General features: G+C 38.4%; 8 protein-coding genes across 12 annotated transcripts; 3 read left to right on the top strand and 5 right to left on the bottom strand.

Annotated features, from left to right (window-relative positions):
* Nucleotides 1–4,101: 4,101 nt before the first annotated feature.
* On the bottom strand, nucleotides 4,102–14,479 carry LOC121504660 (kelch repeat-containing protein). The gene is made up of 13 exons (XM_041779659.1): nucleotides 14,262–14,479; nucleotides 13,754–13,915; nucleotides 13,514–13,595; nucleotides 12,704–12,763; nucleotides 9,561–9,792; nucleotides 9,242–9,328; nucleotides 8,935–9,066; nucleotides 8,666–8,853; nucleotides 8,395–8,591; nucleotides 8,211–8,305; nucleotides 8,078–8,132; nucleotides 6,341–6,438; nucleotides 4,102–4,865 (listed from the first exon to the last, which is right to left on the bottom strand). The coding sequence occupies exons 1-13, from the start codon at nucleotides 14,321–14,323 to the stop codon at nucleotides 4,627–4,629; spliced, it is 1,689 nt and encodes a 562-aa protein (XP_041635593.1). The 5' UTR covers nucleotides 14,324–14,479; the 3' UTR covers nucleotides 4,102–4,626.
* A 5,199-nt stretch (nucleotides 14,480–19,678) lies between these two features.
* On the top strand, nucleotides 19,679–26,729 carry cct7 (chaperonin containing TCP1, subunit 7 (eta)). The gene is made up of 12 exons (XM_041778956.1): nucleotides 19,679–19,752; nucleotides 21,534–21,617; nucleotides 21,715–21,784; nucleotides 21,872–21,978; nucleotides 22,109–22,287; nucleotides 22,568–22,739; nucleotides 22,882–23,046; nucleotides 23,169–23,357; nucleotides 23,620–23,717; nucleotides 23,793–23,925; nucleotides 25,518–25,724; nucleotides 25,861–26,729. The coding sequence occupies exons 1-12, from the start codon at nucleotides 19,747–19,749 to the stop codon at nucleotides 26,089–26,091; spliced, it is 1,641 nt and encodes a 546-aa protein (XP_041634890.1). The 5' UTR covers nucleotides 19,679–19,746; the 3' UTR covers nucleotides 26,092–26,729.
* Nucleotides 26,730–27,318: 589 nt separating this feature from the next.
* Nucleotides 27,319–55,529, bottom strand: hspa12b (heat shock protein 12B). The gene is made up of 15 exons (XM_041778955.1): nucleotides 55,489–55,529; nucleotides 55,056–55,382; nucleotides 50,533–50,596; nucleotides 50,107–50,189; nucleotides 49,432–49,556; nucleotides 49,166–49,352; nucleotides 45,784–45,888; nucleotides 45,508–45,624; nucleotides 42,833–43,010; nucleotides 36,671–36,757; nucleotides 33,305–33,409; nucleotides 32,966–33,224; nucleotides 32,731–32,834; nucleotides 30,643–30,833; nucleotides 27,319–30,571 (listed from the first exon to the last, which is right to left on the bottom strand). The coding sequence occupies exons 3-15, from the start codon at nucleotides 50,576–50,578 to the stop codon at nucleotides 30,095–30,097; spliced, it is 2,064 nt and encodes a 687-aa protein (XP_041634889.1). The 5' UTR covers nucleotides 50,579–50,596; nucleotides 55,056–55,382; nucleotides 55,489–55,529; the 3' UTR covers nucleotides 27,319–30,094.
* Nucleotides 55,530–65,683: 10,154 nt separating this feature from the next.
* paip2b (poly(A) binding protein interacting protein 2B) lies at nucleotides 65,684–81,402 on the top strand. Of its 2 annotated transcripts, none has more exons than XM_041779723.1 (4): nucleotides 65,684–65,935; nucleotides 76,598–76,764; nucleotides 79,059–79,241; nucleotides 79,331–81,402. In XM_041779723.1, the coding sequence occupies exons 2-4, from the start codon at nucleotides 76,609–76,611 to the stop codon at nucleotides 79,385–79,387; spliced, it is 396 nt and encodes a 131-aa protein (XP_041635657.1). In that variant the 5' UTR covers nucleotides 65,684–65,935; nucleotides 76,598–76,608; the 3' UTR covers nucleotides 79,388–81,402. The 2 variants fall into 2 exon arrangements, with proteins under 2 accessions (XP_041635657.1, XP_041635656.1); XM_041779722.1 differs by lacking the exon at nucleotides 65,684–65,935 and adding an exon at nucleotides 67,712–67,871.
* A 948-nt stretch (nucleotides 81,403–82,350) lies between these two features.
* On the bottom strand, nucleotides 82,351–85,740 carry LOC121505062. 2 transcript variants are annotated; one of them, XM_041780190.1, is made up of 9 exons: nucleotides 85,687–85,740; nucleotides 85,158–85,277; nucleotides 83,884–84,027; nucleotides 83,687–83,758; nucleotides 83,338–83,569; nucleotides 82,985–83,113; nucleotides 82,779–82,878; nucleotides 82,531–82,678; nucleotides 82,351–82,439 (listed from the first exon to the last, which is right to left on the bottom strand). In XM_041780190.1, exons 2-9 carry the CDS (start codon nucleotides 85,161–85,163, stop codon nucleotides 82,359–82,361), a joined length of 912 nt encoding a protein of 303 aa, XP_041636124.1. In that variant the 5' UTR covers nucleotides 85,164–85,277; nucleotides 85,687–85,740; the 3' UTR covers nucleotides 82,351–82,358. The 2 variants fall into 2 exon arrangements, with proteins under 2 accessions (XP_041636124.1, XP_041636122.1); XM_041780188.1 differs by lacking the exon at nucleotides 85,687–85,740 and adding an exon at nucleotides 85,544–85,573.
* A 1,137-nt stretch (nucleotides 85,741–86,877) lies between these two features.
* nagk (N-acetylglucosamine kinase) lies at nucleotides 86,878–91,397 on the bottom strand. Its single transcript, XM_041779720.1, has 10 exons — nucleotides 91,314–91,397; nucleotides 90,840–90,924; nucleotides 90,560–90,658; nucleotides 90,310–90,451; nucleotides 88,281–88,391; nucleotides 88,085–88,197; nucleotides 87,866–87,953; nucleotides 87,682–87,779; nucleotides 87,521–87,599; nucleotides 86,878–87,383 (listed from the first exon to the last, which is right to left on the bottom strand). The coding sequence occupies exons 1-10, from the start codon at nucleotides 91,340–91,342 to the stop codon at nucleotides 87,181–87,183; spliced, it is 1,047 nt and encodes a 348-aa protein (XP_041635654.1). The 5' UTR covers nucleotides 91,343–91,397; the 3' UTR covers nucleotides 86,878–87,180.
* A 3,779-nt stretch (nucleotides 91,398–95,176) lies between these two features.
* dok1b (docking protein 1b) lies at nucleotides 95,177–126,847 on the top strand. 2 transcript variants are annotated; one of them, XM_041779374.1, is made up of 7 exons: nucleotides 95,177–95,510; nucleotides 109,507–109,830; nucleotides 110,471–110,570; nucleotides 110,772–110,944; nucleotides 111,677–112,886; nucleotides 124,765–124,795; nucleotides 126,226–126,847. In XM_041779374.1, exons 1-7 carry the CDS (start codon nucleotides 95,454–95,456, stop codon nucleotides 126,329–126,331), a joined length of 2,001 nt encoding a protein of 666 aa, XP_041635308.1. In that variant the 5' UTR covers nucleotides 95,177–95,453; the 3' UTR covers nucleotides 126,332–126,847. The 2 variants fall into 2 exon arrangements, with proteins under 2 accessions (XP_041635308.1, XP_041635307.1); XM_041779373.1 differs by lacking the exons at nucleotides 124,765–124,795; nucleotides 126,226–126,847 and having other exon boundaries at nucleotides 111,677–113,933.
* LOC121504525 (meiosis 1 associated protein) lies at nucleotides 122,306–165,794 on the bottom strand. 2 transcript variants are annotated; one of them, XM_041779376.1, is made up of 12 exons: nucleotides 165,765–165,794; nucleotides 160,185–160,448; nucleotides 159,867–160,064; nucleotides 155,573–155,744; nucleotides 132,169–132,324; nucleotides 131,858–132,011; nucleotides 130,141–130,282; nucleotides 128,225–128,288; nucleotides 127,709–127,851; nucleotides 127,112–127,227; nucleotides 126,880–126,961; nucleotides 122,306–124,250 (listed from the first exon to the last, which is right to left on the bottom strand). In XM_041779376.1, exons 2-12 carry the CDS (start codon nucleotides 160,446–160,448, stop codon nucleotides 124,011–124,013), a joined length of 1,731 nt encoding a protein of 576 aa, XP_041635310.1. In that variant the 5' UTR covers nucleotides 165,765–165,794; the 3' UTR covers nucleotides 122,306–124,010. The 2 variants fall into 2 exon arrangements, with proteins under 2 accessions (XP_041635310.1, XP_041635309.1); XM_041779375.1 differs by lacking the exon at nucleotides 165,765–165,794 and adding an exon at nucleotides 165,668–165,760.
* Nucleotides 165,795–233,771: the final 67,977 nt, after the last annotated feature.

The following is a 233,771-nucleotide window of genomic DNA, read 5'->3' on the forward strand; positions in this document are numbered from 1 at the left end:
CATATCAAAGGCTCAAATCATCTCAAACTGGTTTCTTGAACATAATAAGTTCACTGTACTCCAATAGCCTCCATAGTCACCAGATCTCAATCCAATAGAGCACCTTTAGGATTCGGTGGTACGAGAGATTGAAGACAAAGAGAAAAGGCCTGCACACTACAAATCAGACATGTATTTGCAACCAAGTAACGTTAAACATCTTCATAGTTCTTTTTGAATCCAGCCCCCTGTTTACTGATGTGCAACTGTGTGGTTCTATCATCTCAATATGGAGCAAAGTCTCTGGGCAATGTTTCTAACGCCACAAAGAATTAAGGCAACTCTGAATGCAAAAGGGGTCGTAGCATGGTGTACCTATTACAGTGGCTGTATTATAACCCATCCATCAATATAGAAAGAAACCAATCAGCAGAATATCCCCTTTATTTCATTTTAATTTCAAGGCTGCTGGAGCATGCCAAATTTGACGGTGAATTAGGAGCTAGGGTGTTGCATGAACTGTTGGTGTTTTCTGACCTGAAATTGGCAGAAAATGTCAGAAAATATCACAGCCAGTCATGTTTATAGCAACATGAACTCACTGACTCTACTTTTTTTTATGAAGGATTTTGCCCAAGAGAACTATCAATGAGGACTGTTGCTTGGGGAAATGTGCTAAAGTGTCGCCATCTGCAGGATAACTGAATTTATTACAGAGTATTCCATTACCCATATTTGTATCTATCTATCTATCTATCTATCTATCTATCTATCTATCTATCTATCTATCTATCTATCTATCTATCTATCTATCTTTCTATCTATCTATCTATCTATCTATCTGGAGTTTGATCTGCAAAAGTGTAATTACAGCTGATTTGAGGGTATTTTAAGTCTCACTGGAGGAACATTAAAACACATACCCGCCTTTTTATCTCCAGTCTCCCATTTCAGAGTGCCAAATGTATCAGCCAGAGTGAGGCTGTAATAACAGTTATTTTTCATGTTTAGCCAGTCACTTTCTCTTAAAAGCTTGCCAACACATGCACATCAACACACAGTTGATACTTTCTTGTCCGGCTGTCTTTCAAAGATTTTTTTTTTTGTTTGTTTGCTTTTCAGGTTATCTTGACAAAAATCTAGACCAGATCTGCTTGCAATCTGTGAAAATGCCGGTTATGAAGACAAAATAAAAAAGGTGCAATGTGTAATATTTAGCCAAGTAGAGTTTAGCGCAGGGGTGTCCAAACTTTTTCCACTGAGGTCCACGTACAGAAGTGCTGTTGCTGATGTTTGCTGGTGTGGCTGTTCTGGGACTCTCCTGCCCTCCTATGAGCATATGTGGAGGGCATCAAGCATTCTGCTCTTTTTATGCCAATAAGGAAAGCCTGAGGCAAGAAGAGAAGCAGCAGAAACCCTAGAGCAGAGCAGGCATCAATGACAACGGAATGACACTGATTAGGCCAGAAGAAGAATAAAGGAGGAGCTGGGGTGGAGGAGGGTTGCTAAAGCAGCTTGCAGAGAGAGCGGCCAGGGAAGGGCAGTTTAAATAAGGCAGCACGAGAGTGATTAGCCAATAGTGTGCTCAGTGTAAATCAGCTGGCAAGAAGATAATCATTTCCAGGCTTCTAGGGATGCCAATCAGATTTCAGTGGGCCATGTTTGGTCCTATACCACTGGCTCTGCCCCTGGAACATTATCACTGCTACTGGGAAGATATTGTTATTATTTTGGTTGCCAATATGTTTACCAGTGTTGTTTCAATTTAATCACAAACAAACACATCAATAAATTCTTCTTGTCAAGTGTTTGTTTACAGAATTAGAATAGTAGCACTAAAACTATGAAGTACAATACAGTTAAGCAGAAGCGTCATGTTCAAATGTGAGCCGTGTTTCATATTTCTATGAAACTACTACCACCAGCTAAGTGAGCATCACAGTTTAAGGGTCAATTAGCACGATGACGTTGAATTTTTCATATGTTTACTTTAAATGTGAATGTGGGGTTTAGTTCATGACAACAACACCTGACTAAAAGGATAATTCTAACCAAATCCATCTTCATATTTTTAATAATGTTAAATGACTCCATTTAAATGGAGCCAACAATGTAGTTACATTACTCATCCACAATGCAAATCATCCATTAGAACTCTTCCTTTATTTGCTGGATATGGACAGGAAGATTTTTTTTTTCCTTTAGCTGATCATACAAGGATATTGATAACAGAGGTCTGGAATAATTCTGCCTACTTATTATAGGTGCTGAGTCACACTTGTGCTGTAACCCGGCCAGCCAACATGTGCAGGACATAATTAGAAAAAGAGGCGAGCAAGAGAAACTGATGGAGAACACGGGAACAAAAGTGAGCTATGGTGTGCAGGATCATCTTTTTTCTTAATCATGGCCTAACAGACTGAAAGGGTGACAATCCTTACTTAGCCTGATTATTTAGTAGGAGGTGACTCACAGCGTGGGCAAAATTAGTGAAGTAGCAGCAAAGCCAGAAATAGGCTGTATCTGTACAGACTGTGCTATCCTGCACTTTCAGGACTGGAACCGGAAAGTGACATATTTTATGATTTGTAGTGACAGAATAATGTGGAAAAAATCATATAGCAGAATCAAAATTGTTTTCTTTATTTTTTGAGGTATAATGAGTGTCTCTTCAAATCTTACTTGGCAGGTATTCTGTCATACTGCTGGATAGACATCTAAACAAGGGGCATTAAAAAGTGGGCTTTAAAGGAATTGAGTGTTGTTAGAGGTTGGTACTATGGTCCAATAAAATCCAAAACTTAAATCCCCCCACAGGGATGACACAAGTATTAGCTATTTAGCAGAGAGGAAGAAATCCCTGTCAGGCTCGACTAACCTTACAGTAAAAAAGTCTTCAGCCTATTTGAGGATATCAGTGTTACTCTATTCTCACTGTTGGCCATGTTACTGCTGAGTTACCAGGATAACAGAGATGTTATTAATAGGTCTTTCCATCTTAGGTCTCATGAAATCACTCATTTGAACAAGGAACACTTAAGTTTTATATCTGATGAAAAAGGGTTGGTTAATTATCAAGAAAACAAGAAGAAAATTGTTAAAACTGATTGTAAATGGGTTGAAATGTCTGTATAAAACTGAATACTTTACCAGTGTGGTAGAAATACAAAACACTACTTTCAGGAGGTCATTTTGGACGCCCATTTCTGCCATTTAAAAAAAAAGAAAAATGTGTCGGATAGGCAATTCTACAAAAAAAAAAAAAAAAAGAAAGAAAGAAAAAAGAAAGAAAAAGAATCCCTAAATCATAATTATGAGATAAAAAGTCAAAATTATGGTTTTAAAAAATCATCTCATAATTGACTTTTTAACATAATTTTGACTTTCATCTCATAATTTGAGCTTTTTGTCTCATAATTTCGACTTTTTAATCTCATAACTATGACTTTTACCTCATAATTTTGACTTTTTATCTCATAATTAGGCCATTTTATCTCAGTATTCTGACTTTTTTTGTCATCATTATGACTTAGGACTCTTTTTTAAAAATTATTTTTAGAAAATCGACTAACAATTATATTCTTTACAAGTGGTGGAAATGGGCTTCAATAGGTAAGACCTTGAAGACAGTGAGAATTATTTTTTATTTATCTACAGCACATGGCGATGAGTACCAAAGCAAACAAAAACCCCCCTCCATGATTCTGAGTACAACCAAACTTTGTTGATACACCTGCATGAAAAAAATGGGTGGTGCATGTATGAAGGTTGAAGACACTTTTAATATCATAATTTGTATTTTTTGCCTCGTAATTATGTCTTTTTATATCATAATTAGATAATTATGTGGACATTTTTTTAATGATGACTATCTGATGATTATGACTTTTTATCTCATAATTATGACTAGATCTCATAATTAGGGCTTTTTATCCCAGTATTCTGACTTCTTATCTCATCATTATGGCTTAAGATTCTTTTTCTTTAATAATTATTTTTAGAATTGCCTAACAATCAAATCTTTTATTAAGTGTGGAAATGGGTTTCCACTGATTATACCTTGAAGACAGCAAAGAGAAATGCATTATTAAAAAAAAAAATAGAAAAGCAGTGGAGAATTAATTGAAATTTTATTTACAGCACATGGAGATGAGGACCAAAACAAACAAACAAAAAATCCATGATTCTGAGCACAACCAAACTCAGATGATACACTTGCATGGAGGATAAGTTGTTGCATGTATGAAGGTTAAAGAAACTCCAAAGTAAGAAAAGAATATTCATTTAACCTGTGGAAACTTTTCAAAGGCTTCAAACTATGTACACAAAAACAAAGACTAAAATATCCTATGTTTCAAACAATTATATTTAATCTTAATGATATGCACTGTTTGAAAGCATTTCTTTAGTTTTTACAGAAAAAACACACAAAACTCTTAAATGCAGTGCATTAAAATGGTAGCTGCACTTGTGATGTTTATGTTCAAAAATTCCCAAATAGTACAAGCTACATGCCCCTATTGCCAAAGCAAAAACACAATGCAAAAAGTCTAAGAAACTCACAGAATATAAATAAAAGAGTCTGTGGGGGTGTTAAAATAGCTTCACATGCTGACAGAGTGAGGATTCACCTCTGACTCACTGTCTTTAAATAGCATGGAGCAGTTCCTCCACAGCTACTGTCGTCAGGTCGGAGTAGAAGTTGCCCTCGTTGTCTCCACCTCCAAACACCAGCAAAGTTCTGCCAGCAGATACTGCACTCTGCACTCTGTCTTCATCCTCCTCTGAGAAACGGTGGTGACTGGATGTCACCATGGTGATGATGGAGTGCCCCGCCCTGGGGACAGCGAGCTGAGGGAGCGTCATTTCTGTCCAGCTGTTGGTGTCTTAGGAAGAAAAACGACATTAATGATTATTTAAGAAAAGTTCAACCTTGTCTCCTAGTCCAGAAATGTACTCAGAAAAAGGCCACAATTTTGAAGTTGCTGGTAATAATCTATTTTTTTCTGTTCTGCTTTTTTTTATATATTAATATGTATGCTGGTCTAGTCTGTTTCCCAGAACAAGACATCTAAAATGCCAATTTAACCTCCAGAAAAGGTGAAGTTTGTTTTCAATTTCATATTAGAACAACATGATGTGAGAGTGGAGAAAATCTTAAAATACACTTCAGGAAAAAAAACCTCACTTTTCTGAATCTATCATGGACCACAGGTCAATAAAAGTAATGTAACAGAATTATTTGATTTAATGTTTATCACATCCTGATGATCCGCTTATTCTGCTCTGACTTAATGACCAAAGTTGGACCAACAAGGTCACTTAGAAAAGAACATCGCCACATTTTAATGCCAAAGCGAGAGTCATTTTTTTTACAGTTGGCTTCATTGTGATTGGTCTACCTGCTTAAGGCGTGTTTAAACTGTTGTCTGCTTGTCTTAAGTCCAAGGTAGTTAAATAGGGCTTGAATTTTAATTTGAAATTTAATCTCAAAGCCACTCAATACAAGTTATAAGAGCACTTGATCAATCGGCAACAGAGTCAATAGAGTATTCGATTCCATAAAGAATCGATTACTGCAGCCCTAGCTGAGTGAAGGACAAACTGGTTCACACTGTTAGATGTGAGCATCATGCACAGCACACTTCACTACACATATGCATCCTTGTAGGTGTGTGGGGGTGGGTTTTCAATGAAGAGCAGAGGTGACTGATAATTCCTACACACACCAACTCATCAGCTCACTGGGAGTATTTTCTCACCATTTAAGCATTTTTGTTTTTATTCATTCATGATTGATAAACTAGCAGACAGTCATTTTGTCTTAACTCGTTGCACTGAAGTAGCATCTGACGCATGCATTGAGTCCTGCACTGTTTTAGATTGTTTTAATTAGTAACCTTTATCAAGGCTTATCCTCAAGCAGATCAGGGCAAGAGAAACACAGTGAGCAGATTATATTGTTTGGGGACAAGAATAAGTTTCACGATAAAGCACATTTACCAAAATACAAAATGATTCCCATTATTAAGAGCCTGTCAGTATTTTCTGTAATAGTTGGACATTTCCCTTTATGAAATAGTATTTGGCTTTAATAATATATGCCTTGATCATGATGCTGCACATCATTGTGCAAAACAAACATGAGAGGACTTTGTGAAAACAAAAAAAAAAGCAGATGTCAGTGAATCTCTCTGCCATTCAAAGAAACATAAAGGAGAAACAACTTGGATGCATTTGGATAAATCTGCCTTAGTGAAAACCGCTACAACCAAACAAAATGTCAAATACGGCTTATTCCAGGTCGTGCATTTTATGCACAGTAAGTTTGAATAGTCTAGAAATGAAAGAAGCCTCTCACCTATATCAAAGATGAAAGCATCACTGAGAGCGTTGTTTCCATTATAACCTCCATGGATCAGGAACTTTGTGTCTGAGAGCACAGCACTCCCATGCCAACTGAAACACACACAGACACAACAAATGAAATCACACCAAAGGCGCTAAAGACTTAGCTATATATTTAAGGTTCCAGCAATGATATAAAATATAAGTCTAGTACAAAGTGAAGAATTTTTAAAACTTGTTTCAGGCCTTTTCACATAGATTTTCCTGCAAATTTCTGTCCATTTAAATTCTGAGAGTTGCTCTTTCATGCATGTCCAACATAGTGGAAAGTCTTCCCGAACAAATAGAAGAGGGGGATCTCAGGAGGCAAGACATGACATAGAAGCATATCAAAGATGGCAGATGAAGCAGCAGTCCAATGCTGTAATGATGATGGTTTATGCCTTTGTGTCAATGCTATGTGTTTTCCAATGCATTTAAATTATCAACCAAAAAGAGAAAAAGGTCCTAAACCTTGTCTGTTCTGAGGGGAGGTATTTGTTAGAAGATTTAAATAACATAAAAGAAAATAAGTCATTATTTCTTTGTAAGGCCATGGGAAAAACTTCTAATTAACTGGTATGATAATATCTGATAAATGTTGATGAGAACCAGCAGCTGCAGGCTGTGTACAGCTCCATTTCACCTCTTTGACCTTGTTGTGCAGTAGAGGTATTATTCTGTTTATTCAAGCAGCTGGCAAGCTAAAAACTAAGCTTTCTAACAGATGACTGTCAATGTTACCTTACAGGTTTATAGCCTGATCACAGATGACTCAGTCTCCATCGTCTTCATGCCTTTTCATTGATAAATCCATTCAGAAAGAGCACTGAGCGGACTAGTTTTTTTCCTTTCTGTTCAACTTCGTATCTATGGCCCATCCAATTTACTGGTGTACTGAACGTTTACATTCCCTAAGAATGATATGGTGTTGGAATGACTATTCCAGTTATTAGTCAAGCCCTCAGGCATTGCAAGGGGAAAGGAATTGTTGCTTCAGTAAAACTTTCTATTTTCATCACAAAATGTATGAAATGATTAATCAGTGGTTTTATAAATTCTTGTCTTTGGCAAGTGACCGTGGTATAAGCGGATTAATGCCCTTTAATGTGTCAAATTATCAGGGATTAACCCTCATATATATTTCGTTTACATATATATTTTTTCTTTTGTTTCTACATGCTGAATAGTTTAATGTGATAAGTACAAATGCCTATACAGCTGGAAAAGAAGGAAATATCTATGTTGTACTATTGTTGATGGAAAATAAATCTAAAAATAAGCTAAAAAAGAGAAATAGAGGATACTGGTGAGAAGAAATAAGCATAAAGCAGCTTTGTTATATGCACAAAGATGGCATCTGCGGCAGAGCAGCCATGCCACGAACCCTTCTTGCTTGGTCAGGGTGAATCATCCTGAGTATTACCTGCTGCATTTACACATTGGCTTACCGTGCAAATTTTGCAAAGGAGCTGGCAAGCAAAGGTCCAGATAAGTCATTTCTATTCGAACCAAATGTGTTGAGTGGAAGTTTTAGAAAGCTTTCACAAGTTCTGTGCCTAGGGCTGATGTAATAACACAGGATATGCTATCTAATCTAAAAATTTTTTCAGTCAATAGCAAAGATTATGAATCTGGTCAATGGCAGCTTGGCTGTTGACAGTTCTTTTGGCAGCTGTAGTTTCATCTACACGTTTGTTAGGTTGTGTACCTTCGAGGAGAAGGGGGCTTCCCGGTCGTTTCAACAGCAGAAAATTCCATCAGACCTGAGAAATAAAAAGAACTCTTTTCAGTCATGTAGTTATAGTGCCGCTTCTAAAACTATAACACGGTGTGCTGCTCACCGAGGTCTAACATGTACATGTCATTGTAGCAGACAGGAGTGTCCCATCCACCAAACACGTAGATCTTCCTTCCCTGCATCACGCACGCAGAGTGACTGAAAGGAGGAATAAAGAGACAAGATTAATGTGTCTAGATCTTAGCATGCGTGTAGAAAATAATGATATTAAGGTGAAGCCTTCATACCCGGAGCGAGGGGAGGGTGCCTCTCCAGTTACAATAGGCTGGTACCAGATGGACAGGTTGGGGTCAAAGATGTACAGAGAGTCACTACAGCCATCAGGCTCTGGGTTTGGGCGGGGAAACACCCCTCCAAGGACAAACAGCTCACCTCGAAACATACTGCAACTGTGGTACGCCAGAGGAGGAACTTTACCTTGAGCCTGAGGCAGAAAAAAGAGAGCATGATGAAAAAACTAAAAGCAGCATTATGGAGAAAACAAGGGGGTCCACACACCTCCACCATGGTCCACTTCCAGCTCTCTGTGTCCAGAATGTGTACGTCATTGAACCATTTCTTGTTCTTGGAGCCTCCAAACACAAAGATACGCCTCGAGTCTGGGTCGTAGATGGCTGTGTGTCCAATTCTTGCCTCTGGTGTTGGACCCTCTGCCAAAGTCTCAGCTGCAACCCAGGACATGTCCTCTGCAGGATAGAGAAAACATTTGCTCTGATATGGATCTTAACTTATAAGTTTAGTTTAAAAAAGACAGATTTCTAACTGACCTGTGCAGAGCTTCCACATGGGATCTTTGCAGAACTGCATCCTGGCTCCCTGTCCTCCAATCAGAATAGCCGTTTGAGCATCAATCGGACAAAGAGTCTGACCCCAGCGACCTGATGGGCTGACCAATGGGGCTGCGGGAGGATAAGACTTGAGAAATTCGACATAACAGAAGATGATGTTCCATATCATCAACCCAGGTGGGCAGTATACACTAAGGTACCAGCTATGAGACTGGAAACTGAATCAATATTAAAAAAACAAAGATAAACATCTGAAATGGCATGTCATGTGTATGCATAAACGCACCAGGCTGTGTGGGAGTCTTTGCCTGCCTACTCTTTGTCCTAGCTGAACTCTGAGGAGGCGTTCTTCCTACAGTCCCCTGCACCCCTCCTGCTCCATTAATGGTAGAAAACAGAGAAGGAAGGAGACTTTAGAGGAGACAGTACACAAGACACTCACAAAGGGAAAAAAAAACAACTGACTTTAACACATTAAACACTTCTACCAAACAGTCACACAGGCCTTTCTGGTTAAATTTCATTCTTAAATTCACTTCATTCATTTAACTTTTACTGTTCTGGGAAATTAATCAGTCATTGTTAAGCTGATGCCGTCCCCTCACCTGTTTCCTTGATCTTTTTTGCATCTCCTCCATTACTGAACAGCTTCTGCCCCCCTTTGATTTGACTTTTTCCTTTTCGCACAGGTGTGGTCTTCTCTGCCATGCTGCCATTTAGGCACACATTTTCCTCGTCCCCTTTCTTGATCTTATTCTCGTCACCCTCTTCCTCTGAAAGACGCTCTCTCTTCCTCTTACCATTGAGCTCACGTACACCGAGAGGAGCTACAGTGTCCTAGGAGGGATATAATCATCTTTATCAATCATTTTAGCCAAAACTTTTGGGTTAAATGTGATAAACAGTTTAGAAAATTACAATCAATCATTCATCATTCATCTGTCTATCACTCACAACTTTTGCATCAACTTCCAACACCCAAATCAGGAAAACATAAACATAACATGACAGCAGGCAAACACTGCAAACTGAAATGCAACACTGCATCACAAACATGTTGGGCCCCGAGGGGAAATCATACTCTATTTCAGATGTATTCTAACCACAACAGACAGTAGGCATTCCCCTCTGTTTTGCATAAATACTACTCATAAAAATTAATCTAATCTAATATCCCTGAATGTCATAAAACAGTGGAGATGCCAGTTGACACCTTAGCTTTCATTAACTTTGCTCATATCTATGAAAATGAAGAATAAAAATAACACCTTTCCTTTAATCTCCACTGCTTACCAGCAAATTAAACAAATATAATCATCACAGTTAGGTGTTTATGTGCTGCTATTACAAGATCAAAACATAGCAGTGATAAATGACATAAACCTTCAGTTTATCTATAAAACAGCTGATAAAAAATGAGTCTGTTCTTAAAAGATGTGACCTACATGTAGGGGATGAGTATTGAAAACCAGTACCAACAAGGCACTGGTACCAACACATCCAGTACCCACCGAACCGAATTACAACACCGATATCGATACTTAATTTCGATACTCTGCCACCCCAACTGAAAGGCAAGAAATGCACTTTGGAATTTGTGTGATTTATGTGTGAAGTTATACTGGTTTCCTTTTCTTACTCCCATGTTTGACTGGCATCTCATAAACATGCATCTGCAAATCACTGATGTTACCCAGACAGCTTTTATTCTCCCGATAACTTTCAACAAAAAAAATTTTCTCCCAAAGGTTTCAAATCAGCCTCCGTTTTAAGCACCAGTATCAGAAAAACCCAAACAATACCCAACCCTAGATAAAGGATCTGACTCCTCATTGCCAGCTTTGATCAGTTAAAATCAATCAGCAATATTTGTGTATTATGCAAAATCTTTGCCAAGTTTTTTGTGAATATACTGAAAGGTAATGACCAAAAACCTGGTTAGTTTTTTTTTTTGCTGACTCAGATTTTCTTCCTCAAACTAAAACCTCAGAGGCTAACCTTTAAAACCATAAAACAGTTCATTTAAACATGTAGGGCTGAACTATTTTGAAAAATAATCTAATTGTGATCATATTTTCCAATATTGCAATGGCAATTTTATGTGCGATTATTTTTAAAATTCCAAATCTTATGTATTTTCAACGAACACGAGCAGTAAATACTTCTATATTTTAACCACCGCAACACTAAATAGATTAAAGAAGGGCTGAATGATTATGAAAAAATATTTAATTGCAATTATTTTGACCAATATTGGAAATTCAATATGAATTGATGTATTAAAAGGATTAACCATTTTCATGTCATTCTCATTCTGATTTAAAAAAATAAGGAAAGTAGGATTTTTGCAAACTATTCAAAAAAACTGACACTTGGATTTTTGCATGATGAGTTGAACATATCTCTGCTGCAGAAAAAATTTATTAAACTGGTATTTTAACACATTTTTCATTTCAAAGAAATGTTGCACCTTTTGCGATTTAAAAAAAAATTGCAGTAAGAAATATAGCGATTTAATCTAAATTTTGATTAATTGCCCAGCCCGAGTAACATGAAGATAATTCACAATTACAACAGCATAAATCAAACTGGGCTGCAAATATGCCAAGAGAGAAAAGTGTCAATTATTTCATGCTTCTGTTTAGTTCTTACATGACAACTAGACGCCATGGAGCTCATAAGTGTTATTTTATTTTGATTTAAAACTCTCCCACAATGTAGAATGCACTGAGATTAAATGCAAGATTGTTGTAATGCTCAAAAAAGCAAAATTACGTTTGTTTGAATTTAAATATTTGTAAATTCAAGTGAATAATCACATTTATAATCAATGTTCAAGAAAAAAAGAACAACAGCGGCATTCAGTAGAAAACAAAAATGCCCTCAAGCATAAAACATAACGAAAGATGTCCGCAGCTGTTGTATCTAAAGTTTGAGAAATACATGATGATGCAGATGATGTAAACTCAACGAGTAATCATGTTTAATCCTCATGATTTTAATATCAAATAAAATTAACTGTGACTACGACTGTTGCCATAAGCAAGCAATAAGCAAGTAATTTAACCTAAAACATTGATTCTCAACAGGTGGGTCATGGCCCATATGTGAGTCACGGGCAGTTTTCAGTGGGTCGCGAAAGTGTGTCTGGAAAAAAATGGCAGCAAAAGAACATGCAACCATAGCGTTTATTTTATTCCGTTTTATTGCCATAATGGGAAATAAAATGTTTTTACCAATATTTTAACTTGTTTATTTCATTTTCTTGCAATAAAAAAATGATTTAACCATGTTAATGAAGTAATTTCTCAAACTTTGCAAAATTTACAAGTTATCATGGGGAATGGGGATGTAAAACACATCAGTTTTGTCCTGTCTCTTGTTCCTGTCATAAACTCTTTTCCATTCAAGATCTTAAGTTCAACATTTTAATTTACAAAACATGCATTGTTAGAATTTCTGGAAATTTGGGTCGTGATTTGTCATCACAGATATTGGTAGGTCCTTAGGCAGGACCAGTTGAGAACCACTGACCTAAAACTAATGTAAAACTTCAAAAATAACCTACGTCAGTGCAGAATAGGCATGCAGCATTACTTGCAATGTCAATCTAGCTAGGTTGAAAACTAGAAATGTAGTCATAATCTTGAATTAATTTAAAAAGTGCTTTATAATTTCTCCAACTTTTTGTTAAATAACTTGTGTTCAACTCAACAGTAAGCATCAATATTTCATCTGTACAGATTACCTTTGGTGTGTATTCTGTCACAGCCAAGATGAGCTCTGGTTCACAAAAACTGGATTTTGCCTGAGGAAAAATATATTTACAATATTTAATATTTAACCCTTCTCAGGATTCGATATATTGATATTGTATATGTGCCTTTTTAATCAAAAGTTACTGTAAATGCATCCCAAAACACTGCCAGAGCAGTAATTAGTTGGACAGTCACACAGTTCTATAATTTTGCTTATATAATACCACAGTGGATTTGAAATGAAACAATCTAGATATGACTGAGGAGTAGACTTTCAGCTATTATCTAAGGGGTTACGCAGCTATTGTATTCAGAGTACCTGCATTATCAGGAACAATTAACCAGCAGTTTCATGGCCACATGTGGCTGGATCCCTTCTTACTTCAAGACAAATCAAGTATCTAAAAGGAAACTGTTTGGCTGAGGAAACTCAGAAGTTTGTGTCCATGGGTTCGAGACTTCAGGCAGTCATTGTCTGCAAAAGATTTCATCCAAGTATTAAAAGCTGTGGTTACATTTTTGATTGTTAATTGATTTGAAATTTGATTGTTAATGTCCAAATACTTTTGGGCTCCTGATGACGGAGGTACTCTGAATAGAAAGGCTGTAACTCCTAAATGACTATTATCATATTTTTGCAAAATACCTCCAATTAAAGAAGATAGTTAGCACAAATCTTCATCGTTTTATTCCAAATCCATCATGGTGGTAACCAGAAACAAAAAATTTTTACCACTGTCCAAAAACTATGGACTTAACTTAATCTGTTTCACCATTACCAAACAATTAAATATATTCACCAGGTTTCCTCCTTCCAGGGTGACATTTAGTATAACACTGCCCGTCCACGTCTCCTCTTCCCACTGCTCCCATGACAGACACCTGCAGGATACAAGACATTTTCATTTATAGTTCTCTCATAAATACAGGGATTTCAGTTGGAGACAGTGGACGACACAGATAAGAAATAGGACAACAAAGCAGACTTTTACAATTCAATAAGCAGTAAGGTCTTGTCACATAAATATTCAAAAGCCTACTTGTTGTAAGGAGTGAGCTTTCCAATAGTTATGGGCATCCTGTCAGCGTCGTTGAGCTCTGCGTTGACGCAGACCCTGTCCCCCCACAGTCCACTACTAAACAGCACCACCTGGCGGACACTTGCGGGAACTGCAACAGCGACTCGAGACGAACCATCAGCACTTCAATGTAGGAAAAAAAAGCCAAATAAATGAAGAAACGACGTTTGCGCTTTCAAGGTGTGAAAAACTAGCATCAGATGAAGAAGTTCTAATATTCAAGTATGTCACAATGGCATTAGCGGTCTGCAGACAAGAAGAGGAGAAAGAGGCTTACTTCAAAAGGCGCCATTGAGGAGTCCCTAAACTAGCACCGTTTTTAATAGCTAATGCGTTTAATACTGCCTGTGCTATATCCTATAACACGTGCGATGTTGTTTGACATGAATTAAGACTGTAAGGCAGGAAATTCAAGATAAGAAATTGGTGATGTGATTTCAAAATTAGTCGTAATTTTATCATAGCTTACCTCAGCAGCCGTTGAGGCGGACCGTTGACACCAAATACTGCAAAAACTCCGAATTCATCCATCGTCACCTGTTATCCAAGCGAAGCCGTTAGCCGTCGCTGCTACCTTTTCCACTAGTCCTTTATTCTGACACTGTTCTCAACATGAAAACAACGATATTCACCCTCCCTGTTGTAGTCCACCATCTCCCGCCACAGTTATGTGTACAAATTCTAAAGTCCGCGCGAGTTCAGGGAAGAAGATTGTGGGCGCGTGTTTTAATGTAGCGAGCGTCTCCGCGGGCGGAGTCTGCGCTGTCGATAGCTACTCTCGGGTATAGCTCCGCCCGTTCAGATGATGCAGGTTCTCTATCGAGCGCACTACAGGCTTCAGGGGACGCAAGCCTATCAGAAGCCTGTATCCGGCGTATCGCTCAAGCTGCGTTCAATAACAGTTGTTACAAGATTACATTGTGAAATATAAGGGTAGAATCCGAAACAACGGAGGATCTGAGTAAAAAAGTAAACAGAAAATATTGACACTCTCTCTTTTGAATCCAGCTATAGCTGTATTACCTGAATAATCGCACTCCTATGAGGATTCAGGCCTAAATGGCATAATATCAATACCTAAATATGCAACAATGGACATAACATATAGAAATACATACATAATTTTACAAAGATCGCTTAATGTATCATTATGATTTTCTTAGCTTATTTTACCTTAGATAGGTATGAGTGAGATTATTAAATATATCCGTTTTCCCTCCTGCTTTTTGTAGGCAAAATCTACACTGTACATTAATGGAAAAAGAGCCACGTGTGTCAAATAACCACCGCACACTTCATTTTTATGCAAATATATATATACATCTCCCATGCTGGGTGTTTATGAAAGCAAATGAACCCCTCACACCGGACAAAAGTTTACAACAAGCCCAGCTTGCCTTCACCATTCTCTCTACACACTGACTGGTTTGTTACATCTTCTTTGTTCTACGTGTGTTATTTATTATGATCAAATTTCTAACAAACATTATGCATTTTCAGGTTTGACAACTACTTTGAAATTGTGTTGTCTTTGCAGTATGGCACAAACTTCTGTCAACTCCTCATCTTCAGCTTCAGATTATTTCTGGGCTGAGTGTTTAACTTACGATGATGGACCTTCAGCAGGCCTCATCTTCCTCTTGACCACTTACTGCTTTGAATTCCTTGTTGGTGTCCCTTTAAATGTCTGGCTCATCTGGCACATCTACAATAAAAGGTAGTCATGCAGTCTTTTCATGTTTACAGTTTGGTGTTACAATGAAAATGTATTCAGAATATAAAGCCTATCTTGTAAAGTGCATTTTGAGGATTACATCTTCCTTCTTTTCACATTTTATTATTATTATTTTGTATCTTCATGCAGTTTTGTAATCACTGACTTTATTCTCAGGTCAGAGGGGGCAGGTGTCCTCCCTGCAGACTTCTACCCCCTTCACATGGCACTCACTCAGATCGGGTTCTACGTAGCCTTGCCTGTGGTCTTTGCCAATAACTTTTTCTGGCAGAGCAGCTCTGTAATGGTCTTGATGACACTCCTGAACGCAATGGTGATGGTTATGAGGCCCCTGCTCCTGTGTCTGGTGTGTGTGGAGAGGTACATGGCTGTGGTGCGACCCCTCCACTATCTACGGTAAAAGCACACACAAGGTTAAAGCACTAGGACAGTCAAGATATAAAACAAAATAGGGATGTTGAGTTTTTTGAGTAATGAATAGTAAATAAAAATGATTGTAGCTATTAGTAAGTTAAAAAGATTGTTTATGATATGTTAAATGTGATTCTCTCATTTCTTTTTAGGTTTAAAAGTCATCGGTACAGATGGGGATTCTTGGTTGCCTCATGGTGCATTTACATCATCATTGCTGTATTCATTGTTTTTAAACGCTCCTCCATCAGCGCATGTGTGGTTTTCCTCCCTGCTCTCGTGATAGATAGCTTCTGCAGCCTGTCTGTTCTCAAAGCACTAAAGAAATCTCCACCAGGGGACAGAGAGATGAAGGAAAACAGGAGGAAAAACAATAAGGAGAAAGTAAAGACTCGCCAAAACATGAGTGTAGAAGTCAGTATGGAGGAGGGAAACGACGAGAACAGATGGAAAGAAGGAAAGAACGAGGAAAAGGTGAAGAAAAGTGGGAGTAGTGAGCCAAAGGTAAAAGGTGAGATGAATTCCATGAAGAAGAAAGCATTCAACACAATTGTCATCATTCAAGCTGTCGTCACACTCAACTACCTTCCTTTCTTCATCACCTTACTGATGGAAGGACGACTTCCTGCTCAAGAGCACAAGTGTGAGTATGTGGCCTTAGCATTAGCTGCTGCAACCAGCTGTGGCTACCTGCAGCCCCTGCTCTATCTGCACAGACTGGGCAGGCTGCCATGTGTGAGGTCCTGCAACACCTAGTTCAGTTTCTGCTGTATTAATGTGCTGTTTACACAATGATTTTCAGTGATAACTATTTTCAGGAACATTTTGTAAAAAAAGGTCTTTTAAAGGTTACGTTAAAAAGCATTTGGAATCATTTATCTAAAAGGTTGGATAAAATGACATAACATAAATACACAGGATGAAGGAGGGTTTATGGGTAATGTTTAGACTATATATTGTAATGTAATGTTTATGTATTGTATGTGTTGTATGTATTGTCTGTGTAGTATGTACCTCCTTTAGGATTCCTTTTTTTTTTTTGGTTTGTTGTATATATTATTTTCTTATTTATACCATTTTAATGTTTGTATAGGTTCAGGAAAGCACTAATTCCCAGGAACTAATTTCAGGCCCATTAAGTTGTAAGCCTGCAGTTTTTACAACATATTTTCATACACTTCAAACATTCGTGCCATCCAAATAAATCTTAATTTCAATGACTACAATTAAAAATGTCTAAAAGGTGCACACATGGAACCTAACCTTGCAAAGCAGATGGATACGTCCGTTTTCGTGTTTCTCACTGGCGAATCCATCTTGCAAAGCTCCTTTTTGAACTGTCTGGGCCCGGTTAAAACGTGACAGGACCAATCAGTGACAAGGGGCAGCACGCAGAGTCATGACGTAAGCAAGCGGCAACAAGAGGCTGGTGCAATTATGGCAGAAGACATTAACGTGGATGCTGCTAAAGCGCCATTTTTACCAGAACTTGACAACATTTCTTTGTTAAAAGAAGAACAAAGAACAGCATTAAATTGTTTCCTTTAAAAAAACGTCAAAAGTCGTGCACTGACATGTCTACAGTCGCCATGGTTCACGTTATGCAGCTCTAATGGAGTTTACTCCTTCGGTAGGGGCGTAGCTTGCCACTCGATAGCGGCTATGTCACGGGTTTTGTTGCTCTGGTTGGCCCGTAAAGATGTGACGGACAGAACGTTCATCCAATCACCCTCCAAGTTTTTTTTCAAAGGCTCTGCCCTTCCCCAAACGCTGTGTATGAGTGGTTTATGTGTGAAACAAACCTATCTGGCATGCCAGAATACATGGAACCAGCCAAGAGGTCCTTTTCTGTCATATGTAGCTCAATATCAATGCTAATGAATGAATGCAAATATGTTTCTGCAGAAATAAAAATGTGTCTCTTAAGTAAAAACCAATGCATTGTTTGGTAACATTTCATCAGTCATTTTAAACTTAGTGGTTTGTAAATAATAATAATAATAATAATATGTAAAAAATCTTGATAACAAAAAATAACAAACAAAATTTTTTCAGTGCCATTTATATGGGGTTAAGCACATTTAGGGAAATGCATTTTTCTACAATTTTATCAACTATTGATTTTAGATTTCTGAACTAATAATGCACTCCAGTAGGTCTAGTTATTCCCAGCACAGTCATTTCATCTAATGACTATATGATAAATTGTTACTTTATATAACAGGCCAAAGTTTTGGTTTAAACGGGTTTTTTTGTTTGTGTTTGTGTCAAAAGGCTACATAATTTTGCCAAATTGAGATTGTTTATTCAGTTTTCTGTGTTGTGCTGCCGTTGGTGAAAGAATAAAGGTATTTTGCATCAGCACACATGCAAATCTATGTGCTGTTTTGCTTTAGAAGTGTCATGAGATACGTTGGAGTCTTTGAATGGGTATCTGAAAAATATACAGCATTCAGAAATTTCCAGCAAATTAAGATTGGTGATGTTCAGTATCAGTGGAAGCTTGGGAATAGAAGTCTAGGTGCACACTTCTGTAGAGGTTTACATAGTCAGGCTATAAGTCTTTCAAAAGCATATCAAAAAGTGCCTGCCTTATTTTCTATCGACTCAATGAAATTATTATTTAGTTCATCTGGCGCTAACAAAATCAATGATGATTTTAAACTGTCTGAACTCATTTCACTGGAAAACTTTCGCACTATCTTAAATGACAGACAACGGGAGACTTGTGTTTTTAAATTGTAATTTTGATTCCTACTCCTGCACTTTAAAATGTGATCTAGCTCTTAGTTATTGTTTTAACATATTGTTGGCTATTTGTCTCTTGAATATGTATTATTTATTATGACATGTGCCGCTGACCTCTTGGCCAGGTCATGCTTATGAAAGAGATCTCGATCTCAATGGGTCTGTATCTGGTTAAACAAAGGTTAAATACAAAATAAAATAAAAAACAAATAAGCATACCTTAAGACTTTCATGTGAAATTAAACGTAGCATTGAACACTAATGTAATTTGGTATATCAACACTGATTTACTTACTTCAAATCATCTTCAACTTGCACCCTTTCACTTTAAATTGCAAATAGAGGAAAAAGAGCTAAAGAAGCACACTGCTGCTTTTTGTGTTTGTTTGCATTGCTTTATGCAAAGTCAAAGTCGCAGTCATATTCACTGCATGCTCAATATGCCATGTTCATGGATAGTTACAGGAAATTAATGTGCAAGTGAGAACGTATTTCTGTACTAATGATATCTTTCCAACTAGCCATACTTTCCCTTTATGATATTGCTAAGATAAGGTGCCCTGACTTACTGATTTAAACACAGCAGACACAAATATAAGTTGACATAACTAGTCAAAACCTCTTCAGGAAGTTTGAAAATATAAATAGGCTCTGCTTACTTCAGACAAACAATAAATAAAACAAGGAATTTATGTAACTAATAAAGCAAGTTAAATGTCTATTATAGAATCAAAAATGCCGTTAATGTCAAAGTTGCAGCATTTAAATGTTAAACATTGGCATTCCTTCGTTTAATTTTATAGGACAGCCTTTGTATTTTTTTTTCTATTGAATATGCCCCACATATCTATAAACACTTTGTGTTATGACTTGCATAAAAAGTTATAAACTAGTTGTCGTGTTATTTGTGTTAAAATAAGGGAATTGTGTAAGAAGCATAATACTACCGCTGACAGAGCCGTGTTCTTCGTGTTCTTGAACACAACCCTGACGACACTTTACTTCGAAAAGCATTCTGGGATTGGATGCCGGTGGAAAGGTTCTCGAAAGAACTGCAAAGATGATGGTGAGTGAGTTAGCATTTGTGACCCTACCTTATGTCTATAATCCACGTCCATCCTTATGATTATGAACATTTATTGGCATCGGAACTACTCTCAGTTTAGATTGCTTTCGTTTAGAGGTCTTTAGAGGCAGTTATTTCGCTGACATGAATTAAGGATCATTTTAACTTATTAGGACTTGTTAGCATTGTAGCATTACCCGGCGTCAATGGGCGTATACGATGCTAAAGGCAGTGCATGCAAATGTGTATTAATGCCGATATTTTCAAGTATTATACGGCCTGTTGTATTGTGAGCATCTTACCTAGCTAATGTCGCCCTTAGCATCGTTAACATAAGTGCTAACACAACGTTATTAGGTTATTTTGAAGTCCGTTACTCTAGGCTTAGAGTCTCTTTGTATGAGGGGGCAGCCTAAAAACCGTTAATAAATTAACGAACGTACCAGCAGTGAAACGTGTAGTAGCACTCAAATAAGTGATAGGATGTAGTTTTTTTAGCGACTGGTATTTATCTGTGAAAGCTAACGGGCGTGTAGCTTTTGACAGTGTCACAAAGCAGCATGACAAAGGGAATCAGAAGGGGGAAACCGAGCCTCGTAACTACTGTAAGACAGATGGCGTTTTACTGTATTAGGTTATTACTTTAAACAGCTAAATACTGTGTGAAAGCTGTCACTTCACTTTGAGACTGTGCTTGGACCATGTGACTACATTAATATTAAAAATAAACTGATCATCAGGATACCCTTTTAGTCTGAGCTTTATTGACTAATCAGGTATCAACAGAATATAGACCTTTATCCTCAGAGATGGTACACCAGCCTTGTAAACGGGTATCAACATCACAGTCCAGCACACAATTAAAAATCAGACTCTTAAACTTGAGCCATAAATTTGCTTTTAGAAAGCCAACCAGCGATTAGAAATGTTTTAGAAATTAAGCTAACGTCCATTCAAACAACAAGCAAGTTAAAAACCGCTTTTCTTGATTAAAATTTGTTTCTGTTTTGGGCTCATTTTACTGCAGTGAGCAAGTGTAAAACTGCTTTCTAACTTAAATTTGACTGTCGAACTGAGGACAACTAGGGCTGAAAGATTTGCAAAGATAATCCAATTGCTATTTTTTTCCCCAAATATTGTGATTGCGATTTCATATGCTATTATTTTTGGGTAAATTTTATGTATTTTTTTACATATTCAAGCAATAAATAATTCCATAAGTAAGACCATGTTTATTGGAAACAATGAAATTATTTCTGAAGCAATTAATCCATAGTAGCATGAATCTGAATATGGGGGTTCAACAAGCTTAAACTATAAAGGAGGTGGCTGTCATTTGCTTTGTTTAAGGGCATTATCATTTTTATGTCACTCATTTTGATTAAGAAAAACATACATAAAACACAAAAAGGAAGATTTTTGTAAACCATTATACAAATCGTTAAACTGGTATTTTGACACATTTCAAGTGAAAGAAATATTGCAACTTCTGCGATTTGTAAATTGCAGCAGGCCATATTGCGATTTTTTTCTAATTTGCGATAAATTTCCCAACCCTAATTGAGACTGTAGATGAGGAGTGATACCTTTGGATGCCATGGACAGAAATGACTGTTTGTCTGGAGGCCTTTATACCACACAGTGGCTATTTCAACTTAAACACTTGACTCCTTTTATGATATTTCTTTCTGTTCAGAGAATATTTGCTCTTCCCTTTCTTTCCATTACATATATCATACCTGTTTTCTGACAACCATCTATTTTTCTTTGTTTTTCTTCAGCCCACACCGGTTATCCTGCTGAAGGAGGGGACTGACACGTCTCAAGGCATTCCTCAGCTCATCAGTAACATCAATGCCTGCCAGGTAAATGCATGCTTCCTGGTTTGTGTGTGTATTTTCTGTTTACAAGTCTGAATATTTTTTACACTGATCTAAATATGCCTCTTTAATTCTTTTCTAGGTGATTGCTGAGGCTGTCAGGACCACCCTGGGGCCCAGGGGTATGGACAAACTGATGGTGGATGGCAGAGGTGAGGGCAGAGAAATCTTAAAAATAGAAAGGGACTGATGACACAGTGATTCATACTCAATAAAATGTGATTGATTGTGTTTTCCAGGCAAGGCCACAATCTCCAATGATGGAGCCACCATCCTAAAGCTGCTTGATGTGGTTCATCCGGCAGCCAAGACCCTTGTGGACATTGCTCGCTCCCAGGATGCAGAGGTTAGAACCGTGTTTGTGTTTGACATTTAGGCTGTCTATTTCAAAGATTTCATCTTAAAATGGAGAAGGGTATCCAGTATGCATATCCACATAGATGATTCCAGAAATCCTTTTCTCCCCTCTGTTTCAGGTTGGGGATGGTACCACCTCTGTCACTCTCCTGGCTGCTGAGTTCCTGAAGCAGCTAAAGCCGTACGTGGAGGAGGGTCTCCACCCTCAAACCATCATCAGAGCTTTCCGCACCGCCACCAACCTTGCTGTCAGCAAGATCAAGGAGATTGCTGTTTCTGTGAAGAAAGATGACAAGCAGTATGTACTCACTATCATAGCAACAATTTTTTACTTTTACCATGTACTAAGACTGTTGTACTTGAGGCAGACGGCCTGGGTTCAAACCTGTCCGGTGGCTTTTTCCAGCATGCAGTTTCCCACTCTTCTGCCAGTTTCTGGCTCTATCCGCTGTCCTATCTTAATAAATCCATAAAGTCCCAAAAACAAATCCTTAAAAATAGGCTGTAGTTAAATGGAACTTTTAAACCTGCTCCAGATACATGTTACTTAAGTATTTGGCCCTGTTGCTTTCTTGTAGAGAGCAGAGGCAGCTTTTGGAGAAGTGTGCAGCCACAGCCCTAAACTCCAAGCTGATTGCTGGTCAGAAGGGATTCTTCTCCAAAATGGTGGTGGACGCCGTCATGCTCCTGGATGAGCTGCTTTCCCTGAAGATGATAGGAATCAAGAAGGTCCAGGGAGGGGCTCTTGAGGTTTGTTTATGATACATTTGCTCCTATAATGGCACATACCATATTTTAAACCTAAAAAAAAGTAATATGTTGGAGTGGCGTGTTTGTGGAGTGGAGAAATTAAACCCATCAAAGTAATGCGTTGTACATTTAAATTTCCCAGGACTCCCAGTTGATCTCTGGGGTTGCATTTAAGAAGACCTTCTCCTATGCTGGGTTTGAGATGCAGCCTAAGCGCTATGAGAACCCAAAGATTGCCCTGCTCAATGTGGAGCTGGAGCTTAAGGCCGAGAAAGATAATGCTGAAGTCCGGGTGAAATCTGTGGAGGTAAGAAGATCACAAGAAAGAATACGGTTGGGAAATGGTCAATGAGGACATTTTATTCTGAAATGTGTAAGTCCTTGTCGCACTCTATAAATGTTTCTAACCCTCTTCCCTCTGTTTTGCAGGACTATCAGGCTATTGTGGACGCAGAGTGGAACATCCTGTATGACAAACTGGAGAAGATCTATCAGTCAGGAGCTAAGGTGGTGTTGTCCAAGTTGCCCATCGGCGATGTGGCCACCCAGTACTTTGCAGACCGAGACCTGTTCTGTGCTGGCAGGGTTCAGGAGGAGGATCTGAAGAGGACCATGATGGTAGGACAGACTCTGAATACCTTATTTTGGCAATCATTTAACAACATTAAATATAAAACAATGACCTCAAAAGAGGGTGAAATAAAAATGTTAATGTAAATGTTGTGTGCTATCAAAATTTTCCACATATTTTATGTAGATAATCTCCATGCATCGGTGTACAGTTATGTAGTGTTACATAGGGCTTATTGTCTTTATTTGTTTATTACAAAAATACATTCATGTTTGAATTGGCTTGAACAGTTTGTAACGCTCTCTCCAGGCCTGCGGTGGCTCCATCCAGACCTCAGTAGGAGCCATGACAGATGATGTCCTGGGACAGTGTGAACTCTTTGAAGAGGTTCAGGTTGGAGGAGAAAGGTAAGAAGGACCTGTTGTAGCCTCTTACCCCAACTTCTCCATGGAAGCTAAAACCCACCATTCCCATCTCTGCAGGTATAACTTCTTCAAGGGCTGTCCGAAGGCAAAGACATGCACCATTATCCTGAGGGGTGGAGCCGAGCAGTTCACAGAGGAGACAGAGCGATCACTGCACGACGCCATTATGATCGTACGCAGGGCCATCAAGGTTGGTTGACAAAGGGACTGTAGATTTTCAAGGCTTGCGATAAGGCAGTACATGTACTTGTTGGGCTGTAGTATGACGTTGAATAACTACTCTTTGTGCTACCTTTTTAAGAGTTGTGGTGAGTTGTTATAAGGTTTTATAAATCAGGAAAAAACGTTCACCTAGAAAAAAAGACTATTCAGGTTTGTAGGTTGATTTGATATTGGGGGTTTATTTGAGCAGGCGTCCTGTTCTGGTGCTGAATTTATACATCTCATTTGCAGCATATTCAGACTGATGTTCAAACTTTGTTAGATTTGTGTTGCTTATGGGTAGTTGTTTAACGACTGCAGCTACTTTGGGTAAAAAAAAGAGCCTGGTTGTGTTGTTTACTGCAAGAATATAATGTAAGAATTAAACCAGTGCATTATGGGTGCAATTTTGGAGCTATTAATTTTGATTATTGCCTTGAACCTGAAACAGCTTGGGACAGGGTAGTATAAAATGAAGAGGTAGTTACTAACATCACTTACAGTTCTGTCAGTTTCCTGAAGTCAGTAGTGATAGTAGTTGTGCCATTGTTACATTTTATTGTACTGCTGGATGTTTATCAGCAGGGAAGATTTCTAGAAGTATTGTACATAATTGAGGCTACTAATTTTGACACGGAATGATGGACTTTTCTGCAAAGGGAAAATGAAAGAAAACTTTGAGTTGTGTCCCATCAAATGTTGAATTTGACTCTGAATTTGGTTTAGACAAGTAGATTTAAACTCCTAAGATCCTGCATGCACATTACTTTTTGGGTTTCCTATGACAAAGTAATAATTTCTGCCATTAGAAATTTTCAGATGACTGTGTTGAAATGTCCATTTAAGTTGAAGATATTTGCTTGAAATGTTTTGATACATTGTGTTTTTTTTTCAGATATTTTAGGGAATTGCCTGAAAATTTGCAAGTGTTTTCATAGGGATTTAGGGGATATATTGGTGTATTTTGAAAAGTGTCACTGAGAGATTAAGGAATTTTGCGTTGAATTTTTGGGGGCATTTTCATGGGAATTTGGGGAATTTATTTGTACATTTTTACAAATTAGATATAAAATTTGAGGGTAGGGATTGCCCCTTGAAATTTTCATGAACTTTCATGGAAATGTCAGGAAATTTGTTCAGATGTTTGGATGTTTCCATAATTTTGGGGGAATTTTGGAAAATGTATGTGATTTTTTTTTTTCTTAAATTTTCTAAGAATTCTTAGGGTGAATGTTTTTGTATATTTGAGGAATTTGCTTGAAAATGTTCTGGAATTTGAATGGAATTTTTCTGTGTTTTTTTTGTTGGAATGTTTAGGTTTTATGATAAAGTTTTACTGAGAGATTTATAGACTGATCGAAGACATTGTTGTGGTATTTTTATGGGAATTTGTTTGGATGGTGGAAACAATTTTTCAAAGAAATTCTTGTTCAATGATGAGGCTGATGTTTTAACTTTATGTATCCCAAATAACTGGAAAAACTGGAAATTCTTTCCAAACAATGGCTCAGGTGTTGGAGGTGGATATTTCTATTTTTATCAGTTATATTAATATTCTGATTTAACTTTGTCAATTTTTAGAATGACTCTATTGTAGCGGGTGGAGGAGCCATTGAGATGGAGCTATCTAAGTACCTCCGTGATTACTCCAGGACCATCCCTGGAAAGCAGCAGCTGTTGATTGGAGCGTATGCTAAGGCCCTGGAGGTCATCCCCAGACAGCTGTGTGACAATGCCGGCTTTGATGCCACCAACATTCTCAACAAACTGCGTGCCAAACATGCACAGGTAGGAAATAAAACACATGTTCATTATGGTTCGCATTTGAATAAAGCACATAGGGCATCTTTCTGACTTAGTTTCATGAGAAAGGGGAACAAGGCCTCTTTGTCTGATGCACATTTTTCGTGTCATCCTGCTGCAGGGTGGTATGTGGTACGGAGTCGATATCAACAACGAAGATATTGCAGATAACTTTGCTAACTGTGTCTGGGAGCCATCCATCGTGAGGATAAACGCTCTAACTGCAGCCTCAGAGGCAGCTTGCCTCATCCTTTCTGTGGATGAGACTATCAAGAACCCCCGCAGCTCTATGGATGGACCTCCAGGTGGCGCCGGCAGGGGCCGAGGCAGAGGAAGACCCCATGCTCACTAAGAGGAAGCAAAAACAAAACCCCATTTTAAACTGGTTTTAAAATCTAAATGCAGTCAGAGGATTGTGTCTAGTCCAGTTACTGAAACATGCTTATTAAATTAGGAAGCATTATTCTGTATGTTTGACCTGCATTTGGATTTGAATTCTGGATAAACTGAGGTGTTGTTTGCAGACGGTGCAAATGGCAGGTGTGAAATAAACTAAAGGGGGAAAAGGAGTTCATCTTGTTATACTGAGAATGATTCTTTTGACTTGGCTTAGATATTTTGTGTTGACTAGTCATCACTTAGTTTTTGTACTGAAGCAATTACTTAGTTACACCTGTTAAACATTGCAAGCACTGCAGCTTTCCTTTGTAGCCATTTTACTGAGGAATGATGTTGAAATACTTGAGGTGCCCCCCCCCCTTGAGTTTTGAAACCAACACACTCCTGTCCCCTAAAAACAGTTCTTTCTGCTGACCTAAAGAAGCCATGCCACAACATCTAAACCGGTTTAGTGATATGTTGCTAATTGATGTGTAGCATGGAGAGTGAAGCACTGATGGGATTTTGAGCAGTTCTGATCCATTCACTTGTTACGCTGTGTGAAACTATTTATTGGACCATTCTTATCAATAAATTCACAGCTGAAATTACTGTCTGTCAATATTTTACTGAGCCATCTGATCAGGTGTTAAAGAAAAGTGTGTTAACATAATCATATCTCTGACAGAGTGTAAAAAAAGGCACCTTAGACTAAATGTAAAGCATTTCATCACTACAAAAATGGTACAAGAAAGTGTTGGTTTTTTTGTTTTTTTTATTCCAGTAAAAGAAGTGTTACAGACCTAGTCAGGACACATTATGGGTTGACAGGATCAGCAGGTAGTTTCTTGTTTCTTAACCACAATGAAAGGGGATGATCCTCAGCTCCTGCAGTTACATGTGTCCTTGGGCAAGGCACTTAACCCCAAATCTCCCACAGCTGCATCAGTGGTGTGCAAATATGCATGGATGTGTATGAATGGGAGTGGTTGGTACTGATAGTCACCCAGCAGCAGCCTCCACCATCAGTGTGAATGGGTAATTGTGAACTGGCGGTATAAAAAAAAACGCTTTGAGTGGTCTGACAACTAGAAAAGTGCAATACAAGCCTATTTACCATTCCCCAGTGGTTTGTGGGATCATTGTATGTCCTGCACAGATAAAAGAAATGGAACTCAAAAGAACTGAGGTGAAAATTGGATGGGTGAAAATATTTAACACAGTACAGTGATTTATTATTGTTACATTATGTAACATGCAAGTGGTTACAGCATAAAAGTCAGTTTTATTATTAACCTTGTAATTTGTACTCATGCATAATCTTACAAAGATTTAGTGTCTTTACTTTAGACAAGTTTGACCTTAGAGAGCAGTAAAAAAACTTAATTCGAACATGTTATTTTTCTGAGCTTATATCTACCTGCCTTCCTTAAAAGGATCCCTGTATGATCAGACACACACCTTATTGAATAGATATTTGCATCTCACATTTACATTGAGGCAGCCATGTTTTGGTCCAAGCTGGTACTGTGACGTCACTAGAGTGGTGCTCTCACATGCTGTAGAGACGCTGCACGTCTCGTGCATGGAAATTTGTTAGATTTAAGGTCTCGTCCATTTTTGTTCTGTGCGCCACGAGCAGTTATTTGTCAAAAAAAGACAGGAAAATGATAAATACAGTGCCATATTTGCCTTTTTGTAGCAAACATGCACTTCCACACAGGTAGAATATGTTTGAAATCTGACCCAGAAGAAGACCACAAGCTAAAATGTTTGTTTAATATAGCTGCTTCCCAAACTTCTACTATTTATGACATGTTCTTTTCCACATAATGCTGCTGGTATGGTAAAAATACACAAAGTACGAAAACACTTCCGGTTTGTGCCTTTCAAAGTAAAAATCCGCCTTAGCATTTCTTTGGAGAAACTCTTTTAGTTCTCTTTAGAGCTCTTTTAAAGCTCCCAGAACGGTTCCACTGTACCTTGATTCGGGACACTTGTAGGGAGGTTTACTGGGTTAAGGAAATGGCAGAGCTTTGATAGCAGAGAGACAAAGCCAACACACAGCACACAAAGCATAAAAAAAGCTGTTATGGCGACTAGAGGACACATGCAAGGGATTCAAGCAGTAAAACATGTTGCCAGTCTAGACAGCTAGTTACAGCATAGGAGCGGCGAGGAATGCTCCAGCCAAGTGACGTCACACAACCAGTGCACACCAAAACATGGCGGACCCCTGGTGAGTTTATAAGCTCAAATTTACTCAAAATGCAGATATCTAGTGAGTTTTTTGTTCAATATACATGTGAAATATCTATCCAATTAGTTGAATTTGTCTGATCATGTCAGGTTCCTTTTAATATGACAGCGTTTGCCACAGACATTGTGGAAATCACAGGTGAGCAAGATCCATCTGCTGAAGAAGACTGAAAGAGGACCTAATTTTCAACTAAAGTGACCATGAGTGCTTTGAAATTTGCCTATAAATAAAATGCATTACAAAGGTGTGGTAGAGAGCACCACAAGACAGCATACATGGATCTTGAATGAGCAGTTACGTCAAAGGTGAAAGCTTGATTTCTGTATTTAAAAACAATAAGCTCCAATCAGTTTAAATTTCCCAATAGTTTTTAAGCTTGAATAAAATCTGTAAACCAACTTGTAAGAAGAATCCGTAATCTTGATTTACTCCAACAATACTGGACATACAACTACATGTGAATGGGACTTCACATAATATGGTGCATAATTTCTTTATAGCAGTGATCATCAACCGGTGGCCCGAGGGCCACATCAGGCCACCCACATCTTCCCATCCGGCCCCCAAAACATTATTAAATTCAGAATATGCAGAAGAAAAAATAGGTTGATGCATATTCCCTACAGCTATTAAAACATTAACTGACATTGATAAATATTGTCCAGATTGGTTAGATGTTTGATTCAGAAATCCACCTGTCACCCATTGCATGATAAACGCATATTTTGAGCTCATTCTTGACTAAAAAAAATGTTTTCTTTCGTCCTCAAGCATTTTCCTTCCAAAGAATCAAAACTAAAGACCTTTTTTAAATTTTTTTTGCATCAGTTTTTCTCCAATCAGGGCACACCATTTTAGCACTGAACTCAATAATAGAGAACTTAACAGCCCCCATTCAGCTAAAATATCTCAATCGCCCCCTTGTGGCTGGCTTTGGTATAAAGACTGATCTTACTTTTAGAGGCTAAAAATGGCATACATTTGAAATAGAATAAAATATTTAAGATATGTTAATTAAACAAAGATGTCTCTTAACTTTATTTTATTTGAAAGTTTGGCCCTTAAAGCACCAACCAAGGAAAAACTTGTACAAATGTAGCTGATGACCCCTGCCTTATAGCAATGATGGTGTGATTTTATTTGATGCTCAAGAGCTCTTGGTTCAGACTTTCCATCCTAAAGTAAGGTCACCTTAATTCCATTAGATGAATTAAGCTGGAGTCCATGTATCATATAGGTTGTGGATAGTGGATTTAGGTTTAAATGAGGTATCTGAACAGAATTGAAGAGATTCTCCTTTAAGATTCAGAGTATGAGAGAATAGGCAACAGTCTTATTTACAGAGTAAAATGAGTGATTTTCACTCTAGGTAGTATAGTGTATTGTAGCGTCTATAGGTAACAGTCAAACTGTCAGACCGGTTAAATTAGTAGTTATCTTTGTCGCAGAGGGTACATGTAGTCTGGGACTAGCCTGTTTCAGCTTTCAGAGTTCATTCAGCTTGTATATTTTCTTCAGGACAGTGACAAGTTCTTAGATGAAGACTGGAAACAGTCAAATCTCTTCTTGTCTCTCCCAAATGTCTGAACTTCAGGATGTTTCTCTTCCTTCCAAAAAAAATTCTCCCTCTCCCAAAGTACCACTTTTTCTTGAAATAGTCACCCCCTTTTACAATTATTTCTGTTTTCCAATCCAACTCTCCCCTTCCTGCTCCTCCTTAGTTAGACAGGAAGTCTATGGAAGCCCGGACAGAGCGGTTAGACATGACGTCAACGGCTGTGACTTTGATCTCAGTGTCGCCAAACTGCATGGTCGCCCTGATCTCTCTTCTCTCTGGACCCCCTCCTCCTCCTGCCCCTCCCACTGCTCCCGGAAGTGGTAGCGGTTCTGGTAGATCCAATGTTATCGTCCCACACTTCCTGACTCCAGGATCAGAGATGTATATGATGTCATCTGTGGCGCTGCAGTAGATGTTGATGATGATCTTCCGCTGGCCCAGACGGGCAGGTGTGTAGCTACGCCTCACGACCTCACCGAGAGCCACGGACTGGTCGACAGAGACAAAGCGGTCAAGGATGTCGGTGCACCACTCTCGACCATCCTTGATGAGGAGTTTGTCACGTGGGTGGCGCCCCTCAACGAACCGGTTCAAGACCCCGACGCCGTAAGTGAGGGGACATCGACGGACCCTGACCTGTGAGAAAAAACTCATTAGAACATGTTAAAGAGCTGCAACAATTTTGGCTATTAGGGCTGAACACTCACCACTGTAGGATCCAGGCCAAAGAGCACAGCACCCTTTAGTATGGTCAGTCCTACATCGTGGGGGATGATGATGCGACATGTCCGCCCCAGTGCTTTCTGGACTGCTTTCTGCAGCATAGGTGACTCTGCAAAACCACCAACCAGGAAAAGGAAACGCACACCGCGCACCTCTGGCTTTGCCATCAGCTCCTCTGGCAGAGAAGAGGAGGAGTTTTAAATTTTTTCACTTTACATGATTATACGGTCTTAGGGTCAATGTGGAAGGAACATTAAGAAAAGAATTGTAGATAATCTTGCCTCCTTCTGTTATTTATTGATCCAACAGATGCCAGTAAGATTAATCTCTATAACCTGTCCTTTGTTTGAACCAAACACTGGAATGGAAAGCATGATGTGAAAACAGAACAGCCTGCTATTGGTTGCCACAGCCCAGTCACAGTGCATTGTAGGACAATCTAAGCAGACAGCATTAGCAATTAGCGATGAGGACGATCAAAAAGTGGATCATAAAATGGATAAAAAGACGTTCAATATTGGTGTCACCTGTGTGGACTTAATCTTTAAAGACCCTGGAAAGTCACCTTAGTTCCAAGCTTGCTAAAAAACACTCTGTAAGAGCTACAAAGGCGTTGGATAGCAGCATTAGAATGGCACAACAGAGGGCTTTCAGAGGAAAAAAGGAAGTAGGTTTATGCTTCAAAAGTTATTAAAGGTGATATGTTATACAAAATACACTTTTTGGGGTTTTTCTAACAAAAATATGTGCTCCTGGCCTGTCCACAATCACCCTAAGAGTCAGAAAAATCCGTTCCCTCCCCTATTTCTCTATCTTTCAGAAAATGTGTGCTTGAACAAGCCAATTCTCCCCTCATGATGTCATGTGGGGAGTTAGCCCCGCCCCCCGGTTTAGTTGGCCGGCTCCACCTGGAAGAAAGTTCCACCCTCCTCTCCTGAGGATCAGGAGAGCCACAACCATGTCCTGAGAGGGGCGGAGTCAGACAGCTCAGTAACAGTTAAAGCCACAGACACAGAAACAGCTCGTTCTGAGTAGGGCTGAAACAGAGGGGTTTTTAGACATGCAAAAATCCAATACTGGAGTGATTTTTCAGAAACAAACTTCACAGGCATGTTTTGGGGACCTCTGAGACCAATATGAACTTGTCTCAAAGGGGCAAAATATGTGACCTTTAACCTCTGAATAACGCGTCTTTTCTTGTCATACACAACGCGGGGCTCAGAGTTAAATTGCATAGTTACAAGGCTAACTAGGATATGTAATCTTAGATGACAGATTGGGTAATCTGGTGATTTTACAGTCCAGTCAAGACACACCTGCTTGCAATCAGGGCAAGTTAAAGTTAAAGTTGTGCTAATATTTTTATTTATTTATTTTTTTTAAGATGTATTTTTGGGCATTTTCATGCCTTTATTAGACAGAGGAGGACAGTGGACAGAGTCAGAAACAGGGTCAAGAGTCGGGGAGAGACATGCAGTAAAGGGCCTCAGGCCGGATTCAAGCCCGGGCCGCCCGCGTTCATGGGGAGCGCCTTTAACCACTAGGCCACCTGCTCCCCAAGTTGTGCTAATATTTTACATAATCCCCCAGTTCCCTTCAACTGTGACAAGCTTTTTAGTCCCTTTCAGCAAATCTTTTGGTTTGATCTCACCCCTTCCATTTAATTTCCAGCAGCAAAACCCTGATATAACTTCCTGGCATGCCAGATAGCTGAACATAGTAAAGAATTTTGCAGCCACAGAATCAGATATCTTCAGATATCAGATTTTTATTACATTATGAGAGTCTTTACACAGAAAAAAAGGTGCCTGTTAAAGTTGCACTGATGCACTATAGCCAGCGAACCTATAAACCTTTTATGTTTCAGTTATTGAGTCGGGCTGGAAATGCATGGTAACACCTTACAATCTGACCTGATATGACACGAATCGGCACATACGCTGCCTACAGTTACAATCTCACTTCTTAAGCTTTACTTTGTGGAGTGATGAAGTAGCAACATACAGAGTTACATTACTAGTGAAACATGTTTAGAGTGCCATGCGTTCTGTTCATGTGTCTTTGTGTCTTACCAATGTGTTTGACAATATTGTTGATGGTGGGCTGAAACAACTCATTCATTGCTTCTTGTGTCAGCCGCAGCATGCCCTGGGACGACCACTTAACTATGTTCATACTGTCACATATAAAAGAGAGTGGTTGCAAATTTTTGGTTACAAACACTGTAAGTCAATCAATTTTTACAATCTAATCAAATAGTCAAATATCTGTCTTACACCATCTTACTTCTCTCAGGCTGTTACTTACTTGCTCCTCCTGAGGGCTGCCTCCACGCTCTGCCCCCTGTGTCTCTTGTAGAAGTCAATGAAAGAGAAGGGCAGGGAGATGTTGAGGGCGTTGGCCCTACCCGGTGACGCTGTCCGTTTCCTCGCTTCGAATGCGATTGTGAGGTCCACCCAGGCAGCTGGACGCTTTGCTTTAAAGCTCTGCACAAAGTCCTCTCCAAAGATCTGACAGAGCATGGCTTCAAAGGCTAAATCTACCCCGACAGCACCATGTGGACCACCTGGAAATAACAACACTGCTTTAGACACAATAGGAAATTTGGTTGAAAATGTATGAATGCTTCATAAGACAAGTTTGTACCTGACGCTTTGTACAGCTCTTTCAGTGTTCCCTGAGGCTGCTCAATCTGATGGACTGTCAGGTCAACTGTTCCTCCTCCACAATCAGCAACAATGTATCTATCCCCTAGAATTATCAAAAAGGATTACAACACCATTTCTAAGACTTTGGAACTCCAGTGACCCATGGTGAGAGCCATTACCCACAAATGGAGAAAACTTGGGACATGTGAACTTTCATAAGAGTGGAATGCCTCCCAAATTTAATTTGAAAGTGCATCGATGACTCATCCAGGAGATACCAAAAGAACCCAGAACAACAACTAAAGACCTGCGGGACTCACTTGCTCCATTTTGTCATTCAACAATGAAAAAGAGACTGAAAGAGCTAACCACAGCCACAGCTAACCAAAAAGAACAGAAGGGTTTTGTCTCACATTTGCCAAAAGAAACATCTTCATGGACCCCAAGAGTGAGGAAACAAAAGTAAAAACAGCATTTTGTATTTACTCTGGTTATCTTTATCTAATATTCAAATTTAATAATCTGAAGAATTTGAGTTTAAAAAATATGCAAAGATAAGAAACTCAGGAAGTGTAAAACCCTTTTTACAGCGCTATATGTGTGCATGAGTGTCTGTGTGTTTCACCTAAAACTTTTCAACCAGCAGAGCCTCAAACATAAACAACCTCCAGCCATCTGTGATAGCTGTGCTCCCCCTCTGAGTGTGTTTGTGATAGCTTGTTTATGATAAGAGTTGGTCCTGGCTCTGTTCCGCTGAGTTAACGGGCCCCTACACCCTAAACTAAGACAAAGTAGTGTGAGTTGGTAGGACAGAGAAAGAGCAGTGAGATAAATGAAAAATTAGGGAAAGGTATAGGACAGGAGGATTAAAAAAATGGCCTCAGCTCTTGTGGTTTATTTACAGTGCTGAGGCAGAGAGTCCCATGGGCTGGGTCCTTCCTGTGGGTGAGTGTGTGTGGTAATGAAGGGGAGCTGAAAGGGTCAGCAGGGGCGCGTGGCTCCTCAGATTGTTGTCATGGCTCAACAGAAAGAAAAGACTGTGTAAAACAGAGAACTGTGTGAGTTTTATTGTCCATTTGTAGGACTTTAACATCTTCAAGGTGTACAATTTGTTGTGTCACTTCAGCAATAAGTTCACTTCTACATCATGTGTTATCGAACCAAGAGAGGCCCATTCTTAAGAAAGGGAAAATTAAGGTAATTGTGAGGTTTTGTCAAAAATGTAAAGTGATCTAAATTAATACGCTTCTCTGCGGCATCTGTGTGTTTTAGCCTGATACACCAGACAGACTGTTTTATACATTCATTGCATTGACATTTCACTATCATCTGGGAAAGTTCCCATAGAAAGCCTTTGGGAAGGGCAGGACTTCAAAAAAAGAATCTCGGAAGGTAATTGGATGAATATTCTGTCTGTCACATTCATCACGTGCCAATCAGAGTGACAAAATGTGACGTAGGAGCACACCTGCGCAGCTCTGCAACATACCAACTGGTAAACGCCGCGGTTTAGGAACAGAGGATTAAATTCTGTGGCCCGTTGGTAGAAGAATGAAAACGTCTTCCTCCTCCTCTCCAAGAGGAGCTTACAGTGCGGCTCTTTGCTCCTGTTTTTATAAAGAAATATGGTCCAGCTGTGATTGAACCGTGGCTACACCAATACTACAGTCGAGCTAACCACTTCACCAGCTCCCATTGTATTCAAAGCTACATACCCTGCCCCCTTTCCCCCATAACTTTTGCAAACTTCTGCTGAGGCAGGTCAGCAGAAGGGCGGAAACATCTTTTCCGCCATTAAAAGCTTTCAATGCTGTTTCCAGCTCTTTGTTGTATAAAAAAATTTAGTCCAGGTATGATAAAACTGCTGCTATATTCAATCGAGCTAACCATGATTGACACAGAGGTTGCTGTCTACACACAATAGAACTAAACCCCCATAGCAACTGCCTCGTTCTCCTCAAATGTCACTGATTGGTCCAAACAGCGTCCAGTTCGCCACATAAGTCTTGAAGCCCTCAATGCAATATGCAATAGTGGGCGGTGCTTAACAAGCGTTTGACAACGCCCACTTTTAAGCTGTCATCCAATCAGATGTTTGGTCTACATCCTTACGTCATCATCACCCATTGATCAACGTCATCACGTCAAGAAACAGGAAGTAAACAGTACGCTGGACTCATTTAAAGAAAACATTTGGGTATACATTTTTTAATATACAGTGCTTAACAAATTTATTAGACCACCTGTCATATTTGTCTCAGAGACCATCCAGCATCATGAAGTGCTTTAATGTGGACTTTTTCATTTTCATGAGCTCTCCATGTTTTACCATTTTGAACAGGAATGAGGAGTTTCAAACTAAATTCACCTTTTTATTCCCAAATTTAAGCCGGCTCACTGGGCTTCTCTGGGAAGTCAGAAATGAATCAAGCATAACATTCAACCACTAAAACTAATTTTTCTGTTCAGGAATGCAAGTAAATAACTATAATTTGACATATTAATCAAGAAATAATAATGTGCTTTACAATTTTTTCAGTTTTTTTGTAAATCAGTAAATTTGAAAATTCATGGATAACAATACTAATTATATTTAAGCATTAAAAATATCATTTGGGTTAAAGAGCTTTAACATATTGGTGTGTAAACCATTGCAGAAACATAAAAAATGATTTTGGTAATTACCAGTGCTGTTAATTTAGGGCAGCTGTGGCATAAACCTTACTTTGGGTGGTGGTCTGATACATTTTTTAAGCACTGTATATGGTTACATTGATGTAATTCTGTTTTTTTAAAGTTGCTGTTATTTCCATGCTGGGCATTCACACATTTCATGCTCGAACATTCATTTTCTTTGTTTTAAACATTGTATTCGCTTCAGGATTACTGGCAGGCTAACCAGCTAGCACCATGAAACAACTGCTTCAAATGAACAGAAATATTTAATGAGTTTTTATCATTTATTTTCAAAAAATCTATTACACCATAGTTTATAATATACCAAATGTAACACACTCACAGATAGATTTATCTGATTTTTAATACTCAATTAATTATTTTTTTTAATCACATTAAATCCATTTGTCAGACACTCGTTGTTCCATTTCGCACTTCTAAGTATTTTTAAGTATTGTTTTATTGGTGGGTTGCAAACTATCTTTTTCGATGCTGTTTTCCTAGTACCCCACAGGTTTGATAAGAAGGGTAAGGCAGCGTTGAGTGGGCAATACCCAACATTGGGCCCCACCCCCTATTGCACACTGCAGTGAGGGGCTTCAGAGGAGAGCTTTGCAAGATGGATTGGGCTGAAGACAGACATGCAAGGTTACGTGTGTGTCTCTCATACACAAACATACAACCTTACCCGTCTGCAGCTCTGACCAAAGCTCTCCAGTTCCACTCTCCACGAGGAAGGTTCTGCTGTGTCTGGATCGTCTCAACTGCTCCCTTGCTGAAACAAACATAAACAAAAGCAAAATATATATAAGAACAAAAAATGTCGAGATAAAAACGATGTTAAAATCAAGGGTCAAAAACCTTTGCCAGTAAGATAAGATCTCTGTTGCACACAAAAATGATTAAATTAGATAAAAATGTCAAGTTGAAGCAAAGGTTAATGGTTATATTATTCACATGGCTCCCTCGTATTAGCTTTTTTTCAACATTTTGGCATCTCTCTATACCAGAAAAAGAGCTTGTTTAAAAAAAAAACAAACAAAAAAACAATATAAATATATAGGTTAGAGGTGTGTCTTCATAGATCTTGTTGGGACTGATGTTGCTGAGGAAGAAGTTGATGTTCTGATCTCTGACAGGCTCCTAGAGGCACATAACAATCTGGAAAAAAAAAGGGCAGAAGTAGTTTTCTCGATCCCCTACCATGCCTCCTCCTTTTCTTGCCAAAATTCGACACAAATTTTCATGAACTATTTCCTGCCAGGGCCCCAAGAGTCATTACCATCTTTCACCACCTCGCTCTGCTTTGCCTTAATTCAAACACTTTCTCTCTTTCAGTATAAACATGCAGCTGGGTCAGACACTTAAGCTGTTCTTTTACTAATGCACAACGCAAACTGGCTGAAACAAACCATAAACATCCTCACTTTCAACCAAATGAAGATGAATGTTCTTAATTTGTGCTTCATATAATCAGGTCTAAACAAGTTTCAGAATGTATGAGGTCACAGATTTACCCAGTGGATTGTATAAAGTCTTTCAGTCTTTCTAAAACATAGAAAAACATACCAGAACTGGGTAATAATGTCTTACATGACTAGAGCAGTTTGTTAAAAATGAAGAATGCTCTTGGATTTCAACTTTCTCTGGTGTTTAACATGAACATGGCCTGACAGGCAGGTTGGGAGAATGGATGGAGGCCAACAAAAGCATAACTCACTCAGACACAGCTGACAGAAATTCACAGTACAAAACAGAAACTCTAACATGTTTCCCTTAGTGGAAGTGAATCCTTAGAATGAAGCAAAATTTAAAAGAAGTTGTAGTGCCATGGTTTTGATAATACAAAATCTTCTGTGGAGTTGCAATAAAAATGTAGACCTGATTCTTTGTTCCTTATTTGTCACTTTTTTTTTTTTTTGCTTTTTTTTTTTTTTGCTTTTGGAATAGTTTTGGTTGGCTGGCCACTCCTGGGACACTTCACTACTGTTCCAAGTTTTCTCCATTTGTGGACAATGGCACTCATCATTTTTTTTGCTGGAGTCCCAAAGCTTTATTTTGGTTTACTCGGGTTATCTCTTTTCTTTGATATGAAATTTTCTGTGATAATCTAAATCATTTAAGTGTTATGTATTTGAAAAATGAATGAATAAATAAATTAAATAAACAAGGAAAGGGGCTATTACACTTTCACAGCTCTTTCAAGCATCAGTCAGTTTCTGTTTCAGTTTTCAGTGGGTCAAAGTTTGGCAGTTTTTATTAAACTCTAGTCTCGTAAAATCTTCTTCTTTCCTCTTTTTTTGGTCTTATTTTTCCACATATTTGATCCTCTTTTTCCACTATTTTAAGTCACATTTTTTCAGCAATTTTTTTGTCTTTTTTGTAATTTTTGTAGTAATTTTTATTCATAATCTGTTTCATCCTTTTTTCCCCATCTTTTTGTTTTATATTTTCCCTCATTTTTTCATCAGATTTTTCAGCATTTTTTCACCATTATTTCGTGAATTTTTTTTTCATGAATTTTTTTTCTTGATTTTATTTTTAACTTTTTTACATCATTAATTTCATCACAATTTTTTTTGTAAATTTTGTCCTATTTTTTCACTTTTCTGTCATTTTTTCATGACTATTCTTTTGGTCATTTTTTCATCTTTTTTGTCTTTTTTTTGGTCTTTTTTGACATTTTTTGGGGATTTTTTTCTTAATTTTCTTGTCATTTTTGTCAATTTATTTGTCAAATTTTTTCATCATTTTTTCATCCTTTAAAATGTATTTAATAATAATTGTAATAATAAAAGGTAAAAGAAGAAGAAAGAAAATAACCATAAACATGACAGATCAAAGTTGGGAACTTAAAGAGCAACAGTGTTCAAATGTCTAGAAAGCAACACTGTATTTTAGTGCAAGTTTACATTACATGATTTATGCATCTATAAGTGTGTGGCTTTGGTGAGGTGATGGTTCACATGAAAATCTGGAAGCCATTTACAAACTATTTGAAAAAGAAGAAAAGAAATTATAGTGTGTATTTGAGTGTGCGTTTGTGTATATATATGTGTGTATTTGTGTGTGTGCATAGTGTGTTAATGACTCCCCTGTGCTATCTTTGGATACAAAATAAGGTGGAAGAAAAGCTAAAGATTGACCACAATGCCCAGTGTGTGTTCTTGTGTGTGTAAATGAGGAAACACTTAATGCCTGTGTGTGTTGTGTACTGTGTTTGCAGAGTCCTTGCAAACTGTACACTGGCAAAAGAAAGTCAGAGGGAACAAATGCTTGTGAGAAAAAGGGGAAAAGCCAAATGAATGTGAGTGAGGGAGAGGGAGAGTGACAAGCCAGGAGGGGGTGAGATCATAGCCTCACTGCACCTTGTTCCAATTACAATATCCTGTGTTCAGTGTGTGTCTGAGTGTACAAATGTTCAAAGTGTGTGTCCATAAATGCAAATGTATATGTGAGTCTGTGCAGGGGATCTTGGATGGCATGTTCCTTTGCAGGAATATGCCCAGTCTAAAATTGCCCTTTTTTCCCTCTCTGCATTTCAGTAGAGTTTTCTTGTTCCTATTCCAAACACAAATGTTTTCAATGCAACTTCAAAGTAGAGTAGCTTGGTTTGTTTAAGATGCTTGTGTGTGAAAGAGTTTCTGGATCTGGAAGTGTTTTTCCCATGAGAAAATTTCCATCTTAAGGTTTTCTTTTCCATTTTTTCATACCAAGAAGAAGAAGAAGAAGAAGAAGAAGAAGAAGAAGAAGAAGAAGAAAATATCCTTTTTAAATTCATCAAGATGAATGTAGTTAAACCCTGTGAAGACTTGATTGTAAATAGATGTGAGCTTGCACATTTATAGTTTTATTGACTACATAAAGAACCTTTCACACTGCAGGCCACACCTACCCATTCACACCAATTCCCAATGTGATAATCAAGGCTGGTATATGATGCCATAAGTAAAACCAGTGTGTTTCTCAAACGGTGTTAACTTACTGTAACACTCTTCACACCGCATTCCAAATGATTATGCAAATTGGATTTTAGTGTCATAAACATTCAAATTTTTGTTTTTCAGTTAAACTCATGGATGGTGTTGTGTCTCAGGGTTCTTTAGATCACTGAAATCAATCTCAGACATCTGTGATGATTAGTTTGCCAGGTGAGCCCAATTAAAGGAAAACTACTTAAGAAGGACATTCCACATTATTAAGCAGGCCACAGGTTTAAAGCAATATGGGAAAGAAAAAGAATCTCTCTGCTGCTGAAAAGCCTCAAATAGTGCAATGCCATGGACAAGGAATGAAAACATTAGATGTTTCAGGAAAACTTAAGCGTGATCATCACACTGTGAAGAAATATGTGGCTGATTCAGAGATCAGACGGGTTTGTGCAGATAAAGGCATAATGAGGAAGGTTTCTGTCAGACAAATTCATCGGATTAAGAGAGCAGATGCTAAAATGTCATTACAAAGCAGCAAACAGGTATTTGAAGCTGCTGGTGCCTCTGGAGTCCCACCAACCTCAAGGTGTAGGATCCTCAAGAGGTTTGCAGTCGTGCATAAACCTACTATTCGTCCACCTCTAACCAATGCTCACAAGCAGAAACTGTTTCAGTGGGCCCAGAAATACATGAAGACTCATTTTCACACAGTGTTGTTTACTGATAAGTGCTGTGCAACCCTGGATGGTCCAGATGGATGGAGTAGTGGATAGTTGGTGGATGGCCACCATGTCCCAACAAGACCATGACGTCAGCAAGGTGGTGAGCCATAATCATGAGGAGAGAGCTGGTAGGCCCCTTTAGGGTCCCTGAAGGTGTGAGAATGACCTCTGCAAAGTATACAGAGGTTCTGACTGACAACTTTCTTCCATGGTACAAAAAGGAGAACCCTGCCTTCTGTAGCAAAATTATCTTCATGCATGACTGTTACGGCCACAGCCGCATTCCCCCCTTTGTGTAACTAATTACTTCTGTGGAGTGTCTGTGCATGTGTGTGTGAGTGGCTTGGGTGCTCTCTAGGCTGATTCCTGACACCTGTGCTGCTGGTGAAGGTGATCGGTGAGCAGCTGCAGCAGAACCAATCAGCCAATGAGAAGCAACACCAATCAGCCCAACCCTCATAAAAGTGTGGACTGCCAGCAGTTGACGCGCAGCTTCACCTTAGTTTTGAGCTTGCCACTGTGCCTCTTTGTGTTTGATTTGTTTAGTGTTTTGAATTTCTGTTAAGATTCTGTTTGAGGCACTCGTTTGATGCACTGGGCCAGGTTGTAGTTTAGTTAGGCACACACTCACATGTAGGTTTTGTTATTTGTTTAGTCACACTAGGTTTAGGGGTGCTGTTCTGTTGTTGTTAGATTTGGTTAGTTAGTGTAGTTAGTTAGGAGTTCTGTTCAGTTTGTATCACCAGTTAGTTAGTTTTAAAACTCTAGTTAGACACTGTTTTATTTGGTTATTAGTTGAACAGCACTCATCGGTCCTTTCATTTTGCCTCACTTTTGTTAAGCACAGTTTTACTTTTGTAATAAATACCTTTAATTTACCAACTACATCTGGTTTTATGTTACTTCCTTTACCCACAACGAGCTGGTCGTAACAATGACAATGCACCATCTCATGCTGCAAAGAATACCTCTATGTCATTGGCTGCTATGGGCATAAAAGGAGAGAAACTCATGGTGTGGCCCCCATCCTCCCCTGACCTCAACCCTATTGAGAACCTTTGGAGCATCCTCAAGCAAAAGATCTACGAGGATGGGAGGCAAATCACATCAAAACAGCAGCTCTGGGTAGCTTTTCTGCCATCATGCAAAGAAATTCAAGCAGAAACTCTCCAAAAACTCACAAGTTCAATGGATGCAAGAATTGTGAAGATGATATCAAAGACGGGCTCCTATGTTACCATGTAACTTTGCCTGTTAGGATGTTATTGATTGAAATAGCTTTTGATTCCCGTAAATATGACCTTCTAATGCTGCAAATTCAACAAATGACCATTTTCATTTCTTTACAACCTATAAAATGGTCCGAAACTCTGTTGTGCAAAATAAATGGATAAGTGCACTTTCTGTTTGATAATAATTTGGAAAAGATAAAAGGCTATTTTGTGTGGGTATGGGTAAGGTGTGCCTTGAGATCTTGGCTTGATCTTAGATGTGCTTTGGGCAAAACAAACAAACAAACAAAAAAACGTTGAGAACCACATGTGTATAAAGTAGGCCTGTCAAAAGATCAAACATGTGATTAATTGGATTTTTAATCCAAAATTGCTAATTATTTGTGATTAATACAATTTTTATTTTGAAAAATTTCACAGCAGTTTGCATTTCTAACTATGTTTTGGAGTCTTTTAAATGAAGTTCTACTGACTACCTACTGAGTCACAGCGTTACTGAAAAAGCTACACACACATAGGCTGAAATACATGCACATACACAAACAGGTTGAAAATGCGCAAATACACACGTCAAGGTGGGGGTCCAAAATCATGTGCTCAAAATTACACTACACATGATTTGATTGTGCAGTTCTGAATGCAGAATGAAGATTTTACACAGAAAGTAACTTTATCGCCCCAGAACACACACAAACACACATGCTAACAGATATACACAAGTGCAAAGTCATCAGACAAAACCACAAGCACTATCTGAGACAGTGCCCACTCTTTATTTTTCTTAACACACACATGTGCAGTCACACACACACACTCAGAGATTTCATCCTTTGTGTAACCCACAATCCCCCAGTGAACTCAAACCACAACATTTCCAGGAACACTGTGGTTTCATGCCTATGCTAATGACAAAGCCCCAAAGACGAAACACAAAAAGTTCTTCTGAACACACTCCCTGTACTACCTTGTCTGAAGCTGGAGTCAAAAGGCCTGGACCCGTCCAGATCCAGACCGTTTGTAAGTGGCTGCAAGCTCAGGTCAATCACCTGGTGGAGGCGGAGCTTACGGCAGTAAATGGACGCAGCTTCAGGTTCCAGAGCAATGAGGAGCTGCTCAGGACAGTCTGGAGACACCAGGCCAGCCTTGAGGAGAGAAAAGACAGCAAGTTGATTTGCAAGTCCTGGACACAACACAAAGACAAAGTACTTTATATTTATTATTTTTTCCTTTTTTTCTGGGGAGGGGAGGTGGGGGCATTCTGAATTTAATGCTTGCAATATGTTCCAAAATCAATTTTAAAAGAGTGATGGGTTAAAAAGATACTGGTAGAGATGTGGATTGTTAAAAACGCCTGAAACATCCCACGGGTAAATGGGATAGTATGAGGACCATCTTAAACTTTGCCATCCCAACTTTTTTTGGAATATGAATTTGCAGTTGGTAATAATCTATTAGGCTTGAAATGTATTGAGAGTGAAGCTGAGGAACAGGAATGATTTGTGTGTGAGAGAGAGAGTGTGGTGTTTGTGTCTGTGTGCGAGTGTGGGTGGGTGAGCAGGGCGGGGGTCTGGACACTACTTCCTGTGTTTGTACGCCGGTCTCCCTCATTGTTCACTCCTGATGACATCATCATCATCAGGAAGTACACACACCCCAAAAGCTCCAAACTGAGAGCCAGCACAGGGTGTGTATATGTCAATGTGTCTGTGAAAGTGTGTGCACGTTAGACGTTTTATGTTTGTAACCCAGTAAGAAAAGGGCAGAGAGAAAATGCTTTGACAGTTCATGTGTGTGTGTGTGTGTGTGTGTGTGTTGGCAAAAATGTAAAAAAAGGGGTGAGAAGAAAAACAAAAGAGCGCGGTATTAAAAATCAAAGGTTGTGCCGTCTGTTCCACAGACTATTGCGTACTAGAGTAGGTCCATTCTCATTATATTATGGTGGGAGAGCTTAGCATGAATGCTGCTGAAGTGCCAGTTTTATCAGAACTTGATGACCGTTCTTTGTTAAAAGAAGAACAAAGAACTGTTTTTCTGTTTTGTCACCACTGTTCCAAGTTTTCTCCATTTGTGGATAATGGCTCTTATCATGCTTCGCTGACCCACAGCCTAAGAAATCACTTTGCTCCCCCCCCTTTTTTTCCCATTTGTTGGGCTGGCTACTCCTGGGAAGGTTCAACACTGTTCCAAGTTTTCTTCATTTGTGAACGATGGCTCTCATTGTGGTTCGCTGGAGAAATGTCTTTGTAACATGTTTTCCAGACAGATAGATGTCAGTGACTTTGTTTCTCATCTGATCTTGAATTTCTTTGGATGGCAGCATCATGTATTGCTTTTTGAGATCTTTTAGCCTGGTATGTTTGGATGGCCTTTTTTCTTAAAAAATATAGTCATCATTTGAAAAATTTACTCTGGTTATTTTTGTCTGAAAATCTGAAAAGTTGTTTGATGAGTTGAAATATTTAAGTGTGACAAATCTGCAGAAAATATCAGAAAGGGGGTAAATACTCACAGCACTGTAGCTGCTGTTAGTTTCAAATCAATTCAGTGGTTTTACAGGTCTAAGGAGGAAAATACTTTTTTTCCAAAGGGGAAATTGGTTTTACAGCTTCATGAAACAGCTGAAATTTAGCCAGATAAAACCCTCAACTGTATTCTTACCCCCCATGATACTTGATGTTAATTCTGGTTGTGCCTTCCTGTGCCTTCTGTCAAACCAGTGTTCTCCATAGAGACCTTTACTCTGCACCTCCAAAATGTATTCAGGGTATCTTTGAGTTAATGTTTGTGCAACATTTAAAGGAAGTCCTTACAACCATTAATAACAGAATCACATTAACAAGCAAGGGAAGAGCACAAAGCCCAACAAGCATACCCTCTGTCCAACAACCTCCAAAATCTAAGCAGTTTATCCAGGAGTCAGCAGACAATTGTTCAAAAGTTAAAAAAAATTCTTCAAAGCATTCTTAGGATATCACTTTCACAACCGCAGGATAAACATGAGGCCCAACGACCTTGACCTTGACCTCCAAAATCTAATCAGCTCTTCCTTGAGCCAGAGTGAAAACAAAATTGATGAAAATGCCTCAAAGCTTTTTTAAAAATATATCACATTCACAAGAATGGACAGAAAACTGAAAACATGATGCGTCTGGGCCCTGACTATCACTGGCATGGTGAAGAAATTAGTCAATTTTTCTGTAAAATAAAAAAAAACAAAAAACATAGACCTCTTTACTCTGATTTTGTCCTACATGTACATGCACTGGTACAGCACCATGCTTTTCTTGGAAAATATAAAAAGCTTTTTCATAAGCATGCTTTTAATCACTTTATTTGACACCTACCTCACTGCAGATGTTTTAGCAGTAATAGCAATATAAACGTAACCAGTGTTGTTACTGATAGACTTGATTGCTTTGGTATTTGTGATATAGAGGACTTGATACATTTCAGATGGTTTCATAGACACCTAAACACTCCTTAGAAGGGCTTTAAACTCAAACATTAAACTTGTTCATTCCCTGCTCATTGCATTTGAACTTGTTTAATATAACATGTAGGTGGATCAATAGATCCAGAGGTTTCCTTAGCTATTTTATCCCTGTTGCGTTACAGATTTGGCTTGTTTGGTACTCCTACCAGGTATGCAGCCTCTCTCATGAATTGTTTGGCAGGTTGTCTCCACACAGCCGGGACAGTGATGACCCATCTGATCTCATCTCCCTCCAGCACTGATGATGACTGGTCCTTCACCTCCTAAAACAGAATCAATCTTACACTTATTGAAAGAGGATTTGGAGATATGAGAGCTCAGGAAGGGAGATTTCATCTCTAATCACAGACTTGCAGTGTAAGAAAGTTAAAAACAGTGTGACGTCTTGTAGCATCATGATTAACTGAGGCTATTGATCGCACCTTAAGAGCATGTTCCCTGAAGAAGTGCAGGGCGTGGGCGAACACCTCGATGGCTCTGACCCTCCGACCATTTACTGCCTCCAGCTCCGTCTCCATGGTGAGGTCCTGCAGCAAACAGTTACAACTGCTGAAACGTGATGCTGAAAGCCTCATACCTTTACTGACTTCAGTAGAATAAAAGGCTCACAAGAAAGTTAAGAAGAAATGGCCAAAGCATCAAATATCAGTATATCATAATTTATTAAACCCCAGTCCTGTTTAAGCTTTAGAAAATACCGGATCTTATACTTTTAATGTTGTCTGGCTCTGTTTAACAGTTATATTAGGGCTGTCAAGATTTATTTGCATAAATCTTTATCAAAACTTAACAAATAGATAAGGTACTTAAATTTGGAATAGTAAGTAGGTAACGTAGGAAACTCATGTTGATGACACAGTAGCACACAGCGAGAGAATGATTCCACATCATATCCCAAAACAGCTGTTGTATTTGATTTTATCACTGAGGTGGGACTTCACCTGGAAAACCTAGTTTGAGATCCATATTCTCATGTTGATATTGCCAGTAAGGAAAATTCATATTTTCCTGCACACCTCTTCAGTAGGCTGTGCAATTAATCAAATTTTAAGATTAAGTCACAATATGTCCGACTGTAGTTTGACAATTGTAGAAACTGCAATATTTCTTTCACCTGAAATGTCTGTTAAAAAATGGTTTCAACCTTTTTTTTTTTTTTTACATCAGGATTGATTTGTGGAGCACACACGGAACCAGTGTTAATTTTGACAGATATTTTTAATTTTAGTCTTAGTCTTTTGACGAAATGTCTTTTAGTTTGTCACATTTTAATCATTTCAAATCTTTTAGTTTTAGTCTAAATTTAGTCCACAGAAACTCAAAACCATTTTAGTCTGGTTTTAGTCCATAAAAAGTCCTCACATTTTAGTCTTTGCTTTGAGTCCAAGCATTTATTTTCTTACCTAAATCTGGTAACAAACCATGGTAGTGTGCTCTGCACCCTACCAAACCTGAGGTCCCTGCTATCTACAGCTTAGAGGCAGAAGAGTTACAGATGCATTGTTTTTTGACAGGATTACCCACAATGGAGAAATATCATGGATTTTTAATGTCTGACAAAAACTAAATTACATTTTAGTGTAGTTTTAGTCATCTCGACAAAAACTGAACTTACTTTTAGTCATTTTTAGTCATCACAGATCTATCTTTGAGTAGTCTTAGTCTAGTTTTTGTCATGAACAAAAGGCTGTCAACGTTTTTAGTCATAGTTTTAGTCGATGAAATTAACACTGCATTGAAAATCACTTTTTTCATGAATAGTTTGCAAAAAACACATTTTTGTAATATTTTTCTTTTTTTTAAAAGATTTATGTTCATGCTTTTTGTGCCTTTATTAGATAGAGGAGGACAATGGATAGAGTCAGAAACAGGGTCAAGAGTTGGGGTGATCCATGCGGTAAAGGGCCTCAGGCTGGATTTGAACCTGGGCCACCCGCATACATGGGGAGCGCCTTTAACCACTAGGCCACCTGCGTCCTAATATTTTTCTTATTTCGAATGAGAATGTCATGAAAAAGATAATTTCCTTTAATACAAAATTCACACTCTATCTGAATATGAATCAGAATATTTGCAGTTAGATATTTTTCAACATTGTTCTGCCTTTGTTTTGGATGATTGCTACAAGGCTTTAAGATGAACAATTAGTTAACTGACTACTGTAGATGAGTGAAAATATGTAATACCATCTAACTCATGCATAATTATAAGTCATCCTAACATATAGATCCAGCCTACAGGGAAGACCAGTTTATGTTTAATCTATCTAATAATTGTATTGATTATCAAATTGAACAATTTATTGCTAGTGTTTTAAAAATTGCAGAAATGGAACTTAAAAAGAAGCTGCATGTCTAATCACAAATAGTGGGCCTACATAAGAAAAAAAATTGCAATTAGATTATTTTCCCAAATCATTCAGCCCTAAAAGCTACTCTGTACTCAGTACTTAAAGTACATTTATAGACCAGTACTTTTACCTCAGTAAATTTTAAGCAGAGTAACTGTACTTTTACTTGAGTTCAATAGTCTGGTACTTTTTCCAACCCTGCTAACTATATTTGTCACCTACTAACTACTTAAGTTTGAGTACCTTATCTATTTGTTAAGTTATGGTTCAGCATTAGTTAACTAGTAGTTAGTCATAATTCATCAACGGTTACTAGTAGTTTGTTACTTATTTGATAGAAATGCTAAGTTACCTAACAACTATTCAAAATTTGTGTGCCATATAATTTTGTCAAGTAATGGTTAATTAAAGGTTATCTAGTACTTTCTTATTCATTAATGTCAATTAGTAGTTTCTCACTCATTTGTTACCTAATAATTATGTAAAATATGTGTACCTTATTGAAGTGTTATCATTTTTTGAATTGCAATTAATCGTATGCTTTATGGTACTTTTCAGCACATTTAAAGGTCATATATTTTACCCCTTTAAAACAAGTTTATATTGGTCTCAGAGGTCCTCAAAAAATGCCTGTGAAGTTTGTTACTGAAAAAACACTCCAGTATTGGATTTTTGCATGTCTAAAACCCCCTCTGTTTCAGCCTTGCTCAGAATGAGCTGTTTCTGTGACTGTTGCTTTAAATGTTACTGAGCTGTCTGACTCCGCCCCTCTCAGAAAATGGATGTGCCCTAATGGATCTGGCTCCCCTCTCAGCTGCCAGCTGAGAGGAGGATCATGAGAGGAGAGAGGGACTTTCTTCTAAGTGGGGAGGGCCAATCCAACTTGGGGGCGGGGCTACCTCCCCACATGACATCATGAGGGGAAAATCTGAGAACGGCTTGTTTCAGCACACATTTTTTGAAAGGTGGAGAAAAGAGGGGGGGATTTTTCTGAGGGGCACATATTTTTGTGAGAAAATCCTGAAAAGTGTATTTTGCATAATATGTCCCCTTTAAGCTGGGCCAACATCATTGGTCATATACTACAAGATCTGGAACAAGCTCTTTATCCTGTGGTTTAAATAATCTACCTATAAAATCAGGTCTGTATGCAAACAGGAAATCAGTTACACTCATTTTAAGATAGTGTAAAAACAAATGTTTTAATTTTAAAATAATGGAATTTATAAATGCTATCAAAAACAATTAATTAGTATTAACTACAGCAAACCTGAGGTTAATTGTATTAAAATTTTATTCATTTGACAGCTCTTAATTAGACACTCCAAGTAGAAGCTTTGAAAGTCTACACCCTGTTAAACCTGATCACTTCTACACCAGATGGGCTTATATTTTAAGATCAAAATGGTTTCTATGCTACTGTTTATAGTTATGTTTGTCATGATTTCTCTTACACTTGTGCTGTGGATCTTCATCTTGAACTTATCAAAGTATAGCCAATGCCGGGCCTCCTCTGGATCCAGGTCATGGTAGAAGTCCCGAGCTGCAAACCCAAAACTGTGGAATCTTAACTCTGGAGTCAGCAGTAGACATGTCGGGCTCTTCTGATTCGCCACCCCAGGGTCGCCACCCTCCCAGCGCCTATACGGATCAGAGGAAGAGGATGTCAGAGAAGAAGATAACTAAGAAAACGATACGGAGTAGAAACACTGACCCTTACTTCATCATGTGTATAGCCTCCGAGTCCTGGGTGAAGCTAAAGGCATAGCCGCTTGATGTGGTCCCAAAGTCAATCGCTACAACAACAGAAAACGGACAGGCCATCCTGGGTCTGACCTCCACCCTCTGAGAGAGAGAGAGAGAGAGAGAGAAAGAGAGTGTGTAATTTGTCCTGATAGGATATAATGACTCCAGCACTCATTCATCTCCTTTTATCTCCTTCCTGTTTCTCATTAGCACAGCTAACATTATTGCAAACTGGCTTCCAGGATAAAATTCTGGCCTACTAATTTTGCATTGTTATTACAAACATAAGCATTTACATAGGAGCTAATGTTAGCTACCATTCCATTTCATTTTCAGTAATAATGTGTTTGTTTTAGGAGAAATGGTGCAGAATTATCAGGTTCACTTTTGTCTTTGCTCTTGGCAAGATGTGGATGGAGGCCATATCTTTTTACCACAGACTGCAGTCTTTATGGGGTGCTTTTCTAAGCCTATGCCTCTTTTTCAGCTCAGAGTATGATATTAAAAGCCGCTAATAAGAGTGAGAAGTGGGTGTGGCTTTACAGGTTGTGTTTAGGAGCTCTATATAAAGAAAATAAATAGTAAGAGAGGAAAAGAGGAAAGGGTGTGTCGGAGTGTCTGTGGTGAATGCGTGTGCTCAGATAGTTACCGGTGAGGGTGAGGGTGTGAGCGGTGTGATGCTGCAGTCATTTCTACCTGTGGCAGGCGACGAGGGGACGGATAAATTCTCACCTGAAAATTTAGAAGAAGAAAGAACAGACAAAAAATGTAACAAGTAGTCGCAGTGATACATTAGACACCCAGTTTTAGAACTTGAAAAAGTACCACACATGAAAAGAAAACTCCTTCTGTGGGAGTTGAGCTGTGAACACTTTTGACCTAAAGATTCCTCAGGATTGATTTTAAGATGAACTGGAACGACTGGACGGTCGCACTGGAATTTAATGTGAGTAATATTCCCAAGTGGGAGCAAAACATGGAAAGGTCACTGTGAGCAGGCTCCAAAAGATAAAGACAGGAGGAAGTGAGTCATGGTTGCCATGGTAACGAAGCATGTGTATAAACTGTATCTTACCGGGTATCTGCAAGCTGTTGGTGTCTGGCTGCACCACGTCAGCCATCTTTACAGGAGCCAGGGTCTGCAGAAAAATCCAATATGATTAAAACAGAACGATTAGGCAGAATAAAAATCGACTTTATAAAATCAGTTTTGTCATGTATTACCAAAATATCATCGCAGCTGCGAGAAGGGAGGTTAATTTGTATTGAATTGAATTGATTCAATAGGGAAATAATAGACATACAAAAATAATACTAAAGAATATGTGCTCTAGATAATAGAGCAATAATAATAATAATAATAATAATAATAACAATAATGATATATCATAAGTATTCACCCCTTTGTCTGTATTACCTTTTTATTTGCTTTATAAATCAATCATGGTAAAAAATAAAATAAAATACAAAAATTGTCTTAATAATTCTGGTTGGATTGAGGTCTGGGCTATGACTCAGACACTCCAGAACATTTACATTGTTGTCTTTAAACATTTCTGTCTAGCTTTTGCTGTATGCTTCATGTTGTTTTGCAAAGACTAAATCGACTCCCAAGCTGTAATTCTCCTGAAGACTGAATCAGATTGTCCTACAGGATTTTCCTATAATTTGCAGCATTCATTTTACCCTCTACATTTACAAGCCTTCCAGGTCTGGCTGCCAAGAGGCATCCCCACGGCATGATGCTGCCACCACCATGCTTCACAGTTGGAATGGTGTGTTTGTGGTGACGTGCAGAGTTTGGCGCCCACCAAACATAGTGTCTGGTCTGACGCACCAGAATCATCATTTTTGGTCTCACCAGACCAAAGAACTTTCTCCCACATGCCTTTTAGCGAACTCTTGTCAAGATTTGATATGAGTTGTCTTAGAATAAAATAGAATAGAATAGAATAGAATAGAATAGAATAGAATAGATGTTTATTGCCATTTGCACAGGTACGGGACAGTACAGGTACAATAGAATTTTTGTGCATTGCTTCTTGAGTCAGCTCTACAAATGACTGAAAAGTAGAAAAATTTAAAACTATAGAATATAACAATATAAACAATAAGACTTGTGATATAAATAAAGTTGTATTACCAGAATACACAAAGGAGTGTACATAGTACACAAGAGCACCCTTATGAATATGAAAAATAAGAGAGTAAATAAATAGGATAAAATAAAATAAAAAGAAAGAAAGGTAAGATAGATAAAATAACACGGCTGTAAAAAAAAAAAAAAAAAAAAAAAAATCCAAGATTTCTACATCATCAACAGTGGCTTTCTCTTTGCCACTCTGCCCAAGAACCTAGACAACAGTTGTAAGCAGAGTCTCTCCCATCTTAACTGCTGAAGCTTGTAACTCCTTCAGAGTACTCATAGGAGTCTTGGTGGTCTCTCTCACTAGTCCCCTTCTTGCACGGCCACTTGGTTTATGAGGACAGCCTGATTTAGGCAGATTTAAGCATGTGCCATATTCCTTCTATTTTTCTTATGATGAATTCAACTGAGCTCTGGGGGATGTTCAGTGCCTTGTAAATTTTTCATATCCATCCCCTTACTTATTCTTTACAATAATATTTCTCTGAGTTGCTTGGGGTGTTCTTTTGTCTTCATGGTGTAATGGTAGCCAGGGATACTGATCAACCAGTCTGGACGTTCCAGACAAGGATGCCTGGAAGACACATTCACTGCACTCAGGTGATCCCAATTTTACTAAACAAGAGACAGGAAGTGATGCAATGCACTCACTGTACATCAGCATGTTAGCTATATCGGTGGATGGGGACCTGAGGGGAACCAACTTGAAGTTTAAAAAAAACTCAATTTTTGGGTTTTATACAAACTCTATACATTTTTATGATGTTGTCATGCTTCTAGTTTCGACCCAGTACACCCAAGAAGTCCTCTGAGAGGTATGAATGACAACTGGAGCAACAGGGAGGTTTGCAAATTGAGACAGACAGACAGACAGACAGCTCTTCAATTATGATAGTAAGATGTGAGACTTCTGTTGAATTAGAATTTGTCTAGGCTGGTCGAAGGGGAAGTGGTGTATGGAAAATGTCTATAATTCCCCAAAAATGGTGAGTGTTAACCAATGTGTGCTTCTATTTCTTTTGTTTTTTGTAATCAGTCACTTTGTACATCCAGCAAACTAAACACACGTGCAATGAAAAAAACATATTTGTGTGTGTACTCTTAAAGGTGTGAGCATGTGTGTAACTGAGAAAACAAAAAAAAATCAAGAACATGTACAGTCATGGACAAAAGTGTTGGCACCCCTGGAATTTTTCCAGAAAATACACCATTTCTCCCAGAAATTCTTGCAATTACAAATATTTTTGGTATATATGTGTTTATTTCCTTTATGTGCATGGGAACAACACAAAAATCAGGAGAAAAAAAGACAAAATTGACACAATTTTACAACAAACTCAAACTCAAAAAATGGGCCGGACAAAATTGTTGGCACCCTGAACTTAATATTTGGTTGCACATCCTTGGAAAAAAATAACTGAAACTAATCACTTCCTTTAACCATCAACAAGCTTCTTACACCTCTGTAACTGGAATTTTGGACCACTCTCCTTTTGCAGACTGCTCCAGATTTCTCAGATTTGAAGGGTGCTTCTTGCAACAACAATTTTAAGATCTCTTCATAGGTCTTCAATGGAATTTAGATCTGGACTCATTGCTGGCCACTTCAGAACTCTCCAGCGTTTTGTCTCCAACCATTTCTTAGTGCTTTTTGAGGTATGTTTGGGGTCATTGTCCTGCTAGAACACCCATGACCTCTGATGCAAATCTAGCTTTCTGACACTAGTCCTTACATTGCGGACCAAAACTTTTTGATAGTCTTCAGATTTCATGATTCCTTGCACACAGTCAAGGCACCCAGTGCCAGAGGCAGCAAAACAACCCCAAAACATCCTTGAATCTCCACCATGTTTGACTGTAGGTGCTGTGTTTTTTCTTTGTAGGCCTCACTCTGTTTTCTGTAAATGGTAGAATGACCTGCTTTTCCAAAAAGCTCTACCTTAGTCTTATCTGTCCACAAAATGTTCTCCCAGAAGGATTGAGGCTTACTCAGGTACATTTTGCAAACTCCAATCTGGCTTTTTATGTCTCTTCGTCAGCAGTGGGGTTCTCCTCTGTCACCTGCCATAGTGCGTCATCTCATTCAGATTATGACGTATAGTCCGAGCTGACACTTTTGCACCCTGAGTCTGCAGGACAGCCTGAATTTGTGTGGAAGTTGACTGAGGATGTTTATCCACCATTCCAACTATCCTGCGTTGCATTCTTTTGTCAATTTTTCTCTTCTGTCCACGTCCAGGGAGATTAGCCACAGTGCCATGGGTTATAAACTTCTTGATTATATTACGCACAGTGGACAGAGGAATTTCTAGATTTCTGGAGATGGTCTTGAAACCTTGAGATTGTTCATATTTTTCTACAATTTTGCTTCCCAAGTCCTCAGACAATTCTTGGCTCTTCTTTCTCTTCTCCATGCTTGGTGTGACACACAGGCACACAACACAAAGGTTGAGTCAACTTTTATACATTCTAACTGGCTTCAGGTGTGATTTCTAGATTGCCAGCACCTGTTACTGCCACAGGTGAGTTTAAATGAGCATCACATGCTTGAGATAAAATGACTTACCCATAGTTTTAAAAGGGTGCCAATAATTTTTCCAGCCCATTTTTTGAGTTTTGTGTAAAATTGTGTCAATTTTGTCTTTTTTCTTTGGATTTTTGTGTTGCTCCAATGCACATGAAGGAAATAAAAACATGTATACCAAAAAAATTTGTAATTGCAAGAATTTCTGGGAGAAATGGTGTATTTTCTGGAAAAATTCCAGGGGTTCCAATACTTTTGTCCATGACTGTAAGTTCAATTTTTTCCTTGCATGCAACATCTGCATGTATTTACTGTGGCTGTGCTTGAAACATTTGAGCATAATGTTCACATCCCTGCCTCTCTTTACTAATGCCTGTCTTTGCAATTTGATGATAAAACCAGATAGAGGGTGAAACTACACATCCTTCCCCGCTCAATCCCCCATGCACATACCTTTTATTTTCCTCTCTCTGCTTTTTTTACTCTCATGCCATCATTTCTCTACGCTCAATGTAAAGTGATTTACAAATCCCCCACCCCTCACGTCTTTTCTTCTCTCTTTCTTTCTTGAAGGCAAATCAAGCAGGGGATCAGCAGAGCAAACAACCCTACCTCCAGAGACGTTACATTCAGGGCATATTGTGCAACACACTCTACTTTTATGCACCATTAACAGAAGAAATGTGACTTTGAAACTTGTGGAGAAATGAAATCTTGTAAACATTGTTGGCTGAAGGCAGAACTGACTACAGCACAGCTTTAATGTAAAACAGCATAGCTACAAAATAGCAAAAAAGCAAAAACCAAGTTCTACATTACATCTCTGAACTATGCTTTTGTTTCACTCAGCACAATAGACATGCATTCATCCTAAAAAAAACAATGCTGCACCTCATCATCAACTTTAAGTACAATTTTATTCTCTTACCTCTTCAGTGCTGTGGCAAAAGCTCACTCTGGACTTGATTTCTCACCAAAAGAATCCCCAAACTCTTGATTTTAGCCTTCACTAAGGGAGATGGGCAGAGGAAGCGCCAGAGGAAAAAGGATGCTTTTCTAGAAATCTTTTGTTAAAAATGCAAGCTTTCTAGGTGACTCTCAGGGAGAGTGGATACTCTACTCATGAAATCTCACTCAAGATGTAACAAAATTAGGCAAATGCAACCTTCTGTCTTTGTCACAGCTTTTCCCTGTGAGGTTCCCACTTGGATTTACCCTCTGTCTCTTGTGCAGCTGAGCTCACCGCCTCTCTGCTCTGCAAAAGAATGTCAGAAAATAGTGGTGACACACACACACGCAGAGCAGTTGCAGGAGTGGGAGGGCTGTGACAGCACATGCGGGGGGAATGCTGGGGGATTTACCTCATTGGGAAGTTGCTGTGAGGGTGGAGTATTCCTGAGCAGGCACTGTATCCCAGTTAAGTCATCTTGCCCTCTCCTTCCACTCCAACTCCCACTCCTACATAAGTACCCTTCCTCGGTCTAATTGTCACTTCCTGTCTTTCCTGTCTTCACGTGCCATTGCTTTCTTTCTGTCTTTTTTGTCCTTTTTGTTTCCTTTCACAGCCAAAGATATGTAAATGTCTCTTTATAGTTCCCTGCCTTTTTTTGCCAGATTTATGCACGATTCTCCAACCTTGCACACAAAAGTAGCTGCCATGTGTGTTTTTGAGGGTTTTTCCTTCATTATAATACACTAAAGGAAGGGCAAACTGGGACTTGCATCAAGTTGGAAGCAAAGCATCACCCAGAATGTCTTGGTATGCTGACGTATTAAGATCTTACATCACTAGAGATAAGAGCCCAAACCATTAAAACAGCCTCATACCATTATCCCTCCTCCACCAAACTTAATAGTTGACACAAAGCAGCCAGGCAGGTAACGTTCCCGCCCAACCCAGACTTGCCCGTCTGACTGCCATACAGTACACGCAACAGAGCACGTTTGCACCACTCCACGGTAGTTGGTGTGCTTTACAACACCCCATCTCGGCACTGGACATAGTGTTGTGAGGCTTGCATGCAGCTGCTCGGTCTTGGGAACCCATTCCATGAAGCTCCCGCTGCACAGTTTTTGTGCTTACATTCATGTCGGTGGAAATTCAGAACTCTTCATCGGTAAAATCAGAAAAGCGTTGGTGGTCGTTGACCCCCCTAAAGGCCCGGGGGCCAAATCCGGCCTGTGGTACAGTTACACCCAGCCCACAAGATCCTATCATATTTTTATTATTACTGGTCAACTGGTTTGAGGGCTGCAGATTTCTTCCAGTTTAAAAATGAACCTTGATGATTTAAAGTATCCTTGTTAAGTCATTGAAATTAGAAAAAGTAAAAAGTAAAAATAATTAGATTTAAACAACAGGAATGTGGGAAAATACATTTCTGTTTTCATTTTATATTCCTAATTTTGCATAATATTTTGACCTTTTCAATTCACAATTTTGACTTTTCATTTTATTTTATCCCCTTTAGGTCCTCAATTTTAAAATTTTAAGTAATATTTTGACCTTTTAAACTCATAATTTAGATTTTTTTTCTCATGTGTCGACATTTTTACCTCCTTACTTTGACTTTCATCTCATAATTTGACCTTTTAGATCATACATTTAAAATCTTAAGCAATATTTTGACCTTTAAAACTCAAAATGTATTATTTTTCTCATGCTATGATGTTTGAAACTGATGATTTTAAATTTGATCTTAAATATTGACCTTTAAAACTCTGATTCCAACTTTCTATCTCATATATTTGCCTTTTAAAAACATTATTTTGACTTTACATGCCATATTTTGACCTTGTGAGCAAATTAGTTTGAATTTTTATTGCAGATTTTGAGCCTTTAAACTTATTTTGTTTGTGGTGGAATGTTGACCCTGTTCGGCCCTCAGGTTGGACCCAAATTCAGAATTCGGCCTCTGCTGTGATTAAGTTTGACATCCCTGACCTAGGTGGCTGAGATACTGTTGTTTCTAAACACTTCTGCTTTCTAATAATATCACTTTAGTGATGGGCTGTTTCTGAACGAGCTGGTTCAAAGAGCTGGCTCAAAATAAGAGTCGGATCCCATTTGAGAGCTGTTTTATATCATTTATTACTATTATTATTATTATTATTATTATTATTATTATTATTATTATTTATACATGTTGTGTGTGTCTGTGGGTTATTTGATTGACTAGTCGGGAAGATCTTTTCTAATGTTTTATATCAGGTGTGTCATATATCCCAGCCAGTGAGCAGATTTCATCTGACCTGCAAGGTGTTTTGGAGACACAGTACATTTGGAAAAAATAATTACATAACATTTTCATCAATTTAAAAGACTGAGTGTAGTTGGTGTAAAATGCAAATATCAGTCCTATGTCATGACATTTCTACATTTGGTGGGTCGAATGAAGCCTGCCTGAAGCCTAACTGGTACCCGAATGAAGAGCCGTTTGGAAAGAACCGTTCATTTGCTGAGCCGAGCCAAATGGTACGGAAAACTGAAAAGAGCTGGAATTCCCATCGCTATATCACTCACAGTTGACTGTGGAATATCCAGGATGACTTTTCCAAAACCATTTTGTTGAAAAGCTGGCATAAAGCTCTTCAGAACGACCCATTTTGTGTCACAAATGTTTGCACATTGACACAGGATGACTAGATGGTTGATGTTATACATCTGTAGAAACAGGCCTGACTGAAACACTTGAATTCAATAATCAACAGGTGTGTCCAGATACTTTTTTCCATATGAGCTGCAGGAAAACTGAAAAGCACTGTATAGTACTTTTATTATTATAATGCATGGATAATTTATGGATTTAAGACACAACTCAACAATAACACAGGTGCTTAGACCTTAAAATGCTGTATAATTACACCACATTTTCCATGAATTGCATGCTTTTTCTACCACTGTGATCCACTAGGAATGTATGTCATTGATATGATATTACATGTTTGAACCTGGGGGGTGTAGATGGTTGAGTGGCTCAAGGCACACCCCATGTAAGTGAGCAGCCACGGTTCAAATCTGGTCTGTGGCTCTTTGCCGCATGTCTGGTCCCTGTTTCTAAATCTATCCACTGTCCTCCTCTATCAAATAACAGCACAAAATAGCCAAAAATAAATCTTAAAAAAAACATGCTTGAACTCAATGCTTGTGCTCTGTTTTTGTTCCACTTTCCTTATATGATTTTTTAAAAATCTAGTCTGGTGACTCCCTGAACAATTCCACCAGCTGATTTTGTTACCTAGTAAGACTTGGGAAAATGTTCACATAGCTGCTGATTTCTTCCCATGAGAGCTGTGATTGAAAGCATACATTAACCCCAGAGCTTGAAAACAGACTGTCACACACACACACGAACACAAACACACTCACATTAGGACTATGCAGCCCCACACCCTGTAGGCAAAGGAAATCAGACCTTTTGAGTATGTGAAAGAAAGGGTCCCCAGTATATACACACGCACACTCGGACTCCTTGTCCTGTCAGATTTCCAAATCGAATTAGGGTGCATGAGTCTGGAAGTCATTACCTGGCATGTCTCCCCTTGCTGCCCAGAACCTAAGAGGCCCCATATGGATCCTGCCATCACCTCTCCTTTTCTCCTGCTTTCTTTTGCCTCATTGCCTTTTTATTATAATTCTGCATCTGCCCCTTGTCTTTAAAGACGGCTCTTTTTTCCTCTTAAATCTTCCTTGTTTAATCTAATCTGATGCTCTACCTGCATTTCTTTGAGTCTTTATACCAGTTTGCAGCACCTCAAAACTTTTCCATCAGTTGTGAACTTTTCATATTTTCTACTAGAATTAGTTTTACTCTCGCATGTATCAGGACTGCTTTTATAAAAAGCTTCTCCTTGGCTTCAGAACCACAGCACAGAACCGCCGCTTCACCTTTCTCCTTGGAGGTCCAGACGCAGGAAGTTCTACAAAGGAAGAGATGGAGTCAGGTGACAGGAAGGAACCCCTGTGCAGCATTCCTCCCATGAATTCCACATTATCTCTGGGACCCTGGAAGTCCTCGAGTAACGGGAACACACCCATAGCATTCACATGCAGGCAGGCATGCAAACACACACAAAGCTATTCCTCCAGATCCTCAAAATAGAGCACAATGTCATCAGCAGCATGAATGGGAACCTGTTACCTCACCTCAGATAGCATCAAAGGCCACGCTGTTCATTTCACATAATCAGATTTACAAAAATGTGGACAGGCATTTTACAGCTGAACATACCATACCCTGTCATTACTTTATTTATGGGGACACCATCCATAGACGTGACAGCCAGCTAGCATAGCATCAAAGTAGAATATGAGGAAAAAACTTGCCTTTTGTCATATCAAAAATAAATAAAACCCCTGCTTAGCAGCTCTAAAGCTAACTCTAAACTTTGTGCTGAAAACGCTCTAAATTTATAATTTCACTTCATGGCTCTTTAGACTATTAAAAAATGATTTTAAAAAAAAATTTTGACAAATATTTGAACCTTTTGTATTCCATAAAGGCCCTGACAGGGCGTGCATCCATACAATACATTCTACTACTTTTTCCTGTGAAAAGAAACATCAGTCATTTCTTCAAGATATTGACTTATTTATCTTTTAACCCTAGGGTAATAATGTCAGTTTGATAAAATATAAAAAATGGGTTTGAAAAGCAAAACTGTCAAAAATGGTTTTAAAAAGCAAAAATGCAATACAATGTAAAAAAAAAAGCTTTTAAAAAGCAAACATGATAAAATGTCAAAAAATTATTAAGAAAAGGCTATAAAGCATCCAAATGGGCAAAAAAAAAAAAGTGGAGGAAAAATGTTGCAAAAATCGGTTGAATCCATGAAAAATGAAGGAGAGGTGGCAACGGTGGGATACAGAGGTCTAACATGAGCATAAAAGGTGCAAAAATTGGTGACTAGATTAGTTAATAGGCATCAAAAAGCAACAAAAATTGCTTAAAAGTGTGTGGGGGGGGGGTGAAAAAAGTAGCAAAATGGGATTAAAATGGCCATAAAGTGAAAAAAATTGGTGGGAAATGGCAACAATGACTTACAGAGTAAAAAATCAATGATAAAATAGTAAAAACAAAGCAGTAAAAGTGTTGAAAAGAGGCAAAACAGTACAAATGTGAAAAGAATGAGAAAAAATGTTATGAAACTGTGATGAAATGGGGTTAAAAAGTGGCACGAATAAGTAATTTGAACATCAGATCCCAAAGTTAGCTGGACATACTTTTCGGCTCCAGAATGAGATAACTGTTAGCCAGGATGCTAGCACCAGTGCTACTGATCCAGCATACATGCTATGATCGAAAATACACATTACAGTATCTCAGTTTAGGCAGTCACACTTAGTAAAGAAACACACATAGTTTGCAGGCATAATGTTTTACTTATATTAGCAGCTATTTTTATGCATTTATTGCTGTTATTTTGGCTGTTCTGGGATCTCCCTGCCCTCCCACAAGCCTTCATGGAAAGCATTATGCTCCTGCCTTTCCAGTGCCTACAAGGAAAGCCTAAGGTAGGAAGAGAAGCGGCAAGAACCCCTGAGCAGAGCAGTCATCAATGACAACAGAATGATACCCTCAGATGTGGCATAATGGAGGAGCTGGGGTGGAGGAGGGTTGTATAAGCAGCTTGCAGTAGGTAGTAGGGAGTAGCTGATGAGGACTTGAGTGATATCAGCTGGCAGTGCTTGACACTGTGGCCTGCCAGGAGTAACGCTATATGCTTAATTTGTTATATAGTTTCAGTAATAACATATGTTACACAGTTTTGCACGGCACACCCAGACTTGGCCACACAATTCCAGAAACACTGTGCTAAGGCATACAGTGAACTCTCAGACAGGAGTTTTAACAGGACCTTAGATAACAGCCACTTGACTGTGTGAGGATATGAAGTTTGTACAGAAAATAAGAGGCAATATTGTATCTTTGAGTGTGTGCTAACGTGCCTCTTCCTGCTCATGTGAATGGAAGGGTGTGTTGTATGTTCAAGTGTTTTTACTTGGGCATGTGTTGGTCTACACACACACACACACACACCCACACACACGCACACACTGAGCACATGTTAAACATGAACTGCCCTCTGACATCAAGTCTGGGCTATTGTGTAATAAAAAAGAGGGAAAGCAAGGGAAAGAGAGGGGGGATGCAGGAAGGGGATTTATGATTTATGATTCAATAGCAAAGACTGGAGAGGAAATTTATGGCAGAAAGGGACTTGAGGAAAAAGAGAGGTGGGAGGATTCTTGTAACAGCAGAGAAGAAAAGGAGGAGGGGGTTAAAGCAGAGTACCTCCTTTTGTCGGTAACGGAGTAGTGAGTGAGAACAACTTTTGCTGTGTACTCCCTTGGCATTGAGGCTATAATTTTAGCCTTCAGAATGAGAAGACTCACATCAAGCTCTTCTAGATCTAAGGAGTCTACTTGAAAAAAACAGAGACTGCAATTAAAGCCATGAGGCCTAGAAATCCCTTCTAATTTTTGTTTCAGTTGTTTAAGTTTCATGTGCATTTATGCTCTGAATAGAAGCCCATTTCCACCACTTACAAAAAAAAATGTGAAAGTTAAGCAATTGTTACAAAAAAGGATCCTAAATCCTAAAAAGTCATAATTGTGTGACAAAAAGTAATAATTATGAGATGAAAGGTCATAATTATGAGATAAGAAGGCCAAATTATGATAAAAAGTCACAATCATGAGATAAAAAGTCAAAATCATAAAATAAAATGCCAAAATTACGAGATAAAAACAAAACAAAATTATCCAATGAAAGTCCTAATTATGAGATAAAGTAAAAATCATTGGATGAAAAATTTAAAAAAAAAATGAGGTAAAATGCCAAAATTGTGAGATAAAAAGTTAAAAATACGAGATAAAAAGTTAAAATCATGAGATAAAAAGTCAAAAACGAGATAAAGTCAAACTTATAAGATGTAAAGTCAAAATCATGAGATTAAAAGTTGAATCATGAGATAAAACGTCAAAATTATGAGATGAAAAGTTGAAATCATGACATAAAAAGCCAAAATCATGAGATAAAAAGTTTAAATCATGAGATAAAAAGTCAAAATTACAAGGTAAAAAGTCAAAATCATGAGATGAAAAGTCAAAATTAATGAGATAAGTTGAAATCATGAGATAAAAAGTCTAAATTATGAGATAAAATTCAAAATCATGAGATGAAAAGTTGAAATAATGAAATAAAAAGCCGAAATCACAAGATAAAAAGTTAAAATCATGAGATAAAAAGTTGAAATCATGAGGTAAAAAGTTGAAATCATAAAATTAAAAGTAGAAATTATGAGATAAAAAGCCAAAATCATGAAATAAATACATGAAATAAATAGTTGAAATCATGAGATAAATAGCCAAAGTCATCTTATAATTTGCCATCAACACGACATTTTTTATCTCATATTATGAGTTTTTATCTCTTGCCTTTCTCCTCACTTTTAAATTTTTCTTTTTTTAAGTGGCAGACATGGGCTTCCATAACTCTGTTAGTTCTTGTGATCAAAACAAAACAGTCCATTCCCTCTCATTTAATGAGTTTTACAAGGAAACTTATTGCAGGTCAGCTTGCGTTATTCAACTAAACCCACACATATACTGGAGCAGACACACTAAGAAACATCTGGTGTTCTTGAGCCCTGATTTCATGTCCCAATCTCCTCCTCAGTGCACACAACCATAAATCTTGTATGCAGCTGTGACAATAGAAAATATGTACCATACTGGAGTAACTGTAGCCATGGTTTTCACTGTTGAGCTTTCTGAAAGTTACCACCACAGAAAATCTGCATTATGGGACTGTTTTCAATCTCAGTAACTCTAGAAATTGGTTTACATTCCCCTGTCATTAAAAGAGAGACTGTGCTATATTCCTATATTTAGATAGATTTGTGAGCTAAGGACTGGTTAACGACAAGTAAGGTCATTCTTACGTAATGTCCGTCCATTATCTATACCACTTATCCTGTTTGGGGTTGTAATGCCTGTCATTAGGTAAGAGGCAGGGTACACCCTGGATTGGTTGCCAGTCAATCACCAAGGTGACACCTACAGACAGACAAACATTTGCACTCACACTGACAACTAGAGCCAATTAGAGTCACCAATCAACCTATCAAACAGGAGCTAAAGCTGGGGTGGAGAACCCTCACACGCACAGGGAGAACATGCAAAGAAAGGTCCTGCTGGAGGCTTGAACCAGGAACCTCCTGTGCTATGTGGGATAAGCACAGGTCAAGCTTACAGTTAATGAAAACCCCACATTTGGTATCTCAGAAAAATAGAATGTCACATAATATCAATGAAAAATGAGTTTTAATGCAGAAATTTTGGCTTTCTGAATACTCAGTCTGGGGTCCTTTTGCATGAAATACAGCATCATTCAGATGTGGCACGGAGGCGATCAGCCTGTGGCACTGCTGAGATGTTATGAAAGTCCAGGTTGCCTCATTTGCAGCCTTCTACTTGTCTGCATTTTTGGGTCTAGTGTCTCGCATCTTCCTCATAGACTGGGGGTATGGGATTCAGGTCCAGCGAGTTTTTAAGCACAGGAATATCGAGCTCATTTCATTAGCATTTGTTTTTTCAGCAGTGTGGGCAGGTGCCAAGTCCTGCTGGAAAATGAAATCAACATCTCTATAAAGCTAATCAAAAGAAGGAAGCATCAAGTGCTCAAAAATTTCCTGGTAAACAACTGCATTGACTTTGGACTTCAGAAAACACAGCAGATCGTGTCTGCTGCACCCCAAACCATCACTGACTGTGGAAACTTCACACTGGATGTAAAGCATCTTGGATTCTGCCCTCTCCAATCTTCCTCCACACTCTGGGACTCTGATTTCCAAATGAAATGCAAATTTTACTTCCATCTGGAAAAAGAACGTCAGATCACTAAGCAACCAGTCCAGCCTGAGTTCACTCTTTGTGAAGTTCCCCCAAATTCTTGAATGGGTTTTGCTTGACAATCCTCTCAAGGCTGCAGTCATCCATGTTGCTTGTGCATCTTTTTCTACCACAGTTTTCCCCTCCACTCAACTTTCTATGAATATGCTTGGATAGAGCACTCTGTGAACAACCAGCTTCTTAAGCAATGATGTTTTGTGTCTTACCCTCCTTGTGGAGGGTGTCAATGATCTTCTGGACATCTGTCAAGTCAGCAGTCTTCCCCAGGACTGTGCAGACAATTGATCCAGACTGAGAGACCATTTAAAGGTGCAGGAAACCTGTGCAGGGTTTTTGAATTAATCAGCTGATTAGAGTGTGACACCATAAGTTAACATTATTGAACTTTTTTTTTTACGATATTCTGTTGTATAAGATAACACATTTTGGGTTTTTATAGCTGTAAATAATAACCATCACAATTAAAAACAATGTATACACTTTAAATATTTCACTCTGTGTTTAATGATACTATATAAATAATAATGCAATAATATTTAATTTTATTTCTTTTTTTTACAGCAAAATAGACGTTTCTGTTATGTGATCAGTGGCACAAAAACTGTATTGTTTTTTAAATTTGGACGTAGACTTCATGGCTGTCTGGCAAACACTATGTGTCACAGTCGCCCCCTGCTGTAATTTTAGGGTAATGCACCCTCTTGTTTACTGCTGACCAGAACGTCTCGTTGTTTTTGATATTTTTTATCAGTGCATGAGGACCTGTCTAGGACCCCTTTTATTTTTAAGTTCAGTCGACCAATAAATTAAATCTTTAATTATTATTTTCATTTAACTGGAGTTTTCAGCGTGGAATTTTAAAATTGCTCTATAAGATTTTGTTAGTAAACTTAAAACATACAAATCTCTCTCTGCACAATCAATTATTATCGCTGTCGTGCTAACAGCGCCAATTCATTTTTCAAAATTCAGAAAAGGTTCTCCATTTGGCCTGACAGATGATTGTTTGACCGGCAGGGTCTGTTTTTTTTTTTTTTTTTTTTTTTTTAACATGTTTGTATAGGCTATCATTGAATAAATAAATGAACAAATAAATGAATAAAAACTCAACCTAAAAATTCTAAAAGATATCGTTACGTAGCTTAATTTTATTTCGTGAACTCCTAATCATTAGAGAAATACCATTTTTAGAGTTTGTAGAGTGTGGAGTAGCGACTTTTAGACGAATAAAAGGCTAACTGTTGCTCAATCACTCACTTTACTTGGACCTAATTCCGTAAATATTCTACATCGATTGATAACAGATGAGATCTGTAGGGGGTCTCCAACTCACTAATGAAAGTATAACCACTCTCGTAGCTTTCTTCTCATCTTACAGCCATCAAGTCTTTACTAAATCCCAAACTGGTGTCTTCTCCGTCAGAAAAAAAAGATGAGACCTAGTTATCACAGCCACGTTGTCAAATATTAACTGGCCATATTGATAAGAAAAAAAAGGGGCAACGAGAAAATGGGTTATTTTTTGTTTACTTACGTGAATGAAGACCTTTGGCGGGGCATGTTTATGTCTGGACCAATGGCACAGCGCAGAAGAGATGACTGACGTAGAAACTGACCAATGACTGAGGTGTGCAGCTGGACAAACGCTACCGCGACACAACGTTTCCCCCCTCGACGTCTGGGCAGAAAAAAAGAGTGGATTTATCCGATTTTCGGGCATTAACGCGAACAAACTCTCATACAGGACACGTGTTTGAGAGACATACTGGGAATTTACAGAGGAATTATTTTACTGTGTCGTTTTCTGGTGACAGCCAAGGCCGGAAAAGAGCCGTTTTTCCGCGACAGCTGGTTTGCGGATTCCCCCCTGTTTGCACTTGAAGTTGTGTGTGGTGAGTGTTATTGGTAGAGTAGGGAGATGCTGTTTAGGTCGGAAGGCAAAAATCGAAAGCCACTGGGAAAGCAACACAAAGGAACAACAGTCCAGTTTCTATAAGTGAAATAGTTTAACTTTTACTATTTGTTATCAAGTACCGATCTTCATATATCGTGCAAATTCTGGGATATCATTAGACTGTTTTCCCACGCAAGTCCACAAAATGCAGCCTGAAAACGTGGGAAAAACTTCAAAATATGCTGCAAAAGAAAGTATTCATACAACTTCAGCTTCTCCCCTACAACACAAATTACACAGGGAATGAGTAAGATAGGTTATGCTACTGTAATACTGCAAAAAACTATAAGTTGTCTATCTTAACTTAGGTCAGTATTATGTAGGTTAATGTAAAGCTTACATATCGAAATAAGCACTGTATGTTCTAAACACATGCTTATCATATATTCGTTGAGTTCCTGCACTTATAGTTAATCAAAGTTTTATTAGTCTAAATAGTTATCAATAAACAGAAGTTAGTTTATTTCTGAAGCCACGCAGGCATGTAGAAGAGAGTAAGTGCAGCAGTGGTGTGGCGGGGCTTGAGGGATGTTTGTTCACATGCGGCATTCAAGTACCCACGCTGAGCCTCGATTTAGTTTGTTTTTGTGACGTGTAATTTCGAAACGACTCAGTTAATCGATTAATTGTTTTACAGCCTGTTTGGCCTAAGCATTTAAAGCGATCTTGTTTACTTGACACACAAGTTTACATGCATTTTAGCTTTGTGGCAAAAAGAATCACACATTTGAGAGAATGTTACATCAGTGTGCAAAAAGGTAACATCTTAAAATTTTAAACGTGATGGCTTACATTATATTTCAATTTAATTTAGTCCCGTGACCCCTTGTTAAACTAAGTTAGAAAAGAAAATTATCTGGCAAAAAATTTGGTTACTATTATTTTTCATTGTCATTATTTAAGTAGAAATTCCAAATGCTACTTCATCCAAAAGTCAGGTGTATGGGGTATGTATGTGTATGTGGCTATCCAGCCTCAGACAAGCATTAACTAGTTATTTTGTGGTTTTTGTCTGCTAATTTGATGGACACGCAATTTCAGAATATTGATCTCTAATAAAACACAATGTTTTTTTTTTAAACTATTGTGTCTATTAGTTTATTTCAAAACCGTATCTGATAATGAGTAAAGCTGTAAGTTTAGCCCAGTCATATTTTTATTTAAAAAATTTCCCCTCTCAATTTGTTTTGTATACAAAACAACAAGTTACATTGAGGCACTCATTGTTGCTTTACCATTGTCTTTTCATAGCCATCTTTGTGAAGTTGTAATGAGCAGAAATGGTTAGCAAAAGTTGACAGATAAGGTGTAAAAAGTGAAAAGATTTTTTTTCTCAGCAGCAAATAATGTCAGCTGTCTGTTTTTAATCTAAATGGAAAGGACATCTAAATGAAAAGCTTTTAGACCAGAGATGAGAACATACAATGATACTCTGCTTGGAAAGGCATAGAAATCCTCTAAAAGACTATGGCTAGAAGTTGTGTAGCTACAAATCCATGCCATGTATGTTTCTGTGCATCACGGGAAGTATTTCATGTATACTTTCAGCTTTTTCAGTTTTACAAATGCTATTTTTTAAATAAAAAAAAAAAAACAACACCGCACGAACTTGCCTAGTGTTGACGTAAAACCAAGTGTAATCTAAATTCCCACATACCTAGAGGAACTTGAACGCATTATCGGACCACGTGACCGACCCAGCTTTCTAACGTTAGCAAGGTGGCTAACAAGATTTAGCTATCTTGAGCTACGTTGCATCGCAGCATAGAGTAATCCTCACTGGAGAAACGACAAACACGCAATCTTCGCAGCGTAGTTGTAACAACTTTGTGTAACGTTACACTTTAAGGCGAACATCGAGAGCACAATGCCAGGTAAATTTGACTTTTGAATCCTCGGAATATGATGGTTCGTCTTTGAGTTTGTGAAGCTGTTGTAATCTCTGAAGCGGAGGCTTGTTTTGTTGACCTGCTTCACTGATGCTGCCATGCTGTAGCAGCGTGCTAGAGGATAGCAGAGCAGCCGACTTTGTTTGGCCCTCAAGCATTCAAACGGGGGTTTGAGTTTGACCTCAGCGTGCAGTTTAAATTGTGTTATTGTGTACGATACCTTTTAAATTTGCTACATTGTTCGCCGTTTTACGCTTATGGAGTTTAAGACTTTAACGAAATCGCACTTAAGCGACCCAGCCATCTACCCTTTGTTGTTGCAGGGATAGCTTTCACCTTAGGCCCGTTCATTGACAGCACAGCAGTGTGAATCTATGTAGCCCACTGTGAACTAGCCACTTAGCATAACCTCGACTAAAACCACCCAATCCATTTACCAACTTTCCAGGTAGGCCTGGACACCTGGTTTAGCTGGTTAGCTCTCCGAAGACGTTAGCAGGAGCTAAGCCACTACGGCACAGCTACTATTACATACTGTACACGGACAGTTACATTACATAATCATTATGTAGCGTTTTATTCTCAGATTCAAAATCACATTTTGAGCATAGTAAACGACATAAAAATATATTTCGTTGCTTTTGAGCGTTATGTATTTTTACTTCGCAGACCTTATCTGTGTAAGCGTTCATTTGGTCACATCCACGTAAAGGTACACGGAGTATCTTAATGTTCTCCTAAGAAACGGGCAATTTATCACCCACCAGAAATGTTATCCGGCAATTCCACGTGGGGGTTTTAATTTTTTAGCATTTAAACATTGTTTTCCGTTGTTGTGCAAGGCTTATTTTTGTTCTTATCCCATTGCTTCAGGTGTTTAAAAAAACACTCACAGCCAAACAGACTGGTAGAGTTAACGTGATTGATTAAGGTTGCTGTTTTGAATTACTTTGATTGCTTAATAATGCAACATATATTTTCAGTATGATTTAGCCTGAAAAATTATTTCCGTACTGAAAATGCCCATCACAGTTTCCAGGTTGCTTATTATATGTGTTCATCATTTTTGTATGCATGAATAATCAGTGTGAAGTTCTGTTAAAGAAAGAAAAACTGCTTTGCCAAGGTCATAATTTTAACTTTAGGTATTTTTACTATAGAACTGACTGTAAGGATAATGTTGAAGCTGTTGTACATCATTATGTAAATTGGCAGATAATGGTGAAAGTACACTTATTAATTTTAACATTTTCTGCTTTTATTTCTTTATAAAATTATATATATATATATATATATATATATATATATATATACACACACACTGCTTAACAAATTTATTAGACCACCTGTCATATTTGTCTCAAAGACCATCCAGCATCATGAAGTGCTTTAATGAGGACTCTTTCATTTTCAGTGAGCTCTCCGCGCTTTACCATTTTGAACAGGAATGAGGAATTTCAAACTGAATTCACCCAAATTTGAGCCTGCTCCTCTGGGAAGTTGGAAATGAATCAAGCATAACATTCAACCACTAAAACTAATTTTTCTGTTCAGGAATGCAAGTAAATAACTATAATTTGGCATATTAATCAAGAAATATTAATGTGCTTTACTATTTTTTTCAGGGTTTTTTTTGTAAATCAGTACATTTGAAAACTCATGGGTAACAATAATAATTATATTTTAGCATTAAAAATATCATTTGGATTAAAGAGCTTCTACATATTGGTGTAACCATTGCAGAAACATAAAAAAATGATTTAGGTAATAACTAGTGCTGTTAATTTAGGGCAGCTGTGGCATAAACCTTACTTTGGTTAGGGTTAGGGTGGTCTAGTAAATTTGTTAAGCACTGTATAGGCTATACATTAGGGATGCACAATATTATCTGTATCGGTATCAGCAGAGATATGCTTAAAAAGGAAATTATTGGTATTGGCAGATATCAAAATTTCTGCCAGTATTTACATCTGATATTTTTCCTGTGTATTTCAGCATATATTGACTGTAAATTTTGTCCATATATACTAAAAATTAGCAGAGTTTAAGTCTGAACCAACAGACCTATGTCAGGTGAGGTCTTTTCTTTATTTATCCTCATTCTTTAAACTTTAATGTTTTTTTAAAGGACTAAAGTCTGTTTCCTTGGTCATCCTTAAACCTTAGAGTTTTCAAAAGGACTGAAATTATTTGTCCGAAAAGCATATTTAAATATCAGTATCAGTAACGGTATCGGCTAAAATGAATCTGTAAGTACTGGCATATCAGATATTGGCAAAAATCCAACATAGTAAGTCCCTAATATATATATATGTGTGTGTGTATATATGTGTATATATATATATATATATATATAATGACTTTTGTAATGGAAATGCTGATTATTAGAGGCTTTTTAAAGCGTTAAACCAACACCTTATGCACATCAAATATGAAGTCTTTGGGTAAAGCGTAGATTCTAAACTTATATTGGATTTGCATACAAACTTCATAATTGTCCTAAACTTTCAGCTGTTCATCCATGCCCTGAATCCAGTCAGGTCACACTCTTCTCCACTTGTACAGATAGTAGATGCTAGACTCTTGCAACTAAATATTACATGGTGACCAACACATGGTTATGCAACGTGAACATGCTAAGTGCTACATGCAGTCCATAATGGCTCAGTGCTTTTTCCTTTTTCATGATGGTCAACCCGTTTGCATTATTCGGTCACATGAGCAGAGGCATGCTTACAGCCTGCTGTAGGAATTAATTGTAAGGATGCTGAGTTGCATGAGGATTTTCAACTTTAACAAACTGAACAACAATAAAAAACACGCTGCACAGTCATCTGTGTGTGATTGAAATAGCTCTGCCTTGAGCTAATTTTTATGATATCTTTAAGATATCTGATATCTTTATTTTTTTACTTTTTCACAAGCTCAGGTTGATGTCTTCATGTTGCATATATCAGATTTAAAGTGGTATAATTCAGAAAAGCCACTAATCCAACTGCTAGAGAAAATAACCTTGACATGCACTTGATATTTCTGCTCAGTATGACTTCAAAAGAAAATTATTGTCAAACCTCTGCGTACTTTTTTACTCATCTTTGTTTAAGTATTTGTTTTATTGCTTCGTCCATGCTGCATGACTGGAATCCAATGCAGTATTTTTTGTATATTTCTGTACTGGTTATGCATTAGTTTTAAAGGTTCCATTAAACTTAAGCCGTTGATGTTTAAGTTTTATTTTGAAATAAATAGATAGAAAATCACATAAAGGCTGCTAAAACCTAACCTTCTGTAACTTTGCTTTACTAGTGCAGACATAATAATGAACTTTTGATTTTCTCTTGTCCCCCTAACACCTCTGCCGAGTACGGCTAACTTCTAAATAAGTTGTTACATTGCATAACTTGAGTGTTTTATTGCGCTGAGATAAACTGACAGATAAGCAGACACACCTCTGCTTAGTCCCACTAACCTAGATCATACATGCTTGTACATGTAGAAGAGTTCAGGCTGCCTTGAATTAGTCCATTCACTTGTTTTGATTTTACTCTGAAAGTAACAGAACCACAAGGATCATTTACTGAATGCCCTTTGTTTTAAAATCAGGTGGGAGAATTTACTTGAAGTAAGTGAAAGCTTACAAGGGAACACAGCAGTGGTGTGTCTCTATCAGGCTGACCCTTGGGCCATGCACGCAGATTGGTTGAGATCATCGTTTTCCCTTTTTTCCCCTCCTCATCCTACCGCGAGCCCACTGTTGAGTCATGAGTCAGTAGGATCTGGCTGGCAGTCTGATGATTATGTCATTACAGTTGGCATTTATTATCAGAGCAGTTCTGTGTCTATGTTACTGAAGCATAAATGTACAAATGATCACCAATGTTCACAACTGAATTTGTTCAACAGTGACATGGTTTGATTATAAGGTTGTTTTATTTGTGCTGGAAAGACTCAACAAACACATCAAGAGCTTTCATTATAACTGAAAGATTTTCTTTTTAGTTAAGATGGCAAAGTGCTAAAGGATATAATTCTTTATGCTAAAGTAAAGCAGGCTCTTAATTCTGGGATGGTAGATTGCCTTAGTGCACTGTAGCTCAGAATATGATTGAAGCACTTGTTTTTAGGAAGTTCATGAAGGAGATGAAGAAGTATATCGCTGAATAAAAATCTTAAAAAGCAATCCCAAAAATTAGCCTTTTCCCATATTTGAAGGCAGTTCTTTCTTTAACTGTGCTTCAAAAAGGATAGTTTTTTAAGCAAAAGAATCTTCATGTGAACAGCATGTAAGTGTCAGATATTGCATTGCTGTCCACAGCGCATCTATTGAATAAGTCATTGCTCTCCATGTAGATTTCAGCTTTCCCCTTAAACAGGTTGACATGTAGTTCTTGGATTCTGAATTCCAAGAAACAGAAGTTTGGTGCTTTGTATTGACAAATATTTGATGGCAGTGAGTGAAATACTTTAACCTGACATGCCGTATCAACTGTTTCATACATCCATTGCATGGATATATTTCACATTCATCTGGGAAAGCTCCCATAGGAAGTTTTTGGGAAGGGTAGAACTTTTCAAAAAATCCCTGGAAGGTGATTGGAGGAACATTCTGTCACATTCGTGACGGGCCAATCAGAGCGACAGGTGCTCATGTGCTCTGTCTCCTGAGCAGACAGGCCACCGCTGCCATAGTTGTGAATGTTGAAGCTGTTCCGTGGATAAATTTGTGCCAAGGCCGATCAGGAGATGTGTAAAAACATCATCTCTGCCTAGACAAGCTTCTAAACTCGTAGTTCTTGTTCCAAAGGAAATGTGGGCCAGTTCCAACTAAAACTGCTGCTTTCCTACAACCACATCCGAGCTAATGGCTACCACAACAGCAGTCATTGGATTCACCAGCAGACCTCAACCATAACAATCGAAAATGCGTGCCAAAGCAGACCGGGAGAAGAGCGAAAACATCTTTTTATTTAATACATAAATGTGGTCCGGTTCTGATAAAACTGCCGTTATGTTGTGTCAGCTATTGCAGTCGGCTAGGACAGCTAAACCACGCTTGACAAACTCCTCAAATTACTCTGGTTGGTGTTCGGCACAGAAGTTTTGGATCGAAATTTTTCAAGATGGATTTGCCTGATGACAGACTTGGAGTCTGGTAAATCCATCTGCTTTGCAAGGTTAGAAATGGTTTAGCCTCCGTTTAGAAACAAGTCAGAGAACCACATGTGAATCACAGATATGGGTAGCATTTATACACTGCTATCTCTGTTTAATAGGTAAGAAAAGTGAAAAAAAATCATAAAGAAAAAAGTCCTGTCAGGAACTTTTCGTGCCTGGTCATCTTACTCCTTCCTTGTTCCTTATCTCCATCTCAACACTGGTGTTTGGAGCGGTGTAAAAGAGTGCTGCATCACTCATGGGCTGTTACGACACTCCAAAAGGAGAGGGGAATATTCAAGTTTGTGCCACATGCTTATAGGATGCTGTTCAAAAACAGCTGGATATATATGTGAGCTAAACCTCCTAGTTATAGTTATAAATTCACTAATTCGATTTTCAGCTAATTTGGGAATATTTCATTTTTTAGCCTCAATGTGAGTCGGTTTGAATTAAGTCATAAGCCATGATTTTGCTGCGTATTCTCAGGGATAGTGTTTTTCTGGTTAATGTTGACATGCAGTTGCCTTTAATTGCAGCACTGCAACGTACAATAATGAGAAGTTGTAATGTTAAAATGCCATCCACTCAAATAAGCCTCCATACTTGTTTATTTTTACAATGACATGTTTGGATATGACAGAAGAGATTGGAGACAGGTTTTGTTCACTGGACATGTGCAGTGTTGCATGACTCACCAGTCAAATCCAATTCAAACATTTTCAGCCCTGTTACTAGGGCTGGGCTTTTGGCCAGAAAATTGAATCTCAGATTTTCTTTCTTTTATCAGTTCAGCTCAGTCTTTAAAACGAATAGCTTTTTCCCCCATTCAGTTATTGCTCTTGACATAGATTCTCTAACAAAAGTGTATTTTAAAATGTAGATTTAAGTTGTAATTATGTAAAACTGTATTTGGAATTCAAAGAAAAATGCATTAAATAGCTAAGTAAAATATTGCTGTAACTAGTTTTGGGGGCCTCTCCCAGGAATTTTGAGTGCTAACACTTTTCCTTCTACAAAGTTTATTTTTCTGCTCTAGGTTATCATCAAGCAATCTTTATTTTTGTCAGGGGCACTTCTTTCCTCAAAAACCGGATCTGTTGAATCCTGACTGTACGCTTTAACGTGAGGGCGTTGAATTTTACATAAATATCATTGAAGTTTATCAAATCCACTGCAGTCTGCAGTAGGGGTTGACCGATATTTGGCTTTTTTTCTGATTGCTTGATTGATTTTAATCAGTTAAAAATCCGCTACTTTGACTCCTGCATGCGTTTCTTCCCTTTTGGCTCATGTCGTCAGTCACACTCTGCCTAAATCCCGCCCACGCTACGTGATTGGCTGTGACGCCACATGAGTTCTAGCCAATCAACACTGCAGCCTTTGTAAACTGACACCGACCTCAGCAGCAGTCTCCTGTGTCGCCTAATGAGGGAATCACAGCGGTTTTCTCTTGGGATGAAAACGTGACGATCCTCCACACTTAGTTCCTGAAGCACCAGAGTCCTAGACACAGTATTTACAGTGATAGCCTGTCCAGTTTCACAGTTAAACCACAGAAAATGCCCGAAAAGTGAGATTTGCTTCGCCGCTAAGGTTAGCTTGCTGTGTACATGGATGGGGTGTAGAGCGACTTATTGATCGACAGCTGATGTCGATCGTTAAATTACACCAGCGCCAGTGCAATACGGATATATCCGAGTTTACCTGGCTGCAGATGACACGTTAGTCGTCAGTTGAGATTGCATTCTTTCACTTTATATAGCGCAACATTACCGGACGGTAACGTTGAATGTCGAGTCTAAAAATACGTTGGTTGCGTTAGAAAGCGTCTGTTAACCAGGTGACTAAACAATGTTAGACTGTATTATACTATATTAGAGTTCCCTATTAACAGAAACTACTGAAATGCCCTGATGATTTAGGGATGAGGGAAATTGCTAATAGACCTTCGACTAATGCTGTATCTTAGACCGCTGTTAACCCAAATGGTGGAATAATAACGCTTATTCAGGACACTCAATCATTGTAAATTTGAACTACTTGACTGGTACTTCATAAACACTTGCATGTAACCAATCCACCAGATTTAAGAGGACAAAATACTTATTTTTATTAAAACTACTGATTAAGATGGCTTAGTTGATGCATACCTCGCTGGTTAAATTATTAGACCTAAATAAAAAATCTCATTAATGCATCAGTGCTTAGAATTTAGTTGTACCATAAATTTTAATGAAATGCTGTTTTACTTGTCACATTAAGTATATTTAGTTTAGAATAATTACATTTACTTCTAGAAGACTGAGTGTTCAACATCCATTTCTTAGTGCATTTTTACACTGTATTTTTGCTGTGTTTACCTAAGTTGGTGGCACTTATATATTATTGTTTAATACAAACAAACTTTTAAAGGTTTTCAGTCTTAAGAGGTAAAAACTCACCTTTATTGCTGTTGTACCTATTTATTTCCACCAATTCAAATTCTGAATTTTCACTGAAAAATCATTTTTGCTGTTAATGAATATTGGTTTCAAATATCGATTGACCCCTAGTCTGCAGATGCAGTCTGACCGCTGTATGGGCAGTAATGGGCGGTAATACCATATAACGTGGTATTTAAAAATAGGCATGGTATTACTTTAATAACCGTCATAAACATTGTGCTCTGTAATGAGCAAAACTTTATAATAAATAGCTACATCATGGATGTTGCTCTGTTACTGGAAATAGCACCACATGTGTGTGAGGATGCTCTAACAGTTATGACAGAACTCCTATGAATGATGCTGGGTTAATTTGTCAAACAAGGCTCCCAAAATGAAAGGGATTTGCTTATTAATACTTGAGTGCTACATTTTTGCAGGTGCTACAGCACACCAGTGACTCCTTGGTTCACCCAAATGATGTGTTTTTAAACACCTGGCAGTAATACTGTAAACTAGGGCTAATTTTTGGGAAGGTTTAATGGTATTAAAAGATGAATACCGCCCAGTCCTACAACACTGCATTATCTTCTCTTTCTTCCTTCATGATTTTCATGCTGCACATCATCTTTACTGCACTAAAAGTTACAGCGACGATGATAGCAAACTCATTGTGCAACACAAATAACCGTCCGTGCCGCACATAGTGCAATGTTTTTATTTTAACCATGAGCAAATGACTGATTCAAACAAAGCCTCTAGGTGGGTATTTGCCTTGAGGAATTTTCTAATTACTCATTGTTTCAGCCCTAATAATTTCTATAAAACAATTCAGAATGAGTGCCATGAATGTTTTATTAAAGTTAAGATGTTTTACCTTTAGTTAGAGAACACAGGTTAAACATGAGCAGCAAGCAAATAAAAGATGCATCATTTTGTTAGCAGGTGTCACCTGAACTAATATATTCATTAATCAGGTTTTGGAAATCAATCGATTTCTCCTCCAGCCCTAACCTTTCACTATTTTACTGGGGTCAAATGGGGCATTTTTGCAATTTTACAACAATGTGTCTGTGTTTTTAATTTAACACATTTTCTAACTATCGCTGTTGGAACTGTGTTTTTGAGCAGAGCCGGCTGAAATGAGTGGTCCAGAGGTGGCCAAGACACCGGGAGGTGGAGCTCCAGGGAAGGAGGGGAAGGAGCCAGTGGCCAATGGGCACGCAGGAGAGGGCAACGATGCGAACCCATTCGCTGAATACATGTGGATGGAGAATGAAGAGGAGTATAACAGACAGGTGCGTGCTTATACTACATTAACTGTGTTATTGATAAAACCCACACATACACACTTTATTACTTGTGGATAAAAATGTGTGACTTAAAATATCCTGCTCCTGTAGATCTCAGTCCAGTCTGTTTCTCCATAGCACCTACAAATATACCTTACTTTGTTTCCTTCTCCTCTGAGACTTCAAACCTGATCGAGAAATTCAGCTAGGTGAAATCTTTAGTTGTCTGTTTCACTGGAAGAAGATAGGTCTGATCAAATTTATTGATCAAATTTAGACAACTTGTTAAATTTACATGATGCTTAAAAGTCAATTTATATTTTATCCCGACAAAATAGTTTTAAAGACTCATGTTATCCTGTTAGTTTGACTTAAAAGTCAGATTTCTTTAAGTCATATTAAACACAGCTATGTAACATAGTTGGGAATTGATTTAATTCCCATGCATTCCCTGAAAATGTGTCAAACTGTCGTATGCTTTCTGCACCCTAGTTTCCACTCTGGACTTTGTCATGTCTTGAACTGCTTTTTTCTTTATATTTATGTTGATTGACTTCTGAGTCAGAGATACCAGCATGAAGAGTATTTTGAAAACAAAGATGTTCGTGTTACACTCGCTGATGTGTGATTAGTTTTCTGCCTGAAAACCTGTTTGATGATTTTGGTGAAGAAAGAATTGAAAGAATATCAAACATGACAAGGCAATGTTTTGTTTGGACCCCCTTAACTGAGGTCAAGAGGGCACACAATGGTCAAATTATGCAGAGAGCGCCCTCTCCTGGATCAAAAAGCAAACTACTGCAGGCCACCTGGAGTAGCTGATCACAGTTTGAATACAAACTTTCAACCACAGGTTTGAATGATTAAAAATTAAAATCGAGATTTTCTGTTAAACTTTACTGCAGTAATGCCAAAAGTAAACACTACTGTAAGAGGCTTTAGTTTTATGTAAATTTTTCCTTACACTCACGTGTGACCACAGTGTCCTCAAAAAAGGAAAAACGTCCTGCTCAGGTTTTGATAATCATAATTATTCTGAATCCTTGCAGTAGAATTTGGTCAGCTTGCCAGCATTTTTTATCTGACACAAGCAATCAAATACAAATACAGAAGTAATCAATAACCCTCTGATGGTCTTGTTTACCTGCATAGATCATGAAGAGATAGTAGCATTACTTTCAGTGTGTTTCTTAAGCAGATAAAAACTTTCAGAGCCTGAGTGTTCATGTAAATAACCAACCATAATGCACATTTAAGGACAAGTTTACAGCTCCCACTTTGACCTTTAAAGGAGCATTTAGTTCAATTTAGTTAGAAATTGTTGATAAAAATAAAAGAAAACTGTTAGAGTTGTTTCTTGTCCATATGAAAACAAAATAAATGTTTTCTATTTGTAAATCGAGTTTGGTGGGAACATTAAATCAACTCACCCCACCCTGATTTTCATCTGAGCCGTAGCAGAGATGCAGATTCCTGGGGCTGAGAACGTGTCATATGTGGGCCTAATGAGGAAAACAGTCAGTGTGTAGTAATAGGTCTGGATTCGTACAGCCCAGGAGGAGGATTTCAAACCACACAATAAATTGTCATGAAGATATCATACCAGAATTCAACAGAACTTTAATGAACAGACTTTCCTGTTACAATATTTTTATGTTAAATACTGGTCCCTCAGCAGTTTTTCTGGCAGATATTAATCTGCTGTTAGAATAAGAACCTTTAATTAAGATTGACATTAAACAGATGATAAAGGGTCTCTAGCCACACTCTCCCTCACCTCCTATTCCCTTGACCATCTTTATTTTATCACATTTGCTCCTCAGTTATACCTGCTGTAGTCCATTCCTCCTGTTTAATTCTTACTGGTATACTCCTGTATTATCTCTCCCTTGTTAGCCTAGCTGAGGTTCTAAGAATGGCATTAGATTGGTAACCATTCACAATTTAATAGGCTAGTTGACCCCTATTTGGCCCACCCTTCATTTGACTTTAATTTCTCGTATCTGTCCTGTCACTTCTTCTCTGATGGCAAAGCTCAGAATAGAGATTTATGTTGACCCAGCATGACTCACAGTTAAGGTTAATGGTGATGTAAAATCCATCTGTGGATCTCCAGTGTCTTCTTCAGCCCTCCACGAGTCCACCTTTGGTATTTTTCTTTCCCATGACTTGATGAGTCATTTCCGTTATTACAGAGAAAACATTAGTACCCTTGATCCTTTTCCTCTACTTTTATATTTGCACTCTGGTTTATGTCTTACATCTCTGTCGCTTTATTCTCTCCCCCATCAATTTTCCAGGTGGAAGAGGAGCTGTTGGAGCAAGAGTTCTTGGAGCGCTGCTTCCAGGAAATGCTGGAGGAAGAGGACCAGGATTGGTTCATTCCTTCGCGTGACCTCAACAACCAGGGGGTGGGGCAGCTGCAGCAGCAGCTCAATGGCCTGTCTGTCAACGACCACCACAGCAACCTGGAGGAAGTGGCGGTGAGTTGCACATACATATGACACTTTTGTCTTTCTAAAATCTTATTGATGTTTCAAAGGCTAAACGTCTCTGGTCTTGTTTTCTACAGAGGAAGAGCATCTTGAATCCTGAGGCGAAGGAGTTTGTCCCAGGGAAGAAATACTAGGAGTCCCCCTCACCCCCATGGAGCCTCCACGCACACACAAACACATGCATACACCTGTCGTCACACACTCTCAGAGACTCTGGCGGCCAAGACCGCACACACTGATTCTCACACACACGCATGAACACACACATCTATACACTTGAAGTCAATGGCGTGCTGGCAGGCCCAGTCGGGGGGTGGGGGGATTTCTTTTTCTTTTCTTTTTGTTTCTTTAATCTTTTTATTTCCTGTTTGTTTCTTGTAAACTGAGGGACATTGGGAATGGGGTGGGGAATGGGTGTAATACTAGCACCGCCCTACTGCGGGGGGCTAGCTCATCTTTGCATTTCAGATGACATTGTTGATGTCTACAGAGTATGCAAAACGTATTAATGTCCCCCTAGAACTGTGGCAGCTACCATGGAGTGATGCCCGAATAAAAAACTTCAGTTAAGTATAGAAACAAATGTGAAAAATACTTTACAATCTCATTGACTGATTTGCGGTAAAATGTAATAAAACATCAGCGGTAGGTTGAAGGTTTCTACAGCAGAGAGGAAGAGAATGATTAACATTTCAGGGGACTTAATGGGTTTCAGCCACTGCTCTGTATTTTCATCACAGCAAGTCAACAGTTTGCTGATGATGTTGTCATAAGCTCCCTATGACATTACAGCTTCAGTGCATCTAAAATGCTGGTTCCTATTTTTATGTGCTGTGGCTCTGTTTCAAATCAAATACAGACCCTACCCTCCATGTTTGTTATTTTTTGGTGAGATAAACAGACATTGACCAGCGTTGTCATGGTGCAGAAATTATTTTCCCAGTTTATGTGGAAGTCCACCAGCTTCTTAGAAATGAAGCATAAGTTTTCAATCCATCGCCAACAAAAGTTGAGCAAGGAAATTCCTTTAGTGGGAAGGTCAGCATTTTGTTTGTTTACAAACACACAGTTCGTTGTCTTTTTTTTTGTATGGCTTCATCCTTTATTTTAATAGCAGTTTATGGCAGTGAACAAACTCGTGAAGGGGGTTATTTGGTCTGGAACAATGCCACTGCCTCTTTCTGCCGGGAAAACTTGGTTTTGTCTAGCATCAAATCAAGTGTCCATATCCAAATCAGGTTTTCAGGTATCCTCTCCTCTTCTATTTTCTTCTTTCTCGTAAAGTTTTGAGGATGAGGCATTTGTGTCTCTACTGGGTACAGTAACCCGTGGTGTCCATTCAGTCCTGTATGCAGGAGGAAATGCTGGGAGGCAATATTGCTGCAGCCATTTAGAATAAAGCAGTATGGATCAAATGGCTGACAGTATGGCTTCCTTGATATTTCCCTTTTTGTAGGTTGACATCTTTGAGGAAGTTCCTCTTTTTAACCATTAATCATTGTTGTATGGCTTTCCTAGACGCATCGCCCCATAGTGCAAGTATAATCTCCATTAAATTGTGAGCCACTTGGAAAAAGTTGTATATGTAAAGATGACTTTAGGAAACTAATTCCAATCAATGCTTATCATGAATTATTGAGTAATCTTTTATAGTTCTCAGCCAACTTGGCTTAAAAATGCAGAGGCAGTATTGTCATAAGGGAACATTCTGAACATTCTTATTCATGCCACTGTTTGTTGTGGTATTGACAATAATGTTTTGTGTATTTAACTGTATCAGCATTAAGTAGACACTTGTGCACTTGAATTAAGAGGGTCTGAAAGGTAAAATCACTTCTTTAACACTCATTTTTGCCTGACAAGAGCTAAAGTGTTTACTTAAAGTGAGCAGTGAGACGGTCAAATGTTGGGTAAAATTGAACTTCCTCACACAGTGTTGGAACACAGCTGTTGAATGGCACCCTGGTGAAGCCATTAGGAATGTCCGCCAGGTGGATTGTACAACATGAAATCATTTTTGGTGATTTGTTTAGATGAGTTAGATGACAGAATCCGTTTAAAAAAAAAAAAAGGTCCAGAAGACACAGAGTATGAATTTCATTACAAATAAAAATAATGAAAAAAGATGAATAAAGATGTTAAAGACAAATGCCTGTGTAAGTCTCTTCTTCACACCAACAAAAAACCCAGATGAACCCGTGTGGTATTAGTTTATGTGAATTTACACATTGAAAAGGAAATGGCCACGCTTTTTTTTTCCATGATCGGCTGCAATTAAAGAGGTGTTGATTATTTTTCTTTAGAGACCTCTCTTTTTGGGGTATGGAATATTTAGAAAATCACTACATGCACAAAGTTTTCATTATTTAAAGATATAAACATAATTTGAGTGAAAACATCTTTCACATTATCAAACGCTTTTAGGGTTGTTTTTTTTCTTTACTTCGTACAGAAACATGGTCCAGTTCTTGTAAAACGGACTTAAAAAAAAAACCAAAGCCATTACCGACGGCTTTAAGTACAACTTAACCCCACCCCTGGTGCGACTGTGTATGTAAGGCTTCGACAGTAACAATAGTTATTAGCTGTAACCCTCAACTTAATACCTATTAAAGATTATGATTAAGCACCATACAGCATTACCGATGATTTTCTGATCTTCTAAATCTCTTAACTTTTACCTGAAAGTTATTGAGTATTTCTCAATCTGCTGCTTTACTGCATGCAAATTTGAATCATTTCAACATGTGAAATATAAACAGTCAATTTGCCAAAATCGGTCTGCCAGTCGCACAGTCTGGATTAAAGTCAAGTTTTCAGCAGCAGCAGCAGCACAATTATGCTGTTTTCTTTGGGTGCTTGCAAGCAGGTTGTTTACTGAAGTGTTATGACTCATCCTCATATTCTGTATCCTTAGGCAAGCTAATGGAGAATCACTGACACAGCCCCTGACTGCAACCTCCTCTCTGCAAACAGGTTTTTCATTTGCAGCAACCCTTTTCTACTTGAAAGTGCAGGTGGTTAACATGTAGCAGCATCACGTCAGACACAGAAAACAAACAAGTTATGTGAGAGTCTGTTGTGTATTCAGACTGAAGCTGGGTTTTAGAGTACATAGAAAATACTCTGTTGGTTAGGCAGATAGAGATGATGAAAGCCACTCTGCTGGATCTGAGTCTGGGCCCACTGGGAGGAGAGGGAAGGAAGCAGAAGACAAATAAGACAGTATCAGGTGAGAGATTTGCAATCTTCTGCTCTGTCGACTGCTTACACTTACCTTACAGGTGTAGCTGGCTTGGTATTCTGTCAGTGGCCCCCTGGTGCGCTCTCTACAGTTGACATTTGAGGCCAGATGAGTGCAGCAAGAAGAGGAAGTTTGCATCTGAAAGGAATAGTTGCAAGGGAACCGCTTTGTGCAAACACAGCTGTGGAGGGGAAAACAGAAGGTGTGAAAAAATAATAATAACAAGGAGAACCTTTAGTACATTTGAACAACATATGCTGTTAAAATTGAGGTTTGCTTACCAGCTGCATTGCCTGGGATAAGGCTGGAGGTAGGAGCAGTTTTTTAGTCCACTGGCTACTAAGCCCTTCAAGTCGATACTCGCATCCCAATACTCTGCATCTGATTGATTGAGGACAATAAATATAAATTTCTTTATATATATGTTGCACCATTGCATCAGGCTTCTGTTTGGCTTTGTTTGTGCGCTTAGAGAGGGATGCTCTACCTATGAGTCTGACCATTGGTTCAGAGGCCACAGGAAGTATGAGTGGGTGTAGCCTGGCCTCTCTGCAGACAGATCTTATACGATCTTCACAGCAGGCAGGACACACAAAAGATGGTAACACTATCACACCTACAGGGCAAAAAAAGGAGAATTTGTTGTTTGATAAGCAATGCCTCTCTTATCCAAGAAATATTCTGGCATAGTTTAAAGAATATCTAACTGTCAAAGATCGTTTACATAGAAAATAAGAAGGGTATGAGTTGGGGTCAAGATCAAAACGTAAACCTGGAGATTTCCCAGCCTGCTAAAGTGAAAGATTTGAACATTCATGATGACAATAACAGCCTTCTAACCTTCCTCATAGGGATCATCTGTCTTCTGCTGCTGATCATCTTTTGCCCCTTGATTCTTTAGCACTATTGATGGCTGACCTTTCTCCACTTCACCAAGAACAGAACAATTTTCTCCGGCAACTCCAGGTTCCTGGATCCTGGCTCCTGTCAAAGCCGCAGATGCCTCAGATGTAGGAGGAGCAAGAAGGCCAAATTGGGGAAAGGATACAGGGGAGAGGGAATATGAGGGAGACTGATGGGATACAGTACAAAAAGAGTGAGAATGATGGTAGTAGCAGTACACTAGTAAAAACTAAATAAAAACTAAAGGGCATCATTGTAAAGTTACTGCAGGTGTGATGGAGTTCACCTGTAAATGGGAGAACGAGCCATAGACGCTGTTAGTTGTTGTGTAAAATGTTGGACAGATTTCACTACCAGTCTGTGAAAACAGAACAACACTGGAATGAGTTTATTTATCAATGTGGATCCATCCATCCATCCATCCATCCATCCATCCATCCATTCATCCATCCATCTGCTCATCCACCCACCCACCCATCACACCTGAGGTGGGAGGAAAGTAGGAGGGGAAGTTCTGACATCTGCTATAGGCCTCTGCTGGTTCACCTGTAGATGGTGTGAACGAAGCGGGTTATAGTCACTACTGTAGGTGGTGACAAATCTCCCCCAGGGCATCTGTCCCACAGCCTGAATGACAAAAACATGCATTACAATTCGAGCAGTGGTTTAACTATGCACACCAGTCTGAACTGTTGTGAAATGTAAAGTAATGTCATAAGAGGAAACTAAATGAAGCTCCTATTCATAAATAAAACATGAGCTGCAGAGAAAATAGAGTAACCTAAAATCTATATATTTCATGGCATTTTTATAGAGGGGATCTAAACTGCACTCTTCATAACAATATAAAAATTTTAAAGGCATTTCGGTACAGACAATTTAAATTTGGATGTGTATCATTCAGTACCGCTGTTGTACATGTACATCTAAAAATAAATTAGAGTATCATGAAAAAGTTCAATATTTTTTATCACTCATTTCAGAAAGTGAACCCCATATATTATATAGATTAATTACACATGGAGTGAAATATTTCAAGCCTTTATTTCTTGAAATGTTGATGATTATGGCTTACAAATAATGAAAACCCAAAATTTAGTGTCTGGGAAAATTATAATATTACCTAAAATCAATAGCCTGTATGTGATAAAATTGCTGTGCAGATTGTAGAGGGTGACAATTCGTCATTACACCTGATAGTCAGGGGGACTCGGTCCATTTTGGAAGGAAAATTGCAACATTTTATCACTTTCCTTTGGTTTGGTTCGCATTCATATTGCTCTTGGTCAAACGGACCAAACCGTCTGAACACTTACAACCTCTGCCCGTTAGGGGCGCTGTCGACACAAACAAAAGGCGCGCAAGAAGAAAAGAAGGCATAGAAGAAGACGAAACCGGAAATCCATCTCCTCGCCGGTCTTTTCTTCCACACAAACAATGAAAAAACACCAAATTTACGCTGTCTTAGGGTCTCTGCTCTTGCATTGGGCCATCATGAGAAACCAGAAAGGCGGTGAGCTGTCCAGCTGTCGTTCTTTACATGAAATGAGTAAATCAGCACCGACTACGGCGTGTTGCTATGGCTACAGAGACGCCAAGCGAGGTACCGACATGTATTTGAGTGTATTAAATCACACATAAATATGTATATCATTGCGCTTTAAGCTCTGGTTTGAATGCACCCAAAGGCACAAATTAACACAAGTCAGCATCCAGAAGGTTGAAATAAGAATACAAGTTGGTTGAAAAGTATTTACCTCCATGTCTTTTGAGGAAATCTGTTGTTTTGTGATCCTCTTCTTGAATCCTCCTTGTTCTCACAGCATTGAAGCTGATCAGAACAGAGGAGTCTGTGTGGCAGTGGAATGTTTCTGCAACTGTTTTTAATCAAAATGAGATGGATTCAATTTAATTCAGTGAGCTTTGTTGGCATGGAAAATGTGTTCGCATTGCCAAAGCAGTGCACACATAAATGTATGAATGTTATATTTTAGACAATTACAGAAAGAAGATTGCAGTATTATAATTTGTATCAAAAATCTATGTCTAACTTTACAAATTACAGGATGAAATTAAAGATTTTCATTTTTGTCTGGAGGATCCTACACCCTGAGGTGTGTGGGACACCAGCAGCTTCAAATACCTGTTTGCTGCTTTGTAATGGCATTTTAGCAGCTGCTCTCTTAATCCGATGAAATTGTCTGACAGGATTCTTCCTCATTATGCCTTTATCTGCACAATCCCGTCTGTGCTTAGGTTTAAGGGAAATATCTCATGTTTTCATACCTTGTCCAAGGCATTGCACTATTTGAGGCTTTTCAACAGCAGAGATCATTTTTCTTTCCCATATTGCTTGAAACCTGTGGCCTGCTTAATAATGTGGAACTTTAGTTTTCCTTTAATTGGGCTCACCTGGCAAACTAATTATCACAGGTGTCTGAGACTGATTTCAGTGATCCAAAGAGCCCTGAGACACAATACCATCCATGAGTGTAATTAAAACACAAAAATGAATCTTTATGACACTAAAATCTAATTTGCATAATAATGGGGAACTCGGTGTATAAATAACAGCAATGAGTTCAAACAACTGTTATAACTGCTAATAAAGAAAAACTATTTATAACCACACATCATGTGTGTTTCTAGACAAAATGGTCCTAACTGAGCTATGGTTGTACATATTCCCACAGCACACCAGTGTGCCTCACCACACCATTTGAGAACCACTGCTCTATTATGATAAAGGCCAGCATTTATCACCATGACAACAGCACTATTTATTACTACTAGTATTACCATTATTTGGCCCCATTACAGTGGCGACATAAACCTTCCTTCCTTCCAACGGGATTGTTGAGCAGACCAGACTCATGTTAACAGATCTCTGCCAAAAGGGAATGAACACAAGACTGAGGAAACAGCAAGAAGCAACCACGCTTTACATAGATGTGGCCAGGGGGGTAGAGCATAGGCCATTGTGTTGTTACAGATCAGGCTTTGATTGGCAAAATGATAAAGATAAATATATTGTTTGATCATGACAGCATAGCTACTCTTTGGTCTGAGCAAGTCAGATGGAAAGAACATCAACCTGTTCAGGGCACATTTGGATGTGACAATGGTTGAATACAGGGCACTTTGTCTAAAAATAACATGGAGCATATGGCAAAAAAGTTTGTGAATAGACTGTTTTCAAGGTGGATTTAGTATTCAACTCAAAACAACAGGATATATAAATGCTTTCTGTTACATAACGCATTATTAAGGCTTTGACATGTTGGTCACAAGAAGAGAGAAAGCATAATAGCACCATCTTTTAGTAAACAACAGGACAGAAAGCTTGCAGAAAAAAGAAAAAAACAAACAAACATTTGTAAGTTGTTAACAATGATCTAAATAGTAATATGATGTGATTTGCAGCTCAGCTTAAACTTATTTTCATCTTAAAGATCAATGGTCCAGAGGTGCTCATAGTTAGCTGTCAAAATCATCTTTATTACAAATACAAAATGTAAAAAAAGTCCTGAAAGTGCAATGATTTGTTGTACAGTACAAAGAAAGGTTAATCAGTTTTCATAATTGTTGCTGTGAACCTGAAAAAAAAAGGAAAACTATTACAGTAATCCTGGAATCTCACGGTCATATCATTACAATCCTTACTATGAGCATCAATAAAGAAAGCATTATGACCGGAATTATAACGATAACCAACAGTCCAGTCCAGTACATTTCCCTTTCATTGATTGTTTAGGATCTTAAGGATTCACAGAAGACGCCTCATTGGCTGCTGTTAAAACTGTGTTGGTAAAAGATTTTAGCATTGGCCTTATAATCCATAGTTATGGACGCCCCGATACTCTGAGCTCCCAGACTTGCACCGCCGAGTGCTGAAGACTGCTGCAAAATTAGGAGGCTGTATCCATGGAAACGGCCCTTGAATTTGTCAGAAGATGCCACTTTATCCAAAACCTCAATAAAACCTGATCAGAGACAGAAAAAGAAACATAAAGAGCAAAACTGTGAAAGATAAAAAAAAATACTTGGACCATGTTGACTCATTTTCTTTATGACAGGAGAAAAGTTATGGGACTTTATTTTTGCTGTAAAGGACCCTGACCTGGCTTTAGAAGATCCCAACTCCTCCAAACTGAGCCCACACAAAGGATTGGCAGGCCGATGGTACCGCTCAAAAGAGGCTGTAAAGAGATATTACAAGAAATTAAAACAGAGAATGTTTTTGACATGTAAATCAAAGCACAGTGTGTATGTGTGAGTTACCTCTTGTGCTTCAGGTAAGACTGCCTCTACATGTTTTGCCAGGACTCTACCAGCCTCTTTGAACACATACTGACAGAGAGCATCCCCTGCTTCTGCACCTTAAACATATCCACAAAGAATCTTTATTACACCCTCCGTTTCAATCTCCTCACTGATTTAATGGGAGTAATAGAAAGCGATCTACCTTCAGCCAGTTTCTTACAGAACCCTGCAAAGTGAGACTTCTGGAAGTTTCTGTAGAGGTGTGGCAGCATGCCCATCAGACTTGACACCTATGATCAAATTTACATCTTTTTACAACCTGCTGCATAGTAAGACAAACAAGGGATATTTCCCAACTCTGATGGTTTGAAGCTCTGATTGACACAGTGAACACATTTGTGACCAATAGCTGCAGTCTGACCTTGAAGTATTCTTCCATGGCTTTTCTGATGTATGTCACATCATGAGGTGGGGAAACCAACTTGTCTTTGGCATCAAACACCATCTTTATCCCCATATGGGCGATCCAGTAAGCTGACGGACAAAAGTTCTGTTAACAGCTGGGCCATTTCAACTAAGCTATAAATTATTCATTTTTTACATTTTGCCCTGGTTACCTGATCCTTCATCACCCATCATGTGGCCCCAGCCTCCACAGCCAACTTCTGAGCCATCAGGATTGACTAACTTGCAGTTAGAGCCGGTCCCTGATATCAACACTACACCTCCTTTACAGAGAGCGGAGACAAAGGATGACATAAGTTAAAAAAAAAAAGATTACATGATCCGTTTCAGCCATTAAGTTTTGAAGGACACTAAACTACAATGCTATGAAAAAGTATTTTCTTCTTTCCTGATTTATTTTTTTGCATATGTGTCACATTTAAATGTTTCAGCTCATCAAACATATTTTATTCAGCGAGGAACACTCTCGTCATACATTTTAATGCAAAATGGATCTACAGTTTTACTTGGCGGAGAAGGCTCTGCTCAAAGTTGCTTACTAGGTTAGTCAAGGAGCATGCTCTGACTTTCCAGGGAGTGCATGGCTAGAAAACCCCCGTATGGATGACTACATTAATAATGATGCACACTGAATATGATAAAATAAGTTCAGAAGCAATACACGAATCTCAATACGAGGCTGCAACAAGCTTTATGCTATAAAGAATACTGGGGTGGAGGAAGTTAAGCTTCTGCCAGCAGCAGCAGCATGGTGCATCAGCACTAATGCAAGCAGGGATCCGTGAGAAGTACATCATATTTCAATACACCGCTGTGTTGAGAGAAAGAGCTGTGATTGGCTGTGAGAGCTGTCAGCTGGCCGTAAGAAGATCATGGCTGGACGTATGACTACAGTGTCCTGTGTAAACTAACCCTGAGCTTTGTTTATTAGACAAAGATAACTCTTGTAAATAGAAAATGTAGTTTTTAAATAATGATTTCACTTAGTAAGTGAGAGAAGCCATCCAAACCTACCTGGTCCGATGTGGAAAAGTAATTTCCCCTTAAACCTGTTAACTGGCTGTAAACCCCTTTGCGGCAACAACTGCAAGCAAGCATTTGCAATAAATAGCAATGAGTCCTTCACATTGCTGTGTAGAAATTTTGGCCCACTCTGCTTGCAGAATTGTAATATTCCGGCCACATCGGCTGGTTTTTGAGAATAAACAGTCTGTTAAAAATCATGCCACAGCATCCTGGATGAGCCGTGGATGTCCGTGATTACTGGACAGATTCACTACTGTTCCAAGTTTTCTCCACTTGTGCATAATGGCTCTCATTGTGATTCACTGGAGTTCCAACGCCTTGGAAATGGCCTTGTAACACTTCCCGACTGATAGGTGTCTAAGACTTTGTTTCTCACCCGATCTTGAATTTTTTAGCTTGCGGTTAAAGTGTTGCTATTCTTGATGTCTTGATTCATCTGGCCTGGGTGTGGCTTGTGAACACCCCCCCCCCAAAAAAGTGTTTAATCGCAGATAATTCATGATTTGACAAGTTTTAACAGGCAGATATTACTATTTCTCATAGAGCCAGGTAGGTTTTGGTGGCTTTTTACTTTAATAAATGAAATAATCAATTAAAAAAACGCATTTTGTATTTACTTAGGTTATCTTTTTCTAATATCATAATTAATTTGATAATATAAAACATGTAAGTGTGACAAATATGCAAAGAATATAAAAATCAGGAAGGGGAAAATACTTGCTCACATCACTGTATATATGATATCATACACCACACCTATCAGTCAATCAGTCTTTGTTTATATAGCACCAATTCATAACTGAAGTTATCTCAACACGCTTACAAAGAGGGCAGGTCCAGACCATACCCTCCACACCTAGGGGGTTAAAGTATCATCCCTTGGTCAGATATGAGATTTTATGGTTGCAATTTCAGCTTTATGGGCAAGTAGCCTATGGATGGCACAAAAGTAGTTTCAGTCTAAACTAAAAACAATAGGAGGCTATTGTTTTTCTTTTTTTTTATTCACGTTTATGTGACAAAGGCAAAAACATTTATCCATAGGCCTATCTAGAATTAACTTTTGAAGTTGTATGATAGCTCCTAAATTAATGGCTAAGTTTTTGCAAAGAACTCTTTGCCATGTAAAAAGAAACTTTAAAAAGGAACAGTTACCACAATTGCTGGCCGTTGCCATGGCACCAATGGCATCTGTGGTAATAAAGTAGTGCTGGCTGAGATTAGGGAACAGCTCCTTCATGTGAGTGATCAGGTTGTCGATTGCATCCTTTTGCTCCCCTCCACTGAGAGACATGCCCTGCACACAAGCATGCACAGAGATAATCAGTTTTGTGTGCATAAATATTCTGCTTGAGGCTTATTTTTCTGTTGGTAGTCAGTGTGTTTGGCAAACAGTTTGACTGACCAGAGAGCAGAGTGGTGTGTTTGGGTCCAGTCCAGCCTCTGTCTTGGCTCTTTGGACCATGTCATTGATGGTCTCAATACATTTGTCCACCCCAACCAGCTAAATACATAAACATACAGACATATGCACCAAATCAGTTGATGTTTATGGCATGAGTTGGAAATAAAAGACACATTCAATAAGTCCCATTAATTTATTTCTCCACAGTATGCCCATGTTGTTTTCTCCTAGTTTCATTAATTTGTAGACCATTATAACTCCAACTCATTATTCCTCTCACCCAGTGGTTTGTAGAGGGTCCATCTGTCTCTGCCAGTATCTTTCCATCTGCGCCTACCAACACCGCTTTGGAGTGCGTCCCTCCACTTTAAAGACAGAAAAGCATGATTCCAGGAGGCTGTTTATTATAGACGTGTATCCGTCATTACGTACAAGCTCATGTGTGGTATCCCACGTTCTCAAGTGCAGTAATTTTCAAGGGGAATCACTTCCTCACATTTTTTATTTATAAAGCAAAATTTTGAAGAGCTTCAAGTACCCAGCAATATCTGAGAAGGATGAGGTGATCACGCGACACAACAGTCAGCTTCCTTGCTCAGCTTGTCAGACCACTACGCTTTTGTCAGACTGAAACTCTAACAATAATTGCAATTGCAGTTTTTAAAATTTTAACACAGTTTAACACCTCTGATATACCGCCACCTAAGCTGACAGAACAAAAAAGGTTTCATATATTTCATTAACGTATTCTCACCCTTCAACTCCGCCGAAAACCGGTGCCATATCACAGTTCCTGTTAAGGTCCACTGTCTCGTTTGTCGATATCGCGAGAGCAGAAGTTGAGCCCAAGCCTGCAATACGGTTTATTAACCATTAGGTGTCAGCCGTGTCAACATATACAATCTTGTATCCACAGTGAACTTAATGTTGAAGTGATGTTGAAAATAAAAATAAATTGTAGCTGAATTAATTCGTCAGAAGTTATTATTTAGGTATGTTCTGTTCGAAGATATAGACTGTATAATGAGCTCTCATACATATTAAAGGGGACATTGAGAAATAATACGCCTACACTCATAATGTATCCTGAGTCATGGTCTAAAAATCCACATTTAGAGTCAAGAATAACAGTGACAAAGATCCAGCGCCATCCGTTAATGGTCGAAAACAGAAACATCAGGCAGCCTGCTTCTCAGTGAGCTGAGCCAGCAGGAGGCATCTGCAACGCATTAATTATGGGGCCACGTCCTCTTTGCCTTCAAACATAAGCATCATTCTTTTGTGGCTTCACGAAACAATCCCGATCTCCAGAGTTTAAAAAGAGAAGGTATTTACGCTAAGTTTGTAGATAACTGATCTGTGATATTTTTCGCGTTAAAGACAAGTAGATTTTCACAAGTAGGCCTGTATTACCACAGTTATGCTGCTTTCCCCTCAAAACAAACCCATACTTTGTTTATGTTGTTCATATATTTTGCATGCTTCGGTATGTGTCAGATCTGAAACTAACAGAGAGAAGTTACACAAGAGTGAGGAGGTGGGAGGAGAGGAAGTAGAGGAGCGGCTCGGTGCACTCACCACGCGCTGCTTACTCCTCCTGCAGGAAGGCTTCGTCAAGTTATACAAACATACGACCAGATAGTAGCAGCGAATTCAGATGTCACAATAAAATTACATTCTACTATCTTCATTGTCACTGAATTTATTGTTAGTTTTACAGACTGTAGTGTTTAATCATTGTTTTTATTGGTATGATTTTCCACTGACACAGAACAGTTTATAAAGAAACTGTGTTTGAAGAGACTTTTATGTTCTGTCAGTCTCAAAATTCATGAGGTTTTCAGAAAGCCTGATAGTTTGGCTTCAGTATGACAAGCCAATGTTTGTTTTAGGGCTGGTCTCTGTTGGCTACATAGACATTTTATTTTGAAAGGATGTGTACCAAATTTTACATTACTCTACATTTTTCTGTTTATGGTGTGTTTATAGTTACTATTAGACTGTACTGCAAATGCAAGTGGACTATGATCCCAGCTAGAGTGTACTAATGGTTGCACTTGGAGTGAACTGGATGTGTATTATAATTTATTGATATCCTCTTCAGAAGTCTGCAAGAAACACCCAAACATAGCACTTAAAATGCACTTAAATAGTAGAAAAGATATACATAGGCAGCACTGAAAATATGCTCAGAGTGCTTCAGAATTAAAAAAAAATATATATACAGTGCTTAACAAATTTATTAGACCACCACCCAAAGTAAGGTTTATGCCACAGCTGCCCTAAATTAACAGCTTTGGTAAGTACCAAAATCATTTTTATATTTTTGCAATGGTTATTACACCAGTATGTAGAAGCTCTTCAACTGAAATGATGTTTTTAATGCTAAAATATAATTATTATTGTTATCCATTAATTTTCAAATTTACTGATTTATAAAAAAAACCTGAAAAAATAGTAAAGCTCATTATTATTTTTTGATTAATATGTCAAATTATAGTTATTTACTCACATTCCTGAAGAGAAAAATTAGTTTTAGTGGTTGAATGTTATGCTTGATTAATCTCTGACTTCTCAGAGAAGCCCAGTGAGTGTGAAATTTAGGTATAAAAAGGTGAATTCAGTTTGAAATTCTTCATTCCTGTTCACGTAAAATGTGGAGAGCTCACTGAAAATGAAAGAGTCCGCATTAAAGCACTTCATGATGCTGAATGGTCTCTGAGACAAATAGGGAAAGACATAAAGTGTTCTCACAGTGTGGTCAAGTATGCTTTGGAGTCAATTGCTGAGACTGGTGCTTACAAAATGCACCAAGGAAGATACAGGAAAGGAAAGTTAACTGAAGCAGATGTCAGACACCTGAAGATTTGAAGAACTAGAGACAGAAGGAAGACCACTGCTGATCTTCAGGCAGAGATGAATGCTTCTAGATCAGAGTCTGAGAAAGTCTCCAGAATGACCATAAGCAGACGGCTGATGGAACAAGGCTTAAAGGGAAGAATAGCTGCTAAGAAGCCATTATTGAGGCCTGCAAACATCCAGAAACGCCTCAGATTTGCCAGGGAGCACAAACACTGGACTGTTGATGAAGAAGGTACTCTGGACGGACGAGTCCAAGTTTGAACTCTTGGGTCAGCATGGTTGTGTTGATGTCTGCAGAAAAGCTGGATAACGTTTTGATGCCAGATGCATTGCATTGCATCCATTATGGTATGGGTTTCCATTTGTGGATATGGTGTGGGCAAATGAGTGAAAATGGATGGTATCATGAACAAGAACGTCTACCACAACATCTTAGTGCATCATGGAATCCCTTCTGGACTGAATCTGATTGGTCGTGGGTTCATATACCAACAAGACAATGACCCCAAGCATACTTCAAAGCTGTGCAGAGACTATTTGACCAAGAAAAGGAATCTGAAGTACTGGAACTGATGGACTGGCCAAGTCAAAGCCCAGATTTGAATCCTATTGAACAAATTTGGGATTTAGTAGATTCAAAGATAAATTGCACAAAAGTTTCATCTAAAGCAAGTCTGTGGGAACAGCTAGAAACTATTTGGAACTCAATAACAAGAGAGACTGTCGAAAAGTACATAAAAACAATGTCAGCAAGAATGCAAGCTGTTATCAAGGTCAAAGGAGGCCAAAGGGGGCTATTATGTGTAAAAAAGGACTATTTAGTTGTTTCAGTTTGTTATTTGCCAAATAAATAAAAATAACATTTTAAGTTCTAAACAAATTTTTGAAAGATATCTAAAATATGTATCTTTTCTCGTTTTTATGACAGTTAAGCACTGTATATATGTTTAATGTATTTTAAAATAGTATACACAAACTATTTAGGGTTTAACTTAAGCATGTAAGAACACGGTGCACAAAAAGTTGTCTCAAAAACACACACTTAGTATAGCACATCAAAAATGTGTCAGGTACATAATGAATAAGGTTATTTTAAATTAATGACCATTTTTGTAAGCTTAAATATCCAATTAATTAATTTAAAATAAATAAATCAGTATCAAAATTATATAACAACACTGTCCCTGGGAATTTTGGGTGCAGATGTCTACAGTTTGGGACGTCCTGTGTTGTCTTATTAGTTTAGCCCGGGCAATTTAATGTCTCAGTACAGAGCAGTATTAATAAGCAATCTTTGCTCAGTAGTGTTTTCCCTGTTATCAGATTCACTGAAAATATATGTTGTGGTTTTGTTTATCTACTTTATCAACTATAGCTACAATCTAAACTTGAACTGAGGGGTGAACAAGGTATCACACGGTTCTGTCTTGCAGTTTAAATGTAGCTTAAAATCCTTGATTATTTCAGTCGACCTTGTGGTGACATGGTGCATATTCTTAGAAATATCAGTGATGTTACTACAAAAATTATAGCTAACTGATACCGTATTTTTAGATTTTTGTGGGTTTATAGAAAGCTATAGTAAATTGAGTTTCAACATGACAAATTTTTAATGGTAGAGAACTGGCATTTCAGGTGAACCGTGTGAATAGACTAAATGATCTTTGAAGTTATCCTTTATTGTGAAAGTCCTAACCGGAAGTATTATGCGCTCTGTTGAACGGGACTTCATAATGGTCCAGCCCTACAGGAGGAGAGAGGCGACACAGATAGGCGACCCGCCGACAGTATTTGGTCATTATTAAAGTTTTTCCTGGACCACCTCGCGACACTTTGGTCCTTTTTGTTCTCTTATTAAACTGTGCGCGAGCAGAAATATACATGCGTTTAAGACGGTTCAGGAGAGCGACTGAAAGGGAAGTTGTTAGTAGATAGTGAAAAAAAAACCTCTTAAAGTAGTGTTTTTCCTGCGTCAAGTTCAAGTCAAGTTTCGTCTTTCCAAGGGAAGGGTGGCCCCGGAGTGCTGAGGGGCATGGACACCCACGTTAAGGAGGGACAACTTTATGTGCAGCATCAAAAGTTTGGAAAGGTAAGAGGAAGAAACTTCCCAGCTTGTGACTTATGGTTTGGCGTTAGCAGACATGACAGGGAAACCAGAACTCCGTTATAAAGAAGCAAAGCCATCAATGTACACTGGGATAGCACCATCTTCAACAAGCTTTAAGTTTAAGGAAAGAGTGCGTCATTTAAAGTAGTTCAACATTGCTTAGTAAATAGACATCACATGAAATCATCAGAAATAGTGATGAAACTAATCTAACAAATCGTCATAAACCGTCTCAACGTCCTATTTAAAGTTAAATGGCAGTGTTCTAACAAAATAAATATTAAAGAATAAATTACAGCAGTGATAACGTGGTTCTAGGTTTGAGAGAAACCCTTGAGAGTTAAAGAGACATATCACCACCAGAATTTATGGTGGTATCTTATGAAAAAGGGGAGATGAAAATGGCTTTAAAGCTTGTTTCAGTTCCTTCAAATCTGAACTCGTTGACAGTTAACCAGAGAGATAATTTTACATCATGATCAGTAAAGCATAGAGGTGCAACTACAGACCGGGCATTGTGCCCAGAGCCTCCACTGTAGATGAAGAGAGAGGAAGTTATAGCAGGGCTGTAAAATAAAAGTGTGAGAGTGCAAATTTGCATATGACAGTGTAGCAACATTCAGATTAAACAGAGAGAGCCAAAGTGACCCTACTGAGGGAACCGCAGTTAAATATTAGTTATTACACCTCATTGTGTTTATGTCTGTTTGTGGTAGAGTCTGTGTACTTCGCCTTGCCCGTGGCCTAAGTGCACCGCTGGATAAGACCTCATTTAGTCTCCCAGATTTGTAAGAGGGTCTTTGTCTCTTGGTCTCTCTTTGGTCATATGACATAGATCAACAACAAATTCTGGCTCTGTTTCCTACCCTGAAATCACCACTCCACAATAGATTTTCATATTCCCAAAACAAAGTTTCAGTGCCTTTTTATAAACAAAGAGGAACTACAATAGAAAACAGGCAGACAAAGATCACTGCGTTCACTGAAAACAAAATTATCTCTGCTGAGTTCAACAGAAGGGATGAAAAAACATCAGAGTGGAGAAGAATAGTACAGGAAGCTAAATGTCTGCAGAGCTAAAAGGTTTGAAAGAAGTGTGAGGTTAGCTGGGTGAATTATGCAATAGAGCTGTCAATGGACACAGATACACAGATGTAGTCTCATACTGTAGGCTTGAAACCAGCTGTATGGTTGGAAAATGTGACATGAGAGTGCAGCAGCAGCAAAGAATTTTGTTTCCGACTGCTATGTATATAGACATAAATTTCAACCTTATTCTGTATGCACTGTGCATGGTGTTTCCCCTTTGTACACTAGAACTGTACAATCATGAAATTCAATCAGACTCCTCTCAAACAACACTGCACAAAACATTCAGATCATGCAGTGGAATAATGTGCAAATCATCTAGAGCTGAAATTACACTTATTAACACACAAATAAAGCTATAATAATGTGTGTTGACAAACTGAGGCTGATGTCCATGCTGCTATCTTAGAGAGGGAACATACCTGCCTCTACTTGTCTCTTGCCTGTTTTGCACAGACGAACATTCACGTCCAAGATGCTCGGACCTGCAGTTGTTAGCAGACGATAGATGATGAGGAAAGCTTCAGACAGGAGCAAGTCGCCACTTGAACAAACAGGGCGTGCCAGAATAAATTGTTATTGCACATCCCAGGGCTATGTTTTTATATTTCAGGGAATCATTCCTGAAGTAATAGTTGCCTAATGGCTTTATGAGATCTTCTCTGCAGAAGTTCATCACAAGTAACACCCCAGATTTCTCGCATAAGAGTTACTAACTCTTTCTACACTGCAGTAGGTCTATTATCAGGAAGAAGGGCATGTTAATGTGATAAAAGCATGAGCAAATAGTTCTCAGAATAAATCCAGTGTGGCACTCTTTGGGTAAAAGGCCTTCCTCTGCAGTTACAAGTGGACACCTGCTTAGTTAGAGTTGGATCTCAGTGGCTATATTTAGGGTGAAGGGGATGTGGTCTTCTGTGTTCACCTTTTTTTTTGACACAAGCAAGCAAAACAAACTATTAAAAACAACTTTCGCTACTTGAAGTTGACTCTGAAATTCACTTGTTGCTGTAATTGACTGGAATTTGTAGGGTTAGCAATTTTGGTGTGAAAGCTACAACCCCAGGACAGTAAGCTCACTTCCACATAAGGGTTTATCTCAGATCCTTGTTGCAGGTTTCAGGCTCCATGGTTTTTAACTTCAGTCATATTTGCTTAGAAACAAGAACTTAAAATGTACGTTTAAACTATGTTGGTATTGTGCCACCTACTCTGGAAAACTCTTAATATATAGTAGTGTGAAAAAGTATTTGCCCCCTTTCTGATTCCTTATTTTTTTTTTTTTTCAAATTTATCATATTTTAATGTTTCTGATCATCAAACCAATGTTAATACCTCACAAAGACAACCCAAGTAAATACAAAATGCAGTTTCTAAATGATGATTGTATTTATTAGGGGGAAAAAAATCCAAACCTATCTGGCCCTATGTGAAAAGTAATTGCCCTCCTTGTTAAATCATGAGTTAACTGTGATTAAACACAGCTCTTGGAAAGCTGAGTTCAGTTTAACTGGCCACACCCAGGCCTGATTACTGTCAGATTTGTTGAATCAAGAAATCACTTCAATAGAAGCTGTCAGACAAAGTGAAGTAGGCTACAAGATCTCAAAAATAAACACATCATGCCACGATCCAAAGAAATTCAAGAACAAACGAGAATCAAAGTGATTGAAATCTATCAGTCTGGAAAAGCTTACAGAGCCATTTCCAAGGCTTTGGGACTCCAGTGAACCACGATTAGAGCCATTATCCACAAATGGAGAAAACTGGGAACAGTGCTGAACCTTCTCAGGAGTGGTCGGTCAACCAAAATGACTCCAAGACTGCAAAGACGACTTATCCAGGAGGTCACAAAAGAACCCAGAACCACATCCAAAGAACTGCAGGGCTCACAGGCCTCAGTTAAGGTCAGAGTTCATGGCTCAACCATAAGAAAGACACTGGGCAAAAATGGCACCCATGGGAGAGTTCCAAGGCCAAAACCACTGCTGGCAACTTTTAAGTGTGATAAATATGCTAAAAAATCAGGAATATAATAATTAGATATTTTCAGTTAATCTCAATGTTAAAGCACCACATGTTGACCTCATTTATTATAGGCGTGCTAATCTATTTTTATAGTCACAAGCAAATTTGTGCACAGCATTTCCTTTGTTAATCAGCTGTGGTAGTCAAACAAGGAACCCGAAAGCTTGTTAGAGCTTTTTAACATTTCTCAGTCTCACACAGCTCCTCTTCTCTACCACTGTCCTTCTTTTGGGAGTCCTGGCATGTTTTATCTTTTTTTTATTTTTTTTTATTTTGTAATTGTAGACACAGCAAAGTGCTGAGGTTAGGGCAGCAGCCATGTGGTTAAAGCAATGGCCTCCCTCTCTGTCTTACACACACTTCACATCTCCTTCATAAAAGACACATAAACACAGCTTTCCATGCTTTTTCAGCACCCTGAGACACTCTGTTGAAATCAAGCAAGCGAGGATGCATTTGACAAGCTTTTCATTCTCGTAAACACAAAAACAGATATGCACCCAGCTTCTACTGCAGTATGTCGCTGAAGTCTGTCTGTGGCCAGTGAGCACATGGTTGAGTGGTTCAGTCAAACAGTAGTGTGACGGAAAGAGATGAATGGGCGATGTTTTCAGCTCTCACACACTTCATTTGTCTGCATGTAAGCACACATAAAATCATTTAATACTTTTCTTATCATTACAATCACCAAGACTGAGTTCACCAGAAATGCAGATGTCAACTGTTAAATCACCTCTCTAGTTCTCACACAGTGTTTTTGTGGTGACTCAGCAAGTAAATACCACAGTGATGCTGACAAAGTTTGTTCAAGGATAAACAGAGGGCAATTGAGACGGTTATATTTATACCATTTCTAGGGCCTGCCTGATATGGATTTTTGTGGGCCGATGCAGATACCGATATTAGGAGATTTATCAGCTGATTAAATTTGTCCTTTTTAGAAAAAAAAATAAATAGCTTGATTGTCAGAAAGCATGTAATCCTTCTGTAGGCTTCTTATTGAGGTGGTAGTGGGATTTAGTGTGAGGAGGAGCATCATACTGAGGAGTCTGTGATATATTGCCAACCCCACTCACATGAAACAGAAGGTCAGAATATTAGGAACACCTCTTACAACAGCAACACTCACTATAATCTCAGTAATAAACATAAAGACAGTGTCAATATTTACAAATATATATATTTATTGAAGAATTAATGTTGAGATGTTATCATTGGTGTACATTACATTAACAAATGTGTCCAAATAAGTGGTCAATAAGTGTATTTACAAATGATGTAGTCATTATAAATCAAACTACGACCAGAAACAACGCCCCCCCTCCAAAAAAACAAACAACCCCCCCACCAAAAAAAACCAACCAAAAAAGTAAACAACGCTTCTCCGTTTGTCTTGTATTGCACTTTTACAAATACAATATAAAACCATATAAATCAGATATATAAATATACATGAATACAGTTGTGTGTGTAGAAATTTTAAACATATTACAAACTTAAACAGTGTTAATAGCTTTTTGTTTTTCAGAGTATTTTGTAGGATTAATATGTTGTTTGAACTAGTTAAAAATGTACTGAAATGTGGTCTTTTGCCTGAGAATTTACACCTATGGATATGGAATTTGGCCATTATAATTCTAAGATTGATTGTTATGGTCTTATCTGGCAGCTGTACGCTGCCTGAGTGAGTGTAACACCGTGACATATTTCCCTGTTACATTCGTTCTGTTGCTTCTGACTCAGCTAAAGTTTAAGCCAGCTAGTATTAAGCTAGGCTATCCTAGCTTTAGCTTGCTAACACAAACAGGTAAGCGTGGCAGGCACAACGAGACACGTCATGACTTATGGACAAGTGGGAAACTTATGGAGTTATTGTTTATTTCACAAACTAGTTATAAACTTGCCATTCAGGCAAACTGTTCTCTTCAACAAATTTAATGCTTTCCTAGCTGCTCTAGCTTTAGCTTACTCTGCTGTAAGGGGGAATGTATGGAGCGGGTGACGTGAAAGGAGTCGGACTTGGTTAAATAATGGAACACAGGCATCATGTCCAAGTAAAACCAAGTATTGCCCCTTGCTCTTTATAAGCGAAAATATAAACGTAAACATTGGAGTCTATTGGCCAACTTTTAGCTGATTAACAATTATTTTTGAGAGGCTATAATATATATGATAATCACAGACCAATCAATCGGTAGGGCCCTAAACATTTCCGGGGGTTTACATTGATGAATTTGTGAATTGTAAGAGGCATATAGATGAACTGAACTTCTAACCCCTGTTAATGTGCTGCTGCCTGTTTTGACATTCTTGTGAATGAGAATCTTAATCTCACTGAGGATCTTCGCGGTTGAATCAGAGACTGTAGAAAGAACTGGACAAACCCTGCGTGACGTCAGCCGTCTGCTCACAATAGACGGACTCAAACAGCTCTTGAAGCTAATACACGGAGCCTTCCATATTGAAATCGCTGTCTCAACCGAACTTTGGATCAACCTAACGGCCCGCCCACTAAGCTCGACTTCCTGTCAGATAGCTAGCTAGCATTCTTGTTGACAGAAACGTAGCCTCTGCCTGTTGAGCTATCATCAAATGAGACGCGCCAATCAGTCTGCAGTGTTTTTCCTAAATATAATCAAAACCATTGTGGTACAAAAAAAATCCCCCCCCCCTTACAGTGAGAGCACATGAAGACATTAGCTAATGCGACACATTTGGTTTTTTGAACCAGGCTGTTAACCAGTTTAATTCTAGTGTAAAAACCGGCTGTTTAACAGGTGTTCAGACGGGACTTCCGGTGTTCTTGCAGCCAGCCTCAAGTGGACGGTCACTGTAATTGCAATTTTTGCACTTCTGCATTGGCTTAATTTTTCAGGACTGGAGGTTGCCGCTTGGGTTGAATACATTTCTTCTTCTTCGGTTTTACGGCGGTTGGCATCAATCACTGTGGTGCATTACCGCCCCTTAATTACATTTGAATACTACATGACGATAAATTTGATCCTCACTTTAACTATTGTTATATCATATGGGGCAGTAATTAATTTCCTGGTTATCTTGAGAAAACAAAAGTTACATGAGGCATACTGTGGTCCAAGTTAAATGCTCCCTCTGACCCTTTATACAGAAGATTACTAAAACAACAATTTTTCAATGCCTGTAAAATGTTTAATAATACATGCAGACTCGATCTTAAAAAAAAAAGTGATCTTATCTCAACTTACGCTTCCTTTCGTGCACAAAACATGATAAACTAGCCACTCTTATGAGGTAAGAAACACGAACTAAAACGTACTAGTTTTACTGTGACCTGTCATCGTTCTACATCTATCTTTAAAAAATAAAATATGGTAAATCCTTAAACCCCTTATGGCTAAGGATCTCAATGAATTCTAAATAGTTTCCATTTGAGAAACATGCTCCAGTTAATTTTTAATACTATTTTTATGTGCCATCATCTACTGTCACAGAACATTTAGGATCTAAAGATTTATTTTGGGGTATTTTAGAGTTTTAGGTTAGTAAGGTAGCTGGTTGAAAATAATATGTGTAGCCTAACTGTGTATGTTATTTATAAATGGTATAGTGACGTCTGGGCCGCTGCTTACAAGTCTCAGATACCCTCTGAGGAGTCCCGTTTCACAAATGAATATTTTTTGAGTAGTCATAATTAGTTGTATCTGCATTTTAATTTATTAGGAATAAACTACATATGGATGATGATTAAAGGGAGAGAGAGGAGTGGAAATATCATGAAGGAAAGGAACTGCAGGCTTCTAACCAGCTGAAATGTCATTTTGGAGTCAGAATGTTCAAAAATGAGTGACTTGTGGAAATAATCTTCAGTATTTTTATTTAGATTTTTGAGACTGAATTATTTTTGCTCATATTTGTTTTCTCTAATTTCTCTGAAATGTTGTACTCAGTTTCTGCAGCTGGTCTCATAAACGGGCAGACAGAGGCCAAGTTAGGTTCAAACAGCTGGAGTTCATGCTGTCTTTTCTGTCAGAGGTAGGGAGGTAGGGCTGGGCAATTAATCAAGAATTAGAATAAATCGTGATTTGGCCTGCTTCAATTTTCAAATCGTAGGCAGTCCACTATTTCCTTAACCTGAAATGTGTCAAAACATCCGTTTGATACCTTTTTTTTTTTTTTTTTTTCTGCAGCACATTTTTTTGCTCTGCACATATTGAAGTGTGTCTTTTTAGAATAGCTTACAAAAATCATGATTAAACTGTGCATGTGTATGATTTTCTTAATCAAAACAAGAATAACAAAAAATTATCACCCCCCTTCGGTATAACAATTCATATTAAATTTGCTATATGAGACAAAATCGACAGATTTCCCCCAAATCTTTCATCCCTAGTTTAAGTGGTGCTGGTTATAGTAAAGAATGATTTATTTGCTTGTGTTTTTTGAACAATACATAAGATGAGGAAAATAAAAATAACTGCACATTAACCTCTTAAAGCCTGAAAAAACAAATTATAGCCAGAAAATTCTAATTTTTTTTTTTTTTTGGAACTGAGGTGTTTATTTCACTTTCTACTGAAATCCAAAGAAATCCAAATTTCCATAAAATTTAACATTTATTTATTTATTTATTTATTTTTATCTCATTTGATATGCTAGGTGTTTTTGATAACTGATAATCCACATGAGGGCATTTTTTTGTTTATCATTTTTCAGATTGTATTCAGAAGTTTTTTTTTTTTTAGTAATTTATGATCATATTGATTAGATAGAGGTATCATAAAAGTATGTATCAAATATAATACAACAGGCTTTAAGGGGTTAAATCACAATTGTAATATTAGGGAAAATGAAATAGAAAAAAAAACATTTACAGTAATTATAATTCAGATTAAAATATGTCACTGGTGTTGGGCCAAAATTTCATATCTCAATTTTTCATAATTAATTTTTTTCCCTATAAATATGTGCTATTAGTCATCCTTTACATCTGTCAGTGGGTTTTAACAAATTTTGGGGGGATTAAAAGTGTCAAAAAAAATGCTGACTATGATCATTCAGTATTAAATGATTTGAAAAATACGTTTCTTTTCATTCCCTTGTGATTTTGGAGATAGTAGGTACTGTCCTGACACGAGTGATATCCAAGTAATTCAGGATTTTGTTGCCCCCTATGGACAAATCGGTTTTTCTTTCCTCTTCATAGATCCTTTCCTATGTTGTAAGAAATTTACCAAGTCTCATATCAATTATCAAATGTAAAAATCAGTGTGAAATTCTCTGTGAAAAATCAAAATTAACACACGCTTTTCTGTGTGCTGTATGTAAACATACATAACTGCTTCATAAGATATCAGCCAAGCTTCAGCGATGACAGATGTTAAAAAGATTTTTATGTAAGTAATTTAATTTATAATTATTTCCTTTCATATTCATTGAAAGTTGAGTACAAAAAATGTTACTAAAAAGAAAACATTTACAAAAATGTGTCTACAAGCATTTAAAAATATGCAACCCAAAGTGAAAAAATCAAAGCTCCTCGGCCATTTTTTCCAAGTGAGGAATATAACCCTGTCCACAGCAGCTGCCAAAAATAATACATGTAATTTTCAAGTGTTAGCTTCTGTAAAAACAAGCAAAACCAGAACAGTGACTGCATCCTTAGTGCTGACAGAAGGAGCAGAGCAGCCATCCAGGTTCAGACTGTCAGACAACAGAGACAAACACAAACATCTGTGTTTTCTTAGAATAATGCGAGATGGTCACACAGAATTCAACGTCTTTCTTATTTCTACATGATCAGAAATTACGCTGACTTGGTTTCAAGGCAGATTTTTTTAACTGCTGTTTCCAGCCTGACTCAACTGAAACATTTTGTCACACAAAAAAAGTGATTAAAAAAGGAAAAAATGACTTATATGATGTGTAATATTTCTTAGCAGTGTTTAATTGTGACAGTTAACATATAGGTCAGTGTGACAGTAACTATAGCGTCTGACTGAGTCACTAAAAAGGGAACAAACTTGTATAACACTCGTGTTACACAAGTAGTTTAGTTTAGCTGCATTCTCATGAACTGGTAGAATATCAATGAGGAAGTTAGCCCTCCTCTCTGTCAAGATCTTTTTTGCATAATTTCCACTCGGTGTATCAGTGTGCGATAATGGTCCGCTGTGTTATATGGAGCATCTGTTTCTCACACACAAGGCCATTATAAAACAGGGGTTAATATTTAATTCCCTGCCCACATAACCTACTCCTACAGTCTGAATATTTCCTTCTTTTTTTAGAGTCTGCATGAACACTAGGGTTTGGGGTTCAATCCAGTTTTAATTCCGACTTCCCACCATCATAATCATGATTAAACAATTCGTACGCTGCTCATTTTTTCCCGTAAGTTTGTCACCGTAAATGGAGCACACCCTCTCTTCCTTTATAGCACAGCGTGAGCTCTCACTTTAATTTAAGTGAGGAGCAAAGGGAGCCGGGGCATCTCATTAAACATTTGAAATTAAAAAAGCAGATGTTGTGAAATCAATGAGTAATCAAGTTAATAACTATGATATCAGGGTCAGTCCAAACAACAATGATTTGCCATAATTGCACTGATGTGCACAGCAATGCATGATGAGAGGACTGAAAACAATACAAACAGATGCAAATACACATAAGCATATATCATACACAACTGTGTCAGAACAAGGATGCAGAAGAAGGAAGCCCATAAAAGCTTGGGTAATGACAGTCCTACACATTTCCTGTCTTTTCTGGCAGTTAATGTTTGCAGTTTGGAGTGTGTGTGTGTGTGTGTGTGTGTGTGTGTGTGTGTATTGACATATTAAACCTGGAGTGTGTCTTTAAGTTTAATTTAATTACATTATATTTGTCTTGCCATAATTTATGACCCTGATCATTCAGATCTCATCACATTACAATGAGTGCTTAATTTTTGTAATGCATGTTGGGCCTGAATCACTCTGTCATTTTAAACAGTACACCAACCTCAATCAACAAAAAAACTAACCCTTCTTCAAAATAAAGTTATTATAATTAACCATGAGTAAAATGTCAAATCTTTCATCTCTCTCAGAGTATATAACCCTTCTCCTTCTCATCGTTTACCATTTTTCTAAGATTTCAAGAGCTATCTACAGATCTATCCTGGTCTTGTGGACCAGAGCGTTTTTAAGGGGTTTACTGAAGAAAATGTTTTTTTTAGCACTTCAGTCTTTGCTAGCCAAATTAGTTGTTTTTTTAATAGATTATTTAAGCAGGTGACACCAGAAAATGCTATAAATAGGAACATTAACCTCCTGAGACCAGAGCTTTTGCTTGGATCGCATTTTTAGCTTCTCCTGCTTATTTGGGATAATTTGGACCTAATAAGTTTAATAGCTTAGTCTTGTCTTTTATAGGAATTGATTTTGACAAAAAATAAAGTGCAATATCAAAAGAAAATTCCCTAAATTTCAAGGAAACTACCAAAAAAAAAATTCCTGTAAAAATTTATAAACATGTTTTAAAGTTTCCAGTAAAAGACACCCCAATTTTTTTCAAATATTCATCAATAAAACATTCATTCAATAAAACCTAATCATAAACCTTGAATTTTAATAAAAATGTCCTCCAAAATGGCATTAAATTCCTTAAAATTTACAAGAAAAATCCACAAAATGTCAAAGCAAATTTCCCAAAATGTGAAAATATATTCCCCATGGTTCCATGAAATTATGGAAAATCCCCCCAAACATGCCAACACATGCCAACAAATTCCCTTAGATTCTAGTAACTTCAAAAGGTAACCGCCTTCTTAATTCCCAATCAAATTCCTAAAATTAAAAACAAAAAAATCCCACTAAAAAAAAATCAAAACAAATTTTACATCTACATTACATTCATAAAAATTAAATATACATTTCCCAAATTAACACAAAAATGTCTGAAATGTCCAAAAATAATCCCCCAAAGGTAGATAAATCTAAATTTTCATGCAAATACTAAAAAAGTTCACTGCTAAAATACTCCCAATGAAGCTCTCAAAAAATACAAAATTATCCCAAATTTTCAATCAAAATTCTTGAAAATTTCCAAGATGTATTCCTAAAAATACCTTTGAAAATTCCTGAAATTGTCATAGCAAATTCTCCCAGTATTTCAAATGAATTTCTTAAACTTAAGCAGACAGTCTAGACAATTTTCTCAAAAATCTAACAGTGGAAATTATGTTGTAGGACAGCCAGAATGTAATGTCCTCATACGTGCATGCAGGGTCTTCAAGATGCTCCATTACATTTAAACAGCACCAGATATATGCAACATTTTATTGGTAGGTAAAAAATGTCAAAAATAACCCTTAAATTAACAGCATTAATCTGTCATTTTTGTAAAAAGAAGTATTGAGATGTATTGTAGTTAGATTTAAAGGCTGCAGTTTGATATGCTTTTATAATAGCCTTGATCATCACATAAGAAGCAGTAGTTGATGAGCTGAATATCTTTTGTATTCCAGCTGCATTCATGTGTAAATTTACAAATATTATCGATGAGTTTTACATGTTTTGTTTAATAAGAAGAAAATCTCACGCTTCGAGAGCATTTGACGTTTACCTGTTGTATGTATTTGTTTTTCAGTGAGTCAGATTTTCTCAAGCAAACAAACGATTTTTAAACCATTGACCACTGATATCAGAACTTACTTCTGACTGTTCGGTGGGGTCAGCCCCGCTGGGTGAATTTAGGGGAAAACACACATGCACACATTCTCAGTAGAGAAATGGAGCTGAGCTAGATCATACACACATCCAGGAGGTAAGAAGGATGACAGGGACTTCCCAGTGAGTGGTGGGTTCTGTGTCACCACAGTTAGCTCTTAACATCTGGGCTCTTAGACCCTCACTGTGCCTCTTATAATCCAGCACTGCATGTCAGGCCTTTTGGTCACATCCTATTTTTCGTCCCTAAAGAGGAAGAAGTCATTGTTAAATGTTGCTTCCGCTCTTCTGCTCTAAGGGAAAGACAGTGCACCTGTAGCCTAGTCTGAAGCAGGTTATTATTTTAACCTGACCCACATATAAACATCACTGAGAAGTATTAGTTTTATTCATTTTGTTATGAGGAAAAAAATAAATAATGAAGTTTATTTCTCTTTTTAAATTAAAAATGTAGAAAGTGACTGTGTGCAATTTCTCAATGTAATTTATTTATAGTTATATTTACTTTTGGTTCATATCTTTTGGTCCCAGTTTTAGTTATTAAGTTAAACTTTTACTCATTTTCTCACTGCTCCAAACCTTTTATGATTTTGGTGTGAAGTTAATATTTTCTCTAAAGGCAGTTGTGACTATAAGCGTGCTTCAGCTGCTGACTGATTGCAGAGGAAAGAATGATTCTGACAGAAGAGTACAACCAATCTGACTCAAACTGGTTCAGATTTACCATCATCAACTTCCTACATTAAGCCTCAGGTAGCAGAGTATAAGACCCACATTATTATTTTGACACATTTCTTTTGTGGATTAACAGCGAGTCAGTTTTTGATTATTTGTGTTAGAGGGTGCTTCACCCTTCCCCACTGCCATCTGAACAAACCACATACAGCTTGTTCCTCCCTTCCTCTGAGAGGAGTGAACCGGACAGGTGTACATTTTAAAAAACGGACAAATCTGATTTTCTTTATTTTACCACCTCACCTTTCTCCCTCTATTTGTTCTACTTTTGGTTAAGGTATGAATAAAGAAGTACAGCATCTCTGTGACTCTAAACTTGTATATCTGATTATTGAGTTTTATTGCTAAATATTAAAATAACAATAATACAGGGGGCTGCATCACAGGCTCTCTCTCTCTCTCTCTGTTTTGCTCTATGCACAGACAGACCCTCACAAAGGGTAAACAGTACAATGGTTAGCATTCAAGTTAGCAGTAGTGCATGATCATAATTGGATTAAAACGGATAAAAGATGTTCAATATTGGGTTAACTGGTGTGGATTTAATCATTAAAGTCCTGAAAAGTCACACGAGTTCCTGCCTCGCTAAAAATTTTGCCGCAATGGATTCAAAGGCATCATAGCGTCAATGGGAGGGCACAATGCCTAGCTTCAAGAGGAAAAAACAAGTAAAAGGCAACGATTTATGGTTCTAAAGTTATTTAACGTTTGATTAACTGTGTCACTTCTTGTCGTGTATGGAAGGCATTTTAATGATCACATCCAAAGAATAAATGTCACGCAGACACCATTCTTTGCTGCTGCAGTGAGTCCTTTGGTTCTTCTTTGCTGCTCTAAAAATGGTAGTTTGTGCATGCAGTGTTTTCCGGCAGCAAAGAAGAATTGATTCCCGGTTTATAGCGCTATCAGTTAGCATGGCTAAACAAAGCAAAATACAAAGCCAAACCAAATTGTATCGGATCAGTGCATTAACACATGTACTTGCTGATACCAGTACCTACATTTAAGCACTACCGGATGTATTTCTGATACTGGTATCAGAATCAGAACAGCGCTGCTAATTAATAACAGAATAGTGCTACACTGAGTTTCTAAAAGGATTCAGAATGGACATTGAATTGAATACAGATCAAGCCCAGTGCTGGCTCTTATTTCAAATCATGTTTCTCCTTGTTCATATAGCTCTCTTTAGCTCATAAAAGCTCCACTATTATGAGATGTATACTGGTGTGTTGTTGGGTTCTAAGCAGTTTGTGAATAGCAGCAGCATTATTTTAGACCTAAGCAGTCATGTAGCAGACCCTGATTACAAAACAGTTAGATAAAAGATGAATAAATTATCTATAAAACTTATTGTCATTTGTTGCACAGTTAATTTAAAAATGACAATGCATCCTTCAGTTAAATAATGTAACTTTTTCACCTTTTTCACTTTTTAGAAATGGAAGAAAAACTGGTTTGTCCTCTATCCTGCCAGCCAAAATGGCATCGCTCGCCTTGAGTTCTTCGACTCGCCTTCAGGTGGAGGAGGTGGGGCAGGTGGAGGCTCGGGAAGTGGCTCCAATGAGAAAACCAGAAAACTTGACAAGAAGATCATCCGCTTGTCTGAGTGCATTTCCATCCTGCCGGCACTGATGGAGAGCTGTCCCAAAGAAAACATGGCAGCGTTCTGTGTGGAGACCAATGATAAAACGCATGTGTTTGCTGCTGAGAAAAATGCCGCCAAGGACTGGATGGATACCATGTGTGACATCGCATTTCAGGTATAAGAAAACAAATTAGCAAAGCACACAGTGTGTTTAGTTTAGGAAACAGAGTGACGAAATGTGGGTGTATGCTGCAATTTTTCTCAGAGCTAGCTTCCTTTATGTCTGTCTTCAACTTTATTTAAAAGTTAACACATTATTGAGTAACTAAAATATTTCAGTGACAAACAAAAAAGAGTGTAGATTGGTTGAAAAATCTTAAGAACTGCTATAGCTATTGTATTTTACGGGGATTGTAGGCTGTTTTTGTTTATGTGTAAATGTAAATCTTCCAGAATTTCCCTCACAGCCCCTGGAGTCTCTATTCAGGCCACAGCTTCTATTATGTACACTCATACACAAACATGCATGCTACAGAGACAGTATTTGCTAAAAGGAAGCCAGAGGGAGTTTCCAGGGGGAAGACTTCATCCGCTTTATTCTCTCCAGCACAGTCAGCCTGTCGAAGTCTTCCTTTTTCTCTTTCTGTTCTGCATTTCCAGCAGTCCTACTGGAAGGCTCACTGTCCCTCCCCACTTATATTTTTAATGATTATGCTGACACTTTCAAACACAACACATAAGACAAAAATCTATAATGTAAAGTTTTTGTAATTAACAGCTAGTGACTGTCTGTGTCTGTCTCCTGGTGTGCACAGGGAGGAAGCGGCAGCACTGACAGCACTGCTGCAGACCCTAATGGTGGACCAAAGGACCTTCAGATGTCTGAAAACCTCATCTACTACTCCAGAGAGGAGGGTAGGGAGACAAAATAAGCATAGTTTTACATAAATCTTTTTAAATGTCTAACACCTTAAAGAACTAGGTGTAGAAACTACATTTTAAGACTGTTTAAGAAAAGCATTTACAAGAAAATATGGCAGAAAAAAAAGAGCAGCTGAAATCATGAGAATTTAAATTCATAAAAGCTAAAGCCCCTCTTTCGTCCTGTCTTGGCAGTAAACGAGTTTTGGGTGAGTGTCCAACGTACTGAGGCTTCAGGGCGCTGCGGGCTGAATGGCAGCTACTGGCTAAAAGCGGAAAGTGACTTCTTAATCCTGAAGGAGCCACTGACCAAGAAGAACGTCCTGGTGTGGCCTTACAAGCTCCTGAGGAGATATGGGAGAGATCGGGTGGGTGACAAGTCATGAAGACCTTGTTTCTGTTGAATTTAAGCCAAGACCATCATGATCAACACAGGAAGAGAAAGTGTAAACAACACTTTTAGCTACAGTGTGTGCACATGTGGTCAGAGACTTGATATCATATATGATATTTAGCTGTAGAGTCTTGGGTTGTTCTATTTTGTATCACTGCCTTGATGCTCAAGACAAAAATATGACGGTTGACCTTTTACAGGGTCTGTATGGTTTGTCTACACTAGTATGTGTGCATGTATCAAAATTGACACTGCCTTTGATGAAGGATAAAAAAAGAAGAAAACATAACTGATCTGTATAGATGCACGTTAGCATTTAAGGTTACAATCATCTCATCTGAACTGTGCCAGACTCCACTTGAATCACGCCTGAGAATACTTCCCCAAGCAGGCCGGTTCGTTTGCATCTACACTGACCAAAACGAACCAGACTTAGGGATCAAGTGCACTCAGATCTGGGCCCCTAGTGTGAAAGCCATCTTAGACACGTGAAATGATTTTGAAAAATAAATACAGAAAGCTGATATGCTGAGGAACATAAGCAATATAATTAAGTCCACACAGAGAAGTAATTTAAATGACGTGCAATGACTTCTCTTCCTACCATTCATACCTGCAGTCTTAGTTTGGCATTTGCGCATGCATCTTTTAACACATAATGTAACTGAACAAAATGCAAAAAATTTACACCTCCTTTTGTTCCTAGGTGATGTTTTCATTTGAGGCGGGGCGACGCTGTGACTCAGGCCCTGGTAATTTCACCTTTGAGACAAAGCAAGGCAATGAGATCTTCCTGCTGGTGGACCAAGCCATCCAGTCTCAAAAGGCAATGGCAGAGGAGCGCCACCTCAGCTGCCCCATCAACTTCGATCCAGACTGCCCTGCCTCTTTGCAGCACATACGCAACGCTGTTCCTAGTGGGATGGGGTCAGGAAGTGGAGACAGCAGCAGCTGCAGCAGTCGGGAGGCAGATGGTGATTCAGGAGGCAGCAAACCGGGCTCTGCTGATGGGGTGCTCGGAAAGAGAGAAGGTGGGGATGGAGGAGGAGGAAGGGGACAGGGAACATCAGCACACAAAGGGAGGAGTTTACCAGACCCACCAACAATTTTGAGCCATTTGGGAGGTGGAGGGACACCTCCAAGGTCTCCCAGGGGGCAAGCACCAACAAAAGGTCACTCCCCAGCTAATGAACAAGCAGGTCTTTATTCTGAACCAGTAGATTCTGTGCGCCTTCCTTTGCATGGAACTGACTGCCTCTACTCTGACCCAGTGGACAGCATCAAGGGTCAAAGCAAAACCAACAACCCAGCTACCCATCCAGTGCCCACCCCACGCCTCCGACCAGTAGTAGATGAGGCTTCAGGAGGTGGTGTACAAGGGGAGCATCACCATGATGGCAGCAACCACCGGAAGCCACCAGACCTGTACTCTCACGTGTATGATCATATCAGCCTAGAGCTGAGCCAGAAAACCAGTGCGCTGGGTCTAAACGGGGCCACAGGAGGAAGAGGGGTGAACAATAGCAAGCGCCCCTTGGGAGGCCAAGCAGAAGGGACTACATCAACTCCTGTTCTTCCTCTGGAGCACATATACGATGAACCAGAGGGTTGCGCCAAAGGAGGTGCTACCACCTCAGTTAACTCAGGGTTGAGCGTATATGATGAGGCCCGTTTGGAACCCCTCAATCACAGGGGGCAGGAGGAGGTGCTCGAGGGAAATTACAGCACCCCCTCCCATGGAAAAGTATCAGAGCCTCATAGAAACTCTCCACCACAGCAAGGCCTGGGTCGTGGCGCGCCACTACCTCCAGCTCCAAGGTGGCCTAAACCCGTCACAGCCCCAAAACCCAGCAGAGGCCTTTTTGCTCGGAAGGAGCCAGTGCCTCTGCCCCCGGTGAAACATGGAGGTTCTGGTGGTAATGTTAACAACAATAATAATATTTGGGGAGAAGGTGGGCGAGGTGGGAAGGAGCTGTACAGCAAAGTCTCTAAGCAGAAACCTGCTAACTCGTGGTACAGCCAGCAACACACTCCGGCACTGAGATCACCTGATATAATCTATGATAATCTGGGAGATATTTGATATCCTGTTTCCTTTGTGAAAAACACAAAAATGCTAGCATGAGGCTGAACATTAGTCTTGATCCATATGTGTATTTTTGCAATATTTTTACAAGGTTCAAGCTCATTTCTAGTGTGTGGAATAATTTGAGATGGTAGATCCATTGAGTAGATGTGCTTTGGACTGTGAGAAGATCCCGTTATGCAAGCATTTGAAACATGGAGTGAAACTGTTGAAGGGCCACCCTCTGTTTGAGAAAGAGTGAGTGTTTGCATGGTCAAACCCATAATTGGAGTACCAACCCACAATGTGGTTGGAACCAGCCACTTCACTTGGACACACGCACACGCACTGTACCGCACACATGACTGCCAAAGGAGTTCAGTTAGACAGGCTTCACTTTAACAGGCTGAGCGCAGCTTGGCTCTTCTTCCCTAAATGTGTGCCATGAGTATGAAGGGACTGTAAAATGTGATTTTGCACTGCTGCTTTTGTGTTTCACTGCAAGTTTGGACAATGTGACAGCAGGGTGGTGTTTGAACTATCTTTGAGTGTAGGAATCTACCGAAAGCATTTTTTTATTTAGCCTCATGGGTCATCCTGAATCCCAGCAAAACTTTCAGGTTTAATCATTTTAAGAAGAATGTAAAAACATTGTTGATAACTGTTGTCAGAAAGCATGGCACTGGGGTATAAATACCCCTTATAAACCCGATTTAACTTGCAGAGGCAACTCTTCCTGACCAGTTGATATAACAGACCCTTTATTTTCAGTAAAATGGAAAAAGAAATAGAAAAGAAAATGTGAAACTAATCAATCCCCTGTGATGTTTCAGTTTGTCTCAGAAACAGCTGTGCTGTCTGTAAATAATACTAAGAATAAAAAATGAGTCCAAAAACAGAAGATATTTCTCCAGTGTGGGTCTGTAAATAAGAAAACTTCTGTATCAGCGCTTCACCTCGGTGTGTTTTCTTGTTATGAGCCAATCTGATAAAGTTTCAGTGTTTCAAAGACTTCATGTCCTGGACGGTAACAAAGTCTGACCTCATCGTCCACCTCACCACTTCTGCCACGTTCTGTTTTTGTTGTTTCAGTCCGTTTCCAACCACTTAATCACACCGTTATAGTTGAGCCCCCACAAATAAAACAAAGACGCTCTTTCTTTCTTGTCTTTCCTTTCCTTTTGCCCTCTCTGCATTAATTCTGTTGTTTGGTTGCTCTGGCAACAGGTAATGGCGGCTGGTTTGTGTCAGACTTGCTCTGCATTTTAACTTCAGGGAGATACTGTGACCACGGGGCAGAAGAACAAGATGGAAAGTGGAAAAACAGCAGAAATGTGTTAATTTGAATGTCTAAGAAAGCTGCGATGTGGGTATTCATTCTGAGCAGAAGAAAAAACTAGTTAAAGAGAGAAGACAAGCTGACACTATTCACTCCTGCTGGGTGAACCTGTCTGTGTCTTGTTGGCTTGCATATCAGGTACAAACTGTTCCCGTCACCGCTGCTGCTGCTCTTTATCCCTGTCATCCCTCCTATCCCTGTTCTTTTTTTCTTTTAAACCTGCTGCTAGACTACTTTCAGGGCAGGAAAAGTCCTCTAAAAGTAACTGGATTGCCCCCACCTTCAGATTGCAGGAAGAAAAACAGAAAGAAAAAGAGTGAGGACAAACTTCTGTCTTTCTCGTTAAACTCCTGGTGAACTCAGTGGAAAAGAAGTGCACTCTACAAACAGTGCATTGAACTGTTGTTTTTATATGGTTTAACCTTTCCTCGTTGGATATAAGAACGAACTGTTTACATTTTGCAGTCAGTGCACAAGTGCATGAATGCAAGGGAGACCTTGCCTAGAACTTGCTCATTAAGTGGAGTGGATGATATACCTTCACTCATAAATCTTAATTGTTTTTCAGTAGATGGATGTAATTTTGTCATCTCAAATGACTTAGAGCAGGGGTGTCCAAACTATGGCCTGGGGGCCAAATGACTGTATTGTACTTCCTGGTTTCAGCACAAGGCAGTGCTATCATGCCATGTCTGTAAACAAACATTTTGACAAGAAGAATTCCTTGGTTTGAGTTTTTAATGGAAGACACCACTGTAAATAGAAAACATTGGCAACCAACATAAAAACAATTTTTTGATTTATAATGTCCTGATGGGGGGCTACACATCGGCACAGAGGATTGCACTGTTGCTTCACAGAAAGAAGGTTCCTGGTTCCTGGTTGGATGTCCTGATGGATTACAAAGGCTTATAGCAGTACTGATGGTATTTTAGAGACAGAACCAAGAGTAGCCAGGCCAGTCAGGGCCTCCTGAAATCTGACTGGCCTCCCTAAAATCCTTAAAATGACTGGCTATTTGCCTTGTCATCCATTAATATTTAACATTTAAGCATATCCAATCACTAAGCAAATCTTAACCATCATAAGATTGGCTTTACAAACTTCACAATCCTCAGGATGAGGCACATGAAAGTGGCCCTTCTATCCTTATATTTTTTCGTATGCGGCCGTCTCTGGAAAAAGTTTGGACGCCCCTCACTTCAAGGGATCAACTCTGAAAAATGACCCCAATGTTAGACCTATTTTGTGTAGTTTTATTCTAAGTCTGCTCTATTTTCTTCATGCTATTAACCCACCCACTGCTGGCTTTACAAACATGAAAATGGTTACGGTTGTTACCAAAAGTATGGACAATTTCAAACAATTCACCAAAACGCAAAACTCTTAACCTTGCAAAGCAGATGGATACACCCGTTTCCTTGTTTTTCACTGGCCCATCCATCTTGCAAAGCTCCCATCTGAACCGTTTGGAACCGTTTAGAAAGTGACAGGACCAATCAGCTACGAGGGGCAGTACTTTCAGGCACAGCAGAGTCATGACGTAGACAAGCCGCAGCAAGAGCTGATGCAGTTATGGAGGAAGAGATTAGCGTGGATGCTGCTAAAGCACCAGTTTTATCAGAACTTGACAACATTTCTTCATTAAAAGAAGAACAAAGAAAAGCAGTGAGCTGTTTTCTTTTAAAAAATGTCAAAAATCGAGTACTTACATGTCTATAGTCACCATGTTTCGCCTTATTCCTCCGTAGCTGCGCATGCGCAGCTTGTTAGTGGCTACATCACGTGGTTTGTTGCTCTGACTGGCCCGTCGAGATGTGACGGACAGAACGTCTCTACCTTTTCTCAAACGTTTCCTATCGAAGCTTTTCCAGATGGATGTGTGAAACAAATCCATCTGGCGTGTCAGGTTACAAAACTCTATGATTATGCATTAAATCCAGTTCTATTTGGATCAACCTGACAAGTCAAAATTTGAACTGATCAGATCTGGGCCCTGGTCATTTCTGCATAGTTTATAATTTAGAAAACAGTAGATGTCTCCTTTAGAGGTCCTTACTATGACTTTATATGTAGACTCTTTGAGCTACATTGAGCTGTGGATTATAGGAGAGTATTTTGTCTGAATGTTTCAGATCCATTTTCAAAGATATTCTGGAAGGAAATATTGATTAATAGAAGTTTGCAAAATTAAATTTGTTAAAGAAAATGAAACAAAAAAAATGTTTAAATGTGGTTTCAGTGTTGCGAAAAGCTTTCCGTCTTTTTTAATACTTCTCTCATCTTCTCACACTTTCGCATAACGACAACCCCCCACTGCAGTATGGCTGAATGCATGTGTTTGACAGCTTTGTGAACGTGTCAGAATTGCACATACATGCCTGCTGTATTGCAGTTTCTGGTGCTTATGTTGCTTTACTGCTAACCTCGTCTGCACTCCACCGCTTCACTCTAATAACACTTCACAGTTTCATTTAAATTTGTTGATCTATCAACAAAGTAGCCTGTTAAATAAAGAAGACACAATTTCAGCATTACTGCATTACTATAAAGTATACAGTAATGCTGAAGACATGATTATGTAGGCGTTCTTGTTCATTACAATTTGAACCACACTGTGCTATTAATGGTCAGCAACTTTTATCTGGAGAGCTCTGCATGTCTGCTTCTCAGATCACACATGTCACAGCGTTTGCCTTTCTGTGTCTTTCATTGACATGTAGTTGTTCTATCAAGGTTTTCTCTTTTAAAGGTTAAAGAGAACAGCAAGAGGCACAGAAACTAGGCTTTAATTATTTGCAATCTCTGCACTCTCAGAAACACTTTCCACTGCTACAGTAAAAAGACAGAGGAAGGTGCAGCTGACGATTTAGGCAGCAGGATAGAAAAAAAGGCTAAAATAACTGAACAGCATTTGTGAGACATCACGTAATTCTGATCTTGAAAAAATGTCACACCTGTCAGTTGCTCTTATGAATAGAAACGCAGCTTCATGACCACATTCTATTTAAGACCACAGTACACTTAATTTGAGAACTTCCTCTTGCTCACATCTGATGGGGATTTGTGTCTTCTGCCTTCAGACACACCTGAAACAGCCTGGTTTCCTTTTGCCTTTGACTGCAGACCTCCTGCTTTATTTTTGGCTCTGCGTGGGCAAACCCAGTCAGGCTCATTCACTCTCTCAGTGCTGACTTAAGGTGCATAGGTTTACAGACTTTTCAGATTTCTGTTAGCAAGATTGTACTTAAGGTTCCCCCTAACTCTGCAACCTCACTTCCCTGTCAGTAGCCTGCACTTCCTCTTTCTGTTCTCACTCATCTCTGCTTTTGGGAGGCGTGATTTCTTTTTTTTCTGCCTGTGAACTGTTTGCAAGTAGTGATAGCGATTTGAGTTCACACTCTGTTGCTGCATGGACACTGGAGTCTTTGCTGCTCTCGCGGCCTGTAAGGACAATCACAGGAAAGAGACAGTTTATGTCGGTTGTAACGACTTTCTCTCTTCTTGCCATCACAGAAAAACAGAGTAAAGCAGGAAGCAGCACTAATATCAGACCTGTAACCAGCCTAGAGGGTTTTTTGGACCTGTGTACATATTCTAACCTTAGATGACATATAACCGTGTTGTACTTCCATGTTTTTTTGGTTCAAATCGTGATTAACCATTGTTAATTCAAAGAAGGTACATTTATTTATTAAAAAAAAATACCTAAAAGACCTCTGACCTTTGGTGAAGAAGGGTAGGGTCTTAGGGGGGTGGATCTTGCAGGTTTTGCACTCTTGACTCAGACATAGACTCCTATGAATAAAAATACTATTTTCTCTTAACCAGATAGAACTATAATGGGTTCTTTGGCTCACAATGGAAAATGCAAAATAGTTTGTAACGACAAAATATTTTAAGTTCCAAGAAACAGGAAGTTGAGACATTCACATCCAAAAATACTGACCTTAGAAGGCAAAGTGAGATGACAGCTATACACAGACATATATTCAATATATTTACATATATTTAATAAGACACATTAACGTGGCAATTGGTCACCTCCTCACCCTCAGCAAATAGGATATATCTGCCCGTGTAGGATTGCTAACAAAATCTGAAGTTGCACAACTCACTTTTTCAGTTTCAGTTATATGGTGCTCTTTTGCTTTTTTAACCCTCCCATAACCCTTTTAGGACTTTTCAGTTGTATTTTTTGCTCTCATTTTGGCAGTTATTATGCTAGGATATCTGACAAAGATGTTCATTTTTAACATAAAAACTGACAGTCTTCCCTCTGGTGCCCTTATTGGCCCCCCTGACTATCATTAAAACCACTTATTTTCATTCTACTGCCATTGCAATACAGAAATACGAAATCCTGTTAATTCCTTGCCAATCCTGTTGTTCAAAGGAAAAAAAAAGGACTGCAAACACAAAAAATCAACACCAGATGACCAGATGTGGCCATTTTTCAATGTTTGCAGAGAGGCGTTGTGGGAGATGATTACCTTGTTTGAACTGATACGATATAACAGTGACTGAAAGCCAGTGGATGTTTTCTATGGATGTCAGAGTCTGGTGTGTTTGTGATTCAGAAATGAGTGTGTGTGCAGATGAGTGTGTACGTGTAGCCAACACAAACACTGAAATCTGTGCAAAAAAAATGTATTGATGAAAACCAGGAAAAATTGTATTTTTGTATCTCACAGCCATGGTATAAAAACATGAATCTGATTATACTGGGAATGCATCCTGGACTTATGCCTCCAAAGTTGTAGTTTTTAGTGCTTTTCATCTGATTCACTCATTTCTTATACATATCTCAACATTATATGGCACAAAATGCTCTTCAGGGTTATAGAGATTTAGAGGGTTAAGCCAAGTTTATTCTTTGGAAATAGTGTCCTTTTATTCCTTGACCTTTGCAACCATGTCTGCATCATAAAAGCAGAGCAGAATGTAAACAGTGCAGCCAGGCGCCTCAATTTGATTATGCAGGTGCACCTGCCAATAAAGTTGGACGTTTGTCATTTCTACCTGTCTGCAAACATTTTTTTTAAACATATTTTAAATCTATTTCATTTCAGAGTTCAAAAAGTTGATCAAACATTTGGAATGTAATATTAGTGTATCATGTTTTGATTACTTATGAAGGCTATTTATTTACAGTATCCCTTTTAGGGCTGCAGGATGGAAAGTATAAGTTTTTTTTGCATTTTTTTGTAACTGCACAAATGTAATAATCTATCAAATCAGTGTTGTTGCTAATAATTGACATATCCCAGACTGATAATCCTCATTTCTGTGTAAAAAAAATTTCAGTATGGAAATAAACTGGCATTTAGAGGGTGAAAATGATGTAAATGAATTCACATATGCTATACATGTTGAGGACTGGAGTTAATGACCAAAAAAAAAAAAAAAAAAAGAAAAACATTTTTCATGTTTAATAATTTTAAATATATCCAGTGACCTAAAAGGGTTTTAAGGGGGAAAGTGTGATTTTTAAAGGGGGGCTGAGGTTTAATCTCAGTTTATCATTTGTAAAAAAAAAAGTCTATACCAAATCTTAAAGGTCACATGTTATGCAAAGTACACTTTTTCTGGCTTTTTTGACAAAAATATGTGACCCTGGCCTGTCCACAATCCCCCCAAGAATCAGAAAAATCCATTCACTCCCCCTCTCTCTCTTCACCTTTCAGAAAATGTGTGCTGAAACAAGCCGTTCTCAGAGTTCCCCTCATGATGTCATGTGGGGAGTTAGCATCGCCCCCCCGGTTTGGTTGGCCCCCCCTGCTTGGAAGAAAGTTCAGCCCTCCTCTCCAGCTGCCAGCTGAGAGGAGAATCAGGAGAGCCACATCCATTTCCTGAGAGGGGCGGAGTCAGACAGCTCGTTAACATATAAAGCCACAGACACAGAAACGGCTCATTCCGAGCAGGGCTGAAATGGAGGGTTTTTAGACATGCGAAAATCCAATACTGGATTGTTTTTTCATTAACAGACTTCACAGGCATGTTTTGGGGACCTCTGAGATCAAAATAAACTTGTCTTAAAGAGGTAAAATATGTGACCTTTAATGTTCATGTGCTGCCTGGTCTGTTCAAGCTACATGAGAAGCACACAAGCTTTATCTTGCTGGAGTTATTACTTATACCCCAATTGGCCACATAATGACCATGGGGTGTGACCACGGCTACTACGGTCACACAGTGACCATAATTAACACTATATGACAAGGAGTGTCTTCAACAAAAGCTTTACATTGTAAAAAGTAATTGGTCCCCTTTTGCCAATAGTGACATAATGTGAAATGCCTTTTTTAACTCACTGACTTTAAAATAACTCACTTTATTTTCTATTTGCAACATAGGAGTTCCCTTGATGGTACAAATCAAAGGAAATGCAGAATAAATATCATGAGCTAAGGTATTAATTCGTTTTAACATTGAGGAAACTTTTTGATGTGAAGTGCAGGGAAATTGCAAAGTTGAGAAAGCACAACATTTGTAGTTTATAAAAACAAACACACAAAATGATTCACAAATAAAAGTAACTACAGGAAGACAAAATAATTCAAGTTTTATCTCCAATGTTGCAAAGGTTGACTAATTGTAATAGTTACTCTCAGAATTGAATTATTTACACCAAGAAAGGCTGTGATTCATTATTTGCTTGAAGGGAAAAAAGGCAAATTATGTAGAATAAGACAGTAAACATCATATAGTTAGAATGAAATGATCCGTGTTTCACAGGCAGGCACATGACTATGAGATTGGTGTAGAATGAAGCTCTGCTAAACCAGTTGTCAAATATCTGTCTATTTTGGGTCACGTATATATCTGCTCACACCACCAACAGCCTTAAATCTTTAAAATGGTTCAAGTTGAATTTGGTTCATCAAGGTCATCTCCTTGTTATTGTTTAACTAAATTATACTGGTAGTATTTTCATTGTCTCATCTTTAAGGTGAGTTTTGGCCTGAATATTTGTAATGTCTACTCTATATTTACATTCTTTTGTTTTATGCAGCCACAACATTCTAACAAGCAGAAATGTTTTTGTTTAAAAAAAAAAATAAAAAAAATGTCCATACAGAGAGTCTAATCTGACAATTATGGGACAGTTTTCAGTACTCTGCAGGGAAATAGGGAGCATTTAAGGTTGAACCTCCTAAGACCCTGCATGCACATATAAGGACACGACATTTTGGCTCTCCTACAACATAGTCATCGTTTCTACTATTAGGCTGTAGGAGATAATTGTCAGAAATGTCCATTCAAGTTTAAGGAATTTGCTTGAAACGTTGGGAAAATTGCTGTTTGGAATTTACTTTGAATGATCAAGTATTTTCATGGAAATGTAGATGATATGTTTGTTTTGGTGAGTTTCTTTGGAAGATTTGGGGGAAAAAATGCTTTGAATTTTTTTTCCATTTTCATGTGAATTTGGTAAATTTATTTTTACATTTTTTGGAATTGGTTTGGGAATTTTGGGGTAGGGGTTGTCCTTTAAAATTTCATGGAAATTACACATTTTTTGGGATGTTTGTCATTTTCAAGGAATTTTGGATATTTTGAGGAATTTTTGAGGACATTTTTATTTGAATTATGAGGCTTAATGATAAGGTTTCACTGAAAGATTTAGGGCTGTTTCAAGACATTTTTTGCTAATTTTCATGGAATATAAAAATATATTTATACTTTGAAATATAAGAGATTTTGGACAGGAAAATTACCAAGAAATTCCTTTTCAAAGTCAAGGCTGATATTTTTACTTATCAGATCCTACTTATCCTGAATAAGTGGGAGACACTAAAAATGTTCTCTGAACAAAAGCTCAGGCCTCAGGAGAGTAAGATAACCATCATCTTTCCAAAAAACAGGTCTGTTAGTCTTTTTCACTTATAGAGAACTTATCATAAAAGTACTCACACAGAATAATTCTTTGAATTTATTCACTTACTTGTCAAACTGTGAAAAACAGAGAGAAGGTAAAAGAATATGTATATAAAAATTCATAACATACAATCCTGAATCCTGAAATATCAGCAACTTATATGAATTTATAGTGAAAAAATTACTCAGAACACAAACTAGATTAGGAACAAACTCAATTTAGAACAATGGGATGAGGATGCACATTAATAACAAACATGAAAAAAGAGAACTGAGTTGTGACACTTTGTCAAACACCATACTAAACACTTGTATTGATTCTTGTCATGCCTTGTTACTCTCTCACAGCTGTGACATTCAAAGAGAAGTGTAGTCAGTGTGTTTTGGGTTAAACTTTGGCATTAGGCGTTTGACCTTTGAAGTGATTGAGAAGCTGCTGATGAAGTTTGATCCTACACACTTCAACTCAACTTGTGAAATCACAAAGAGCACAGAGTGAAAAAAAAGTGAGTGAGAGCAGCATGAGAGAGAGAGGAGTGGGCAGTTTTTGAGGTCCCGTCAAATCCTCTTGAGAAACAAAAGGATCGTTGTGGATGTGAATGTGGAAGTCCTGTGACATCACAACATCACCGTGCCATTTGCAGCTATGCGGCGGGTCGTCCCGCATGTTTGACGGTTCGGTGAGGGGGAGGAATGGCGGGAGACTGTTTAAGCTTTGAGTGTTTGTGTGGCTGACGAAACTCTTTGGAACAGAGTACGTTAAAATTACTCATCAATCAGGAACCTGAATTGACCCCTTGCTCACAGAAACACATCTTCATCACAAATAAAGACAGCATTTAAAAGTATTTTAAAGATTAACAACACGTTTTGGACTTTAAGCCTCGTATTTGTTGTCCCTCCATTCACCCTCCCTCAACTTACTTTCAACCCCCTGAGAGAGAGCTTGGTGTGGGGGTGACAGAGAGCAGAGAGGCCCCTCTGTCTGCTTCTTGATTCTGTGTCTCATTAAAACAGTGAAGCTGTGTTCAGACTGGGGCTTAAGGGCAAAGCGGGAAATGGAATGTGTAGTGCAGAGCTACAGCAGTAGTCTTGTGATATAGCTACAGTATATGTGCTTACCATGCCTGAATCAGAATTAGGAAACTCATGCCTGTTTCAGTTCAAATATTTGTGTCGGTTTGGGCACAATGTTGTGCTGTGAGATAAAGTTGATGCTTTCTATCCTTTTATCTCCCTCTGATCTCTCACACCACCCACCTTTGGTTCCCTTTAGTCACTATGTTTCACTCCCTCCATTTTTTCTCTTTTAGGCTTTGTTCTGCTGTTTCCCGTCTTTTCATCTCTTTTTTTTCATTGTGGTTTGTGATACCAAAGATTTGCTTCCTCAGCACTCTGCAGAGGGCACAGACTTTCCTATCACACTTGATCACAACTGCACACACAACTTAGGTCAGCGTTAGCTAACAATGGTTGAGTGGTGAGAACTAAGCAGAGATAAATAAAAAGAGCGGCAACTACCCACACTGTACTGCATGAGACAAGTCACTTAAACCTCTATGAGATGACTGATACTAACTCAACAATGGTGTTGAATTTTTTTTGTTAACAAGTCCATCCTGTAAATCAGTAAATAACATCTTTAAAGTGACAAGCCAGGATACTCAAGTATGCATACCAATTCAATTATTTTGGATCTACACACTTCTGTTTTGCTCTCTCACTCCACTTAAATCCACCCACACTCAGGCATTTCTACTCTATAACCATGGGGTCATCACTGCTCTCGTTTATGTCCTGATGAGTAGGAACTGGTGCCCTGCGGCTTCCACTGCTTCTGCTGCTGAGGAGTGTCAGAGTGGGACGAGCGGCTTTTGCAGGGGGAGGTCCCAGGGAGGAAAGCGAGGAGTAGGAGTGGGAGGAGGAAGATGGGAAGGGAGCCACAGTGGCCCTGACCTTGGTGTGTGTTCCTAGTTGGCGACATTGGCTCGGAGGCTATAAAGGCAAAAAATACAACCTTCATATCTGAAATCAGGAAACTCTTTACTTTGACCTTGATTAGTAAGACAGAGGTGAAAAATAAAGAGTTAGGTAAAAGAGAGGGGGTAACACTTTGAAGAGAGTGAAGCAGAGGTAAAAAAAGAATTGTGGAGGAAATCAAGATGATGAGGACACAATAGAACTACAGAGAACTTAAAGTTAGAAACTCAGGTTCAGTTTCAGTGTACAGTATGAAAAAAGAGCATGCGAGAGAGGAAAGAAGAACAAATGCAGAGCAGATATTTTCTGCATTTTACAGATGCAATGAACTATTTGCATGTCAGATGACTTATCACCCTTGATGACTCACTCTGCCGTCACAGCAAGAGTAACAAAATAACACTGAAGGATGGATTTTTCAAAGTGAGCCACAAAAAAAAAAAACAACAAAAATGTTAAGTAAGCACACAATATATATTCTACAAGTTCCATCTATCTAATCCATCAATTATCTCTATCCTTTATTCAGGAGGACTGAAGTCGATCACTGCTGCCGCTGGGTGAGAGACCTATGACACATAGTTTGATCTTTGTCTGCACAGTGGCATTTACATTTAAAGTCTGCAAGAGACACCTTTCTAACATGGAGGTGTTGCATGATGAAACAGATGCAGAAAGTTTTATCAGTGTCCTAAATCCTAAGTCATAATTATGAGTTAACAAGTCAAAACTCTGAGATAAAATGTAATTATGAGATAAAAAATTATGAGATAAAAAGTCAGAATTTGAGATAAAAAAAGTCATAGTTATCAGATAAAAGGTTTATAATTATCAGATAAAATGTAATTATGAGATAAAAAAAAGTCATAGTTATCAGATTAATTTAATCTCATAATTATCAGTTTTAAATATAAGTTTTTTTTTTTTTTTACCTCATCATTTAAACTTTTTATCTCATAATTTCAATATTTTATGTCTTAATTTCAACTTTTACTCCATAATTATGACTTTTTATCTTACAATTTCAACTTTTTCTCTCATAATTTTGACTTTTTATCTTAAACTTTTTGAGTTTTTCACTTAGGATTCCTTTTCTTTTTTTGGTTTGTTATTTTTAGAATTGCCTAACTTTCACATTTTTTTTTTTTTTAGGTGTTGGGAATGGGCTTCCATAAATGTTATTCTGAATAATTGGGGAAATTTAACTAAATTAATTAACTTAGTTACTAACTTGTACATTTTTGAGTTGCTTCAAGTGGAAAATGGCACTGTTAACATTTACATTTAAATGTTAGTCATCAGCATCAGGTCAAAACCTCCTATCTCTATTTTTCAGTTTTTTTTTGGTCATAGATCAGTAGTTTTGGTCACCCTTTCCATGTGAGTAGATTTTTTACAACTTTTAAACTGCTTAAAAGTGTCAAGTATAATTCTGACTGTGACAATTTATTGTTGAATAATGTGAAAATTTCCAGTTTATTTCATTTCCTAACAAGTAGTGATTTTGGAGATAGGAGGTTTTGACCTGATGCAGATGTCTTTTTTTTTACATTAAAATTTTGCAAAAAAAACCAAACAAACAAAAAACAACAACAAAAAAAAAGAATAAACTAAAAGCTTATAAAATACAAACATTATTAAAAATAAAATGTATGTTCCAACATTTTTATATCGTGTGGTTACTTTACACATTTTCAATGTCAGTGGGTTTTGAGCTTTTCAAAAACAAAGACATTTCTCACACAGTTTAATATAATGTGATAAAATAAACAAATGCAGGGATGCATTACCAAATTAAATAAATGTTACTCTAAATTGCATTACCAAATGTAATAAATTAGATAAAACACACTGTGTTTCCACAGTACATTTCTGAAACAGTGCCATGATGAAGCTTCATCATCGTTTCATCTTGAGACATTCATACTGATACCACAGCATTGGCTATATGGTGGCCCCCGTTATTTTACACTGCGTTTTTGCTTTGCAGGAGCATGAAAGAGCACAAGTTTTCGCCCCTGGATCCTCTCTGTTACTGCCGGCACAATGGGAGATCACCATGTCAGTCCGTTACACCTCCATCATGTTCACAATGAAAAGGGAAACATTACAGGAGCGTAAATATCACTGCTTTAAACCCTACACTGCTTTATGCTACAGTCATAAGTATAAGCAGTGCCTCTGAAACACGAACTCCTACTTATCTTCCCGATAAGCCTGTTTGCTGAAAATGTTAAGGTAGTTTTAAGGAGAGTGTTAAAACACTGGGGTCACCCAAAAATAACAACCCTCTCTTGGGTTCAATAAATATCTGTTTGAATTACTCTCCCTCTTCTTGTAGACAAATGAAGCTAGAATTTCTGCTTGGGTCTCTGTATTTATCCCTTCAATGATAATGGTATATGCTGCCATCTATCGCCTTGACTTCAAACTGAGGATGAAGTGGAGGGTGCATTGGTTAAGAGCAGATTCTCTGCAAACATCCTCTTCAAAGTTCCAGGAAATACTCTATCATGATCTTGTAGGTTAATTTGTCTTGAACGTTGTTGTTAGCTGCAGTCAAGTCATAACCGTTGTGCTTGTTTATGAGCAGCACATGCTGCCCTTTGCCCTGACATAAAACTGTGTTTGTGGATGTGCTTACTTGTTTGGGCAGTCGTCTGCCTGTGGATTTAGGGCCATCTGGTGGCTGAGGATGGTCTCTGTGGGCAGCTGCTGGTTGCAACCTGGACATTTTTGAAGTACATCTTTAATTCTGCATTGCCACAGTCATCATTGTGCACAAAGGAATGAATCAATAAAAATATCCCACAAAATGAAAGATTAAGCTGAATTTTTGAATCATCCCTGTTTAATTATTGTCATGCTTCTCTGACCTGTATGGGTACCGGGGCTGGGAGAGTAGACCTCTGCTTTTGAGGTTCTGGTAGAGGTTACTGGTCAGAGACAGAGGGTTAAACATTACCTCCTCGTCCAACTGGCTGAGACAAGCCTGGCAGAGAAACAGAGAACACATCCTGCCCAAAATACACAAAATAAACCATGAAATGTTGATAAGCTGTGGTGCTAATAACTGTTTTTATTACTTTCTATAATCTCTGCATACATTTAGTTTTTAGTTTTGATAGCCTTCATGAGAGAAACATACAATTGCGGTTAATCTTTTCTAATTTTCATGTGTTTCTATTGCACTTCAGACTAAATCAAAGCACAACCAACCCAGGAGCAAACCGAGGCTTAGAGAAAAAGTGTCCTTTTTAAACTGCAGCTCTGAGCATTTTCATATTTTACAGCATTTAAAGCAAGCATTGAAGGATGTTATTTGAGGGCATAGTTTTTCTTTTTTTTTTACCGGCAACCATACGCCATCTCTGGGGTCAGTATATGCAATATGGAGTATATCTCTTCTGCTCTCGAGTTGTAATCCCTCTCGTCTATTCCTGTACTCCTTTGAAAATCAAAAGTTACCTCACCTGTAGAACCTGTAGAGCATCAGATGTAGGTTCCTGAATTGAAACAGGCAGTGAACAGGGCAGCAGCAGCTCTCTGGAGACCACAGGCTTCAGAAGGAGGGAGAACGATGGAGAAGGCTGGAGGATATAGTGAGAGTACACACCTGTTTGTGCACACATATACAAGGCATTTCAGTATACACACTCATACGGACTGACTTCTTTATGTTTTTCTCTTGTCACCATATTTTTAATATCTTCTTTTAGCACTTCTGATTATCTGTGTATCTGGACCACTTTAATTGTTCATGCAAGTGTTAAATTTTCTATATAGAAGAACCACTTGACAGGTGTAAATGGGTTTCTTTGGCTTCTCCTGCAGATTTCTTTAACTACTGTTGTAAACTTCCATATTATAGGCACTGCATTTGTTGTATTTCTTGTTAAAATCTTTTTTTTTCTTTGTTCATGTGTGCAATAAAACAAATAAAACTAAATTATTATACTGGTTACACTGGTAACCATCCACATACTGACCTGGGCCTCCTGCTGTGGACCTCTGTGTGGATTCCACTTGCATCAGCAGGAACAAGTCACGACTCTGAAAGCGTGAAAAACAAATCTTAAATCAAACAATTTCATGCATGTGTATTGCACCTGAGAAAAACAGCATGACAGATTAAACAAAGACTTCTGCTTGCATCAGGAGTTGCACATCAAAGCTATCTGAAACATCCCAGTCTGATTTCAAGAGGAGGTAAACCTCATCGTGTGCTTTTACATTTTACCTTGTTATGAGTGGCAAAGTTTGGACTTTTCCCTGAGAATACAGGGAATACTTAATAGTTTTTGTTAAAAGTATAATTAAAAGTCTTTACCACCAAAGTGCTGATTTATTTCTAAAATCCTACGGCAAATTTTAAAGTTTATAACTACAACCATACTAGGTATTTCATATTTCCTACAATATTTCATATTGCCTATTACCTAGGTCAGTGGTTCTTCATGTTTTTTCAGTGATGTATGCCCTAAACAGCGCAAAACTTTTTTTTTGGCTGAAATAAAAGGCATTAATCAGTGCTGTGTAGCCATCTGATTTATAAAACTTTGTTTCTGATGAAAATTTTCAAATTTCAAACGTTGGAATTTTTTTTTTTTGGCAAGCGTTTTAAATGTTAATAATTCATGACTAAATTCATGGCAAATCCTCTCATCACTAAATGTGGGTATTCAAACTAATGTAGTGAACACAGTGACTGGACAGGCGTATAACCATTTAAAACCATCAGTGTGCAACACACAGCTTATCTGTAGTGGTGTCTCTTGAACTATTTGGAAATAAAAACAAAGAACTAAAACCTGTTTAAAAATAATCAACTCAGTTACAAATAGGACTTGGGTGCACAAAAATAGTTGACAGTTTAGTGCCTCTTTTTGGGACCATAATAAAGATCTCTTCTCAAACTGAAATCATAAACTTAGTTAAAAACATTTCTTCAGAAAAAAATAATGAACATATTTATGGACAGACTACATTGAGATTACAGCGACAGACAAGTGATGTCATGTGGCATGTACCAGTGTGGGTCAAACCATCCTGTCATGGGGGAGACTCAGGGGTATTTGGGATAATTACTTTTACTAGCCTACTTAATATAAAAATATTTGTATGAACTTACACTTGTATTCTATTAAAATGTGTATTAGTTATATTAAAGTATTTTTGCATGGATTACATTTTTAAAATAAATATATTTTAAAATCTCACGGTCCCCCAGGGCTCACATACCCCTATTTTAGAACCACTGACTTTAGCAATAACTTGAAGATTACTCACTTTATCCTCCTGGAAAGTTTGGATATGACAGCCTCGGACAAGTGCTTCAGGTACTGTTGGCTAAGAGAAAGCTTTACATTTTGACTATTTTGGAAATTTGCCCTAAATAGGCTGTATTACATGAAAATGTGCAGTAAAATGTCCCAGACTCAATAAATTTTAGGTCATTAACAGCAAAAACCTATACAGTCTACTTTTATCAAAAAGAAAATTTACAGGAAGTAATTGATAAGAGAATTATTGAAGAATTTACTCGATAAAAAGAATCGATTATGGCATCGATATCAATAAAATCTTATCAATTACCCACCCCTAATTTTCAGGTTATCAAAATATAGACTGAATTGCTTGTTGTACTTTTTACTATTCCACTATATTTTTTAACTGTTTTCATTGTTGCTATAAAAAAGCACAAAGAAAGTTTGCATAATGCAAAAATGTCACCATAAAAAGGCAGAATTTAAAAAATTAGCTTAATCATCAACAAAATCAAACTGCAAATTCCAGACAAAGATTTCTTAGTCTCATAGTTTAAGCTTAAATAAAAGTGTGATTTTTTAAAAAATTATAACCTTTATTGTCAGAAATGTAAATAACAGCTCATGCATTTACACACCTGGAGAGTGTGGCAAAGAGCATGGAACAGGTTGTGGTTGGTCTCCATTTCATCCCAGTCCAGCTGCCAGCAGGTGGTGGGGCGGATCACCAGCGGCAGACCATACAACACACTTTCACACACTCCATCTGCACGCAGGCTCCTTCAGCACAGTGCACACAAACACACACAAGTAGATCTAAATGAAGGGCACAAGTTTTGTTTAAGAACAATTCTTCATGCACAGTAGCTTTCAATGTCAAAGAAGACGTCATCAACTTGAAGCTCCTATAACCTTTATCAGCAGAGTGCTGCCTGCAGACACACAACAAATAATGAGCAAAGTGGAGGCCGTTGACATCATCCCTGTCTGTCCTACAGCTTCATTTAAATGCCGGTCCTGTAAATGACTCATGAGTTTTGGTCTGAGTGGTTTAACAAAAAGTCCTCTCACTCAAAAGCACACATTGATTATTGAACAACTGAAGCAGTGGAAAATATTCAAACAAATGCAAATCAGGGAAACAGGAAGAAAACTGTCAGAGTGTGATCATAGAGTACGTTTCAGTAACTGTCTGGACATGTGGGTTTATTTTATCTATTTCATGAACAACAGTTTAAGCTTTTGAGCAGAGATGTTTATTCCATCACAATCTTGTTGCCCAGAGGGGATCATATTGTTGTTAAAAATGTGTTCAAAGAGTATTACTATATAAAGTATTTACAAAGAGACAGATTTTTGAGACTTTCAGCCAAGATTATGTAAAAGTTTGACTCAATTACATCAGAAAGGATAAAAAATGGCTTTTAGACTTACAGAAAACGTGTTTATATCAACCATGAACTGACTGATTAAGGACATTTTGCCATTGATAATGTGCTAAAGCTATACAGTATGCTTAATGCAATTTCTGATGAGTAAAATAACTGATTAGCTCTCTCCTTAGTACACTATTTGGTTGTGAGTTGTCATAATATGTCTACTTTGCAATTGCAACTGTAAATTTAAGTCTCAGTTGGTATTTCTGAATGCTTGGGTCATGTGTTTTGTGTCTGAGTTTCATATTGGAATAAAAAAATGAAGACTAGAATGTACTATATGCAGCTCTTCTATCTTCCTCAGAGTACTCTCCTCACAACTGAGTTTTTCAGGTATCAAGGCAGATGACTCCAGCAGAACAAAGCAGACTGAGATGTTACTGGAGAGTTTTATCTGATATTTCACCACTCCCTTCTTTCTCCCTATTATTGGAAAAAAAAGACTATGACTATTAAAATCAACTGACCCTAAATGTAAAAAGAGCAACATTGTTTTATCTTACATATTAAGTGGCAAACTAATATAATTACCTACAAAAGGAATGTTTGCACCTGCTTTAAAAAGGGAAGAAGTTAAAGGTTATTCAAACAAAGCTCATAAAATACAAATTTTTTGGGGTGGGGGTGGGGGTTAATAAAACCCTTGTTTGAGACAAATATACCACACGTGTCATTTATAAGAAAAAGGCCATTTTTCATAAGAATAAAGGACTTTGTCCTGCTGGTTAACAGCAAAAATAAAAAAGACAAAAGAGAGAGAGTGAGTCTGGGATAATTTTGCTGTTGAACTTACATATTACAGCTATTTAACAGTTAGTAAAAGGGGAAAACAGCCAGTACATTGCAGACATGTTTCAGGATTTTCCACTGTGAAGCACATCTTCAATTAATGCCCATCCCGTTAAGCCTCGTCTCTTACTTGATCACTCTCAGTTTCTGTGGAGGTTGGCTCTGATTGCCCTTTGAGATGGGCAAGAAGTCTCTGATGCTTTCTGTCTTCATTCCCAAGTTTGGATTCAAGGGGACAAGGGCGGGGCTTATGAGACGCTCCTGCATGTCACACTTAATACACACTACACAAGTAAAAAAAAAATATGCTGACAGGTTTGATGACAAATTTGATATTTACATAAGTAACACTTCTACTCACTGATCTATCCTGATTTCAGCTGAACTCACGTCCAAAACACCAGAGGACTTATGAAAAATGCTAGTCAGCGGTACTTGTACCTGGCATGGGATTGTCGAGTGGACTGGGCAGCAGGAGGTGGAGATGCTCTCTGTCCCCTCCTTGCTCTTGAAGCCACGCTTTCAACACCGTCTCCATGGCAAGGACACTGTTCTCCACCTGCTGCAGGTCAATCTCAGTTCCCAAAGTCAGACAGTCTGAAATCGAATACAAAAAGGTATCAGATTTGTATTTATTATCAATATTATTATTATAAATCTGAAAATACATGAGGGACAAAGTGTGAAGAAAACCATCCACTATTTAATCAAATGTTGATCTTAGATGGATAAAAAGCTAAAACTACCTAGGATCACTTTTGTTAATATACCCATATCATACCCAAGCAGCCTGCCCAATAAGTTTAAATATACTTCATGTTTTACATAAATATCAATTGTTTAAGTTTATTTTGAGGGGAAACAGCTTATTTTCATCTTTGACCACTAGATGGAAGCAAAACTAAATTAACTTTCCAAACCATGAGCTCAAGGACTGAGCAAACACTGAAGAATCCGGCTTTGTTGAAGTCTAACGGCTTCACTGTCTTTCCATGTTAACCAAAAACCTGTCCTGGTTTTCTGGTACTGATTTCCTAAAGAGTAGAAGGGGTGCATTATTGAAGTCTCTTACCAGATAAAGCTGATAGAATTAATCAGCACACTGTCTATTAGTCTTTGTGTCTTGTCTCACAGGACAATAACAGATGCTGTGCTCTCATCTTTTCCCACTGACTCCCACTTACCTTTATAGAAAACATCCGTCTTTGCTTGCTCTGTTAACCCCTAATGTGCATGCATTATTGCATACTAGACACAACCCTTACTGTCTCCTCTTCTCTTTTTCTGGTGTTTAATAGTTAATGACCCATCAGGAGCTAACTAATGGGACTAAAAGGAGAGGAAAGGATCAGGAGGCACAGAGCAGGGAGGGCTTAGGGATAAGACTGAGTGACTTTCAGGGAGAAAATTAGAAACTACAACTCTGCAAAGAGCTAAAAAGAATTACAGCTTTTAAAGTTCTCCTTATGAGTGCATGCTGTGGAATCGGACATGCCAAATTGCTTTTGTTCTTAATATGGAGGAAAAAGCTTTTGGGAATTTTCTGATAATTTGAATCAGCAGTATAATGTGAATGACATCCTGCAGCACTGTAATATTGCTATGCTACTGAGCCAAAGACAGAGGTGCTGCAGATAAAAAATGTAAAGGTTATGAGGAGAAATACAGAACAGAAAAATCTGTTGTACATGACCTTGCAAAACTAAAGAAGGAGATAAAGGGGAAGACAGGAGAGGTGTGTTTTTCCTCAACAGGAATGGTAGTACAGAGAAGAATCATGGAGAGACAGAGATGGAGGAAAATGGGTGGGTGAAAATCAATCGCCGTTCCCTCAGATAATGTCTGTCTTGGGAATCTGAATAGGAGGAGGAGACATGGTGAGTAAGAGGGGGATAGTAGGGATAGAGATACTGATGTAGCTAGAAAAGAACTGAAAGCTTGAATTACACAAAGAAAAGCAGCATAAAAAGACGGAAAAATACAAAAAAGCTGGTATAGACCATCGTGTTTAAAATATACTTCATAAGATAATAGATTGTGTATCTGTTTATGTTTGTGTAAGAGAGAAAGGGAGATAAGGGAGGAAATGAGATCCTTTGCTTCCAAAAGCCTAAAAACTGGAGGCAGTCTGTCTCGTGTGTGCCGTGTCAAACTGGTTCCTGCACAGCAATATAGTGTTGACTGAAGAGGATAGGTGAGGGTAGTTAACCTTGATGTGTGCGTTTGGAAAGAGTCCCAGCTTTAGTGATGCAGCGCTGTCTGAGTCTCTCCAACAGCCTTATCTGACTTCATGAATAATGTGTTTATACTCAAAGTCTGATTCAAAAACTGATTCAGACTCTTCTAAATCCTAGCTCAGCTTGTTAAGTGTAAGTATACAAGACTGACTGAATTTCCTAAAAGAAAAGACTAAATACATTTTTTTAAAGAGACAATAGAAGTGTCAAATAGCCTACTGTAACAAAATTCAAAGTTTTCACCAGAAGTTTTAGTCTGTTGAACTTTTGTTCTTTTGAAAATTAGACATTTTACCACTTCATGAAAATAATAGCTTATTTAGAATTTTTTTGGCAGCATTACATCCCTAAGTAGCATCCCCTCTTCTTTTAACAAGTCTTTAAATGTTTTTGAGGAGACCAGTTGATGGAGTTTTGGTGGAGGAATGTTGTTCCATTCTTGCCTGATGCAGGACTCTAACTTCTCAACAGTCCTGGGCCCTCTCTGCTAGATTTGTCTTTAAATGACGTGCCAGATGTGTTCTATTGGTGAAAGGTCTGGACTGCAGGCAGGCCAGTTCAACACCTGGACTCTTCTACTGCAAAGCTTGTTTTGATGGGTGCGGTTTGGTATGTGGTTTAGCATTGTCTTGCTGAAATATGCAAGGCCTTCCCTGAAAGAGACATTGTCTGGATGAGAGCAGCATATGTTGCTCTAAAACCTCTACCTACTTGTCAGCATTGGTAGTGTCTTTCCAGGTGTATAAGCTGCCCAGGTCATAGGCACTACAATGCAATCCCATACCATCAGAGATGCAGACTTTAGAACTGTGCCAGGATAACAACCTGGATGGTCCCTCTCCTCTTTAGTCCAAAGGACAGGGCGTTTCCAAAAAGAACTTCAAAATTTGATTCATCCGACCACAGAACAGTTTTCCATTTGGCCTCAAATGAGTTTTGGCCCTCAGAAAACAACATTGTTTCTGGATCATGTTCACGTATGACTCTTCTTTGCATTATACAGCTTTAACTTGCATTTGTGGATGGCACAAACTGTGTTGACCAACAAACATTTCTGGATGTGTTCCTGAGACCATGCAGTGATTTCCAGTACAGAACAATGCCTGTTTTAAATGCAGTGCTGCCTCAGGGCCTGAAGATCACGATCACCCACTATTGACTGTGAGCCTTGTTGCTTGTTCACAGAGATTTCTCCAGATTCTCTGAATCTTTAGATGATATTTTGGGCTGTAAGTGGTGGGGTATTCAAAGTTCAAAGGAACATTTTCCTGAAATTTTTCCAAAATTTTAAGATGCAGATTTTGCAGATTAGTGAACCTCTGCCCATCTTTACTTCTGAAGGACTCTGCTTCTTTAAAATGCTCCTTTTACATCCAGTCATGTTACTGACCTGTTTCCAATTAACCTAATTAGTTGAAAAATGCTCCTCCAGCTGTTTTTCCATTAGCACCACCTACTTTTCCAGCCTTTTAGTACCTGTCCCTATTTTTATTTGAATGTCAGGAGGAGATTTTTTTTTTATCTAATTGTAAAATGTCTCTGTTTCAATGTCTGATATGTTGCCTTGGTTCTATTGTGGATAAAATATGTTTTTTTTTTTGGGAGATTTTAAATTCATTGCATTCTATTTTTATTTACATTTTACACAGCATCCCAACTTTTTTGAAAATGGAGTTGTACCTTTATAGCCTCAAATAAAAAATCATTAAACCAAGGGAAACTTTCAAACAAAAACAGCTTATTAAGAAGAAAAAACTACATAAATTTAACCTTACATAAGAAATGTAAAGAAAACACTGTCAGTGCCATAAAAAGTGAAACACTGATGTCAATCTGGAGACATCCATAAGATTAGAACATACATTAAATTAATTAGAAGTTTGTTTGTAGAATGTTGTAGAAGAAACTGGTTGAATTTAATTGTGGTTGGGATACTTTATTAAGACTTCCACTACAAGATGCAAGTTCTGCTGTAAAGGTGTAGAAGCAGAGCAGGTTGCCCACTGATTTAAAAAGTGTAATCCACGACCAGGCAGAATGCCTTAAGTGGCTGGAAGACTGAAACAACGCTGTATAAATTCTGACTTCAGAGGTGCCCTACCTTTGCAAGATACAAGGGTAACATATGTGATATGTAAGGTAAAATATATATCACAAAATAATCAGTTATGGCCTTTGAGGACATGAGTCTAACTTTGACCATATGTGCAACAAAAATCTGAAAACAAAGGCAGGTCATGCAAGTTTGTCTAAAAATAATGTAAATTTTGTATTTGATTCAGTGCATAGACATGTGTAAAAGTTGTGAGAAACAATGTCTAAAAACCAAGCCAGACAGTCACGTAACAGAGGAAAATTAGAGGCAAACTTTCATACAGATACAAATCTCACTGCACTTATTTGTGTTTAAACAAAATGTGACATTTGTTTGTTAATAATGAGAAGCCTTGCTTTTTCAATCCAAACTTTGCTTTCTATTATTTAGTTTTAACAATCTGTATTCTGTGTCCACCTGTCTAACCGTCATACATCAAATTCTGTTGAAGGCATTAATTTCATTGTTGTTACTTTAGCTGACACCATGGTGGTGCTGTGTGGCCTTTGAATCATCACTGGTGCTTGAAAAACACAAAACATTCAAGATTCACTCTAACACACACACGCACGCTTGCACACACAGAAAGAACTTTGAAGGACAATTTGATTAGATTAAATTGTGATGACTTTAATTTTGTTTTAATTTCCCCTGAGACACCTTTTTTAAGAAACAACTTTTAAGTGTTTTTATAAGGGGTCGGGCTATTTTTCATAACTCTGCAAAGTACTAGAGACCTCAGTTCAACCTGAATGCTATTTTGACATGAATATTTAATCTCAATTGATCTCTCAGAATTGAAGTCCACCTTGCAGGTGTTTGCTACCTACATATTTAAAAACACAATGTGGAAACACAAGGTTTGCTAACCCTGTACTAATAAAAAATATCACCCTGGGAGTAAACTACATTCCTTGTTTTCCTGGATATTCTCCTCCCTCTTATTGATCATGCCTGTTCTTTTTTCCCCCCCTGACTCTCAACAACACTCCAGCCCACATCCAGTAACAGGTCCTTCCATTGTATGTTGTGCAGCAAATGCATTGCCCTCATCACCATCGATCAATGTAGCATTAGCACTGTGGAAAACAGGAGCACAGGAAGCTGTTGAAGTACTGGAGGAGGAGGTAGAGTTATGCCCTACGTCTGTATTTGAATCAGTTTGATCAACTACTTCAGAATAATATATCAGAAAGCCTTGATAAAGCCTGTCTTCATCCACATGACAGAACTTAAGTTTTAAAGGCATATCTCTGATCATATAACATTTACAATAGCTAACTGTGATATCAACCTAGTCTATCCAGGGTGTTATAAAGTTCAACATAAATGCTGAGATAAAAGCAGAGTTGATGAATGCAGGTCTGTGGAAATTCCCTCTGCCATCCATATGAGTGACAATGACAGCACACACTCTGTCCTTGTCTGCCAGTGTGTCAGCATGCACATTAATGATGAATAGCTCATTGATGTAGTTTTGGCCTGTGACAAATAGGACATTGATCATCTGGTCTATACACAAGTGTTCAACACAACAGTGGCAGTGTGACCTAATTGCTTAGCAGTAACTTATGGTGAAGCCACGAGGTCATGGAAAATATCAAAGCAGACAGACACTTACAATACAACAAGACTCTGGCTGTCATCTGGGTGTCATCACTGAGAATGAGGCATGAGAAAAAAGAAAAAGGAATATAAATGTCTACATGAGAAGGTCTCATAGGGAGAACATCCTTTCATGAAGGCTCATTAGGTAGATGACCAGTTTCTTGGAGTAAATTTTAAAAAATCTAGTTAAAGTTACACAAACAGCTGATGGAGTAAAGTAGCAGAGTGAGTGGCAATGGCAAGAGATCAACTGTGTAGTTTCAAGCAGAATCTTGAAACAGGAGAGAGATGGATGGAAGGGAAGGACAGAGAGACTCTTAGAGGATGGCAGCTGGAGGACCTCTTTGAAGATTTTGAAACAGACAAGAGGGCAGATGATGAGAAGAGCTCTGCTGAGAGTATGAATAGAGGCACACAAGACTGAAGAGGAGAGAGGGAAAAGGCCTGTGGAAGTAAGAAAAGCAGGAACTAAAGATCAGACATCTGCCATTTTGAAGGCTATACAGTGACGACAACTTAGAAAAACTGAACTGCCTTGAGCAAATAAAAACACAATTCTTCAGCAATCAACTAAAGCTCCCTCTTGTAGATGAATCCCACAGCCGTTTTGTGGGCACTGCCATCTTGGATGGCCGCCATAACTGCAGTGGTAACTTGTGTCTCCTGCCGTCTGCTGACTGGCAGCAGGAGATAGCTGGATTAACAACATCAAACAGCTGCTGCTGATAAAAGTTGGCTCCCTTGATCAGAGAATCTTAACTTTACTTATATGTTACATATTTGATAGTGCTGCCCTAATATGACTACTATCTACTTCAGGAATAGGGACAAACATGACCAATCCACCATGTATGAGTTTTCAACAAGTCTGTGACACGTCTCCTGAGGAATCCCAGCCCATTCTTCTTTGGCAAAGCTCTCAAGCTCCTACAGATTTGATGGCCTTCTGGCATGGACCTTCGTCTTCAGTTCATCCCACAGATTTTCAATGGGATTTAAGACAGGGCTTTGTGCAGGCCTCTCAAAAATGCTCACTTTGGTCTTCTGAATAGTTCTTCACCAAGAGCCACATATGTTTTGGGTCGTTGTCATGTTGGAGGACAAAGTAACGAACCAGACCCAGTTTTGTTGCTGACTGCTTCAGGTTTTCTTTCTAAATCTCCACATATCCTTCTTTCTTCATGGTTCCTTCCACCTTGACAAGGTTTCCAGTTCCACATACACTGAAGCATCCCCACAGCATAACACTCCCACCACCATGTTTCACAGTGGGGACAGTGTTCTTTGAGTGATAACGTCTCTCCCTTCTTTCTCCAAACATCACTGATGTCTCTGTGGCCAAAGAGCTCTAGTTTAGTTTTATCTGACCAAAGGACATGCTTCCAGTATTCATAATCCTTCTCCAGGTTGTCCTTTGCACACTTCAGTCTGGCTTGAAGGTGTCTCTTCAGCTAAAGGGGAGTTTTTTATGGTCTGCAACCTCTCAGTCCATTCCTGTGCAGGGCTCTAGTGATGGTCTTCTTTGAGACTACAGTTCCTGACTTGACTAAGTCATTCACAAGTGTCTTGGCAGTTGTTCTTGGGTCTTTAGACACATCTCTCACTAGATTTCTTTCCAGAGACTCTAAAATCTTTCTCTTCCTACCTCTGCCAGGCTTGTTCTGGGCTGTGTGTCTCTCATTGAATTTCTTGATGATACTTCTCCCTCCAGTTCTTGACACTTGAAAACGCTGTGGTAACTTTGTAGATCCTTCTCCTGCTTTGTGAGCATCAACAATTCTATTTCTCAAGTCTAAACTGATTTCTTTTGGTTTTGTCATGGTGTCTTCTCAAGTGACAGCCTAAAGTTTTTCTGAGACTTCTATACTGTTTGTAAAATGAGAAATAACCCTTGGTTTTATCTTGATTTTACAACATTGCAAAGTTAAGGCACGTCATTGACCAACAGTGGTTTTTTTCTATGGCTCGAATGAAAGGTCAGTTCTAAAGGGGAATAATAATTTTGACCCTGGTAGTTTTTGGTTTAGTACAATAGTTTTGTCTCTGAGTGCAAAGTAAAATAATGTAAACACCCAAAATAAAACTAGGATGTTTGGAAAAGCTGTTTAACAGCACTTATGAAATACTTGAGAAAAACTGAAATTGTCATAGGGGGGCTAATAATTTTATCCTCAACTGTACATATGTAAATATGTACATATATACAGTCATGGACGAAAATAGTGGCACCCCTAGAATTTCTCCAGAAAATACACCATTTCTCCCAGAAATTGTCGCAATCAAAAATGTTTTTGGTATACAAATGTTTATTTCCTTTATGTGCATTGGAACAACAGAAAAAAGCAGAATAAAAAAGGCCAAAATTAACATAATTTTACACAAAACTCAAAAAAAAGGACCAGACAAAATTATTGGCACCCTCAACTTCATATTACACATCCTTGGGAAAAAATAACTGAAACCAATGGCTTCCTGTAACCATCAACAGGCTTCTTACAACTCTCAACTGGAATTTTGGACCATTCTTCTTTTGCAAACTGCTCCAGGTCTCTCAGATTTGAAGGGTGCCTTCTTGCAACAGCAATTTTAAGATTTCTCCATCAGTGTTCAAGGGATTTAGATCTGGACTCATTGTTGGCCACTTCAGAACTCTCCAGCGCTTTGTCTCCAAACATTTCTTGGTGTTTTGTGAGGTATGTTTGGGGTCATTGTCCTGCTGGAACACCCATGACCGCTGACGCAGACCCAGCTTTCTGACACTAGGTTCGACATTGCACCCCAAAATCTTTTGATAGTCTCCAGATTTCATGATTCCTTGCACACAGTCAAGGCACCCAGTGCCAGAGGCAGCAAAACAATTCAAAACATCCTTGAACCTCCACCATGTTTGACTGTAGGTACTGTGTTCTTTTCTTTGTAGGCCTCATTCTGTTTTCTGTAAACGGTAGAATGACGTGCTTTTCCAAAAAGCTCTACCTTAGTCTCATCTGTCCACAAAATGTTCTCCCAGAAGGATTGAGGCTTACTTAAGTACATTTTTGCAAACTCCAGTCTGGCTTTTTTATGTCTCTTTGTCAGCAGTGGGGTTCTCCTCTGTCTCCTGCCATAGCGCTTCATCTCATTCAGATTACGACGTATGGTCTGAGCTGACACTGTTGCACCCTGACTCTGCAGGACAGCCTGAATTTGTGTGGAAGTTGACTGAGGATGTTTATCCACCATTCCAACTATCCTGTGTTGCATTCTTTTGTCACTTTTTTCTCTTCCGTCCACATCCAGGGAGATTAACCACAGTTCCATGGGTTATAAACTTCTTGATTATTTTACGCACAGTGGACAAAGGAATTTCAAGATCTCTGGAAATGGTCTTGAAACCTTGAGATTGTTCATATTTTTCCACTATTTTGCTTCCTAGGCCCTCAGACAATTCTCAGCCCTTCTTTCTCTTCTCCATGCTTGGTGTGACACACACGGAAACACAACACAAAGGTTGAGTCAACTTTTATACATTCTAACTGGCTTCAGGTGTGATTTCTATATTGCCAGCACCTGTTACTGCCACAGGTGAGCTTAAATGAGCATCACATGCTTGAAATAAAATGATTTACCCACAGATTTTAAAGGGTGTCAGTAATGTCGTCTGGCACATTTTTTGAGTTTTGTGTGAAATTATGTTAATTTTGACTTCTTACTTCTGCTTTTTTGTGTTGTTACAAAGCACATAAAGGAAATAAACATGTGTATACTAAAAACATTTATAATTGCAACAATTTCTGGGAGAAATGGTGTATTTTCTAGAAAAATTTCATCCATGACTGTATGTATTTTTGTACATATATATATACACACAGATACATATGTATGTTCATATATATATATATATCTATTCAATATATATATATCTATAGATAGATAGATAGATAGATAAATACCTCACCGAATGCATATTTTTTATTTATTGCAAATTGGCATGTCTTTTATGATTGTTTGCACCTCTTACTTTATCACATTCCCTTATAAGAGGACAGTCATATATTTATCACAATTATATGTGTGATAAAAGCCATCCATAATTCACTTGATCCTCTTCAGAAGAATACCTTTGTATGGTAAATCTGTGATAAGCGTCAACTCTCATACAGGACTCTTCATTAAGTAAAGACTTGTCTGCTCTGCAATTCTCTTTTTCTCCCCAATGTTTACAAAAAGGTGCAAATGAGAATGTTTTATCATGTTCAGAGAAGGGTTAAGGTGCTCAGTAAAATGAACAAATTTAATCAAGTTAAACAGTTTTTTTAGCCTTAACACAAGGCTAACAAAATGCCAAAGTAGAAAAGATGGGTGCAAGTCATCAGAGAACTGAGAGAAAAAACCACTCATCCACCTTCTTGTGTGTTTGTTAGCTGTGAAGCACTCTGAATGACCCTTCACTGAGTGTTTTAATACTTCTTTCTCTTTCTTTAGTCATCCATCTACTGTTCTAAATGCACCACAAAAAAAGAAGAAAAAAGAAAGAAAAAAGGCAACAAAGAATAACTGGAGAGGCTCTATTGGCTGCAAACTATGCAACTGCAGCCAAAACCACAGAGGCCCCACCCTATTACAATAAAGGGACTTCCTCTTGTCGAGATTTTCAGCATTTAAGGTTTCACTGTACATCTACAACATTTGTTTTCTCATGAAGCTCATAGATAGAAAGTATAACAGGTAAGGCAGATTTAAACTGAGACAGACAAATAAAAAAGGAGTTGTTTTGTGTTCCTAATTTTGTGCAGGGAGCAGCAGAACCAGGAGATCTCTCAGTGTCGGACAAATAGGTTCCATAGCCTGGTGTGAAGAGTGATGCCAGCCCCCTATCTGTATGACCACCTGCTGCTCTGCTAACATCAAACAGAGGTGTAAACAGCCCGTCCTTGGAATAAAGTGTGTGTGGCCAGATGAAACACATCCATTCATGAAACTGATGCATCTTTGTCGTCAATCATCCTCCACTTTATTAAACTACATATAAATGGCACCAACAGACAATACCATGTTTTTTTCCCCTCTTTCTTGCTGCATTATACCAATTTAACTACTGGCTATGTAATCTGAGTGTACAGTCTGTGCAGTGAGTTTCCTTCCTGTCTGCGTAAGTTTTGAAGTAGTGGTTGGTGTATGAGAGAAAGTCATCAGGACAGGGTGGGGTTTCCTCCTGAGCACCTCTGGGCACTAAAATCCATCACACACAAACTGAACTTGCTGACTCTAAGGGAAAGTTTACTGAATCGAAGAGACAGAAAAAAATTGAGAGGAGGTGATAGATGTTATATTCCTTAACAGCATGGGACGTACTGTGCACAGCTCCTTTTAACAGGAAAATGTAGTAACTTTTATTATTGTTTGGCCACTGCAGTGGTTATATTTGCAGTCCCACTTCCCTGCATTTATAGTATTTTTATACTCTATTTATACATAGGAACAATGAGAAAAGGAGCCCAAGTCTGACTTGGTTTTTCAAGCAAGGGTCAAGACTGGAAGTGGTAATGTCCAGGATGCAGACGCTTGCATTTTGCTAGGAATGCAAGATTTATGATTGGCCTGTACAGCCTGTATTAAGAGATTGAATACAACCACTGTTACTTGCTATGAGCCCAAATAATGCACTATTTAAAAGAGGAGGCAGGGTCTAAAAATGTCCAAAATTTGCATTTAAATATGGCCCTTGGGTTTAGTCAAAATTTGGGTCAGGTTGCAGGGCCAATGTTGTTCCTTGCCCTAGTAAACACAATAGATACCGACTCATTTATGATTCTTCACTCTGCAAAAGCTCCAAGGTTTCGACTCACTGTGAAGAGGAGTTGCCTTTGGGGAGTGATGAAATTTCACATTATGATTATAATGTAAAAAAAGATATGGCTGAAATATTCTGAGCATTCAAGATTACAACTTGGCTTACTGTTTCATAATACTTGGCTGCGGGCCACTGGATGATAATTCTACTCTCAAGAGACAAAAATTTTCAGTGTCATTATTCTTCCAACTGAAAATAGATTTCTGGGACATATGCTGTTCTAAGTGCAACTGTGGGGGCGTGGAAATGGTTCAAGTGTTCTTTATAACACAAGTATGGAGAAGGTGAACAGTTCCAAACAAAAAAGGGGCAAAACCTTTTTCATTGTGGCAGTCGCAAACTTTAAAAGCACAGTGCTGGAGGCAGAGTGACAGTTACCCTAATTACAAATTTAGATTAAAATAATACCCCACAATGCTCTGGAACATTTATACCTCAAAATATGACCTAAAAGAAACTGTTTTCATGTCACTTCATCATGTAAAGAGCATGTTTATTGAAGTTAATAAAACAAGGTTAAAACCTAGTATAAGGCTGACTGCAACGATCTGGGATTCCTGTTGAAATGCCTGACTTAATTGTGTTTTTTGCAGAGTGATTGGTTTTAATTGTAGTGTCCATTATTCCTGTGGGTTGAGAACTGAAGGATCCTAAAAGTTAAAAACATAAAGCCCTGTCAGCAGGAAACAGCTAACCTGACACACCAGATTGACTGATACAGTATATCCACTGAATGAATGTATTTCACATTCATCTGGGAAAGCTCCTTTAAGAAGTGTTTGGGAAGGACTTTTCAAAATGGGCCAATCAGAGCGACACGACAAAATGACATTGTGCACATGTGCCACTCTTCAGCTGACAGGCTACCACTAATGTAGAATGCCAATGGTAGAGCATCTCGGTGAATAAACTGATGCCAAGGCCGCTCAAGGGACATGCAAAAACATCTTCTCTGTCAAGACAAGCTTTCAGTGTGGCTCTTTGCTCTTGTTTTAAAAAGAAATTAATCCAGTATGAATTAAACTGCCGCTTTCCTACAGCTACATCCAAGCTAACGGCTACCGCAGAAGCAGCTGTTGGCTACACCAGCAATCCCCACCCATAATGTTCACAAACCAAGCGGCAACCTCCGGTCCTGAAAAATGAAGCCATTGCGCAAGTGCAAAAAATTGCAATACAGTGAGTGTCCACTTGAGGCTGGCTGTGGGAACACCGGAAGTCACGTACATAACACATTTTTTTTTTACGCAAAAAATAAACTGGTTTACAGCCTGGTTTAAAAAACCGAACATGTCTTATTAGCTAATGTCTTCATAAACATACTGTACAGGGGTGAATTTTCTGTACCACAATAGATTATATTTAAGAAAAACCTCACTGCGCACTAATTGGTAAGTCTCATTTGATTGACAGATAGCTTGACAGGCAACGCTACCTTTCTGTCAACAAGAAGGCTAGCTTTAGTGTTAGCTTTGAGGAAGTCGAGCTCAGTGGGCGGGCTCTTGTCTGCCGTTAGGTTGATCCAAGTCCAGCTGAGACAGTGATTTCAATATGGAGACCGCCACGGATTGGCTTCAAAAGCTGTTTAAGTCTGCCTATTGTAATCATATAGCTGATGCCACACAGGCTTAGTCCAATTCTTTTTACAGTCTATGTCACAAACCTATGCTGAAGCAGGTCAGCAGAAGGGCGAAACCCTCTTTCAGATCATAAAAAGGTAACAGTGTTGTTTTAATTCTATATTTCCTACAGAAACATGGTCCAGTAGTTCTAGTAAAACTGACGCTACGCTAAAGTTACACCTGAGGTAATCACTGCAGTAAAGGCAGTCATTACAAATGGCTCTGAGTAAAACTAACCCCGCCTATAGTGCAACTCTGGAGGGCTCTGAAAGTGTCATCACTCAGGCAGTCAGTCACATACAAACCCATGTGTAGGGCCGACAATGGCAGTTAGTCAACAAACAAACAAACAAACAAACAAACTCGACTTTAAATCATAACTTAATTTCATTCTAAAGCTATGGAAATGTTTTAAAGGTTTTGATTTCTAAGAAATGTCACATGGCATAATTAAAGAGATACAGCCTTTATTCAGTGGATGAAAGTTTGTGTAAATTATAATTTAAAAGAAGGGGATTGTTTGTCTTAGAAAAACAGCAAAAAATCCAAGTGGTTAAAACAGAGGTTAAAATAAATCTAGCTAAATATATGGCAATGTAAGACAGATAAGTTATGAATAAGAAAAAACTAAAGAGGGACCAGGACAGGCCTATTGTGCAGAACATCCTGAAATCATGAGGAAAGAGAGATTTGGAATCGTTAACACAACAAAGAATTTCTTTCTCCCAAAAACTGACAGAGGATTGGAAGCGGGGAGATAGAAGTGATTATGTAGCTGGAGACAGAAGAGAAAGAAACAAGAACACTGTCATCTCATCCCTCTTTACAGGTTTGCTGAGTAAGGTGTAGGTACTGTAGCAAAGGAGCAGAAAATATATGTAGGGATCGCACACATTTACACACACAGTAGCAAACTGTAATAACAGATACTCTGAAGTCTCTGTTTAAAAGGCATAAATATTTGACGCACATAACACACACAGGTCTACAATCATCTGTGTCGAACATGCAAACACGTTCAATTTCATAAACACAAGCTCTCTATTCTTTTAATTACCACAACTGTCATCTGTACCATGTGAAAGCTACTCATCCCTTGACCAAAATGGACTTACAGACCGTGTGAGAGAGAGGAACAGAAGAAAAGGAATTAAGAGATTGCAGGGATGTGGGGAGGATTAGGGGATATATAATAAGCTATGATCCTCTCCTACAGAGAGTTGGATCTAAGACTTGCTGATGAGCTGTCAGTTTTAAACATTTTTTCTCAACATGTAAGTCTGTTTTTGTAAGGCTTTCACTTTTTTTTCTCAGATCTGTCAGGTAAAACAAAAGCAGTGAATATGGCAGAGAGCTTTGTTTAAAATTTACTTGATGAACAGCAGCGATGTGCATAAATCTTCAGCAGGGTGGTGGTGAGGTTGCAGTTTCTCACAAATGGACCATCTTTCGTGTTTTTGTTTGTTAGCTTGATGCTAGCAAACAAAAACAGGCTTTTTATTTAACATACATAAAAGGGCTATATGTAAGGGGCAAAGGAGGTAAGTAGAGCCATAATAGCATGATCTACCTAGCTTAGCATCGAACAAATTAGTTGTTTATGCTGCGTGATACACTGAATATATATAGGCTAATTTGTTACTTAGTGACTGCTAACTGCATTAGCAAATGTCAGGTAACTAGTTATCTTTCACTAATGGAGCTTTCATAGAGACTCAAAAACATTAGCAAAATAAGCTGTAGTGGTCACACAGTGTTAAAATATGCATGCTTATTGCAAAGACATGTGCTGAGTTTCTGCCTGATGGTTGAGCACTTAATTGTTTTTGGCTGACTGCCGATGTCAGCCCTACACAAGGCTCTGTATGTGACTGACTGACTGACTGAGTGAGTGACTATAATTTCAGAGCCGTACATACAGAGTTGTGCAGTGGGCGGGGTTTAGTTTTCCTCAAAGCTGTTGGTAATGGTTGCCTCTACTGCGGTGATTACCTCAGACCCAGAACTGGGTCACATTTCTGTTTGAAATAAAGAATAAAAACAACCCTAAAAGTTTTTCATAATGTGAAAGATGTTTACGCTCCTCTGCCGACCTGCTTTGGCACAAATTTGTGATAGTTATGGGGGACAGGGTTATTTGATGTGTGAGTGGTTGTATACAATAGGCTGCTAGTGGAGTGATTAGCTCAGACTTAGCCACAGCGTCAGTTTTGTCAAAACTGAATGTGTCTTTATTCAAAAAAGGTCAGAGAGCAACACTGAAAGCTTTTTGTGACAGAAGAGATGTGTTTGTTGCGGATGGGTTTTGCCAGTGTAGCCAGGTGCTGCTGCCGTGGTAGCTGTTAGCTCGGGTGTAACTGTAGATAAGCAATAGTTTGATCAGAACTAGACCACACTAGAGCCACATAGACAGCCTCTCTTGGCAGAGGAGATGTTTTTGCGCATCCCCCAACTGGCTTTGGCATTAATTTTACACACCAAGAAGCTCCACCGTTTACAATCTAAGGCAGCAGTAGCTTGTAAGCAGTAGCACATGCGTACAACCTCATCTGTCGCTCTGATAGGCCCGTCATGAATGTGACAGACAGATTACCTTTGGAAAAGTTGCTGAAAAGTCCTGCCCCTCTCAAACGCTTTTTAGGGAGCTTTCCTAGAAGAATGTGAAATATTCTTATGCAATGGATATACGAGTTAACCTGATAAAGCTTCTATAGAAAACGTTTGAGAAAAGCCAGAGGCTTTGAAAAAAACTCGGAGTGTGATTGGATGAACGTTCTGTCTTTCACGTCTCTATTGGCCAATAAGAGCAACAAAACATGTGACTTAGCCGCTATCGAACTGCGCGTGCTACTGAGGAGTAACTTCAAACATGCCCACTATAGTCATGTGAGAACTCTGACTTCCTCACTGCTGTTCTTTGTTCTTCTTTTGACGAAGAAATGTCGTCAAGTTCTGAAAAACCTGGTGCTTTAGCAGCATCCACACTAATCTCTTCCTCCATAACTGCACCAGCTCTTGCTGCTGCTTGTTTACCTCACGACTCTGCTGCGCCTGAAAGTACTGCCCCTCGTTGCTGATTGGTCCTGTCACCTTCTAACCAGGCCCAAACGGTTCAGATGGCAGCTTACCAAGATGGATTCACCAGTGAAAAACAACGAAACGGGCGTATCCATCTGCTTTGTACTGCAGACCGGGTTTTATGTTTTAAACTTTTGGGATCCTTCAATTCTTAACCCACAGAAAAATGGGACAGCACAATTACATGCCCAAAAAACCAATCACTCTGCCAGGACACACAATTCAGTCAGGCATCTCAACAGGCATCCCAGATCGTTGCAGTCAGCCAGATACTAGGTTTTAACCTAGTCTTGATTAATGTCACACATTATGTCTTTAAAGAAACAATAGCTGTGCTGTCTGAAAACATACATTTTACAGCAATGACAACACCACCATCAATACAGCAACAGTCACAGACTAACTTGTTATTGGGTTGATATAAATGGAGATGTAATTCTCTGGTAGAGTGCAAGTGTTTACATGTATGAGGTTCTGGGTTCAATCCCCGGCAACTCAGTTTTATTTGTAGCACTTTTCTTACCGCCATTTCAAGGGCAGGAAATACAAAAGAACTACAATGTAACAGAAAAGAGGCTCAGTGTTGCAAGAGTACATGTTAATACAACGGACATTGAATGCAATGTACTGCATGTTAAACCTGTTCTTTAATGAATATGACAAATAAGCTTTCTCTTTAGCTCTGCCCTCAGAACAATCAATAATAGTCACCGTCTATTGAATTTCAAGGAGAAATGTTTGCCTCGGTATGAAATACAGATCGTGAACAGATGTAAAAAGAGATGTAGTTCAATGGTAGAATTTATGCTTCACATTTATGAGTTCCTGGGTTCAATCCACATCTTCTGCAACTATATTTGTCACACTGTTCTTATAAATATTTGAATTGTCATGAAAATCCCCAGCCTACATTGCAGCAGAAGGGGCTCATAACTGCAAGACTGTATGTTTAACATGGAAAGTCCTCAGCTCTGTCTGCATCCTTAGTCATATCTTCCCTCTTTGTTTTGTTTCCAAGGAAAATATAATGTCTTTATAAGAAATAGAAATCTTGTGCTGATGCAAGAACGGATATATAGTAGAGAGCATACATTGCATGTATGAGGTCCTTGGTTCAATCCCCAGTATCCCCAACAGTGCAGTGTATGCAAAACCCTTCTGATAACCTTTTCCATGGATAGGAAATACGCCAGGACTACAATTCAGCAGAAAATGGCTAATTGTTGTGGGACTATGGGTTGTCAAATACAGAGACATTCATTGCGATGAATTCTATGTTGCCTAGATTATATGTGTACTTATAATGAGTATGACAAACTGGTTCCTTGTTTCTGTTCTTAGTGTCATCAATGACAGTCATTACCATTATTGTTTCTTGCAAGGGGAAATGTTTGCCTCTGGATGAAACAGAGATCATGCACAGATGGGTAAGGGGATGTAGCTCTCTGGCAGGGTGCATGCTTTGCCTATATCTGGTCCTGGGTTCCACCCCCAGCATGTCCAACTCTATTTGTCACACAGTTCTGACAGCTATTTCAACAATTAGGAGATACATCAGGACTACAATGTAGCCAGAATGGGTTATTGTTGCAAGCCCTTTGGTCTGTTTGAATAGCTCTTTTTAGGGTAGGAAGGATGTTAGCTGAGTGACATGAGCTGGAGGTGTCAGCCATGATGAGAGTTGTTCAAATTCTCTAAAAGATAAGGGGAGAGACTTAGCTAGTTTTTTATTTATCTCCTTTAGGATTGGATGCACTGGACCATCCTCTATAAAAGCAGAAAGAAAATATGTCTCTTATTTATATTAAAAAACAATCAACATGATAATAGTATACTGAAGTGTCACCCTCACTGCACTAAACAGTTAAAAGTCAGGTTGAACCAGTGTGGAAAATAATCATGTTAACGTCTTTGAAACAATAAAAAACTTAAGATGAAATGATAGAAACAGAATCAAACAATATGATTTTATAACACAAATTCAGTAAAAATAAGGAATATCAAATTGTACTCACTATCAATACATTCAAATGAGGAGATAAAAACCTTCCAGGTGTTGTCAGATCATGCAAAACATGTAAAAACCTTTTTGAGCTCATTTTTAACACCAAGATTTTCATATCTAGTTTGCTGTATTAAACAACACACAGAATGCACCAGGTGATAGATGTGCATCTGAAGTCCATCTACAATAAATCGTAGTGTTTACACAGAAAACCCAAGTCAAATTTCTAACATCTGCCTTACCTAAGTGCAGATGGATTCCTTTATCACTGGGATTCTCTTTTCCTATCCTATTAGTCATAAATGTCCTTGACCCTGGGAAGTTTTCATCAAGGTCAAGGATAAGTGGATATGATGGGACTTAAGGGGTCATTTTTTAGACTTTTCAAACAGACCCATTGTGCCAGTCCGCACCCTTATTAATGATTTCTTCCTTGTTGCTGTTTTCTAGTGAGAAGTTGTTGCATCTCTATGACAGAGTCCACTAGGGCTGGGACATTAAAAAAACAAAATGATTAAATCACAATTTGTCCGGGTGCAATTTTCAAATTGCAAACATAGCCATTTTCTTTAACCTGAAATTGACAGATATTTTTGCTAAAATCTACACGTTACTCAAAATTTAAGTTTTTTTTGAAACATTAAAAAAAATCTACTTTCCTTCATATTTCTTCTTTACTAAAATGAGAATGACTTAAAATGATCATTCCCTTTAAGACAGCGTTTTGAATTAAAATGTGTTGTATGAGTCAAAATAACCACAATTAGACTTTTTATTTTTTTAAATTTGTGTTAGTTTATGCTATTTAATTTTGTTTTGTTTATTATTCAGAATGATTTATTGATTGTTTGTTAAAAAATACAAAAGATGAGGAACTTAGAAAATGATCGCCTATAAAATCGCTATAGCAATGTTGGAAAAAAAATAGTCACAATTGGATTATTTTCCCAAATGGCTCAGTCCTAGAGTTCACAAGTAGATACAAACAGGAATGTAGTGGTAGAGGGCTTGAATATCCCAGGATTACAGTTTGGCAGAAAAATGCTTATTGTTTCCAAGATGGCATGTTTACCATGAAAAGTCACTGCTTTTGTCCTTTAGCATATGAACAACAATACTAATGCATTTTATTTATTGGCACCTATCAAAGCACTCAAGGTAACCTTACAAGAAAGTTAAAAAAACAAGACATATAAATAAGTCCACAAAAGGAGTTAAAACATTGAATTAAATAGTGTAGGTTGGCTGAAAGAAATCAGACAAACTGAACATGCAAGTTTGAAAAAATGGGTTTTTAGATGGGATTTGAAAATGGAGAGAGAGTTAATATTACAGATGTCTGGTAGGAGGGAGTTCCAAAGGCGGGGTGGCTAGAGGCTCTGGGGCCCATGGTGGTCAAGCGGACGGGTGGGACAGTGAGGTGGAGAGAGGAAGAGGACCTGAGTGTGCGAGAGGGGGTGCTGATGTGAAGGATGTCATAAAGGTACGGAGGGGCGAGGTTATGGATGGCTTTGAAGGTCAGGAGCAGAACCTTAAAGTCAGTTCCAGTAATAATTTTTACTTCTATCAGGAAATTCTTGTCTCAGCACAAACAGGAGATCATGGGCAGATGCAAAAGGGGAAGTGGCTCAGAGGTAGAGTTCATGCTTAGCATGTATGAGGGATTGGGCTGCAACTGCATCTCTGATGTTGTAAAGATTTATTTTTATGCAGCTTAAAATGCATAAAAAAACAAAGACAGCAAAGGTTTATTTTTGCCAGGAAAACATTCTTCATATCCTGAAGAAATATTGCACGTTAAATACAGAGTACAGCATTTTTTATATTCAACATATAAAGTCAATAAATATAAAGATTTAGATGCTAAAGCTTAGTCCATAGTGCAAGCCACAGCTTCATATCATGAAATCTATTATGTGCGATGTAAAGCCAGATTTCATTATTTCACTTCAATACAACTCTGCACCAGAAGAGAGCAAACACTGCAATTCATCTTTTTGCCCTTGAATCTAAGATGTAAAAATGAGTGGTTTTGATCCCTGTGGAACTGCTGTTTCCTATGTGGTACAGCTTATTTAAACAATAGCAGCTTGACTGAATAGCATAAAAAATAACAATGATGCTGATGCCTTTTTCACCCAAATGTCTGTCTAATACTGCTCCTCTCATACTGTGTTCCTCTCCCTCTCTGTGACCTATTTCTCTTCTTGCTGGTGCCTAACTGTACAGTTATGCAATCAACTCAAGATTCAAGGATACACCAGTTTAACAAAAACAGGATGCTTATCAAGGCATTGGCCTCCAGACATTTGCAGACACATTAGTGCTCACTGTTGTGAAAGGCTCTGCTGAAATTTCCTTGCCCTGAACCTTAAGCAGCACAAATACACGTACAACCTCCCCTGAACACTAAAATCAAGTCTTAGCTCCAGGACAGCTTTTTTCAGAGGTGAGGGCCAATTAAATTAAGTTATACTCAATGCAAAAAAACATATAGACTTCATAATCACACTGCGTCATCTATGATAATGTATCAGTGCAGACACATGCACACAAATATTCTGAACACGGCTGTCAGCTTTTGAAAAATTTGATATTTTTATCTAGAAGCTTCAGTGTGCTATGTGTGTACTAACTCTTCTGGTTTGTGACTGAACTTATTTGGAAACTTGCAAAGTTAATGCGCTTGTTATATCACGTTTACGTAACAAACATAGACTGCTTAAACTATGGACATCTCCCTTATTATCCCCAAAGCTGCCACTCTTTAAAAAAACAAATCTTTATTTAAAAGAAAATGTTAAAACCCACTTAATTCAAATACAACAAGTGAGAGAAAATTGTGAGAGAAAGCCAGAAAATGCTCAAACTCTTCTTTTTGTACAGAAAAACCCTTCCTCACTATTTCTACTTCCCAGATTTTCTTCTATGATATCCCACACTAACACACACTTAAACACTTTCACCAACAAACAGCTAAAATAAATTTCCTTGTGTTGATTAAGGTATATCTAAAGGCATCTCTGCCTTTCATATAGAATCTCCCCCCAGAACCTTAAACACATGGACACCATTAAGATATCACAGCACACCCAGATTCCAAAGTATTCCCTGACCAGACATTCCCTTCTAAATGTTGGCATATTGATTTTGTTACATTTGCTCCTCACATGACCACAATCGCTCACTGTGGACAATAACCCATTCAACCATTCAAAGCACTTATAGCATCAGTAATTAGCCAGGCTCAGCTGCAAAGGCCTTCAGAGTCTTATGGATTATGATGAACTGACAAAGTAAATGGAGAGCCTCAACAGTAAGTACACTGTAAAAAGTAAGTCACTCTAACTTAAATTCTTAGCTAGTGTGACTTTAGCGTAATATTTTAAGTTTATGCCACCTCAACTAGCAGATAGTTTTCCATCTTAGAAAAATTAGTCAAGTTAAATTAAAAATTCCACTTAAAAGAACTAAGAAACCAGTCGCTTTTCTCATAGGTTGTTAGTTGTGTAAACATGTTGAACGTGAATCCCAAACCAATCAGTTGCAGCTGTCAGCCGTTTTGTTTTCAGATTATCTCGCAGATAAAATACAAGCAGTATTGTTGTAGTGGGATCCCAACAAGTTAAGTCACAGTTTTAACATCAGCAAGATTTGGAAAGGTACACGCCTTTCTATAGAGGGCCTCACAGCTGACAATGTTATCAGAGCAAAAACCAAGCCATGAGGTCAAAGGAACTGCCTACAGAGCTCAGAGACAGGATTGTTGCCAGGCACTGATCTGGGGAAGGCTACAAAAAATTTCTGCTGCACTGAAGGTTCCCAAAAGCTCAGTGGCATCCAGAATTCTCCAAATGAAAAAGTTTGGCATTACCAGGACTCTTGTAAGAGCTGGGCAGCCTGAGCAATCAGGGGAGAAGAGTCATAGTAAGAGAGGTGACCAAGAACCCATTTTAACTCCGTCTGAGCTCCAGATAGACTATACAGAGAACATCACGGCAGCCCTCCACCAATCTGGACTTTATGGAGGAGTGGCAGAAACCATGAGTTTGCAGAAACCTCCATTTGAAAGCTAACTAGGTGTTCATGTGTTTTGCAATGAGATGTAGAAATATCCCAGCAAAGATCAAGAGAAATGGGAGGAACGTGGGCTAAATGTCAGTGTTTTTGCAAAGAGTCTGAATACTTATCTCAGTGTGATATTTCAGATGTTAGTCTTAACACATTTCTAAAAAAATTTCTAAAATTCCAGTTTCAATGAAGGGGGTCTGAATACTCTCTGAATGCACTGTTTATATATACTCATTATTGGTACAATATCTGTTCTTTTGCCACAAATCACAACTTTATTCATTATAGCCATTTTACCACATTATGATTTTAAATGGCCTACATAAATCTAGCTTTCTATAATTTGTTTGATATGAGGACAAGTTTTGGGCTGTTTTAGGGGGACTTGGATTTTGGCTTTAGAGCCAGGCGTCCTTAAGACTTTTTGGAAATCAATATTTCCATATATTTGCGATTGACTGGCGACCAGTCCAGGGTGTACCCCGCCTCTCGCCCAATGGCAGCTGGGATAGGCTCCAGCCCCCCCCCCCTCCAACCCGTAACGGAATAAGGGGTATAGAAAATGGATGGATGGATGGATGGGTGGATGGAAATCAATATTTAGTATTTTAAAACTGTTTATTTTACTGTTGCCTCCTTATTTAAATCAAAACACATGTCTTAATCACTGAAATTAAAAATAGACTTAAACCTCTTATTTTATGATTACCTATTCTGATTATTTTGAGGTTCCATGGAGCATGAGGTTCTAGGCAATTGTCTATTCTTGCCAAATAAAACCACCTATGAGTGGCATATCCATGCCGTTAACAGACTGTTCCGTGCATACGTACACTAGATAAGCATGCTGCAGGATGAGGTACTGCTGATTACAGGAACAAGATCTGCCTCATGCTAAGTGTCTGTCTTGGCTGTGATTCCAGCGTATATATTTAGAATAACATATTGTACTACTATACTGCATACATACAGTATGTTTTTGAAAACAGGTCTTTAAAAAGTGTACTGTGAGTAATTACACTTAGTGTATTTTACAGACCAAGAATCTTATAGAATGTGCACATAATGTATGTCAATAAAGCATGCAATAAATTAACTTCCTGTTTGTATGTTTTAAAGAACATAGCTGCAATATTCAAGCATAATTTGAGGTTACTTTTATACTTTAATAAGCATTTTTTTCACCAAGGGTACTGTTGCATTAATGTGATCATAATGTAAGCGTTGCAGATGCTTAAGGTGTAGCTCCTTAGATATATTTCATACTGCTCACTGCCCTACATTTGCACATCCTACCTTCAGCCTCAGCGTGTTTGGTCTCAGTTAAGGGGATTTCCTGGCCCCACTCTGCTGCATTAAAGATCTGTACCACCAGGAGCCGCTTCAGTGACACCAGGTCAGCATCTTTGAGTCCAGTCTCTAAATGGCGAATGGTGTCCCTCCCTGACTGGCTGGTCACCACAGTCACCTGTGAAGAAAGCAAGAGAAAAACGAAGAGAAACTCGAAAAAACCTGGGAGAGAAAAGAATTCAAATGACTTTAACTTAAAAAATAAATACATAAAAATGGAATGAATCAATCAATCAACAAATAGAACCCTAAAAAAGACAAATAATTATTCACTCTTAAAATCCCTCGCCCCACCTTTTCATACTTCAAAGTTTATACAGGATGTACAACAGTTAACAATTTCTGTCTTTTGAAGAAGTGATAAACATCTTAGCACCTTTAAGACATGATTAGTGGTGAGGTTTGGAACTTCTATCTTACTTTCTTGTTCACACTACTGCCACTTTTATTTTGAAAATATTGAATGCCTCAGAGGACAGTCTGAAAGAGAGACAGAGAGAGTATGATGGTCATCTGTAATCCACTAAAAATGGTACCTCATCTTCTGAACCGGCTTTTATATGGGTACAGACATTCTGTTTGAAAAGAAAATGGAGCCCACATGTTGCATTTGTTCTCCATTCAAGAGAATACTCTTTACTTCTTCTTCAGGCGTCACACTTCAGTACGAGCATCTTCTTTTGTGATGTGAGGAGGCTGCAGCAATGTTGACCAGAACAAACTCATACGATATTGTAATAAGTGTCTCCGTGAACTAATCCCTTACAACAGGAAATAAATGCATAAGGAAACACTTGACCCTTTTCGCAGAAGTCTGTCAAGAGAATTTATACCTCTTAACAACAATTTATTTTTATCGTACCATTTTTTAAGCCACTAAGGTGTCCCTAACCACAACTATTTTCAGAAAGGAATGTTGCAGACATTAAAAAGTGTGTTTTTTGTGTTAAAAGTTGTCATATGTCCAGAATTACTAACCACAACACAACAACAGTAAAGCTTTTCTTTAGCTGACTGGTGTGATTCTGTTGCCCTTTAGAAATGACTTATCGTAAATCACAAAATTTAAGAAATTAAGAAAATAATGTCAGAACTGAACCCCCCCAGAAAATGGAAATCAAATGATATATTTTAAGAATAAAAATGGCTCAACATCTCTCTACTTGTATGATTCACTGTTTCAAAGTTTCAACATCTTAGAGTCTGTTGTAGCAAAGATAATAAATGATGCAACCTCACTATGATTAGAAAAACATATTTATTAATTTTCTGTAATGAGGAGCTCTTCAAAGGCTTCCTGCAAAAGACAACATCCTACTTAAGTCATCCCATGCTGTGACTGAGGGTGAGATGTAACAAACTTTGCTTTCTGTGGCATTTACATGCTAATGGAAGAAAACAGAATAATGTTAGGCTATGTTGAGTGCATTAACAGGAGCGATGAGTGATGATAATAATGACATTATTTATGGGTTCTGCTCTCTGCTTCCTGCTGTTTGGCCAAAAGTAGAATCTGTTCCTAAGGCCTGATGCAAATCATGAAAGAAGACACAAATGCATGAAAAAGAAAATGCATTATGTAAGTGCATCAGCATCAGCAGCAGCACTCGCACACAGGGCCATGTGTCTGCTTAGTGTCTCTCTGTCTCCTAACAGTGCTATTCATATCTGCTGCTGTCGGAAACACTGGGTCTTAGTGTAATCATCTGTCCAGAGCGTCCTAATAAAGCTTTTTGGATTTGAGAAATCCTCCTTAACAGCCCAGAGCCTTGTTCCAGAGAGGATATGTTCACATTTAACAGGCAGGGCAGTAACTGCTTTAAGTAATATCAGCTAATTTTCCTATTAGCATGAACTGTCTTTTGCTGACATCTATATTGTTGCATTCTGGCAGGATCATAGCCAAGAGCTGCCTTTGAAAGATGCAATATAATTAGCAATCAAACGCTCTGACAACAGAAAATCTTCTCATCAAAAGAAAAGCTATAATAATTTGCTATAAACAATTCCATCCACTTGAATCATACTGGTGCGATGCACAGCTGTGAAAACCAGACAAGAACTGGCTTTGAAGTGGCTGTGCCAGAGATTGTACAAATGTGGGTGCAACTCAGAGAGTGAAGTGGTTTAAATACTTGCTCATTGGATTTGCCACTTCAATGTGATAACTAATTAGAAATTCCTCTCAAGCTTCACTTGTGTCACTTTTACAATTCTTTGTTGACAGATGGCTCAATACACAATAAATAGAGACGGTTTGGTTCATTTGAAATCAACATGATTGTTAAGCAGACTATCAGATTTAAGATGTCAAGAGTTTCCAGCCATAAAAAGGCTTTTTCTGTCTTTTAGAGAAGTAATTTAGATCCTAAATTTAATATTTTTGTCACTACTTATCCCACTATTTAGACCTAAAGAGAGCTCTTTTATGAGATGTAAGGGATGCCGGTTTTCTGTATCACTATGAAATACAAAGCTTGAGTATCAAGGGACTGGGGAACAAAAGGTTTATTGAGTTTGAGCCAGAGCACAACTCAGGAGATACTCTTTCATCGTACCTGGAACAGAGACAGGGAAATATTACAAAGATATACAAATACGTTTTTTGATGAAGAGGAAGACAATGAAGCTTTAACAAAATGAGTGTCGAGTACTGCTCTAGGTTCAAGGTTTGATAAAGATATTGTGTGGAACTTTAATTCTCAGGTTTAAGACCTAATACTATGAAAACATGTTATTACTAAATCAGACTCTTTTGTTTGATTGTCATATAAAAGACGAGACAGTATCGCCAAAATTAGACCAGATCTGTCGTTTCAGGATGTTGAGGTCCTTATTCATGCTTTTTGTCGTCATGATTAGATTATTGTAATGTCCTTCTTTCAGAACCCAAACAAAGAGCCTTCAAGGTCTGCAGATAGTACAGAACACAACAGCTCATGTTCTGACCATAGCGAGTAAATGTGAGCACATTACTCCAGTGCTGGCCTCTCTTTATTGGCTTCCTGCTCAGTTTAGAGCAGAGCAGTGCTGCTTCTAACTTATAAAATTAGAAATGGCATTGCACCATCGTTCCGGTCTGATTCGGTAAACCTGTATGTACCTACACGTGCCTGTGTTCCCAGGGGACTAGACTCTTGGGTGTCCCAAAGGTCTGGAAAAAGATGGTTGGTGAGCGGGCTTTTTTCTGTGCACCAACGCTGTGGAACAGTCTACCTGTAGAAATTAGGCAGGCATCCTCCATTGATGTATTTAAAGCAAAGCTGAAGACCCTCTTGTTTACTGTTGCATCTGAGTCTTCAGTTGTTTGTCTATTTCACCAATGTCCTTTTTTATTGTCTCAGTATGTTTCTAACTTAAATTGTCAAGTGTTTTATTTTATTCTTTTAATCTCCATGTGCAGCACTTTGATTGAAAGCACTTTATAAATACATTTATTATTATTATCATTAAAAACTAATCATTGGAGTTATTTGAATTCCACTAATAAAAAAAAGTCATTTGAAAACTGTGAACATTTGGATTACATGGGTCCCCATTTTCACTTTTGAAAAGATTTGTTAGCTCTAACTGGCACCCAGGTTAGACTCACTACAAACCAGGGGAGTCCAAAATAGTCTGAATAGCGGCACCAATAGTGTTCCAGGTATGTAGCTAGGGCCAACTAGGTCCCCCTGAAATCTGACTTGCCTCCCCAAAATCCTTAAATTGATTGGCTATTTGCCTTGTCCACCATGTGAGCACACTCAATCACTAAGAATATCTTAATCTACGTTAGACTGGTTTATATCTTTAATATCCCCCATGGTGCAGTATATGAAAGTGGCCCTACCAGTCTTATATATTTTAATATGTGGCCCTCAGTGGAAAAAGTTTGGACAACCCTGCTAAAAACAATGCAGCCTTCTTTGTAATGTAAGGCTGGTCATTTTCTAAAGGACTACTCTAAGTCAATAACTCTGACATTAAGTTTTTCGATACATTTGTGATTATATTACTGAATATAAATATATATTGTCAGTTCAGTGCATTAGTTGCAGTTGTTGCGATTCTCTCTACGGATTGAGACTTTGCAACAACTTTTCTAGGGTGTATATCATTGATGTATGCAATGTTTAGAAAGCACACACCCTGGGAGAAACATTAAATCAATTCCATGGTTCAATTCTCTCTTGAATGAAATAAATGATCTTCCTCTGCAACCAATACAAAGTGTTCTAAGTACTCTGAGACTGCTCACCTCCAAACACGTGTTACTGCTGGCCTGTGTGCCACTGCCCGTATGTCTGGTATACTGTTTAAACTGTTGCAGACTGTCCAGCACTGCCTGTCTTAGCAGCTCCCATCCTTTGGCCGCTCCTCTGATGCAACCTTCACCTGGAATGGACCTCAGCTCCTCAACACAGGAACGCAGCCTAGCCAGGTTACCACGCAGCTGCTAAAAATACAGAAGCATAAAATGAGAACTCTTCTGGGTGACAGAAAGCGAAGTGTGAAGGAGTTGAGAGAGTGCAGGAGCAAGAAACACTTTTAAAAATACTCCTCATTATCTATTTACCACAAATGGCAGCAGACACTCCTGCTGTCTACTGATGGCATACAGGCTGAGTAATGGTATCCTACAGGGTCCATCCAGACTACAAGCAAGGGAGAGGAAGTTATCCAGGGCATCACAGAGTACTGTACAAGTTTCTGACCACCAGGGTGGCAGAGCCTCAATGATAAGAACCCTGGTTGGTTGACGTTGGAACAAGGAGGACCAGGAAACCAAGTTACTAGAGTTACAGGAGCCTGCTTGCCTTTTCCTGTTGTCCATTGACATCTGAAAACAAAAAGAAACAAAATACCTTAGAGTTCAGTCACAAAGATAATAGCGAACTTTGCATGTGAAATACTAAACTCTTTTTATCTCTCATGTCTTTGATAATATTCAAATACAGGATAAGGCAAGCAAATAGGTTCCCAGATACAATTAGACCAATGGGAGATCAATTCAAAAGACCAGACCTCCTGAAAAAAGACTTTGTGACCAACCATTACCATAAATACATTAGCTATGTCAACACTTGATATTATGTTAGAATCTGAGTCACAAATTGCTGGGGATGCAATAAAGTGGTGAGGTTCACAATGACTTTCTTAAACCAGAGGGTTGTCAATTAAACAAATTAATAAAGATTGTTTACTTGTTTGTGATTTACAGCTGTCCAAACTTAAAAAGACATTGGCCGCAAAGGGATAAACAAATCGTATCCGTTCTCAAAAACTCCCTTAGACAAAAATCTCCTAAGCTGTTGTGATGCAAGGACAGGACTTTATCAGCAACAGAAACTAATGACTCCTGTAGAGAAAACTGGGTCATCGAAGCAGCAGAGGGTTTAAAAATTTTGATAAAGTGAAGAATCAGTCAGAGAAAGAATTGTGTAAATATTTATATAAGCACTGGTGGACTCAGACGGGTGCAATCGCCCTGTTGGTGCCCTTATGTTTCAACAATCACCACTGAAGTGCCCTCTTGTATTACCTATGGTACAGAAACATGATAAAGTGCCCCCTTTGGTACCATCTGTGTGGACAAATTTGACAAATTGCCTCTTAAGTATCCTCTGAGTGAACAAAATTTGGCAAAGAGCCCTCATTGTTGCCCTCTAAATAATCCTCTTAAGCGCCCTCACAGTGAACAAGATGTGACCTTATCAGTCCTATCCTCTAAATTAACAATAGCTGACAAAGTGCTCTCTTACATGACCTATATGTGGATGAAATTTGGCAAAGTGCCCACTAAAGAGGACAATTTCTAACAAAGTAGGCTAAACTCTTCACCAGCCACTGCAGGTGCTTGATATCAGAACTGAAAGCATGTTTAGAGATTGCTAATAGTGAAAAAACAATAGGAGCAGTGATGTTCACCAGCAGCTGAGGCCTCCTGTCTATTCTACACCTCGAACAAAAGATGCTGCTAAATTTCTTAGAAGGTTAGTTACAGATAGGGCCGGGCAATTAATCTAAATGTAGATTAAACCTCAATGTGACCTACTGCAATTTTCATATCGCAGAGGGTGCAGTATTTCTTTGACCTGAAATGTGTTTTTGAAATACCAGTTTAATACTTTTTTTTTAAGCAGAGGTGTTTTGCTCTGCACATAATGCAAACATTCAAGTGCCAAGATTTTCTAGAATAATTGACAAAAGTTCCTTCTTTCCTTGTTTTTTGTATATTTTTGTCTACTTCTTCAAAATATGAAAGCTTCAAAATGAGCTTCAAAAAGCTTAGAAATTTTTGGATATTTTTGCAGAAATTTGAGATTTTTTTTTCTACATTTTTAGGAATTTGATTTGAATTTTGGGGGGGAAATTTGCTTTGAAAAATTAAAGTATCTTCTTGAAAATTTGATACATTTATTTTTAATTTTGGGGAATTTGATTCAAAATTCTGGTAGTATTAGCCTTGAAACTTTAGGTCATTTCATGAAAATTTGAGAAATTTATTTGTAAATGTTTAAGAAGCTGATTTGATTTGGGGGGTGCTTTGATTTTTTTGAGTATTTTTATTAAAATTTGAGGAATTTATTTGTAAATTTTTGAGAATTTGATTTGATTTTTTTTTGGGTGGTGGGGCTAGTTTTTAGTTTTTTGTTATTTTCTTAGAATTTTTGAAAATTTATTTGTAGATTTTGGGAAATTGGCTATAAATTTCTGGGGGAAATAGCTTTGTGTGTTAAAATATAGAATGGTTTATAAGACGAGGAACCTGAAGAATAATCACATGTTAAATTGCAAAAAATCGCAATTAGTTTCCCAAATCATTCAGCCCTAGTTACAGAGGTGTAAGCATAACAGAAAATGTTAAATCTTAACCTGAATTTTTAAATATTTCACTATAAATGCCAACTTTTTGAGCAGTGGTGGCCCACTGTACAAAGTAAATGCCCTTTTTATCATTTTTGCCCCTGCCCTTCAAACAGTCTGAGTCCGCTGCTGTATACAAGGACAGCAAATTATTACTGCATTTATTTCCTTTAAATAATCTAAACTTTTTATAATCATTAAATCAAGTATATTGCAGTTGTATTTTGAAAACATTTAACAGACTACACTACTAAATAAAACACAGCTTAGATCCTCATTTAACACATATGTAGTTTACAAACAAGAGCAGCAGGGATTGTCACTCCTTCTCTGTTTCTTTGCATAGCATGTTACTGTTACTTAAACCTTCTGATGACAGCAGAAAGAGACCAGTGTTTCTAAGATAGCAAGACAGGAATGCTCCATAGGCACCTCTGTGAATATCCATAGTCACTGCTATTGTCTGCACAGAGACATAGCTGAATGAATGAATGAATAAATAATGCAACACTTCAGAAGCTGGATCTAGCAAATGTCTGGTATGTTTGCTAATAAACCAGACAACTATTGAAAAATAGATGGCAATTATGCTTCTGTCAACTCAACCGTATATCCGAGTGCCAACACTTATTAATATTTCCACGTTACTTAACAAACACTTGCTCAAAACACAATCTATAATTCATCTCTCTTTTGATTTCTGAGTTGCATCTATGTTTGAACAGTCTATATTTAGACAAAGACGGGGGCCTCTGAAGACCCTCAGCTTTTCATAGCTATCGCTTTGGATGCATCTAGTCCAAGGACAAAATGGGACTTCAGTGATTCTAACGAATTTAAGAACATCTGCTGGAAAGGGCTTGTATGCCAAAAGCAAAAGTCAGTCATGCAATAATGCATGTGGACAAAGGGTAAGAGGGGAAAACCCTTTACGCTTCAGCGGGTCAATGACACTATCTGAAACCCTTTCATTGTGGAATGTATGTCTCTTTTGTGTCTAATGACTCACATCATTATTACAGAAGGGAACCCCCATATTTAGAAACCTCTAACACCAGTGCACGTGGTCCTCTCATGTCCACAGCGCAGACGAAAGAACAGAAGGCTGAAATAGTAAAAGTGTATGTCTGTGAAAAAATGTGTTAAGTAGAAAAGAATGCAAATAAACTGCTCCACAATTTCCACAGGATCAGAGTAGAGGATTAGAGGGCTTCTTGTAAAATCTTGATGCTGTCTTGAGGGCCAAGTTAGGTAAGGATATGAGTTTATACTAATATATAAAAATAATAACATTTATGCTAAATTAATTAGGCAATTGGACAAAGCATTTAATAATAATAATCCTTGAATCTATGATTAAAATGCCAAAGATTCACTAATAATGATTTGTTTTCTTTGTATTTAACATAAATACCATAAAGGGAAATAGCTTGTATCTGATCTCATTACTGTTTTAGTACATTTATTCTTAGCTAGACTACTTTACATCAGGGAAGCTTCTGTCCATGGGCTGAAACAGCACTGACAGAACACACTGATTAAATCAGAGTGCATCAGAGGAATGGCTGCAGATACTCAAAGCAGTTGCAATTTTTTTATATTTACATAATTTTCCTTTTATCTTTCAGTGATGAATTCATTTCAAGAAAGAAGGATGTTTCAATTTCTTGTTATGATATTGCCATAAATCTGCAACTGGGTCTGCCTTGCATCATTTGTCTATAACAAAGTCAAACACACACAGTAAACTCACCTGCTAGAGGTATCAACAGCACCATAGCAGATTTAAACTAAAACAGAAGCAGAACTAAAACATGTCCTACTGACTCTGCCAAGGGGCTTAACATGCAAGGTTGACCTCCGAATATTAGATTATTTGAGCTCCAATATCCACTATCCTGAACCCCTGATTTTCTTCAAGACCCATTTTATTAGTAATATTGTGCATACAGTGCAAAACACGTTTGATCTACTGGCCTTCTCATCTGTCTGTGACTCAGTTCTCCTCTGAGTTAAATCTGGTACTTCTCACCACCGTGTTCACACCTCCTTCCCCTGCACAGCTTTGATCTTCCATCATCCCTTACACCAGTGTTACTCAACCCTGTTCAACCAAAAAGCCAAATTGTTGAAAAATGCCATCGCAAGAGCCACAATCTCAATTGTGAAAAGTGCCCCAAGTGGTCAAAAAAAGCTTTAAAAAGGTGGTAAAATGGGGAAAAGTGGCATTTAATGGCAAAAGGCAGTTGAAATGGGTGAAAAATTGCAAAGACACAGGATAAAACCGGCTAAAAATGATGGAAAAGGGCAAAAATGGGATAAAAGTGGCAAAAAAGGACAAAAAAGTGGCTAAAGGAAGTGGTAAACATGGGCTTAAAGCAGCAGAAATTGATTAAACGTGGCAGAACATTGGGGGAAATGGGGCAAAATATGCATACAATGGAGAAAACTGTGAAAGGTGGCAAAAATGGGTGCAAAGTCACAAAAAAATTGAGATACAGGTGGTCAAAAAGCGGCAAAAAATGAGTGAAAAGTGCCTAAAGTGGGCAAAAGAGCTGTAAAAAGGTGGTAAAATGAGGGAAAATTGCATTTAATGGCAAAAGGCAGCTGAAATGGGCGAAAAATTGCAAAGAAGCAGGATAAAACTGGCAAAAATGGACGAAAAAGTGGCTAAAGGAAGTTGTAAAAATGGGCTTGAAGCAGCAGAAATTGACTAAAAGTTGCAAAAAAAAAAAAAAGTAAAAATGGGAAAAATAAAGGTTGACAATTAAGTTTGACCATTAAAACCTACTGTGTAAATGTGGGTAACAAACTGGTGCAATGATAAATTTCTGAGTTCAAAGTTTAAAAAAATAATATTTCAAATTAAGACAAAAAAAGAGCCACAAGTCATCACAAAAGAGCCACATGTGGCTCAAGAGCCACGCCTTACACAGTGACTAAGTATGAGACCAGCTCACTGGCTACAAACGACGCTTCTGTTTGCAAAATCTTATTTGAATAGACGAGAAAGACGAGGGAGATGCATATAGCACAATATCTGTCACATATAATTAGCTAATGCTAATGCTAACCTGAGTCCCTCCTCCTCAGTTAGCTTAAGTTAGAGTAGTTCACAAATGTTTTCCCAACACGGTAACAAGGACATTTTCTTAAAAGTATCAAAAATATTTTATAAGCAATGTCACCAACCTTATCTGTATACTACATTCAAAAATGTTTTTCTGTCAACTGGCTACCAAGCTAATTCATCGCCAACGTTCATGATCCCTATCAACAAGCTAATTACCTAAATGAGGGAAGTCGCGAGCAGTCTCCGCCTACGACGTCTCCCTGCCGTCGCACGAGCATTTTTATCAGGACACAGCCAAAGATTGTCTAATAAAAAGATGACTCACTCTACAGAAGAGGATTGGGGCCACTTTCCTTTTCCACTTCTGAGAAAAAAAGTCAGAATCCTGTGAGATAAAGTAAGAATGCATACATACATGCCTGTATACTCATACACACAGAAAAAGTAAGCATTTTTTTAAACTGTAGGCCATCTTTCATTGGCCTGTTTGAGGGTTTTTTTTTTTTGCAAAGTAAATATTCAGGGAATGTTGATGATGCAGTTAGATATCATTACTTTGTGTGCAGTTAGATAAAATTTTGGTCTATTTTGTTTGTTGTATTTCATTGATATTTGGCTTTTTAGACTGGGGGTTTATAAAATATGGACATGTGGATCTCCTATCACTCTCTCTGATTAAAATGCACAAATAAATGATAAATTGGATGTGATAGCCTTAAAACAAAACAAAAAAAAAAAAACGTTTGTTTATTCATTCACTTATTTATCTGTTTATGTATTTATTCAGTTATTTATTTATTTATTTTCCTGCACTGCTTAGAAAAGTTAATCCACCATGAAAAAACTTACTCACAGCATCACGACAGAGGCAAGCAGAGGTAGAAACACAGCAACAGGACTCACAATAAGCCACTACCTCTGTCTACATGTTTGAAAGAAACAAGCTGTCATTATTATTTAGAAATGTGCATGTTGTAGCCAATGGTAAGAACAGAATTTGTCCTTTTCTGCTTATTTCTTTTCAAATTTTCTACAGCTAGGAGCAGGAACTCTTGGACAGATTAGTAGTGATATGGAAATTTGTTCCCGATGGTTGGTCTGCTGAATTTTATTGTAATCTGATAGACAGCGCCAGTTTTAATTATATTCCTGTGTGTTAGTGGGTGAGCTCCTCTAAGCCTAGAGCTAGTATCAGGATGTGAAAGGGTTTTTATGGGAAATAAAGCAAAGGATGATTTCTAATAAAGCTTGTGTGTGTGTTCCTGTGTTTGTTTAATGTTAGATTTTGTGTGCAAAGCAGTTCTGTAAAGTGCTGTAGTTTGTGGCTGAGGATTTTTTGGTGAATCTTGGCCGGGAAATGAGAGCTGAGAGATGTATCGTCACACAGAATTTTTTTGCGTCTCTATGGCACCCTCACAGACCATGATGTCTCTTTGTCGGGGTGCATTGGGTTGTCATGAAGAAATGTGGAACATGCACATCTGTTTACAGGAGATAAGGAGAGAGAGAGAGAGAGAGAGAGAGAGAGAACATTGTGAGATAAAGTAACTCCTCCAGAGTCCACCTGCCAAAATCATTTGAAGGTCAATTTGAGCAAAATAAAATACCTCATTTTACAGCACTGCCTCTTACATATGTAGTTAATGTGTGTGACTGTGTACATGTGAGACAGGGATTAATGCTGCAGTTAAGTGGTGGCCAAGGATTTCCAGAACAGCAAGATTCTCATGTTTCTTACCCAAAAAAAATCAACAAGGCATGACAGATACTCCTCTTGTTATCTTTGTCACTCCTCCTCTACAACACCCCAAATGCCATAACATATTCAAGGTGTATTATATTACTATATTAATAATGACTGTCCAATAAGATGAGAGTTTAGCTTCCACCATCTCTTACACCAAGTACGAGACCAGTTCACTGGCTACAAACTAAGCTTTTGTTTGCAAAATCTTGCTCGAATAGATGAGAAAGATGAGAGACGGGATATACATTATATTGGCAGAAGTATTTGCTCACCTGCCTTGACTCGGGACATGGTTTAGGAGTGTGTTTATGGGAATTTTTGACCATTCTTCCAGAAGGGCATTTGTGAGGTCACACACTCATGTTGGACGAGAAGGCCTGGCTCCCAGTCTCCTCTCTAACTCATCCCAAAGGTGTTCTATCAGGTTGAGGTCAGGACTCTGTGCAGGCCAGTCAAGTTCATCCACACCAAACTCTCTCATCCATGTCTTTATGGACCTTGCTTTGTGCACCGGTGCACAGTTATGTTGGAACAGGAAGGGGCCATCCCCAAACTGTTCCCACAAAGTTGGGAGCATGGAATTGTCCAAAATCTCTTGGTGTGCTGAAGCATTCAGAGTTATAAAATAAGCAATGTAGCCAACCTTACTGACAAGCTACGTCCAGAAATGTTTTTTTTTTTTCAGTGAACTGACTAGCAAGCTAATTTATTCACTATTGCTATCAATGACAACAAGTTAATTACCCATAGTCATAATATACGTATGTTATGTCTATGCAATTTACAGGGGCGTAGCACAAGGGGGAAAAAGGGTGGTTACCCAGGCCCACAGTGGGGAGTGGCCCTTTAGGAGCCTGCAATGAAAAGTGTGTTTTTATCAATTTTTTCTTGGTAATAAGTGTCATTATTGACTCAAAAACTACAAAATGAATCAGTCAACAGCACTAGTCCAGCACTGCGAAATAATACAAGTAAATTCAGTCTAACCATAGTAAAAATATTGCTTATAAATGGGGAAATTATGCTTCAAAAATACATCAAAATGCATATTTATTTGTAAAAAAAAAAAAAGATGCAACATTTGTTGCTAGGCTACCAGTTAAGTGGGGCCTGTGTAATATTATTTCTTTGGGCACAAAATCCCTTGCTATGCCCCTGGTCATAATACACGCATATTATGTCTATGCTAATTACCTTGGAAGTTGTGAGCAGTCTCCGCCTCTGACTTCTCCTGCTGCATGAGTACTTTTATCAGGACACAGCCAAAGATTGTCTAGTAAAAAGATGACTCACTCTACTGAAGAGGATTAGGGCCACTGGCTACATTTCTCTTACTTACAGACAAACAGTTGCAAATGCACACGGACAGAAACCCACATGCTTCCTTATTTACTTTGGAAAAAATACACATACTTCTAGGTCAATAGGGGCTTTGCAACTGTGAACTAATCCACTATGCCTTTTGATTTATCCAGCGTGTTTGAGGTAAAGTTTTCCAAGATATTCTAATACATGTCTTGCACACTAGTTGATTTATTTTTTTGTTTGGTGTGCTTCTTGCAATATTTTGTCTTTTACTTTTGGTCTGTCTGGAGGTTGAATTAATGCAAAGTCGGTTGTGTTAAGTTATTTGCTGCCTTGAGAAATTTTGCTTTAATTCCCTGAGATGGGAACAAGACCATGAAATTGAAAAATCCCCTCCGAATATCCCAGCAGTTTTAGTTTAAGAGGGTCAGATCAAAGCCGACAGCAGAGAGAAACTCTAAATATCCTGGGTTCTATACCTGGTGCCAGCTGTGACAGAAGATGTGCATACTGAACATTGAACAAAGACACAATTTTAAAAATTAAAGTGACTTAGAGGTACAAACAACGCTGTTCTTTATTCACATGGGACTCATTCCAGAGCCAATCCAATCCTTTTGTTAAAGAGGATCTGTCGCAGTCTCAGAAGTTTGTGTGTGTTTGGGCTAAGCGATGGTAAGCATTAATAACCTCGGTGTTTGCACTAATCTGTGTGGGAAATGACTTCATTTGATCCTTTTCGGCTGCGTGTGTATTTTCCCACACGTGATGCAGGCTTTATACGTCAGAGTGCAAAGCCAAAGCTGTTTACTGTGCTTTTTGTATTTACTGCTACAACAGAACAGACCAAGGCAGATGAAGCTAAAAGGATGGATGACAATAATGGGCATTAACCTTGTTAGGGGTGTATCATGGTAAAAGGATGGGTGCAGAGTGCACCCTTTATGATAGCATGGCCTACAGGGGCTTCTGCTCTATGTAGAACAGGATTTCCTCAGCAGAGAGCATCAGATGACAGTCTTATTGCTAAAATCAAATGTGCTCACTGATGTGCACTCTTGGATGATTTATAGTTAACAAATGAAACTCATTCTTTTCTGGTTTTAAGTCCTATAACAATGCCATGTTTCACAGGATGTTGTTAATATCTTCCTGAGTAAGTGGTGCTCACATGTTTTGTCGCTCTGATTGGCCCGTGATGAATGTGACGGACAGAATGTTCGTCCAATCACTTTGCGAGAATTTTTTTTTTTTTGAAAGTCCTGCCCTTCCCAAGTGCTTTCTATGGTAGCTTACCCAGATGAATAGGAAATATATCCCTGTAATGGATTTATGAAACAATCTATCTGGCATGTTAGGTTACCTCCCTCATCCTAATAAGACATGACTGGCCTCCTGATAGAGATTTTTCTTTCTTTCTTTCTTTCTTTCTTTCTTTCTTTCTTTCTTTCTTTCTTTCTTTTTTCTTTCTTTCTTTCTTTCTTTCTTTCTTTCTTTCTGAGGGTGTCCAATGAAAAGGTTATTTTCTACTCCCATATGCTCAGAACTTGAAACTTGCCTGTAACTGATTCTCCACAACAAACAATTCTTATCCATTCTGCAACAACAAGACACCTTTTTTCACTAACAGCATCGTTTTTCTTTTTCTCTGGTGTTTTGTGTTTTCTTCGAGCTCATTTTGAGAGATATGATGTCAGCCCCTTCAGAAAAAGCAGAAAACAACAAAGCTCCGACGTTACTGGTGACTACAGCCTCATCAATAAGTTAGTGATCCTAACCAACCACATGAACAGGAAGTGTATTCTCTGGAGAAAGAGCATCAGGACAAACATGGATGACTCATCTTTGAATGAGCATCTACATCTCTGGGGCTCATCCTTGATGAGTTGGATGATGGTATTTGGATTTGGTACTGAATGGCTCATTTTCTTTATTATTGATTGTGTCCATTATATTCTTTGCTCTCTATGAAGATACTAATTTTGAGCTTACAGTATTTATCGCATACTGAATCATTTTTAGTCCCCCTGCTTTATTATTCAATAAACATACATAAAAAACAAAAACAAAGAACAAAACAAGAAAAAACAAACAAGGAAACATAGAACTCCCCCTGCCCCCAACAACAGCAGAAGCACACCATTTCAGCTCAGAATACTGGCATTCAGGATCTCATGTGGACAATAGTAGACAGAGGTCTCCTTTGTGTGCTCTCACCATATGTCTGAGGTTAAGATGCCAGGAAGCACTTCCTGAGCCGAGGGACGGTACAGAGACTAAAGCATTGCGCTGTAACAGTTGGAGCAACACATGGTCTCATCAGCTCTGCTGATGTGTCATGTGACTCTAAACAAGCTTCTCTGTTGTTACTCTTTGCTCCCATGACCATCTTTTCCATATTCAGAAAAAGGAACAGACTATGGATTGTGTGGGATTACATCGGTATACATGCTAATGACCTTAAGGCCCATTTTAAAAATGTGCTTTTCTTTAAAACCAAGCTAAGTAAGGGGTCATGTAGGGGTCAGATAATTTTTGAAACTGCATAAAGTTGATGAATATGAACTTAATGAGTTGGGAAAAAAAAAGATTAAATTGCTCGTTGTACCACTTTAAGGCAATATTTAAGCAAGTCCAACACATTTTTTTTGTATTTTTTTGATATATAAGACAGCGTCTTTCTTCATGCTGCTCATTCTTCATTGTGCAAATGGGATGAAGTGGTGCCAGTACAACAGTGTCACAGACCTCACTCTGTTTCCATCCACTCTCTGTCTTTGCCAGAGCTACAGTATATCAGCTGTGATCAGCTCACTGTCGCACATGCACATGTGTGTGCCGCGGAAGTACAGACAGGGTTTTATGTCATTGTGTGCACGCCACCTACACAAAACATGCAAAGGCATGCATGCGCTGCTGTGAGTTGTGCATGCAGCTGGAATGCCAGACACCTGTTGGAAATATGCTGTTTTGATTTATCTTAACTCAATTAATTCCCCCCCCCTTTTTAACTAGTCTTACATATCATATATGTGCAGATTCACTGTTGTGAGTTGTGCATGCAGCTGGACTGGCAGAGGCCTGTATGAATGTGTGCTTCTTTGGTCATCTGTAACCCACCTCACTTATTTTTCCATATAACTTCACTTCTGCAGTACAAGGTTTTGTAGCACATATCTTTGTCACATAGTTTGGATGCAGGAGACTGGGGTTCAAGACCTGCTCATTCCGGGCCTTTAACAACCTTTTGGATTTGTCATACAAGTTTTGATCCCAATGCTGTTAAATAATGGAGCTTGCATGTACTGAGCCTGGGTCTGTTGTAGGTGGCATTGCTGTTGAGGCTGTGTGAGCCATACAGTAAGGTAGGTAAGGTAATGATGTCTCTGTGTTAGCATGGTGGGCAATGAAAGCTAGCATGAAGGGTCGGTGGCTCTGGGATGCTGATCATAGTTCAGCCCTCTGGAGGTGTTGTGGGACTAACAAACACTTGACAACCCTGGCAAAGTGCTGGCTTCTGCGCCCACCTCTAAGTAGCGGACACATTTCCCTCCTGTTCTGTTTTTGATTATGAAGCACATTGACAACATCACTCAAAATCAGCTGAAGAGAAGCACGTGGAATCAACTTTGTCATTGCTCATCTCTTTCCATTCACTCTTACTGAGTGGCAGCTGTCAATCTAATCTGTTTCAGCACCACGGACAGCGCATCACCAACCCTCATTAATGTAGCAGTTTTGAGCTCAAACATCAACACTTGAACCTCTCAGGACACAAAAGCCCACCTGTACTTTATTCTAAAGCTAATTATTTACATCTTGAACTACTTGCAACTAAAGATCATACCTGTCACTCCTCTAATGAATTATGTACACTACACTGAAGCGGAGCAGCAATTACAAATTAAACATTTCTTGTTGAAATTTCTAAAGAATTCTCTGACATGAATAAATAGCTTATCATAAATGTCACTTCAGATTCAGTCACACAGTATGAAGGATGCCTTTAAGCAAAGAGTTACAAACATTTTGTTCAATGCCATGTGAAGAAAATCTTCTTAACGGTGATTAGATATTTCCTTACCAATAATTTGATAGCCTATTTTTCAGGGCTGCTGTCAGAACGGCATGTCTGATATTTTCAGATGGGCAAGTAGTTTTGACCAGTTGTATCTCCGTCTGCAATTATTTATCTAACTCAAGAGCAAGGCCGCCCATAAGGGGGGGATAAAGGGGAAAGCTTTCTAAGCTTTCTGGGCACCAGCCAAATGGGGGGCCCATAGAGATCAGCATAATTATGGTCATTTGTAAAGTTAATATCTAAAAATCACATTTTACATTTAACCTTAATCATAACCACTGTTTTCAAAGCAACAAAAACTACATTTTATTTATCAATGCTGCCGTACGGTATTGCCTTTTCAAAATTTAAACCTGTTTTCTAAAAACACACCATTTCTTGCAAGGTAAACAATGTGGACGGGCACGCTGAACTAAACCATTTGGAAATTAATGTCAGACTTCATAGCTAAGCCATGCGGTGCACAAACATCACTATACCTGAGAACACAAAAACTGAGACAGATATAAGTGAAAAAATTAAATAACAATAAAAAGGTTAAAAGGGACAAAAAAGGGTTTACAGTGGCAAAAAATGGCTATAAGTAAAAAAATAGGTGGTGAAAATGCAAAGGAATTTATAAAGTGGTGAAATAGTTTAAAAGTTGCAAAAATTGGGAGAAATAAGAAGTGAAATGGGGTTAAAGAGTAGCAAAAAAGTCTGAGTGGCAGATATACAGTTGCTAGAAAAAGTACGTGAACCCTTTGAGATTTCTTGGATTTCTGCATAAATTGGTCATCAAATGTGTTCCGATCTTCATCTAAGTCACAACAATAGACAAACACAGTCTGCTTAACCTAATACTGCACAAAAAAATGATATGTTTTCATGTTTTTATTGAACAAAACATGTAAACATTCACAGTGCAGGGTGGAAAAAGTATGTGAACCTGTAGGCTAATGACTGGTTGACCCTCCTTTGGCAGCAATAACCTCAACCAAATGTTTCCTGTAGTTGCAGATCAGACCTGCACAATGGTCAGGAGGAATTTTGGACCATTCCTCTTTACAAAACTGTTTCAGTTCAGCAATATTCTTGGGACGTCTGGTGTGCATTGCTCTCTTGAGGTCATGCCACAGCATCTCAATCGAGTTGAGGACTGGGCCACTCCAGAAGGCGTATTTTCTTCTGTTGAAGCCATTCTGTTGTTGATTTACTTCTATGCTTTGGGTTGTTGTCCTGTTGCATCACCCATCCTCTGTTGAGCTTCAGTTGGTGGACAGATGGTCTTATGTTTTCCTGCAAAATGTCTTGATAAAATTGGGAATTCATTTTTCTGTCAATGACAGCAATCCGTCCAGGCCCTGAGGCAGCAAAGCAGTCCCAAACCATGATGGCCCTTCCACCATATTTTACAGTTGGGATGAGGTTTTGATGCTGTGCCTTTTTTTCTCCACACATAGTGTTGTGTGTTCCTTCCAAACAACTCAATTATGGTTTCATCTATAGACAGAATATTTTGCCAGTAGTGCTGTGGAACATCCAGGTGCTCTTTTGTCAACTTCAAATGTACAGCAATGTGTTTTTTGGACAGCAGTGGCTTCCTCCGTGGTGTCCACATTTGTCATTTGATGACCAATTTATGCAGAAATCCAAGAAATCTCAAAGGGTTAACATATTTTTCTAGCGACTGTAGGTTAAAAGGGAAAATAGAAGGGATAAAGCAGCAAATATTGGTTTAAAAGAGGAAATCACTGGCAAAAATGGGCAGTAAAAATGATGAAAAGCAGTTAAAAAGTGGCAAAAATGTGCAAAACTTAAAAAAAGGGGCAAAATGTGTGGTTTTAAGCAACGCAAAGGGTTAAAAGTAGCAAAAAAATGGCTAAAAGTGTCAAAAATAGGTTTAATATGGAAACAAATGCAGCAAAATAGGCAGAAACAATGATGAAAAGGGGAATTGATAAATAATTTGAACATCAGAACCCAATAATAGCTTCACATGCTACTTGGTTCCAAATTGAGGCAACTGTTAGTTGGGATGGTAGCACCAAAGCTACTGATCCAACGCACTTGCATGGATATCATCAGTAAAACAACTGGGGAGGGCCCATTCACTGGGGTTTTCAGGGGCCCAGCCAATTCTGTGGGCGGGTCTGCTCAAGAGTACACACAATATGCCTTTAGACATACTCAGAGATGGGTAGTCACCAGTGCAAACTGGCAAACCACTAATGTCAGCTACATACATTGGGTTTTGTGTAGGGTTCAGGTCATATGACATATAGAATACATTTTTTTAAGCCTGATTGATGCTTCTGCATTCAGTCATTGCTCTACCAACACTGTAGTGGCCCATGCTGTGGCGAGTGCCACATACTGTTGATGTGTAGGTTCATAGACCTTCACTGTAGGCCATGGTGTATCCTTGACACAGAGGCATAAATCAGGCTCAAATCAGGATAACGAGAGTGTACTGAATAATTCATTTTTCAGACAGACTGAAGCAGTATTTCATGTCAGCATTCAAACACAAGATGATTTTGATTTCTGACTCTGATGAATCTGGAATTTGTGGGATAAAGTTTCCTGTCATGGAGAGATGAGGTGAAGCAAATAAACCTTGAATTTAGAAATTTCAATGTGCTTTTTTAAACTGCCCCCAGCCCCTTCTTGGTTTATGTAGCATCTCAAAGATTACTTCTGCAGCTTAGAATTCTTCATGGTCATGTTATGTTTTGAGGCAAAGTATCAAATTTTCCTTCCATCCTCCACCCACACGCACAAAGCTTTTTTTAGGACACGGCTAATTACTGTAACATGTCTGAGACACGTACATTCTCAGAGTTCAACCAGTGCATTAGAGCTAAATATCTTTAGTAATGACTGATCATGTCAGTCTAACCTTTATTTGATACATGTAGGCTCCTCCTTTTATTTAAATGCATGTGCATAAATTGTTACTAACAATATTCATAATTATTTATTATATTCAAAGAGCTTGTTTGCATCATATTTCTAGATTTTCCACCTGAAACAATGTTGATCAATTTACCAGAAAACAGTGGATTCTGGTGGCTCTATGTTCTAACCCTCACCTGTCGCTACGAACTCTGAGTAATGAAAGAATGAGACCGCGGATCAAGAAGTTGTAATGAGACTCCACAGGAAGGTATTTGGGCTCAGCCTTGGATAAAGGGTAAGGATCTCGGGACAACCAGAGGGAGCTTGAGGTGGGGCCGCTGCTCCTTAGCATTGAAAGGAGCCGGCTGAGGTGGTTTGGGCTTCTAATCAAGATGCCTCTCTGTCGCATTCCTGTGGAGGTCTTCTGGGCATGTCCAACCGGGGAGAGACCTTGGGCAAGACCCAGAACTAAACCCAAAAAATTTGACCAAAATCTGACTCAAAACGGCAGGACTGTGGCCAAATATCAGCAAAAAAATTGACTAGTATTGAAATGACTCAAAATTTAACCCAAAGCAGAGTGACCCCAGACCAGTCCCCAAGTTTTAGAGAAATTGGACCATTTTTGAAAAGACTCAAAATTCAACCCAAAACGGCAAGACTGCAGACCTACTGTTGAATTTTTTGTGGTAAAACGACCATTTTTGAAACATCTCAAAATTTGACTGAAAACAGCATGACCATGGACATGTCGCTGAATTTGTGTGAAAAATTGCCCCTTTTTGAAACAACTCAAAATTGGACCCAAAACAGCACGACTGTGGACCTGTTGCTGAATTTGTGCGAAAAATCAATGATTTTTGAAACCACTCAAAATTTTAACAAAAATGCCATGACTACGAACCTGTTGCCGAGTTTGAGTGAAAATTTGACTATTTTTGAAACGGTTCAAAATTTGACCCAAAACAGCAAGACTAACGCCTAATTTGAGCGAAAATTGACAACTTTCGAAATGATTCAAAGATTGACCAAAAATGTAATGGCTGCAGACCTGTGGCTGAATTTGAGTGAAAAGCGACAACTTTGAAATGACTCAAAATTTGACCCAAAACGGCATCCTATCGCAAAATTTGAGCAAAAAATAGACCACTTCCAAAACGGCTCAAATTTGATCTCAAAACTTCATGACCGTGGATCTCTTGCCAAATTTGAGCTAGAAATTGACCATTTTTGAAAAGGACTCAAGTGTCTTGCCCAAGGCCACATGGACATATGACTATAGGAGCTGGGGATCAAACCCCTGACCTTCTAGTTGCCAGACAACTGACTCCACCTACTGGGCCACAGTTGCCCTGATAAGAAGTGCATTTTCACAATGGAAACTGTATAGCCTGTTGGGAACACCAGTCACTTGAAATCCCTTTACTGTAAAACCACTTAGACAGAAACTTATTTTACCGCAGAATTAAAAATTGAAGGAAATTGAAAACACACGCTATACTGTAAAAATGTGCTATGGAGAATAACCAGAGATGAAAAATCACACCACTGTTGTACTCAAGTTTAAGTACAGTTTCTGCAGTTAAAACTTACTTAAGTAGAAGTAAAAGTACTGATTTTTTTTTAAAGTACAAATACCCCCAAAACTACTCAGTTACAGTAATTGGAGTTAATGTACATAGTTACTTCTCACCCCTGAGTATAACTGAGAGCATATACTATGAAAATTAAATAACCATCAACCAAAAAAATCAAAACAAATACAAACTGCCTTCACAAAGTCAGGAAACTGTTGGACAGTGTTTTGTGTTTTAAAGCCACTTTTAGACTAGGCTGTGAAACTGATTTGGATTGTTCTGTCTCTCCCTGCCTCATCTCTCATTTTCCTTTTCTCTGCACCCACACTTCTACAATCTTTTCACTCATTCTTTCATCTGTCTCTCTCATCTTTCATGTCTAACTACGACACATTTACATTTAAGGTGTTAACCTGTTATCCATTGTGATAAAAGGTAAAATGATATTCAGGAGGGTTATTACCCATTCCTTTATTTCTCCCTTGATCCTCCCAGCCAACCCAAATTCTACTCCATCCTCTGCTCCTACTCTTCACTCTTAAGTGCTCCCCTGAATTAAGGTGCTCTGACAATTACTCTGGAATGACAGTTTTTCACCCTAATCCCCAGACCTGTTGTCATGGAAATTAGGCCCTCCAAACTGCACTATTCAGTGCCCCTGACATGAAACATGAATGATGAATTTGAGTTTGTGTGTGTGAGAGAGAGAGGAAGCCTGGGTTTAATCACTCTTTCTGTCATTTCATCTACAGAGGAAAGGGAAGTGAAAAGAAAGAAAAAAGATGTAATGAAAAGACCAGAAGGTAGAAAATCTGCCCAGTGGTTAATTTGTCAGTGCAGGATTTCATTCAGAGAAGGGCTTGTGAATTTGTCTAATTGCTTTGGGCCGAAAAACTCAATCCATGAAGAAAAGTAGGCTAGGCACTAAGCCATCTGAAAATAGATAGAGATGAATGCTTGAGTCTCTGGGGCTGATGTGTTTTGGCCAGTGTGAATAACCCTGTGAGGACGGAAATACAGAGCGTGAATGTGATTAAATAAGATGAGATACTGATTCAGTCCTTCACATATTTCCTGGATTAAACTCATCTGTGCTGCAGGACCAGCTTAATTCCTTGGTAAATACCCACTTTAGGATGTAAGCAAGTAAATACTGTATTGGGAAATGAGAATTTATCCTTGTATGCATGTTAAGAACACTGTTATTTTTGATCACATTCAGTTGTCTGTACATCGACTCCTCAATGCCTGAGCTTGTCTGATATTTCTGAATTGACTTGCACATAGTTGGAATTATAATGGGCTCACCCTGTCTCCAAAAAGATGTTTCCATGTGTTTCCCAGGCTTATGCTGAACAGTTCATTTATTTTGACATCAATATGGACCTCCTGAAATACATTTATGATGGTAATGTTTTCAACAAACGACTTGTCAAAGTTTAAAAACTCTATATGCATCTGCTGCTGACAAATCTGTTTCAAAATCATACTATAGATGTTATTTGAATATCTAGGCTGTCAGCCATCCTATCCTCTTCATGTTAACAAGAAATCAGACATTTTAACTTTACTGATAAAAACTTTAGTGAATACTAAATGATATGCTCTTTACCACAACAAACAGTTGGCAAACACAAACAAGCAAAGGGTCAGGGCCACTACAAAATATATATACGGTCATGGACGAAAATACTGGCACCCCTGGAATTTTTCCAGAAAATACACCATTCCTCAAAGAAATTGTTGCAATTACAAATGTTTTTGGTAGACATCTGTTTATTTCCTTCATGTGCATTGGAACAACACAAAAAGTCAGAAAAAAGAAGACAAAATTGACATAATTTTACACAAAACTCAAATAATGGGCTGGACAAAATTATTGGCACCCTTTTAAAACTGTGGGTAAACCATTTTATTTCAAGCATGTGATGCTCATTTAAACTCACCTGTGGCAGTAACAGGTGCTGGCAATATAGAAATCACACCTGAAGCCAGTTAGAATGTATAAAAGTTGACTCAACCTTTGTGTTGTGTGCCTTTGAGTGTCACACCAATCATGGAGAAGAGAAAGAGGAGCAGAGAATGGTCTGAGGACTTAAGAAGCAAAATTGTAGAAAAATATAAACAATCTCAAGGTTTCAAGACCATCTCCAGAGTTCTTGAAATTCTTTTGTCCACTGTGCGTAATATAATCAAGAAGTTTATAACCCATGGCACTGTGGCTAATCTCCCTGGACGTAGACGGAAGAGAAAAATTGACGAAAGAATGAAACGCAGGATAGTTGGAATGGTGGATAAACATCCTCAGTCAACTTCCACACAAATTCAGGCTGTCCTGCAGACTCAGGGTGCAAGAGTGTCAGCTCGAACCATACGTCGTAATCTGAATGAGATGAAGTGCTATGGCAGGAGACAGAGGAGAACCCCACTGCTGACAAAGAGACATAAAAAAGCCAGAATGGAGTTTGCAAAAATGTACCTGAGTAAGCCTCAATCCTTCTGGGAGAACATTTTGTGGACAGATGAGACTAAGGTAGAGCTTTTTGGAAAAGCAGGTCATTCTACCATTTACAGAAAACAGAATGAGGCCTACAAAGAAAAGAACACAGTACCTACAGTCAAACATGGTGGAGGTTCAAGGATGTTTTGGGGTTGTTTTGCTGCCTCTGGCACTGGGTGCCTTGACTGTGTGCAAGGAATCATGAAATCTGAGACTATCAAAAGGTTTTGGGCCGCAGTGTAGGGCCTAGTGTCAGAAAGCTGGGTCTGTGTCAGAGATCATAGGTGTTCCAGCAGGACAATGACCCCGAACATACCTCTAAAAACACCAAGAAATTGTTGGAGACAAAGCGCTGGAGAGTTCTGAAGTGGCCAACAATGAGTCCAGATCTAAATCCCATTGAACACCTTTGGAGAGATCTTTAAACTGCTGTTGCAAGAAGCACCCTTCAAATCTGAGAGACCTGGAGCAGTTTGCAAAAGAAGAGTGGTCCAAAATTCCATTTGAGAGATGTAAGAATCTTGTCGATGGTTACAGAAAGTGATTGGTTTTAGTTATTTTTTTCGAAGGGTGTGCAACCAAATATTAAGTTGAGGGTGCCAATAATTTCGTCCAGCCCATTTTTTGAATTTTGTGTAAAATTAAGTCAACTTTGTTTTCTTTCTTCTGATTTTTTGTGTTGTTCCAATGCACATAAAGGCAATGAACACATGTATACCACAAACATTTGTAACTGCAACAATTTCTTTGAGTAATGGTGTATTTTCTGGGAAAATTCCAGGGGTGCCAGTATTTTCGTCCATGACTGTATATATGTATTGACACGCAATTTTTTCCCCAATTCTGAGAAAAAAGTCAGAAATGTGTGATTAAAGTCAGAATCCTGGGATTTAAGTCAGAATTCTGAGAGAAAAGTCAGAATTCTGAGATTTAAAATCAGAATTCTGAGACTAATCTCAGAGTTCTGGGATTTAAGTCAGAATTCTGATATTAAAATCAGAATTCTGATATTAAAATCAGAATTCCGAGATTCAAGTTAGAATTCTGAGATTCAAGTCAGAATTCTGAGATTTAAAAGTCAGAATTCACAGAGAAAAGTCAGAATTCTGAGAGAAAAGTCAGAATTCTGAGATTTAAATACAGAATTCTGAGATTAAAGTCAGAATTCTTAGATTCAAGTCAGAATTCACAGAGAAAAGTCAAATTTCTGAGATTAAAGTCAGAATTCCAAGATGAAAGTCAAAATTCCAAGAATAAAGTCAGAATTCTGAGATTTAAGTAAGAATTCTGAGATAAAAGTCAGAATTCTAAGATTAAAGTCAGAATTCTGAGATTTAAGTCAGAATTTTCAGATTAAAGTCAGAATTTTGAGATTAAACTCAAAATTTGAGAGAAAAGTCAGAATTCTGAGATTAAAGTCAGAATTATAGTTCTTTTCAGTGCCCCTAATCCTTTCCCGTTGGTTCAAGACCCTGGGAACACAGAACTCCATGACCAAAGCCATAGTTGACTGAAGTCATGCCCAGGTTAGTGAACTCCAGATGGGGGGTAGGAAGTGGTCTCTGCATAACATATTGCCAACTTTTTTAATGACTCTTCCAACCGTTCCAAGTGCAAAAAACAAAACAAAACAAAACAAACAAACAAAAAAAATACCCAACATCTACTGTATGTTGAGGTACTTTAAATTCCCAAGAGTAGCTTTTGGCAAAAAAAAACAAAAAACAAAAAAAACAAACATTCAAAAACTATTTTTAACAGCTTACAGAGTTGAGCTCTGTGGTCTAGGCCTAGTGGTTAACCCCCCCCCCCCCCCCCCATGTACATGAGTGACCCTATGGCCTATGGTTCTTGCCCTGCATGTCATTCCCCATGCTCTTACCTGGTTTCCCACTCTTTCCACTGTCCTATATCTCCAGTAAAGGACAAAAATATAGTTAAAAGAAATTTAAAAAAAAAAAAAACAGTGGTAGGCCTCTGTCTAAAGTCTGAATGAGTTGAGTCAGACAACACTTGTGTATGGTCCGTTTCATACACATTCACACACAGTAGCAGGAATAGTCTGAGGTCTGGTGTCCAGCAGGGGGTCAAACCTCAAACCTACTGGTTAGGAAACCATCGATTCTTCCACTGAGTCATCTAGGTGTGACCTGAGCTGCACCTAATGAGCAGCAGTGTTTTGAAAAACCTCATCCAGAAGAGGAACTGAACAGAATAGTACAAAAACCTGATTGCAGCTTTTGTTAATGCACCGCATGCTAACACGGCATACTAAATAGAGCTGAGATGATTTGAATTAAATCATGGCAGAATATGCTTATTGATATATTAATGAGTTCATTTTTCTCTTGATTAAGGATGAATGGAGTGAACCATAATGGAGCACATTATGGTGCGTACTTCACTGTTCATCAGGCTTTGAGTGGTTCAGTAGGTCTGTTACCATAGAAACCAAACATGACTAGTGGATCATCAAATTATTTGATTGCACATGAAGATTTTCCAGTCAATTATTGTCGAACCACTGTGATTAGATGTCTTGATTAAGCCAGTGCACGCACACATCCCTCACGCTGTGTGAGGGGAAACACAATCATGTTATTTTTCAATTATCTCCATCAGGCTACAATGAAAGCTTTTGCAATTTTTCCTCTGTGACCTACAGTTACCTCAAGTTTTAACACAGGACTGGTGCACATGAATACGGATACTTTTGTTTCTAAGATAATATTCAGAGGCCGAGAAATATGTGATATTGACACATTATGGATGCTTTTGATTAACAGTAAATGTTGTGCAATAACACCATGGTTAAAAGTTGATTTTTTTTTAGCTAACTTAACTTTTAATTAGGAAATAAGCTCTCCTTGACAGCCCAATTTTTGTTACTATCTTGCCTTGGTGCTATTGTTTGATCCATTTCTTCTTTCTCAGTGAGTCATGCTCCCTCCAGTGTTTTTTTGTTTTTCATTTACTCATGTGGTTCAGGTACCGGCGCAGAGGCGCGTCACCACCTCAGCCTCATGATGTTTTTTATGTCTCCAGCCTTTGATCCCGTCAAGTTTCAGATTTATAGCTCTTATTACCTTTCAGTGACCTTGTGCTCTTTTAACTTAACAAAACAGCCTCTGTTCAGTCAGAAGTTTCGATTTTGTTTGTTGTTAATGATTAAAAAAAAAAAGCAGTGAGATCATATGACAGACTGTAAAAGCAGAATGATGTTTGTTTATTCAGTTCATGCAGCTCTATGTGAATAGCTACCCTGTTTAGGGCTTCCTTAACAGGGAGGGTTTCTCTTTGCCTTATTTCTTCTCCTATTTGTTTTTCTTTTAAATGGATGTGTGGATATTTGCAGCACAACAAATTCTTGAAAGTCACCTTTAAATCTCTTAATGCATTTTTGTGACGGAAGTTTTCCTGCAGAAGGAAACACTTGAAATCTGAAGACACTCGCCAGTGACAGGAATAACTTCCAGCCATTGCTGACCTCCCTCCTGCGGATAGAAATGGAGAGGAGTGGAAAGATGTTAAAAGGATATGACACACAAAGTGACAAGCAAATTTAAAATCCTGGTGAAAGAAAAGCAATGCATTCCATGACAGGTGCAATGACCTGAATGGTGAGAAAACACTTACAAAGATGGTGGAGGGTGAGGGTGTTGATGTGAAGAAGAGGGGCTAAAAAACCCTGGTTTTAATCCTTACTGCAGTAACAGAATATTCTGGGGTTGGACACTGATCCCAAAAATGCATCTAAGGCTTTAACAGCCATAAAGGAATGGGAATTCATGTATGAATTTGCTGCAGAACTTTGATAACTGCCTCTGCAGTCAGTTTATGAATGTTTGTGCGTCAGCATTAATTAGGCAGTGAAGAGCTCAGAGTGATGTGAAGATCAGAAAAGCTCAGTGTGAGTGCGGTCCATTCACCAAATGCACACTCACACATGTGTTTTTGAAGGCGTGTGTATGTAAGTTAAAACATGAAATAAAACAGGTTTGTGTTTAAATGAGAAACCAGGAAGGATAATGTTAAAGATATTTAATGATCACATGATTCAATCACAGCAATCTATTTTTATTCTAAGATTAGGAAGAAAGATTACAGACATCTCCCTAGTTGGTACAATAACAACAACAATAACAACAACAACAGCAACAAAAACAATAACAAAAACAGCAACAACTATAACAACAACAAAAACAAAAAACAACAACAAAAACAGCAACAAAGACAGCAACAACAACAACAATAATAATAACAATAATAATAATAATAATAATAATGATTATTCATTTTTATAGCTCCTTAATTAATTAATTTTTCTGCCTTACCAACTTTGAGTACTCTGTCATGCCAGATAGATTGTTTCTTATTTCCATTGCATAGGATATACAGTATTTTACATTCATTTGAGAAAACTCCTATGCAAAGCATATAGGGCAAGACATTTAAAAAAATTCTCCGAAGGTGATTGGACAAATGTTCCATCTGTCACTTTCATTATGGTCCAATCAGAGCGACAAGACAAAATAAGGAAGGTGACGTGTGCAGCTCTACTAACAGCCTGAGCTCAACAGGGAGATGCTGCCATAGTTTGTGAACGGTGGAGCATGATGGTGAATTAATGCTGTCTGCCAAGAGAAGCACTCAGTGCTCTTTGCTCTTGTTTTAATAAAGAAATGCTGTCCAGTTTTGAGTGGAGCTGCCATTATACTGTAGCAACATCTGAGCAACACCAGAGGCAGCCATTGCCATTGGCTTCCAGGTATGTTTTCAGACCTGGCTCAGTCGTTTCGGGGGGGGGCTACACGGTGGCGCAGGGGTTAGCGCTGTCACCTGGTTTGAATCCTGGTCAGGGCCTTTCTGTGTGGAGTTGGCATGTTCTCCCCCTGTGCATGTGTGGGTTCTCTCCGGGTACTCTGGCTTCCTCCCACCACCATAAACATAAAGAAAATTGGCTGTAGGTGTGAGTGTGCCTGGTTGTCTGTCTCTGTATGTCAGCCCTGTGATTGACTGGCGACCAGTCCAGGGTGTACCCTGCCTCTCACTCAATGACAGCTGGGACAGGCTCCAGCCCTGAAATGGATGGAAGATAGATTTGCCTAATGAAAGATATCTGTCCAATCCATCTTCTTTGCAAGGCTAAAATTTAAGTATAATACTCTACCCTTTGCAGACATGCTGGCCTGTAATATGTATCTGGACTACAATGTTAAGAAAGATTAACATCTCTCAAGACCTGACAATGGGGTATTATGACTGAAAAAGACTGTGACTGCCAGCTGAATAGGCAAGGAAGGAAACAAAGACAACAGGCCTCAGGAGAACCCATCTGAAAATGATGGCAAAATGTGGCTCCAAATAACATGTAAACATAAGCACTGCACATTGTAATCCTGCAACAGTGATATAACAAAAATTGTTTCATTATGCCATTGCATTTACATATTATACCCACAGTAGTGTAATACTGCTGTCCCTGTGTGGGATTTCACTTGTAAAATGACAATGCAAGACACTTGAACTCCTTCACTTGGGGCAAAGATTCACTCCCCAGCTTGAGGGCGCAATCCACCATTTTTCCGGCAGAGAACCATGGCCTCGGATTTCAAGGTGCTGACTCTCATACGGAATTCTCATACGGAATTTTACCACAGGTGTGCCTGCACAAATCCGTGCCCCATGAGCTCAAGTGTTAATGCCTCTAATGGTGGTAGAGCCAGCACTATTTTGCATGATGCCACCACTGTATGTTACACATTCTAGGGGAGGCATAATGGTTTGTAGATATCCTATGTTTAATAGGCAATATGTCAGGGCCAACAGAGTGTGTAATATTTGATGCCGTCATTTTCTTAAGAACTATGTTACTTGAGACTGATTTTATAACCAGTACATCCATGTATTATTCATCAGTGCAAGGTCCATTTAATTTTTTTCTCCATTTACTTTTATGATAAAGGAATATTTTTTTCTAAGCAATACTTGACCTCAATAAAAGTAATGAAAAAGAACTTTCTCACAAGATCTTTTTGGTTGATGAGTAAGTAACATTTTTCAAATAATTCTCAGAAGACTGTTTTCAAGTCCTTGATACTTTTCCATGTCTTTGTCCTTAATATCCAGTGCAGTGCAGGGCATGTTCCAGTAATTTTATAGTCTCTACAGAATATTTTCACATCATTCAGTGATATGGTGCACCTTTTCCCCAAATACTGCCAAGCCATGACCCTCTGCCTCTATTTGATGAGTTTAGTTAGGCAGGAATATCAGGGTTAGCCAAAAAGAGACAGATCAGGGCAGGTCTTAGCTTGCCGTTCCCAGGAATATCTATTCACACGGATCAGGCAGTGCTTCTTTCCATCTACTTGCTTTCCTTAATGAAATTTTTAATAATTTGCAGTACCTGAAGTTGCAGAAGTTGGTGGTAAATGTGCACAAAAGGCTATGAATATGCAAGAGTGGCTTAACAAAGGATGGGCTAAAAATGATTAAAATTACTTCTGCAAGAATCATTACGCCCCTGTTCATACAGTCATGGATGAAAGTATTGGCACCCCTGGAATTTCTCAAGAAAATACACAATTTCTCCCAGAAATTGTTGCAATTACAAATGTTTTTGGTATAAACATGTTTATTTCCTTTATGTGCATTGGAACAACACAAAAAAAGCTGAAGAAAAAAGCCAAAATTGACATAATTTTACACAAAACTCAAAAAATGTGCCGGACAAAAATGTTGGCACCCTCAACTTAATATTTGGTTGCAAACTCTTTGGAAAAAATAACTGAAACCAATCACTTCCTATAACCATCAACAACCGTCTTACACCTCTCAACTGGAATTTTGGACCACTCTTCTTTTGCAAACTGCTCCAGGTCTCTCAGATTTGAGGGGTGTCTTCTTGCAACAGCAATTCTGAGATCTCTCCGTAGGTATTCAAGGGATTTAGATCTGGACTTATTGCTGACCACTTCAGAACTCTCCAGTGCTTTGTCTCCAACCATTTCTTGGTGTTTTTAGAGGTATGTTCGGGGTCATTGTCCTGCTGGAACACCTATGATCTCTGACACAGACCCAGCTTTCTGACACTAGACCCTACACTGCGGCCCAAAACCTTTTGATAGTCTCAGATTTCATGATTCCTTGCACACAGTCAAGGCACCCAGTGCCAGAGGCAGCAAAACAACCCCAAAACATCTTTGAACCTCCACCATGTTTGACTGTAGGTACTGTGTTCTTTTCTTTGTAGGCCTCATTCTGTTTTCTGCTTTTCCAAAAAGCTCTACCTTAGTCTCATCTGTCAACAAAATGTTCTCCCAGAAGGATTGAGGCTTACTTAGGTACAGTTTTGCAAACTCCAGTCTGGCCTTTTTATGTCTCTTTGTCAGCAGTGGGGTTCTCCTCTGTCTCCTGCCATAGCGCTTCATCTCATTCAGATGACCACGTATGGTCCAAGCTGACACTGTTGCACCCTGACTCTGCAGGACAGCCTGAATTTGTGTGGAAGTTGACTGAGGATGTTTATCCACCATTCCAACTATCCTGTGTTGCATTCTTTCATCAATTTTTCTCTTCTGTCCACGTCCAGAGAGATTAGCCACAGTTCCATGGGTTGTAAACTTCTTGATTATATTACACACAGTGGAAAAAAGAATTTCTAGATCTCTGGAGATGGTCTTGAAACCTTGAGATTGTTTATATTTTTCCACAATTTTGCTTCCTAGGTCCTCAGACAATTCTGGGCTCTTCTTTCTCTTCTCCATGTTTGGTGTGACACACACAGAAACACAACACAAAGGTTGAGTCAACTTTTATGTATTCTAACTGGCTTCAGGTGTGATTTCTATATTGCCAGCACCTGTTACTGCCACAGGTGAGTTTAAATGAACATCACATGCTTGAAATAAAATGATTTACCCACAGTTTTTAAAGGGTGTCAGTAATGTCGTCTGGCACATTTTTTGAGTTTTGTGTAAAGTTATGTTAATTTTGGCTTTTTTCTTCTGCTTTTTTGTGTTGCTCCAGTGCACATAAAGGAAATAAACATGTGTATACTAAAACATTTGTAATTGCAACAATTTCTGGGAGAAATGGTGTATTTTCTGAAAAATTCCAGGGGTGCCAATACTTTCATCTATGACTGCATCTGTCAGTGCAGATGGTCTCATGTATTAATGGCATTCTTTGTGTAATTTTGCTAATAACACTGGTGTCATCACTGCTACAACTGAAACCACAAATCAGTGTGATCCGCACTGTTGCACATGAAGAAATAAAAAACAACCCACTGGTGACTGACTGACTGATAATAAATCTTTAAAAACAGATTTTAAAAACTGAATTTAAATGACTTTCCCACCCCCCTTAAATTAGCATAGCATCTCACCCACCTTGCACTTTAAGTCAGAGAAAAAAGAAGCAGCTTCTCCAAATTATAATTTGCTGCCAAAGCTCAGAAAGAACATCTAATCAGTGCTGAGATCCTCCAGATAATTCAGACGCTGATTCCTTTTATCAGCCAAGCATAATCACTGTGCAAGGGGTTCATGAATTTATGAGAACTCCACATATTTCAATAAAAAATACACTTGGCATATTTGTGCCTGGATTGCAGTATTGATCCCAGTTCTGAAAGTTATTGTGGAAAAAAAACAAAAATATATTTGTTTCAGTAGACTTAAGAATACAGTGAATGTGAAGTTAAAAGGATAACATCATCAGATGTAATTTATGATTACAGCTGGGCAAAGTGATTTCAAACTCTGAAAATGCTCTTTCTAAACTGTAATGATCTATTACTGTGTTGCAGAGGGGGGCTTTCATCCAACAGACATGCCTCTATTCAGAAAGACCTGATTCCTCTGAGCATGAATGCTTTCTGTGTTTTTAGTAACATGCCTTTTCTGATTTGAAAATAAAACAGGAAGCACATATGATAAATATTTAAACAACAAATGTGCTTAACACATAAAAGTAGGTCAAGAAGAGATGAGTCATAAAACCAATGACTTTGTACTATCAGTACTACAACATTATCTTTAAAGCAGTGAGCTCACTAACATAAACCATGATAAGCTACTTCTTGCTCTTCAAGATCAAATAAGCCTGAGTCAGCAAAACCTCAGAGGGAGTGGAGTAAGCAAAAATGTCTGTTGTTTGCAAATTGGACTTGAAATCTGCACGAGGATGATGTGATTGTTTTCTTTAAGCATTTGTAGTTTTGTTCTGCATACAGAGTCGTGTCAGTTGGACTAGGATTTTTGAAGTTGGGTCGTATGAGGTTCTTGGTACTCAGAGAACCCCACAGCATATAAATGGGTTTGTTCTGTCCACGTAGTTTAATGTGTTTTAGGTAAAAATTGTCCAAGAAAATATGTTGGCTCACATGTACGCTTTGTTGAAAAATACTCCCAAAAAAGCCTCTGTGTTGGGCACTAATTTGTGACGCAACTTGCGGCATTCAGTCTTCCTCTGCCTCGGCGCACTATCCCTTAACCACCTGTGCAGGCCTGCAAGCTTCTACAGGGACAATAACACTACACAAAGCTAAAACATAGATAAAAAGAGCGATTTCGACTCGAGTCACGATTTACTGTATACAAGAGGATGTATGAAAAGGAGTACACTGAAGAAGAACTTCTGTCTCCTTCCGCCCCAGCGTATCCCCTGATTAGCTACATGGATCACAGAGTGTAGAAGTCAAGCAACCGTTACCATAACGTGTTTTGAGCAAAAGTCCTGTCAGGCCCGGAGGGGCTAATCTGGGGAGGTGGCAAAAATGCTCCTAAAGTGCTGAAAAAGGTGGCAAAGAAATGAGTGAAAAGTGTTTAAAATGGGCAAAAGCATCAAATAGGTGAGAAAAATGGGAAAAAATGGGGAAAAGTGACATTTAATGGCAAAAGGCTGCTTAAATGGGCAAAAGGGGGACAAATGCAAATTGCAAAAAGTAGGATAATGGAGGCAAAAACTGGTGAAAAATATCAAAAAAGGATAAAAGATGTAAAAATTGGCAGAAAGTGGCAAAAAGAAGTGGCTACAATTGATTAAAAGGGGCTAAGGGCAATGGCAATACAGACAAAAAAAATAAAGGTTGAAAATTAAAGTCTACTGTATAAGTGTGGGAAACAAGTTGATTAATGTTAATTGCAATGGATAATTTCTGAGATTAACGTTTCCCTTTTTTGAAGTTTTTCTGAGGGAATAATATGTCAAATTAAGACATAAAAGAGCCACAAATCATCAAAAATGAGCCACAGTTCCACAGTTTTACAAAATTGGCAAAAACCTGGAACACAAACAAGTTGAAAAATGAGTTGCACAGCTGACTTTGCCGTTTCCTGAGCTTCTGAATTTCTCTGTTAGCTTTTCATGTGCTTCTATTTTCCTTCTCGCAAGTCATATTTGTTGTCCCTGAGTATTTTTTGTCAAGGACTTTATTTTATGGTAATTACCCCCACCTCAAAAACATTGCAGCTTATGAAAGAGAAAAAGTTGCTAAAAATACAGTCAAAATAGGCCATGTCATATCAGTACCTTTATTTCCTTACAGGATGTACCCTCACACTGACCTTCACTGGACCACAGTGTTCTGAGATTTCCACACTTATTGTAACGACTACAGTGTTGCTGTAAGGGAAGCAAGCAATAAGAATTCATTTTACCCCACCTTTTGTAAGCTTCATAACAGGAAGGCGGTCCAAGAGGGTTCTTCTCTTGCCACACCTGCTTCCTGTCTCTGCTTGGCAACATGGACAGGGTCTGCCAAAAGGCTAACAAGAAACTGGTTTAAAAGAGAGTCACATTGCTAAAAACAAGGTTTAACTTTTTGTCTTTCAGATGGAGGTCGATCATGTTTAAGACTCCTAATCTGTTTGGAGTGTTTGCTTGAGGTCAGAGCACAAGAACAATTGCTTCTCCTTTTTTAAATCACTGTGACATTGAGAAGCGTTTATCTATCTTTTATAAGCACACATGCACAGAGAAACTATACAAAACCTGTGCGGATGTGCGCTGAGTGCCAGAGCTGGAGACCTGTTGTGAGTGAAGTGGATGTGTCAGACCTCTGACAGACATCACTGATGTCTGCACCTGCTATTATCTCGTCCTCTCTCCACATGCCACCAACATCCAATGCAATAATTAACAATCAGTCCCGCCTGGGTGGCTTCATTCAATGACCTGCTACACACTAGTATCAGCTACACAATGTGTGTGTGAGTGTGCGTCTGGAGAATGTTCTTATCTGCATGGAGAGTCCTTGTAGGCTCCAGCTCTGGGACAGTAAGGCACCAGAACACTTTGGATGCAGTTCTTCTTCACAAAAGCACAGCAAACACGAGATAACAGCACAGAGGAGGAAGAAGAGGTAGCACAGGCAGGGACACACAGATAAAGCCTGGAAGTAGAAATTGGCTTTAAATTGTAAGACAACTAAGGATGAAAAGTGAAGTCATGGAAACAAACCTTTTGTGTGAGATGAACTGAAAGAGGCACTTCAGATAACAAGCCTTTCATGCATCTTCATTTGTATCATGATCAGCTTTTCTGTGTCATTTGAATGCATCCATAAACAAAGCAAGGAGGCTGTGAAAGGTAAGAGTCATAAAAGCCACACTGTCTCTGATGGTATGTAAGACAAGTTTTATTCTCCTGAGCAAGACCGGCATTTTAATGAAAAGCACCCTAGAGGGGTACAGATTTTGACAACAGATACATTTGCATAGGCAGAGCAGGAAGAGTATACTTCTTTTGAGAGCAAAGCAAGGAAAAAAGCAATTAATGTGATGACATAGGCAAAAATGTCTGTCAAAGCAGTGAAGACAAACTGTGACCTTTGAAGTTATTTATCATTTTCTGTCCTTGTTGCATTAGGATGGTGGTTTTTAAAGTGTATGTCAGGCCTCCCTGGGGGGCGCCAGAGGACATCAGTGGAAGTGCAGAACCACGAAACAGAAAAAAGTAATTTTCTTCTGTCTGAAAAAATAGAAAGTATGGCCACATCTATTCAAAGTTTGGATTTTCCTGGACTGGTTGATGCTCCACAGCTACGGTTGGTTATTTGCAAAGAGGGGCTAATACCATGCTAATATGTAAACTACAGCTCCATATAGCACCAAGTTTTGTTCTTTGAAAGGAAACTGAAACACCAACCAAAAAGTATCTTGGACATTTAGCCATGTAAACACCAAGATAACCTTTGAGGGAGCAGCTTTTTAGCATTGACAATGATGGAAAAGCAAGTATCAGGCAAGGCTGATGGTGGAGGATGAACCGTAGTTATTTCTCACTAAGTGCAACCTTGCAACATCTGCCCAGATGCAAACTCATTGTCCCCAGCATGAGGTGAGCAGACCTGCCCACAGTTGTAATTTGTTAATCATGCATGTTTGTTGGATCAGTAACATTGCTGACCCCCTTTGTTTTTACCACTTTTTAACTGCTTTTCACCATTTTTACTGCCCAATTTAGCCATGTGTTTCCTTTCTTAATGTAATTATTCTTTTAACCTATGTTTGCCGCTTTTAACAAACTAAGCTGCTTTTTAACCCATTTCCATCTCTTATATGTTCGAATTTTGCCACTTTTAGCCCATTTTGTCACTTTTTAACTAATTTTTGCCTTTTTAACTTCACATTTTACCACTCATTGTATTTGCCACTTTAACCATTTTTCCAACTCCAATTTCATCACTTATTTCTGCCACTTTTTGCCATTTCATCCAATTTTTGTCCCTTTTTTTACTGCTTTTTACCATGTTTTTCTTTCTTAACACATATTTGCTGCTTTTCCCCCTTTTTTGCTTCTTTTAACTATTTTTGCCACTTTGAACAAATTTGACCACTTTTTAACCCATTTCCACAACTTAGTTCTTCCAATTTTGCCACTTGTAGCCCATTTCTGTCAGTTTTTTACTCCTTTTTGCCATTTTAAAGACCCATATTTTAAACCACTTTTAGCCACAGTTTGCCCCTTTTAACCCCAATTTTTGCCCCTTTTTCCTTTCTTAATTCATATTTGCTGCTTGATCTCTTTTTGGTGCCTCTTTTGATCTAGTTTTGCCAGTCTTTAACCACCTACTACACCAATTTTCCCACTTTTTAACTGCTTTATGCCATTTTAACTTCCTGTTATACCACTTTTAGTAAAGATTTGCCCCATAACCAAATTTCACCAATTATTTCTGGCCCTTTTATGCCATTTCATCCCATTTTTGTCACTTTTTTACTGCTTTCTGCCATTTCAAACACCCATTTTGCCAGTTTTGGCCATTTTTTTCCAACTGTCAACCCATTTTTGCCCCCTTTTTCTTTCTTAAAACATACTCTCTGTTTAATCCCCTTTTTTTTTGCCCCTTTCAACCAATTTCTGCCACTCTTTAACCACCTTTCACTACTTATTTCTGCCAAGTTTTGCCTCTTTTATCTGGTTCTTGTCTCCAGTATCCTGATGTTTGTGCACATCATGGCTTAGCAGCATAAAAAAAAAAAAAAAAAAAATGTTGGTTTCTTTGATAAGAGTGGTTAGTATTCAGGTTAAATGTATAATATGTTTTTCTTACAAGCCATAAATTACCTCCTATCTTTGCTGATTTTGTCATGTATGTGTAAGTACCTATTGCTGGTTATGTTTTCACATTGACCAGGTGTTTGGTATAAAAACAAACAACTGAAGAAGAATAAAAATAGTAAATGCTACAAAAACAGTATGTCTTAAAAGGATCAATTTAGAATTTTTTGAAGAATAAAAAAAAAGAATGTAAAGATATACAAAGTATGTGCTTAGTTTTCAACGCTTTATGTCCTTATTTTAGAACTATGAATAGAGTCAGAGACTTGGGAGGGAGAGAGCTGTGAATAATGCAGGTCTGGTTTAATTCCAGACTGCCTGCTTCCAGGACAACAGCTTCAGTAAATGGGGTGTACAGATATAACCACAAGGCTCCTGGTGCCCTGTGAGTGACTTTTGACAGAGATTTTCATCTGTCTTAATCTGAGGTGTCCGGCATGCAACTCAAATTTAATCTTTGGGATGAAAATTTTCAGAAAGGCTGTTTTGGCTGCATGCTTGCTGCTAATCGCCTTGTCTGACACCCAGTCTGCAACAGTGGTTTCAGGCTTTAGAATAAGTATATTGAGATTATCAGTCTTCAGAACAGAATCAGCTTTATTGGCCAAGTATGATTACGCAACAAGGAGTTTGACTCTCTTTGGCTTTGCTCTCAATGTCCAGGAATAAAACATTAAATTATTCTTAAAACTTAGTTTGAATGTATCAGCAAATGCACCAATAACAAACATGCAGTGTACAACCTGTCTGTGTGGAAGAAGCTCGGTGCAAGTCGATATCTTTTTCCTCTAAGTGTTGTTAGACCAGGTGTTAGGTGGTTTAAGGCACAGTTGTTTTCTGCATCCTCAATGACAAAGTGGCAGCTTTTGTCTGACCACACTTCATTACAAGACAAACATACTCATAGGCACAATAGGGAGCTCCAGATAATTGCATTTGCAATTACAATGTGAATGCTGGTGAAAAAAAATTATGATTGCATCAGATTAAAAACAAACACACTTTTGCTGCACACCAACACATTTTGCACTGGGCATATGAGAGGGCCCTTCTTGGTTGTTAGTTTTGAAAATCACACCAGTCTTTCATATTCCCAAGCAGGCTTAATCAGCTTCATTCCTGATCCGTAGGGAAAGGCCTTAAGCCTCAACTTCTGCAGACTTCCTTGGACTGAGTTGAATAAGTCAAAAAAAAAGGGAGGGGGGGCTGAAAAATTAGAGGGTGGGCCTGAGTACCTGATGAAAGAACTAGAAAGAAAGAGAGGGAGGGAGAAAGAGAATGAAGCAGAAATAGAGCAGACAAGGACAGGCTGCACCCTCCAGTGTCTTTGTCCGATTGGCCCAGGGCCCGCATGGTGCCGGCGAAAAACCGATGACATCAGTGTGTGAAACATGGTGAGGGTGGGTGGGGCATTGCTGCCTCTTGTCACCCTGGCAACAGGTCGACTTGTGCATGTATACTGGTAAATTTGTGTGAGTGTGTCAGCTCGTTAGAGTTGTGCAGTTATTGCCTCACCTCTGACTAAATGTGTGTCTCCAGTTCTTTTGATGCTCTCTTTCTTTTTTCGTCCTGCTTTTATTTGTCAATTCTTTTTACTCCATGCAAGTGACATTTTTCCAGCTTAAATGTGTACATATATTTTAAAACACCCAGAAAGGCATCATATTTTTGCAACCTGTACACCATTCTTCTTAATTTAGCTTTCATTTTGTATTCCTCTTCTCCATTCTTCCTCCTTTCTTCCCTAAATCTCTTCCTTCCTCCTCCCCTCCCCTTCACTCTTTTTGTATTCCAAGGAGTCTATCGTAAGTGGATTGGTGGTGTGCCCACTTAAAAGGAAAGAGGAATCACACCACTAATCCCATTGTGAGAGAACAAGAACTGAGGCAGGCCAATGTGTTTGTCTGTGAGTGTGCAACAGAGAGCGAAAGTCTATGAGTTGTGGGTTTGAAATAAGAAAGAGAGGGATATTCTGCAGACAGGAAGGTGATGAAAAAAAGTCAGGGGGAGTAAGATAGAGGGGTCTTTGTGTGTGTGCCCTGTTAAATCAGGCATGTAACGCCAGCTTTTATACGAGAGCCTCTATAGACGACTGCGATAAGTGGCAGGCTTCTCTGATCTTGACATGAAAGACTGGGAGCAAGAAAGGGGGGAGAGAGAAAAGGTGGAAGGGAAAGAAAGTGGATCAGGAAATGTAGAGAGTGAGAGAGGAGGATCGGTGTGGTCTGTTCATAGAAATTAATTTTTCCATTCCCCAAGGAGCTTCGTGGTCTGCCTCCCTAATGACAAAGATGAGGGTGAATATAAAAAGAGGGACAAGATGAACAAGGACTTTACTTTCAATCACTTCATTAAGTCCACATGTTCTCTGTTTGCTAAGTCACCTCTACAAACTAAGAAGACGCCCGCCCTGCAAAACAAAACGCAAAGAGAAAGGAAGTCCTTTTAAGAGTAAATATAAGCAGGAAGTGAGCGAAAGTACATGCTACTTGTTTTGACCTTCCAAAAGGACTCAAATCCAAAAGAGAATAGGGTTCCAGATGAGTTCAGGTTGGCTCTTTTTGACATCCTTGGTGTTGCAGGACGGAGATTTGCACTGCTATGTAGGGGTGCAATGGTATGCAAAAGTTTCAGTTTGGTGGGTACCTTAGTTTTAAAATCACATTTTGGTACATTTTCAGCATGATAATTAAAGTGAAAATAACAGAATTTATTATGTTTTAAATTTGATTAAATTGTATTAAAATGAATAGGCTGAATAAATTACCTTTAAACTACTAAAAAAAATTCAGTTCGGTATAGGTACCTTGGTTGAAGTCACAGTTGGGTACGTTTTTAGTATGGTAATTAAAGCAAATAAATAACAATTTATTTATTTTCAAAATTGTATTAAAAAATAAATAGGCTGAATTAATTACAGTTAAATTATTGATATGCTGTAACCTCCTTCCCAAAGGTTTTCAATGAATAAAAATATTGATAAATAAATACATTTTTAAATTACTGGGTTATTTTAATTGATATATTGACATATTTATACCCATTCTTTAAAAGCTAAAATTACCCAGCTAACTTGAACACATCATCACACAACCATAAGTTAGCTTGCTTAGTATGCTATCTAACATCTATCCTGCTGATTTAAACACAGACTTCAGCACTGGACTACTTTTTTTTAACCAGTGGGACCTACTACAAACTTTGGGAGAACTTTTTACAGCCCAGCTTGGCAGATAATGAGGTTAAAGCCGTGTGAAATCTGAGGATACTTATGAAGCAGCTGCAGACATGATGGAGTCCCTCTCTCCCCCTCCTCCGAGGCTGACAGTTGAAGGTAGAACTAATTTGATCCACAAAACCAGAGCACCATCGTTGGAATAAAAAGATCTTAAATCATGGGAAATACATAACCGGCTGGTGGGACTTTTTGTTGTTCCTCCTCGATACAGTGACGTTCTTGTTTAGGTGGTGGCTTTTCAAATGCTTTGATTAATCTGCTGGACGACGACACACCTGCTGAATAATGTCAGCACTACTGTTGTCTTTGTACTGTTGTATTTTACTGGGAAACAAAGCATTCCTAAACAGGACACTTTTATCTGGGAATGTTCAGGCTGTTGCTGTCGTTTGCTGTGGTTGTGTGGTTGCCAGGACAGTGTGACAGTGAGTTGTGTTCTGGTTTGAGTATGAGCTTTGTTCCACATGTACCCGTTCAGTACATGTCTGTACCGTACGAAGAGGGTACAGAACGAAAACATGTACATTTACACCCCTACTGCAATAATATCAGTGTTATATGAATATAGACATACCCACAGTTAAGGACAGAGTGGAAAGTAATGCAAAAGCATGAATGGAAAGCAGCTGAACTTCATACACTGAGTGCATTTACATAGACTTGAGTGTTCCAGGTTTGATCACATTCAAGACATGGCGTTTACATGCACAGACAGGAACATAGTTATTCATATCCCTTTATGCATGATAAATACTAGTATCCATATCTCAGATTACATCTTTGCATTGCAGATATGGTTATCCACCTCATTTTTGGCTGACTGCCAGTCGATCTGGTGTGTCAGGTTATGTTTCAAACTTTTGGGATCCTTCGATTCTCAACCCCAACATCTGAGCAACAACCCCAGTTCTGATTGTTGGATGACCAGAAAAGCTGAGATACTACCTTTGTTCTGTTTTTGATAGATAATGCTTGAAAAATCTGCTGTTGATTTCTCAAATAAGACAGACTCAAAGAAGGACTGAAAGACAGTAAAAAGACTGAAAACAGAGATCTTTAGAGTGAACACTGATCACAGGAAGTCTGAGTCTCTTCTGATCTCTGTCCCTGAAAAGTCTTTCTTGTGTCCCTCCAACCTTGATTTAAATGCTTGCACGATGCCAACAGCATGTGCTTTTCTTGTCATCCTCTTTCTCTCTTCATCCCTCCCTCTCTCTCCCTCACACACTCATCACCCACCAGGAGCAAACACACTTCTCTTTCATTCCTGACACTCCTGTTTTCTCCTCTTCACTCCTACCAATGCTAGCTCAGTGGGAGGCAGAGGGAGATTTATGGCGGTTGAAGTGATATCATTGTTAACGGCTGTCCTCTGAGCTCTCCTTTGAAACACACAAGAGCAGAAAGGACGCAGAATCAAAGGATGCAGGAGACTTGAGGGGACAAAAAAATCACTCGGAGACTCACAAAAACACAACAAACACACAGAAAGTGCTTACTTTTTAACCCTCTTCTGTTTGTTGTCAAAAGGGTTCATGCTCACGGCGTCAGGAGCGTGTCTCATGACCAGCTAGCTGTGTTTTTGTGTGTCTTGTGTGAGCATGTGTCTTGCAGGGTGTATGACGACACTTAGGGGCTCCCTCAAGGGGATTAAACTTGTCTTTTAAGGTCAAAGACAGTTGCGCAGTTGGCAACTGGAATATTTTCCCATGCACACATGCACGCACAAACTCGATCACAAAAAAAAGAGAGAAATAGTTGGTGTCAGTGGTGCCACAGAAAACAACTGAGCTGATCTTTTAATGTAATATTGTTGTGCGTGTTAACTTTTGCCTGCATGCTAACCCGTCAGCAATGACAGAGATATGCAAACTTTTCTCACTGATATTCTTGTCTCCACAGTTGTTCTAAGGTTGACCATATCTGAAACAGTGGCCTGGCAAGTTATGGTCAAAAATGCAGCTTTTTTGGTTGTTATCAGCATCAGTATTTTTTACCACTGCATGCACCAGTGACAATTACAATTTCAGCTGTTCACAGTTGTTATCAAACTTTAATCCCATCTGGATCAAACTTCTTACCTTTTTAAAAATTCATTTAGTCTTGGCATCTCACTTCTTATTTCTTTGAGGGCAAGAAACTCAGGAGCTGGAGGGAGGGAATGACATGCAGCCAAGTGCAGCTGGAGACCCGTCCAGGCGCTGCATTAAGGACTCATCTGAGGTAAATGTTGAATATTCCATCAGGTGCTGACAGAAAATCCTCATGTCCTCCTACTTTTAATGTGGAGATGGATTTTTTTTTCCTGAAGGAGTATCTGCCTGTTCCACTATTTTGATCAGCGCATTTGAAATTTAATTCTCAGGAGAAATTTGCTCACATGAGGCAAGTAAAATCTTTTTTCAATGGGCTGTTGAAACATTAGCTGTTAATGACTACAGGGTGAAAAAGAGAAAAATCTCTTTAAAAAAACTCAATTCATGTGAGGATGAGCTAAGCTATTTAAGGCTGAATATTACCTAATATGATGACAGGGATACTGCAGTGGCAAATCACAAATGACAAGAGCATGTCCTCTCACTCTTAAACATTTGATGCAGTTTTTAAAAAATTGTTAGATGTGGCTGCACTCCTGCAGGTCACAGTGGGCACTACATTGATTTTAGCCTTTCTACTGAGCTATGCTGTGTTTTTACATAACTGCATACTATACTGGTCTCATATACTGCCAAAAATAGTTATGTGTAGAAAAAAAATTGCACCTGACTTTTGTATTCGCTACATTGCAACGTCATATCATGTGAAAGAGACTTGCAAAGGCAATTACTAAACTCAGTGCTGATGTAATTAGCAATGATTTAAACATTGCAGTGTTGGTCTGTCAGTCTCATTAAGTTTAAATAAGGTGTTAATCTTTAGGAGGATTTATGAAACAAAATTAAGCACAGTTAACAATTCATCTGATGGTAATTTTATAACACTTTGTTTCAGATCAGGGCCGCACACAGATGGGGCTGAAAACCCCGAGAATAGGCCCCTCCCTAGTTGTGATTTATTTATGATATCAGTGCATGTGTGTTGGGTCAGCAGCAATGGTGCCAGCATGCTGGCTTACAGTTACTTCATTTGGGAGCTAAAAGTGTGTCAGCTATCAACTTGCGTATTCACGCTCTATTTAGACTCCCTTTCAACACTGTTTCTGCATATTTTTGACAACTTTGTCAGTTTTTACCAATTTTTTGCCTATTTTGGGCGATTTGAACCCCTTAATACTCCTTTATCCAGCATTTATTGCAGCATTTTTGTCACTTTATGACCACTTTTCACTGCATTATTTGGCCATTGTTGCCAAATTTACCCATTTTTGGCACTTTCCCCTTTTCCTTTAACTCCTTTAAACTACTTTAACCAACCCTTTCATGCAACATTTTTGCCAGTCTTACTTCATTTATGTCACTATTTGCCCCTTTTTTCTCACCTTTAACCCTTATTCACAGCTTCATCCAGCCATTTTGCATGTTTTTGCCACTCTTAAACCCATTTTTGCAAGATTTTGCCCCTTTACACAACTTTGAATCAATTTTTGCCACGGTCTCCCCTTATCACATTCTTTAACCCCTTTTGTCATTTTTGCCCTCCTTTTCTTGTTTTCCCTTTTTGCCTCTCTCAACCAAAATTTTGTGACTCTTTAACCACTTTTCACCACTTCTCCTGCCATGTTTTGCCACTTCTTATCCATTTTTTGCAAATATTTCATCATTTTCCCTTAAATTTGTCTCAGTTCCTTCTACTTTATTTTCTAGTGTCTTCACTTTTGTGCACATCATGGCTTAGCTATAAAGTCTGACATCAGTTTCCAGGTGGTTTAGTTTATTGTGCCCATTCACATTGTCAACACAACCAATAAAAAGGTGATTCTGTTTAAGAAAGAGTGTTTACATTCTGAAAAAGGCTATACTACATCACAGATAAATAACCTTTATTTTGTTGTTTTGATCAGTATTACTATTCCAGTTAAATATAAAATCTGATTATCACAGATTAACTTTACATAGGTCATGACTCACTGACCTCCATGGGCCCCCAGTTTGGCGGGGCCCCAGAAAGCTCTCCCCTTTATCCCCCCTTATGGGCGGCCTTGTTTCAGATCAGGTATCTGTCAAATTAGAATGGTTGGGTTTCAGAGTAATTGGCAAAGCTAATGATGGTTAATATGGCACGTGTTTTATTTGCCTAACATTACTGTAGTATTTTTATTTTTAAATACATTTGCTGGGAGTGCATGTGCAGCAGTGGCCAGTTCATTAGACAGCACCTCCATATCCACATACGTATAACTGTCCCCCTATCTGTTAATGACCTTGACTGATGTTACCACAAAATGGATAGACTACAATTCTAACCCTTTAATTATATATTTATGATATCATATTCTGAAGAGGAATAGGAATCACATCAGTCTCTAATAGTGAAATTCAATTAGAAGCCTCAGTCTTATCTCTTAAGCTGATTATTTTGCAAGTGTTCATGGGTGAATCTAGGAAGAGGATTTCAGACGGCGGGCGTTTTAGAGTTGTTTTTGAGCATGGGTATTAATACTAGTTTAATCTCATTGTCACAAAACATTGGGCTTTAAGGCATCAGTATCTTCCAGTTGACAGTTTTTTGGGTGTCCCTGTGTTTTTGTGATCCTGTCCGTGTCTAGACAGATGACATTAGATGAAATATGCTCATTTGTATGAAAGGCACTAATACCTTGAAGCTAATTGTTCTGCTTGTTGTTGTTTGCTTGAGCTTAAACATAGCTTTGTGAATTCTTAACAGTATTAGGATGTGTTTTATATTGTGAACGGATTAAATCTGTCACTAAAGCGTTTCTTAAACGGAGACTGAAGGCTGCTGTTACATTGTCTACTTTTAGTTTAAGGGCAGTTTTTCCACTGGTTAACAAAATATGACAGTTACATTATGAAATTCCTGACAGCCCCCGTAGCATTAGAACAAATCCAACTATATTTTCTTTTTCCCCCCTCACTCTGTCTGGTAAAGCTCAATTTGGACGTTTTCTCATTTACAGAATGTGCTCAGTTTCTGAGATTTTATTTTTCTTTTCACTAGTGAAACACAATGATTAAACAAATCTATCTAGTTCAATTCTGCAGGCAGTGTTATGTGCCCTAAAGTTCAGATGTTTACATCAGACAGGTTGAGGTTTTCAGGTTTTTTTTTTTCTATGAACCAGGGTTGTCAAACTCAATCACAGCAGAGGCCGGATTTTGGATCCAGGACTAAACTGAGGGCCTAACACCGTCACCTTTTTAACCATAAACTGCCAACCTTATTTCAATAGTAATAAAATATGGAAAAAAAGTAGCACTGATGATAAACGATTTGACATTTAAAATGTTAAAAAGATAAGTTTAAAGGCTCACAATCTGAAAAAAGTAAATTTCTTGGTTCACAAAGGTCAAAACATGAAATAAAAATTGAAAAATAATGTTTTTAATGGCAAATATATTAGAAAGAAAGTCAAAATCATGAGTTTAAAAGGTCAAAATATGAAATAAAGTTTGTAATCATGAAATTAAGTCAAAATACGATTCAAAATTTTAAATTGTGAGTTTAAAAGGTCAGACTATGGGATTATGAAGTCAAAGTTAGGAGTTGAAAATATGAGGTAAAATACAAAGTAACTGGTTAAAAAGGTCAAAATATCACTTTAAAATTAGAGTTATGAATCTTAAAGTTCAAAATTTTATATGGGAATTCAAAATTATGAGTTCAAATGCTCAAAGTATGAAATAAAAAGTCAAAATCCCAAGTTTGAGTCCTAATTGTGAAATGCTAAATTGAAAATGTGAAATTAAAACAATTAATTTCTTTTCCCAAATTCCTGACTTCTTATCTAAATATTTTTACTCCTTACTTTTTCAGATTTTGTGACTTAACAAGGATAGCTTAAATCGTCAAGGATAAGTTCACATTTATATACATTTTTATACAGAAATATGAAATCATCTTACAGGCCGGATTTAACTGGTCCACGGGCCGGATTGAGCCCCCAGGCCTTGAGTTTGACACCTGTGCTATAAACCATCAATCTGTATGGTTGACTTACTTGTGCTTGTAACCCTGCTGAACCTCCATAGTTTTTCTTTGATTGCATGGTTTAGGATTGGACAGCGCATTCTTGCTACATGACTCAATTAGGTTTCTGTGCCATTTGATTAGGTTGTAGCAACCATTTGCTCTTTTGTCAGGAACTGATAAATTTCTTGATGAAACAACATATTTCTGAGACAAAATACACTTGACATGTAAGGAAAACCAAATATTAGACTCATCTCTCAAAAAAAATGCTTTTAAATACAGCTGCATTTGAGGCAAGGTGACTCAGGAAGCACAAAACCTCTACAATACTATCCCATCCCATGTACATGGACCCTACACGCTCACCTTTGCCTCAGCAGTGACCTCAACCCCAAAGCAAATCCTGACCTTTCAGTGATCCATTCCTAAGGTCTCAAAGGAGAGCCTGAGGCAGGTTGAGGACTGTTTCCAAGAAAGAGAGTTGACTGCTTTGTAGAGTTGGAAAAAAAAGATGTCATTTTCTAGAAGCAAGCTGCTTTTACAGGTTGCAACAGCATCTGCTTTGGCTATCCTGAACCTTATTTTCAGCATTTTCATTTCTTTCCAGCACAGATATGTCTCAAATCAATGTAACGTCTTCATGCTTTTGTGCGAAAAACAAAAGATCCATGCGATACAATCATTTACACCCAGAGGCCACCTTCATCCTCACCATGTCTGTCATTGAACTGACAGTCTGGGCAGCCATCACAGTCACAGTTGACAGGCTGATGTCCTGAACACAGGAACAGTAATCCTGTTGATTGCTGATTGAAGGGTGTTCACAGAGCTGCAGTTTCTACACCAGCAGTGATGCTGGTGCAGAAACTGAAGCAGATTTGTCCAGACTTTTGGCAGCTAATTATTTAAGAAAATTGCATGGTCAGATTTCCTTTATCCACAAAACACAACAAAGCTTGTCAGTTCCCATAGTCCTGTACATGCACATGAAGGAGGCTGTGTGTTTTGCACACTGTGCAATACTGTGAGAAAGTAGAGCAACCTAGACTTCATTTTGTTGGACCACAACCATATTGACTATGCAGAAGGCCGGTTCAATTTTCCAATAAGTATATTGTGCTTAAATATTTTCCAAGAAAATTCTTCTTTGTATGAGTTTGACAGCACTGTAATAATAGATTTGGTGTTATTATGTTTCAAATGTATTATTATTGTGAGGTATTTTAGTGGGAGGAGAGCCTGATATTGATTCACTGCTACTGCAGCGCTATGTCAATTCTCTTGACTACTTTTCCCTCCATTAGTTGTGCTAGCTAGATCACATGTATTGATTTGGCAGGGTATAGACAGTGCTTGTGTTGGGCCATATCAGAAAGCTTTTAGCATAATAAAATGGTCTAACAAACATTGATACTTATTTCTACATTCACATAATCTATTTAAGTACAAAGATGATATGGTTAGCTTAAATGAGCATTGGTCATTGTAGGTATACTGCTTCACTTTTAAAGGTAACAGACTAGGTTAAAACCTAGTATATGGCTGACAGCAATGGTCTGGGATGCCTGTTGAAATGCTTGACTGAATTGTGTATTCTGGCAGTGATTGGTTTTTGGGGTGTGAAATTGTGCTGTCTCTTATATCTGTAGGTTGAGAATCAAAGAATCCCAAAAGTTTCAAACAAAACTTGACACACTAGATCATCTATTTCATATATCCATTGCATTAATATATTTCACATTCATCTGGGAAAGCTCCCATAAAAAGTATTTGGGAAGGGCAAGACTTTTCAGAAAATCTTGAGTTTCTGTCACATTCATAACGGGCCAATCACTACTCTTGCGCAGCCTACCACTGCCTTACCCACAATTTCCACATAGGACAACTGCGCCGCGCACCAAAGCGCCGCGGGTTTGCTCCGACTGAAGGTGAGCGACCTCACCCACTGGAAGCGAGTCTAGAACGCTGCACCGTGGCGCTCTAGACCTGAACAGCAGGAAGAGATCGCAGGAGAACTGCGAGTTCATGCAGGAAAAGTATGTCAACGGGGACTATTTTACCTTTGGGGCTTAATTTATCATCCTTTCTGGTATAAGTCCATGATATTATTTCTTCTGCCATTGAGTGAATACATTAGGAAGTTAAAAGGTTAATGTTTGCTTAAAGGATCTGTGGTTTTATGCAAATTCTTTGGCTAAATATCCCTGAAAGTTAACCTTTCCTCATCAATGGCACCGTTGTAGCTCTGTGACCCACTGACCCATCTGTGACCCTTTGTACTCCCTGCAGGATGAGATGTAATGTTGATATAGTGATGATTTACCATCGGGAGTCCTTGCATTATGTTGTTTTTAGAAAGAACTGGATATTCTATGCTTGTGACTTCCTCTTCTGGAGCTTTCTGATCGACAGGTATTGACGTGGTTTTGCAGCTGCCCGTGCTGGAAATAGACCTGCAGCGTATCTGGAACGAAACGGAGGGAAGAGTCGGTCAGCTGTTGGACTGTAGTGCTAGCTGTGGAAATGCTCTGATAGACTAGAGAGGGAGCTATTTGCTCCGTAGTACGATTTGCAGGCGGTTCACGGTGCATTTGCTGTATGTGGAAATTGGAGGTCAGATTGTTAATGGCGGAGCTTCATCAAATTCAATGCCAAGGCTGCTCAAACGACGTGCAATAACATCTTCTCTGCCAAGACAAGATTTCGATGTGGATCTTTGCTCTTGTTTTAAAAAGAAACGTGGTCCAGTTCCGACTAAACTGCCGCTGTCCTACGGCTTCATCTGAGCTAACAGCTAGCGCAGCTGCAGCTCTTCACTGGCCGACCCCATCAGTAATGATTGCAAATCCATGGCGAAACAGAGCGGCAGAAGAGCGAAAACATCTTTTCTGTCACAGAAAGCTTTCAGTGTTGCCCTCTGCCCTCGTTTTACTAAAGACACGTCCAGATCTGACAAAACTGGCCCTGTGGCTAATACTAATCCTGTGCGAATACAGCTTTTGTCCAGTCTTTATAAGTAGTTGACAAACACTTTTAGTTTTAGTTGACAAAATTAACACTAGTCATTCCTCAGAGTTTTGCGCAAATCCCATCCCAAAAAAATCATAAAGCACTGCCAAGAAATGGCACTGTTTAAAAAAACCTGCAGAACAAAAGGGAACAAAAAGACTGCTTTGTTAAACGTCTCACCATGCCAGATGCTTTGAAGTTGGTATTTAAACAGGTGTAGGTAGGTGCATCTTAAAACGTGGGTTAAGGGAAATGGACCTCACTTTTCTGTCTGCTGTGTGTGGTTGATACATGCAGAAAAACACCCACACCCACACAGCAGGAGCTCTGTCTCTGTATTTACCTTTCTCTTTCTTTTCTCCTCTAAATGTCAGAAAGCATTGATTGTGAAATTGTGAACAGGGGCCTACAGGCAATTCAGGTTTTGCTAGTTTCTGAGCACAGATATAAAAAAAAGCACAGACAGTGTATTTAATAGTCAAATCTGAGGATGTGGGCTTTGTATTTGTGAGTTTGTTTTGTAGTTTGTGACTGTCAAAGGAAAATAGAGATATATAGAAAGTAGAAGAAAGCAGAGTAGTACTAGTTTGGTTAAATGCAGAAAGGATTTCTGGACGCCTAAAGAAGGCTTGTTGTCCAAACTATTATTTTTAGAGATATATAGTATTTTAGTGAAAACTAAATTGTATGTGTGCATGTTTTTATTTGGTTCTATGTTGGGCTCTTTTTGTGCAAGGCCCCTGGCATCATTTATCTTTATCTTTGTACATGCTGATGTCACAGTAAGTCTAGTGAACAGAAAATACACTGAGACAGTTAAGGTGATCTATGATCTTAGGGACAATGTCCCCTGCTGCATGACTCAGACCTTAAATTATTGAATTTTCAAGAATAGCTCCATGTTGTGCAGCTAGAACATCTGCTGTCTGCACTGCAGTGGTTGATGGCTCTGAGATTTTCCACAATAATGTAGCAGTAAATAGACCTAATGATGGTATTAAAGTGACCTTTTCTGTGACTGCTGCAGTTTTCAATTCTGTTTTTTCTTTTGCTACCAGGAATGCTACTTGTGCCTGTATACCACGTAAAACAGATCCCTTTCCTTTTGTTGATAAAGATGTGAAGAAAGTGATGGGTACCACCAAAACATCATTGTACAAATCAGGTATGCAGAATACAAGAAAATATTTGGCTCAGGGTATTTATATTTAATGAAACCATCAGTACATTTGCCTGATGTTAAAGATACAGTATGGAGAATTTCTGAACTGGAATATCTATATTGACTGATGGTCCTATGGTAGATATATATTTTTTACATTCAGGTCTTCTTAGATATTTCCTAAAGTTTTCAAAGTCAGGGAACTGATGAGGGTTTTTTTTTTTTACATGTCTTTTTATGAAGGCATTTCCTGCAAGTTAAGACCAGACCTGCTCAGCACTGCCCAGCTCCAACGGCCTCCATCTACTTCTTGTTTTGAACTGAGGAAAACCAATGTTTTGTCTTCATTCACAAATTTCTCATTATGAGGGAGAGACACACTGAAAAGGGTTTTCCTGCTTCATACTGGAAGAGGTTTTAGGATGTGCATGCACTCTAGTGCCTCTGCCAGCCCACATTTGAATTCAGTGACTCCTGAAATGCGCTGTTCAGTGCATTTCCTCCACATAAATTAATTAATGGAGACAAAATGTCAGGTTTTCTGATTGGTAAAAATGCTGTATAAGGTGCTGTTTTTACTGAACGGAGTCCACAGTTAAAAACAAGACAAAAACAGGACAGAGCTGGGCTATGCAGGTCTGTATTCATCATAATGTGTTGTTGTTTTAGTGAGAGCCCCCTGTTGGAGGAATTTTACATACGGTGTGTTTAAAAGCACAGTATGTAAAAAGTTAAAGTTTTTTTTTTTTTTTAATCTGGTATTAAAAACAGGCTTACATGAATACCTTTGCATCTTCATGACCTTCAAAGAAATTGAGGCTATCAGTGAGAAGCTTCACTTTTTCCAGCTAGCACTTTAAATCCCCATTAGCTGACAATGAGGCAGTTAGCACTTTGCTAGCATCTTCCCCAACAAAGATTTCCAACATATAACTGTTTAAAGAAAGTTTTTGTTTCCTCATAAAACACTATCATAATCATCATAGTCAAAAGAAGTATTGCTTTGCTTATAAGAGTTGTGCAAAAACCTGAAGATTCTTGCAGTAGCTTTCACAAAGCTAGTATTAGCAGAAAAGCTAAAAGGTGATTGAATTACAAGTATACACCTTAAAAATCAATGAAAAAGCTCAAGGTTAGCATCAGTTCACATTAACTGTGTCTGGCTGTACTAAATTTGATTTTCCGGTCCTGTGAATTTGATATTCATTAACTCCTTTAATTGATTATCTTATTTTGCTGAGTTTTAATTTCTGTCTCCAGAATTTTTCACAACAAAAACTGTTCACTTCCTGGTCAGGGCCTTTCTGCGCTGAGTTTGCATGTTCTCCCTGCCCATGTGTGGGTTCTCTCCGGGTACTCCGGCTTCCTCCCACCACCTCGTTAGGTTAAGTGGTGACTCTAAATTGGCTGTAGGTGTGAATGTGAGTGTGCCTGGTTGTCTGTCTCTATATGTCAGCCCTGTGATTGACTGGCAACCAGGGTCCAGGGTGTACTCTGCCTCTCGCCCAATGACAGCTGGGACAGTGGGACAGGCTCCAGCCCCCCCCCCCCAAGGGATATAGACAATGGATAGATGGAAAACTGTAGCTTAAAATCAGTGTTTTTATGAACGAGTTTGTTGGCTTTGGGGGAGGAGTTTGGGCTAAACCTATTTGTTATAGCCTGAACTGCTTGTGCTCAAGTGTGACACCTAGTGGTTCTGTTGGAAATTTCCTCTAATCAAAGTCCTCACGCTGTTAAACCCACACACAAACAAGTTGTCTTTCTGCAGGAGGATTCCCATCTCAGTGTTGTATTTAATCTGTCTCAATCCATGGGCACTAATCCTACAGATTATGGATCCTCCACTCCAGCGTGCACACACACACACACACACACTAGCACACACTACCCATTATTAACAGCATCTTTTATTATATGTGACAATCCTCTCTGAGTCCTCTCAGTGATTTCCCAAATGACACCAGCTGAGACATGTGCACATGTTAACATATATGTGCACATGTTAACACATATGTACACCTGTTCTCACAATGCAATGGCTGTTTATTACATGTTTACACTGTTTTATGCATGCCTGGTCACACAGATGCACCAATATGTACCGTTTGACCTCAGAGCATCCTCGTTTAGTATATTGATGCTTTACATGGATGAAGATGGTGCGACTAAGCACACTTTGAGTTGATGAAGTAATCTGTTTTAATCTGTCTCTATGTCAGTCACAACACTGACACATGCTTTTTACCACATGTTGGAAAAAATGATTTTAGGATTAGACTAAACAAACGTATGTGTGTGTGCATATGCGTGTCATGTAATCACATGTAATCTGCAATTATTTATACACTAGACATGGGGCATATTTAATTCCTCTGACCTGGTAAAAAGAGTGATATAGGCCCAAAGATAAAAATGAGGGAAATCCAGACACAAATAAGCAGGATTACAAGGATCTCATTAAAATGAAATGTACATGGTTTGAATACAGAAGGAAGATAGGCTAAAGGTTTTTAGAAAGTTTGCTATGTTCTGCTGAATAAGTAAATGTTTTGCTCTATTTACTTTTGTGTTTAGGCAATACAAATGATTTACATAAATTTGCAAACTAGGATACTGGGGTTTTCATGAGGGAATGCTCAGCCACTTTTAAATCATTACTCACACTCATCATTTCTCTTTCACTGCTAAAACTCAACCCATGCAAATGTATGAATCTTATTCATAGTCAGAAATTTTCAATGACACTTAACCCTTGTTTGGCAGCATACATAAATAAGAATAAGAATAATAGACATAAAATTTTTCTGCTGTCAAATATTGATTGTTTTACAAGTTTAAAAATGAAAAGCCTAAAACCCAGTTTAAGTGCAACCCCCACCCCCACCCTCCACCCAATATTTGTAATGTTAAAAAAAAATGTTTACACTACATGCAAACTGGATTTCTTTAAAACGGATTGCCACAGCCTTGAATATGTGAATAATGTGCAACAACTTTGATTTTTATCCATTACAGTTTTTTAAACTAAGTTTCTGCAGTGCCCCTACAGGAAACCAGGAAAAAAAAGCATGAAATTTCCCCTCTTTTCCCCCCTCTTATTTTTCCATTATCATAGACTTCAGTTCATATTAGCAATTAATTTGAAAAAAAGATATTTGGTGGACGAGATGACACGATACATCACCAGACAAAATATTGCGATACTATGCTTTATTGATTTTTTTTCTCTCCCACCCTTAACGACTGTGCAGGAAAATGACGGTATGATGGATCATTGATGGTGAATATAATGAAGCTGAAACCTGGAGGACTGCAGACAGATTAGCAACATAAATTCAAAAGCGGCTGCTGTGGAATTCTTCAGCTTATGAAGAATAAGACCGCAAGACCTTCGTTTGATTGACATAATGAGTTTTAATTTGGCGTCTGATGAGAACTGACTGCTGTTTAGCTAAGCTATTTGTTGTAATAGTTTGTGTTTTCTCTGGAGGTGCTCTTTTATGGTAGAAGCCAGCAGGCTAACCTGAAGCTAAGTGCTGATGTTTATGCATTAAACGCAGCAGCGTCTATGTTGTAACAGACTATACGAATGTAAGAAACAGCTGATCATGTTTTTTATTATTTTTGTTTAAATTACTAACATACAGATGGATGAAATAATGACTTTTAATAGTCATGTTCATGGTACTGTCAGGCTTGGTTTTTACAGTGGGGTAAGAACTCGGACAGAAATATGTGACCCTTTGGGACAAATATTGAAACAACATAGCTCTCGCTGCACGGTTCAGATATGATAACATTTCAAGCTAATGTTGCGTTAGCTTTTAATAATCGTGTGCTAATGTTAGCTATTTGCTGACTTAACTAAGTTGCTGTCGCAGTTCATGTGGTCTCAGTCTTCCACACTGTTTATCTCACATCTCTTCTCTGTGTTTTGCCTTTGTTAAAGTGAAAAATTTAACCCCCCACTGTAAAGCCTTGGAGGTCCCTTGAGCTCACTGCTTCAGTACACTAGCATCTGCTGAAAGCGTGTCAGGCCTCCCGTGCATAGTTACGGTTGCTATCCTAGGATTGGAGTGGCTGTTTTAGGGAGGGGCTTATCGAAAGGTCAGTTACTCTTTTTAAGTTTTCTTCATCTTATATCAGTTCCTTTAATATATTCAAACATGCCCGACATTTTTGTTCTGCAGCTCATTACACAGTTTTCGCCCAGCACTGCCCTGTAATGATGATATAATTTCTTCATCAGCCATGAATGTCTCTGTTATCAGGAAAAACAACTATATATATTAAGGTGTTTCTTTATGCTCCACGGTAGCCCCATAGCATGTGTGTATGTATATGTATGAGGGAACAGCCATTATTTTAATAATGGAGCGCTGCCAGAAGAGAGCCTGTGTGCATTCGTGTGTCTAAGATGGAATGATGCCAATGAGTCTGGATGGTTCAGCATTAGCTTGAGATCAGGGCGTCGCGCCATGATCCTTCTGCGGTCCTATGTGTGTGTGCATGCACATTTGGCATGGATGATCATCATGATACTGATAGCTACTCTTACTCGCTCCGTCTCTCCTTCACGCCTCTTTTCATCCTTTTCTTACCAGCGCTGTGCTGAGCCAATCAGTCATCATATAAACAGGTCACCAGCCGTGCATTAAGACTGCGATCAACTTATCAAACCAGACATCGGATGACTTTTCAGCTTGTTTCCAGCTCATGCCCTTGTTTATCATCTACAGAAAGCCTACTGATACAAAAGATATTACCCACAGCTAAAACCATCTAATATGAAACGTGTCTTCTTTTCGAGAGGGGGCAGTTCTTTTCTCTTCTATTGTTTTTTAATCTGTTTGTATTTTTCAGAATGATTATGTCATCTAATCAGACTTAAGAAGAAGCTTAACTGATGGTAACAAGTTAGTCCATTTATCTGGTGTAATCACAGTTAGATTGTGTTAGTGCTCCAAAACAACAGCTGCTTGCTCTATTAGGTGCCAGCATGTAAATGTTTGATTAAAAGTTCTTTTCCATTTTGACTCTGAATGCAGTGACTTTATCTGGTAGATGAGGCATTAACTCAAATATCTTCACTGCCAACACTCATCATCATTATTTGAATATACGGTAAAGTTACTTTTAACAAGCTTGTCTTAAAATGTAATGACTAGATTATTTCTCATTTACACACAATCAAGCATTTGTCTTCTTAATGCCTTTTAAAAGATGTCTTCGTTGACCATGACTTGGAATGTATGTCTTTTGAATGTGTTAGACTGGGCACCATCATGGCTCCAAATAGCAGCGTTGGGCCGGATCCAAGATGGCAGATGGCTGCTTGTCTGCAGGATTTGGATTCCTACGGGGTCCCTGATACAGCAAACACAGACAACTGGTTAGAGGAAGATGCTGACAAGGATGCTGGTATTTATTGTCTTTCCCCCCTGTTTTGCTGTCTCAATCTGTTTTCTCCCTTCACCTTTGATTCATTCTGCATGACCTAATTCTACGTTCATTTTTTAAAAACATACTCCACATTGTCCCCTTCCTATGATTTCTGTTTCTATTCCCATTTTTTAATATATAAGATACTCAAACACAAATCGGACAATAAGAGGATATGGAATAATGAATAATTGCCGTAGAGGATTGACCCCCCCTTCTCATTTGTAGATGGTAATATTTGGTACAGTGATAAATTTGGTTACTGATTTATATGATTGGGAGATTTTCATGTAGAAAAAATTTTTTATGAGGAGATGTCCTGTTCAGGGTTTTTTTCTCTAGCTTCTCTGTGCAAATATTAGGGCTGAATGATTTGGTAAAACAATCTAATTGCTATTATTTTTTTCCAATATTGTGATTTGATATGCAATTATTTTCTGGGTTCCTTGTCTCATGTATTCTTCAGCAAAAACAGGCAATCAAATATTCTAAGGTATGACCAACACAGTATTAGATAGATTAAACAAGGGCTAAATGATTCTGAAAATATATTTAACTGCAATTATTTTGATTTTTATTGCAAATTGGATTTTAATTTTTGTAACGAAGGGAATGATCGTTTTCATGCTATTCTCATTTTGATGGAGGAAAAAAAATAGTAAGGAAAGTAGGATTTTTGCAAACTGTTGAAACTTGAATGTTTGCTCCTGGAGCAACAGTATGTACACACCTGGTTGCTATGGGAGCCAGAGGTGGCCACATGAGTGGATGGATGAACAAAAGACCCTCATCCAAAGAGAGCGTAACATTTATGCTGCAAAAAAATTGTGCTAAAGTGGTATTTTGTCACATATTTCGGGTCAAACAAATATTGCAGCTTTTAAAATTTGGATTTGAAAATTATCGTGGGCCATATGGCGATTAAATCTAGATTTCTTTTGCTCTATTTTTGCCCATTCCTAGCAAATATTTTGCAACTACTTTGCCAAGCATTGAAATATTTGATTTTTCAGCTATGAAACTGTACATGAAGCATTTTATAGCACTTTGTACAGTAGGATTTAAACCCTCAGGACAATCACCTGCTGATAAAAACAAAAAATGATAAAAGAAGATTTAAGGTGGAAGATTAGATGCAAAATTTGCTGTCATTGAAAAAATAACAGGCATTCACCTGATACATGGGCAGAGAATGGAGAAGTGCAGTTCTGGAAAAGAATTACATGTATAAATTTGTGTTGCAGTTGGTACAAGGTATTAGAGAGCCATTGTATTCTGAGAAAAAATAATCTGGGCAAAAAAATGTTCTCACAGCTTAAGAATAAGGATATCTTCATTGTTCTCATTTCTGCTGTATCCTTTTGTCTTCTCTTTCCTTCTGTCTCCATTTCTGCCACTGTTTGTCTTCAATCACTGTATTTCTATCCTTCTCTGTCCTTTTTGCTTTACTCTCTTTTTCCCTTGTTTGTGACTCCATCACATCCCGCTCAGCCTGTCTCTCTCATCTCTCTTCATCCTTTTTTTTTTTCCCATCTCGACTTCTCTCCTGGAGCAACAGTATGTATACACCCGGTTGCTGTGGCAACCGGAGGAGGCCACATGAGCGGGTGGATGAACAAAAGACCCAGAGACCCTCATCCACAGAGAGGGAGAGAGAGAGAGAGAGAGAGAGAGATGAGAAAGAGAGAAAGAAAATCAAATTTCATATTTAGGCGTGGGGTTTGATGTGTGGAAAATGAGGGGGTGGAGGGGGAGAGGGAGGGATGGATAGCGTAGGTGAAGAGAGTTCATAAATGTAAGAAGGTGAGGGAGATGGAGAGATAGAGAAATGGAGAGAGGGGGAAGGGAGACATGGTTAAAAAAAGAAAAAGATTGAGAGATTTGATCGAATACAAAAAATGAAAAGCCTAAAATATGTAACAGTACATTATGTAAAACTGCAGCTGTCACACCAACATGGCCATGAATTAGAGTTCATTTCAAAATCCTTTTGAGAGGCAGGAGATTGGATGTCAGTCTGTTATTGTGCAGATCAGTTCCTAGACTTTTAAATGTACATTGGAAGGAACTGGAGGCTATTTAAGGTAATTTGCATGAAAAAAACATCTACTTTAGCACAATCTCATACCTGTTTTATTGCATCTGATGTTTAACAATGCAAACTTTCCTGCTCCATTATCATCTGTGCCATACAAATCATATGCACCTAAAAACTTGTAAAGCTAGCAGAATGAGCAGTAATGTAGGCCAGCACAGAAATCTGAGAGAGAGAGGGAACAATACTGACAGGAATCTGTTGGAACTGTACCCACAATGTTGCCTTTGAGCCGCCAGCATGTTTTACACTGGCAGAGAACAAAGAGCAATGGTACCCTAATGGCTGAGAGCAACTAGCAAGAAATTAACAAGTGAGAAAACTGAAGAACATTATCGATCTATTTGGTCTCCAGAGTTTTACATCCATGTTTCTATTTTTTTTTTCCATTTGAATTGCTATCTTTCAGATGAAGTTGTTCTTGTGGGGGACAAATTAAAGAACAAAACTCATTCTCATATTATAAGGCTCAGAAAACGTATACAGAATCTTTCAAGCCCAGTATTCTGTTTTGTTTCACATTGCTTTTTAACTACAGTCTGATTTACGCTTATCCTGGCAAAGTCGATGGGCTGGCTAGATTCCATGTCTGTCATCAGGCAGATTCATTGGGCAAAGCTTCATTTGGATGTGTGAATTTGTTTCATTTTAGAATAAAACAGCAGTAACTTTGAGCGTGGATTGGTTGTACTGCAAGCCTGTAAACAATGGCTGTCAATGAAGAGAGCCTTGGTGCAGCAGTTTCTATCAGAAATGGACATTTCTTTATTAACCCTCAGACCCTCCTAGAACCCTTTTAGGGCTTTTCAGTTATATTTTGCTCTCATTTTTTAGTTATCATGCTGAGATTAGGATATCAGAAAAAGATGTACATATTTAATTCATTTTGGAATTTCAGTGTCCACACTGTGTTGACAAAATTTTCCACAGTGGAGACAAAAACTGACAGTCTTCCTCCTGGAGCCTTTTTAGGCCCCACTGACTATCATTAAAACCATTTGCTTTCATTGTGCCAGGGACAGAATTGTACATTTCTACCTGTCTGCAAACCAAAAAAATTACTATTAACATGTTTGAAATTAATTTCATTTCAGAGTTCATAAAGTTATAAAAAAAATTGTAATGTAATAGGAGTGTATCATGTTTTTGTTATAAATGAAGGCTTTTTAGTAATGGCATCCCTTTTGGGCTGCAGGAGGAAGTGTGAGTTTATGTTTTTTTTTTGTAACTGCACAAAAAAGTTATAATCTATCAAAATCACTGTCATTGCTAATCATTGACATATCCCAGACAGATAGTCCCCACACATAAAAATCCACTTTGCATTCATCAAATAGAAAATAAAGCTTTTTTGTATAAAAAAGTGGCATTATGGAAATAAACTGGCATTTACACAGTTAAAATGATGAAAATGAATTCACATTTGTTATACTGGAGTAAAGACAAAAAGATTTTTTTTAATTTTTTTTAATTTTTAAGATTTTTGAATATATCCAGTGACCTAAAAGGGTCTTAAGGGGAAAATTGTGATTTTTTAAAGGGGGGGCTTATTGCTGCTAATTTTTTACCAACTGGCTCCACTGACAGTGAACAGCAGTATTAGATACTTGTTAAGTTTGTGTTGTGTAGTTTACTCCGGAGCGGTGCATGCCTTTTACATCATATCTTTAGTCACTGACTGATACATAACTAATGTGACAGACAGAAAGTTCATCCTTAATGTTGGTCACCCTCAAATGTATTTTTGAACGGTTCAGCCTTTTCCAAACACCATGTATGGACTGTTGCCCAGATGGATGTAAAATATATCCCACGCAAGGAAGAAACAGTCTATCTGGCATGTCAGGTTAATTTGCTGTACAGAAATACAGCAATGATTGAAATATGTCCCCTAACCAGAGGCAGAGCCAGATACTGCAGGGTTTAGCCCAAACTCAGGAGGGCTCACTGGCATGTGGTGCTGGTTCTGCACTTCAACGCGTCAACCATGACCCTGCACTGTTCCTCCTGATGGCCCTCGTCCAGACCTGTGCTAGGTCCATGCCCCTTCCCTCCAGGTATCCCTCCCAGCATACCCCCTCATGACACACGCGGTTGCCCTCCTAGGCCTGCTCCATTCCACTGGGTCCAAGGCACCCAGTATGTGGTGAGCTGGATCAGGTGCCCCTAGAACTGCAGCTGCTACACCTGTATCTAGTAGATGACATTTCCTGTCCCTGCTCTTTCTAGAAACCTTGGAGTCTCAGGCAGATAAATGCAGTATTTCAAATCAATTTTTAAACACAAATTTAGATTAAAAATGCCAGAAAATTTACAAATCATTTGGGTAAAAATGATGCAGTTTCGCTCAAAAATGCATCCTTTACACCCAATATCATTTAAAACATTTAATTGCTCTCAAAGTGTCTTTTTCACAGTACAGATATACCTGATACAACATGTTAACAATCGACAGCTTTCAATTCTGCCTCCTAAAAACTTAATTTATTTTATTTATTTATGTATTTAACTTTTATTTAACCAGGTTGGAACCATTGAGATTAAAAACCTCTTTTTCAAGAGAGACCTGGCCAAGACAGACAGCAGCAAAAACACAAAGTTACAGACAGAAATACAAAGACAGACAAAGTACAATTAAAAAGCACAACATTTTGGATTTAAACCATGTTTGAGTCATATCTGGGAAACAATTGTTCAAACAGCCGAGCTAAAACATAGACATCCTATAGAATCAGCCTCCATGTCTTTCATTTTAGATTTAAAAACATTTAAGGACACCAGTTCCTTGAGCTTTAAGTCATTCTGCAACAGATTCCAGGCTGAGGGTGCAGAGTACCCAAAAGCCCTTTTCCCAATTTCTGTCTGAGCGTTTGGGACAGAGAGCATGAAGAGGTCCTGAGAACGCAAGGAATACTGTCTGGTACTTCTCTGCATGATAAAATAAAATAATAATAATAAAATGTCAGGAACTGTCCAATATCATTTTTTAAATTAAATAAGATAGGGATTGAGGGGATTTAATCTAAATGTTTACAACTGGAACTATTGATAAAAAAAATAGTATTTATTAACACTGTAAAGTATTTTCTGTAGTCTCAGAGTCACTCTGATGACCACTCAACAGTCACAGGTTCCAGTCAGCAGTCTTGCACCTTTTGCACATACCTCAGTTTGTCTATGCTCTTATAGGTAAAAATTAGAGCTTTTATTTTTTTATTTAGCTACTAGAATTTCTATGTTGTGATCAGCAGGGCCCACTTGTTTATCATAACTCATTGGTTTGCATTCCTCAATTTTAACACCCCATTTTTGACCTTCCTAAAAAGTTTCTGAGGTTTAGAGAAAACATTCAAGGGGTTAGCTCAGAAAGCCAATCCTCCTGTCACTGCTCCTGACTGTTTGATGGGATCTGCTTGAAAAAACAGCATTTATTAACACGAGCAAGGAAAGAAAAATTGTGGGAAAAAAGGATGAAAATAAGAGAAAGCCATCACTCTGTGGTTGAGGTTCTTACACGTTTGGATTAAATTAATTAGAGACGATCATCAATGCAGTAATTTTTTTTTTTGAGTAAGTCATGGCTTGGAATATTATGAAAATAACAATCTCTGATTTTCTATTTTTTTGTAATTTCAATCCATCACCAGGCTTACACACCAATCATTGTAAGGAAACAGGCGATTGAATGATTGTATATGCTTATTTAGATTACATAAAATAATAAAGTGTTCACTAAGTAACCTTGAACATAGCATAGTATGCTAGAACCAACCAAGCTGCTTCCTAATTCCTGCAGCTATGGATATACAACTCTTTCCAATAGTTATGTTAATCAGCAGCTACAGATGCATGGCTTTGGTGCTAATTATGTTATATTGTTGGGGCTCATTCTGGACAAGGAGTTTTCAGTCATACAGAAAGCTTTTGCAGAGCTTAAATTACACATGGAAAATTGTCAAGTGATTTCCCACCTCCAGCCTTCTCTTGATTATGATACTATTTTCATTAGCATTTAAAAATGAGGGGTGGATTCTTATATGAAATGGGCACAGGCTAAATGGATGAGAAGATACAATTGATATAATTCAACATCTATCAATCATCTTCAAATGTGTAACCTTATGCTTGTCTCTGGCCTGTTAACCTTTAAAGTCTACAATTAGCAGTTAAGCTTGAGTTAAATGAGCTGCTTTTTGTCTAAGTAAATATATGGAGCAATGATCCTTCCCAGAATATACAGATGGACCCTTCAGGGCACTAGAGGGAGAACCATTTTCAATTATCATGCCTATTAAAACTTGACAGTAGTGTGTGTGGGGGGTGTGTGTTAGCTGAAACAGGACAGCCGTATGCAAATATAATTACACCAATTAAATCACAGAGCAACCTCAAAGGGGGGTCTTGGGTGGAAGAGTGGCAGCAGTTGTGTGAGAGTCTCGGTGTGTGCCAGTGGGTGAGGTAGTTCTAAAACTGGTTCTCAGCTGTGTGTGCATATGTGTGTCATGTACATAAGGTGATGTGCTCATGTGTGGGTGTTGACATTCTGGGAACGCTGTTCTTTGCACCCCTGCCTCCATCCCCCATCAGCACCACCATCACCCCATCCCCCCAAAGCCTGCCTCCCTGTCTGTCTGTCCTCGGGGATATGAGGGAGCTCAAGGAAGAATCTGGAGAAAGGAAGAGATAGTGAATGAATGAGCGGATTCTTTGCTGATCAAGGCTTCTGGAAGCTGGCTCGACATTAACACACAGATATGACTGACTTCTCATTTCATTCATTCAGGGTTTTGCTAACTGACAGTTTTAGAAAACCTGGATCAATTTAACTGGCACAGTGCAATGTGACTTCATACAGTGCAATTTAGTGCAATGGTACACTGACAGAACTCCTTAAAACGTGGTTGTCGAAACCCAATATGTATGTTCTAGTAATGGGGCAAATACCGACTACAGAAGAAATAGGCTGTGTGAATAATTTTCTAGCTTTTTTTAACCAACGACATTAAAGGGCCAAGAAAATAACCTCAACAAAAGAACATTGTTTCAACATTAAATGCATCAAGAGTTGTTAGATAAATATATATATACTTTTCATTTTAAAAAATCGGATACTTAGATCAGACTTTTTCTTTTGATGCTGCTTATTGACTGAGGAAGTCTCCCGTACATTTCGGCAAGACTCCTGCCATTCTTGAACCTGCAAAAGAATTTTTAAACATGGAAGTAAAAGATATGCAGATGCATCCAAAAATGTGAATATCCTGGAAAAGTTTTTCTCCTGTGATTTAATTCAGAAGTGCAACTTTCATATATTCTCGAAACATCTCATACAAAGTGAAATAGTTCAAGACCTCACACAAATCAGAAATCCACAGTCTCAAAATATCATATCACAAATAAGCAGTCCAAGAAAAAAAAGTTTAGAATACATCAATGTTGACCTGGAAAATTCAACTCGTTAAAGCAGTCAGTACTTTGTTGGAGCTGCTTTTGCACAAATCAGTGGAATGGGGGCGATCAGTCCGTGGCTCAGTCAAAGCTCAGTCTGCTTTGATCACAGCCTTTAGCTTGTTTGTATCGCCTGGCCAATCAAGCACAGTAATGTCATGGTCAGCAAAACAGTTTCTGGTAGTTTTGGCTTCACTGTGGGCAGGTGCCAAGTCCTGCTGGAAAAGGAAACCAGTATCTCCATAAAGCCTTTCAGCAGATGTAAGCATGAAGTGCTCTTTTGTCTCCCTGTAAATGTTTGAAAGCATCAACTCTGGACTTGATAAAGCACAGTGGGCCATTTCAGCAAAGACGTACAGAACCCAGTATTATAAAATCCCTCTTATCCCAATTATGCTTTCTTTGTAAACAAATACAAAGCATAAAAGTAACCAAAGTACACTTATATTCCTGAATGTTTCTTTTTCTATTATTGCCTCAAGAAAATTTAAAGACAAGCTGTCAGTTTGATGTCAACAATCAAGGAAAGTAGTTAATTTTTCTTGACATTTACTGGTGTTTTCCCCCCCTGTCGTCCCCTTTTCTCCTGAACAGATCAGCATTCTCTCATTTTTGCCCACAAGGTATCTCCAACAACCATATCTGTCATATTACATTTGCCCCTGAGTGACTACCTGTTCGTGTACTCAGAGGAAAAACAAAAGAATATTTCCTGACATTGTCTAAAAAAATCTCTTCAGTCTTGTCTTTCTGGGAGAAAAACTGTCATCGCGATGCAGGAGAGGCGTTTGTATCACAAACATCAGCGGCTACTGGAAGTAGCTGTCAGGCTTTCATCTCACTGTGTCTCAAGAATACAGTGACAACATCATACACTTGAATGCACTTAACATAACTGGCAGTATCTGAAGCAACTCGATAAAGTGCAGGTGACAGTGAAACTAAGAAAGTTAACTGTTTGGGATAAAAGTCAGAGCAAGTACTAAGACAACAGTAGTTAGAGAGCACAGAAGGCATTCAGATTTAGTAAAGTTACTGTTTATATTAAATGATGATGATAGAATGTCAATAATCACTCATTTCTGTAAATCTGGGGCGATAAGAAGCATGGCTTTTTGAAAGAATCAAGCAACTTAACAAGAAATGAAAAGCAGACAGACTATCAAAGGCAAATAAAAGGTCAAAATAAACATTCAGGTGAGGAAAGACCAAAGTAGAAGACGTGCATTTGATTCACAAATATATTCATTAGTGGGGATGCTGAGCATCCACACTATTGATAGTTGCATCGGCCATTTTGTTTATCATTCTTCATCCACGCCGGCTATCGCTTCCTTCATACTTTGCAATATCAACACGGTTTAAACTTTAAAAAAAATTCAGCTTTTTCGTCATTCTACTGCTATGACTTTTCTCATTTCTAAATTTAATAATTTTAAAAATATAGCTACTTTCATGCTATTTTCAGCTATTTCTATGCTTTTTCAGCCATTGAATGCAATTTTCAGCTACTTTTAGGCCAAAATCTACTGTTTTATGCTATTTTCAGCTATTTAAAGGCAACTTTTAGCTATTTTTAGGCTGTTTTCAGCTTTTTTTAGGCTACTCAGCTATTTTTAATCCTTTTATGAGCTATTGAATGCCATTTTCAGCTAGTTTTATGCCATTTTATGCTATTTTTATCCTATTTTCAGCTATTTTTGTGCTTTCGGCTATTTTCAGCAGTTCTTCCACAATTGAGCTCTTAGCATCCCAATGCAATTTCAACTGAAATTGCAATTTTGATCTAGTTAATAAATAAGACTTTTGGTATTCAGAATACCTGGAAAAGGAGTAAATAAGTTAGGTATGTTTAAAAAGGTTAAAAAAAATAGCCACAACACATAGATTACACTTTAATGAGAATTTGATTTATTGAGTTTCTATTGAAAACCCCCTATAGATACCACCATGTCCCAGTGATCTCCAACAATGCAAATCTACACTGCAAAGAGAAGCCAGTCTAAAAGGTGACCACTACCCTCAGACCTGTCGTACAACATGCAAACATGTGGACCCCACGCGTACTCCCTGCAGCTCTTTCCTCTGCCTAGAGAAAACAAAACAAAAGACCATGTGTATTCCAGTTGGTTCAGTTTCTCACAAAGGTAACATTGCTGGATCCTGTAGGTGAGTAGAGGAAGACGGACAAAGGCAGAATTTCCTCAAGAATGAGTAATATTATTAGTTATTGGCCTGAAATTAAACACAGTAAACCCTTATGGCTCATCTTTTCAGTGTAAGACTACAAAGCACACATCAGCCAGGATCAACAGAAAACTCCTTCACCACATCTAAATTCACAAGAAACCACACTAGATGTCTGATTTAAACCAGATCAACAAGTGTTTCTCCACAGCTTCACACACCCAACACTTCTACCACACAGCTACCAGGTTTCAGACAAGGAGGGCACTAACACCTGTCTTTATACAGGCGGGAAAGTCTACCTGACTCTTAACCTGACACGCCAGATACCGGAGTTCAGGAAATGTGGATGATGATGTGGATTAAACGCCGTGGCCAGTTGGGAGAAGAGGGAAAATGTCCTCTGCACCAAGAGGCGCTTACAGTGTGGCTCTTCGCTCTTGTTTTGATAAAGAAGTGTGGTTCGGGGTGGCCAGATGGCCTGGTGGTTTGAGGCGTGCGGGCAGCCAGGGTTCAAATTCGGCCTGTTTCTCCCCGCTCTCTTGTCACCATTTCCGATTATATCCACTGTCCTCTGTCAAAAAAGCTGCAAAACTTCTGGCTATTAAATGGACAGCTGAAATTCAAATTTAACTTTTGAGCTGTGGTTCCCCTGTTCTAAAAAAGTTGATCTGAGCAGATTTGTGCACTATATCATGATAGTTTATTTGTGTGTTGCAATATTTCAAATTGAGCTACAAGAAGGCCACTCATAGTAGATAGTGTGCTAATTTGGCCTTTGCCATTTGCATTGCATATCCTGTGGGTGCCCAAAAATGTACATACATCTAAACACACAAACTCACATTTACATGCATTTACAGAAGGGGCTTTGTTTAGAATTTAAACTGAACAAGTGAAAAAAATCTAAAATATTTTTGGGTGATGGGTGACACCTTGACCACATGAGATCTCCCTCCCACATTAAGAGAGGAAATCTGAACAGAATCCCTCTACTCCTGAGGTATGAATCCTTCTTACTTAAAGGGACTTACATACCCCTTAATCTCTTTCAGTACTTAAATGACATATGATTCACATGCACACATTTCGCCACGTCTATTTTAAGCTCTAAGACAAACTTAGGGTTGTCTTCCTTCCACTTCTGCTTATCAGTCAGCAGATGTTTGGGAGGCACAAACGACACTCTCTTCCTCCTCCCTCCTGTCCTCCTGTCACTCCTTCTCTCCCTTTTTAATTACCTCTGAATTTCTTATTTCCATCCCTTGCTGCAGAAGCTTAAAAATAAAAAGCTGTTGTCATGCTAGAAGACGCCTGGCTGGATTCACCCCCCCCCCCAAACCTGTTCTCCCTCCTGGAGAAAATTATTTATCCATATTCATGCGCTGACACTGAACTGAATCTTTTATTAATGGACATGCTAGTGTATAACATTGCATTTCTTCACCTCTGTCCAATCATTCTCTTCTATATTTGAGCTGAACGACCAGCCAAGACCTGTTCACCCCCTCTATGTTTCCTGCTCCTTATATCAGCACCCACTCTTGCCCTCCTTACCTCTCTCTTTAGTCTCACCCCCTTTTCTCAGCCTCATTTATTCTAGCCTGTTCCCCCTGTTTCTTGGTTGTTTGCACTTTAGATAGCTTTTTACACACTGATGCCTTGATGGTTCATCTGCTGAATGAAAAATTAAAGTCGTAAGATTAAAGGGTCCACTTACCTGAACAAGAATACTGCAGCAAGCGCATGCATGGATTTCAAATGGTCTTTCTCGCTGCAATAGCAGGAATTACTTCTATTGTCTAGGAAGTGCAAAGATTTCTGGTGAAGGTCTCTATGTGTCTGTACCCATAAGCACTGTGAGTCTTAAAAGTATTGCGTAATAGCATTAAAAAACGTAAAAGATAAATGTTCTGTTGAAGATAATAAAAGGAGATATCTGGGATTAAATCCTGAACCATACTGAGCTTCATCAGATTACCCACATTTCAATGAAATCAATTATTTTTGTTCTTTTAGATTCATTCAGTCAGGAGGGAGGGAGAGGACACAGCTGATATTGTTGTGAATGACACCAAAATAAAACAGTTTAACAGTGTGCATTGGGTAATACAAATCACAGTTTTTCTAATTTGAAAGTACTGAATGAAGCATGAATGGAGGAGAAGAGGAGATGCTAGAAACAGGTAAACCTGACCACTACCTCTACGGCACAGTGAGCTGAGAAGCTATATACTTTTTACAAAATGCTTCTTTCCTTAGCCTGCTGTTTATATCTTTTTGTGTGCAATACGTGCTAAGTACTCTGAAGCTTAGACACACATTGACAAAATAGTTGGTACCCTTCCAGTAAAGAAAGAAAACCCACAGTGGTCACTGAAATAACTTGAAAGTGACAAAAGTAATGATAAATAAAAATTTAATGAAATTTAATGAAATAAAAATCAGACATTGCTTTTGAATTATAATTTAACAGAATCACTGTTAAAAAAATAATGAAACTGACCTGGGCAAAAACCAAAAACTCAACCTTTTGAGGCCTTCTCCAGACTGCATGTTTCAGCTCCTTTCACAGATGTTCAATAGGATTTAGATCAGGGCTCATAGAAGTCCACTTCAGGATAGTCTAATGTTTTGTTCATATCCATTCTTGACTGTTTTAGCTCTGTGTTTGGTCACTATCCTGTTGGAGGACCAATGACCAAGCTTTCTGACCCTCGGCAGCACATTGCTCTCCAGAATGTCTTGTTATTCTTGAGATTTCATTGTACCCTGCACAGATTCCAGACACCCTGTGCCAGATGCAGCAAAGCAGGCCACATATGACTCATTCAATGTGTGATCTATGGTGCATTATAACACGCACAATAAACCCCTGAATCAACTCATGGATGAATTAAATGATTGAATAAATCATTGTCTTGTATCTGCTTTGCATATGTAGTCTGACTAAAATGTTATTTTTCCTGTAATCTTTCTCTGTAACAGGCAGGAACCACAAGCAGAACCAGCTGAGGCTGTGCTGGGGTTGGAAAGAGGTAGGGGAAGAGCTGGACAAGAGAAACAACAAAACAACAAATGGAGGATAAATTTATGGTCATCATCGCCATAAATGTATCTATCATTTTGTAAGATAACATCAGTAGCAATGTGAGGGGTTAGTGTTATTAACTCACAGGAACTACTTTTACACAGGAACCACTGAAACTGGAACCATTAACATACAGGCACCATAAAAGAACAAAAGAGTCAGTAATCCACCAAAGCTGGACTGTGTACAGTTTCAAAGCTCTGAGTACAATAAAAAATATATTTTTTAACTGACAATACATGCCTTCATACAGAAAGACCTTGAACCTTTTAGCGAACTAACTGTTGGCTCTGAAATGTGAATATTTCACATCTGCTCAGGCCCACATTGCAGCACAGCGATAAAGCAAACAGAAGCAATCCCAGCCAGAGTCAGAGACTGTGGTAGTTTGTAGCCTCTGTAAAAGGTTGAAACGTCTCTGCTATCAGCCACCCACAGCAGTTTATCTCTCTGCTCTGGAAACAGTTCTATAAGCAAGTTTTCTCAATGAAAGATCAACTGAAACCCACAATAGAGGTGCAACTTCAATGTCGTGATTGTCCATAAATATGTTTATTTGTGTCTAAAGCCATGCAGAAAAAAAAAAAAAACGCGCATACAAGCAACAAAGATGCCATCCGGTGGGACAAAAGACCCTTTATCTAGTCTGATGAGGGTCAAAACATGTTGTCAAGAACAGCTTAGCACACTTTAGACCTGTCTTATCCTTTCAGAGGTTAGATTTTATCATTAAACAATGACCCCAATCACCCAGGGTTCTGCAAATCTGCAAGTAAACAGCTTGTCACCTCTACCTCGCTGTCAGACGCCTCTACATGCACACAAATACAGACAGCCGTACTTCACAGGGTGTTCAATCCATTAAAAATTTCACTTTATAGTGAGGGCAAATGACCATATAAATATAGCATCCTGCACGTCCATCTTCAAAGTACGTGGAGCAGCTTACCTCCTAAGCCACAGTCGCCCTAAAAAAAGAGCCCTCCCTTGAATCTTATTTATTTTGAGTCCATAAAGAACACTGAAATCAAACTGAGTCACTCATTTTGCTCGTTCTTGGACCACACATAAAACGTCTATGGATTAGATGATCCAATAAGTAAGCAGCTGTAAACCTCACCTTAAACAAATTGTAAGCTGGTGTTTAAATTTGCTTCCTCTTCCTCAGCACCCCCACATTCACAATCCTGTTTCTCAGATTTATACGCTGCAGATCACAGAGGGGTTTTTTTCTACACTAGTCATGTATTAATGCCACTGTGAGCCAAGGAGCTTCACTTTGTACAAAGCACTTGTTTCTTCAATTAGATCTCAGTGGGGTGTTGGGGTACAATGTCGTACTTGCCTGCGGCTCCCCCCTTCTCTCTCTCTGCCTGTCCAAATAGCTGGAGTGGGTTAAAGGGATTAAGCAACATTTTCATTGGTTTTGGTGGAACGATGAGTATGTTGGCAGCCACTCCATCATGGTATTGTCAGATAATGTTCACGAAGCTGAAGTACATCGTATTTAGGTCAGATTCAAAAATTGCATACATTAGCACACAGGAATTATCCTAGAGGAACGATGACACAAGGGAGAAAAATCTTTACAGATAGATAGATAGACAGTGGTGGGGTGGGTCACAGTTGGGGAGGGGGCTTCTTGACGTCCCATGTTGATCTTGAACACTGAATCTACATCATAAGGGAGTTGATGTTTGCATAATCACCTAATCTGATTGAGGATAGTGTTGTCTTCACAGGCTTAATAATTGATACACCATCTGCTGTGGTATCAATCTACCAGAGTGTCACACAGAAGGAATTAGGTTAGAGCAACACTGGGTAATTACATTTTACCTCTTTGGCATAAGGAGGCTGAGTCTGGATAATTACATTGAACACTTTTCTTATACCAGAGTCACAGCGGGAATGAATGCCTCATTCTTTGGGGTTCGTGGGTGTTCCTGACGTAAGTCTGCCCACCAGAAAAATACTGAATCATCCAGATATATTTAGCAAACACTATGTTCACACGTACCTAACTGACACATTTGAACGCATTTTAAAAAGCTGTCATTGGGCTCTGATGTTCAATTTGCTTTTTCGTGTCAGTTTTTAACCGCTTTTCATCGCTGTTTACACCCATTTTTTTCCACTTTTTCCCACATCTGACCCATGATTGCCTCTTTTAACCAATCTTTGCCATTCCTTGCCCATTTTTGCCACTTTTATTCTATTTCTGTTATTTTTCAACTCATTTACACTATCTCAGCTGCCCATTTTTGCAACATTTTAACAATTTTTATCACTTTTAGCCACTTTTCACCATTTTTAACCCTTTTCTGCTTTTCTTTACCAATTTTTGCTGCTTGTATCCGAATTTTGCCTCTTTGAAGTGATTTTTGCCACTCTGTAACCACTATTCACCTCTTTTTTCCACAATTGTTTTCCACTTTCAACCATTTTTTGCCAATTGATTTTGCCTCTTTTCACTGTTATTTCATCATTTTCACCTTAAAGTTATTTCAGTTCCTTCAACTTTATTCTCTAGCATCCTGACGTTTGTGCTCAGCTATGAAGTCTGATATTACTTTCTTAAATGGTTTAGCCAATGTGCCCATACACATTGCTAGTGTTACCAAAAAAAGGCAGTTCTGTTTAAAGAAACAGGGTTCACATTTTGAAAAAGGTTACATGTGCAACAACATAAATGAATGATATCCATTTTTGTTGCTTTGATAAGAGTGGTTATTATTCAGGTTAAATATGAAGGATGGTTAAGGAGAGATTAATTTTACAGTGGACCATGATTTTGCCAACATCCATGGCCCCCTATTTGACTGGGCCTCAGACAGCTCTCCCCCTTATCCCCCCTTATGGGTGTCCTTAAGAAATTATGTGTGCCTTTGTGTGCACTTTCTTGAATTACTCTATAAAAAATGTTTCCAATGACAGCTCACTTTACTTTTTCCAACTCTGTAAAAACAAACAGTTCAAGGTTGTTAAAAAAGTGAGCTCTATTTTTCTGAATTGATTTGAATATATTTTTAGTTTTAATTAAACTATACAATCATTTTTTTGGTCATTGTACTCTAATTATTTGACAATCATCCCTTAATCTGCAGATTTTTCACAGAATGCCTTTGGGCATTAGACACTTTTGCACCATGAGTGAAGTTACTGACTCAGTTATAGAGGTCCTTACTGTGGGAAACATTGTCTCACACAGTGAGTTATTCAGTGAATTTGATAGCAAAGAGTTTCCTAGTTTAGGAAACATTTCTCACAACTCAAGCTGTCTGAACTTGAGTGAGCTGAGATGAAGTATGTTAAAGATACTTAATGTTAAAAGCCAGGACTTCGCCAGTGGAAGTCCGACATTCGCTAGCATAGAAAGTGAGAACTCTACATTGCTGGTGTGCTCCAGTGATATGTAGGGTCAGCTCTACATATTATACAAGCATTCTTTCTCTTTGAACCGTTGAGAGTGAAATATTTCCAGACTTTTGAAGTTTTAGGATGTGCAGATGTTGTATCAGGCGCCACCATTTCTTTCTGTTTTCTTTACCCGTCGATCTCTGTTGAGCATGCGTAGCTCTCCACAGAGATAGTATGAATGAGAGATGCTCACTCCCAAGCATCTCAGTTTGAGAAAACATTTTGCAAACACAATAGCAACACACTGCATGAAAAAAAAATGTGTGCAGATGCAACAAACAAATCCCCGACAATAAAATTCATCAGTGATGGAAGTCATCATCAATTATTGTCAACAACAGCGACAAATCATTGCATCCCTATTTGTCGACAGCCTTTTTTCCATGAGAAAGACAGACAAAGACGAGCAAAAAACAGATCTTCAATGACTAAAGCTGCCTGAAAGTAAGTAGGAAGAGTAGGAAAGTTTCCTCAGAGCAGTAGAAGAAAGTTAAAACAGCATAAATGTGCAAGTAATGATTACCCCTGAAATGTACTTCCACGACTGAAAAATTTTGACATAATCAGTTTCAACAAAAATTTTGAGCAATTTCAACTTGTTTGGTTTTACAGTTTAGATCCCATAAGTTGTGCAAATCTTAGTCTGGATAGTGTTATGTTTATTTGTAGATTATTATCCTAAGTGGGTAAGATAAATTAAATAGCAGCTATCCTGTAAATGACATGTTGCTACCAGCAGGGCCCATCAACTGGGACTGCAAAGCTATCATCTGTACTTTCCCAGAATGACCAAAATGCCAAAAGACCTCAAGGCTAAAAATAAGTGACATCACTTTAACAGCTGAGGCTGTTAAAGTAGATTTTTTTTTTCAATTCTATGTAGGTTGAAAACTGAATTGTGTAATAACTCCTCCAGTAACTTGCGGTAACAATTACTGGACGAGCCTGTAGGGACCCTTGGATAAAGGGAACCAGTGATCAGCCACAATCGAGCGTGTGCTCCTGACAAAGCAGTCCTTGGTTCTTTCAAGGATGTGAAAAATGATTTTATTCCTGCTCACACTGAAGAATGGTTTCACCACAGATGTAGAGGCTAATTACAGCTGAAATGATCCCTTTAATTAGACAGGGATTTCTAATAGGATATTATGTTAAGTCTGAGTGCATTCATGCATGTGCTTGCTGTCTAGAGTGTAATTTAGTCATCAGTGTGTATTACAAGTAAACAACTGCTTGGTTAATATTGTTTGAATATCTTCACATGACTGGATAGCACACACAGTTCTCACCCATGACTGAGTGCCTCTGAACATATGCTAATCTTTGAGCGATAGGAGACTATCTACAGTGCTCTGTATTTGATCGTATGAAATCGTATTATTCCCTCTGCTGAGGGAACAACTGTTGTAACATCTCAGCGGGTGCAGCTGTGGCATAAAAGCCTTTCAAAGTGTGGCAGTAGTTTGTGTCTATGAACATTTGAGAAAAGTTACGGGTTATGTAATTTGATGAATGCTGGAACATTTACCTCAGAATTCTAAGAAACTGAAGAACAAATACGAGGGAATCTTGCTCCTACTTGCATTAGATCAAACATGACACATTTGACATACTTGTAATACAGGAGGGATTTATAGAAGTTTAATGCAAGCTGATGTTAACAGTCGGCATGTGTGAGATTATTTCCTTCTGCGTGATCGCTAAAAATACATTTCAGTTTTTTTTCGGTTCTTCATCATGAAAAAAAAATCACTTTAAATTTTGTATCTGGTTTGGCTATGAGATTTTCAGTCAGTGTTGACTACCACGATGTGCGTGATTCTCCTAAGGTAAAATGAACAAAATTAGTACTTTTTTAAAAAAATCAGAGCCTTTAAGCATCTGTCGATATTATTAGTTGCATTAACTTAAAAATCCGAAACAGCTGTTTCAGCTCTATCTTTCTAAGTGGATGGTAAACATTGCTTAGCTTTGAGCAAAGTTGGTCACTTGAAGTGTTTTTGTTATTGTACTCAAATTATTTGACAATCTTTCCTTAATCCACAGAGTTTTCCCAGGATGCCTTTGGGCATTAGACACTTTTTGCACCATGAGTGAAGTTGCCCTCTCAGTAAGAGAAGTGCTTCCTGTGGTGGGCAACATTAACATCATTGACAGGAGCTGTTTCTCAAAGTCAAGGATCCTTCCTCTGTGGGAATTCAGCACCCTTGGAGGCAAGGCCAGAATCCTCCCTGCCAATTCTCAAACACACATTTGGAACAGGCAGTGTGTGTGATTACGTTACAGGAAGGGTCTTGCCCAGATACACAGCTGCAGCAGCACCTTTCACAAGTTTTACCCTGTGCTATCTATTAGCTATCACATCATTATATAATCACAATATATATAATGATATGATCGTATAATCTTATTGATCATTTAATATAATCATAAAACATAATTAAATGATATAATCATAATATATGGCACAACTTTAACCCGTCCAGCTTTACTTTGATGATATGATATAATGATGACAACATATTTATGGTGGAAACAGGACGTTTAAAAGTGTATTGAGAGTGCTAGGTCCTGGCTTTCTCCTGATATTACACTATTTATTTATTTCTAAGAGAAGGACAACAATGCGCATTGGATTGTGGGTAATTCCTGCGAGTGGAGGATATACATGTGCATCCTTGGAAATTCTCTGTTTGGAGGACTCAGTCCTTGGGAACATTTCTAGTATCCTTCAAAAACGCCTGTTCGAGGAACTTCCTTGGCTTTGAGAAACAGCTGGTGTATTGGACATAATGGAGCGCTTCCTTGATCAGTGTGCACCTTACAGTCATTTCTACTTGTACTCAGTGGAGTTAAACTACAACATATGAAGTAAAAATAGTGAACATTGCAGTGGACAAGAAATGTGTTATTGTTGTTCTAGCTAATATTATGGCTAACACGGCTGTGAATTGAAAAAGATCCTTAAAACAGTACCAAAGTAGTTTAACCTGAATCATGATATTACATGAAATCTAGACATTTTTTGCCCTTTCCAAAGCATAGATTTAAAAAAATTAAACAGCTGTGAAATTAATTCACATTATTGTATGTATTAAAAATCCTCAATAGTGCAGCTAATGAAGACAGTCTGTTGACAATGACAGAAAACCAGTAGTTCTCTTTGCAAGATTTGCTTCCCCTTTATTTTTTTCTGACCTTGGATTTGGACATTGTGAGGTTCTAAGTAGTTTTTAATGAAAGCCAAATGTAGTGTTACATTAAGGTCATGAACACAATATATGATGGAGTATTTGGCGACCCCAAGGTGAACATGTGCCAGCATTGGAAATGAAAAATACATGAAATGCTTATTGATTGAACCAGCACCTGAAAAGCTTGTCTACCCTGTGTGAATAAAAAGTCAAGTGTAAAATAAGGGCTGGGTGGGGATGTATTGGCCATATGGAGTGTAATAAAACACTTTTAACAGCAGGAAGACATATCTGTTAATCCAAAGTAACCTGCAAAAACACAAACATAGTCATGGGTCATTTAGGTTGAATAAGATTACTCAAATGTTGTAATTTGAGTCTTTATACAACTATCAAGGCTTGAGTAGGCTGGGTAAAACATGCAGCCTGAATCCCATCAAGCTCTGCCTTAAATTAAACAGTAGAATCCATTGTTGGAGATTTGTGGAGCAGATTTTCTGTTGTTTGTTCCATTTTCTTCACAGTAAATGTTAGGGATTAAACCAGTCAGTCATGCTACACAGACTAACCCTGTATGACATTAAATCTGTGTGGAAAGACACTCAGCACAAGACTGTGCTGCCTTAGATCAGTGGCTCCCAACTATAATAAAACCCTATTGTTTTTCCATATTGTCCCTTGTACTTGTTTCAGTGGAAAGCAGGACCCACATAAAAAGCGATACAAAAACCACATATGAAAAAATTTAATAGTTGTGAACGAATGCCTAGCAACACAACTCAGTTCCCAAAATAGTTTAATTGACTTTACGGAACAGATACATCAACATAAAGTACAACATCATTCCTTTGAAACAGATTAACAAAAACAAGCAAATGACTTAGAAATAATTGAAATTGTTCAAAGCAGTCCACCAGTTTAAATTTAGGTGGGAGAAATGACACATCTTCAGGAGGCAGGCCAAGCAAGAAGAGTCCAGAATCTTTTTCCTTCTTTAGTTTTGAAAACACCACTAAGCTCCTTATACAGCACCAGAGCGCTGATATGTATTTACGGTGCCATACAAAATGAATATAATCCCCATTTTATCTCAGACATTTGCAACAAAACGGAGATAAACTTGGATCCATCTTGCTCCAAACATAAGATGTTCTATTCAATCTATGGACAATTCGGAAGTGAATCCCATAGTCTATATCAAGAATTAGATTGACAGCTTAAATTTGTAGATTTGGACAGGGGGAATGGGGAAATGTGTTCAGAAGCACCAGGAGAGGTGGTAAGTGTTTTGGTTGAGATGGGCCAAGAGAGTGAAAGAGTGAAAGGAGTTTGAGATAACAGACAGAAAATCAGATTACATTATAAACTGAATTTCATTACAGAAATCAAGTTTTGTCTCATGCAAGACAGACAGAGGGATAGACAGACAGTGGTGACTGTGCACCCAATTCAAATAGGTTTATTGGCATGGAAATCAGTTGTTTTTATTGCCAAAGCAATTTACAAATTGTAATAAAAAAATACATTTAAAAAGAAGATATGTACAGAGTCAGAGAAGAGACTGAGGATCTTCTTTGGTCACAACAGCTTACGTAATGTGCTGCAACATTTGCCCAGTGTTGATCTACACCCAGCAGGTATGGAAGCCTCTGTTAATTGTTGGTGCTGGTAAAATGTTTTTGTTTGCCGGTGAAGAGTGGAAAAAAATGATGTAACAGTACAACGGGTAGGTGGTTAGAACGTGGAGCTCTGTTTCAACCTCCTGTTGGCTGCAGTGGGTGCACAGTCTTTCCTCTTTTGTGACCCGTCTTTGTTGATGGTGTCCTGTCTCGATGGTGACGTTGTGTTGACTGAGTCTGTGAATGGTCAAACGTTTCCTCAGCAGTGGATCAGTCAACAAATGTAAGTAATCTGCAACTGCATATTCCCTTTTAAAGGGCAAATAGCTTTCCAGTTTGCTTTGGGTTTTTTTTTGGTTTATTCTTGCCAATGAGTTTGAAAGGTTTTTTTGTTGTTGAATAATTAGTTTTAAAGGTCACATATTATGCAAAATACATGTTTCAGGCTTTTCTAGCAAAATGTTCCCCTTGGCCTGTCCACAATCCCCCCCGAGAATCAGAAAAATCCATTCCCTCCCTCTTCATGATGTCATGTGGAGAGTTAGCACCGCCCCTCTCTGCTG

Source organism: Cheilinus undulatus, linkage group 22 (assembly GCF_018320785.1).
Source record: "Cheilinus undulatus linkage group 22, ASM1832078v1, whole genome shotgun sequence".
In the NCBI taxonomy this organism is placed as follows: domain Eukaryota; kingdom Metazoa; phylum Chordata; class Actinopteri; order Labriformes; family Labridae; genus Cheilinus; species Cheilinus undulatus.

Excerpts from the sequence above, each read along its gene's own strand:
- LOC121504660 (XM_041779659.1), bottom strand. The coding sequence starts at position 14,323 with ATGGATGAATTCGGAGTTTTTGCAGTATTTGGTGTCAACGGTCCGCCT. Across the intron at positions 12,764-13,513 it reads CCCTGGAAGGAGGAAACCTG|GCAAAATCCAGTTTTTGTGA; the intron begins GTGAATATATTT and ends ATTTTTCCTCAG. Across the intron at positions 4,866-6,340 it reads TGCTTTCATCTTTGATATAG|ACACCAACAGCTGGACAGAA; the intron begins GTGAGAGGCTTC and ends TTTCTTCCTAAG.
- cct7 (XM_041778956.1), top strand. Across the intron at positions 23,047-23,168 it reads TCCGGGTGAAATCTGTGGAG|GACTATCAGGCTATTGTGGA; the intron begins GTAAGAAGATCA and ends TCTGTTTTGCAG. Across the intron at positions 23,718-23,792 it reads GTTCAGGTTGGAGGAGAAAG|GTATAACTTCTTCAAGGGCT; the intron begins GTAAGAAGGACC and ends CCATCTCTGCAG.
- hspa12b (XM_041778955.1), bottom strand. The coding sequence starts at position 50,578 with ATGGCTGACGTGGTGCAGCCAGACACCAACAGCTTGCAGATACCCG. Across the intron at positions 33,225-33,304 it reads AGAGCTGTACAAAGCGTCAG|GTGGTCCACATGGTGCTGTC; the intron begins GTACAAACTTGT and ends TGTTATTTCCAG. Across the intron at positions 32,835-32,965 it reads GCAGCCCTCAGGAGGAGCAA|TATGAACATAGTTAAGTGGT; the intron begins GTAAGTAACAGC and ends TATATGTGACAG.
- paip2b (XM_041779722.1), top strand. Across the intron at positions 76,765-79,058 it reads AAGAGGAGTATAACAGACAG|GTGGAAGAGGAGCTGTTGGA; the intron begins GTGCGTGCTTAT and ends TCAATTTTCCAG. Across the intron at positions 79,242-79,330 it reads GCAACCTGGAGGAAGTGGCG|AGGAAGAGCATCTTGAATCC; the intron begins GTGAGTTGCACA and ends TGTTTTCTACAG.
- LOC121505062 (XM_041780190.1), bottom strand. Across the intron at positions 83,759-83,883 it reads CTACTTTCCTCCCACCTCAG|ACTGGTAGTGAAATCTGTCC; the intron begins GTGTGATGGGTG and ends CTGTTTTCACAG. Across the intron at positions 82,679-82,778 it reads TATCCCAGGCAATGCAGCTG|CTGTGTTTGCACAAAGCGGT; the intron begins GTAAGCAAACCT and ends TCCCCTCCACAG.
- nagk (XM_041779720.1), bottom strand. The coding sequence starts at position 91,342 with ATGGCACCGGTTTTCGGCGGAGTTGAAGG. Across the intron at positions 88,392-90,309 it reads GGCAACGGCCAGCAATTGTG|GAGGTGTAGTGTTGATATCA; the intron begins GTAACTGTTCCT and ends CTCTCTGTAAAG. Across the intron at positions 87,600-87,681 it reads TCTTACCTGAAGCACAAGAG|CCTCTTTTGAGCGGTACCAT; the intron begins GTAACTCACACA and ends ATCTCTTTACAG.
- dok1b (XM_041779373.1), top strand. The coding sequence starts at position 95,454 with ATGGACACCCACGTTAAGGAGGGACAACTTTATGTGCAGCATCAAAAG. Across the intron at positions 109,831-110,470 it reads TGTGTGACATCGCATTTCAG|GGAGGAAGCGGCAGCACTGA; the intron begins GTATAAGAAAAC and ends TGGTGTGCACAG. Across the intron at positions 110,571-110,771 it reads CTACTACTCCAGAGAGGAGG|TAAACGAGTTTTGGGTGAGT; the intron begins GTAGGGAGACAA and ends CTGTCTTGGCAG.
- LOC121504525 (XM_041779376.1), bottom strand. The coding sequence starts at position 160,448 with ATGTCAATGGACAACAGGAAAAGGCAAGCAGGCTCCTGTAACTCTAGT. Across the intron at positions 155,745-159,866 it reads GCAGTAACACGTGTTTGGAG|GTGACTGTGGTGACCAGCCA; the intron begins GTGAGCAGTCTC and ends CTTTCTTCACAG. Across the intron at positions 126,962-127,111 it reads CAGCCCCGGTACCCATACAG|GTTGCAACCAGCAGCTGCCC; the intron begins GTCAGAGAAGCA and ends AAAAATGTCCAG.